The sequence below is a fragment of the Leishmania major genome, chromosome 31, assembly GCF_000002725.2.
Source record: "Leishmania major strain Friedlin complete genome, chromosome 31".
NCBI lineage: Eukaryota > Euglenozoa > Kinetoplastea > Trypanosomatida > Trypanosomatidae > Leishmania > Leishmania major.
In genome coordinates this window covers 650,292-923,625 of record NC_007272.2, presented here as the reverse complement: position 1 = coordinate 923,625, position 273,334 = coordinate 650,292, and the positions used below count along the sequence as shown (strand labels likewise).

At 58.6% G+C, this 273,334-nt stretch overlaps 49 protein-coding genes and 1 non-coding gene across 50 annotated transcripts; all 50 read left to right on the top strand.

Annotated features, from left to right (window-relative positions):
- Positions 1 to 208: 208 nt before the first annotated feature.
- LMJF_31_1880 (mannosyltransferase-like protein) lies at positions 209 to 2,785 on the top strand (the record flags this gene model as incomplete). The annotated part of the gene is made up of 1 exon (XM_001685122.1): positions 209 to 2,785. One exon carries the CDS (start codon positions 209 to 211, stop codon positions 2,783 to 2,785), a length of 2,577 nt encoding a protein of 858 aa, XP_001685174.1.
- Positions 2,786 to 5,950: 3,165 nt separating this feature from the next.
- On the top strand, positions 5,951 to 8,887 carry LMJF_31_1870 (mannosyltransferase-like protein; the record flags this gene model as incomplete). The annotated part of the gene is made up of 1 exon (XM_001685121.1): positions 5,951 to 8,887. One exon carries the CDS (start codon positions 5,951 to 5,953, stop codon positions 8,885 to 8,887), a length of 2,937 nt encoding a protein of 978 aa, XP_001685173.1.
- A 12,233-nt stretch (positions 8,888 to 21,120) lies between these two features.
- Positions 21,121 to 21,909, top strand: LMJF_31_1860 (hypothetical protein; the record flags this gene model as incomplete). Its single annotated transcript, XM_001685120.1, has 1 exon — positions 21,121 to 21,909. One exon carries the CDS (start codon positions 21,121 to 21,123, stop codon positions 21,907 to 21,909), a length of 789 nt encoding a protein of 262 aa, XP_001685172.1.
- A 13,914-nt stretch (positions 21,910 to 35,823) lies between these two features.
- LMJF_31_1855 (hypothetical protein) lies at positions 35,824 to 36,282 on the top strand (the record flags this gene model as incomplete). The annotated part of the gene is made up of 1 exon (XM_003722327.1): positions 35,824 to 36,282. The coding sequence occupies one exon, from the start codon at positions 35,824 to 35,826 to the stop codon at positions 36,280 to 36,282; it is 459 nt and encodes a 152-aa protein (XP_003722375.1).
- On the top strand, positions 35,963 to 36,482 carry LMJF_31_ncRNA2. Its single transcript, XR_002460986.1, has one exon. It is a non-coding gene (non-coding RNA).
- A 983-nt stretch (positions 36,483 to 37,465) lies between these two features.
- Positions 37,466 to 37,771, top strand: LMJF_31_1850 (hypothetical protein; the record flags this gene model as incomplete). The annotated part of the gene is made up of 1 exon (XM_001685119.1): positions 37,466 to 37,771. The coding sequence occupies one exon, from the start codon at positions 37,466 to 37,468 to the stop codon at positions 37,769 to 37,771; it is 306 nt and encodes a 101-aa protein (XP_001685171.1).
- A 3,865-nt stretch (positions 37,772 to 41,636) lies between these two features.
- On the top strand, positions 41,637 to 45,713 carry LMJF_31_1840 (hypothetical protein; the record flags this gene model as incomplete). Its single annotated transcript, XM_001685118.1, has 1 exon — positions 41,637 to 45,713. One exon carries the CDS (start codon positions 41,637 to 41,639, stop codon positions 45,711 to 45,713), a length of 4,077 nt encoding a protein of 1,358 aa, XP_001685170.1.
- A 5,258-nt stretch (positions 45,714 to 50,971) lies between these two features.
- LMJF_31_1830 (protein kinase-like protein) lies at positions 50,972 to 55,081 on the top strand (the record flags this gene model as incomplete). The annotated part of the gene is made up of 1 exon (XM_001685117.2): positions 50,972 to 55,081. One exon carries the CDS (start codon positions 50,972 to 50,974, stop codon positions 55,079 to 55,081), a length of 4,110 nt encoding a protein of 1,369 aa, XP_001685169.2.
- A 4,133-nt stretch (positions 55,082 to 59,214) lies between these two features.
- Positions 59,215 to 61,032, top strand: AAT8.3 (amino acid permease; the record flags this gene model as incomplete). Its single annotated transcript, XM_001685116.1, has 1 exon — positions 59,215 to 61,032. One exon carries the CDS (start codon positions 59,215 to 59,217, stop codon positions 61,030 to 61,032), a length of 1,818 nt encoding a protein of 605 aa, XP_001685168.1.
- A 6,122-nt stretch (positions 61,033 to 67,154) lies between these two features.
- Positions 67,155 to 67,535, top strand: LMJF_31_1810 (acetylornithine deacetylase-like protein; the record flags this gene model as incomplete). Its single annotated transcript, XM_001685115.1, has 1 exon — positions 67,155 to 67,535. One exon carries the CDS (start codon positions 67,155 to 67,157, stop codon positions 67,533 to 67,535), a length of 381 nt encoding a protein of 126 aa, XP_001685167.1.
- A 2,771-nt stretch (positions 67,536 to 70,306) lies between these two features.
- Positions 70,307 to 72,070, top strand: AAT8.2 (amino acid permease; the record flags this gene model as incomplete). Its single annotated transcript, XM_001685114.1, has 1 exon — positions 70,307 to 72,070. One exon carries the CDS (start codon positions 70,307 to 70,309, stop codon positions 72,068 to 72,070), a length of 1,764 nt encoding a protein of 587 aa, XP_001685166.1.
- Positions 72,071 to 76,565: 4,495 nt separating this feature from the next.
- Positions 76,566 to 78,383, top strand: AAT8.1 (amino acid permease; the record flags this gene model as incomplete). Its single annotated transcript, XM_001685113.1, has 1 exon — positions 76,566 to 78,383. One exon carries the CDS (start codon positions 76,566 to 76,568, stop codon positions 78,381 to 78,383), a length of 1,818 nt encoding a protein of 605 aa, XP_001685165.1.
- Positions 78,384 to 84,045: 5,662 nt separating this feature from the next.
- LMJF_31_1780 (putative dihydroceramide synthase) lies at positions 84,046 to 85,431 on the top strand (the record flags this gene model as incomplete). Its single annotated transcript, XM_001685112.1, has 1 exon — positions 84,046 to 85,431. One exon carries the CDS (start codon positions 84,046 to 84,048, stop codon positions 85,429 to 85,431), a length of 1,386 nt encoding a protein of 461 aa, XP_001685164.1.
- Positions 85,432 to 93,219: 7,788 nt separating this feature from the next.
- Positions 93,220 to 96,594, top strand: LMJF_31_1770 (hypothetical protein; the record flags this gene model as incomplete). Its single annotated transcript, XM_001685111.1, has 1 exon — positions 93,220 to 96,594. The coding sequence occupies one exon, from the start codon at positions 93,220 to 93,222 to the stop codon at positions 96,592 to 96,594; it is 3,375 nt and encodes a 1,124-aa protein (XP_001685163.1).
- A 2,172-nt stretch (positions 96,595 to 98,766) lies between these two features.
- On the top strand, positions 98,767 to 99,894 carry LMJF_31_1760 (hypothetical protein; the record flags this gene model as incomplete). Its single annotated transcript, XM_001685110.1, has 1 exon — positions 98,767 to 99,894. The coding sequence occupies one exon, from the start codon at positions 98,767 to 98,769 to the stop codon at positions 99,892 to 99,894; it is 1,128 nt and encodes a 375-aa protein (XP_001685162.1).
- Positions 99,895 to 105,714: 5,820 nt separating this feature from the next.
- LMJF_31_1750 (nucleosome assembly protein-like protein) lies at positions 105,715 to 106,941 on the top strand (the record flags this gene model as incomplete). The annotated part of the gene is made up of 1 exon (XM_001685109.1): positions 105,715 to 106,941. The coding sequence occupies one exon, from the start codon at positions 105,715 to 105,717 to the stop codon at positions 106,939 to 106,941; it is 1,227 nt and encodes a 408-aa protein (XP_001685161.1).
- Positions 106,942 to 111,033: 4,092 nt separating this feature from the next.
- LMJF_31_1740 (conserved hypothetical protein) lies at positions 111,034 to 112,602 on the top strand (the record flags this gene model as incomplete). Its single annotated transcript, XM_001685108.1, has 1 exon — positions 111,034 to 112,602. The coding sequence occupies one exon, from the start codon at positions 111,034 to 111,036 to the stop codon at positions 112,600 to 112,602; it is 1,569 nt and encodes a 522-aa protein (XP_001685160.1).
- Positions 112,603 to 115,003: 2,401 nt separating this feature from the next.
- LMJF_31_1730 (conserved hypothetical protein) lies at positions 115,004 to 116,149 on the top strand (the record flags this gene model as incomplete). The annotated part of the gene is made up of 1 exon (XM_001685107.1): positions 115,004 to 116,149. One exon carries the CDS (start codon positions 115,004 to 115,006, stop codon positions 116,147 to 116,149), a length of 1,146 nt encoding a protein of 381 aa, XP_001685159.1.
- Positions 116,150 to 119,885: 3,736 nt separating this feature from the next.
- LMJF_31_1720 (conserved hypothetical protein) lies at positions 119,886 to 123,482 on the top strand (the record flags this gene model as incomplete). The annotated part of the gene is made up of 1 exon (XM_001685106.1): positions 119,886 to 123,482. One exon carries the CDS (start codon positions 119,886 to 119,888, stop codon positions 123,480 to 123,482), a length of 3,597 nt encoding a protein of 1,198 aa, XP_001685158.1.
- Positions 123,483 to 124,859: 1,377 nt separating this feature from the next.
- On the top strand, positions 124,860 to 126,866 carry LMJF_31_1710 (conserved hypothetical protein; the record flags this gene model as incomplete). Its single annotated transcript, XM_001685105.1, has 1 exon — positions 124,860 to 126,866. The coding sequence occupies one exon, from the start codon at positions 124,860 to 124,862 to the stop codon at positions 126,864 to 126,866; it is 2,007 nt and encodes a 668-aa protein (XP_001685157.1).
- A 939-nt stretch (positions 126,867 to 127,805) lies between these two features.
- Positions 127,806 to 129,836, top strand: LMJF_31_1700 (conserved hypothetical protein; the record flags this gene model as incomplete). The annotated part of the gene is made up of 1 exon (XM_001685104.1): positions 127,806 to 129,836. One exon carries the CDS (start codon positions 127,806 to 127,808, stop codon positions 129,834 to 129,836), a length of 2,031 nt encoding a protein of 676 aa, XP_001685156.1.
- Positions 129,837 to 130,147: 311 nt separating this feature from the next.
- LMJF_31_1690 (conserved hypothetical protein) lies at positions 130,148 to 134,638 on the top strand (the record flags this gene model as incomplete). Its single annotated transcript, XM_001685103.1, has 1 exon — positions 130,148 to 134,638. One exon carries the CDS (start codon positions 130,148 to 130,150, stop codon positions 134,636 to 134,638), a length of 4,491 nt encoding a protein of 1,496 aa, XP_001685155.1.
- A 601-nt stretch (positions 134,639 to 135,239) lies between these two features.
- Positions 135,240 to 136,067, top strand: LMJF_31_1680 (conserved hypothetical protein; the record flags this gene model as incomplete). The annotated part of the gene is made up of 1 exon (XM_001685102.1): positions 135,240 to 136,067. The coding sequence occupies one exon, from the start codon at positions 135,240 to 135,242 to the stop codon at positions 136,065 to 136,067; it is 828 nt and encodes a 275-aa protein (XP_001685154.1).
- Positions 136,068 to 137,027: 960 nt separating this feature from the next.
- On the top strand, positions 137,028 to 137,876 carry LMJF_31_1670 (conserved hypothetical protein; the record flags this gene model as incomplete). The annotated part of the gene is made up of 1 exon (XM_001685101.1): positions 137,028 to 137,876. One exon carries the CDS (start codon positions 137,028 to 137,030, stop codon positions 137,874 to 137,876), a length of 849 nt encoding a protein of 282 aa, XP_001685153.1.
- A 1,121-nt stretch (positions 137,877 to 138,997) lies between these two features.
- On the top strand, positions 138,998 to 139,558 carry LMJF_31_1660 (conserved hypothetical protein; the record flags this gene model as incomplete). The annotated part of the gene is made up of 1 exon (XM_001685100.1): positions 138,998 to 139,558. One exon carries the CDS (start codon positions 138,998 to 139,000, stop codon positions 139,556 to 139,558), a length of 561 nt encoding a protein of 186 aa, XP_001685152.1.
- Positions 139,559 to 140,031: 473 nt separating this feature from the next.
- Positions 140,032 to 141,468, top strand: LMJF_31_1650 (conserved hypothetical protein; the record flags this gene model as incomplete). Its single annotated transcript, XM_001685099.1, has 1 exon — positions 140,032 to 141,468. One exon carries the CDS (start codon positions 140,032 to 140,034, stop codon positions 141,466 to 141,468), a length of 1,437 nt encoding a protein of 478 aa, XP_001685151.1.
- A 5,504-nt stretch (positions 141,469 to 146,972) lies between these two features.
- On the top strand, positions 146,973 to 148,295 carry LMJF_31_1640 (thiolase protein-like protein; the record flags this gene model as incomplete). The annotated part of the gene is made up of 1 exon (XM_001685098.1): positions 146,973 to 148,295. The coding sequence occupies one exon, from the start codon at positions 146,973 to 146,975 to the stop codon at positions 148,293 to 148,295; it is 1,323 nt and encodes a 440-aa protein (XP_001685150.1).
- Positions 148,296 to 148,859: 564 nt separating this feature from the next.
- LMJF_31_1630 (putative 3-ketoacyl-CoA thiolase-like protein) lies at positions 148,860 to 149,936 on the top strand (the record flags this gene model as incomplete). Its single annotated transcript, XM_001685097.1, has 1 exon — positions 148,860 to 149,936. One exon carries the CDS (start codon positions 148,860 to 148,862, stop codon positions 149,934 to 149,936), a length of 1,077 nt encoding a protein of 358 aa, XP_001685149.1.
- A 351-nt stretch (positions 149,937 to 150,287) lies between these two features.
- On the top strand, positions 150,288 to 150,827 carry LMJF_31_1620 (conserved hypothetical protein; the record flags this gene model as incomplete). The annotated part of the gene is made up of 1 exon (XM_001685096.1): positions 150,288 to 150,827. The coding sequence occupies one exon, from the start codon at positions 150,288 to 150,290 to the stop codon at positions 150,825 to 150,827; it is 540 nt and encodes a 179-aa protein (XP_001685148.1).
- A 268-nt stretch (positions 150,828 to 151,095) lies between these two features.
- Positions 151,096 to 151,911, top strand: LMJF_31_1610 (diphthine synthase-like protein; the record flags this gene model as incomplete). The annotated part of the gene is made up of 1 exon (XM_001685095.1): positions 151,096 to 151,911. The coding sequence occupies one exon, from the start codon at positions 151,096 to 151,098 to the stop codon at positions 151,909 to 151,911; it is 816 nt and encodes a 271-aa protein (XP_001685147.1).
- A 268-nt stretch (positions 151,912 to 152,179) lies between these two features.
- Positions 152,180 to 154,615, top strand: LMJF_31_1600 (hypothetical protein; the record flags this gene model as incomplete). Its single annotated transcript, XM_001685094.1, has 1 exon — positions 152,180 to 154,615. The coding sequence occupies one exon, from the start codon at positions 152,180 to 152,182 to the stop codon at positions 154,613 to 154,615; it is 2,436 nt and encodes an 811-aa protein (XP_001685146.1).
- A 1,595-nt stretch (positions 154,616 to 156,210) lies between these two features.
- LMJF_31_1590 (conserved hypothetical protein) lies at positions 156,211 to 156,771 on the top strand (the record flags this gene model as incomplete). The annotated part of the gene is made up of 1 exon (XM_001685093.1): positions 156,211 to 156,771. One exon carries the CDS (start codon positions 156,211 to 156,213, stop codon positions 156,769 to 156,771), a length of 561 nt encoding a protein of 186 aa, XP_001685145.1.
- Positions 156,772 to 157,301: 530 nt separating this feature from the next.
- Positions 157,302 to 157,673, top strand: LMJF_31_1580 (conserved hypothetical protein; the record flags this gene model as incomplete). Its single annotated transcript, XM_001685092.1, has 1 exon — positions 157,302 to 157,673. The coding sequence occupies one exon, from the start codon at positions 157,302 to 157,304 to the stop codon at positions 157,671 to 157,673; it is 372 nt and encodes a 123-aa protein (XP_001685144.1).
- Positions 157,674 to 158,253: 580 nt separating this feature from the next.
- On the top strand, positions 158,254 to 158,727 carry LMJF_31_1570 (putative cytochrome c oxidase VIII (COX VIII); the record flags this gene model as incomplete). The annotated part of the gene is made up of 1 exon (XM_001685091.1): positions 158,254 to 158,727. The coding sequence occupies one exon, from the start codon at positions 158,254 to 158,256 to the stop codon at positions 158,725 to 158,727; it is 474 nt and encodes a 157-aa protein (XP_001685143.1).
- A 1,947-nt stretch (positions 158,728 to 160,674) lies between these two features.
- LMJF_31_1560 (conserved hypothetical protein) lies at positions 160,675 to 161,643 on the top strand (the record flags this gene model as incomplete). Its single annotated transcript, XM_001685090.1, has 1 exon — positions 160,675 to 161,643. The coding sequence occupies one exon, from the start codon at positions 160,675 to 160,677 to the stop codon at positions 161,641 to 161,643; it is 969 nt and encodes a 322-aa protein (XP_001685142.1).
- Positions 161,644 to 162,164: 521 nt separating this feature from the next.
- Positions 162,165 to 162,953, top strand: LMJF_31_1550 (conserved hypothetical protein; the record flags this gene model as incomplete). Its single annotated transcript, XM_001685089.1, has 1 exon — positions 162,165 to 162,953. The coding sequence occupies one exon, from the start codon at positions 162,165 to 162,167 to the stop codon at positions 162,951 to 162,953; it is 789 nt and encodes a 262-aa protein (XP_001685141.1).
- A 2,158-nt stretch (positions 162,954 to 165,111) lies between these two features.
- On the top strand, positions 165,112 to 166,389 carry LMJF_31_1540 (hypothetical protein; the record flags this gene model as incomplete). The annotated part of the gene is made up of 1 exon (XM_001685088.1): positions 165,112 to 166,389. One exon carries the CDS (start codon positions 165,112 to 165,114, stop codon positions 166,387 to 166,389), a length of 1,278 nt encoding a protein of 425 aa, XP_001685140.1.
- A 7,514-nt stretch (positions 166,390 to 173,903) lies between these two features.
- On the top strand, positions 173,904 to 180,743 carry LMJF_31_1530 (putative protein kinase; the record flags this gene model as incomplete). The annotated part of the gene is made up of 1 exon (XM_001685087.1): positions 173,904 to 180,743. The coding sequence occupies one exon, from the start codon at positions 173,904 to 173,906 to the stop codon at positions 180,741 to 180,743; it is 6,840 nt and encodes a 2,279-aa protein (XP_001685139.1).
- Positions 180,744 to 187,225: 6,482 nt separating this feature from the next.
- Positions 187,226 to 190,081, top strand: LMJF_31_1520 (conserved hypothetical protein; the record flags this gene model as incomplete). The annotated part of the gene is made up of 1 exon (XM_001685086.1): positions 187,226 to 190,081. The coding sequence occupies one exon, from the start codon at positions 187,226 to 187,228 to the stop codon at positions 190,079 to 190,081; it is 2,856 nt and encodes a 951-aa protein (XP_001685138.1).
- A 10,962-nt stretch (positions 190,082 to 201,043) lies between these two features.
- Positions 201,044 to 206,140, top strand: LMJF_31_1510 (conserved hypothetical protein; the record flags this gene model as incomplete). Its single annotated transcript, XM_001685085.1, has 1 exon — positions 201,044 to 206,140. The coding sequence occupies one exon, from the start codon at positions 201,044 to 201,046 to the stop codon at positions 206,138 to 206,140; it is 5,097 nt and encodes a 1,698-aa protein (XP_001685137.1).
- Positions 206,141 to 208,870: 2,730 nt separating this feature from the next.
- Positions 208,871 to 212,317, top strand: LMJF_31_1500 (conserved hypothetical protein; the record flags this gene model as incomplete). Its single annotated transcript, XM_001685084.1, has 1 exon — positions 208,871 to 212,317. The coding sequence occupies one exon, from the start codon at positions 208,871 to 208,873 to the stop codon at positions 212,315 to 212,317; it is 3,447 nt and encodes a 1,148-aa protein (XP_001685136.1).
- A 6,178-nt stretch (positions 212,318 to 218,495) lies between these two features.
- LMJF_31_1490 (conserved hypothetical protein) lies at positions 218,496 to 223,238 on the top strand (the record flags this gene model as incomplete). Its single annotated transcript, XM_001685083.1, has 1 exon — positions 218,496 to 223,238. The coding sequence occupies one exon, from the start codon at positions 218,496 to 218,498 to the stop codon at positions 223,236 to 223,238; it is 4,743 nt and encodes a 1,580-aa protein (XP_001685135.1).
- Positions 223,239 to 224,273: 1,035 nt separating this feature from the next.
- Positions 224,274 to 229,166, top strand: LMJF_31_1480 (hypothetical protein; the record flags this gene model as incomplete). The annotated part of the gene is made up of 1 exon (XM_001685082.1): positions 224,274 to 229,166. One exon carries the CDS (start codon positions 224,274 to 224,276, stop codon positions 229,164 to 229,166), a length of 4,893 nt encoding a protein of 1,630 aa, XP_001685134.1.
- A 2,330-nt stretch (positions 229,167 to 231,496) lies between these two features.
- LMJF_31_1470 (hypothetical protein) lies at positions 231,497 to 234,622 on the top strand (the record flags this gene model as incomplete). The annotated part of the gene is made up of 1 exon (XM_001685081.1): positions 231,497 to 234,622. One exon carries the CDS (start codon positions 231,497 to 231,499, stop codon positions 234,620 to 234,622), a length of 3,126 nt encoding a protein of 1,041 aa, XP_001685133.1.
- Positions 234,623 to 235,800: 1,178 nt separating this feature from the next.
- On the top strand, positions 235,801 to 236,712 carry LMJF_31_1460 (surface membrane protein gp46-like protein; the record flags this gene model as incomplete). Its single annotated transcript, XM_001685080.1, has 1 exon — positions 235,801 to 236,712. The coding sequence occupies one exon, from the start codon at positions 235,801 to 235,803 to the stop codon at positions 236,710 to 236,712; it is 912 nt and encodes a 303-aa protein (XP_001685132.1).
- A 3,957-nt stretch (positions 236,713 to 240,669) lies between these two features.
- On the top strand, positions 240,670 to 241,578 carry LMJF_31_1450 (surface membrane protein gp46-like protein; the record flags this gene model as incomplete). Its single annotated transcript, XM_001685079.1, has 1 exon — positions 240,670 to 241,578. The coding sequence occupies one exon, from the start codon at positions 240,670 to 240,672 to the stop codon at positions 241,576 to 241,578; it is 909 nt and encodes a 302-aa protein (XP_001685131.1).
- Positions 241,579 to 247,453: 5,875 nt separating this feature from the next.
- On the top strand, positions 247,454 to 248,836 carry LMJF_31_1445 (hypothetical protein; the record flags this gene model as incomplete). Its single annotated transcript, XM_003722326.1, has 1 exon — positions 247,454 to 248,836. One exon carries the CDS (start codon positions 247,454 to 247,456, stop codon positions 248,834 to 248,836), a length of 1,383 nt encoding a protein of 460 aa, XP_003722374.1.
- Positions 248,837 to 254,434: 5,598 nt separating this feature from the next.
- Positions 254,435 to 256,029, top strand: LMJF_31_1440 (hypothetical protein; the record flags this gene model as incomplete). Its single annotated transcript, XM_001685078.2, is given in 2 exon segments — positions 254,435 to 254,818; positions 254,821 to 256,029. Coding segments are annotated over 2 exon segments (1,593 nt in total).
- Positions 256,030 to 262,688: 6,659 nt separating this feature from the next.
- Positions 262,689 to 268,112, top strand: PRP1 (pentamidine resistance protein 1; the record flags this gene model as incomplete). The annotated part of the gene is made up of 1 exon (XM_001685077.1): positions 262,689 to 268,112. One exon carries the CDS (start codon positions 262,689 to 262,691, stop codon positions 268,110 to 268,112), a length of 5,424 nt encoding a protein of 1,807 aa, XP_001685129.1.
- A 1,015-nt stretch (positions 268,113 to 269,127) lies between these two features.
- On the top strand, positions 269,128 to 272,601 carry LMJF_31_1420 (conserved hypothetical protein; the record flags this gene model as incomplete). Its single annotated transcript, XM_001685076.1, has 1 exon — positions 269,128 to 272,601. The coding sequence occupies one exon, from the start codon at positions 269,128 to 269,130 to the stop codon at positions 272,599 to 272,601; it is 3,474 nt and encodes a 1,157-aa protein (XP_001685128.1).
- Positions 272,602 to 273,334: the final 733 nt, after the last annotated feature.

Below are 273,334 nucleotides of genomic sequence, written 5' to 3'. Positions count from 1 at the left end.
ACAGATTTTCCGACTCCACGTACCATTTCGCCAGCACCTTATCGGTTCGGCTCTCATCGCTGTGTCAGTGACACACTTCGCGGGTCTTCGCAAGCTCCCCGACATCCCCAGTGAGGACGCCATCATTACAGAAACCGAGGCACCGCTGCCCCGAACCGACAGCCAACTTCCCGAGCCGCAGAACTCTCTAACGAACGTGTCTCTTATCATGCCTCTCTTGCACGATGGAGACCCCGTTTCCGGGAACACGACAGCATACGTGTTCCTAAGCAACTTGCTCGGTCCGCTAGTGCAGTCTGAGGACGCCCTTTGCCATCGCAGCGCCAACAACAGCACACAGGCTCCTGCCTACCAGGTGCATGCGGTGGTTGTAAGCGGGGACGCTGCAGCCTCCTCTGTACTCGGTGGCGCGCTACGTGGCGTGCTGCCTGATGGCGTGTTGCACAGCGGTGATGTGCTTCCGCAGGGCCGCCCCCGTGATGGGCTGACGCCTGCGTCGTCGTGGCACGCGTGGGAGCTGAACATGGACACCGTGCGCGCCGCTCTTGGCGGTGCTGTGCGTGGCGGTGCGCGGTGCCTCGGCGACCGTGTGACGCTGGTGGCACCTGCAGCGCCGGCGCCGGACACAACGGTGGAGGTGCTCGTGGACGCTGCGCTGCGCACGCGTGGCGGCCGCGCCGGGTCGCACTTCGTTGTGCTGTCGTCGTTCCTTGGCGCGACGCGGATGCCGTACACGGAGCCCGGCGACGCGCTGGAGACGCGCCACGAGGGCACTGGGCTGCTGGACGCGCTTGTACGCACGGCAACGCAGCGCAACGGCGGCCGCGTCGCAGCTGCGCAGTGCACTATACTGCAGCACGATGGCGACAGCGGTGGCTGGCGCAACCCACCGCCGCGGCTCACAGCAAGGGAGCTCGCCTCGCTGCGTGTCGTGGACAAGGGCGGGATGACAGGGGCCACGCACGACGGCGAGGTGCTGCTGCCGTACCTGACGCGGCGGCTGAGCGGGTACAGCGCTGCGGAGCAGCGCGCGTCGTGGGAGGAGGTGGTGGACGCCGTGTCGCTGCACTGCGGCATCTTCGACCGCCGTGTGTACGACGCTGTTGGCGGGCTTGCGGGCGCGCTGTCGGAGCCCGCTGTGAGGGACGCCGTGAGTGCGCGCGAGGATCACGCGATGGGTGCCGTGGACCGTGGTGGGTGGGCACTGACGCTGCGGATGCAGGAGGCGTACCCTGCGTGGCAGGTGTGGGGCAGTCGCGCTACTGCGGTGGTGCGCGCCGGCGTTGCCGGCGTGCGCACGCGGCCTGCCGTTGCTTCGCTGCAGCGGCCTGTGTTCTCGCTGCTGGACTGGTACGGCCGCGCCGCGTACAGCGTGGTGACGGAGCTGCAGCGCCGCCGCGTGGGGGTGCCGTGGCGTCTTCGTGGTGAGGACTCGCACCACTCTGCAGAGCGGACTGCTGTGGTGCAGAACTGCCTCCCGCCGGTGATCCGGTACCACACGGACTTCAGCGCTCCCTGTATCGGGCTGAACCGCGAGGCGATGGCGTACATCCGTCCGCTGATGGAGCGATACGGGATCAGTGTGATGGGGGGCGAGGGGCGCAGATCATGCCCGAAATCCGGAGACGCGCTCCTTCAGCTTGCATACGGTGGTGTGGGGGATCTGTTCAGCAGTGTGCCGTCCCCGGCGACCCACAGCTTTTTCCGCGATCGCCTGCGCCGCCGCGCCCTCCTCGTCTTCCAACACTGTCGCGCGCATCGTTTCTTTCCAGTTCCCAGGCACCGGTTCCATGAGTGCCCGGAGGTATACATCGGGCACAGCATGAGCGAGCTGTCCAACATCCAGCAGAAGTCGATAGTGCCGATGCGGACACGTGCCGACGAGATCTGGACGACGGCGGACTTCTTCGCCACCATCTACCGCCGCAACGGTGTGAGCCCTGACAAGATCCGCGTTGTGCCGGAGGCCGTGGATGTGTACGAGTACGATCCGGCCAACTACGCACGGCAGCCGACGATGAGTAGGTGCGCGAACATATCGTTGTGCGACAACCGGCCGAGCTTGACAGAGGAGGAGCGGCTGCAGCGGTACGTATTCTTCTCGAGCTTCAAGTGGGAGGACCGCAAGGGGTGGGACGTGCTGCTGAAGGCGTACTGGGCCGCGTTCGGCCCCTCTGCCCCGCCGGAGCTGCGTGAGCGCACGACGCTGGTGATCAAGACACGCCTCACACGTCTCTATTCCCCTGAGTTGTCTCGCGATTCGGTCCTACACTTCATCGAGACATGGGGACGCGGCGGTGCGTTGCCGGGGATGACGTCCATGGCTGGCTACCCCCACATCATCATTGTCACGGGCGAAGTAAGCGCGGCTGAAGTTGTTCAGATGTACGCAAACGCGGATGCCTTTGTGCACCCGACGAAGGCGGAGGGGTGGGGGCTGCCTGCCGTGGAGGCGATGGCGATGGGGCTGCCGGTGCTTGTCACGGAGTGGGGCGGGCCGCTGCGTTTCATGGAGCGCGACTCTTGCTTCCGCATTCCTGTGGACGGGCTCGAGGAGGTCTCGCCAGACTCGCCGTACGGGTACGAGGAGGGCATGAAGATGGCGATCCCGAGTGTGGAGAAGACCGCGGAGCTGATGCGGTACGTCGTGGAACACCCGGAGCACGCGCGGCGCGTTGGTCGTCGTGCGCGTGAGTACGCTGTGCGTGAGCTGAGCGAGGAGGCTGTGGCGGACCGGATGGACCGCCTGTTTGTGGACTCTGTGATCGGGAAGCAGCGCGGCTGAGTCACGTGCGGCTCGTTGGTTTCTCTCGGGTGTGTTGCGGAGTGCGTTGGGTTTCTGCTGAGGGTCGCACTGCTGTTGTCCTGCCTTCTTTGCTCGGTCTTTGTGCGAGGAGGCTATGGTTGTGGTGGCTTCCTCTTCGATATTGGTAGAGCATCACGGCCTGTGAGGTTTCGTATGTGCGCTGGTTGGGAGTCTAATGTAGCTGCTTTGCATAACCCCTCCACGCTCGCAGAAGTGCTTGGGTGTTTCTCCGCCTGTCCAACAGTGGCGGGCCTTGTGGCAATCAGCTGTGGAAGCAGCCTGCTATCTTTCCTATCAGTACGTGACGAGTTACTGAGCTAGCGGGCACTGAGCCGAGGGACTCATGGGGCCTTGCGCCGGAGATGACCTGTGTCTGCGAAGCGGCCTTCAGTGGATGGCGGGAGCGCAGTGTAGAGCAAGCTACTCATGGTTGCCGCTGCTGCGTAAAGAGGCGCCGCGGTGGAAAGAGTGAAGTGATTGGAGACGCGGGGAACACGGGTCCGTAGAGTGCGCTGCTGGCTTTGGCGTGTCTTGCCGCTTGCTGCTCCTCAAGCTTTTCTACATGCGCCCTTACGGATTAGCAGGATACCGGTTGCCTGAAACCCTGCAAGCCGCTATGTGTGATGTACATGGCTTCGGGTACCGCCTGTCGCCCTATCCCCTTTTTTTACCTGTTTTCTGTCTCTGATGTATGCGTTCGCTCTTGCCTTTTGCCGCGCGCATGTTCGATCCTTTGCGGCGCAGGGAAACTCTTCTAATCCAGGCTGCCCGGTACGTGGAGCGGCCACTTCCCTTCACTGCAGATGTGTCCTTCGCTAGTTCAGCACTTGTTTACGATGTGGGTTTTGTTTTTGTTTGCATCGTGGCGTAAGTCATGCCTTGTCACCGTCGCTTAAAGGCCTTTGCCCGATGTACGGTGTTGGTTCTCCCCACCACCACCACCACCACCACCACCGACCCTCTTTTCGTTGATTTCACTTTTTTTTCTCATTCAAGTTCGTCTGCACTCGTGTCAGTGTTGCTGGTCGCAGTGTGGCACTGTCACAGCTACCGCAATCGGTTCTCTATCGCTCGCACTGTGGGTGCTATGACGCGACTCTCCTCCCTTGCCCACGTGTCCATCGTTTCTTTTCTTTTTTTCTGTGTCCTTCTCGCCAACGGCCAGCAAGTGTTCCAGTAGGGCAACTCGTAGAAACGAGGCTGGCGGCTGCAGCAGGCAGCGGATGACGGCAGGCCTGCTCAGGTTCCGACGACCGCTGTCTTCAAGCACTCACACAACGGATTTGACCAAACCGTCAACGGTCGGCTCGTCTTTGCGATGAAGCAAGCAAGCGCAAGAAGGTGCCCTGTGAAGCGAATCGCACCGCGTGCCTCGTCTTTGCCCTCGGCCCTGCCTCGCAGCACGCGAACAGCTGCACAGAAGCGGTGCACATGTTCTGTCGGAGCCGGCGCACTCTTTTTGCTGTCCCCGTGATCTGTGTACCTCCTTGTACCCTCACTCTCCCTCTATGACCGCCTTTCATGGTCCGCGTGCACAGCCGGGCCTCAAGGAGGGAGGGGGAGAGGGAGGGGCTTATCAGTTGTGCTCGCTTACGTACGCGTTTGTGAGCGTCTATCGCTCTCTCTCTCTGTGATCTGCCCGCAGAGGGAAGAACCCAAAGCCGTCGAAGAAACACAGCGCGCGTTTTAGAATCACCGTGTCGCTGTTGTTGTTGGCGGCACCTCCGCAGCTGCCCTTGTTGCCGCCACCGCTGTTGCGTGTGTGCCCCGCTTGGCGGGTATCCTGTGCCGTTATTAGAGCCGTGCTCCGTCGTCTCGCGCCCACGTCCTTTCCTTGGAATTGCTGGGTTACAGAAGGCGAGCCCTTCGCTCTCTCGTCTTTCTCATCGATTCATGTATCTGCCCCAGCGCTTCGCCGCCGCTGCCGACTTCACTTTGACTCCCTGCCGACTTTTTCTTCGTGTGCAGCGGCGCCGTCATTTCCTTGTCTCTTCGTTGTGAGCAGAGCGCTTCCCACCTCAGCTGTCCCTGTCTTCGACTCTCCCATGGTGTTTTTGTGTAGCGGCGAATAGGCGCACTCCCTCCCCCTGATCGATATCCGCGCTTCCTTCAACAAGGGCGTGCTCTGAACACAGCGGTGGATACTCCTCCGGGGTGGTCCGCAAGCTCAGAAGGACAGGCCGGGGAATAGCCGCTGCCGGCCAGAGAGCGAGAGCGACTGAAAACACAAAACAGCAGACCGGGCACGTCTTCCGCGGCCCGCACTCTATTCTTTCGCTATTTTTTTGTTGTTGGCGATCATCTTCGCGGTGCTGCACTCCTCTTCTGCAGCCCCCTTCCTCTGGGGAAGCGCTCGCTGCGGTCTCCATTGCTCTCTGTTGCCTCATCACCGTGGCAGGAGCTCTCGCGTGCTTTTCTCCAGCGTGCCCGCTTCTCCGCCATTCAACACAGCTTCACCCCCCCAACTCTACCACCCCCTCCAGGCCTGTCACGCAGGCCCCCATCGCGTGGTGCGAAGCAGCGCCGCACACACGCGTTACAGCCGTGCACCGACTCAGTCACCTGAGCGTGGCCGCTGCCTCGCACTCTGCCCACCCGCCTCACAGCCACGCTGACACCCTGCCCATCACGTGGATGGCACAAGCGTGCTCGCCGTCGCAGGTCGCTGTGGCCCCGCTACGTCGTAGGCACTAGGCCATGCCACCACCAGATGCGGCTCGGCATTGGCAGGGTGAGGTGAGGTGAGGTGGGGTGGGTGTGGGGGGCTACGTGGCTTTCCCACCAAGAGTCGGTGTACTGAGCCCTGAGATGATGCGCACTGAAGGGTGTGCGCCACCCCACCCCACCCCCCTCATCCCCCTTCCGTCATGAGGGTTCAACCCCTTCTGCCGTGGAGCGGCAACCAAGGACGCTTTCGCGTTTCATCGCGCCCACGTTTTCCTTCTCCGTCTGCCGCCACGCTTGCCTTGCGCTTAAGCCTTCGCTACGCCATCGCACGAGCACGACTGCGCCTCGTCTCCACCGCTGCCTTTGCGCTGTGTCTCCTCGGCAGGAAGGAACGTGCGGCTCGCGCAGCTCTTTGTGTTTTATTCGTTTTTCCTCGCCGGTGCTTTTTCTCATCCCTTCCTTCAGCTTTCCTCATCTATGCAGCACCACCACCCCCCGGGCCCTTCACTCCCGGCCATGCAGCTTCCTCGACAGGCACCGGACAGCAGACACAAGGCATCGACCAGCCGCGGGTCTTCAAAGTTTAGCACATCGAAGCTGCCATCTCTTGCGCGGCTCCTTCCGCTCCGACGACGAGCTCACCTTCCGGAACACGCCACCTTTCGAGCTCTTGCGTTCGTTTTCCTATCAATGGTCCTCCTGTGCGTCACCTCTTTCCTGCTCCACCAGCTCGACTTTGGTGATGATCATCCCTTTCAGAGCTTGATGCCGGGTGTGGTACCACCACCTAGTCCTCCCATTGCAATCTCCTCAAGCGACCTTGTCTTGTCTCTTATCATGCCTCTCTTGCACGATGGAGACCCCGTTTCCGGGAACACGACAGCATACGTGTTCCTAAGCAACTTGCTCGGTCCGCTAGTGCAGTCTGAGGACGCCCTTTGCCATCGCAGCGCCAACAACAGCACACAGGCTCCTGCCTACCAGGTGCATGCGGTGGTTGTAAGCGGGGACGCTGCAGCCTCCTCTGTACTCGGTGGCGCGCTACGTGGCGTGCTGCCTGATGGCGTGTTGCACAGCGGTGATGTGCTTCCGCAGGGCCGCCCCCGTGATGGGCTGACGCCTGCGTCGTCGTGGCACGCGTGGGAGCTGAACATGGACACCGTGCGCGCCGCTCTTGGCGGTGCTGTGCGTGGCGGTGCGCGGTGCCTCGGCGACCGTGTGACGCTGGTGGCACCTGCAGCGCCGGCGCCGGACACAACGGTGGAGGTGCTCGTGGACGCTGCGCTGCGCACGCGTGGCGGCCGCGCCGGGTCGCACTTCGTTGTGCTGTCGTCGTTCCTTGGCGCGACGCGGATGCCGTACACGGAGCCCGGCGACGCGCTGGAGACGCGCCACGAGGGCACTGGGCTGCTGGACGCGCTTGTACGCACGGCAACGCAGCGCAACGGCGGCCGCGTCGCAGCTGCGCAGTGCACTATACTGCAGCACGATGGCGACAGCGGTGGCTGGCGCAACCCACCGCCGCGGCTCACAGCAAGGGAGCTCGCCTCGCTGCGTGTCGTGGACAAGGGCGGGATGACAGGGGCCACGCACGACGGCGAGGTGCTGCTGCCGTACCTGACGCGGCGGCTGAGCGGGTACAGCGCTGCGGAGCAGCGCGCGTCGTGGGAGGAGGTGGTGGACGCCGTGTCGCTGCACTGCGGCATCTTCGACCGCCGTGTGTACGACGCTGTTGGCGGGCTTGCGGGCGCGCTGTCGGAGCCCGCTGTGAGGGACGCCGTGAGTGCGCGCGAGGATCACGCGATGGGTGCCGTGGACCGTGGTGGGTGGGCACTGACGCTGCGGATGCAGGAGGCGTACCCTGCGTGGCAGGTGTGGGGCAGTCGCGCTACTGCGGTGGTGCGCGCCGGCGTTGCCGGCGTGCGCACGCGGCCTGCCGTTGCTTCGCTGCAGCGGCCTGTGTTCTCGCTGCTGGACTGGTACGGCCGCGCCGCGTACAGCGTGGTGACGGAGCTGCAGCGCCGCCGCGTGGGGGTGCCGTGGCGTCTTCGTGGTGAGGACTCGCACCACTCTGCAGAGCGGACTGCTGTGGTGCAGAACTGCCTCCCGCCGGTGATCCGGTACCACACGGACTTCAGCGCTCCCTGTATCGGGCTGAACCGCGAGGCGATGGCGTACATCCGTCCGCTGATGGAGCGATACGGGATCAGTGTGATGGGGGGCGAGGGGCGCAGATCATGCCCGAAATCCGGAGACGCGCTCCTTCAGCTTGCATACGGTGGTGTGGGGGATCTGTTCAGCAGTGTGCCGTCCCCGGCGACCCACAGCTTTTTCCGCGATCGCCTGCGCCGCCGCGCCCTCCTCGTCTTCCAACACTGTCGCGCGCATCGTTTCTTTCCAGTTCCCAGGCACCGGTTCCATGAGTGCCCGGAGGTATACATCGGGCACAGCATGAGCGAGCTGTCCAACATCCAGCAGAAGTCGATAGTGCCGATGCGGACACGTGCCGACGAGATCTGGACGACGGCGGACTTCTTCGCCACCATCTACCGCCGCAACGGTGTGAGCCCTGACAAGATCCGCGTTGTGCCGGAGGCCGTGGATGTGTACGAGTACGATCCGGCCAACTACGCACGGCAGCCGACGATGAGTAGGTGCGCGAACATATCGTTGTGCGACAACCGGCCGAGCTTGACAGAGGAGGAGCGGCTGCAGCGGTACGTATTCTTCTCGAGCTTCAAGTGGGAGGACCGCAAGGGGTGGGACGTGCTGCTGAAGGCGTACTGGGCCGCGTTCGGCCCCTCTGCCCCGCCGGAGCTGCGTGAGCGCACGACGCTGGTGATCAAGACACGCCTCACACGTCTCTATTCCCCTGAGTTGTCTCGCGATTCGGTCCTACACTTCATCGAGACATGGGGACGCGGCGGTGCGTTGCCGGGGATGACGTCCATGGCTGGCTACCCCCACATCATCATTGTCACGGGCGAAGTAAGCGCGGCTGAAGTTGTTCAGATGTACGCAAACGCGGATGCCTTTGTGCACCCGACGAAGGCGGAGGGGTGGGGGCTGCCTGCCGTGGAGGCGATGGCGATGGGGCTGCCGGTGCTTGTCACGGAGTGGGGCGGGCCGCTGCGTTTCATGGAGCGCGACTCTTGCTTCCGCATTCCTGTGGACGGGCTCGAGGAGGTCTCGCCAGACTCGCCGTACGGGTACGAGGAGGGCATGAAGATGGCGATCCCGAGTGTGGAGAAGACCGCGGAGCTGATGCGGTACGTCGTGGAACACCCGGAGCACGCGCGGCGCGTTGGTCGTCGTGCGCGTGAGTACGCTGTGCGTGAGCTGAGCGAGGAGGCTGTGGCGGACCGGATGGACCGCCTGTTTGTGGACTCTGTGATCGGGAAGCAGCGCGGCTGAGTCACGTGCGGCTCGTTGGTTTCTCTCGGGTGTGTTGCGGAGTGCGTTAGGTATGGCTAAGGGGGGGGGGGGCTCCAGCTACGTGCGGGTGCCGCTATCTCGCATCGCTCGCTCTGTTTCTGCCGTTTCTCGTGATTGTCGTTCTCGGGCTGGCGAGGAAAGTGTCAACGGGCTGGTGTGGGTTCGGCACTCGTGGCCGACGACAGCGGCGCAGTGGTACACACACACGCACAAACACCTGCCGCTTAGCGAAGGTGATCGGTTCTTTCCGGCACGTCTGTGGCGGCCGTGCGTGGAACCGTGCGACTGCGCAAAGGAGAGAAAAACAGACGCGCTCCGGCCACGGGTGGAAGGCAGCCTTTCTTTTCGCAGGGCCAGCGGAGGGCGAAGCCCATAACGCGTTGCTGTCACATGCCTGCTGACGGGCCCGTCCCTCCCGCACACGGTCCTCTTTGTTGAACCACTTGTTCAATACCGCTGGAAACTTTATGCGGCGCTTGTAGTGCTCTTTTCGATCACGCTGAATGTGAAGCGGAGCCGAAAGAGGGAGAGGAACAACGAAGATTTAGTCGTCGCGTGTCTGCTCCCACCACACACCTCCGTCGCAAAGGCCATCGCGCGCTCTGTGTAGGCACTGCCATTTAAGTGCAGCACTGGCGAACATTGAAACGGCACTCTTCTCCGCTGCGTGTCGTACTCATCTTCGCCATTGACATTCTCTTTTGCTACAGTCATCCCCCTTATATATATATATATATCTGTGTGTGTGTGTGTGCTGCGGTACCGCTCCGAGTGGCTGTTGCTGCGTCGCTGCTGCAACTAGTGCTCTCTGCGTGCAATGCGTGCGCCACAAGCTGTGCAGTGAGGAGGAAGGAAAACGTCATCTGCGTTGCGCACGCGGGTGTCTTCATCGAAGCTCGATTTTCCCGGTGGGCAGAAGACGAGATAGGCATGCATGAGCTGCTTGCTACTTTGTAGTATCTCTCGTCGGCTACTGGATGCCGAACGACATCGACAACCTGCTTGGCTCACTCTTGTGCCTCGGTTTTCCTCACGAGCATATAGTTGCTTTTCTGGCCCGTCTTTCCGTCATCTCTCCGCCTAGCGGTCGTCTCTGCAGCTCTCAGAGTCTGAACTAGTTATTTCTTCTTGTGTGTGTGTGTGTGTGTGTAATCATCAAGATTCTGCAACTGCGGAGGTGTACACATGCTCGGTAACTCTTGTCTATACGTCGCCACCCGACATTGTCACCCGTGGAATGGGGGTGAAGGGGGCGTCGACAAGTCAGAGGCCCGCTGGCAAAAAACAAAGGACGGACTCTGTGACGCAGAAGCTGGAAGTGCGCTGGCTGACGATGTTTTCCTTTAGTTCGTTGAACGGAACGTTCAGACAGCACGAAGAAACGAAGCGGGGGGCGAAAAGGTGCGCCACAAGCACAGCTACCTTCAAGCAAGCACGCATGGGGTGGGTGATGCGTGAGCCGAGCTGACCTTTGATTCGAAAATACTCACGCTCGCTCTCCCACCCACCCACACCCCACCCCCGATGCTGCCCGTTCCCCAAGTTAACTCCCTTTCCTTGTGCAGCCACGCGTGCGTCTTTGAACACGTCTCTTATCGCGGTGGCCTCTCTCTCTGTCATGCCACTGCGTCTACCGCGGTGTTGTGGTACCTAGTCTGTATTTGCCTGCACGCGTGCCTCGCATTTTCCACGTCTGTCGTAAAAGGGCCCCTCCGCATCATTCACTCTTCGTTGTTGGCGTGTCCGCGTACTGGCTTCGCGGGCCCACCGTTTGTTTTGTGTGTGTGTGTGTGTGTGTGTGTGTGTGTGTTTGTTTCGTTCAGGGCTCGTTGCGCCTTCCTTCGGACCATCCCAGACACCAACCCGGCGTAAAGAGCTAAAGGGTGGCAGACAGACAGGCACACCCAACGCACACGCGCAGATATACGGGTAGGACCAACAATGAGGTGGTCTGTCTCGTCTCTCCGTGACCGCTCGGTATGTGTGGACGTTTTGGGCGCAAGAAGGAAAGGCAGAGCAGCAGCCCTGCTGTTTCATCTTATCTTGCAAATTGAGTCCCTCGGCAGAGAAGTGCGTGTACACGAAGCTGTCGCTCGCTCTCTCTCTCTCTCTACCTCTCTGTGATTGCCTGGTGAGACGAGTGCACTGGGCTTCCTACAAAGCAATGATGAAAAGTAGTCAAGAGCTTCTCGCTACTGGTATCTTGCTCGGTGCCTGGTGTGGTTTTGTCTAGAATCCCATTGCTCGCCACAGCAAGCCGAAGACAGTGGAGAAGAGTCCACGGACCATCGAGGTTGCAGGGCGAGCACGTTTTCCAAAGATGACTTCTATTCGGTTTGAAATGCTGCATTACACTAATTGCTCCCATTCGTTTGTGCTTGTTTTAGGGAAGACTGCACGCGTTGCCTTTCCCTTCGATTCGAATGCCCCCCCTCCTCCACACACACGCACACACACTGTGGTATATGCTCCACGTGTGCATGCGCAGTCTCGATTTGGTCAACCGTCACTCTTACTCTCTCTTTTGTGTTACTCATCGCTTCGTGCGCCGATATTTACGTAGCGGTGCTTTTTCCCTGCTGTAGCTGTTTTTTGGCGACGCACATCGTCTCTTGCGCGTAGCTCCGTCGGCCGCACACCCAATCCGTCTTCGTCATTGACTACAATGCTCATTCTGTCTTGGATTTTGGATATCTCCTTCGCTTCCTTGTTGTTCATCTGCTGGTGTTGGCTTCGAAGCTTCATCAAAGGCAATGCTGCGGGTTTACGTGTCGTGCGTCCGCGTATTTATGCCCGCTCGCGTCTGCCTGTTTCGTGTAACGTCTGATCATCGCGCGTTGCGTGTTTTGCGCAGTACGATCATGTCGTACTCTTTTATGGGCTTCCTCTCTTTTGGTCTGTTGGTGTGCGCCTGCTTTTGTTTTCGTTTGTTTGATGGCGGAGACAGCACGGTCAGGGTTCTAGCGAGGAGTGTGGTACATGCTCGCTCTGTTGGCCCGCTTGACCTGTATCGCCCTCCCCCCCCCCTCCCCCCTTTCCGCGTTGCACTCTCTCGCCGCCATGGACACCGCCCACCCGAGCCCTGCAAAGGTGGCCCTGATGAGTCGCGTCTCTCCTATATCGTTGTTGCGTCGTTTACGTGTTGTGAGGCCAGCCGTCGCTCTGCCGTGCCGCTTCGTTTCCTCATTCGCCCATCAACGTCTGTTTTTCGTGTTTCTACTGTTGATGTTGCCGGGGGAGGGAGTGGGGGGGGGGGGCTGCCCGGCGCACAGAACAGGTCAGAGCGGGAACGGCTCATTCAAAACGCGCCGTTTTTCGTCCCCTCGTCGTCGGCGTTGCCACACCGAGTCGTTCGCTCGCTTGCTCTCTGGTGTGCCGTCGCCCCTTCCCCACCTCTAGCGCCAATCACACAGTCAGACAGCAGAGCAACATCCTCACGTAGCTCTCGCCCGCTCCCTCACCACGCGACTCTCGTGCAGTAGATGATGGCGTGTGCGCGCGAGTGCTGCTTCATCGCCCTTCCTTCCTTGGGATCGAAGCACCTGCTCCCCGAACAGAAAAACACAAAAATCGACGGAGAGTGAAAGCGAAGCGAGCGTATGACCGCGCGACGCAGCAGAAGGCACTTCGCGTCACTATTTCATATTCGCCTTAGCGTTCTGCGCCTCTGCTCAGATGTTTGTCTTGTGCTTCGGGGTGCATGACGGTCTCCGGCCCCCCCCCATTCCTGATCACGGGTGCCCTCTTCTACGCGCCTCCGCTTTCCGCGAGGTGGGGACAGCTGCTCTACACCTTCGAATCCCAACGCCTCTCTCTCTCTCTCGCTCTCTCGCTCTCTCGATGAAACTAAGAGCGTGTTGAAGCGACTTCGCTTACGCAGTGACAGGGCCCTTTTCGGCACACATACACACACACACACCTCCGAAGGCCTCCTCAGCCTCCCTCTTCATCGCGCTCCCCAGTCCCGGCCTTCTGCGTCCCAGGAGTGCAGGCATGCATGTAAGGCCACGGTAAACGGAAGCGGTATCCTTGCCGACACGAGCACTGCTGAGGCCTCGACGCACGGCAACGTGGAAATCGTGCTAGGGCTGCTTAGCGTGTCTCTCACACTTCACATCTCGCAAGAGAGCAGCACGACACGCCGTTCCTTTTACTTGGCGCAGCCGAAGCACCCTCGCCGTGCGGCTGTGCCGTCCGAAGCGGCGTTGCTCTATCATGCAACAGTCAAAGGCACGCGCATTGTAGTAGCCACCTCCCGCCCTCCCCTTCCCAGTAGTACTGCCGCTGTCCCTTCGCCTACTCATCCACGGCACGGCGTGTTGGCGGATGGTGTAGAAAAGGGTGGTGATGCCACTGCAGCCGATAGTGCGAGCCGCGCTCTTGTGCCTACGCAGTCGTGGCGCTCGTGCGAGCTGAGCATGGACGCTGTGCGCGCCGCTCTTCGAGGTGCCGCGAGTGGCGGTGTGGCGTTTGTGATTCTCCTTTCCTCTTGTGCTACTCGCACGCGCCCCACCATTTGTTTTCTTCTGGGGTCAGTGGTCTATGAGCTCCTTCTCTGTTTCTGCCTGCAAGGTGCGTCGTCTCCGGCCTCCCCACATCCTGCCCCATCCCCCTGTGCGCCTTTCGCGTGTTTCCGCGGGACACGCACACGTACTTGTCTGTCTCATGCCACGTATCCTAAGGTGACGTGGGCGAGTGCAGAGCACTTGCTGGGCGCCCTTCGAGATCATAGATGCACTGTCATCTATGCCTCTGCCTCTCTGCTCGCACGGAAACGGATGTAAGTGCGTAGTTGTGCGTCGCTCAGTTGCTTTCGTACTGTGCTCGTTCTTTTCGCCTCTCCCCCCACCCTCCACTCCCACCTCTCTCATGTGCTGCGCGGTGGTTCCATCTCGGTTTCCGCCACCGTACCCTCTACCACTTCTTGAGTCACCCTCCACCTCCTCACCTCCCTGCTTCCCTCCTCTTCCACAGCGCATGCGTCGTCTGTCTGACAACCCCCCTCTCTATCCTTTTGCTTCCGAAGACCTGAACGCTGCTGTGCGCTGCGCTGCTACTGCTTTGCAATGATTACAACTGCAGCAGGTGCGGCTCGCACCGCAGAGAAAACGACATGGCTGCTTGGTGGTCCATCGCGGCAGCACCCCTTCTTTTCTGCTGCTCGAACTTATGTCTAGCAGCACATCATTCGCACCCGGATGCTCCGTGGAAGCAACTGAGCGAGCTGTGCACCGATGACAGGACCTCGGCCGTTTTTCAAGTAGCACCCCGTTCCTTCGTAGGTGCCGCACTGTTGCCCCCTCTCCTCTCCCCGGCGCGCGGTGGAGGCTGCCGTGGGAAAGCGATCCAGAGCAGCCTGCCGAAGGGCGGAGCAAGAAGCCGAGCCGCTGCAAGTGACGCAACAGCAGCAAGTGCTCAGACACTCTGTGCCTGACTCCTGACCCAGGTATCGTTGCGTTTCCGATGGAGGCCTATCGACATTATGGGAGGCGGTCGAGGGCAAGCTCCCTGCTCCGCGTTTAGGCTGGGGGCGACACGAGCGGCTGCACATGCGGGAGTGGCCGCGTGCCTACAACGGACTCACCGGCTGTGCCCGCATTATCCGCGCGAAGGACGCCCTAACCCTCGAGTGCAGCCGCCATGCCGCGGCGCGGCTGTAAGAGGAGCTGGTGGGCGTCTGCGAGGGCGCTGCCAACTGCCACGCCGACTACGGTAACAGCGGCGATGGCGAGTGGCATGACACATCGACTCACTACTATTACTACTACCATGGGGTGGTGCCGTGGTACGACCAGGAAGACAGGCGCGAAGGTGTTTTCCTTTTCTTTGCGTACGATGGCTACGACGACTCCGATGAAGATGAAGGGGACGAGCGCGAGATGTTGTTTGGCGAGCGTAGACTGCCAACCGTGACGAGAACGGGCGGCGGCAGTCATGGCGTTGGTGGTGGCTGTGCTCCGCGCTACGTAGATGCTGCCGTGATGCAGCGAATGGCCGAGCTGACGCAAGAGACAATTCAGCTGCGTGGAGAGGTAGCGCGGCTGCGAGAGGAACACCATCTTCAAGGGTGATGAGAAGGGGGGAGATGCGGCTGCTCCATGGTCAGAGTCGGGAAATCGATTTGAGCGCCGAATGACATGTACGTCTCGCCTGCATGGCACATGACGTCGCCGGCTAGTAAGGTCGCATGTTTGAGAGAGAAGGGGCGGCACGATCTCTGCGTGGCTCTGTCTCCCTGTCTGATCGTTTCCAGTACGCCATTCCTTCTTTTGCCGGTATGTGTGTTCTCTGATTCTCTCGCTTACGACTCCCTCGGTGTCCCACTCTGGTTTTCACAGCGGTGGGACGCGCACTCCCATGCGCTCGTCTGTGTGCACCGTATGACGTCCGTCTGCAACCCTCTCCTCTCGATCACGGCTGCCGTGTACTTTGTTCTTTCCTTTCAGGCGCTGCCGCACACCTGTCAGCCCTCTTTCTGCTTACTTGAAAGAGGTGAGACAGCAGCGAGGCAGCTGTCTTCGTGCAACGTGATGTGCCACTGGCGCGAGCGTGTGTGGTCACCGTGCGTACAAACACCACAGTAGCACCGAGGAACGACAGATTGACCTGACTCTTGGAACGCTACTACAAACGCCGTCCCTCTCCCCTCGTGGACGAGGAGGGCAGGACGCGGCAGCCCACGGGTTTTCCGAGAGCCCCGTCCGCTGTGGTGCCGTCGATCTCGTTCCGGGCGGTTGCTATGCTGACTCTCACGCACACGGAAGGAAAAAGCTGTGTAGAGGCACTTTGCAGGTGAGCACCACCTGGTGCAAACTCGTTCCGGCACCCTCGTCGCCATGCTCTGCTCTGGATGCGCCCGAGTGCCCTTCACTTCTTTCTCCTCACGCTCGTGTTTCCCCGCATCATGGGCTTGTGGCACGCTGGACATCTGGACCTTCTCCCCATCCTCCCCGTCCTCCACTGCCACTCTCGTATCTTCTAGAGCTCTTCGAGCAGTGGCTTGAAAGGGAACACACTCCCTGCAGCTGCGTCTCTTGTCAACCGAGAGCTTGCACAGCACGCTCGCATCTACATATTGACCAGTCATATCACTCAGCAGTCGCACAGATGGCCCTCTTCGGTGAGAACGCCAGCACCAACGTGTCCTCTCGGGTTGTCTTCGGGATCCTTGTTGCGTGTGCGTGGGCGATTGGTCTCACCGTTTACGGTATTCTGTACTGCGTCCGGCGCAAGCAAGCCGCGCGTCAGCGACGACTAGAGGAAGCTGCACATGCTGGAGGCTTTCGAAACGGTGGGGAGACATCGCCCTATGGCAGCCCTTATGGAGGACCGCCGGTGGTGCATGGCGAGGTGGTCGCGTATCAAGAAGCACTCACCACTTCGACTGACTTGGCTGGCGTGCCACCGGCACACCCCGGATGGGAACTGAGCAACGGCGTTTGGCGTCCCTCTCAGGTGCCAACTCCTCTGTACCCAGGTGTAGTGGTGGAGCAACAACAGCAGCCAGGTAATACCACTGATGCAGCGAACATATACGGCACGGCGTACTACTACACGCAGCCGAACGAACAGCAGACGGCTAGTACGAAACCTGTGACACCTCCGTGAACAGGGGTAGCATAGTAGTTCGTGCTGCGTCGGTGATATCACCCGATCTTCTGAAGCTGCTCTTCCTGGTGATTCGCCGTGGTTCCTGTGCTGTGGCCTGATTTTTCGCCCCATCCTACCGCGTTTGTTTGTCAGCGTCTGTGGTGGTGATGCCGATGAGCGACACGCATCATGTATGTGTCTGCCTGATTGTGCGCGATGCTTTAGTCGCCTCTCGTTTTGTTGCGACATACCGCTCCACCCCCCCCCTCCTCCTCCTCTACTGCTCTCTCCTCACAAGTCATGGGTGTGTTGTATACATGCTGCTCTGCAAGCTGGAGGCAGCGTGTTGTCGCTCCCACCCCCGCCCCATCACTTTTCTCGCACACACATTGCTCGCGTTCGCTTTCACCAAGCAAGTTCCGACGGACATGTTATTTTCCCGCCTGTTCACGTTTGTTTTCCTATTATTTCTCGTGCTTCTTCTTACGTACACAGCTCTCTCTCTCTCTCTGTGTGTGTGTGTGTGTGTGTGTGTGTGTGTGTGTGTGTGTGTGTGTGTGCTCTTGGCTTTGTGAATGTTGCTGCTGGCGTTTTGTCTTTCTGTGCATATCGTATATCTCCCGATGTGTCCTCTACATGCGCGCTGCCAGCCTATATTCCTGTAAAGCCCCATCGCCATCGCCATCATCTCACTCCTCTTTTATGCAAGCTGATTTGTCGAGCATGAAAGAGTCGTCCTGAGTCCATGGAAACGGAAAGGCGAGGACAGCATGCTGCGCAGATCTCTCATTTCTCGACTGGACCGTGTGTGTTTGCTGTTTTTGTGGTATTTGGATTTTTACTCCCTCAGCGACTCTCCACGTGCCTGCTCTTTGATGTCTGACGGAGTAACGCAGCCTCCTCTCCCTTCCCCCGATGAGGAGGGAGAGGGAGGGAAGGAGAGGGAGTCTGCTGCTGCATTTTCGACGCAACGGACGGTACACCATCTCTCTCTCTCTCTCCACTGTTTCTGTTGCGTTTTCTCGGCGGTCTCTGACTATTTTCAGTATTCCGCATCGTCTTGTGTTTGGAGGGAGGAGAACGTAATTTTGGTGTTTCATCTCTGCGTGGCAACAAGTGGTTTCTCGGCTCCCCACCTCCCATCCCTTCTCCACACACACACACACACACACATACACAAACACCTATATATGGCATTGTCTTCTCTGGCGTCATAATCTCACCATCCGACCCCCAACCGCGTAAGCAAGCACTTGCCTTCTTTCCCTCTCTCCCTGTCTTCCGTTCTTTAGCTTCTTTCCGCTCGGATGCTCATTTTGCATGTGTGTGTGTGTGTGTTTGTGTGCATTTAGCCTTTGATCGGCACTGACACCCAACGATGGCAGGCTTCTCTCGACTCTGTGTGTGCGTGTGTGTGTTCGATCCCTTTCATCGCTGCTTACACATCGGTTCGAGCCGCACATAATACACGCAGCCACAGAGAAAATAGCGAACATGCACGAGCACTGGCTCGTTTGGGACGGTTCATGGTAAGGGCTACATGCGGCTGCTGCCGGAGAGAGGAGCCATATGAACCGCCCAGCGTCTCCCATCGCACCCGGTCCACAGCGCAAGTAGGGCTCAGTGGGCGTAACTCCCATTCCCGGTAGGGGCCTTTCATTGCAGCCGGACAAGCGTTCTGGCGGCACCTAGACGATTACCTAACCTCTTCTCAGCTCCCTGCTCGCCGCTCTGGAAGGAATGACTCGCTTTCGTTTCCCACTGCTGTACTCGCCTGAGAGAATCTCGCGCTCTGTCTCTCTCCTTCACCTTCTCGTCATTGTACATACGCCTCTGCGCCCACTCACGCACCATCTCTCTCGCCTTATCTTTCACTGTCGCGAGTGGCTCTTTACCGAACGAGTCATCGTGGCCGACGCTCTATGCACTCCACCCAAGCTCTGTTTCTCATTCAGTGTCTCCCTCGCCCCGCACCTCAGCAAGCGGGTAAGATGCTAGAACGCGACACGGAATAGACGATCCCCGTCTCGTGCAGTCGCCACACACGGAGAAAGCTGAGCAGCTCCTGCTTCTTCGAGCGCCACAGGTGCTTCTGCTTGGCCCCTTCAGAGGTCGCGTGCCTTTCACACACGCTTCCGTTTTTTTTTGTAGCTGGCGTACTTCCAGCTCCTCGGTCACTGTGTGGAGTGCCGCGACGCCGTCTGCACGTCTGCGAGTGCGTCGTGGCATATCTTGTATCTGCTGTCTGAGAAACGGAGCAGACAAAAGGAAGAACGGCGTAAGAGGCACGGTAACTCGGACGCGGCTATTACGAAGCTGTTCAGATACGCCTCTGCCGGAGGCCCACTAATCAGCAAGTGTATTGCAAGCATCGAGCGCGCCAATAGGTGCCGGTTACGGCGCCTCTACCCCACCTCGAGAGTACGCGGCGAGTATGCGAGGGTGGTCATCGAACATCCGCAGCAGCTGGGTGGCGCGGCGGACGCTGCAACAGACGCATGGCACCAGTGCATACTGCATGCAACACACACATCAAACACACACACGCACACACCTCCATTACGAAAGAAGGTGCTGCTTGTGTGAGCCGAATGAATACGCCTGTTCAACCGCTACTAAGCGGAAGCGAGTGGAGGAAGCAATTCCTGACATCTAGACACACGGCGTGGCACAGCGTTCACATACAGCTGAAACAGCATCCCAGTGGCGCCTCGGAGGGCGCATGCTCTTCCTTCTTTTCCGCTCTACGAGCGTCCTCTTGTCGCTCTATTCGGCTTCACCGATGGGGCTGTGTGTTGAGATGCATAGGTGCGCTTGGGGCTGGTTTGCGCGTTCGTGTGTGTGTGTGTGTGTGTGTGTGTGTATGTGTGTTGGGGCTCTATTTCGGCCACTCATCAACCCGCACCGCCACGATATCCGTTCCTATCACCTCTCGTGCAGCATCTTTCGCTCTGTTTTCTTCTCATTTTTAGTGCCCGTCCCCTCTCCTCCCTCTCCCTTCCCATCCCGCTCGCTGGGACTTGAATTGCCTGCTTGTACTCATCAGCTCTTCTGCGGATGACGCCGATGAGGATGCTGCTGCTGCTGTTCTTTGTGTCCTTCCGTTTTGTGTGTGATGTACACGCGGGTGTGTGGGGTGCGGCGCGGTGGCGGGCCTATGACTCTCACGCTTCACTTCATTTGGCTTGCTGCCCTCCCCCCCCCCTTCACCCTCTCTCGCCCAAGGGTGCGCTTCACAGTGCCTCTTGCGCTGTCTTTTCTCGGCACTCACGCGTACGTGTGGCGAAGCACAAGGTGACCGAAGGGAGCCGCCGTTTATTTGCTTTTGGCGTTTCTGTTGTGGCGCTCCCCTCCTCGTCCTCCCCAGCGGCCATGCGCCCACGCATATGAATGCGCGCTCACGAAATCCGCCTCGTGAGCAAGAGAGGCATCCGCACGATGTCTGTACAGTTCAGCAGACGCTCCCCCTCCTCCACGCACACACGCACACATCTTCATCGCTCCGCTGCTTCTCATGTGGATGTTGTCCTCGTCTGCTTCTCTGCTTGCATGTTCGCATCTTGCTCGTCTGGAATGCAGTGGCTGGCTGGAGGGCTGATCAGCGGCGCAGTGGACAGCTCCGTATGAAGCAACGAGGAAAACTTCGCGTTTAGCGTGTGCCTGGGCGAAATGAAGCACGCTGGCGACCCAAAGTGCCTCCGTGCACAAAAAAAAAGCAGAGACGCGTGTGCCGGCGCCTGCTCACCGACAGGATGCTGGGCGGCGCTCTACCTCTCCCAGATGTCTCTATCCCCCCGCCCGCGCGGCCGCGCTCACGGATATCGACGAACATGCACTTGGGCGCTTGCTGAACCATGAAGCGAATCCGCTCCTCTTTTTGTTTCGTTGCTGCTCCTTCTACTGCTCACCTGCATTTTCCCCTCTATCTATCGATCTATCTATCTAATCTATACATATATATATATATATATATGTATATGATCACTCTTTTGTTTTCCTACGATGACCTCTCCGCAATACAGGCCGTAACGAGTGGGCGTCTCCCTCGCTCTCACCATCTGTGCGTTTGGGTATAGCTTCGAAAGCATGGCTCTGGCCACCCTCTTCGTGCAGTTCTAAACGTACAAATCTGCCAAAACCAGGGCGATAGGGGATCGGAACTCACAGCCACACCCCTCACGCTTCGAGGCGGCTCCAGTGGTCTGGCCGCGATCGCACCAGTCCTTCCGTGCGTTTCTGCCTCGGCGTTTCTTCCCGTTTGCAGCCATATCGATGGAAAAGGTGGAGGTAGTGGGGCTGTATGGGAAGCTGACACTGATAGCCCCCCCCCCCTCCCTCGCCCGCCGCTCTTAGCGTGTGACCCGCTTTTATCGTTGTATTGTTCGTCCTTGTTGCGTCCTGCGAGATACAGCAGACCCAGTGCAGTCCCGCCGCCTTAGCTTGTGCGAAAACATCTTTCACGCGCGCACACGCAGAGAGGCAGTGCGCAAGCCGTGTAACGTCGGAAAGGCGAGTGCTGATTCGTGGCACAGCGTAAGCGGGAAGGTTCTGCATCGCTTTTTGCACTTGATCGCCTCACTTCCTCTCATCCACACCCGCTGCAGCGGCTCATCTAAGAAAACATGATACTCTTCCAGTATGTCTTCCCTTGCTACCCACAGCAAACGGCGTCTGAGCGAGCGTCCCTGGCAGAGAGGGCCACCAATTCAAGCAGTAATGTGGCCTCAACAGCGAATTTAAGCGGATCAGCAACAACGTCTCCGGGTACCAGCCACATAGGTGATGTAGGTGGAAGTATTGTTTCATTGGCCGCCGGTGCCTTCTTTGCCGTTAGTGTGGTAGTGGCCATCTACTACTTTTTTGACGTGTACCGTAAGCGCACGACAGAGGAAAGGAGGATTCTAGCTCACGAAGGTGGTGGTCGTGGTGCTGGAGGCCCGCCTATGATTCATATCATTGAGGGCATTCCGATGCACTACTCCGCAGCATCAGCGGCGCAACATGAATCGACTGAGGAGGTGGCGTCGCTGCGGCGACTGGCACAAGCCTCCCTAGCTGACATTCCTCAAAGTTCTTTGGTGTCCGTCGCGGATCACGTGCGCTCGAGAGGACAGGACAGGACGATCCGCGTGCACAACTTGGACGCCGATCTGCGCATCTCAAATCCGTTTTCGCTGCCATCAAGCTCCGTGGAGGCGCAGCCATGCGTGGGCCATGTCGTGGAAACAGACGAGGGGGAGCAGCGGCTCTTAGGCGGAGAGGAGACGTGGAAGCGGCTTGACTACGGGTCGGCGATGTACTACAGCAGCCCCGTCGATGAGTCACCGCACACGAATGGTAGCGAAGGGGACGAGGGCGACGACGACGTCGCCTTTTACGATCACTCGGAGAATCTGCCATCAGACAAGTAGTGGCGGCAGTGGTCTCGCGGTGGCTGCAGCGTGAGCGGCCGTGCCAGAGAACGCGTGCAGAGCAGACTGTTTTGTGTGTGTGTGTGTGTGTGTGTGTGTTTGTGTGCTGTTTTGTTTTGTTTTTGTACGGTGGCACACACGCACACACATACACACACACCTCCCACTATCTCCCTCTCTGCCGCGTTAGGCGGCCTTCCTTATTTCACATGTCTTTGTTCTTCTGCGCGTGTCTGCACCCTTTTCTTCGCCCATGCATGCGCATCGGCGCAGTGCTTGTCTGTGTACGTTGTTCGGGTGTGTCATCTATGCGCGTGCGAGCGGGATGGTGTATGTATCGGTGCCCGTGGCGAATGCCGGATACCGTTCGGGATCCGCCCTCTTCCCCCCCCCCCGCACACACACACTCACTTTCCTCGGCTCTATCTTCTGACCTTTCTGTGCATTCTGCCGTGCACAATGCACTCTCGGATGCTGCCCCTCCCCACCTTCACCGTCTTTCATCCCCCTTCCCCTCCCCTCCCCTCGCAACGGACGCATCCTTTCTTGCCGCCATGCCGCCAGCGCCTTTGCTCTACATCTTCCTTGCCGCCATCTTTTGTTTTTCCCCCTCCCCCCGCTAACGCTCTTCGTCTGTGTCTTTTCAACCCCATCCCCGCATGTTTCGTGCTCGTTCTGTCGTTTTACTGGTAGGCGCTCACCCACTCTGCCTCCCTGCCCCACCCCTCTTCCTGAAAATGCGCCTGCAAGCCCGCCCGCCCAATCCCGCGTACGTTGAAGTCGTACGCATGTGCTCCACAGCCCTCCTGTCGACTACCTCTTGGTGATGCACACCGTCCGAAGCTCTCCCCTTACTCCGCATTCAGATCAGGGGGTAGGGACCGCTGGAAGTTGAGCCCCCTCTGTTTTCTCTGCTCCCACAACCGCCTTCTCTGTCTTCTATCGAGATTTCTCACGTGCTGTTGTGCATGCGTACGTCCCAAGGTCTTGCCCTCTTTACCCCTCCCCCCTGCCCCTAGGCTCATTGTCTTTTATGGCGCCGCTGCCTCACAGTTTGCTTCTCGCTCTCTGCGTGTGCGCATGAATGTCTGTCGGTCTGCGTACTCTGCTACTTTAGCCGCTACTCACATCGCGGCTTGCTCTCTGTCTGCGTATGTGTGCTGCCGTTGTACGACTGTTTTACATTATTAGAGTATATGCATGCTCAATACACCTCTCAAAGCCTCGGCGGCCCCCCTTTCTCTCTCTCCCCGCCCTCTTATATGGTGTACGCGCTAGACCTATACAAGAGCCGCGTCATCAGCTGCATTCGCCGTCCACCCTCCTCTCGCATCCCCTGATCATTTCTTTGCTGTTTCCACTTTACTTCTCACCTGTGATTCGTGTGTTGTTCCGCTTTCTTCTATTGCTTGACCTGCGCGGCCTTCAGAAGGGCGGCGAGGTCGATTTGTTCTTGTCTCTCCCTTGCACACGCACGTGTGTGTGTGTGTGTGTGTGTGTGTGTCTGTGTGTGTGTGTGTGTCTGTGTGCCCGCATCACATGAAGGATAGTTTTGAGGCACCAGTCAATGTAAGCACAACACTTCCGCTTCGAAAGTCGTTCATGTGAGAAGCTACCCCCAACCCCGCTGCCACTCCCGCTCTCCTGTTTGTGCGTAAATAACCTAGTACGCACAAGCATCGACACGGTGCCCGAAACACCACCCAAGTGCAGGTTTGCCTGACACGTGCCAGCCGTGATTGAGCTGCGCACAACGTGTCTGGGGTGCCTGCCGGCGGTATGCATGTGTATCCGTCGAGTCGAGTTCTACCTAGTTACTCCCCCGTCCCCCCCCCCCACATACACACCATCCTTGCCCCCGCGCCCTTCTCTCTGGCCGTTCCCTTTTGTTCCAACGCGAAACCCCTCACCTGCAACGACACGCGCTCCTTCTCCCTCATGCACGGCGAAGGAGCACTGCTGCAGCTGCGCGCGTGCACCTGCATAAGGCTTCCTGCACCCCTTTCTGTGAGCCAGCACGTTGTCTTTGTTCCCCTCCTGCTTTCTCGCCTGTGCCACCGACGTCTTCTGCATCGCTCTGCCGAATCAGCGTACACTTCTCCCCCCCCCCCTCTCCTCCACCGACCCGCTCTGCAGTAGCGTCTTCTCAGGAGAGCGCGTTGCGCACCGCTCCTCTATCGGGAGACCACACAGCACGATCACACCTCACCTCTGCGACCTTCGTCACGGCAGTCCAGCTTTTTATTTCCCAACCCTTTGGCCCCCGTATGTGCTACACGTCTCGCTCTGCTACAGTCGTACCACGACCGCCCTCATCGGCATCGGCCACGGCCACGAAAACAGCACCGACGACAAGTAGCCTCCAGCTCCACTCCGCCGGATATCAGATGCGGATTTCTCGGTGTAGCTCTTGACTCTCTCCTTCTCCTAACTACGATCAGGGTCTTCTGGTCTTGCCGCATTCGCCGCCAGCCCCAGAACAGTCAGGAAAAAGAGGGAGAGCCACAAAGGGTGCGTGGTGGCGGCGATGATGGCCCGTGAGCCATAGGTGTTCGCACTCGGGACGACGTTCCAGCGCATTGCCCTTACGCGTCATCTGGCACAGGCAGCGGCGTTACTCGTGCCTCATAGCACGGAACCCCTCACCACGCTTGTTGGCAGGTCGAGGGTGCAGGGCAGACACCGTTTTCGGGCGCGGGATCTTCATCCATGCTTTGCTGAGGCCGCTGTAAGCATTTTTGCCTTTGCGAGCCCGCCCCCTGAAGGCCGGCTGCGGATTGATATTGCTGCTCATGGTGGCGCTGATGAGGATGAGGCACAAGAGCAACGTCAGGGGAAGGTGGAGGCGCACAGGACACGGAAAGCAAAGTGGCTTCTGGGCGCAGCGCTGCGACATACTAGAGTGTTCCCCCTGATGAGCTGCACGTCAAGGAAGGCAACTATAACGATCCCGGAACCCAGTCTCTCGCAGCTGTTCTGCGTAAGTGTGGATAGCCGTGCTGCATGATGCGAACCGTCAGAAGGACGGCGACATCGCGCCAGCGAACATCACGCAACGGCCGCCTCAGCGACATCACCGCTACAGCTTGGTTTTCTCTGTTTGTGCACGATCCGTCTTCCACAGCGTCCCCACCATCTTTGGTAACGTGCGCCCATCCTCCTCCCCCCCCCCTTCCTTTCTCTTGCAATCCTCCCTCGCATTGATGGCACTGCACAGATGTCGCTCCCCTGCTCTGCACATGGACTTCTTGTGCATGCTGGCTGTTGTGTAAAGGGGGAATCCGTGGCTCACCTGTTGATGCACCCCACAAGGACCAGCGTAGGCAGGAGACGAACACGAAAACCAGCAATGTGATCCTCCTCACCCCAAAGCCATATACGCACATCAGTAACTCGTTGTGCGAGCGGGTCAAGCGCATGAAAGAAACAGGCACTCGCATCCGTGAAACAGTCGCGCATGGAGTATCTGCCACCCCAAAGATACATCGCTGCTGTGCATCGTAGAAAGTGAAAGCAACGACTTGGGTGCCCGAAACAGACGACGCGCCTGCTCCAGTGAAATCTCTGCTGGCATGCCCTCCCGCACACACACACACACACCGAACTGCTCTTCGATGCTTGTTTCTCCTGTCTTCTCTAGCATGCCCTGTCTGCTCATCTGCCTCTACCCCCTCCTCTCGCTCTTCCTCCTCATTCTTTGCTGTTCGCCAGAGTCCCTACTGCAGAAATTGAGCAGGTGCGTTGGCACCTGGCCCATCCTCCTTCCAGCCCCCCCTCCTCCCCTTTTTCTTCCATGCTAGTGCGCAGCAACAAACCAGTGGCGTGCCCTTCAGCTGCTTAGCATTGTGTGTGAGTGTCCTTTATTTTAGCGGTAACTTCGGCTGCGGCCTCACCCTCTGCGCAGCTCCGCATCTCCCCCATCTCTTGTTGCTCCTCTCTCTATCGCGGTGTAGCTCTGCGGCGGCCCACTGCCCACCCAGACACACCGCTCGGAGAGGAGCACAGCAGCAACTGCGATGCAAGAGTACTTCCTTTTCTTACTGTTCGGCGTGACCGTCCTGCTCTTGTGCATCTCGTGCTGCATTGGGTGCAAGGTGCGGCAACGTCAACGCTTGCAGGAGGGGGCCCTCGACGGACGCTACAATCTCTTTGAAGAAGGCGGCGCCAACAACGCTGGAGGCGCCGCTGATGCTCCTGGGCAGCCGTCCCGCCCGGTGCCGGGGCTCTACCAGGAGATTTACTACCAGCAGCAGTACCCGCAAGGTTTTGGTGGCTATAACGGAGGCGCCTTTCGAGCCGGAGCGGCTAACGTGAACTATGCCGGGGGTTTCCCGCATGGCGACACGCAACAAGCCGTGCCCGCCACAGTGCTGTTCGCTGCCCCGCCAGGGGCACAAATTGGTGACGTGAGCCACCCGCAGCGCTTCCCTGAAGCACTAGTGGCGGACGCCAACGGTGCCAGCAACGGTACCGCTGATGGCGCGGCGGCGGCGAATAATCGAGCTGCAAGCCGCCCCGAGGCGGAGTCGCCGTACGGCGAGGCGGACTACGTGTCTCGTGCCGCTGCTACGCCTCTTCAGCAGATGTCTCCCAATCTCACCCCTCCCCCGCCGCAGTATACGACGCCGCTGCACTGGCAGGCTCGACCAGAACCGACAGACAGCAGCCAGGGCCGCAGCAGCATGTTCGACAAAGGAAAGGACTCGAACTGAGGGTACACCTCTGCTCGGCAGTGTGCATGCACGTGAGGCGACGTTGGCCCATGTGTTGGTGTTGCAGTGCTGCTCTTTTCGAGCTGCAGCTTCGATTACTCTCATTATGTGACTATCCCACACCCGCAGAACTGTGTCTGCTCCCCCTTTCAGCGAGCGTGTCTTTCTGGTGGCTCTCGCTGCACCTCTCCGCACGCACGCTATGTTTCTTCTTGTTGTTAGACCTGTGCAGAATCGCACACATGAATGAGTACCCGTGTCAGTGTCCGAAGACCCTTGGGTAGGAGGGGGGACGGAGCATACGAAGTAGAACGCCCGAGAGCCGTAGGGTGCACGCATGTGTTTCTGTTGTTGTTGCTTTTCTTTTATCTGTGTATGTATGTGTGTTTGCGGTGGTTGGGGGGAGGGGGTGGAGGAGGGCGTGAGGGCGTGAGGACGTGTGGAATCTGTGCCGCAGCGGCCTCCGCTGCCGCCAGCGCATGCGGGCCTCCTTCTCTCTTTTCTCTTCTCTCTCCTTGAACGGTTTGGTCTGACTCCTACGTGTGGATCGCATACGCGTATGTGTGGGACTTGCTCTTGATGGACGCTGTGCGGTACACGCCTACCCCACAACGCTCTCACCCCACCCCCACTGTTTGGTTGGCTGGCTGGTTCCCCTTTGTTTTCTCTCTAACGCTCCTCCTCCTCCAGCCAGCAGAACGTCGCTTAGTGCCGTTGGTGTTTTCGTTGTCGTTGTCTATTTTCGATTCCAGCAAACTATGATGCTTCTGCTTATTACTAATATATATGATATAATCTTGATTAGTTCCTGCGGTCTGCGTGAGTGTGTGAGTGGGTGTCTGTCAACTGGTGTGCTTCGCATTAAGAAGCACTTACCTTGTTATTATTCTCTCTCATCCGCACGTCTTGCCGTTCATGCGTCGATGCACGCCTCCGCATCCTGTTGTGTGTCAGCTCCATCGGCTCTCCCTTCACTTGTTTCGTGTCATACCCCTGTCTTGGTTTGCGGAAGCGAGCTTGGAAATTCAACAGCAAAAGAACGCAGAAGAGCTGGCGTACGTGAGCCCGTCATACTTCGCCGACGTGATGGCCCGCACGCGTCGGTGAACGGCTTCTCCGCCCGTTGTGACGCTCACGTGACCGCTCGCGGATGCGCATCTCTCCGGCGACGCCTTCCGAAGCATGTAACGAACAACGGCAAGGTGGTGTCGTGTTCTAAGCTGAAAGCCGGCCTCACTCGAGATGCAAGTGCATCGGGAGCGTGCACACGCTTCGCACACATGTGCGCCTCAGCTGAGGTGCAGTACCGCCGCAGCACGGCCACCACCACCCGCGAGCTCGAACGCACATCATCCTCATCGTCTCTCTTCCATTTGTCTGCCGGTCTTGTTACGCACTGCACACGTCCCGTTATTTTCCTTGCATGCTTAGTGTTGACGCTGCGCCCTTCCCCATCCCTCCTCCTTTGCTTGCTCGCTTTTTTTTTGCGTGTTGCCGTTATTGCCGTCGAGGGCGAACGGAGCGCGCCACACAGGGTGCGTCACTGCGAGTGTGCCGCCACCACGCACGCGCCACCAAGCACAAGGACCAACACTCGCGCGCTTTATCAGCACCCCTCCCTTCCCCTCCCTTCCCCTCCCTCTCACTCGTGTAGCATACCGATCGTTCCTTGGCTTTTTGTTGCGTCCTCAAATCGCGTCGTCCTTCTCGTTCGTTCCCCACCGTACGCTGACGATCACGCACGCGCCACCGCCCCCTGTGCCTTTCTTCGCGGAGCCTTCGTCATCCCTTTCCGTTCCGTTCCGTTAACTCGCAGATGACAAAAAGTGGCGTGGTGAAGTTGTCTCCTTGCAGGTGCTCTATCCGGGAATTTGGACACCGTTAACGCTCATTCGTCATTCTCCATGTAGACTCCTGCGCTGTCTCTCTGTCTCTCTCTCTCTCCTGCACGTAATGTTGAACTTAAGAGTCGCCTACATTGTGTGGGTAGCCGCCTGCTTCACGGTGTTGTTTATCTTGGTCACGTTTTCTATTATACGCATGTGCAAGCCCGGCTTCTTCGGACCGGGCTTGCCGCGGGAAGAGGATGAGATATCGGTCATACCTGCCACAATACTCGTGAACCGCGTGAACGACGACGATTCCAGCACCCTCACAAGTAGCGACACCGAAGCGCACCTCTATAGCGTTGTGTCTGCTCAGGGAGAGCGGTGTCCAGAGCAGCTCGCCACTCATGTGCATAGCAGGGTGGACCCACCGTACTATAACTACGAAAACTCCGATACGGTCGATAGACCGGTGACGCACTCACCGATCACGCCCAGAGAGGAACATAGCGCTCAACGCGGCAGACGCGATACGCTACTCGCGGTTCACTCCACTAGGCTCCCCTATGGCGGGCAACAACACAACAGTAATCGAAGAAGTCGACGAAGCGCCAGCACGCGCGCAAACGGAAGCGAGAGAAGCCTCGGGTCGCACAACTCCAGCCACAGCAGCGAACTTAACTTCCCCCACGGCAGCATCGAAAGCAACACCGATGGCAGCGCAATGCCGGCTCCTCCTCGCATCGATGGAATGAGTACGTCGCGGAGCCGCAATCGCAGTAGTGGACGCCGTCGCTCGTACCCTATGGCGGCTAACGTCAGGCCGATCGGTTTCATCAATGCGAACCCGCTAGCGCCCATGCGCCTCGTGCGTGACAATATTAGTGGTGAGGCACGCCTTGCGTCTGCAGCGCCGTGGCGTCACGCGCATGCTGAAAGCCGCTCCTCCTCGAGGGATCGGCGAGGTCCTGCAGAAGGCACTAGAGTTAGCGCTCGCAGTCGACCTTGGCAACGGCGTAGGCACAATAACGGGTCTAGAGAGCCGAGAACGCACAACGACGACGCGCTGATCGTGGTGGACGGATACTGCTGTGACGAGTACGGTAACATGATTCGGGTTGAAGAAATGGATAACATCTATGGCAGAGCGCACTATATCGCCCGTTCAACGGAGGCAGCCGCCGTTGTGGAGCCGCGCTCGAACACAAGTATTCAGGAAGGCGGTGCCGGCCTCTCCGTCTTTACGGAAGCTGAGCCTGGCTATGCATGCTGTGATTGTAAGTAGTAGTCGGCAAGGGCTGCAGTGACTGGCTGTTCGGGGTCTCCGTGTGTGTATGTTGTCGCGTCTGCGTTGTATGCTGATGTGTTCTCCTCATGTGCAGCTCCGTGGCTTGCTTGGTTTGTTTGTTTGTTTTCCTGATCCGTTTTCCGCATTCGCTAGGCGTGTAGAAGGAGGAGTGATTGGGTTGCGGCTTACGAGGACATCCTGCGTTCGCAGTGCTACAGGCGCCTTGCATCCCCCTTCTCTTCTCCGTTCCCCCGCCCTACCTCCCTCCCCTGACTTGGAGCAACCATTCTGCTATTGCAGTTGCTTTCTGTAAATTGACTTACGTCACTTCTTGTCGCCTGCACTCCTCGGGAATAGAGATGTTTGCCTTTCGTGTGGTTCCCCGCGCGTGCCTCTTTCGCGTGTCGGTGCCTCCATTCTCGCGTCCAGCTGCCGCACGCCTCCTCATGCGTTGTGCCCGCCGGCGTGTGTGAGTCAACACTATATGCATCCATGAGTCGTGACTCTTTGAATCTATGCGTTTATGAGCTGCCACTCGGGGGTTATCCAAGGTATGACTGCCGTTGATTGGGTCTCAATAAGTCTGATGAGTGTGTGTGTGTGTGTGTGTGTCTGTAATGCTTCTGGCCGCAAACCGCAAACTCCTTTGTTTGTTTCTCTCTCTCTCTCTCCCCATGTCTCTTTCAACGATCGCATGCTGAGCAATACACCATATTTCGGGTGCATGTAGCCCCCGCCCCGGCCCAGTGCTGCTCTTTCGAAAATGTGGTCTTCCCTTTTCTTTCTTTTCCGGACATCGCGCGTGCCCTCGCCCTCGTCGTCGTCGCCGTCTCCCCTCCCCCCCCCCTCACGACACCTTCCCAGGCGGGCACTCCTCTGTTTCTTTTAGTTCTCTTGCTGTTGTTGTTGTTTTTCTTTCTCCTCCTTCATCGATTTACATTGTTCTTTCCCCTCTCCGCTTCCTCATACCTCCTGCACCTCTACGCCTTGGCTTTTGTTTTTCTGCACCTCATTTGCAGCTACTCGACTGCCGGCAACGGTCAGTGGCGGCATCCAGAAACTCAATCGTCAGTCCCAGCACACTCATGACATCCGCTTAACCCTCTTCAGCTTTGTGAGGGCGAAGAAGCGAGCATGAGTAGCACATGGGGCCAGCACCCCTTCCACACACACACACACTGCTTTCCTGTGTTCTATGTCAGCAACGTAGTGCAGGAAAGAGGAGGGGGACAGGGGTGCTTTGCGCCTACTACGGAGCCAGCTCTAATGCCAGCATCTCACGCAGCACGCCGCGTGTGCCCAGCACACCCCCCTCGCACGTTTCCATACCTCTCCTTCTTGCGTTGCTCCCTTCTCCCTCAAACACGCACAACTCCTCTTCATGAACTCGCAGCACCGATCTGCATACGTTTGGCAGGTCATCCTACACTGCATCATTGAACGGTGCGGACCATTTCAGCGGCCAGGTATGCGTAGTGAGCTTTCTGCGCTACCTGTGACCTCGCCTCTCTTTCGGTGCATGCGAGTGATCCCTGCACACATAGGCGAGACGAGTATGTCCTTCGTCTGTGTCTACCTCCAGCGTACGCGTGAGCGCCGCATCAGTCATGCAGGTTTGTCCCACAAAGACACCCCTCGCCTCCCCTCCCTGGCCTCGGCGCTCTCCTCGCCACTCACGCTGCCGACATGCAGCGTCGGCTGTGACGTTTTATGCGGCCGAACAAGGGAAACACACATCTCTTCCTCCAGCACGCCTTCCCACGGGAGAAACGCGGAGCGTCGTGCCGTGCACACCACCATCGCTGAAGCACATGCAGCGTGCTCCTTTGTTGGAAATTACACTACGCGCTCCCTATTCTGAACACGATGTGCTTCACCGGCACGCACCGTCAGAGCCCATTGTTGTGACCGTCTTCTCCTACTCCCCCCACCCCTTCCCCTCGTCATCGCAACGAACTACGCGACTCGTGCGCTTGCGACAGTCTTTGGTGCCGCGCGAAGCATCCTTCTGTCCATTTTCGACTCTCTCGACAGATACACAGCAATGATCGTCGTCGCGCCGAGGAGCTTGGAGCCTACAACCGCGAGCGCCGCACGCGCGAATCTGGGACACTTCAGTTGTGCGGGGTGTCTGTTAGTGCGCTCGTGAATCCAACAACCCCACGTCCTCCCCCCCCCATACACACACGCTGGCGAACTGCAGCAGCAACAGCATACAGCCGCTAACTCGCTGGGGCGAGGTCACGCACTCGTGCTCACGCCCGCACAACAACCTGTGGGCACAGCAGAGGGAGTAACTGTTGCAGAAAAAGGTGGAGGCCAACGGCTCGCAGCCCTTTATGGCGTACAAGAGGAGCGTGAGGTTCGCTGGAGTAGCAGTGGCGGACACCTGTCAGACAGTGATTGCTGCACAAGCTCAAGAGTGAGTGCGCAGCTATTAGACAACGCAGTCGTAGGTTCACCGCTTCTCTCTGTGACGGTACGAAGAGTATGCGGCAGTGTCAGAGTGATCCTTGTCACGCCGCCCATATCATACCCTTTCCCCTCGGTGGTGCGTTCCAAGCCGACGTAGAGTCCTTCTCTCCCTGCCGCTTGGCGCTCCAACAAAGGTGTCACGTCGATATCGTTGGTCTTTCCAGAATCGGAGATCGGCGGAGATGTTGCCGCCCGGTTGGCGCGAACTCGGCAAGGGTAGTGAGGGCCGGCAACCTCTGCTCCGCTGCGGAGCGTCGCCTCTTCTTTCCTGTTGTTGTCGGCACTGCAAGATGTGACGGGGATGGTCTTTGTGCGCCTCTTCGCCTTGCTTGATTTTTTTTCTCTGTGTGTGGCCTCGCCACCCCTCGACTCCCGCTGTGGCCGCCGCCCCTGAACAGTCTTGTATGGAAGGGGCGAACGTGCCTGCTGGTGCACTTACATCCTCTCTCTCTCTCTATATATATATCGGTGTGTGTGTGTGTGTGTGTGTGTCTGTGCACGGTTCCCGGTGCACGTATGCGAAGATGACCGGAGGTTCTATTCCACAATCCGCGAGCCGATGCACACAGCCTTTTTCATCTCCGTGCACCTCCTTCTCTACCCTGTGTTTGCCTCTCTTCCCGCCCCCCCCCAGCGTGTCAATTTAGTACTTTGCGTCTCCGCCTCTCCTCCTCCGCGACTCCCTGTCCCTGCAGGCACGGCACGCTCCAGCGGTGAATCGAGTCTGTCGTCCAATCAAATGGAAACGGAATCTGCATGTCCTCCTTCCCCTTGGCGCTCATGCACAGACTCCATGGTAGTCCCTCAGAGAGATTGGGGAACCCTTGCCCGCAGCTACTTTTTTTTGCGTGAAGGACCCTGCTATGTGAGCTTGTGTGTGTGCCTCTCTCTACAGTGTTGTTGTTGTTCCTCTTCACGCCTCCTTTCTTCCCTTTCTCTCCGTCATGACATGCATGTCTCTATCACAGCCTCCGTCTCGAGTAGGAGAAATCAGCAGAGGGCTCACAGCAAGTGGCTCATGCAAGGAGAAGTGTTGCTCGCACAGCTGCAGAAGCGGCACGGAACAGGCCTGTTGTGTTCGCTCCCTGAAAGTCGTAGCTGAGACGCAGCCGCGCCGCCCATAGCTTCTCCATATTTTGTTTTTGTTGCTGTTTTTTTTTTCATATATATCACGCCCCTCTCGTCATTGGCGGCTTACTCGCTGTCACGCCTCTTCCACATTCCCCCCCCCCGCGCTGCAATGAGCTGCTGCAATGTTGAATCACATATTTATTTTCACGTTCTTCTTTTTCTGCGCCTCCATTTTATTTGCGATCTTTCTCTGCACCATCTCCAGCTGCATACTGCGAAGGAGCCAGGAGGGGCATGACGGAGAAGGCCGTGAAGTGACAGAAGCGGTGGGGTCAGGCAACATGCTCGGTTATAGCTACGGCAACCCCCGAGCGGGATACGAGACACAATACCCGAACGGCTACCACGGTGTGTACCAGCAGCACCATGGACGCCTTTATGGTCACGAGCGGCCGTTGATGGCAGTCGTGGTAGGTCGGCGGCCGTGCGTTGGAATGGTGGCATCGAGCGATCAGGGTAGTGCCACATCAACCGATCGAGAGTCAGTCGAGTACGGTGAAGCCGTCTATCTACCACGACCCGATAACGATCTCACCAAAAAGCTTTCGACCGCAAAAATGTGTGAGGGACGATCGTGATGTGTGCAAGTAGTGCAGCCACCTTGATTGGGCACCTCGCTTCTCAGCCTGTCTTTCGCCTTCTCTCTCGATTCCCGTGCACCTGGGAGAGCGTGTCCCTCTCTCTCTCTGTGTGCGCGTGTCTGTGCAATTGTGATATCTGGTGCTCTGCTGCTGGATATCTGCTTCTGGAGTTCGTGGACTGCTGCTGGTGATGGTTTTGGTGTTGATAATCTCTATTATTTTCGTTGGGTGTTGTTCGCCTCCTGTTAGATTAGGCCTTTGTGCCTTGCATGTCGAGTTTGCGCTAGCTGCCATGCACCTCTCCACTGCTTATTTGTTTCTCCTCTGCACCTGTTCTGCTGCTCTTGATCATCTTCCAACTCATGCACACGCGCACACGCGCTCCTCCTCACAGCAGTCGTTATAAACAGCAGCAACTCCTTGTCTGGCTAAGTCAGAGTACAGCAATGGCTCACCCCCTCCTCCTCCTTCTCCTCCCACATATCGTAAAAGCAAGCCGAGCGAGCGTACAAACATCATGGTGCGTGCCACAGCCGTGGTCACGCGCCGTCATGAGTGTCTCTGCCGGGTGCCAGTGGAGTGTGGCTTTGCCGCAGCGCGACGCTGTCTGCCTCTTTTATGCGTCAGTGGGCCCTACGCTGGCCGGTTCTCTAGTGGTGTTCGCTCACGCAAGTGTCGGTCACGGCGGCTCTACTAGCCCGTACTCCCTCCCCACGTGAGAGATGGAAACGATGCACCGCCACTGCTACGCCTGCGCCGCTGCTCACCTCTGCCTTTCCTTTATTCATACACATATATATATGAGGGGTGAATTTGCACTTACTTTCACGTCTCTCGTGTAGAGGAGGGTGCGCGTGAGACGGAATGGTGTCTCCTCCCATCTTCTCGGGGTTTCATGCTCCTAAACATGATTTTTTTGGGGGAGGGCTTGCGCGTCTGCTGGTAATGTGCGTATCGGATGTGACTGCGATGCCGCAGACATCTCCCAAGCCTGTTTGGGGTTGCCTTTCGTTGTTGAGGGTGAGGGCCTCTGCCTGTCTGTGTGTGTGTATTCGTGCGTTTGCCTAGCACGGTGGGATAGTGCGAGCAGAAGAGAAATCGAAAACCAGCATCCGCACAGTCTACGCATGGCTAGTAGTCACCAAAGGAGGGAATCGCCTGTGCAGCGTCTTCTCTTGGAGAGCGCCGCAAAGCTGTCCGAGAAGGTGGCGTGTCCCTCAACAGCCTCACGACACAGCGCTGTTGCTGAGCATATGGTAGACGGGATACCGCTGCCTGATTCCTCCCATGACCCTTTATCCTCCACCGTAAGGCCACAGCTCAGCACCGGCACCACTCCGCTTGCTACGAGTCCGGTACAGAAAGTATAGGCCGTTAAACTTCTCCATGCGATCACATCAGGTACTTAAGCAACAGACGAAGAACAAAAAAACAAAAGGGATAGCAATGTGTTCATGGTGTCGCATCAGACCTCGCACGTGCTCGGCATTTCTTTTTTGTCTTGCCCGTCTACCCTCTCTCTCTCTCCCTCTCTCTTTCTCCACGTCATCCTCCCACCTTGCGACGCTTCATACGTACGAAGGGTTTCACGCACACGCACTCGAATCCGCACAACCAAAGGCTCGCCACGGTGCCTCACCGGGCTCGTTTCTTCCTGCTGTCCTTGCCTACCTTTACTGCTTTGCTTTCGAGCAGCCTCGCCCTCTCCGCTGTTTGTGCCCACCCTCCCCGCCCTCCACCAACGCAACCCCTGGTCGCACGCCAATTCGAGACCTTGTCCTCCTCCTCGCAGCACCTCCCCACCCAAGACAGAGTCCTGTCATTCACCAGCACTGCGCATTATCCCGTCGCCTCCACAGTGCAGTCACGCGAGCACCCTTATCGTCGATAGGGCATACAAAATGGCAACAGACAGCGATACCCTGATCATCATCTTCCTGTGGCTTGTGTACGTCTGCCTGCATGCCTGCTTCGACTACTGCGAACGTCGCTCGCTGCTCCGGGCCGAGGAGTTGGAGGCCCGAGAGCGTGCGCAGGCAGCCGCCGCACGCTCCGGTAGCCAACCGAGAAGCTCTCGGCGCAGAACACGCACCTCCGGGGACGCTACGGCTCCCATAGCCGTCATCGTTCTTGGAGCCGACGGGGACCTGAATACGAACCTCAACGAGCCGTGTGAGGGTGCCGTTGTACCGGGCGCAAGCGGGTACATGCCTGTGCTGCCAGAGCAAGTCCACTACGGCGAGTCAACGTATATGAATCGCCAGGAGGACCTTAGTGCCGCTGCTCTCGAAAAAGCACTGGAGGAGTTGTCGCCAGCAGCGGAAGTGGATGCAGGAAAAGAAGATCCAGCTCTCAGATGAACGCTGCTAGTCCGCCTCCGTGTTGTCTCCGGCCAGTGTGCCCGTTATGTTCGGTCTTCCTCGTATCATCTCGCTGCTGCGTTGTCTAGGCCGTCGCAGGATCCCACATTTTATTATGCTCGCCTCTCTTCCTCCCCGGGCACGGCATACGGCCGGCGGAGGAGCACGTACTAGCCGATGCGCCTCTTATTCTGTTGCTATGTTTCTCTCACTCACACGAGCGTGAAACCCCTTCACCTCTGCATCTTGGTCAGGCGGTGCGGACAGCGGTCGCATCGAAATAATGCGTCGTGCCTGGCCTCCTCGTGTCTCCGCGGACCCGCTCTCTGCCTGTGTGTGTGTCTGTGTGTGTGTCTTTCTGTCGGCACTCGGCCGCTTGGCTATTCTGCTGTGTGCCTGGGCACTGCTATGGAGCCACTCCACCCCAACCCTCACCCCCTCCGCTCCCATGCTCTCATTATCTCTCTTGGCACCTCGCCCCACTGATGGTGGGGGCCCATACCTCTCAGTGCGTGGTGCATCAGCGTCCAATACACTCCCCCCCACACACACACACACAAACACACACCTCTCTGTGGGGAAGCCAAGCATCCCTCTTATTACTGCCAATACCGAGCCACTTCTGGTCGTGGCATGGCCAGGTGCCTACGATGTAGAGGGGTCAGCACAATGTATCGCTACTGATGCGGGCGTTCAGGTTGTGGTTAGCGTCTTGTTGGAGCAAGCTGCGGCAGTGAGCACATCCTCACGATGCACATGAGGGGCAGAGCTCGAGGCAGGGGACACGCTCAGGGTGGCTGAGTCGGCGCATGTCTGCACTGGCATCTCTACGGCTGTTTCGCGCCCCACGGTCGGGCCTGTGACCGGCCGGGGCTGCAGACGGGGGCTCGGCTCATCGTCGACGGCAGAACAGGCACGCGGATGAAAGAAAGCGGTTTGACTCTCCGCAGCTCGCACGCGATGCACGCACGAGGTGCTGGCGTGCGGAATCGCACACGGCCGACGTTTCGGGCCCTTTCGCGGCCCAAGGAACGTTGCGTCTCGTGCGTTTTACCAGATTCGTCAAGGCTCCGCCCCCTCATATCTCCCACACCTCGCGCAGCAGCCAACCATCGCATCGCGCAGCCTTGGCCCTCGTTTTGTGCTCCCAGGCGCGTCTGCCTGTAAATCCGGCGCGGCGGCCATGCCGAACGTGCGCGCGCTGCTGGACACGAGCATGTTCACGTGCGGGCAGTACCGCCCCGCCGGCAGCGAGCAGACACTGCAGGTGGCGCTTGGCCGCGACGTGCAGCGCGATCTGGGCCGCGTGCCACAGCGCATCGGCGTGCGCGTGGCCATGACGGAGGAGACGGCGACGCTGCTGTGCGCGGACAACGATAGCGGCGGCAGGGGCTTCTTCAGCGGATCACGAAATGCTCTGCAAGGGGTGTGCGGACATTCTCGGTGTGGGCGCAGTTCGCGGGGATGGTTCCCACGCTGGACGCGTTGATCGCGGAAACCCAAGCGCTGAAGTGCAGAGGCTATGTGATGAGCAGCGTGTCAGTCTGCCACGCATGCCCTTCGATGTCTGCCTACTAGGCCAGGAGGGGTGCTGCCCTGGCGCCAATGGACACGGTGCATTCATCAGTCGCACCGATCACCGTTGAGTCGTAGGCTCCAGCCAAGGTGGCGGCCTTGGACTCTGTTAGCACCTCGCAAGTCCCTTTGGCAACCAATCGCCAGAGAGCGCGCGGCACCATCAAAATCCAAATCTTGGCTCCGCTGGTGCGATCTCATCTGCGAACTATACCGTCTGTACCGCACTATTTGCCCGGTCATCGAAACGATCACGCTAGACGTGGTCATTCGCAATCTTGTCAAGCGGATGCAGAGGCTACGATACCCGAGCATGCTCCCGCTGCCGCCTTTTTTCGTGGTTGTCGAACCTCTGGCAGGCGAGGTTTGGTGCTCATTTCGGCGCTCAGGCTCCTAGCCGAGCGCCACGGCAGAGCAGCGACTCACAACGGAGCGGTGAGCTATCATACGTGTGGTGCAATTTGGTGGTGCCGATCGCCCTCCGTTCGTTGTCTCTTCCACAGCGACGGTCTGGCACGTGAGATCCTTCACTTTGGCAACGTTGTGGTGAGTGCCGATGGTCGCTGCCGTCTGGCAGGCCGATCTGCCAACCGGCCACTGGCACGAAAGCTGTTCTAGCTGTCGTGAGCGTGTTACATCAGCCTTCTGAGGACAACAAAGGCATCACCAACTCCGGCGTGTGGAATGTTCTGCTGTGGGCTTATAGCCCTTGAAGCCGTCGTTCCTCAACTATGTTGGAAATGGGCAACTGCGGCTGACGGCCGACCTCTGAGCACTGCCTCAGAGCTGGCGGTGTTAATGAAGGCACGTCGGAGGGATTTTAGCGACGCGGTGGTGCGGAGCCGCGTGGTGGCGGATGCGGATGTGTTGGGTACATCCGAGCTCTTACGTTGCTATAGCGAGTCCACAGCGGCAATGGTGCGTAGCTTGTTTTCGCCTGATCCGCCGCAACGGCCCACGATGCAGTAGGTACGGGAAGTGAGCGCATCGCCGCTGGTGCAAGCGGCGCACCAGTGGACGAGGGATTCCAGCGCCTGACTGAAGGCCAAGGACGCTGTGCAGTACATAAGGAAGGGACGAACGACGGCTGCTGCGCATCTTCCACCTCCTGCCTTTTGGGAGGGGGGAGGGAGGGAAGGGAGGGAGGGGGTGCGTGCAATGCGCCTCGCGATGGGCGGCACGTGCATTTGTTTGATCAAACGCACTGTTTTGCCTTGTGGCCGTCAACGGCGCGAGCGGATAGCGGCACCACCACCACCCGGTCACCCGCTCATCCTGAGCCGCCGCCGTCTTTGTAGGACGTGGGGAGCGAGGCCTGCGGATCCGCCGCAGACGAATGCGCGATGCGCCTCTCCTCTCTTCTCTCGCCGTCAGCCTTTCGTGTCCTTTCCGTTTCCATCTTGTGTGCTCGTCCCACTGTCGTTGGTTCTCTGTGCAACTCTGTAGGCGTGCGCATGTTTGCTCGGCTCGCATGCGCGACGCGTCTGTCCGGGTGGTGGCCGTTAATGAAGGCGTCCTTATGGTCACGCAGCCTTCCGCTATGAAGGACGCATTTGTTTTCCATACTTCTTTTTCGTTGTTGTTGTGGGCCTTGCGTGCGCGCGAGGTGCGCGTATCTTTTTTTTCACCTCATGCCTTCCTCCCCCCCCCCTTGCGCCCAGCCTTCTTCTGCGTGTGCAAGCTCGTGGGGAAGGGGAAAGGAGGGGAAGGTGCCGCCTTGCGTTTTCTTGTCTTCTAGTGTCGTAGTAGCCGCCTCACGCTCGCTATGTGTTGCCCTTTTTGTATCGTTCAATGCACTGACCCCTCCTACTCCACTTGAACTCACCCTCGCTGGTCCTGCCGTCGCCTCCGCGACACGAATCAGTGTCGTCTCCGTCTCCTCTAGCCTTCCGCGTTCACTGGCTTCCCACTCGGGTTCTTGCTCATCACCCTCTTCCACCCCGCCACCCTCACATGCACGACGGCTGCTTGTCATTTTATTTCCTTTTCATTTGCGTGGAACGCTCTGCCTCGCTCATCCTTTTCATCTGTTGGAGGCCCTCTGCTCTCCTTCTGCCCCCTTCTCCTTTTATGCCCTTCTAGCCTCTACGTCTCCCTGTGGAGGGGGAGGGGGGCGTCGATAGCGCTCCTGCCCTCGTGCATTTTTTTGTTGTTTCCTACTTGATTCTGTGCGTTCTTCGCCGCGGCTCTTTATCATGCGGTGTCGCTGTCGAAGATCTGCACGATACCGTCTCTGCCATACGAGCCGTGCTTTTTCCATTACTATTCTTGTCGATTGGTCAGCAGCCCCGTGTGTCTCTGTGAGCGCGCGTGATGTCTGCATGAGGCCCCTCTCTCTCTCTTTGAGGCAAGTCCGCTTCTTCTCTATTTCTCTCGTGGTTTTACTGTGGCCGCGTGTCCTTCTCGTGCTGCAGCTGCTCATGTGGAGGCGATGGTTGATTCGGTGGTGTGCCGGCTACTCTTTCCAGCGTCTTCCTTCGCTTCGATCGATCCGAAAAGCACCCTTTCGACTCAGGCACGACTCGGAAGAAGAGTCGAGATCCTCCGCCGGCCTCCCCGTGTCTCTCGCTGACACGCGCGTGTGCGGAAGTTAGAGGGGGCAGGGCAAGACCATTGGAGGGTGCGGGACTGCAGTGACACTATTTTCTCGCGCCTGTGATTACCCCTTCCCCCCTCCCGGCGTCTCTCATGTTCTTGCGGCCGGCCCTGTCCATACCCTGAGAGTCGTCTCCCGCCAGGGAGGATAGATTTTGAAGTTGCGCGAAGAGCTCTAAGTCTCCTTCCCCTGTGACGAGCTCCCCTTATAGGAGCGACGCTGTACCACCAAAGGTGTTGATGAACGAAGTGTCCTTCGGCGCTCCTCTCCCGTAACCGCGGCAACACACCTCAGGCACTTTTTTGTTGTTGCTGTCGCCTCTCAGCGCGTCAGGCGCGCAGGAAACTGTTACAGCTGCGGGGTTGAGGCTGTTCTAGCAGCTGACGTTCTTGGCGTTGAGGATCCGTGAAGCCCCTTGTCCGTTTTTCATCTACAAGAGAGCGGAAGGCTTTGCCGTGCCACTGCAACTTCTCTGTGTGTGTGTGTGTGTGTGTGTGTGTGTGTACAGCCAATCAGCACAGCACTCTCTCGCCAAGTTACCATTAGAGAACCGCTGCGGCTACCCTGTCGCCGTTCATTATGCAGGCTTACCACCGCCTCACCCCATTCTCCTCCTCCTCCACTGCCGGTTTTCAAGCCCTCCTCCTCTTGTGCTGTTGGTTTCGCAGCGGGGGTGGGGTGTGGAAGGGGGCACTGCTGCTACACTTCACCTGTCTCTTATGTCTCTTCTTGTTTTGTTTTGTTGCTTGTTTTCTCCTGTGGGCATTATCACCGCTGGCCGACGCACGTATAAGCACACACTCCGGCACACTTACGCAAACGGAAAACACACACACATACACACACACACACATATATATATATATATATATACATCCACGAAGGTGCCGCTGGAAGGCCCATGAGCACACGCGCCATAGAGAGAGATACGTCCATTCACGCAGCTTTTTGTTGCTGCTGTTCCCCACCTACACAAACACACACACACGCCCACGCACACGCGATCCTTCGCTAAGCTCCATAACGATACTCTCCCCCCCCCCATCCATCCATCCATCTTCACCTCGCTGCTCCTGTTTCAAGACGACCATTACCCCTCCGCCGCCAGGTGCACATACCACATCCAGCACACTGCCCCCCAAGGCAGGTAAGTGCCACGGGGTGTCGGCAGCTATCCCTACACATGCACCTGCAGAACTCTCGTCTGTCGAGCGGTGCGACGGCGCCGAAGCAGCTTCACCGTGACATGCCTTCACCAGGTCGCCCTGTCAAAAGGATGCGCTGCCGCCTTGCTGTGTTGAAGGGTTACCTCCTGCGCGTCGACGTCTTCTTGTGTATCATCGACCTCCTCGTACTCCTCTGCGTCGCCGTGCCCATCGTCTTCGTGTCGCAGGTCTACCTCACGCGCATGCTGGTCAGCTCGTGGCGCACCGTGCACAACACGCGCGTGTACTACATCACGGAGCGCATCTCCATCAGCACCATAAGCGTGCGCGACATCGCGAACGGCTTCATGGCACTCAACATGCTGGGTGGGAGCAGCTACAGCGACCACGACCTCATGGAGAACCTCTGCTCCTCGCTCGACAACTACGACAAGCTGACGCGCTTCCGCGCACTCTCTTTGGTGTCTCTGGAGACCGAGAGCACCATAAGTTGTATCCATGGCGTTCCCGCCATGGACTCCATGCGCACCCTTACCGGCTACTTCTCGCACGACAGCATTATCAACGGCACCTATCTTATCGATAACGAGACGTACGACCTCGTGCAACCACCGCAGATGGTGACGGAGTGGCCGGAGTCGGCGCGTAACATCTCCGCCGCCACGGCGACAACATACAGCGGCGCGCCCATCCTTGAGCTGCTGCCTGCCTACCTCGATGGCAGCGTCGACAGCGTCGACTCGCGCCACCACTGGATCCTCCCCGCAATCATGCCGCACATTATCTGCTACATCCTGCCGGTCGGCTACCTCGCCCGCGGTCGCACGGATATCAGCAGCGTGCGCTACACCGACTTCACGCAGGTGCTACTCGACGGCTCCCGCATGCTTCTGGACTACGACTTCGTGGAGGCTCCGGGGCTCGCAATGGCAGCCTTCATCAACCAGAGCCTCGCCGACGATGACCCACTTGTGCTCTCCAACAGCTGGGGTCAGCCCTCCGTCAGTAACGACAGCATCTACTCAATTTTCACGACAGTGCCAGTGACCTACCTTAAGGCGAGCAACATCAGTGACCCGCTCATGCGCGCCGCCCTGCAGCATGTCGACCTCGCGGCACTGCAGCACGAGGGCTACAGGCGCTCCGTCGACTTCGAGTACGCCGGCGCCGCCGCTGTCGTCACAGCGTATGCGTACACCACCGCGCAGGGTCTCGTTGTGCCTCTGGTGGTCGCCAGCAGCCACGCCGCCATCACGACACCTTACCTGTTCCTCATGCGCATCTTCGACGGCATCTTAGTCGCCGCTATCCTCTTGCTCACTGGGGCCTCCTTCAGCAGTGCGCGCTGCCTGATCTCGCAGCCGCTGCGGCGGATAACGGCGCTCATGCTGGCGAGTATGAGTGCTGGTCGACGTGCGCTCTTCTACACCACAACTAGCAACACGCTGCTTCAATTGACAGAGGTGCACGCGCTCATCAAGGCACACAATGCCGCGATGCAGCAGCTGCGCGAGATTGACGCCTTCGTGCCTGATGAACTACGTGCCGAGGGCGGGGCACAACGCACCAACAGCAGCGTATCCAATATAACATCCTCCACAGGTATCTCAAACGGCCGCAAAGTCGGGAAATTCGGAAGTCGCTGTCTTGACACGCACCTCTCCACAGCCGTGTTTGTCACCATTCAAGCACCGGCAGCACTCTCCAGCAGCCCAGTAATTCCGCCGCTGTCCTCGTCACTACGTCCCATCCTAGCCGAGCAGGGCGAACAAAAGGCCCTGCGCGGCCAGCGCCTGGTGAGCGTTGTAAAGCACGCAGCCCAGGCAGCGAACACCGCCAACAGCGGCCCCTTCCCCACACCAGCCGCACTGACAGCATTCATCACCGCCGTGCACGAGCTGTGCCACACGCACCACGGCACGCTGCATCGCCTCTGCCCCGACGCGTGCGTGCTGCACTTCAACAGCGCGGTGCGCGCACACCTCCCGCGTGGACCTGGAGACGCTAGCGCGGCGGCGGCACCAGCAGCGGCGCCCCCTGCACCCGCTGTGAGGCATGGTGTCCCCGCTGCACAGTCGGCACCGCAGCCGAGGCCACCGCGTGACACGCGGCAGGAGGAGATGAAGCGCCGCGCTGCGCAGGACGCACGCAACGCCGCTGCCTTCGCACTGGACCTGGTGAGCTGGACGGCCGCGCAGAGCGGCAGCGGTGACGGCGCACAAAAGGACGGCGCGGCGGCCATGCCGGACGTGCGCGCGCTGCTGGACACGAGCATGTTCACGTGCGGGCAGTACCGCCCCGCCGGCAGCGAGCAGACACTGCAGGTGGCGCTTGGCCGCGACGTGCAGCGCGATCTGGGCCGCGTGCCGCAGCGCATCGGCGTGCGCGTGGCCATGACGGAGGAGACGGCGACGCTGCTGTGCGCGGACAACGATAGCGGCGGCCGGGGCCGCGGCAATGTGGACGCCGGCGTGCGGCAGATCCCGGTGGATGTGCTGCGCACGGGCCGTGCGGGGCTGGACGGCGATGTGGTGGTGCTGTACGAGGCTCTACCCGGGCGCGTGGCCGGCGACGCGGCGTGGCAGCTGTACGCACGCTGCTGCTGCGACGGCTTCGAGCACATGCTGCGCGGCGACTACGCTGGCGCGCTGGCCGCCTACCGCGGCGTCGCCGAGATCGCGGACCTGGAGCCCGGGCTGCTGCCGGCGGCCATGCGTCGCGAGGCGGTTGCCAGCGCCGTGACGGGTGGTGCCGTGTCGGTGCAGGTGGCGCGGCTGATGCGCGAGTGTGAGCGCCGCGTGCGACTGCGGATCACGGAGCGGCTGTGCACTGCCATTTCCAGTCTCCTCGGTGTCGATCAGGTGCTGAGTAAGTGGACCCTTGAAGATATGCCCGAAGGCACTCATCCCGAGTGCGGACAGGAGGCAGTAGTGGAAGCGGATAAAAGCATCGCGGATGAGCGACCGAGGCGGATCTCTAGGAGGAGAGCACAGAGCATTGGAGAGCTCGCGAAATATTCAGAGGTCCGCCACCGTTGCGTCGTGCACTTTCAGGAGAGGCAGGTTACTCTCCGGTGCGTGCTACCCTCGGCGCCCAGGTGGATTCGTGACCATATCGGGTTGTGCTGGCATCTTTCCCGCAGTCATGGCAACGATGAAGCGACCCCAGTCTGGAGCGGCATGCGGATGGCCCTTGGCTCCGCCGGCTTCATTGCATCCGTGAGCTTCTCTCCGTTTCGCGATCTTCATCCGGTCGTGGCGAAAGCCATTCGCGATGCACCACCGGGTCCTATGTCGGACGCACTGCGCAGCGCCACGCCTGTATGTGGTCCCTCTCCAGAACAGGAGGCGTTCATGAAAGCCACCCTTCTCAAGCATCAGCACCTCCGCCATCCCAACATTGTCTCCCTTATCGGCTACTCGCACTCGCTTGAGGGCGGCGTGGTGCTGATCTGGGAGTTCAGCCCCGGTGGCACACTGCGAGAACTGCTGAATCGGTACGGACGGCTGCCGGCAATAACAACAATTCGGTTTGGGCTGCACGCCTTGTCTGCGCTGTCGTTCCTTCACGAGAACAACATAGCTCACGGCAACCTCAACCTTGACACTGTCATGGTTGATTCGGACGGAAGCTGTCGCTTAGTGGGGCTGTACACACATGAGCGGCTTCCCTTCGCGCTTCCTCAGACCCACTACATAAGCCCCCTGATGGCCACTGGCGCGCTGCCAACGCCCGCCTGCGATGTGTTCTGCTACGGTCTCGGGGCTCTAGAAGGGCTCACTCGGCAGCCCTGCTGGAGGTGGACAACGAAGGAAGACGGAGAGCCATACGGCGCCGCCTCGGAGTTGCTGGACCTCATGAAGGACGGGGGGCACGCGTTCTGTGATGCTGTCGTGCAGGGACGCGTGGTGGCGAACGCGGAAGCGTTTGACACGCCGCTGTTCGCCGAGAAATACAGTGAGCTTGCACGGAGCACGCTGCGCAGCTGCCTCTCCCACGCCCCATCCGAGCGGCCGACTGCGGTGGAGGTACGCAACATCGTCAAGATACTTCTTAGCGAAGGTGGGCTGGCTTGCGAAGAGGACGAGATCTGAGAAACGTTGGGAGACCCTTTTCGCTCCTCTCCCTCGCATCCCTTGGCGAGCACCCTCCAAGGTCAACTGGCTCGGTTTTCGTTCAGTCTGTGTGCTTGTGTGTGTTTGAGCTTCTGATGATCAGGATTGCGAACGGGAATGCCACTGGGACTGTTATTTGTCACCGCGTTCCACGTGCTGTTTATCGGGGGGAGAGCCCCCTGCACAGTGATGCATTGCCCTTACTCTTTTCTCCGCTTCGTCTTCGCTGTTCAGCCCCCCCCCCTCTACGCCCGCGCTGATGTCTGAGCTAGCGCGTGCCTAGCCGTCTGCACACCCGTGCGCTTGTCGGTGCTTTTTGATGCTGTGTGATGAGTGGTCTCTTGTGGTTCATCACATTTTTTCTTCGCTGCGTGTTGTCGCTGCTGTTGCTGCCCGAAAAGTACGAGGCGGAGACGCAGCAGCGGGGGTGGGTGCGGGTGCTCTCGGCTGCGCAGAGAATGGGGGTGGGAATGAGGAGGCTGAGGAGGAAGGGCAGCTGTATACATTACATTCCGGAAAACGTTTCCTCCGTACTAGTCTCCCCCCCCCCCTCTGCCTCAGTCGCTCTTCGTTGATCTCGGCAGCTCGGCTGGCCGCTACCCGTACAAGCAGCGCCTTGCATGTCCTTTGGTCTTTCAACCCCATCCCTTCTTTTCGTTCCCGCACATCGCTGGATTGGATTGGACTCGGCCACACCAACATACATCGATGCAAGCGCGCAGGAGGGCTGAGCTGCCCCCTCCCCCTCGGTGTCTTCTCTCGTGTCTTTCTGCGAACTTGTCTGTCTTCGCCAGTCTCGTGCTCCCTTCGTTCCTTTTCCTCTTTTTTTGTTGGTGTTTGATTGTTTGGGTCCTCGCCCGTCTTGGTGCCATATTCCCTGATGTGTGTGACACCTTTGTTGTACCTCCTGTGGCGTGGCGCATATATACCCCCTTTTTGGTCAGCATTGCACATCCTCCCTGGCACGCACGCACGCGCGCACACTCACACGGAGACGCCCTGGAACGCAGAATGGTGGTCTGGATGCATGCCTCTTACGCGTCTCTCCCTCTCTTCTTGCACACCGCGTGTGGTCTTTTCATCTGTGTTCAAGTGTGCTAGCTGCTCAACTCATGTCGGCCGTCGGCAGGCATGCCTTCCCCCTTCCCCTCTCTTCTCGTCTCCGATATTATACATATACATATATATATATATATATGTGCATATATGCCTGGTCAAAGTATTCTCCCTTCTCGTTTCAATTTTGCCCACGTTTCCACCCCCTCCCCCCTCCCCACCCCTTCTCTCTCTCCCTCTCTCTCACACACTCTTCTCTTTTTTGCGTTGTTGTGTTAGCGTTGTTGTTGCGACGTATTTGCCTCCGACTTGCGACCGCGTCCTCTGCACTTGTTCTACTGTGTGCCTCCGCCTTTGAATAGCTTCCTGTGACATCGCGGCAGTGTGTTCCCACAGGACGCGATGGCCCCCACCTTAGTTTCTTCTATACCATCCACAAACCCCTCTCTACACGCCGGGCAGCATTCCGAAGATGCGACTTCTGTTTACAACCCTCCCCCCTCACCCCCCCCCCTTCCCCTCTTTTATATGTGCACTCTTTTTCTCTGATTCTTCGCCATCGGTGGTTGCCCCACGTCATTGTATTCTTCCACATTCCGCTTCTCCATCTCTTCATGATGTGTGCGCAGTTGTTTTACCCCCTCATACCCACCTTGTCTTCTCCTGTCGACCGAAGTATGCACCGTCGGCACACGCTCACGACGCCTAAAGGACCACCCTTCTCTCTCATCCCCTTCCTTCTCTTGCCTGTATGAGTGGACCCCTGGAATGTGTTTCTTAGAATATCAACACACATACACATACACATTTTTTTTTCTGTTCTTCACAAGTGTGTTGCTCTGCTGCGGCACTCGCGCACACGGCGAAAAAAAAGGGGGCATTGAGGTGTTCCAAGTAAAGGGCTCTTTGGGAAGCGCACTAAATATGTTTTATGATGTTGGCCTACGCCCCCCCCCCTCATCCTCGCGTTCAACTCTTCTTTGCTTGTCATTTCTCTGCGCTGACCCTCACTCTGAAAAAAAGTGCATGTGCACCGTCTTTACCCTTCTCCACAGTTTACCCTGTAAAGGTGTCAAGCCGCCCCGCCCCGCCCATCCCCCCTTTCCTCCGAACCCGCCGTCTCGCCGCTAACCCACTGCTAGACTCATAAACGCATGCCTGCGCTGTCACTCGAATGAGGATCTGATGGGTTCAGTCTCTTCTTTTTGAGGGGGCTGCTCGACTCCTCCCATATGAGCACGACTTTTATGTACTTTCGTTGTTGTGGCCGACTCGTTTTTGCAGCGGCCTGATCCATACCAGCACATACACACGTATTTCGTCCCTGCTACGAGGTTAGATGGCATCTGACACGTGTTCGCCCGACGCGGCTCGCTGCGTGCTCGTCACGGGCCTCTGCAGCACAGGTGTGTCTTCTCCATCCCTTCTGCCCACATGCACATCTCCCTCTCCTCGTGAACGGAAAAGGAACGGACCTCTCATGCTCGTTGCCCTCTTGCTGCAGTTGTGTGTTTCTGCTCTTTTCACTGGGCTGCAAACTCGACCCGTCGACGCGCGTGCCCTCACGGCAATCGCGATTTCACCGCAGCCCTATTAAGCGAAGCGGCCACAGGCGACCGGGTCTGTCCTTTTCCTTATGGCGCGGGCCTAATGCTTCCTCTTTGCCTCGCTGTCTGTCGCAGCACATGCGGGGCAAGCCATCCAGGCACGCCCCCCCCCTCCTCCTCCTCCCCATCACACTGCCGGGAAAGGGCAATGCAGACAACGAGCCCACCACCACCACCACCACCCCCACACATCACCCCTTCCCCCGGCAACAACGCCGCCCTGAAGCAGGCCTCAATATGCAATAATGCGAGCACTGTGCGCGCGGACTGTCAAGCACAACGGCCATGGTGCATCACATCCAGGTGAGGCATGCATATGTGAGAGGAACATGAGTGATGGACGAACAAGGCGCGAAGAGATCTATATCAATCAGCTCCCCAAGCTGCATGCGTGCGAAATGTGTGGCATCTCCTGCATCTGACCGGGTAGGCTGATGAAGTGCAGATGCCGGAAGCGTGACCGGGACACCCCGAAGCTGCACCATAGAGTCCTCCAGATCCCCATGTGAGGAGTCTCCGCACCACATTGAGGAACACCGCGGCTTGAGGCCACTCAGGGAGAAGCGTGGCAGGGAGGCAATGATGTGCAAGGTCTTAGAAGATCCTTGCTTGCAGCTGGCCAACTGCCTCTCTAAGCTCATCCGGCACGCACCTGGACCACCCCCCGATACCCGCATCACAGGCGCCATCGCCTCCGACCTCGAGCAGGACTTCAGATGTGGTCTGCTTGGATCAAGGCGAGCAGTCCAGCCATGTCCGTGTGACGCCGATCGCGCCGCACGTACCCGAGGAAGGGACGAGGAAAGAGAAGAACCTGTTAGGCGCATGGCCCGACTCGGCGTCAGGACTGCTCATCCGAGACGACGTGGATGTAGCCAGAGCGCGACAGAGGTAGGTGAGCTGCAGTTAAATGCGTATACCTTTGCTGGCCTGCTCGGGGTGGTGTGACAGGTTATGCATGCATATTTACGTAGTCACTACATGTGTTGCTTGGGTCTCCATTTTTTCTATCGCGGTTCTGTCAGAAGGCCTGCCAGAGTGCCTCTGCAGCATCCCCCTCTGCCACCACCAGTACCAATCATATAAGGAATGGAGTGTGCTCGTCACCAGTGCATCGAACGCGCCACTGCACCCTCTTTGTTGTATACCGATGCCCACAGCCATACGAGCACAGATGCATGTGCCTACACTGCCTTCTGTTTTTTCTACGCAGTTGCAGCCCATTGTCGTTGCGAAGCGATTATTATTATTGTCTATTGGGTAACATGGCACATCGAGGGCGTTCTGGGTTTTGCTATTGAGTCATTTAACAGCTTTCCGCGTCACCTTCTCTGTCGCCCTCTTCCCCCCTCCCCCTCTCTCATCGCCCGGCTCACCTGGTCCCTTGAGCTGTCTCTGCTCAGATTTCATCGCAGGAGTGGATCCGTATGGCCGTGTAGCTGTTATCGTTTTTTTTTGTTGTTCGTTTCTTGCTTGCGTTGGGCTGGTTGTTCTCGTCCTCCTTTGCTGCTCTCACTCCCTCTCCCCCCTCCCTTTTCTCTGAGCAGCGGTGTCTCCTCCACAATGTGGACTGTTTTCCGGCGCCCTTTTCCTTCTGCCTTTTTGTGCCCCACCACAGCTCTCCCCACATCCACACATCCACACACACACACACATATTCACACGCACGCACGTATCATATATGTTGTGTGTGTGTTGTTCACGCCCGCGCACGGCATCGCGACGCCAGCAACACAATGAAAGCACGCCCGTTGATGCAGCGTCGCCAAGGGGAAGAAAGAAATGGCCCCCATCGCTGCTTTTTTTTTAGGGGCGGGGCAGGGTTGCCGTGTTCTGTTCTTGAGGCGTATGCTGTAGTTCTTTGTGTAATTATGTTTGTGGCGCGCACCCTTCCGCGGATGTTGCGTACATATACATCTTATATATATATATATATATACGTGTGTGTGTGTGTGTGTGTGTGTACGGTTGTGTGTATTTCCTTTCCCGCCTCTCTCTCGCTCCCCCCTCCCGCCTTTTCCTTAGGCCTCTGATGGAATCGGCTAGTGGTAATGTTGTCCACTGTCGCGAGCTCGCGTTCCTTGTACAACGTCATCTACACCACGACGCATGAGAAGGTAAGCCCACGCAGCACTTGGCTCGGGGGGTCGGGCACCTGGTAAGCACCGTTGCGCATGAGGCGCTCTGGAGGCGCGGAGTGTGTATGTGTGTGAGGGAGGGAGGGGGGTCGTGCTGCTCCCACGCGTCGTCACGCAACACACACACACAGGCTTTTGGCCACTCTCTTGTTGATCATCTCGGTGTGTGCCGCGCCGTCCGCCATAGTTCTCTCCTCCAAGCTGGGATACATCAATTTGGGCCATCCCTCTCTCCCTCCTCCCGTTTTCGACCCTCTCTTCGCTGCTCAACTCCAGGCATCTCTATCGAGGGCGCAGTCTCATTGCCCACATAGCATAGTCTCACCCACGCGTGGGCACCTATATCCGCGCACGTGTCCGCAACACCAGCCTCTTCTGCCTTTGCTGCTTTTCCATCCTTCACTACCACAGCCCTCTGCTGCTCGTCCAGTACACCATGGAGCCCCCTCTCCACGCCACGCTGCACGCCAAACCGCGGGCTTCTTGCAGTAAAGAACCGCGAGCAGAGACGCTTCCGCGGCTGTGCGCGCGCCAGCAGAATGTGCACCGCACCTCGAAGCGCGCCGCATGGCTTGACTTTTTGTGCCGCGTCGACATCCTCTGGGCCATCCTCTTCTTCGCCCTCCTCGCCACTGTCGGCATCTGCAGCGCCGTCGTCACACAGGCAATCGTCTCCGCCGCGGTGCTCGAATCGTGGCGCACGCTGCACCACTTGCACGCCAACATCATCAGAAAGCGACTGGATCAGCAGATAAGTACCGCGTACAACATGGCCGCCGACCTCATGTTACTGCAGGCGCGCTACCCATTTCAGATGCAGTCCGAAGACACGCTCGCCACACTCTGCTCCATCCTCGCGGGGTACGACAAGGACATGCTCCTCGCCGCATTATCTTTAGTCTCCTTCGAGCTCCGAGAGACGATCACCTGCATGCATGGACTCACTGACGACGCGTTGACGGACAGCCTCTTCGGGTATGTATCCTACAACCACACCGTCAACGCCACCAACTACGTCGACAAGGATACCTATCGCTTCCAGCGTCCGCTGCGCATGGCGATGGAGTGGCCATCTCAAGCGCGCAACATCTCGAACTTTATAGACGAGAACATGAACGCCGTTCCCATCTTCGCGCTCGTCAACGAGCTGGCGGCCGGCCGCAACCCCGACATCGACATCCGCAACGCGTGGCGTGTGAACCCCATTCTTCCACACCTCATGGAGCTCAACGTACCAGTCGGCATGGTGTACGGGAGCCCTACCATGCCTGTGGCCACCCCCATCACCGACTACGCTCTCCTGCACATCAACGGCTCGAGGCTTCTACGCGAGCCCGACGGCACGCACCACATCCGTGCCCGCATCGCACTCTTCGTCAACCAAACCCTCACCAACGCCGACCCCGCCATCATGTCGAACAACTGGGGCCAGCACTTTATCAGCTCCGTCATCCACACGCCGCTGGTCAACACCAGTGTTAGCTACCTCAAGGCCAGCGATGTTCGTGATCCGCTCATGCGTGCCGCACTCAAGCACGTCGACCTCGCACAGCTGCAGAGCGAGGCCAGCAGGAGCACTGTTGACTTCCAGCACAACGGCGCACCCGCGATGGTCACCGCGTGGACCTACACGACGTCCAAGGGCCTTTGTCTGCCTCTCGTCTACGCCAGCGTGCAGGGGAACATCACCGTGCCGCACACGCTTATCCGAGATATGGGCAACGGCATCACGGTCGCTGCCGTGCTCATCTTCACTCTCATTTTCTGGCGCCTCATCCACCGCACCATCTCGCAGCCTCTCAACGGCGTGCGAACGAGCATGCTGGCCAGCGTCGAGCACGGCGACCGCCAACTCTATTATCCGAGAGATAGCAAGCTAGTCCGCTTCACGGAGGTCGATGCACTCATTCAAGCACACAACAAGACGATGCAGCAGCTGCGCGATGTCGACGCCTTCATTCCGGAGGGACTACGACTGCGTGTCACGGACGACTCTGCCTGCCAAAGTGACCATGTCCCTACGCGGCGCTTCTCATGCTTAATTCATAATAGCAAGCCGCAGAAATCGAAGGGCATGCAGCTGTCCTTGCACCTCTCAACTGTTGTATACCTCTCCATGAGCGCTACAGCCTCTACCACCACGGACCCATTTTCGTCGCTGCAGCGGCGAAGCCTCGCCGAAGAGCAGGAGTCCCGCCAGATTCGTGGTCAGCGACTCATCGCGGCGGCCGAGCAAACAGCCCAGGCAGCGAACACCGCCAACAGCGGCCCCTTCCCCACACCAGCCGCACTGACAGCATTCATCACCGCCGTGCACGAGCTGTGCCACACGCACCACGGCACGCTGCATCGCCTCTGCCCCGACGCGTGCGTGCTGCACTTCAACAGCGCGGTGCGCGCACACCTCCCGCGTGGACCTGGAGACGCTAGCGCGGCGGCGGCACCAGCAGCGGCGCCCCCTGCACCCGCTGTGAGGCATGGTGTCCCCGCTGCACAGTCGGCACCGCAGCCGAGGCCACCGCGTGACACGCGGCAGGAGGAGATGAAGCGCCGCGCTGCGCAGGACGCACGCAACGCCGCTGCCTTCGCACTGGACCTGGTGAGCTGGACGGCCGCGCAGAGCGGCAGCGGTGACGGCGCACAAAAGGACGGCGCGGCGGCCATGCCGGACGTGCGCGCGCTGCTGGACACGAGCATGTTCACGTGCGGGCAGTACCGCCCCTCCGGCAGCGAGCAGACACTGCAGGTGGCGCTTGGCCGCGACGTGCAGCGCGATCTGGGCCGCGTGCCGCAGCGCATCGGCGTGCGCGTGGCCATGACGGAGGAGACGGCGACGCTGCTGCGCGCGGACAACGATAGCGGCGGCCGGGGCCGCGGCAATGTGGACGTCGGCGTGCGGCAGATCCCGGTGGATGTGCTGCGCACGGGCCGTGCGGGGCTGGACGGCGATGTGGTGGTGCTGTACGAGGCTCTACCCGGGCGCGTGGCCGGCGACGCGGCGTGGCAGCTGTACGCACGCTGCTGCTGCGACGGCTTCGAGCACATGCTGCGCGGCGACTACGCTAGCGCGCTGGCCGCCTACCGCGGCGTCGCCGAGATCGCGGACCTGGAGCCCGGGCTGCTGCCGGCGGCCATGCGTCGCGAGGCGGTTGCCAGCGCCGTGACGGGTGGTGCCGTGTCGGTGCAGGTGGCGCGGCTGATGCGCGAGTGTGAGCGCCGCGTTCGACTGCGGATCACGGAGCGGCTGTGCAAGGTGCGCTTCTGTCCGCTAGGAATCGACGCAGTCCTGCGCGACTCGAAACCGCTGGGTAACGGAACCGGAGCGCTGTACCCAGGTGTACTTTCTCCGACGGAAGGAGGCGTCGGTGTACCTCGAAAGGTCTGCGGAAGGGATAAGAATCGCAGGGGCTTTTCACGGACGTCGGCGCATCAGTTTCCAAGGGTACGGGAGCGCTATGTTTTAGCAGTGAAGGACGGCATCAGCACTTTCCGTTATGTAGTGCCCTCGATGCCTTCATGGATGCGCGACGAGCATGGGCTGTACTGGCATATTGCACGTTGCCCAATGAACAACGAGCTGACCCCAGAGTTCATGTGGCATAGAAGGGTGTTGGCACTCGGCTCGGCTGGAGCACTGTGCTCCGTCAATTACTTAATATATCGTGAGGTGCACCCCGTGGTAGCCAAGGTTATCAGAAATGCACCACCGGGTCCTATGTCGGACGCACTGCGCAGCGCCACTCCCGTCTGCGCGCCCTCCTCACGCCAAGCGGCTGCGGTGCGGCGGTTGATCGAGAAGCACCAGCAGCTGAGCCATCCGAACCTCCTCTCCTTCCTCGGCTTCTCCGAGTCGCTTGAGGGTGGCGTCATGCCCCTATGGGAGTTCAGTCCTGGCGGTACGCTGCGTGAGCTCATCTTCCGCTATCCAAATGTGAAGCCGGTGACCATCAATCGCTTTGGCCTTCAAATTCTCACCGCTCTGTCGTATTTACACGAACGGGGAGTAGCGCACGGCAGCGTGCGCCTCGACAACGTGCTCGTAAGTGCGGATGGGAAGTGCCGCTTAACTGGGCACTCAGGCGACAATGAAGCGGCACGCGAACTCTTCTACATGCATCAAACGTGCTTCATAAGCCCCTTGATGGCCACTGGAGCGCTGCCAACTCCACAGTGCGACATGTTTTGCATTGGTCTCGGGGCTCTCGAGGCACTAACAAAGCAGCCGGCGTGGAAGTGGGCAACTGGCAATGACGGGCAGCCACTCGGGACTGCGGCAGAGCTCTCCGAGCTGATGAAGGCTGGCGGGACGACCTTTAGCAGTGCTCTGACGCAGGGCCGTGTCGTGGTGAATGTGGATCCACTGAGAGGGGCAAGCGTGGTCGGCAAATACAGCAACCGTGCCGTTGAGTCCCTCATCCGTTGCCTCTCACTGGACCCTGCCGAGCGCCCGACTGCGATGCAGGTACGGGAGGCGAGCAAGGAAATGCTGCTGCTGGCCGGGCTCACGTTGGAGGAAGACGAATTGGCGGCCTCTATTTGCCGCTGATGGTGCGTGATTGACATTGTGGGGGATGACGTAGTTGGCAGAACATGCTGCTCGATAGCTGAGCGGAGAAGGCCACTGGAACAGCTCGCAAGGGCTTTTGCTTCTATCTACAAGACCTCCACGTCACGTGACCTAAGTTCGGGGTGGTGTTGTCTTGAAAGGCAGCAGGGCTCCGCGGGGTATGCCTTGGGTGAAGGGTCCCTTTGAGTGCCACGTATGCATGCCCGCTTTGCCAGCAAACACCATAACGTGTTCTTGTTTGTTTTCTCGTGCTTCTCTCGCTTTCGTAACTTGCCCGCCAGTCGCATCGACGAGTGTCACTGGATAGCTGTGCAGAAGCAGAGAGATGCACATGCGGACACGGGAAGGGAAGGAGAAAAGGGGGCGCTGGCTGTATCGTGACTACATCTCTAAATTTCTGTTTCCTGTGTACGTTCCTGTTCGTTTTACGGCTCTCCAGGTTCGACCCACGCGCAGCCCGCAAGTAGTGTGCCTGGGCAAGCCTCTTCCTTCCTTCCTTCTCCTCCTCCGTCTCTTTCCTCCGTTTTATTTGTTATTATTCACTTTGTCATTTCCCCGAAGTCCGCTGGATGTTGGTGTCCCTCTTGGCCAGGCGCGTGCGTTTTCGTGCCGCATGAAACTCTCTCTATATATATTCATCTCCATCTCTCTCGAGGTGTCACTGGAAAAACTTTTTTTTAGGGGGTTCGGGGTCCTTTGCTCACTTCTGCGTTTTCCTTATTATTCTTGGCACGAACCCTTTCACCCCGTAAGACGTCTTTTATTCGTTTGGCTCGTTGCGTGAGTGTGTGTGTGTGTGTGTGTGTGTGTGTGTGTTTAGAAGTATACTTATACGCATGTCGATGTCTATGTGTGGGCGCGTGTGCCCGTGGGCCTGTGTTTCGTGTCTTGTCTTGGCTGTGCGTTTATACACATCCCACCTCTCTCTCTCTCTGTATCCCTCTTTTCTTTTCTTTTGGTGCCACTGCACACACACACACACACACATACCCTCCCCTCTGCTTTGCGGTCCATGTGCTTCGTGTCCCCACATGCCCATCTACCCTTCTATTTTTTTGTTTTTACATCTTCTCCCGCGTTGTGGCTCCATCACTTCCACGCATTTGCCGTGCTGCCCCGTCCTGTTAGGCTTATGCCATCTTCCATGCCTCTCTTTTCGCGCACACACGCCGCCGCGCTTCGGCGCACCTCAAGAGAAGTACACAGTCAAGGAAGCTACCCGCTCTCCTCTGCCTTCACCCTCTCTCTCTCTCACACATGCCCGCCATCAGTGTCGGTGCCTACCTTCGCCAAAAACAAGGCAACAAAGAAACATACACTGCCCGGTATTTTCTATTTCTCTTTTTACGTCCCTTGTGAGAGCAACAGATCAACTGCACCCACCTCACCCCTGCCTTCCCCTTCACCCTGCTCCACGCATCTCAGGGTCTCCCCTACTTACGCCCTGCCTCTCTTCCTACACCGATTTACTCCTTGTCCCTCTCTTTTCTCACGCTGCCTCTCTTCTTTCGAACTTCTGCTTTTCCTCTACCCTGCCCACCTCCTCCACACACACACACACACACACACACACACACCGCTGGCCCTGCATCAACATCTGTGCTCTCCTGAAGACGTGACCCGGTGCGTTCTAAGCAAACCTTTTCGTAACTCTCATTTTTTGCTTCCTTCGCCTTTTTCTGTTCCCCCCTCCGCTGCCTCATAAGAGGGGTGGAGGGGGGATGGGGGCCTGCGTCAGTGCGCGGTATCGTTGTCCAGCACCCCACTCTCTCTCTGTGTGGACGCCAAGTAGTCCCTATCCCCCTGCCAGTGCAGAACCGCTTCTGTTGGTGTCAGGGCCAGGTGCCTACGACGTGACGGTGTCAGAGCGATGTATCGCTACTGATGCCGGCAGTCGGGCCCTGGGCGGCGCTGCGTCGGGGCGACCTGCGGCAGTCGACACGTGTGTGCCGTCGATGTGGCAGGCGAAGCGTCAATGCGGCTCCAACGTATCCCACCCGGCCCTCGCACTGCCCACCTGGTGGGAAGCGTGAGCTGTCCCAAGCCGTGCGCCAGGTGGCGGCCGGCACAATGGGAGCTGCTGTGAGACGACCTTGGAGGTGTGGGGCGGGTAGCGCGTGAGGCAGGGGCTGTGCCTTCAGACGGCTGTGGCGGCACTGCTTTCACGCCCGTGTCAAGCGACTGCCTCGCGCCGGGCGATTGGGCCTGTAGCAGGCCTAGTAGAGTGACCCCATGTACTACGGCAGGATGGACACGCTGCGAGAGAAAACAGCACTAAGCCACACCGCACGTGTCCCCCCCCCCCTTCCCTCCCTGAGCGTTGGCATCGAAGGGCGGAGAAAGGACTCCGCCCCGCCCTCCCCCTCCTATCTCGCATCTCCGCCAAGCTCCTCGCCCGCTCACGACCCGCGCTTTGGTGTGCGCGTGTCGGTGTGCGTGTGAGTGTGTACCGCTGCGATGCAGGTGAGTGCAGGCGTGTGGGAGGGCGCACAGGCACCTGTCCCACACCCTCTTCTGGCACCGCTGACTGCTCTCCGTCTTTCTTCTGGATTGCCTGTTAACCGTCTCCGCTCTTTGCTTGGGTGCGGCAGCGCCGCGGGGGCGCGAGGCGGCGCCTGAAACACGCCGTCACACGTAATCCGGCCAGCTGCAAACAAAGGAGTGGAGGGAGCGTCATACAGGAATGGAGTTGTCTCTTCACAGAGGAGTGCTGGCCGTCATCACCGAAGCGCTGCGACCCTTGCCCACCCTGCACCTCACACAATCCCCACTCGCCCACCCTCTCGATCTCCCTTCGTAGCAGCGGCTACTCACGACTCGCTGACGCCGACAACGGCCCGCGTGCCCTTCATTTCTCGCCTCGGGCTGCCACGGAGAGCGCTCGTCTCGTCCTGGGATGGCCGCAGCACACATAGCGCACCGACGTGGCTCCCTCGCCTCAGCCACTCACATCCCACAGCATACGCCCGCAACTGCGCGCTACGAAGCCCCTCTTCCGAGCAACTGGCGAGCCGTTGGCGGGGTCTCCACGTACTGTGTCGAGGTGCGTGCGTTGGTAGCTGGCTGCCGGGGGTCGGGTGCTGCCGTGCGCGCCGCAGCCGCTCTGTTTGACCGGCACAGCCCCTCATCTCCTTCTGCGGGTGTCTTCGCGCGCTGTGGCAGCCCCCCTCCCCCTCCCCCTCCCGTGCTCTGCGGCATCGTAATGTGTTGCCTGAGCGTGCAGTGGGGGGCTGCCGCTGTGTCTCCACTGCGCTGCGCTGAGGATCCCTTTGGCAGATGAAAAGGCAAGGAGTGCTGCTGGATACGTGCGAAGATCGGGAGAGGTGGTGGTTGCCTTACGACTCAGCACCGGCAAGAGTACGCCTGCACTCTTGTGCGCGGATCCTTGTGCTTCGAGTTGGAAAGGGCGAGGTGGTAGTCGCCTAACCCACCACCACCGCCGTCACCGGCTTTCTCGGTGTTGTGCCTTCTCATTGCCAAAGGCCGCGCCCGGCCTGTGCTTCACGCGTTACAGCAGTGACGCTGTGCTGTGCAGCGGATGACGAAGCAGCGGTCTCTCTCTCTCTCTGCACAGCACTGCGTACCTGCACCACCCCCGCGAGCTGGAGGCCATCAAGGCACAAGAAGCAGCGGGCAGATCAGTGAGGCACTGAGACTCAGCGATGGCGTTGCGGCTCACACGCACGGAGTCGTCTATCATCCGGTGCAACGCATGCACTCCCAGACGCAGAGCACGCAGGGGACGCGACGGCGCAGCGGTGTATTCTCTCTGTGGCCTCTCATGCTCCCCTTTGTGTTCTACTCGCTGCGGGACCTCGCCGCCCCCGTTGCGCGCGCCCCTGCACCCCTGAGCTCCTGCTACGCGCGGGAACAAAGATGTGCGCTGCTCGGCTTTCCCATCTCGCCTCGGCACCCTCTCGCAGCTCCCCTGCAGCTCGTCCTTTCTCGCCACTGTCACCCTCTATATCACCACCTCATCCACCCTCTGCCCTCCGCGTGTCTCCTGCTATTGCGCGCCACCAGCATCCTCATCCACGCACCCCCACCCCCGGCTCTCTCCCCTCGCTCTCTCTGCCTCCTTTTCGCGTTAGCTTCGACACATCGGGCGGCTCATGTCAAACCGATCAGCCGATAGCTGTCCTCGCACCTGTCGAGGGCAACAGCGCGAGGAGTACCCCGACCACGCCAGCAGCCACACGATGACGGTAGGTGCGGCGCACACGGCCAAGCCGACGGCGACGTCGCGGAGTGCAGAGCAGCGCCCTCAACGCCAGTCGCACTCGCAGCCGCGCCGCACCGGATGTCTTGACGTACTCCAGACCATCCGTGACGGCGTCATCAAAGCAGTGTGCGTGATCGTTCCGCCCGGCGGCATTCTCTCTGGCGCCTTCAACATGGCGAGCTCTTCCATCGGCGCCGGCATCCTTGGCCTACCGGCGGCGACCGACTCAGCAGGCATCATCCTCGCCATGATCCTCCTCGCCGTCATCACGTACTTCTCCGTGTTCTCCATGTACATCCTGGCACTCGCATCGGAGAACACGCGCATCAAGACCTTCGAGGGCTTGGCGCGCTGGCTCTTCCCGGCGAGAAGGTATGCCTTCTCCTACTGGGCCGCGTTCGTCAGATTGTTCTACGGCTTCTCTGGCTGCGTCGCCTACATCATCAGCGTGGGCAACTGCCTTGGTCCCATCTTCACCGGCGCCGCAAAGCAGCACCCCGACAACAGTGCCATCCAGTTCTTCGCCACCACGCAGGGCAATCGCGTGCTCACAGTCATCGTTTGGCTCTTCGTGATGCTGCCGCTGGTTATTCCGAAGCACATCGACTCGCTGCGCTACGCCTCCGCCATCGCGGTGACATTCATGGTGTACTTTGTCTTCGTGGTTGTCGCACACAGCTGCCGTAACGGACTGGCGGAAACGTCCAAGCACGTGGAGCTGTCCGGCAACCAGGTGGATGATGACAAGCTGGTGCACAACACTGTCTTTCTTTTTCGCACCGGCAACTCCGTAATCCACTCCGTCGGCATCTTTGTTTTCGCGTACGCGTGCCAAATAAACGCGCAGGAGGTTCTGTGGGATTTGAGACCCGAGATTCGCACGACGAAGAGCTTCACGCTGTCGGCGTTCATTGGGATGATGCTGTGCACCACCCTGTACGTGCTGGTAAGCGTGTTCGGATACTTCGACTTTGGCAGCAAGAACCTGCTCGGCAAGTCGCTGCTGCTCATGTTCAACCCGTTCGAGGAGGCCGACATCATGATCGCCTACGTTGCCGTCATGATCAAGCTGTGCGTTGCCTACGCGCTACTCACCATTGCAGCGCGCAACTCCCTGTACTATCTGATCGGCTTCCAGCACCGCTACCGCAACCGCACCGAGGCGGGCGGCGCGGAGGAGCTCGACTTTGTCGCTGGCGACGCCGACGCCACCGTCCAGCAGACCGCGAATTTGCCCGCGGCGGTGACCAACAGCGACGTTGTCCAGTCCGGCAAGCTCGACGGGGTGGACAACAACCACGGCATGGAGGGGACAACGAAAGGCCGCAATGCCTCCCAAACCGTCGATGAGGACTACGAAGCAGGTGAGGACGTGGACGAGGAGTGCGTGGACGGGACCGCAGAGGACACGACGTACGTGGACAACATCCCGTTCTGGCAGCACCTGCTGGTCGTGCTTGTGCTCTCCGTCGTGTCGCTGCTGTGTGGCCTATTCATCCCGAACATCAGCACCGTCTTCGGCTTCGCCGGCTCGATCAGCGGCGGCTTCATTGCCTTTATCTTCCCCGCGCTCTTCGTCATGTACTCGGGCAACTTCACGGTGGCGCAGGTGGGATGGTTCACGTACCTGAACACGTACCTGCTGCTGATCTGCGGTGTTGTCGGCATTGTCTTCGGCACCGGCGGCACCATATACGTTACGATCTAGGCGACCGGGGTGTCTGTTGTGGCGCACCGCGCGAGCAGTGGTGTGGGTGTCTGCTTTGGCCACTCTCAACTTCTTTCACAATCTGCAATCGATCTTCGCTGTCGTCACGCTGACCGGAGGCGCATTCAGCGGAAGGCGCTCTGGCGGGCTGCATGCATTGCCGCGTCAGAGGTACGCGAACATCACGCTGCCTCCCCTCTCTTGTTGGCCGGGTGCAGTGGGCCGACGGGCAGGTGGAGGGGTGTCCAGCGCTACGTGTGGCAGAGAGCGGCACGGCACTGCAGGACGAGCATGAAGCCGCATGTAGCGCCGGCACTTCAGCATCCTCCAAACGGACGAGCGCCCAGAGGCAGCTGGGGAAGGGGACAACGGGCGGCGGCCAACTCGCCTTCGGTCTCACTTGTCTTGTCGCTGCACGACGCGTCTGGAAGCATGCGGTGTCGACGGAAAGCGAGTGAGCGCCTATGCCATCGCAGCACCTCTCGGCGTGTGCGCACGCGCGGGTGCACGTCTCTCTTTGCCCCATCCCACCCCCTCTTTTCTTTGTTTTGCGTCACTCCTGATAACGCTACGAGCCTCTGCTGGACTTAAATAAGTGCGCGTCTCCGTATGCGCTGACACCAGTGCGTGTATCTCTTTGTTCTCCCTTTCCGCCTTTCTCTGTGCACGTGTGTGTGCGCATCGCGGCCAGTGCGTGTATATGTGCGACTGCATGAGTGAGAGATACAGAGCGTGCTGGCGTATGCGGCGGGCGAGGTGTTCAACCTGATGATGTGAAGCAGGGGGAAGGGATGGTGTACGGTCCGTGGGGTCGCGCTTCTCCTCTCGCGTCCTGCGCTCGTCGTGAACACTCCATCTGCGTTGCGAATGCGCTCTGCCTCGCCGAAGCCCGTTTTGTCTGTCTCCGCGTCGCTACGCAGGCGCGCACGCAATATTGATCAGAATCAACCACAAGCAGCAGCATCACCTTCATGAGCCGTCGCTGTGCCCACCGCCCTTTCTTCCTTGTCCTGCCTCCTCACCACCACATCGTCGAGTGTGTACACATACGCATATACGAGGTGCTTCTTGTCTTCTCCCTCCTTTGCTTCCCTTGACCATTTTGCTTTGATCCGGCTTATCGGCCGCTCCTGTGCCTGCCTGTCTGGCGGGCTGCTGGTGCCTCCGTGGCGACGTCTTTATCTTGCGACGGTCTTTTTCTTATGCTTGTCAGCGTTGTTTCTGTGTTAGCCTGAGCGGGGAACTCCCCAGCCGTCGTGCCGAAGAGAAGTCGTGGAAACCAAGACGAACGGCAGTGGCCCTCAAGAGCCGCATCGATGGGATCCGTAGCGCCTTGTGCTCGCCCTCAACTCCCCCTCTGCCTCTGTCCCCTTGACAGCCGCGAGGCACGCTCTCCCGCCTCCTCTCATCGCATGTGGACCCCACCCACACCTCACACGCCGAAGTACCCTGGCCGCGAGTACTCGCACACACACACATATATATATATATATATATATGTATGTAGGGCACACTGTCCACACCTCTCGCACCCCATCAAGAGCGAATGGGGCAGTACACACCTGACGAGTGGTCGCTGTAGCGGTGCTGCTTCGCTGCATACCCCCCGATGCCACGCGTCGCGCTCGGTGTGCGCGTGCCGTGCTCGGGTCTGGCTGGGCGGTCGCACGGTCACGGTCTGCGGACCCGGTGGCGAGGGGGTCTCCCTCGACGAGCGCACCCGCATCTCCGTGCAGATCGCACCCGTGGGCACCCTGGGGGACTTGGCGCAGGCGCCAAGGACGACAGCGCGGATGCAGGCCACGCTGGTGCACCGGGCACATGTAGCGACAGCAGAGCCGGGCTGCGTCTTCTGCGCAGCCACCACCCCCAGGCTACGGCAGGATACGTGCGGTCAGCCGACAACGCAGCCGTCGCGGTGACTCGCAGGCGGCTGCTGGTGCACGCGGGCAGGGCGAAGGGGTGGTGCACACAAAGGGGTGCGTTGGAGGCGAGGCCTGTGACTGCCGCTTCGCGTGCAGAACCACCAAGCGAGCCGTCAGGCGTCCGGAGGGGCTCCGCGGACATTCGCGCGCATGTGCGCACCGCTGTCCCCGGGTGGCCATGCGAGGCCCCCAGCACCGTTTTCGCTCTCCACCTCTCGCGAGGGTTGGAAGGAGGGACGCGTCTGTGTGCGCCTGCCTGCCCGCCTGGCGTCCCCCCTCGAGCACTGCGCTCCTTCCACTCCCTACTGCCTCTGTGTGTGTATCTTGGTGCACTCACCGGCAAGGCAGTCGCAGCATGCACAGCTGCTGCGTGCTCGAAGGGGACGGTAGCGATGCGTGGGCGTGCGCGCGTACACGTGCAAGCGCCCAGAGTCTGCGCTCTCTTTCCTTCTGTGTGTTTCCCGTGCCGTCTCCTGTCATGGTTGCGGCCAGTGGATCTGCTCTCAGCAATCACGCCACTATCCTGAAGCACGCTTCACTGTCCCTCTCCCACAAGCGGATGCGCGGCCAGCGGAGGAGCGCCCTCCCCCTTCATTGCCGATTTACCCCAACCAGATCTCCCGACGCTCTTCCTCGCCCGCAGACACTGCTGCCGCTCTCGGGTACGGGACAAGAGCGGCTCACCGGCCAGCAAGAAGAGCAGTGGCAGGCGTGGCGTGCTGCTGGCGTGTATTCGCCGCGTTGGGGTGAGCCTTGTAATGGTCGGCTTTACCCTTTCCCCATTCGTGCAGCCGCGTGTGTGTGCAGCAGCCGTGGACAGCTGACGCACGCTGCATGCTGAGCGTGGAGAGACGACCGTGTGGCGCTACGAGCAGGGTACAGAGCGCGTGCACCCGACGGCAGCCGCTGCCATGTCCCTGTGTAGTCAGCGGGCCTTTGTGATGCGGTTGGGAGAGGCACTAGCAACCCTGCGTTCGAGTTGGACAAAGGCTGCCAATTTCGGGGACTCGTGGTGGCGTCGCGCCAGCCTCTGAGACCCTCAACTGTCTGCAAGGAGGCACCGCCATCGGGTCACAAAGCAAGCCAACGAGCTTTATCCCCGTGCAACCGCATCATCTATAGCAGCTGCTATGTGGGCCCGATGGCACACAAGCCCCAGCGGCCGCTGGCAGCCGCCATCAAGCACCCGGACAGCTCGCATAGCGTCCCTACGGCCACCTTGAGCAGCTGCAGTAGCTGACCAGCGCTCCAGCTGACAGCGAGGCGCTGCGCCGGTGAGATCGCGTACATGGGCCCACTCTCTGCGTGGATTCGGTGAGACGGCCTGGCGCGCCGCATCTACTGCGAACTGCCGGGAGCATGCGTCGTCGGCGGCCAAAGGGCGTTGTGCGAGCTGTTTGCCCGGGCGCTGGCCTGCGACGCCAGCCCCGCAATGGTCGCCGCTGCGCCGCGCGAAGGAGCTGCTAGAGCGTCTGAAGGATGGCGGAGAAGTGTTCTGCGATGCGGTAGTGAGGGGTGGCGTTACTGCTAATTTCGAACTGCTTGGCACAGTCGCTGCGATTGAGAACCACAGCGAGAGTTCCAGGAGCGCGGCGCGGAGGCTGCTTTCCACGCATCCCTCTGTGCGGCCGACGGCGGCGACGGTGCGAGACGTCAAGGAGGCAATGCGTGCAGAGAGTGGCTTGGCGTTTGAGCAGAATGAGTAGGAGTGCTTCTGTCTAGCACGACTTCGCGACGTCCCCGACGCGACGGCAAGGTCGGTTGCGGCTCAACTATGGCTCGTGGTTGTATCCCTCGATCGTGTTTTTTTTTGTGCTTTTCCCGAGCTGTGATGATGCAGATGCGTCACCTGCACATCTTGTGTGTGTGCCTGCTTACCCTTATTGCCGTTAGCCGCGCCATCGACACTTGAACGCCACGCACAGGCGCGGCTGACGTATTTGTTGGGGGAGGGGGGAGGTGCGCAGCGGACTCGCGAGTAGAAGGGTCTCCCGCCTCTCCATCGGAGGCTGTTGTGTTTTTTACTTGAAGCTAGTGATGTGTGCTCTTCGAGCGTGCGTTCGCCCCTGTTGCGCACCCCCGCACTCACGCAGCCCCCCGAGCGGAAACGATGGCCATGCGAAACCGAGCGCCAATGTACAGACAGCCTCTGTGCGGCCTCTCGGCCACACCGCTGGAAGAAGCCCTCTACACTGCTGGATTGTGCAAGAGGCCTCGTTTCTTTTTCGTTGCTGCAGCGCGTGCACGTGTGTGTTGTGTTGGCTGGGCATGAAGTGCGCCACCGCGGGAAAGCAGCGAACAGTGGAGAGGGGGGAGCGAGCTTTCTCCTCCGCCAGTGGCTTGCATCTGTCATCTACTGCTGTGCCTCTCTAGGCCTACTCCCCTCCTCTGCCTATGTCGCACTGGTTGGTGAATGGCCTCGACAACAGCTATGAGTGTTTATGTCGTGCTCTCGGGCAGCAGCGTAACCGGCTGATATACCTGTTCGCTTGTACCCCCGCATGATCGAGTTTTCTTTCTGCTTTTTGCTGGAGTACTGGGTGTGTGTGTGTGTTTGTGTGTGTGTGTGTGTGTGTTTGTGTGTGTGTAACCCTCCCTCTTTATAGTGCCCCTCGTCTCGAGGCTTGCGCCCTTCTCCCTCTCCTTCCCTGCCTATAACCCGATTCCTGGCCCTCATTTTGATTCCTGGCGGGCGTTGTGGCGCTAGGCGAAGAAGCCCACCATGATCGATGTAGGTGTGTACACAGCACACACACACACATGTATATATCACGTTTTGTGTTGAACATGTGTGTATGTGGGCGTGACGCCACATCCCCATTTCTATCGTGCATGTCTTCTTTTCTTGCCTCTCCCTCCCCAGCAGAGAACGGAGAGCAACCGCGTGTGTCTCTGTGTGCCTAAGCGATGTCGTCTGCCTGTGTGAAGGTTTATCCGAGTGCGCGTGCTGTATGTTGTCGTCACCGCTGACTCACTGTATGCGTACTCTTTTGGTTTGGCTGCGTTTATGGGCGTCCATCTCGTTTCCATTCCCTTCTCTGGCCTCCCCCCCAACCTTTCGCTGTGGTTGGCATCTCATACTTCGCTTCCCCACTCCTCCCGTCGTCCCCTCCAGCCGCTCCGTTTTTCCTGCTTGTGCGAGTCTTCCTGTACGCCTGCTACGCCATGCGTACACCCCTCCCTTACTTTCCCTTGCACACCCGAGCGCCATGCGCTATGCGCGCTGGTGCAAACTTGCATCCCCCAGCCCTTCTCTCGCCATCGGGTTGCGGCGGCTGTCTCATGTGGCTCGTGACGCACGCGAGGGCCGCCCGCTCTTTGCGCGACATTGCGCAGCGGCACTCCCCCATCAGTGCCGTTGTGGACGCCGCACATCCCTGCTCTCTCTGTGATGCCGCTGACTTACCTTGCGTGTTGTTTCTCTCCCCCCCCCACGCAACAGCCAAGGCCAGCCTGTCGCAGCTATCGCCTCTGCGCTGCTCCAGAGTCGACTCCTCTTATCACTCCTTCCCCTTGATCATGTCCACGCCGAGCCCCCTTGTTTTGTTTTCAGTGCTCCCCCTTCCCCCCTCTGCTTAGGTCCATGCCTCCCCCATCCTGCATCTCACCACGAACCCTTCCTCTTGCAGGCACTGCGACTACATTGCACGTGCACGCATAGTCATGCGCCGTTGCTGAAAGTCGCACGCGCAGCACGTCACGGCCCTGTCGTCTATCGCTGCTCCTTCGCTGTTGACATTGCTACCACCACTCACTGCACCCTTTCCTCGCTGGTCCCAGGCTTCTTTTCGTTCTCTCAGACTCGCCCTTTCCTGCCCAAGCGTCTACAGGCAGCGGCTCGGCAAGCTCATCGCCTTCAGCACCGTCAGCCGCAACGCCAGCGTCCAGCTTGCAGGATACGCAAAGGAGTGCCTGCGACTCGCCGGTGTCGAGGCGACTCTCGTGTAAAACCCGGTGACGACGCAAGGCGGCATCGCGCTTTCGGGCCACAAAGATGCTGTGCCGGCGGATGGGCAGAAGTGGGACACACAACCGTTCACGATGGAGAAGGACGGCAAGCTGTTTGATCACGGTGCATGCAACATGATGGGTCCCCTCGCCGTTGTGATGGCGCTGGTGCCGAAGTTCCTGTCGGTGAAGCGCGCGAAGCCGACGCACGCTGCCCTTTCGCAGAATTAGGACCAGTATTGCCGTGGCATGGCGTATCTGCTTACGCAGCTGAAGGAGAAGGGCCCCAAGGGGGCCGGCTGCCTCATCGGTGCGCCGGCGGACATGAGGGTGGTGACCAGCAACAAGGGCTTCTGTGAGTGGCACGTGGAGATGCAGGGCAAGGTGATTCACTCCGCCATGGCGCTCATGAGCACGAGCTGCAACGCCATCGAGTACGCCGCGCAGATCATCGCGGAAATGTGCGAGACCGCGCTGGACATCACGAAAAGCACCGCACAGGAGAGGAACTACAGCTGCTCGCTCGCGTGCATCTCCACGGATGCCGTCGTGGGTGGTAGCGCGGTGAACACGGTACCGGCGGAATGTGACGTTGTGTGCAGCGTGCGCCGTCCGCTTGGGTATCTCTGAGCGACAGGAATGAAAGCCTAGGGAGTCGCCTCTCCTGCGCCTTGCTTCTCTTGATCGTGCGTTGCCGTGCCCTTTATCGCACCTTTGGCCTGCCCTTTTCGCTGTTTGGCTCTCTCTCTCTCTCTCTGCTCGTGCACCGCCGCACCTCTCCCCCTCCCCACACACGCACGAACACCCTTCAACGTGTTTGAGAGCGTCCCGAACTCCCCGCGCCTCCCTCCCTCTCTGCCCTCTGGTCTGTCCCCTTCGTTTTTTCGGCTGGGTTCTTCCGTTTCGACCCTTCTCACGCACACACCAATGCGAGGGTGCGGGTGCTGCAGCCCCGCTGCTCCCCCTTCCGCTGTTCCTTCCGCGTGTCTCTCCCTCACCTGGGCGCGTCTGCCGTGGGCAACTGCCGGAGACAGGCCCGCTCCGCCATTCGAGCTGCAGCAGCAGGCTGTGCAGGTGTGTGAGCAGAGGGCGCTGGCAAAGTGGTAAGGCACAGGGGAGGTATGTGTGGGCGGGAAGAAGAGGTCGAACGCGTGCTGAGAGAGAGCAAGCGAGGGCGGCGGCGGCACCGTCGTCACGGCTTCCCCTCCTCTTCCTCTTGGTTTCTCTGTGAAGGACCACACTATGGCTGTGAAGAGCTCAATATGAGGTGCGAAAGAAAGTGGTGTAGCTGTCTCGCTCGCTCGCTGGCTCTATTGAAGGTGGAGGTACTGATCCGGCTTCGATAGAACGGCAGCTGTCATCCACACACCTCACCCAAAGATCGTTGTGCCGCGAGGAAGAAGACTTTCCGAAGCTGTCGAGATCCTGTTGGTGCGTGCGCACACGCTGCCTGTCACCGCATATGCCTCAGGGATCGTGCTGGCTCCAGTGCCTATGTGTGTGTGGGTGTGTGTGTGTGTGTGTGGGGGGGGGGACAGTGTGGCTTTTCGTCCTCCCTTCCACGTGCTTGAAAATGACGGATGCGTGATGTGATATGTAGTCAGCAACGCCGCACCCCCTGTGGCAGAGCGGCAGTGACGGGGGCAGGGGTGGAAAACGCACGTGATGCAGCCTGGACATGGCGCAGCTCTGTCCTCACGCCGAGATGGAAACAGCGCACGGAGCCACGGAGCTGCACCAGGGCAACTCATTGACGCCGGTGTCGCTTCGCTATGCACTCGCCGTGGGAGTACATATTGGGAATGCCTCGGCTGGCCCTGAGCAGAGGGGGCACTGCCTCAGCTGCTTGTGGCATCGCCAGCGACTGGGTGCGCGCGGGGTGTGAGAGGGATCTCGATGGAAGACGCGCCGCCTCATGTGCATACACCCTCCCCACCACCCCTCACACACGTGTCTGTGCTAAGCCGGCATCTGCTGCGCATCGCTCAATCTTCTCTGTGGGTGGAGCACTGTCTCTGGGGTGAAAAAGCTGAGAGCCTTCCGATCTCCCCTGACACCGGCGAGTTGAGAGAGCGACGCGGGGGGGGGGGGGGGCTCATTCCGTGAAACGGGACGGTCAGGCAGCCCTACCTGAACCTGCTCTGTAGCGTCCTAACCTTTTTTGGTCTTGAGGCGGTGACGGATACGGCAGCCTACCCCAGTGCAGAGACGCACAGCGCAGACGTGCTGTCTAGCCATGATGTTGCTGCACGGCAAGCGAATCGGCCCCCCCCCCCCACTGCGCCTCCACGAGTCGGCGCTAAACCACGGAAGCGACTCTTTAAGATGTGCGGGCCAACGAAGCCTGGGACCTCGGCCCTCTGTCTTCCGGCAGCCAAGACGAACACGGTTGGTGGCGCATGCCTGTCCGCCAGTGTTGCAGCGCAGTCGCATTCTTGTCGCCACACCTGAAATAGTGGCTAACGAGATCTGCTGTGCGCCCCCTGTTACCGTCGGCTCCTCTCCGCATGTGAGGTACCCCTACCCTCGAGGTGTGCAGAGGTCAGGTGCCGGCCTGGTCATCCGCTTGATCACTTCCTGTCCACCGGCAGAAACGAGAGATGAGTAGGGTGACACTGGTGGCTAGCGTCTGCCAATGCTGCGTGTGTAACAGCGTTACAGCAGGCTTGAAGGAAACAATACGTATGGTGGTGCGCCACCCTGTGTCGCTCTCTGCCGATCAAGAGCGATCGCGGCTCGCGCGCAGCAGCGGATTTCTTTTCGCTCTCCCCCACGCACCGTCTCCACCCCAGCCACCCAGCGCTTCAGCCAAGCGAGACGGTTTCGCCGTTGTCCTCGTCATCCTCGTTGGTGTGTGCTCGGGGTATCCCCCCTTGCCAGGGAGAAGCACATTGCATCAGAAGCCTCCATCTCTGCATATTCGCCATCTGCTCTAGGCAAGTATCACTGAGAGTGCGGAAGTCCAAGGCGCAAGCGGAGGAACGCAACCTTATGGTGCATTGCGGGGGAGGGCGAACATATTCGCCTCTCACACGCATGCATACACGCACACGCACCACGCTTTAGCTGACAAGTTACGCGTGCCCCGCATCCGCCAGACCAGTCGGCTCTCTCTCTCTCGCGCTCCGGCCCCCTCCGCCTCCCCCGCCCTCACTTGACTTCGTCGCTTCCTTGCCTTTCCCTTGCTCTCGACTCTCTCGGCATCGCATCCCTCCTCCGCCGTCCGTCGAGCCGTCCCCAGCGGTACCTATTTGTAGCCTCTTTCACCTTGGGCTCCCGTCTCCCTCTGCAGGCACTTTCTACTGCCGTCCTCGCCCTTTCTTCGCTTGCCGCTCACCCCACGCGCATCTCCTTCTACCCACGCACCACACGCCACCATTTTACGGGTCCCACAGCCTGCGATGTCCCGTCGCCCCAGTATGCGGGGCGATGGCGCACAGCAGCCATGCAGCCATGCCCCGTCCGCCGCCAAGGACGCTCACCGCGCTCAAGACCCAGCAGCGCCGCCGTCGCACTCGCAGCCGCGCCGCACCGGATGTCTTGGCGTGCTCCAGACCATCCGTGACGGCGTCATCAAAGCAGTGTGCGTGATCGTTCCGCCCGGCGGCATTCTCTCTGGCGCCTTCAACATGGCGAGCTCTTCCATCGGCGCCGGCATCCTTGGCCTACCGGCGGCGACCGACTCAGCAGGCATCATCCTCGCCATGATCCTCCTCGCCGTCATCACGTACTTCTCCGTGTTCTCCATGTACATCCTGGCACTCGCATCGGAGAACACGCGCATCAAGACCTTCGAGGGCTTGGCGCGCTGGCTCTTCCCGGCGAGAAGGTATGCCTTCTCCTACTGGGCCGCGTTCATTCGCTTTTTCCACGGCTTCTCCGCCTGCGTCGCCTACATCATCAGCGTGGGCAACTGCCTTAGTCCCATCTTCACCAGCGCCGCAAAGCAGCACCCCGACAACAGTGCCATCCAGTTCTTCGCCACCACGCAGGGCAATCGCGTGCTCACAGTCATCGTTTGGCTCTTCGTGATGCTGCCGCTGGTTATTCCGAAGCACATCGACTCGCTGCGCTACGCCTCCGCCATCGCGGTGACATTCATGGTGTACTTTGTCTTCGTGGCTGTCGCACACAGCTGCCGTAACGGACTGGCGGAAACGTCCAAGCATGTGGAGCTGTCCGGCAACCAGGTGGATGATGACAAGCTGGTGCACAACACCGTCTTTCTTTTTCGCACCGGCAACTCCGTAATCCACTCCGTCGGCGTCTTTGTTTTCGCGTACGTGTGCCAAGTAAACGCGCAGGAGGTTCTGTGGGATTTGAGACCCGAGATTCGCACGACGAAGAGCTTCACGCTGTCGGCGTTCATTGGGGTGATGCTGTGCTCCACCCTGTACGTGCTGGTAAGCGTGTTCGGATACTTCGACTTTGGCAGCAAGAACCTGCTCGGCAAGTCGCTGCTGCTCATGTTCAACCCGCTCGAGGAGGCCGACATCATGATCGCCTACGTTGCCGTCATGATCAAGCTGTGCGTTGCCTACGCGCTACTCACCATTGCAGCGCGCAACTCCCTGTACTATCTGATCGGCTTCCAGCACCGCTACCGCAACCGCACCGAGGCGGGCGGCGCGGAGGAGCTCGACTTTGTCGCAGGCGACGCCGACGCCACCGTCCAGCAGACCGCGAATTTGCCCGCGGCGGTGACCAACAGCGACGTTGTCCAGTCCGGCAAGCTCGACGGGGTGGACAACAACCACGGCATGGAGGGGACAACGAAAGGCCGCAATGCCTCCCAAACCGTCGATGAGGACTGCGAAGCAGGTGAGGACGTGGACGAGGAGTGCGTGGACGGGACCGCAGAGGACACGACGTACGTGGACAACATCCCGTTCTGGCAGCACCTGCTGGTCGTGCTTGTGCTCTCCGTCGTGTCGCTGCTGTGTGGCCTATTCATCCCGAACATCAGCACCGTCTTCGGCTTCGCCGGCTCGATCAGCGGCGGCTTCATTGCCTTTATCTTCCCCGCGCTCTTCGTCATGTACTCGGGCAACTTCACGGTGGCGCAGGTGGGATGGTTCACGTACCTGAACACGTACCTGCTGCTGATCTGCGGTGTTGTCGGCATTGTCTTCGGCACCGGCGGCACCATATACGAAATTGTTTGAGCGAGGGCGCGCCGTTATCCCGGCGGCTTTTCATGCGTTCTCCCGAGGCATGGACGGCGAAGGCGCTCTTGTGTGCGTGCATCAAAGGAGATAATGTGAAAAGGGACGGATAGCGCCCTCCACCTGCAGCTTCGCCGGCTGACGGGCCATGGTGCGTGAACGGCCGTGTGCGTGTGTGTCGCTCTCCTTCGCATGTAGAAGCGGGGACTGAAAGCTCACGGTTGGCGTGTGAATGTCTGCACGCCTCTGTGCACGCACACCGACGGCCAGCAGACCAAGATAGAGAAATTAAAACCTTTTGTTTTCTGCCACCATTTTCTTCTGTACGTGAGGTGATCACTATTGCTCACGCGGCAAGCTTTTGGATCCCTCTTTGTTTTTTTTTTTTCAGAAAGCTGCTGCGGTGGCGCTCGGCGTCTGGCAACGGCGTGTAGGCCAGCGGAGATGTATGCAGGGGCGAAGTGGAGAGGACCGATTCCTGAATGCTTCCGACCCCACCCTCTCAGTCTGCAAGTGCTTGGACCTCTAGCAGGTCCGCTTTGTGCATGTAGGCGTGTGCGCACGCGGCTTGAGGGGTGAGGGGGGAAGGCAATACACTCAGAGATCCGCCCTTTGCCTTCCGACCCTCTGCCTCCGCTTGTCTTGCCTCCCCCTCCTCATGCACCCCTCTCGACACCATAATGCTAACCGAGTCGGTTTTGTTTTCCCTTTTCCGCAGTATGTGAAAGTAAATCGCCTGATGTGCGGGCGTGTTGTGGTGGCGTCGTGTCTGGTGCACGTGTATGTGCACCTCGCTGCGGTTTTTGTTTAGCCTTTGGGTCTTTTTGTGGGACGTTTGATGCGACAGTCAGTCATCCTCCGCACATCCGAAGCTGAGGTGGATGCTCCTTGCCCCGCACCATCGTCAACGTGTAGTTTTCGCTTTCTCTTGCTTCCTCCTCTAAAGGTCCTCGTAGCGTCCTGCTTGGCGGAGTTTTGTAAAACAAAAAAAAAACGATTGAACGTATACCTTCACTGAAAATGTTAAGATGGCAGCAGCGCCCGTCGTCGTCGTCGTCGTCTTGGCCTTAACTGTTCTGGAAGGCAGGGAGCGGCGGTCTGACGGGGCTCGAAGCGCCCCTCTCTTCTCTAGGAACTTGAAACATCACATCTTCCTATTCGTTAATTGACTCTCGAGAGGGCGCGAGTGCAGATGTGAGCAGGGCGCCTGCAAGTGAGAGAGTATGTGCGCGTGTTGTGCGCGACAGAATCACGCAAGCCCGTCTGCTCTCTTTCCGCACAGAAGCGTCTCCCAGCTACCTCCCTCTCCGCGCACCCACGTCCGTGCAGCCCATCCCCTCGCCTTGGTGTGTTAGGCCCCCTTTCCGCCCACGTGCGCAACGCTTCTCTAAAGGTACCGCGTGTGGATGTGGATTCCCATCGCTGGAGAGCATTGAGGCACATGTTCAGACAACCATGAGCAAGAGGCGAGCAAGTGTCATCGGGTGAAAGAAGCAGCAGCTTGTGAGCTGGACGCAAGCAACCCGCGGCGCGGTGCAATTAGAAAGGCTGAAGGGCCCGACCCTTGGTCGTGGCGTGCTCATTCGCCTCTAAAGGCTTGTGTATAGCCCCCTTGAGGTCATGATGAGCACGTGCAGTAGGAGGGCTGCTCGTTGCAAAGAAGAGGGGCGAGCCGGGAAGCCGGAGAAACTGACAGGAGGTCCGCACGACCCCAGCACCGACAATGTCGCCAAGTGCCTTTGTTGTGCGTTTTCCCATTTTGTTTTCTGGCTAGGATGCGACAAGGACTTTGGCAAGGTGCGGAGAGTGCGCTGCGGTCTCTCCACATGCGGTAAAGTCGAGTCCGAATCGAACACCTCCACGTGCGCACAGAGTGAAAAGTCGTATGGTGAGGCAATGGCAGCCTCTCGTTGGTCTTACCTCTCTTCCGTCGCATCGAAGTGGTGCCTCCCCGGTGCTGAACACATGTAGCTGATCATGCCCGCATTCCCCCTGCCAACGCATGCGCCTGTGCCACACGCGTCGTGTGTAAGTGCATCGCCTTTCTCACCGACTCATCGATCTTTCTTCCTGTTGTCTGTTTTCTAAAATAGCACTAACTCGCTGGTGACAGGGGCTGCGTCAGTGCGCGGTATCGTTGTCCAGCACCCCACTCTCTCTCTGTGGACGCCAAGTAGTCCCTATCCCCCTGCCAGTGCAGAACCGCTTCTGCTGGTGTCAGGGCCAGGTGCCTACGACGTGGCGGTGTCAGAGCGATGTATCGTTACTGATGCCGGCAGTCGGGCCCTGGGCGGCGCTGCGTCGGGGCGACCTGCGGCAGTCGACACGTGTGTGCCGTCGATGTGGCAGGCGAAGCGTCAATGCGGCTCCAACGTATCCCACCCGGCCCTCGCACTGCCCACCTGGTGGGAAGCGTGAGCTGTCCCAAGCCGTGCGCCAGGTGGCGGCCGGCACAATGGGAGCTGCTGTGAGACGACCTTGGAGGTGTGGGGCGGGTAGCGCGTGAGGCAGGGGCTGTGCCTTCAGACGGCTGTGGCGGCACTGCTTTCACGCCCGTGTCAAGCGACTGCCTCGCGCCGGGCGATTGGGCCTGTAGCAGGCCTAGTAGAGTGACCCCATGTACTACGGCAGGATGGACACGCTGCGAGAGAAAACAGCACTAAGCCACACCGCACGTGTCCCCCCCCCTTCCCTCCCTGAGCGTTGGCATCGAAGGGCGGAGAAAGGACTCCGCCCCGCCCTCCCCCTCCTATCTCGCATCTCCGCCAAGCTCCTCGCCCGCTCACGACCCGCGCTTTGGTGTGCGCGTGTCGGTGTGCGTGTGAGTGTGTACCGCTGCGATGCAGGTGAGTGCAGGCGTGTGGGAGGGCGCACAGGCACCTGTCCCACACCCTCTTCTGGCACCGCTGACTGCTCTCCGTCTTTCTTCTGGATTGCCTGTTAACCGTCTCCGCTCTTTGCTTGGGTGCGGCAGCGCCGCGGGGGCGCGAGGCGGCGCCTGAAACACGCCGTCACACGTAATCCGGCCAGCTGCAAACAAAGGAGTGGAGGGAGCGTCATACAGGAATGGAGTTGTCTCTTCACAGAGGAGTGCTGGCCGTCATCACCGAAGCGCTGCGACCCTTGCCCACCCTGCACCTCACACAATCCCCACTCGCCCACCCTCTCGATCTCCCTTCGTAGCAGCGGCTACTCACGACTCGCTGACGCCGACAACGGCCCGCGTGCCCTTCATTTCTCGCCTCGGGCTGCCACGGAGAGCGCTCGTCTCGTCCTGGGATGGCCGCAGCACACATAGCGCACCGACGTGGCTCCCTCGCCTCAGCCACTCACATCCCACAGCATACGCCCGCAACTGCGCGCTACGAAGCCCCTCTTCCGAGCAACTGGCGAGCCGTTGGCGGGGTCTCCACGTACTGTGTCGAGGTGCGTGCGTTGGTAGCTGGCTGCCGGGGGTCGGGTGCTGCCGTGCGCGCCGCAGCCGCTCTGTTTGACCGGCACAGCCCCTCATCTCCTTCTGCGGGTGTCTTCGCGCGCTGTGGCAGCCCCCCTCCCCCTCCCCCTCCCGTGCTCTGCGGCATCGTAATGTGTTGCCTGAGCGTGCAGTGGGGGGCTGCCGCTGTGTCTCCACTGCGCTGCGCTGAGGATCCCTTTGGCAGATGAAAAGGCAAGGAGTGCTGCTGGATACGTGCGAAGATCGGGAGAGGTGGTGGTTGCCTTACGACTCAGCACCGGCAAGAGTACGCCTGCACTCTTGTGCGCGGATCCTTGTGCTTCGAGTTGGAAAGGGCGAGGTGGTAGTCGCCTAACCCACCACCACCGCCGTCACCGGCTTTCTCGGTGTTGTGCCTTCTCATTGCCAAAGGCCGCGCCCGGCCTGTGCTTCACGCGTTACAGCAGTGACGCTGTGCTGTGCAGCGGATGACGAAGCAGCGGTCTCTCTCTCTCTCTGCACAGCACTGCGTACCTGCACCACCCCCGCGAGCTGGAGGCCATCAAGGCACAAGAAGCAGCGGGCAGATCAGTGAGGCACTGAGACTCAGCGATGGCGTTGCGGCTCACACGCACGGAGTCGTCTATCATCCGGTGCAACGCATGCACTCCCAGACGCAGAGCACGCAGGGGACGCGACGGCGCAGCGGTGTATTCTCTCTGTGGCCTCTCATGCTCCCCTTTGTGTTCTACTCGCTGCGGGACCTCGCCGCCCCCGTTGCGCGCGCCCCTGCACCCCTGAGCTCCTGCTACGCGCGGGAACAAAGATGTGCGCTGCTCGGCTTTCCCATCTCGCCTCGGCACCCTCTCGCAGCTCCCCTGCAGCTCGTCCTTTCTCGCCACTGTCACCCTCTATATCACCACCTCATCCACCCTCTGCCCTCCGCGTGTCTCCTGCTATTGCGCGCCACCAGCATCCTCATCCACGCACCCCCACCCCCGGCTCTCTCCCCTCGCTCTCTCTGCCTCCTTTTCGCGTTAGCTTCGACACATCGGGCGGCTCATGTCAAACCGATCAGCCGATAGCTGTCCTCGCACCTGTCGAGGGCAACAGCGCGAGGAGTACCCCGACCACGCCAGCAGCCACACGATGACGGTAGGTGCGGCGCACACGGCCAAGCCGACGGCGACGTCGCGGAGTGCAGAGCAGCGCCCTCAACGCCAGTCGCACTCGCAGCCGCGCCGCACCGGATGTCTTGACGTACTCCAGACCATCCGTGACGGCGTCATCAAAGCAGTGTGCGTGATCGTTCCGCCCGGCGGCATTCTCTCCGGCGCCTTCAACATGGCGAGCTCTTCCATCGGCGCCGGCATCCTTGGCCTACCGGCGGCGACCGACTCAGCAGGCATCATCCTCGCCATGATCCTCCTCGCCGTCATCACGTACTTCTCCGTGTTCTCCATGTACATCCTGGCACTCGCATCGGAGAACACGCGCATCAAGACCTTCGAGGGCTTGGCGCGCTGGCTCTTCCCGGCGAGAAGGTATGCCTTCTCCTACTGGGCCGCGTTCGTCAGATTGTTCTACGGCTTCTCTGGCTGCGTCGCCTACATCATCAGCGTGGGCAACTGCCTTGGTCCCATCTTCACCGGCGCCGCAAAGCAGCACCCCGACAACAGTGCCATCCAGTTCTTCGCCACCACGCAGGGCAATCGCGTGCTCACAGTCATCATTTGGCTCTTCGTGATGCTGCCGCTGGTTATTCCGAAGCACATCGACTCGCTGCGCTACGCCTCCGCCATCGCGGTGACATTCATGGTGTACTTTGTCTTCGTGGTTGTCGCACACAGCTGCCGTAACGGACTGGCGGAAACGTCCAAGCACGTGGAGCTGTCCGGCAACCAGGTGGATGATGACAAGCTGGTGCACAACACTGTCTTTCTTTTTCGCACCGGCAACTCCGTAATCCACTCCGTCGGCATCTTTGTTTTCGCGTACGCGTGCCAAATAAACGCGCAGGAGGTTCTGTGGGATTTGAGACCCGAGATTCGCACGACGAAGAGCTTCACGCTGTCGGCGTTCATTGGGATGATGCTGTGCACCACCCTGTACGTGCTGGTAAGCGTGTTCGGATACTTCGACTTTGGCAGCAAGAACCTGCTCGGCAAGTCGCTGCTGCTCATGTTCAACCCGTTCGAGGAGGCCGACATCATGATCGCCTACGTTGCCGTCATGATCAAGCTGTGCGTTGCCTACGCGCTACTCACCATTGCAGCGCGCAACTCCCTGTACTATCTGATCGGCTTCCAGCACCGCTACCGCAACCGCACCGAGGCGGGCGGCGCGGAGGAGCTCGACTTTGTCGCTGGCGACGCCGACGCCACCGTCCAGCAGACCGCGAATTTGCCCGCGGCGGTGACCAACAGCGACGTTGTCCAGTCCGGCAAGCTCGACGGGGTGGACAACAACCACGGCATGGAGGGGACAACGAAAGGCCGCAATGCCTCCCAAACCGTCGATGAGGACTGCGAAGCAGGTGAGGACGTGGACGAGGAGTGCGTGGACGGGACCGCAGAGGACACGACGTACGTGGACAACATCCCGTTCTGGCAGCACCTGCTGGTCGTGCTTGTGCTCTCCGTCGTGTCGCTGCTGTGTGGCCTATTCATCCCGAACATCAGCACCGTCTTCGGCTTCGCCGGCTCGATCAGCGGCGGCTTCATTGCCTTTATCTTCCCCGCGCTCTTCGTCATGTACTCGGGCAACTTCACGGTGGCGCAGGTGGGATGGTTCACGTACCTGAACACGTACCTGCTGCTGATCTGCGGTGTTGTCGGCATTGTCTTCGGCACCGGCGGCACCATATACGTTACGATCTAGGCGACCGGGGTGTCTGTTGTGGCGCACCGCGCGAGCAGTGGTGTGGGTGTCTGCTTTGGCCACTCTCAACTTCTTTCACAATCTGCAATCGATCTTCGCTGTCGTCACGCTGACCGGAGGCGCATTCAGCGGAAGGCGCTCTGGCGGGCTGCATGCATTGCCGCGTCAGAGGTACGCGAACATCACGCTGCCTCCCCTCTCTTGTTGGCCGGGTGCAGTGGGCCGACGGGCAGGTGGAGGGGTGTCCAGCGCTACGTGTGGCAGAGAGCGGCACGGCACTGCAGGACGAGCATGAAGCCGCATGTAGCGCCGGCACTTCAGCATCCTCCAAACGGACGAGCGCTCAGAGGCAGCTGGGGAAGGGGACAACGGGCGGCGGCCGACTCGCCTTCGGTCTCACTTGTCTTGTCGCTGCACGACGCGTCTGGAAGCATGCGGTGTCGACGGAAAGCGAGTGAGCGCCTATGCCATCGCAGCACCTCTCGGCGTGTGCGCACGCGCGGGTGCACGTCTCTCTTTGCCCCATCCCACCCCCCACCCCACCCCACCCCCTCTTTTCTTTGTTTTGCGTCACTCCTGATAACGCTACGAGCCTCTGCTGGACTTAAATAAGTGCGCGTCTCCGTATGCGCTGACACCAGTGCGTGTATCTCTTTGTTCTCCCTTTCCGCCTTTCTCTGTGCACGTGTGTGTGCGCATCGCGGCCAGTGCGTGTATATGTGCGACTGCATGAGTGAGAGATACAGAGCGTGCTGGCGTATGCGGCGGGCGAGGTGTTCAACCTGATGATGTGAAGCAGGGGGAAGGGATGGTGTACGGTCCGTGGGGTCGCGCTTCTCCTCTCGCGTCCTGCGCTCGTCGTGAACACTCCATCTGCGTTGCGAATGCGCTCTGCCTCGCCGAAGCCCGTTTTGTCTGTCTCCGCGTCGCTACGCAGGCGCGCACGCAATATTGATCAGAATCAACCACAAGCAGCAGCATCACCTTCATGAGCCGTCGCTGTGCCCACCGCCCTTTCTTCCTTGTCCTGCCTCCTCACCACCACATCGTCGAGTGTGTACACATACGCATATACGAGGTGCTTCTTGTCTTCTCCCTCCTTTGCTTCCCTTGACCATTTTGCTTTGATCCGGCTTATCGGCCGCTCCTGTGCCTGCCTGTCTGGCGGGCTGCTGGTGCCTCCGTGGCGACGTCTTTATCTTGCGACGGTCTTTTTCTTATGCTTGTCAGCGTTGTTTCTGTGTTAGCCTGAGCGGGGAACTCCCCAGCCGTCGTGCCGAAGAGAAGTCGTGGAAACCAAGACGAACGGCAGTGGCCCTCAAGAGCCGCATCGATGGGATCCGTAGCGCCTTGTGCTCGCCCTCAACTCCCCCTCTGCCTCTGTCCCCTTGACAGCCGCGAGGCACGCTCTCCCGCCTCCTCTCATCGCATGTGGACCCCACCCACACCTCACACGCCGAAGTACCCTGGCCGCGAGTACTCGCACACACACACATATATATATATATATATATGTATGTAGGGCACACTGTCCACACCTCTCGCACCCCATCAAGAGCGAATGGGGCAGTACACACCTGACGAGTGGTCGCTGTAGCGGTGCTGCTTCGCTGCATACCCCCCGATGCCACGCGTCGCGCTCGGTGTGCGCGTGCCGTGCTCGGGTCTGGCTGGGCGGTCGCACGGTCACGGTCTGCGGACCCGGTGGCGAGGGGGTCTCCCTCGACGAGCGCACCCGCATCTCCGTGCAGATCGCACCCGTGGGCACCCTGGGGGACTTGGCGCAGGCGCCAAGGACGACAGCGCGGATGCAGGCCACGCTGGTGCACCGGGCACATGTAGCGACAGCAGAGCCGGGCTGCGTCTTCTGCGCAGCCACCACCCCCAGGCTACGGCAGGATACGTGCGGTCAGCCGACAACGCAGCCGTCGCGGTGACTCGCAGGCGGCTGCTGGCGCACGCGGGCAGGGCGAAGGGGTGGTGCACACAAAGGGGTGCGTTGGAGGCGAGGCCTGTGACTGCCGCTTCGCGTGCAGAACCACCAAGCGAGCCGTCAGGCGTCCGGAGGGGCTCCGCGGACATTCGCGCGCATGTGCGCACCGCTGTCCCCGGGTGGCCATGCGAGGCCCCCAGCACCGTTTTCGCTCTCCACCTCTCGCGAGGGTTGGAAGGAGGGACGCGTCTGTGTGCGCCTGCCTGCCCGCCTGGCGTCCCCCCTCGAGCACTGCGCTCCTTCCACTTTTCCCTTTCCCCATTCCCTCTATGAAGTCGCCGACAAGACGGTGCCTCTGTTATTCTGTGTCTGTTCCGCTGTGAATTGCGAGCATCGCATCGCTGTTGCGTTCCGCATGGGCTCGTTGCGGTAGTTTGTGTGTTTCGGGCTCCCTGTCCGGCGCTGCCGGCGTGATGAACGCCGTCGTGACGCGCTGAACAGTTGTCGATGGCTTTTTCTCTTGTTTCGCATGTGTCCAGTGCTGCGCAACCCGTGTGGATCTGGTACTGGTTTGGCTTTCATTTTTCCGCTTACCGTTTTCTTCCTCCTCTCCTGCGGTTCATCTGTGTGGTGCGTTCGCATGGAGAGAAGCGCACTGCCCGTCGTCCCCAGGCTTGCTCTGACATGCATCCTCGCGAGGCCACACACGCGCGTGTTGACGAGCCAACGCATCCGTGTACACTAGTTTTGCTTTTCGATTTCTTTGGGTTTGGTGAGAATGTGTCGTTGTCCTTTTCTTGTGGGGATGTGTATGTGTCTGTCGGGGTGTGCGTGATGATGGAGAACCTAGCGGTGCGTCTTTATTCACGTAGCGTCTGCACTGAAAAGGGGAATTGAAAGGAGACAGCCGAGTAGGACTGCGACCCCCTTTGAGCGGGCGGAAAAGGCGAAGCCCATGATTTAGGAGCTGTGATCTACTACCAGAACAGCAGCACGGACCTGAGGAAATCCGGTAGCATGCAAGACGCGGTAGCGAGCGTGAGGTGGAAAGGAAAGGAGCAACAAAAATGTGGTTGGAGGAGCCATGAAAAAGAGGAGCTGCATGCACTGGAGTTGGAAAATTATCCAAACCACTCGCTGCGTCTGACGCCTTTATTATTGTGTTTCCCTTTCTTGTTGGCCTTGAGCCTCTTCTGCGTCATTCCCTGTTACCTTTTTTATGTTTTGCGTCCTCTGTGTTTTCCGCGGGTGGGGGAGCTGTTCTCTCCATCGGCTGCGCTCGGCCTACCCTTTCCTGCCCTCTCTCTCACACAAGCACACGAACTGCGGTCTGCGTCGGCTTGTTTCCCTCTTTTTATTATTTTCTTCCTGATGTCTTTACACTTTGTTTTGATTTTCCCCGTTTTTTTTTCTGTTTCCGTCCTACGTGCATCCGCTCTCGGTTTCGTCGCTTCTTCTATGGTGTCGTGCTCGGTGCCTGGCTCTGTCCTCACTCATTTCCTATCCATCATGACTTTCTCGTCGGCGCCTGCGCAAGTGGCCGGCGGATATGCAATGCGCAACTGTGTGCACGCGCTGGAAACCGCTAGCGGAAACGCATGGTCGAGTGTGGTGCTGATATGCCTGGAGGGAGTTATTGTCTGTTCTGCTATAGTAGATGGTTCTACAGCAATACCCGTATGCATAACACTTCTCTTGTTGGTGCTTTCCCCCTGTCTCTATCATCGCATCTGCGTGATGCACACATCAGCATCTCCCTTCGTCCCTCCTTCTTCCGCCTCCCTTCACTTTTTTTTCAGCTAACGCTCTCTTTCTGGCCTTGTCTGGCCTCGGTGATGTCTCGTGGTGACTCTGCTCGGAGCACCCCACCCCGCTCCCACTCCCTTTCGCTCATATATGTGCGAATCGTGCGCAGCTGGGCGTAGGCGTGTGCGCCACCCTTCTCCCGCCCTCTCTCAGAGAAACGGACTAACTCCACGAGCCGCGTGTGTGTGCACGCGACTCTTTTTTCTGCACTCTCGTCTTCTTTTTCCTGCTCAATAAGCTGATGTTCATGTCGCGATACTGCGATGTGGAAGAGGAGGAAGCTTACCGATGAGAGAAGGACTGCGCATATGCATTTCATGATCAAGTGTCTCTTCGCTCTCGTCTCTCCTGCCTCCGCCACACCGTCATTGCCAGTGCTCATTCCTTCATCATCTCGGCGTCCGTATGTCTCGCTCTGATTCGCTTTACCTCGTTGGCAAGAGCGCTCGCACCTCTTTTCTTTTTTTCCGGCGTTCTTTGTGGTTCCGTGGTGCAGCACTTCTTTTCCTGCACCACTTCCGCTGTCGAGGCCGAGGAGCGCAAGGAAAAGGACTTGGCATCTGCCCACGGTTTCGTTGTTGTTGTTGTTGTTGTTTAGAGGGAGAAGGGACTTGCGCGTGGGGATCGATGTGGCCTGCGGCTCTGCGCCTCATGCCTCTACAGGCGGCACACATACGCACTCACCCTGTACCCGGAATCCCATCGGCGTAAGACACGAGCCCCCCGCTTCTCTCGAGGTCGCAACGAGTTTGCCAACGGAGAGAGAGGAAGCAGCACTATCCCTTTCTTCTCTTCCCCTCAACGGGTGTTACATGTTCACAGAGGAAGAGAGGATCTGTGAGGTAGTCAGAACAGCAGCAAAGACTCCCTTTTTCAGCACTGCAGCGCCGCATGTGATAGCGAAACGATGAGCGTAGCCCACCCCTCTTTTTCTCCTCCATGCGGAATGCCAGAGAATCTCACCACTACTTCTCCCCTTCTTCGCCGTGGTCCTGCCGTCCCGCGTTGAAAGAAGGTCTCCCTCTTTATGCGGACGCACCTCCGCGCCCCTTCCATTCGGTTTCTGACCATGGCCCCCCCCCCTCCCTCTCCCCTCTCCTCTTCCACCTCCGCCCCTTGCGCATCGGTATAATATATGTATATATATGAAAACTCACTGCTCAACGCTGATGTAAGTGTATACATGTACGCATACGCACGCGACATACGTGCAGCTTATAGCCGAGATAAGCATAGGGGATCCACGCACGATTTCCCTGCCCATCTTTACCTCCTCCGCTCCTAACCCGCGCGCACACACGCGCATATAACCTGGTCGTTTCTCAGCTCCGAGTGATAGCCGTCGCCTAATCGCCCACTAGCTCTTGTGCATTACTCCCACCATCCCTCTCTCTCTCCCCCGTTTTACAGTGTGCCTGAGGAAGAGGAAGAGGGTGTGTGTGGAAGAGACAACGCGCTAAGAAACGTATCACGTGCTCGTTTTTGTTCTCTCCTAAGTCTTCTTCCCTCTTGTGTTGGGTGTGTGTGTGTGTGTGTGTGTGTGTGTGTGTGGTCGGCTCAGCCAGCGTACCTCACATCGCTTTTTCTTACCACCGCCCTCTCCCCACCCCCCCCACGCACACACACTTTTTGTTAGCGGACTGTTTTCTCTCCTTTCTCACTATCAAATACATTATACCATTACAATTTCCATTGTCGCGGTGCTGCCTCCTCTTCTATCCCCGTGTATCAGACCGCCCACATGAATACAAGAAACACGTACAATCACTCCTCTACATGCATAGCCGCCCCTGTCGTTATATATAGCTTCTCTGTTGCGCTGTAGCTGTGCTCTTGGCTACCTTTATTCCTTTTTCTGCCTCGCTACAGTCTGTTTGTTTGTTTGTGTTCTTCACACCCGCGCAGCAGCTGCTGCTGAGCATCATGGCGCTTCGTTACTCTACAGAGACCATGCGGGTTCAGGGAATCGGCAGCCCGTACGCATCTCTGGCGGAGCTCTATATACCTGATCCAACCAACGCATCCCGCCGCACCCTGGATACTGCACGCACCACACTGAATTGGTCGGAGCTGCCAAGCGCCTTCCTCAACATCAAGGCTTACCAAGACAAAGTCGGTGTGGGCTGCAGCGGCTGGGGAATAGATGTGAGCTTGCTCTTGGTGCTGTACCCGGCCGTGTACTGGTTCCTGGGTATTATGCTGATCCGCTACCTCTGCCGCGAGCCCTTCGCGCGCTTTGGCATCTACATGGGCGTCGTCACAGAGAAATCCACATGCCACCATCACGGCATCGCTTCCGGCAAGCATGGCGTGGCCTCCCTCTCACCACGCAATCGGAAAAAGATCATGAAGTTTCAGAACCAGATGTGGCTGTCGATGTTCTATTTTGCCTCCTCCTGCTTCGGTTACTACGTCCAGCGTGATCAACCCTGGTTCAAACTGCCGCTCGACGACGAAGCCAGCTTGCACCTTCTACTGCCGCACCCGTACAACCCGCCAGCGGAGCTGATCATGTACTACCACTACGGTCTGGCCTTCTACTTTGCCGAGCTCTGCTCCCTCTTCATCATTGAGCGCCACATGAAACGGTCGGACTTTTTGGAGTACGCAGTGCACCACATCACGACGCTGCTGCTCATTCTCTGCTCCCACATCGGCCTCGAGCACCGCTTTGGCGCTTACGTGCTCTTCATCCACGATGCCTCCGACATCATGCTGTCTGTCAGCAAGTCCATCCACTACATGTGGCAGGAAGAGACTGCGCGTCGGGAGCGCCACAACACCAAGAACGCCGAGGAGGAGAACAGCAAGGCGCACCGGAAGTCATTCCTGCAGCGGTGCATCGTCTCAGAGCTGTGCTTGAACTGCTGCTTTGCCGCCTTCGTTCTGCTCTTCTTCTTTTTTCGACTCTACTGCTTGCCTTTTATGGGCAAGGCAACAATCCGCATGTCCCCCAAGGTGCGTCACGGCAACCTCAACATGTGGATGCTCGTCTTCCTGCTGAACGTGGCGCTGCAGGGGCTGCATGTGTACTGGGCGGTCCTCATCATTGTTTTGTCACTGTCTATTGCGAAGGGGGGAGAGCTAAGGGACATCCGTTCCGAGGATGAGGAGGATTCCGAGTGCCCCTCGTGTATCCACCAGAGGTCGCTCTCGGAATCAAGCGGCGCCGCCGCCGCTGAGGAAGGCAACGGCATGCAACAGCGCAATGTAGCGCGAGAGAGCAAAGTCGCGCCGTCACTGTCTTCATCCCTGACGTCGACTCGCAACCGCTCGCAGCGCCGCGGCTCCTCCAAGCGGAAGGAGTAGTCGAAAGACGAACAACAACGCCCACACATAAAAAAAAAACGCCCAATGGAAGACGAAAAGAAGCTTTCATCTCCGCTGTCGACAGCGAGCGCGTCATCTCCTACGAGCTTCGTACGCTTGTGTGTTCGGATGATGCGGTATTTTGCTATGATTATTTTATTTTGCTTGTTTCATACAGTAGCCGGCTTTAAAGGTTGTGGGGAGAGGGGTGGGGGCCATCCGCCGGTACACACAGAGGCGGACGCGACCTGGAACGGTTCCTTTTCTCTGTCGATCCGTCTTGCCATTGCCACCACGACCATCACCCTTCTTCTGGTCTTCTCCTTGTCGAAACAGCTGTTTAGATCTGCAGACAGGCCGCCAGGGGCACACACACGCACGCAGGCGCATCTGCACATGTACGTGTGTTTCGGATTGCTACTTGCATGGGAGCTAATGAGCGGAGAGTCTGCCTGTAGAGGGGCAGCGCGCCTTTGCTGCCTCTGTCTTGTTATGTGGTGCCCTTGTTGTTGTTTTTTGAGCGCGGGCGAGCGCCAGCGGCGGCGGCCTCGGGTGTGGGCCGAGGGGTGAAGGGTCGAAAGTGTGAGAGCGATAGAGAGAGAGCGAGAGACAGCGGCTCCTCCCACTTTTTCCTTTTTCTTCATGGCGCACACGAATTCGATGCGTATGGCCATACCGCCTGCCAGCCATTCCGCTGTGCCTTCTCAGCTCTGTGTTGCTCGTTCTCTCTCCTGTGTTTGTATGCGTGTTGTTGGTTGGCTGGTTGGCAGGTTTCCTTCGTTGTGTTTTTTTTTCGTCTTTTGCCGTGTGTCTGGTACTATGCCAGCCCGATTAGTGGTGTATACGTGTGCTGGTGAAAGTACTCACACGCGTGGGAGTAGGACGCTAGATACGCTGCGACAGCAATCCATTATGTAGCTACCTGAGCCCCTAGTGATTGTGTTCGGCTCCCTTGTAGGCCTAAATTGGGACTGCTGCAGTTTGCACTCGTGTGCATGCATCCTTCTTATATTCATGTTGCTGTCACTGACTCCCCCATCCCTTAATGCTTGCAGAGATCTCTGAGTAATCATCATCAACTGCGTCTTCGAAGAAGGAAAAGAAGAGAGATCGTGTAGCAATTGGCTACTCGGGGGTTCGAGTCGCATGCAGAAGCACAAAAACATGCTGTCGGGCCGTGAGAGAACCGCTTCTCTTAAAGCCCAGATTGTGTTTTCCTGGGGTCGCTCACGTGGTGTGCATCTACGCGTCGCCAAGAGCAGCGCCATGCCGAGAAGCCTGACCCTAGTTACTATGCTGCAAAGGCATTGTGCCGAAGGCGCCCGCATCAAATTTTGTGCGCCTCTGCATCGTCTTGCTCTCTCTCTCCGGCATTTTTGCCCCCTTTTCCTCCAAACGACTCACGACGTCTGTCATCATTCCGCCGCCCCTCCCCCCCCCCTCCCTCCACGGCTAACCGGCTCTTCTACATGTGCGACCCTTGTTCTCACTGCCTCCTACCCTTCTTATCCGCATATACTGTCCAACGCCTCTCTCCTTCACCACTTTATCGGTGCACCCCTACCAATGCATAACACGTGAGCAGCGCTCACGCAGCGCGTGCCATCTTTCCGCATACTTGCTTTTTTTTCGTGTGTGTGTGTGTGTGTGTGTGCCTTCGTACATTTTCGTTTCAATGGATCTACACTCACCGACATCGTGTGCGTGCGATGCTGTGCTCTCGAGATGTTTTCCCTATGCTTTCTCCGTTTCTCCTCCTGTATCGATGTGCCTCTATCACTTTTTCTCCTCTTTTCATCGGTGATTCCATCGACGCCGCTCTGCCCCACGCTACGCCACTTGCTCCCTTTCTCTCCTTCCCTTTCAGCGTATCTTTCTTCGCCTCACCTACACCGCGCTCCATCGATCATCAACACTCACGCACAATGCACAGACACGCACACGATCTCCGGGGGGGGGGGGGGGGCTCCTCGCATACAGAACGAAAAGCAGGGTTCCAAGAGGAGCAGAAACCCAATCATCCAGAGCACAAGGGCTAGCAAAGCCAGGCCAGACGGTATTATCGTTATCTCTGCTTCCTGCGTTGTGGTTGTCGTCGCCGCCGCAGTCCTGAAGGAACTTCTTGCGCGCTACGGCACCGCCCTCTTCTGCCTTTGCTGCGCTGAGGACAGCGACACGCTTGACGATGGCTCTGAGCGTGCGAGTGCAGGCCAGTAGCAGCAGCACAAACCCTGAGACGCTGACGGCAGCGAATTGGAACGCGACCTACTACATATAGAGAAGCCACCATTATCACGGCGGACAGCGGTGTTAATGGTGATTAAGGCAAGCAGATTGCACGAGGTCAGAGCACAACGGAAGCGTAGGCAAGCCTTGCTTTGCAGGAGCCCGATGCCGTCTCCGTGGCTGAGCCGGGCACCTCCGTTCACACTTACCGTCTGGCGGGCGATGGAGGAGAGGAAGATCCGTCTGTGTCAGTTCCGCTGGCGGGCTCTTGCCTCCAAGCCTCTACGCTTTAAGTGAAAGCACCTGCTGCATCTGCTGCTACAGTGGTGGTCATGATTGTCTCTCTCCAGGGAGGCCCCATGTCCATCGACTTCTCTGTCGAACCACCGCCGCACCTTGCACTCGACAGGAACGCAGCGGTGCCTGAACCCGACATGGCACCTGCCTAACTTGCGGTACACCGCGGCAGGACACGCGTGTGCGAACAGTCGCTGTGGCGAGAGAAAGGGTGCAATTATGGACGCATCGCGGCGCTCTCTCTCATCACCATCGCCACCAACTTCCCCTTCTTGTGTTTCCTTCGTTTCTCTGTCGATGTGGCATGCGTGTCTTCTGGCATTCGTGTATGCCTGATGTGAAAGCACGGTTGCGTAAGCCTGCCGCCATGGTGCCATAGTGGAAGAGCTGCCGGCAACCACTCGGCTTCGTGTTTGTGCATGTGTCTGCCCTCGACGTCCTCTCGTCACCACACAGCCCCATGAGCACCACCACCACCACCTCCCTCTCTCTCTCTCTCTCAGCGACCCTGCTGTCGTGTTTCTTTGTTGTCTCTCCCTTGTCGTGTTTTGCTTCTTCCGTCGCTTCGAACCTCGGCTATACCGCATGTGTATGTAAGTATGTGAGTAGGAGCAGGGGGGAGGGCAGTACTACGTATTCTCTTTTTTTCGTGTGTGTGTGTGTGTGTGTATGCTGTTCGTCGTGGTCCACACGCGCAACCACGTGTGCGCATTAATGTATATCTGTGTACGTGTTTTGTGCGCCTTGCGTGAGTGTGAGACTGCTCTCGTAAGCATGATGCTTCCCGTCCGCCTCTGCAGCACCGAATACGCACCCCCTCAGACATCTGAAACATAAGTAGCTGGAAGTGGTCACTGAAGGTGTGGTGCCGATTTCGCTTGCATGCGTATGTGTTCCGTTCGGGTATTCGAGTGTCCGTCAGCGGGAAAGAGATCTCTTGATGGCAAAATATGCTTCGTCACAGGGGTGAGGTAACGCATGTGCCTCTTTACTTTCTGCTTGCTTGTTTCGCTGTGTCGGTTTCCGCCTTGGCGGTGCAACGTCCGATTTCTGATCAATGCCTCACGACGTATTTCTTTCCTATCTCGTTGCTTGTGTATGACGGGCGCCTGTGACCTGGCACGTGTCCTTACTTGTTCTTCACATATATATATATATATATACATGCTGTGGATGTCCTGTGTCATGCGTGCGCGTGGGCGTGTAGGCGAAGGCAAAGGAGGCGAGCATCATGCAGCGAGCGGATGTGAAGGGATTCAAGCTGCCAACGATACGACCGGCGTGAGGCGGGGCTGCTGTGGTACATCGCAATTCCGACTCGACATGTAAACACATATTCCAAAAGTGTCGCATCGCTTTGCTTTCTTTGCTTTTGCTCGTCTCTTCTTTTTTTGTTCTGTCCGTTGCTGCCGCACCTTCATCAAAACCTTCTCTCTCGATTCCCGTCTCTGTTCGAGGTAACGGCCTGCCCGACCCCACCCATTCTCGACTGCCTGTCGATCGCTTTCTCTCTCACACTCACCCACGGAGCACATACACGTGTTGTCTTTTTCCCATCGTGTCCCTCAATGCTGTCTTCTTTCATTAGTCGCAGTAGTAGTATTTTCTCCCTTTCGCGGCTCCGTTCGGCGTTCCCTTTTGGTCTGACCCCGCCTCTCGTCGTCTCGGCTCTCTCCTTCTCTACACATGCATCATGTATACACATGTATACATGTGTATACATGATGCATGTGTGCCTTTCGGTTTGTCGCGGTGCAGCTTCTCACCTCTCCCTCTCCTCTTGCTCTTACGCCGTTCTTTCTGCCCTTCCCCCCCCCTCCTCCTCCATTCTCCTCTGCACGACCCCCGTGTTGTATTGCTTCTGTAGGTGGTTTCCCTTCTTCGGTGTGCAATGCGTCCTTCCCCTCCTCCCTTGGTGGCCTTTTCCCTCTTATGGGAGGGCCCTCTATCCTCCCTTCTCCGCCACCCCCTATAGACGGACGCACTCGCACGTGCGCGTTCGCGTGATCTGTCTTTTCGTGTCTCGCTCCTGCTATACTCTGGTGTGTTTTGGCTCATTTTTTTTTCATGGTTTTTCAGGCACGAAGGCAAGACAGGAGGGTGTGCGGGCAATCGATGTGAGCGCGAGTCTCCCCTTCCCTTCTCTGCAGCTGCAGAGACCTCATTTTCGTGTTGAATGCCGCTGAGGAACCCCAATGTCGACCTACAGCTGCGGCTCTGCAGGGCGGGCCATGCCCTACCTCCCCCTCCCTCTCTCTTCACTGTCACTGCCATCGCCACTGCGGCGCGAAGAATGAAACCCGAAAGATGCAGTGCACCGTTAGTCACCACATAACCATGTCTCTTCTTTCGTTTCTCCAGCTCTCACCTCTACCCAACGTCCTCTCCGAGGAAGGACACCGCTCCCTTCGCAGCCCTTGCCACCTCCCGCCAGTCCACTTGCGATGCAACGGATCCTCGTTCGGTCGTGTCTGTCCGCATGTCGGTTTCCCTGTGTATCTTTTACTGTCTCTTTGTGTTTGTTTTGGGCCCCTTGGGGGGGATGTTGCCCCGGTTGTGTGCGTGCACGCTGGCATTACGCTGGGCTCCCTCTCGCTTCAGCCTTCTCTCTCTTTGTGTGGACATGGGCAGCTCGTCGAATAAGGCGCGTCACCACTGTGAACGGGGATGGTGCGCAACTATATGTCTTTTCTTCATGTGAGCATGCGGTGAGTGTACGTGACGCTGGTCGTACGGTGTGGCCTCAACCCCCTTCCGTGCCTTGAGACAGCGAGGGGGGGGAGGGGAGGCAGCAGCAGGGAAGCGGTACAAAACAAAAAAACGAAGGCGAGGCGTTGATGTAACGTCCTCTTTGCATCGATTTAGATGTGCGTTTCTCTGTCGTTCGCGGACTGTGCGCTTCGTCCGCCCCCACACAACCCACACCCCACCGGCTAACCTTTTCTCTCGGTCAGCCTTGGCGTCCCCCCTCACCACCACCGCCACTCTCCCGGCAACACCGTTTCCTTCACGGGCGCTTCTGCTGTGCTACGTGTACTTCGCTTCATGCTCCCTAAACTCCATCGTATTCCCTCTTCATATGTACCTGTAATCGGTTTCACCTCCCTAGGGACGGAGGGGGACACACCCCTCTCAGTGCGTGGCATCTCAGGGTCCAGCGCACCCCCATTCTGTGTGTTTGTGTGTGGGGGAGGAGCCGAGCTGCGCCCTATCCCCTGCCAATGCTGCACCGCTTCTGGCCGTAACAGGGTCAGACGCCTACCCCCGCAGGGGGGTCGGCGCAACGCACGCCTCTACCGATGCCGGCGGCGAGGCCGCGGATGGCGTTGCGTGGGAGGGATCTTCGACAGCGAGTACGCTTGTACGACTCGTGTGATGGGCAGGGTGTCAGTGTGACGTCAGCGTACCTCAGCCGCCCCTCGCCGCCCACTGGTGGGGAGCCTGGGCCACCGGGGGGCATGCACCAGGGGTGGCGACGGGCATAATAGAAGCGGCTGGGAGGCGGGTGAGTGGGCAGAGTTTGGGGTCAGAGGCCGTGCTATCAGGTGACCGAGTCGGCGCACTGCTGTCCCGCGTGTGTCTATGGCAGCTTCGCACCAGACGATGGGGGCCTGTGACAGGGCCAGGTGGAGTAGTGTATGGCTGTTGCGCTGCGACGGAGAAGTGGGCACGGTGAACAAAGAACAAGTTTTTCAGGTCTGTTTCTATCATCTTTGATGCAGAGTCTGCGCTCCGCGTGCGCATGCTCAACGTTGCGCGCTCGCACACGTCAGTCGGTGTCTGGTAGATGCCTTATCCTGCTCGATCTCTCCTCCTCTTCCCCTGTCCCCCTGCACAAGCACGCATACACATGTATGTGTACGTGTATGTGTGTGTGTGTGGGTGGGTGGGTGGGTGTGGGTGGGTGGAAGGGGGGATGTTGTAGGGACGTATCGTATCCCTTTTCGCCTTTTCCCCACCCCGTCTCACCCCCACTTTTGTATTCGTTTCGCTGTTCTGCCGACAACGCAAGTCGCCGGCGTCATTGCCCAACGGCAGGAAAAGTCAGGCTCGTGGGAATGGGGGGGGGGGGGGGGGCAGCGGAAGAGCAAGTGAAACGGTGATGGCGGAAAGACGCGGTGTCGGAGGATGGCGCCCCCTCGCGCTGGCTTTTTCCTCCTGCGCGCGCGCCTTTACTCTGCCTTTGGTTTCCGCAACCTCCCTCAGTGCACAGCACCAGCGCCGTTGCACAACAGAAATGGAGCGGCGACCCACCCACCACCCTACGGTGGCGCAAACAGTGGAAAGGCAGCTTTCACGCTACTCGCCTGGAGAATCGATGGCGATCTTGGTGTCGCTGGACCATGTTGTACAGCCTTGGCTCGCTCGAATTCTCTCATGTGCCTGCCATGCACAGCTGCGCGTCAGACACGCTAGAGTTGCGGCTAGCGTGAAGCCCAGAGAGCAACTGCATTACCACTGCGTTCACCTTTCTCCCTCGCCGTGCGCGCCTCCTTTATTGTCTCTCTATCTATGCCACTCCTCTCCTCCTCTCTTCTCCTTGCTCACTCACCCACTCCCATCGGCCGCAACAACCCACAGGCGACAGACACGCCCCGCCCCCGCCCCCTTACGCACCCCTCATCTCCTTTCCGCTCTTCCCCCTCTACCGGCCCAAACATACTCGAACCGTAGTCTTTCTTGAGCAGGACGATCTCGTCTCTTTTCTTTTCTGTTCCCCTCTGTCCCTGTGTGGTCTGCCCCAGGCTGCGATTATTTCTCACTCTCTTGTCTTGCGCAGGAAGGGGGGTCTCTCCGCACCCACTGCACATGCCGGAGAACTTGCCACGCCCCCTGTAATGCGTGTCCCCACCCCCCTCGCGCTGGCCTACCCACCAGCCCCTAGCAGCGCGCTCATCGGCTTCTATGAGTCCCTGCTGGCGACGCACGCTGCTTTGCCTCTCGCTCTCTCTCCCCCCCCCACCTCTTTTCGTTGCTGGCGCACACTCCCTCCTCTCACCCGTCTCCCTGCCCCCGCCTAACTTGACTTCTCCCATCAGCTGTCCTCTCCAACACGACCACTCCGAGGACGGTCAGGTAGGTGGCTGCCGTTTTCACCCTCTGCCGCCTTTCGTCTCCACACGCCGTATGCAGAACCCCGTGCCCCTCCCTACCTCCGTGAGCCCCCCCCCTGCCTTTGTACACTAGCGCTGTCTGTCGTCGAGGGGTCGGAACACGTCAGCTCAGCCTCGCACTTCTCACTTGCTACGCACCCCACTCCCATCTATGTCACTGTTCTCCTCGACTCCGACACCGGAAGACACCACTCCCCCACCATCTAATGCTACGCTTCTCACAAGCACCGCGCAACTGCAGCCCCATCTATGCTACTATTACCACCAGCACTATTCGCACGCGCCTCACATCCTGCCACTAAGAAATCCTGGATTGTTGGAGCAACGGGATGTCGGTGACGACTCCCTCCAGTTACCGCGAGAGGCGGCAGCGCCGGGGCCGTCTGTCGCGTCACCAATCGCCCCCTCCTCACCGCAGCGGATCCTCCGCGTACATCAGCCGCTCGTGTACGCGCCCTGGGGCATGATGCCGCAGTTCATGCCGCAGCCCGCCGACGGCACACCTACCCACCAGCCCCACGCCACCCCCGGCGCACCGGTCAGCCCCACGACAGCCACGGTTATCGCACAGGGCGCGCCCGCCATCTCCCTCGATCTTCCGGTCCCGCGGAGCCCCGACAAGCAGGTGCGCACCTACTGCGCGCTCGCCTTATTTGTGCTCATGGCGGCCATGGGGCTGCTGCTCAGCTCCTTCTTCACGCCGATCTGCACAGCGTGCTTGAACTTCACGCGAAGCGTCACGGATGTACAAGACCCGGCAGTCTACAAGCGCAGCATCGAAGGCAGCCTCGGTATGCAGATCAGCGCGTATGCGGCGTTTTCTCCCTGCACCGTGTTCAAGAGGCACGCGTGCGACACGATCACCGCGGACCAGGTGTCTGGGTGGATGCGGTCCATCACCAACGGCATGCAGGCGCCGTTCCCTGATCTGTTCTCGTACAGCGGTATTGACCGGGCACGCGTGAGCTCCTGCTCGTACATTTGTCTACCAGCAGCAACAGCACACCCGGTGCCTCAGCTGCAGAACACCGCGGCCCCCGTGGTAATTGACTGGCGCGCCTTCCGCAGCGACTGTGGCCCAACCCCTCCTGCTTTGCCTCTCCACGCACACCACGGCTGGAGAAGCGGAGGCAGTGGCCTGGGCAACGTCTTGACAGGTCTGCGCGCTCATGAAAGAGAGCCACACTCCCATCCCCCTCTTGCTGCTCCTGGGCAGGGCGATGCTCCCGGCCACAACGCTCCTACGCACGCACCCCCCGCTGCTGGCACGCCGCAAGGCGGCAATGTGAGCCACGTTCGCATCGTCCTCCACAGCTCTCTCCCCCAGGGGGCAAAAGCCGCCTTCACCCTCACATGCGACAGCGACACCGACACGGTTCCTATGCTGAACCTCACAACCATCTACAATGCCGACGTCTCCGCATACCTTCCCGACGACACGGACGCAAGCAGCTCGAAAATGGTGTCCGCCGCAGACCTTATCACAAGGGCGGACCCTAAAAATGTGGTGCGCGAGTACCAACCCGTCATGCGCACCTGTGCCGAGTACCTCGCGGCGTGCGCGACTATCGAGACTGGGTACTACATTGTGATCGCCCCTGCCAGCCCACTGCACAGGTGCGGGCAAGAACCCGTCAGTCGACCCAGCAGCCCTTCCCAAAGCTCGGCGACGGCTGCGAAAGTGCTCATATGCGACATCACTGTCTACGAGCCGACCGCATACGCAGCAGGTGCTATGCGCTTCACCGCGACGGCACAGCTAGCCATGAACATGGTTGTTTACCCGTCCAATGTTCGCTTCCCCAGCAGCGCAGCAGGGGCGCCGGTGTGCCTCACGCCATCTGCGATTCTTCTCGTGTTCGCCGAGGCCTTCATGCTGCTTACCATCGTCCTCATAGCGGTCGCGGTAGGCATGGCCCCTGCGCAGCGCGCCAAGCTCCGCCAGCTCCGCGCCGCGCTAGATGTGGACGCTTCCGTGGCGATGGAAATCTTGTACCGCGCTCAGGGGGCCGTGGCGGCGGCCATGCCGCTGACAGCGGCACCAGCACCCGCAGCGCCCCGCACACCTCACGAACCTGGCGCCGAAGCTGGCCACGCCACCAACGAGCCCGCCGCCGCCACAGCGGACGACGCATCCCCGATGTCGTTCACCTCCCCGTCCACGGCGCCACCACAGCCGCACACGCAGACGCCGCAGCAGCAGCCATCGGTGGCGCACACGCCCCAGTCAGCGTTGTCGGGCACCGCCGCCGCTATGCTGCTTGTGCCGCCATACCACCAGCTCGGGGGGCCGACGGTGCCTGGGACGAGCGGCAGCGGCAGCGTGGGTGTACCCGGCATTATGGCGGGCCGCCACCCGTCGCCGTACAGCGAGGGGTACTACCTCCAGCCGGAGCACGGCCCGAGAAATGCAGCAGCACCCCGCCGCGACGCAGCCGACGGCGTGGTCCCACCTGCCGGCGCGGCACACACGTTGCTGGCCGCAGCGGCGGCACCGCAAGGTGAGAGGGACCGCAGCACTACCACGCGTGGCGCGTCGTACACGGCGTCTCCCGGCACGAGTCTGGTCGCGCAGGAGAAGAGCGTGGTGTGCAGCAGCAGCGGCGTGCGAGATGTGTCCGTGCGGAATGTTACTCTGCACCGCATCGGCCGACGTTGGCAGCGGCAGCGTGGCACAGCCGGCGTCGTGCACCCAGATGCCGGCGTTGGCAGCGATGAGGATCGGGACGCCGACGGCGGCGAACGCGCGGCCCGAGAGGATGCCTACCAGCGCAGCGCCCCGCCGCAGCCGCCTGCGATCAGCGGCGGTGCTGGCAGCGGCATTGGCTGTGCAATGGCGCCAATGTGGGCGCCGGCGGCACCCGGCGCTTTGCCCGCCAGAGGCCACCAACCGGACCCGCTCGCGGACGAGGCGCACGCCGCTGATGCGGTGTCGCCGCCGGCGCTGATGTCGGTAGAGCACCCGGAGCCGCTGATGCCGGTGTCGGTGGCGACGGGCTGGATGTTCGCGCGGAGCCGACACATCGCGAGCCAGAGCATGCTGGAGGAGAGCTCTTCCTCGGCGCGCACCGCGGAGGAGCGGAATGCGACGGGTGCGTCGACGCCCGGCAACTGGCCTGGCAGCGACACGGAAAGCGGGCTGGGAAGCGACGACAGACTGCCTTTAGCCAGCTACGTGCTGCCGGAGAACTCGCCCGGCGAGCGCACCATCCAGCTGTTTCTGCTGCGCGCTCGAAAGTCCTACACGCGTCTGCGCCGCAAGCAGGTGCGCGTTCTGACCAAGCTGTTGCTTTATGTGAAGGCAGCGGCTTTCACGGCGCTGGTGTTTACGCTGGTGTGCACTGGGTTGCAGTTGTCTGGTGTATCAGCGAGAGGCAGGGAGGGTCTACAGTTTCGCGGTGGTGACACTCTGTCGGACGACTATGTGCTGAATGCTAGTCATGTGGCACTCATGTCACTCTCCCTTGCGTGCGTCGTTGTGGCCGTGGTGCTAGATTTTGCTGTTGAGCGAAAACGGCTGTGGTAGAAGATAAGCCGGCATGTTCAGGTCGCTCTTGTCCTGTAGCCCGTGTTTCGCTCGCTCGCTCTCTGGTTTGGCACACAGTTGATTTTTTTCTATGGTGGTCCCTGTGTGTGTGTGTGTGTGTGTGTGTGTGTGTGTCTGTGTGTGTGGCAAGCAACTGTAGCTGTCTCACTCTCTCCTACTCTTCGTTCGACTCCCCCTCCCCCTCCTCCCCTTTTTATTTTGTACTCCCGCCGCCTTTCTTTGTGACGCGCATTTCCATGAGCGATGGCGAACATAAAAACGCACCGGTGTAGACGCACACGTACGAGAGCAGATGCTGATGTGCAGGCGCCTGTTTTATGCGTGTATACAGCAGGTGACGGCACCTGGAGATTGGCTCTTTTCTCGTTTGGGGGTGCGTGCGTGTGTATGTGTGCTTTCCCCGATCTCTTCGGCGACAAATATATATATATATATATATGTCTGTGCATGCTCCCTCGTCTGCGTGTTTCCTCTCGTTTTGCAGTCTTCGCCTTCATGCGTGTAAATGGGCGCCTGTCCCTGGGCACGCGTGGCAGAGGGAGAGAAAGAGAGAGCGAGCAGGCGAACGAGTCTGAGAGCTGTGCTCTCTCTCTCTCTCTTGGAGATTTCCATCTTCCACCCATCCATTCGATGGTGTCCAATGTACTCCCCCCTCCCCCTCGCCCCCTCCCAGGTGCACACACGCACAGGGTTTTCCACCGGTGTCTCCATGTTTATTTCTTATTTTTTCCAGCGTTAGGGCACCTGTGGTGTGCGTCTGCACCCACAGCTGCTTGCATTTGTGTGCGCATTGCGTGTGTTTCTTTTCTTGGATGCTTCCACGCTTGGGCTGCCTATTTTTTGTTTTTTTGCGAGTATTTTTTGTTTTTCATGTTAGCATTTTCGTTTCCATGTATGTGTATGTCATCTCTTTCATCGTTGGTGTTTTTTGTTGTTGTTCGCTCCTCGTCTCTTATTCTCCCTCTCGTACGTGTATATGTATGCATGGGTGTGTATATATATATATATGTATATATGTGTGTGTGTGTGCTGTTCACACACGAGTGACACACAAGCACCACCGTCACCTTAGCCGAAGCCTCTCTTGCCAATCTCTACCATTGCGTTGTCCTCCATCTTTTCTGTGTGGATGTTGGCATACGCGCACTTGTATATGCATATATATATATACAGATATGGCTTCTTCCTTCCTCGCACTAGTGCATTCTGTAACGCTAAACTCACCCTCATTCTCTCTTCATTAGCGTTCTTTTTTGTAGTTGTTTTTCGTTTGTGCCGGTGTCCTCTGTGTTGGGTGCGTGTGCATGTCTGTCTGTCGATGCCTGTCCATGTCTGGGTGCGTGTGTCTGTGTGTCTCTGTGTATGTGTGTGCCTGTGATACCGTAGCTTGGCCTATTTCTCTTTTACTTCGTTTCTTCTCCGGTGTTTTACGCGCCGTTTTTGCCTACATTTCCCCATAAAACGTGCGAGAACCTTTTCTCGACGTGCTCATCTCCTTCAGGTACATCTAAAGTCGTCGACCCTTATGCAAACACTTAGAGACGCTTGTGGGGGAGGGAGAGATCGGTGTGAAAGCGCGCCACGCAGAGACTGGCAAGTGGTCTTGGCCTCACCCCACGCACTACAGCCCCCCTCCCGCTCTCCTCCTCTCGAAGCCCCCCTCCCCTCATCACATCACCGCCACGAACGATGATTTCTTCCGTTGCTACTGTCTCTCCTTACAGCTTCTCTTCTAAGCCATGACTACACGTCTCTTGTCAGGAATACATAAACGGCAGACGCGAGTGATAAAACCACGCGCACACGCACGCGCTCGCAGACGCGTGCGTGCGTGCGTGCATCCATGCGTCCGTGTATCCATCCATCCTTCTCTTTTGCAGTCGGCCGCGTCTTGCCGTTTTGTGCCTTCTCTGCTACTGCTGCAAACACTTTCCTGTGCTTTCCTTCTCTTGCCTCTTGTGTCTTGCGCCCACTCACTCACGCGCTCCCGCTGTGTCCATTTCACGTGTCGAATGTCTTCAGGACACAGCAGCACACATAGACACGCATGAATTGTGGCACACCTCTCTACTCTTCGCCTCTCGTCCCCACCCACGCGCCCAGCTCGCCGACCCTACCTTCTCTTTTCCGCCCACTCTCTCGCTCTCACAAATGGCGGGCGCCGTCCCCTCCACCGGGGCGTCCGAGGTCGTTACGTGCCCGAGCACGCTGACATCCCCGGTAAAGATCGATCAGGAGTGGCCGACCACTACGTCATCTGCCACGCACACTACCCCCGCCCCGCAGGCGCCGATGGCGACGTTGTGCACTCTTGCAAAATCATCAGCGGCCACGACACCGGTGACGGGTAGCACCCGCGCTGTCTCTCAGCCCTCCCCTGTCTTCACTATGTCAGCTATCCACCGCTTCTTGTGCCGCAGCAGCATCATGGTCCCGTTCATGGCAGAGCGTGCAGCCAAGGAGGTGGTTGTGCTTCCGCCGCCGATACATCGCTTCTACCGCCAGGCGGACGAGGCTCGGCGCTCGCTGGTTCGGCGAGCAGACTTCCTCGCCAGCTGCAGCGACAATGAGCTGGCAGCGACGAATGCGGATGGCTCTGTGAGCGCCGACCGTAAAGCGAGTACCAAGGTCGACCCTCCACGCGGCGACGTGTTCAACTTTACCTGGACCACAAAAGAGGTGAATGCAATGCGCATGCAGCAGCGTGAGTACCTGCGCAAGCAGCGCGGCAGCCCTCACGCACCGGTTCTGGTGAGGATGAATGAGCTGGTGTCTAATATTCTGAACGATAGCGATTGGGAACAGATGGAAAAGGCGAGTCCCACCGTTGCAACTGTCGCCGCGCCGGCTGTGCGAGCCGATGTAGCGAACATCGTGGCTGGCCTCTGCACGCGCGCCATCCCCCAAGCTGAGTACATCCGCAGTGTCTTCCAGTACCGCATGAGCGTCCTGCAGAAGCGCATCAACGCGGTTCCGACCGGAGTGGTAGTCCCCTCTGTCGTGCAGGCTACCATGACGCTAGACGAGCTGTCGGAGAGCCACAGCGGCGAGAGTATCCCGAAGTACAAGAAGGGAAAGGCCACCTCCAAAAAGGTGTTGTCGCCCACTACGGCGCCAACTGTCACCTTCCCGCATCCCGGGGTGCCTTTCACATACCAAGATCTTGCGCAAGACCCCCTACTGCTGACGGCTGAGCAGCGCGCCGACCGCCGCGCGGCGCTGCTTCACCGGCGCACGCTGTCTGAAGAGGTCTATGGCCAGCCTGTCCCGTACATATGAGTGCACTCACAGGCACAGACACTCATACGCATGCTCCCTACAAAGGACAGAGCGAGTGCCCACGCCCGTGTTCGTCCTTGCGCGTTTTCACAACTCGTGGTGTCTATGTATCGAGTGCATCCCTTGATGTATTTTGTTGCTGTTTTGTTTTTTGTGTGTCGCAAGAAGGAGGTGGAGGGACGAATCGGAAAGGAACGTGTCTTCCTGTAAACGCGCCCTTCCCCTATCTTATCTCGCTCTCCCTCCCTCCCTCCCTCTTTCTCTCGTTGTGTTCTCCCAGTCCTATTCGACTGTGATCGTCTGATGCCTTGATCGGTCCTCGCCTCTGATCCTGTCCCATCGCCACCTCTGATTTCTGCCTTGCCTTCCATGCTCCCTCTCTGTGCTCGTAATCTTCTGCTGTGCTTTACTTGCTTTTTCATGTCGGCTTTTTGTTTTTGGTTTCTCTGTTTCCGTTTTCTGGTGTGCACCCCCCCCCCTCCTCCACCCTCACCTACATCTGTACATCTATGTATACTATCGTGAAGGCGCTCCTTGGACGGGGAGTGCTGCGCACTCACGCTTCGCCCTCCTCTCCTCCGTCCCACGCCAGCGAGTGAGTGCACCGGTCCATGCGGAGGGCGAACCACTCAGCTCTTCTTTGTGTGCATCGCATGCACACTTTTCTCGGTGCACAGCGGTGCGACGATGTCGGGGGGACGCGCTGGGGCCTCTCTTTTCGTTGACCAGCGGAGGCGCGTTCTTTGCTCTGCCTGTGAGTGTTCCTTCTCGTTTCCGTTGCGGCTGCGAATGGGCCGCCGTGACCTTGTGGCCCCTTCTCTCTCTCGTTCTTTCCACTGGCCGTGTCTACAGAGTAAGCCGCACCCACACGACCCCCTTCATGTCCCCATCCGGAGCAACCGGAAGCTGGAAGGGCAGGCGGCCCCGCACTCTCGCCCGTACACAAACACAGGCATATGCGCGCATCTATACTGTGCTGTAGGAAAGGCGCGCTCTATTCCTGTTGGCATGGCCTCGGCGTGCCCGGCCCGACCGCACGCCTGCCCAATGTTGGGTCGATGGAGGCAAATGTGCTGCCTCGCTCAATGGCCTCGGTGTAACTCTCTCACTTTCTCACGCTGGTGAAGAAGCGGAGGTTCTCGCACACACACACACACAAAGAGCGGCGGACGAGACGGATGCAAAGTAATGGCATATGAGGATATCGTACGAAGGTGCGCACACATACGCAAGCTCACATGCGTCGCTCACCCCTCCCCACGCACCCTCCGTCACTAATGACTAAATTTGTGACTCTTATGCTTTTCTCGCTTCTGTCTTTGAGCAGATGCCGGGCTCTTCTCTGTCATGGCTCAAGTGGAGTTTTCTGTTCTGTTCTCACGGTCTTCTCAGCGCTGGTGGGCGCAGAGAAGAGGAATGCTGGGTGTCCACAAAATGGAGAGCTTCACACGAAACCTGGGCGACACACATGCACGCTCGCGCCCGTGCTGTGGACTAGAAGGGATCGTGAGAACAAGCCGAGAAAGACATGCTCACACATAAGGATACTGTTTTTTTTTCGTTTTTCGTTGTTGCCGTTACTGTTTGCAGTGTCGTTTGGGACAGCTAGCACGCGTGCGTATGCATACGCCCCGCAGGCCCATTCTCACTCTCCATCTCCCTGTCTGTCTCGATATATAGCCCTCACATACTCAGGAATGATGGGGGCCCTCAGGCCTCTTCCACTTATTGTAGTGGCGTCTGCCACGGCCCATCCTCTCTCTCTCTCTGTCTTTGTGTGTGTGGAGGGGGAGTTGTTTCTATGCTATGTATGCTCGTCTGCCTTATAGCTTGCATCTCATTCCTCATGTACAGCCCCTCCCTCCCTCCCCCCTCCCTTCCGTGATCATCAGAGGGCTCTACGTGCATGTGCAGTAATAATACAGCACACACACACATATATGTATATATATATATATATATATGTGTACATATAGGGAAAAGCATGGGTGGTGGTGGGCGGAAGAATCGAAAAAAGGCCCCCTTTTTTCACCGCTCTCCTGCTCTTGTCCATATCTGATTGTGTGTTTCTTTGGGGGGTTTGTTGTCGTCGGTCGTCGTTGTCTTTGTCTGCTTTGTTTTTTTTTTCGTTATTGTGTGTGCTACGCGCACATCTATCGGCGTGTTGTACACCGTGTGTCCCCCTCCCCCTCCTCCTCCATTGCCTCGTTTTCTTTTTCGTTGCTCGCGCTTACCTGTCGATCGAGGGTGGCTCACGGTGTGGCGTCCTTCTCTTTTCCCTTTGCCTCTTATTGTATGTGGGATGGTCCTCCCTGAGTCCGCACTCATCTCGTGTCTCTTTTTCGAATGCTCCAAGGCGTCCGCGGCTGCTGTTGGTTGCCGCCCCTGCCCCTCGTCTGTTTCTCATTCTCCTTCTGAAACTGTACACCCCACCCCCTTGTACGGCCGCAGCGCTGGGGTTGCGTTGTGGCACCTCTCATCACCTGTTGGTTTCCGTGGCACATTTTAGAACCTCGGAGAGAGAAAACTGAAGTGAGACGAGTGACACAGCAGAGGAGCCCACCGCATCTGGTAATTCCCTCTCTTCCGATTCCCGGTGCTTTTCACGCCACGCTGTCGTTCTCACTCGACAGTGTAGCAGTCGCCTCGTCGCCGCCTTTGATGGAGGTGGAGGGGTGTGCGACATGAATGACTATGCTTATGCCCCGTACACGTGCGGCGTCTTCCTTTCCTTTCGCCTTTAGTTCTCGGCGCGGAATGCTTGTGTGTGTCTGTGGCGTTGCTTCACAGCTACTCTTCCTTCTATGTGTTGATCTTCATGTTTTCCTTTTCTCTCTACTTGACCTCCGCCCTGCTCGTCCCAATAACGGCTGTAGTTAAGAGCACTTGGCCGTGTAAGTGTAGGTGTGGATCTGAGGTGTGCGACCATGGTAGGGCGGTGGTGGGTGGAGGGTGGTCGAGCAGGGCGAAATGCTGAAAACCCACGCACACTCTTGCGTCACGCGCACACAAGCATCCATGCGTAACCGCGCAACTGTGTCTTTTCGAGTGAACCCACGGTGAGCTGTGTTGCACAGGGGCAACACAGCTGCCTCACTACCTCTGCACCCCTCCCTCACCCCCGCCCCCTCTATATTTTCTCCCCCACCTTCCTCGGTACGCCCATACACGTGCATGAGGACGGTAGCGCCTGCTCCTTTTCTTTTCCCTCCTGCTTGAGTGGTTCATCTTCATTTCAGTTGATGCTCTCCTTTATCTCTTTGTATGCTTGTGCATGTGTATGTAAGGGGGGGGGGTCTGTGTGATCTATCTATTTTGTGTTCGAATACAGTATATCGGAAAGTCCTCGCATGGCTGCCTTCGCGCAGTCTGTGCGTCACTTCTGCCTTTTCTCTTTCTTCTTCGCAGCACACACCCTCTACATCCCTGCGGCGTCCCGCATTAGTCTCACTTTCCCTCTGCCTTTCCCTCCCTCTCGGATGCCGCTGTCTGCAATGTGTGCATGAAGGCCGACGCATTACGGTATAGATGTACCCAAGAATGTTGAATGGTGGTGGCTATCGCTTCTCCTGTCCTCCCTCTTTTCCTCCTCTCATGCAGCTCGTGCGATGAGATCGCACTGAGAAAAACGCTTGTGTCGCCGGGATAGTGCCCAGAGAGCTGGTCAGCTATTAATATTGGTGCAGGCATGTCTTCTGTCCAGCTCATCTCCCACACTTGAGCCACGGCGCTTGATCGTTTTTGAATCCTCGCCTTCCCATTGCGAAAGCGGTGTGCCCTCCTGTAGGGGGCGCCTCCGCTGTTTCTCCCGGGCGGCTGCTGGCAACGACGTGCGGGCGTGTGCGCGTGTGCTTAGCGGCTCTCTTTCGTCTCTCTCCTGCCGGGGAGGATGGCAACTGGTTTTACCACCTCGTGTGCGAGCTCCAGTCAGCGCCACCCCGGCCAACCCCCACCACGTCAGCCCCCGGACAAGAGACGATGGTGGGTAGGGAAGAGGGGACCCTGCGCTTTGGTAGAAGGCATCGAAAGGACAAACAGCGATTCCGTAGGGGCACAGCACCGAAGCCAGTCCCCCTCCCCCTACCTGGCGACGTCTAACAGGTTTGTGAGGTCGCCCATCACAGACTAGTGGATGGTGATGGAGCCCCTCAACAGAGTGATCACCTTCTACCCCTTTTCCCTTGCCCCCCATTCTCTCTCCCTCTTACCTGGTCCTCACAAGGGACTTTTCCCTTGTAGTCTCTGCCGGTTGTTGCGGTGCTGTTGCCCCCTCTTTTCCCCTTCATTTCTTGCCTGCATTGACTTTGCAAAGGGTACGAAGTTGCCTGCCTGCACATACATGATACCTCAGGGACATCTCATCGGTGTATTTCTCCTATTTTCTTCTTTGGCCCTCCCTCCCCACCCGCCGCTAGGTGTCCCCGTTGAGCTGCATGTGTGCGTGCATCGGCAGCGAGTCGACAGCGTTGCTGTGATCTCTCTCTCTCATTGATGTGTGTGTGTGTGTCTGCTTTGTCGTGCTTGCTTGCTTTTTTTGTGTTACGCCCCTATGCTGTGTATCTTGATCAACTTCCCTTCCCTCTCCCTCCCCCTCTCCGCCCCAAACCCTTCCTCGCCTATTCCATGCTTTCTCTCTCTCTCCCTCTCTCTACATATATCTTTAGTAGGTGTCTAGATGATCCCGTGATTCGCTGCTGCTTCTCCCCCCCCCTCGTCCCGAGTCCTTTGATTTGTCTGCGTTTTCCCCCTATGCGCGTGGGTGTGTAGAGCGCTCTTCTCGTGTATATACTTAAATGCATGCATCTTTTTTTGTTGAGATGCAAGTGTTTCCACCTCGTCCCTAATCTCATGTTGTGCCGCTGTGTTGTGCTCATTCTTGACCCTCCCTCTCTCTTCCCCCTTCTGGTGCATGACCATCTTCCTCCTGGTATGGCCCCCCAATGCGGACGCGCACGTGAGTCGGCTGTATACCGTCTTGTGCACACACACACACACTCTCTCCTCCTTCTCACCTTCGCTGCCCGGCAGCCGTTTTTCCCTTCCCTGCTTCTTACGCTCGCTCGCGTATGGGCGAACCCCCGACGGTACCGGGCACGTGCGCCTGCGGTGTAATGAACACAAAGGTAGAAAAAGGATCGGAGGTGCTCCCCCTTCGCGCGGAGAATATGATGGTTTGCCAAACAGCGAGCGCGCCACCACTCCGCCGCTTATTCGGCGCGGTCACCATCACAGCAGGGCCACGTAGCTTCGCGTAAGCTGATGTGTTGCCTAACTTGGCCCTGTGCTCGAAGGGAGGGGGAGGTGAATGACACAAAGTGCGTGTGCACGCTTGCTCACCTCCACCCCCCCCCACACACACACACCTTGCCCCGTCGGTGCGAAACATGCCGGACCATCCGAAAAGGCCTCCCAATGCATACTGGTGGGACATGCGCAACTGCCGGTGCAGTGGTGGTGCAATTCGAATCATGCCCGCATACTTCTTTGCTTGCACGCACAGCCCAAAGCTGGTTTGCCTATGTCCCTCATCGTATCTGTCCCCCCCCACACACACACACATACCACACACACATACGCACACACCACCAACACCACCATTCTTACCCGCTCACCTCTCTCCATTCTCTTGAACCTCCCATCCCACTGCGTTTGTGCGCGTGCGGCCCCCCTCCTCTCTCTCTCTCTCGTCTGCGGCTCTGTTTTTCTTCTCTTGATTTCCCCCTTCATCCTACCCGCTCAGCATCGCTTATCTGTGCGCTTCAGCTTTCCCTTTTCCTTGACTACCCAAGCCTCCTACCCATCACCTCAGCACCGGTAACGATGCCATCTCAGGTGCACGTGGACCCGATGGCGCGAACCGCCAGTGATGCCTCGGAGGCGAGCAGCAGTGAGGTGGACATGGTTGCCGTCATGACGGAGATGACCGTCGCGGAGCGCCGCCGCGTGTACGCGCTGCAGGGGCTACTGAAGGAGTACTACGAGGTGCGCCAGCGCCTGCGTGCCGAGATTGTGGCGCTGGCCAACGAATGCGCCGCAGAGAACCAGAAGCTCTTCGCTGTTCGCAAGGAAATAGTCACGGGTGCACGCGACATCACGGAGGAGGAGATGCAGCGCATTGGTTGCACGGCGGCGCCCACCGAGCCGGATAAGAAGGAGGATGCTGCGCCCGCGAAAAAGTGTGTGAAGTTTGTCGATCCGGTGGATGAGAAGCAGAACAGCGCACTGGTGAAGGCGGCGGCGAGCCCGTCCGGCGGCATCCCGGCGTTTTGGTTGACCGCCATGAGCAACTCGGAGGCCGTGAACAGCATGATTACGGAGAAGGACCGTGACGCCCTCAGGCACCTTACTGACATCGAGCGCGGGTTTGTCGATGGTGACCCGGAGAAGGGCGACCGTCTCATCTTCCACTTCTCCCCCAACGAGTACTTCACAAACGAGACGCTCACGAAGGCGTACCACACCGAGTACGACGAGGACCACGGCGAGCCACGCATCACAGATGTGGTTGGCTGCGACATCAACTGGAAGTCCTCCAAGAAGAACCTGACCGTGACAGTCAAGCAGAAGAAGCAGCGCAACAAGAAGAGCGGCCAGATGCGTGTTGTAGAGCGCGAAGAGCCGTGCGAGTCCTTCTTCAACTTCTTCTCCCCGCCCAACCCGGACAGTGATGATGACGAGGATGGCGACGATGAGGACTTCCTCGAGCAAGAGATGGAGATGGACGTCGAGGTCGGGACGGCGCTGACGCAGGCGGTGGTGCCGCGCGCCATCTTCTACTACACTGGCGAAGCTGTGGTAGAGACTGGCAAGGAACTCCGCGAGCAGTACGGCTTTGGAAACGGTGAGGACGAGGAGGACGAGGAGGACGAGGAGAGCGACAGCGATGAAGAGGACGAGGACGATGACGAGGACGAGGCGCCAGCAGGTGCAGCGAACTTCCGCAACATCGTCCGCCAGCGCGGCGGCGGTGCTACGCCTGGTGGCCGTGGCGGGCGTGGTGGTGCTGCAAGTCAGCAGCCTCCACAGCAGGAGTGCAAGCAGCAGTAGAGAATCGAGAGAGGCATAGTGCTCAGGTCTTCCCTTGCCCCTTTTCCTTTCCCTCCCCAACCTCATGATGACACTCTCGCTTCTCTTTTTCTTAAAGGCACTGCGCGATCACGAAGATGTGCAGCGCCAAGCAACGTTTTCTTAACTAAACCCCTGCGCCACATACGCACGCATATAAGCACGCGCGTGTGTGCACGCTCACGTGAGATAAACCCCGAAGACGTGGCCCGGGTGACGTGGCGGCTTTGCGTGTTGATCGTACCCCCCTTTCCTCCTCTGCCCATCTCTCTCTCTCTCTCTCGTGAACATGTCCGCGCAGACCGTCTCCTCTTTCTTACTCAGGCCCTCCATACAAGCAAACGCGGAGCTGTGTTTGGCCAAGCAATCGACAGGTATCCGTGAGAATATGGCAGCAGCAGCGACTCCTTGCTGCCTCCTTCTCTACCTCTCCCTCTCCGCTATCGGAAAACTCGCGGCCCCAATCTGTGAAGAAGTAACGCCCTCCCCACTCCTCCGCCCCCCCCCCCGCGCGTTACCTTCATATCCGTCTCTGATGATCATTGTGCTCGCTATATCCTCACCGACTCAGATCTGAACTCGAGACCTTTTATCGTCTTATCTGCGCCTCTCCTCATTTTTCTCTCTTCTGGCTCTTTTTCTCTCCCTCCCTGCATGCCTCCCTCTGTCCCTCTCTCGCCCTTACTGGACTGTTGCAGGACCAGAAGCATAGCTGAACGGGTCTGCACATTACAGCGGCACAGACACACATCCTCCGTAGTGGTGCGGCTCTCGTGTGCTCACCACGGTCGATACACCGCCTTGTCATCTCAACAGTCACAGCGCCCCGCACACGTGCTCCTGCACAGCCGGATGTGCGCACATTCGCGCGCGTCTCGTCCTCTATCTCCTTCTTACAGGTTTTTTTTCGCTGCTAGACGTACATCTGTCTGAGCGCGCTGGGCGGGTACACAACTACCCCCGCTCCCCCTCTCTTCGACAACCCCACCCCTTTGCGTCCAGCGCCGGCCACCTCCAACTCCAAAACCCTCGTGTCTCTCTCACTCTGTGTGTGTGTGTGTGTGTGTGTCCGGACGATACCGTAAAGTGCGCAGTGGTGCGGGGGATGTACAGCGTGTTGGTATTCCAACTCCTTTCGTTTTTTTTTCGCGTGTGCGCCATCCCTCTTTTCCCCTCCCTTCCCTTCGCATCCCCCGTTGGCTTCGGTGTTTCTTTTCGTTTGTACGGGGGAGACTTTGTGTTCGTTTCGTATCGTTTATCCCACCAGCTCTTCGGAGCTGGATTTTCTGTCGTGCGCCTGCACTGACAGACACTCGCATACTAAAAGCAGCCCTACACCGGCGTAAAGAGTCGGTCGCCATGATAGTCAAGGACGTGTCTGTTGCGGCGCTCGCTGCAGTGGTGGAGGTGAGCTGCCTTGAGCCTACCGGCCCCACCACCTTCACCAGCCCACGATCGAGCCCCTACCCAACGTTCTCTCCACGCGCTACGTATCATGGCCTCCCCACCTGGGCCACCGTCCCCATCGTGATCTGCGGCACTGTGCTGGTGTTCACGTGTCTCTCGTACCGCTTCGACCCGTGTTGATTTGCGGTGCTACACCGATATCAAAGGCATCCCTCGCAACATAGCCAGCGCATCATGCAGATAGAACTGCCCCTCAGCCTGCTCACTAGAGAAGGTCCAACCCCAATTGTCTATGCAACGGAGCAGTCGAACTTTCTCTGCAGACGGCGCTGGAGATATTGTGGGCCACGCGATCGTTCGGCCAAGCGCGCCGGTCGGCCACCACTGGATTCCGAACGTCTCGTGCTCGTGGAATCAATTCGATATGACGGATAGCTGTGCTGCCTACGCAGCACCGCACAAAGTCCACGCAGTGCCCCTCCCAACACACATCTCACTAAGTGACACCGCGAGAGACAACAACAGCGGTGATGAGCACTGCGCCGGTGCATGCAGCACCGGCAATGACGCTGATGCAGCGGTTTTTGTCGCAAGATCGCCGTGCAGATGTAGTGCCTCAGCGTCAGCGGCATCCAAGGCGTGTGAGTGTTTGTGCGCCGAAAATTAGGTGAACGATGTTTTCTCCTTGCCTCCTGTCTTTTCCGTTCTGTTTTCTTCATGATCGTCTTCTACTGTACGGTAGCACGGCTGCAGCTTCTCCTGGGTGGGGTTGTCTTATATATATATATATATATATATATGCATATATATGCATGTATGCATGTGCTACTACCCCGGTACCTTTTTGGGGGGAGAGAGTTCACTTGCACTCTCGCTCAGCTACACGCCTCCTCTCTTCTTCTGGGTTGTTTTCTTTCGCCTCCGTTCCCGTCCTCAGTACGCCTGGCTCGCAGCCTGTTTTTGAAATCACCACCGCAACCCCTTCCGTGATTGCCTCGCGTGTCTCGCTTTTCTGGCCTCCTGGCTATCCCGGCATGTTTCTCGACCCCTCCGTACGTGTCGCTCTCCCTCGCACACACACCGCCGACTCTTGAACCGTCGTGTCTGTTTGAGGTGCCGTGTGCCGTCTCTGGTCTACACCGCAGACCGATGTGCACCACCACCACTACTCACCTTGCCTTATCTCTTCATGTCTTTACTTGATTCTATCTCCCTCTCTCGTCGCCAAGCTCCGTGTTGGGCCACTGGTGCCATTTCGTCTGCTCTCGCCCCGCCGCCCCTTCGTGTCTAGTGGGCCGATCCCCCTCTCCTTCCAACTCTGTTCTCTTGTTGCTCGCTTTACTTTTTTTCAGTGCGCGTGCGTCTTGATTTCCTTCTCCACTCCCCCGCCCTCGCGTGTGCTGCCCTGGGGACGGAAGGGGACACACCCCACTCTGTGTGTTTGTGTGTGGGGGAGGAGCCGAGCCGCCCCTCTATCCCCTGCCAATGCTGCACCGCTTCTGGCCGTAACAGGGTCAGACGCCTACCCCCGCAGGGGGGTCGGAGCAACGCACGCCTCTACCGATGCCGGCGGCGAGGCCGCGGATGGCGTTGCGTGGGAGGGATCTTCGACAGCGAGTACGCTTGTACGACTCGTGTGATGGGCAGGGTGTCAGTGTGACGCCAGCGTACCTCAGCCGCCCCTCGCTGCCCACTGGTGGGGAGCCTGGGCCACCGGGGGGCATGCGCCAGGGGTGGCGACGGGCATAATAGAAGCGGCTGGGAGGCGGGTGAGTGGGCAGAGTTTGGGGTCAGAGGCCGTGCTATCAGGTGACCGAGTCGGCGCACTGCTGTGCCGCGTGTGTCTATGGCAGCTTCGCACCAGACGATGGGGGCCTGTGACAGGGCCGGGTGGAGTAGTGTATGGCTGTTGCGCTGCGACGGAGAAGTGGGCACATTGGGGAGCGAGGCCTCTTGTCGCACGTCGGTGATAAAATTGTGGGGGCGGCTGCTCCTCTGGCGCAAATTTTTTATCTCCGATTTTGCGATTTCTGCTTGCTTCTCCGAGGTGGATGACTCGCTGTTCAGCCGAGCAGTGGTGATCTCCGTCTCTCCCCTCTCTTTCTCTTGCATCGGATGCGGAACTCACACGCACTTCATTTACGACGGTGAAGAACTGGAAGACGGTCAGTCGCGTGGTGTCGCACTACCATCATGTGCGTGCGCTGCAGTGTGTGTGTGTGTGTGCGTGTCGACGGGCTGCTGTGAAACGCGTGGCTTGTCGACGGCTCTCGTTTCATGGCGGTTCTGCTCTTGCTTTCGTATTTTCCCTCAGTCTCTCAAGGAGGTGAGAGTCTGCTGGAGCGCTGCAGAATAAGAAGAGGAGAAGGCCGGACTCGGCTCTGGTGCCCACATGCATGTATGTGTGTGGTGTGTGTGTGTGTGTGTGTGTGTGTGTGTGTGTGCCTGCTCTCTTTTTCTTCCCTCACCCCACGTCGCCGGCTCCCACCGTGAACGGGGGCTTTAAGTGTGAGCCGTGATGAGAGAGAGAAAGAGAGAGAGAGAGCCGGAGGTCGTAACGGGGAGGGGGGTATGCACCCGCACTTCGGTGTTGGCTTGCGTGTGAACGCGCACACCCTAGCTTTTTTTTTTGGGGGGGGGGGTTCTTTGATGTAAGCCGTGAAGGCGATGACGGGTGTGAGACATAATCTGTTGTTCGCTCCAAGACCTGTACTGTATCGCGTTGTATGTGAGGGTGTCTCTGAAAGCACTGCAGGCAAGCATCCCCACCTCACCCCCACCTCCCCAACAATCGACTTCATCGCAGTGGTGACTCTCTGTCTTTCTGCTCTCTTCCATGTCTTTGCGTCCTTTGAGCCATGGGTACGTGAACCCCTCCTCCTATCACACTTTTTCGCATGTCCGTGTTACACCGTCAACTGGAGTGCGTCCCGCCCCTTGCTGCACTCGCAGCCACACACACACACACATACACGGAGGCGAGGCTTCATGAGGACAACTTCTCTCCGTGCCCGGGGCTCATCGGGCCGACACTCGCACCCTCGCCTCTTTCCAGCGACCTTAAGTCTCTTCCTTCACCGCCCTTCAGCACCATATCCGGCTGTGCGAGCTGTCCGCGGCTCCTCGATTACGCAGCAGGCATGCGTGCCGCTTCTCTCACTGCACCGTCAACTCAGCAGTGACGATGGCTGCCTTCTCCCTCCTACAGCTCCTGCGGCCGTGACCACGGTCGGTAGCCCCACAGGTGAAGACGATGACGACCTGAAGATGGACATCTACCGTTCTCAGCTGACCCCGGAAGATGCAGAACGGAAAGCGAAAACGGATCTCTTTTTGTGCCTCATTCTCACCCTCCCTCGCGATCAGGACTGGAAAGATATGCTGACAGCCGCCTTCCGCGCCGGTACCTGGAAGCCTCACCACCTTAGTGCGGTGCTGCGTGGTGTGCAGCTCAACAAGTATAATGAGCCGGCTGTGTGTGCACTGAGCTGTGCAGGCGTCTGCGCCACCTCCTTGCCTTCCTCGCGCACAGCCGCACTTCGACACGCCATCGCCGAAATCGCCAAGACCGCCCCTGCGTCCTCGACACCATCCACACGGCTGCAGCGCGCCAAGGACATTTTGGCGTTTTGCGCCGACGAAGGCGGCGTGTACGCACCGCCATCTGCTGAGGACTCCCTCGCCGACGTCTCTACAGCACCGCCGTCACCAGCCGAGGAGGAGACCAGTAGACGCTCTAAAGTTTTTGCGCCATCGCCAGCGGATGCTCACCACCTGCTTGTACTCCTCCTTAAGGCAGCGCAGCGAGGCGCCAGTGCGGCGTCGTCTCTTTCAAAGCCGAATACCCCTACGCAGGCTGTGGCATCCTTCCACGACGTGTGGAACTTCTTGGCCTGGATGGAGCTGCACGGATACCACATACTCTCCAACGCTGTGCTGGACGCTCTGGAAGTCGTGGTAGACGAAGGCGGGAGTCAGGCCGGAGCTGGGGCTGCGGCGGGCCTGACAAGGGCCGCTGGCCCATCATCCGCGTCCTCGCCTTTACCTCTTCAATACGCCATGGTGTCTCAGCGCGTACACCGGTTGGACTATCTGCGCGGCGAGCGTGCTCTGCTACAGGAGGCGGTGAAGAACGCTGAACAAGGCTCCAGCGGAGCATCGATGAGCACTGGAGCTGTTCGAGAGCGACGGCGGCGGCGAGATGTTCCACGAACTGCTCCTGTGCATACAGAGTAGCCGTCTTGCCTATTTAATGGGAGGGAGAGTCATACCATCACGCACACACAGAGAGAGAGGAAAAAGTGAGCGACATGCAAAGCGAACCCCAACTTTTGGTGCCCCCCTCCCGTTATCGTTCGCTTGTGTGAAGGGAGCTCGTGTGGTCCACGACTCGCTGCTGCCGTCATCTCACTGTCTGCGGCTCAACAGTACACGGTATGGCTGTGCCGCCGACTCCACGGGAAAGCCCCAATGGTCTCTACGACTGAATCCCGCCATCCTGACAGAAGACGCTATCCGGTTTTTGCACCGGTGGTGCTCCCTCTCTCTCTCTCTCTGCGCCGCCAGCATGCGTTTCTCTGTCAGCGCAGTAGCCCAGCATGGGCCACCTGCGCCTGTACAGACGTGCAACAAGCTTCTCGCTACCTGCTCACCACTTCTTCGTCACCTCCTTTCCGCTCATCTGACATCGCCTTCCCCATCCGCCCACTTCCTCCCTCCCTCCTCCGCACGCGCTCAGTTGTGTCACGGATCCGACAAAGCTACTCCTCCCTCTAAAGGTGGTGATATCCGCACACACACATATACACGGTCGAAGTCCACGCGTACGAAGAAGGCTGACCTTCTTTCTCTCCTTTTCCTTCTCCTCTCGCTGCGCCTACGTCCATATAAAGCAACATAAGTCCGCTGCGTTCCGTGCCACATCCGCATTCGACCCCCGCGGCACCCCCTCCCCTGTCTGCACTGATACTCGCATATACATATATACGGGCACGCGTGGTGCAGAACAGCTCATATATCATCGACTTCTGCGTCTGTTCACTAAGCCCTTTCCACTTGATTCATCTTTCTCTGTCCGTCTCTTTCGTACTCCGAGCAAGCCAGGGTGCAGATTTCTTCTTTGCGTGACGGTGCGTGCGTGCCTGCAGGTTTGTGCAGCAGTCGACTCCTCTCCTCCACACCTCAGTGTGAGTTTTTTTTCGCTTTTATCCCTTGCCAACGCCGATACGTATAGCTGATTTCTCTCTTCACATCTGTACACGCTGGTGATTTCCCCTGTTACCCAAAATCGGCTGCAGAGATCTATCCATCGAACTCTCTCCACCCCCACCCCACCCCATCCGCACCCTGTCCAAGAATACTCTCCGCGTGTGTCCTCCTTCTTGGGCACTTTCGGGTCATCACGTGGGATGTGACCGAAGAACCGAGGCAAGCACTCACAGACACCACAAGCCCTCTTTTGTCTCTTGTTGTTGTGCTTCTACATAAAGCCTGTTGTTTTGTTGTTGTTTACGAAGGTGGTGTATCTCTCTGTCTGTACGTATTCCTGAGCCGCCCCTCGCCTCCTCTCACCAGCCCACTTCACCTCTCGTCGTCGTCTTCCTCGATAACTGCTGCTGCTTCTCCTCTCGCTCGCTCTTTCGCTGTCCCTACAGATATTATCACAACGTCTCGTTCAAGCGAGGAAAACAGCTTCATCATTAATAACCAGAAAAGGAAAAGTGCGCTCTGGCGGTGTGCGTCCGCCGCGTATTTCGGCTCACCTCATCGCTTTGTATGTGTGTTGGCGTGTCCCCGATCGTGCACTTTCTTTGGGGCGGTGGTGTCTGTCACCTTGTGCGCCGCTGGTTATTTGGGTTTTTTGTTTGTGGTAGTCCGAACTGCTAGCTGGACTTGCTTTGTTGGTTTTGTCCTCTTTCTTGCGTGTCACTTGCTTGTTTGTCGTTCGCTCTCTATCCGGATTCCTCTTGGAGTCTCGAGCGTCTAGTATACGTATCGATAGACATATCTATCTATCTATATATATATATATATATCGATATATATCTGTATAGGTATATATGTGTTGTGTGCGTATCTTGTCATCTGTACTTTTGTTTTGTTACTGTTGTGGTACCAGCGGCCTTTTTTGTTTGTGTGCGTGTGTGTTGTGTGTGTATGTGTTGTGTATTGGTTTGCTTCCTTCGTGTGCGTGCGTGTACAAGTAGTCATTGTGTCCCATACATGGTTGGCCAATGGTAATTTTGCAAAGACGAACACAAGGGTATACGGCGTGTCCCCCATCGATTTAAGCGGAGTGCAGCGTGGTGTGTGGCCTGTCGCCTCATTCGTCCCACCAACACCATCACCACCACCCCCTCCTCCCTTTTATGTAGCGGTTGTGGCTGCTCCTCTTGCTGCACACACACTCTTTCAAGCGCACGCGCTCCGTGTGCGTGGTTCAGCGTGGGAGCCCGTTTGAAAATTGTCGTGCATCCTTTTTTCTGCTGTAGTGATATCGCCGCCCTCTCAAGTCGCACGGACACATTCAGGCGGCGCGTGCTACTGGCACAACGAAAGTGGAGACCTGTGCGCACACGTTTTAAGCTCTAGCGACGCACGAGGCGGCGTGGCCTGAGCCGCAGGTTCAGCAGCTCATATGGCATCTGAAGCCTCTGTCGCCCTCGGTGTAGGTGTCACCCTCGCTTTATTCGTGTTTTTTGCTGTCGTCCTTGTCTTTTTCGGAGTGTTCACGAATGAATCTCGCACACGCAGCTTCGAACGCGAAAGGCAGCAGCGGGTGGAGCTGGTGCGGCAGAGGCGCCGGCAGGAGCAGGAGCAGTGGCGTGAACGGCGCCTTCGCGAGGTCGTTCTGCTGCTGATTGAGCGTGGCGAGGCGCTAGAGGGAGTATCACTTGCGTTTCAACTCCCAAATCGGCCAGAAGTCAGCGCCAGACGAGTGCTACACAGCCGCCGTGGCGTTAACTCGGTGCGACAGAATCTCGAGATTCAACTAGCAGACGAGCAGGAGAACAACCGTCTTGATGAAGAGGCGCGGAGGATTGCCCGCATGCCGCTCAATGAGCTTCTTGCGAACGGGCGACCGCAGAATGCCGACGCAGGTCCGGATGTGATGCAGATGCTGCTTGATGGGCAGGAGATTCAGCACCACACGACCAGCGAGGACGACAGCGATTTCTACCTCAATGACGAAGATACGATGCCAGTGAGTGTGATGCCGTTCCTGAGCCAGCAGGTGAATGAGGAGGCGCGACATGACAGAGGCGGTGGCGGGACGGCGCCACCGACGCCGCTGCAAAGCTCCGCGTCAGCACCCGGACAACCGCAGCCGCAACAGGGCGATGGCGCCATGAGCAACAATGTGGCGGCGGAGGAAAGCGAGATAGACGCGCGTACGGCGGCCGTGCTTCTCCAAGAGCAGCGGCTCCGCGACAGCCGTGAGATGGCTCTTCTGCAAGAACTCCGCCGCGAGAAGCGACGCAAGCATCTCAGGGCCGCTGAAGAAGTGTACGGCGAGGGGGCTGATTACGAGCATAACCCCGCAAACGACGCCCTTCTGCGCATCCAGGTGAACAGTGGTGGCAGCCCAGGGTCGCCGCTGTGGCGCTTCCTCACCCCGCTCACGTCGCTTCGCACAAATCGGTCTCGTCGCGACACTAAGTCTGCCTTCGACGGTCTCTCTCCGCAGGAATCAACCGTTTATCAGAGAGAAAACACGGTCCCGCAGAAGACCCCTGCATCCGGAAAGAAGAAAAACCGCAGCTTTGAGGTGGCTCCCTTCTGAAGAGCCGGCCGCCGACGCGAGAGTTCGGCTTTGCCAGTGGGCTCTCCCACCATGGCGACCTCGATCCCTCGTTCAGACAAGAACAGAAGGAAATCCGCAAACATTTTTCAACAGCAATTCTCCTTTGGGGGCCTCATGGAAAGCCTGGGGCGGAGGCTGAGTAACAGCGGCCAGAGCAGATCGTGTCCGTACTTCTTTCCCGCCACCCAGGCTGTATCGCTCACGCTGTCGACGCTCGCCGCCTCTCAACCATCCATGACCGCTGCAGCCACAACCGTCTCGCCAGTGATCCCCCGTGCGCGCAGTACCCTTCAGTAGTCCGAATAACCAGTAGCGCCCGCATCAGGAACATGCGCTACAGCACTGCTCCTCTGCAAACTCCATGCTCGGCGGAAGCCATGTGGTCACCGCAGCCCGTATCACCGGTGTGCAACCGCCGAGGTGGGCAACGATCAGCGGGAGCGCCAACGCCCGATAAATATGAGCCCAGCTCCCGTGAGTATGGATAGCCAGTGATTCACGAACGCACAATGGCTTTCCCCACCCTTTTGCCACTTTCCATCACGATAGCGCATCCACGGATACACCTTGGTCTCTCTCTCTCGTCGCGTTGCTCGCTCGCTGTCCTGCTTGTTTTGCGTGGTTTTCTCTGTTTTTTTTTGTCTTTTTTTCGCGTAGTGCCACGCCTTTTCAACTGCCTCACCGCCACCGCTGCCACCCAGCAGCCCCTCCTCTCCCTTCTCTTCCCCGCCTCCAACTCGTTTGGGTGCGTCTTCACCGGATATGCAAATCCACCAAGGCGCTTCTCCTTTATATGGCGTCACCTCGCTCCCTTCGGCTGCATGGTTTGCCCGCACCTCACTCTCCCGGCAGCATTCAACGAAAACTCACTCTCGCTTGTCGCCCACCACTGTCTTTGCTTTTATGGCTCGTCGATGTCGCGTTCGAAATCCCGAAAAACGTGCGATTGGAAACGCAAGTGCACATGAGAGAATGAGAGAAGTGCGGAAAGCCAGGCAGGCAAGCGGTCGGGTCAGGTGAACAAGAGCTGCTTTTTGGTGCTGGACTTCCCTCTCTCCCCCCTTTTGTCTGTTTTTTTCTACTCAGCGCCATCCACCGACACCACATCCAAACGCACTAGCTGCTCTTCCCATCCCCTCCTCCCACACACGCACGTCCGTCCCTGCGCCAACGCTGGTGTGACCATATGTCACTGTATATTGCCTACTTTCTCTCGTGTTTGTGTGTTCTCTTGAAATGCGTAAGTGGTCGGTGGTGCCGTCCTCTGTCCCACCTCTCTTCCCCCCCCCCCCGCACGCAAGAGGCGCAGTAAGGCAAGTGCGTGCAGTTGTGTTTCTGTGAGCAAGACCAGGCGTAAACAAAACGTATCTGTGCCTTCACCCCATAGCAACACTCTTCCTAGATTCCTGTGAATGTACGTGCCTGGTCGACGATAGCCTCACTTACTACGCCCATCTCCTCCCCACCTCACCCCCCCCCACCCGGAAACACCTCTGAAGCTATCCTGCACACACACACACACAGTCCCATACAAGTGTAAGTGGAGTCACACGTTTTCGTGCCGCATCTCGGTACAATGGTATCTTTTTTCTCGACTTTTCACGCCAAATACAAGCGTGAAAGGTTGCATCGACTCTCGTCTTGCTCCAATCCGCTGTGTATCTGTATCTGTGTGTGTGTGTGTCTTCACTTTTGCTGTCAACCTGCACCGATGGATTTTATGGATAGTGTCGGTGCTAACCTGCTTCTCCTTTCCTGCTTCTCCTCTCTTCCTAATGCGTGAGATGCACACTTAGCCGCATGCAAAGAGATGGGGGTAAGGAAGGGAGACGACAAGGTGATGCGGCAGCTGACAGAGGCACGGTGCTGATGTACGTGCCGCCGTTGGGTCTCCCCGTCCCTTACTTCTTTTCTCTCGAAGCACACCCACACCCCTCACACACACACACACATGCTCACCAGTGTTAGTGTCTTTGTTGCATTTTGATTGTCCTGGTGTCGGATCCCTCTGTGTCCCTCTAGCCGTAGCTAGCTCTCTTTCTTGTTGATCAGGCTTTGGCATGATGCTGAACAGGGGTGTCTGCGTGCGGACGAGGTGCTTGTGCATGCCAGAGACAATGTGTGCATAAGTGGAAGGTACGTGGGAGGCACACGTGTGTGTGTGTACATGTGTAGGCGAGTGAGTGTCACCCTCTCCCCTCTCACGGGACATTCGCCTCTCTAGAACTTATTACATCTATGTAACCTTCTTAGCCCCACTCAGGCGATCGCCTTAACCTCCTCCTCTGTCGCTGACTCCCTGGCCTTTCTCTAATGATGATAGCCCCAGGCTTGAGACACAGACAAATACACCTCTGCGTCTCTGCTGAAGCGTAATCGAACTGACACGTTCTTGTGTGTTGTTTTGTTTCACTTTCTTTACTCGTATCGTTTGTAGGTGTCTGTCTGCGTAGGCGTTTCCGTGGTTGTGCGTAGTGGCTTCCTGTGACGTCTTGTGATTTGTTTCGTCTGTAGTCTCTTACTTCACCCCCACTGTGTGTCGCACCCCCCCCTCCCCTTGGCTGCCCCTTATCGTTCCTTACCCTTCTGGTGAAGCCGAAGGGACAGGGGGGAGCCTTTCAAGGAGGGAGCACCGACTTGAAAGTTCAGACCCCATGCATACAGGCACACACACACACGCACAGAGCGAGCGAGGGAGTGAGACGTGCGAATGCGTTATTTCCCAAATCAACTCTATATCCCACTCTCTTTCTCGGCATGATCTCGATCCGTGCCCCTCGAGAACTTCATAACAGCATGGAACGAAGGCTCACTCCGCTCCTCTTCTGAGTGCTCTTTCCTTCCTATGTTGCTTTGACCAGCCGACATGGCGCTCGGTGAGGGGGCGGGACGGCTGACTCAGTGACCCCTGCAGTCTTGCCCTGGGGGGGGGGCAGGCTAGGGGGAATGGAGGGAGTAGAAGAAGCAAATGTGTGCTAGAGAAGCGTTGCCACTCTTCTGGCATCCTCTACCTCACATCACCGCTTCAAGACCACAGTGCATGCAAATGCGGCTCCTGTCTCTTTCCCCTCGTCACCTCTGATAGAGCACACTTGCACAGATGCATCAACATCTGAATAGCGACGCGCATCCACTGTCACAGACGACCGCATCCTCGCTACAGTTTCAATGCACACCTTCATTCACCCCCCCCCCCGACCCCCTTCCATCCCCCTTCCTCATCGCCTTGCGCTAGACCATGCCCCTTGTCTTGCCTCTACTGCCTCATCAGGCGCCCGCCTCTTACCTCGCTCTTTCTCTCCTCCTCTGGCTTTCACCTGTCACACCCGGACTCGCTCCGGATTCGTTCACACTAGTCCTTGTTCTCGCTCGTGAGGCGCCGAGGTTGGCACTCGCGGGTTTTTAGCTCAGAGCTCCTTCGCCAGGTCACACCCGTATCATAGCCTGGCCTCACTCTCCCTTTTCTCTCTTTTCCTGCCCTCACTCCTGTACGGCCGCTTCTGCCGTTGTGGGCTCTCCTTGTCCTTGCCTCTTCACACGCGTACAGGCACGCACCCTTCTCTTTGTCAGTGGTGAGCGCTTCACTCCAGAGCAGCGGCCTCCGTGAAACCACAGGGTGCTGTTGCCCCTTCTGTGTCAGCGACACACCCCGCCACACCCACCCCTCTCTCTCGGAAAACCCGCTCACACACCCACACCTGAGCCAACGGCGACAATGGGCTTCGGCACCGATTTCACCGAAGAGGAGCTGGCAGAGCTCAAGAAGCTAAATAGCATCTATGACAAGCTACTCCCCAAGCGCAGTTCCGAGAGCAACAGCGTGAGCTCCTCTTTCCTCTACAGGCTAGATGATCACGGCCGAATCCCGCTCCGGGACTTCTTTGTTCCTTCCGCTGGTTCCCCATCAGTGGCACGGATGGGATCGAACCCACCAGGGATCGCGGCCAAGTGGCAGACGATGCTGCGCGAGATGAACGGCGAGGTGGTGGTGCGCAGCGGGCAGAACATCCGCAACACACGCGCCGTCATCAACCGTATTCTCTCTTGGTCGATCACGTTCCAACAAGCAGATCGTGCAGCGGCGGCGGTGAGCCTCGGCCACGATGGCGGGCGCGCCTTGGCGCGTGAGTGGGTTCGCGGGATTGTCGTTTACTTTCAGGAGCGCATGGACAAGCTGTTTGCCGAGCTGAACATCACCGCACAGGAGGATGCGTGTGTACAAGAACTTAGGTTGCCCGGGATGGACGGTGTCGACCTCGTGTCGAGATGTGTAGAGGCGGCTCGCACCGTCATTACGCCCATGCTGACCACGAGCCCGTACTTCATCGGCATTGTTGGATGCTGTCGTGAGATGGTGCTCGCGCTTAAGGTGGTGCAGGGCCTTCTCTCCCACATTTCATCGCACACACGCCTCATGCGATCCTCAGCCGCGGCGACCACCCCGGATGGGCGCCGCAACGCCCTTGCGATCTTGACGCTCGGCGAAGACTTCCTCGAGTCGCTTCGGACGTCACTGTGGCTCTTCCGATTTGTCCTGCTCTTTCTTGGCGCGCTAGATCTGCAGCAGTCCCCGCAACGTGAGGCCACCATCAGCGAGCAGCACCTCGACCACTCGATTCACTGCATTGCCTCCCTCGTGGCGGAGGTCGAATCGAAGAGGGACAGCAGCGCCGCCGCAAGCCTGGAGGTGCGCGCGACCCTCGACGCACTCGTTCTTGGACACGTCAAGAACGCCTGCCTATCGCGTTTCCCCCCAAGCAAAACGCTGGAGCTGCTCAAGCGCGCGCAAGGTGTGCGGAAGGACGTAGCAGCTTCTGAGGCCGCCAACGGCCCCTTCGCGCGCTGCAGCCCAGTGCTAAAGCAGCTTCTAGTCGACTACCCCACGTTCATGGAATCCACAGCGAAGTTTGTGGAGCGCAACGAGATGAGTGACTGGGGTATCTCACTTATGTTGGTGCAGCTCTTCTGCTGGGACGTGACGACACCGCCAGACTTGGCCGCACAAGCTAAGCGGCAGGTGGTCTATCATGTTCCAAAGCTAACAGGCTCGTTTCCGCATGGATCGACGGTGCTGAACGCCATGGTGCGTGAAGCGCTGCATCCACTTCTCTCTGTGCTGTTCTCAGCGCTTCCATCTGGCGCCCGAGGCTATGGCACCAGTGGAGGCGCGATCGGAGCCGAGACCGCCACCAGGGCTTCCGATGGGAGCGCTGTGGCAGGACCGGGTCGCCTGTCCACCATAGGCGGTTACGACGCTAGCCTTTTGCTTTCCCCCTTTGAACAGAAAGTCTGCGCTGCACTTCTCACGCTGGCGACGTGGCTGCAGAGCCTCTCTTTTCCGGGGGGGTCCCGCATGCATAGATGGGCCTCTCTGGACGTGGGCGACCAAATCATGCGGGAGTTCAACCTCGGTGAGGGCTGCTTTACGAGTGTGCTGGGCGAGGTGCTACACAATGTGATCGCCACTGCTCTAGATCAGGTCGAGAATGACTGCAACCACAGCTTCACTACAAGGGTGGCCACCGCTCTCGAGACGGACGACTCTGTGTCCAGGCTGAGCACGGCGGTGCTGCAGTACCTGCGCCGTGTCGAGCGCATCTGGAACGCTGTAACGGAGCCCTCCCTTGAGCTGCATCTGTCTGCCTTAGACGATGTTTTTGCGATCGGTGCAAAGACACTGCCTTCGGTTGTCTCCGCGTCGACCTTTGGCATCGCTGCAGACGTCAGCGCCACCGCCGAGCGTGCCAGCTACGACACTAGCCTGTTCGGGGACTGCAAGTATCTCTTCTACGACACCGTGCAAAATGTGATGAGGGCGAGGTGGCCCGGTCGGTACGCCGATCTGCTCACCGATCCCTTGTTGCAGAGTGTGCATGTGTACTTGCTCCGAGCTGAGAGCGCAAGCCAGCGCGGCGGGGGACTGCGATCGGTCGCCCTACGGGGGGCACCGGTACGAACGATTGGTGCAAAGTGGCCCAACCCACCGCCGCAGCCGGCGCCAAAGGAACTTGCGCCTCGTCCAGTCAACACAGGCGCTGCAGCTACACCCGCCCGTGGCCCGCCCCCCAGCGCGGCGGAGCAGGATGCCGTAGTTTTCACATCAAAGGAAGAGCTGCACAGCGCTCTCCGCATGGTGCGGTGCATCAAAAACCGCGACCTCTTTATCAACCGCTACACCATCACGGTGCGGGAACGTCTTCTGACTCGACCGGCCCCCGATGTCATTTCCGATGCCGAGCTGGAGAGCAACAAGAAGCGTCATGAGCAAGAGGCAGAGCAGTTTCTTACCACGTGGCTCGGCGATGCATCCCTGCTCAAGCCTGTCCGCGAGCTCCATATGAGTTACTCCGCGCAGAGCGAGCTCTTCGACCTCGCCTCAAACGGCTCTGTGGGGGCGACCGAGGCGCCGACCAAAGGCATCAGGCTCGCCACCACCATTCTTGACTGGCGTGTATGGGGAGACAAAGAAGCGGCATCAGCGGCAACGTCCTGTCAAGCAGGTGCGAACGGTGCCGCCCCCGCTGCTTTTCCAACGTCTGCGGCAGAGCTGGTCGCCCGGGCCGGGCAGGCACTCTCCATGGCCGCGTCAGAAACAGCAACGTTACCCTTTCCGAATGACGCTCTTGTGCACCTTGAAAAGGTGGAGCACGCGTACAACGAGAAGCACTCGACCCGCATCTTGCGGTGGGACTGGAATGACCACGCGTACACGAGCTTCACCGTGTCCTACCCCAAAGAAGGCGGCCGTGTGACGACCATTCACGGCACCCTCTTGCTGCAGCGGCTCTTCCTCGCGATCGCCGCGTATGGCCGGACTGGGGTGGAGTTGAAGACGCTAGCAAAGCGAGCTGGCATGGATGAGAGGCGCATCGCTGCCGTTCTGAGGCTGTGTCTCGACCGCGACAAACTACTGGTTCGCATCAGCGGTAGCAGCGATGGTGCAGGTGAGGCAGCTCCGTCCGGTGGGGTACACATCGCCCTCAACTACGACTATACTCGCCCGCCTAACCGCCCGCGTGGTGAATTCACGTACTGGCCCAACGCCGAACGCCGCCGCGTGACCGCTGGCACTGCGGATGAGGACACTACCATCACGAAGCGGCGCAACATGATCAAGACCTCCATCATGCAGATTATGAAGCATGTGCAGCGCATCAAGCACGACGAACTGTACAACGCGGTACGGGAGAAGAACGCAAAGGTGTTTGATGTTACGGTGCGTAACTTCAAGCAAGAGATCGAAGGGCTCATCGGTCAGGACTTCATGGCGCGCTCATGCAAGGACTCGAACGTGTACGTGTTCCGTGCATAGGGCTATCGTGAGGCATGCATGCAGTGCACGTCATTTTAGGTTGGGAGGGTGCGTGAGTATCTAAACTCGCACTCTCCTCCTCAGGTAGGCGCCCCTCCGTGTCTCATGTTCTGTTTCTTCTTGTGAGAGGTAGCACGTACACGCCGCGAGTGACCGGTTCCGTGGGCCACAGTGTGCACTTTCTCCTTTTGTTTCCTTCGTTATGTCACCTTCTCCAGATATACATATACATATGTATGTATATGTATACGTGTGTGTGTGTGTGTGTGTCATGTTGCTCGCTGGGTGTATTACTTTGTTCTGTGCGTGCTCTGCTTCTTTTGCTTGATTGTTTTGGTGTCTGCGTCCCTGCCTGTGTGGGTGTGGGCTGTGCCACCTAGCGTGCCACCTGTTTGCTGTTGTCTCCCTTCATGGCTCCAACTCTCCCCCTCCCCCCCCTTCCTACTGCTTCCTCATCTCGTACATACATGTGTATGTGCGTTTTGTGTGTGTGTGTGTGTGTGTATGCCCTACTTAATGATGTGTCTATGTCATTCCTCTCTCTGTATCTACTGAGGAATGTGTTGCCACAAACAGTGTACCTCGTTGCTACTGTTACTCTCGGTTTGGTCGCGCATCGATTTTTTTCGCTTGGGGGGGGGGATTCCTGTGAAGGCATCCTGTGTCCACTTTTTGTTCTGTTCCATGCACCACTTTCGCTCTACGAGCTGGTGTCGAAAATGTGCGTCATTGTGAGTCGGTATCGTCCGCTCCTCGAGTGCTAGTCTGTGCCGTCAGGCACCTATAGCCGTGCGCCTCCGGTCGCCGATGTCCCTTGTGAAGACAAGCAACGAACGCTCTTTCCTGCTCACGGCTGCAGTTTGCTTCTCTAACATGCCTCTCGTATGCTCTGAGCAAGCTGTCTGCAGTACGCTTGTCTGCATGAATCTGTCTGCCGGTGTCTTGAGCACATGCGTCGTCCCCGACATGTACAACTCGTTCTCCGTCTCGCCGTGTCGTTTTCTCTGCACGTTCGTCGCGAACTACACAAAAACACATCCGTTCAGGTGCGCCTCCCGCTGCAGCGCTACATTCCCGCCACAGACTTGCCACTTGATCTTCGCTTCACAGCGCCTCCTTCCTTCTCCGCTCACAACTCTATAATAATCCCACACTTCTTACGATCCTCACCTAAGTCGTTCGTCTCTCTCCCTCCCTGTGTATCTCTTACATCCAACCTCTCCGGGATTTCTGCGGCCATCAGGTGACCTCCCCGTGATCATGCCAATCGAGTCCTCCTCGGCGACGGCGGCGTCTTCCCTAGAGGGACGCCGCCGCCTTGTTGTGTCCACGCCTCCACCACCGTCGAACCCGTGTGCCGGCAGCACAATCTCAACCATGCCCCCTACTCTGGCAACGCTGCGGTCAAACGCCGTGGCAGCGTCGGCCACTCGCCGCTTTAAGAAGAGTGTCATGTCGACCAGCAAACCACAGTCTGCTTCTGCGAGCGGCGAGTGCAGTACACGGCCGTCTCCTGGCGCACGGTCTCGCACCACGGTGACCTCACGCGGCTCAACACTCGTGGCCGTGCACCCGAACACCTCTGCGTCTCAGCTTGGAACCAGCACAAAAAGTTCCTCGAGGAGGAAGTTGCCTCTGAATAGCAAAGGAGCGGAGCGCACCTACAAGCCAGCTCCTCTCACGGCGGTCGGCAGTGGGGCGTTGATTTCGTCCCACACCCCACGGACCCCCAGCCCCGCCCTCTCCTGTGGCACTTCTCGCTCACCGCGCGTGCTAATTTCGCCAGGTGTCGATGAAAGAGCCAGCCGCACTCGTGCCAACTGTACCTCATCTCTACCTTCAAGCTCCGCCGCCACGTCTGTGCCGTGCGCCCTCTACGATTTGCATCACGCCCTCCAGCACCGACTTCTCGAGGACCTCGGGTGGTCCCTCCACTGGTACTTGGACACAGAGACGGAGATCAAACAGCTGGAGGTGTTCAAGGAACTGGACGAGAAGACCAAGCACCCCTCCCACAAAAAGGAGAACAAGCCGACCACAGCCGCAGCACAGGGGAAGACGAGTGAAGCAGCGACGGGCGACGGAGAGCCGAAGTCTGCGGCAGCTTCTCCTCGTGTGAGCCTCACGGCGGACCAGCAGGACAGCTCTGCACTAGGAGGCTCGCTGAAGGGCAACATCTCCTCTCTCACGAGCCCACGCCACAGCGACCCCAACACCCCTCCACGTCCCCATCGCATCGACGTCGATGGGCGAGAGCTGCCCTTCTTGGTCCATAAGCCGAAGCTCGGCGTCACCACCAACCGCTTCGACTGCTACATGTGTCAAGATCTGTCCACGGAGGCTCGTTTTGCTGCATCGCAGGCGCCCCGCTCGAAACTAAGCCGAAGCCCCTTCGAGTACCGTCTAGCGTCGCTACAGCGGTGGTTGAGCAAGCGCAGTGCTGAATCCGACAAAGACAGGCTTCTTGCCTCCTGTCTGTCGCTGGAAACGCAGCGCTACCTGGCCTACCTCGGCTTCGCAGACTGCTGGACATCGCTCTTTGTCACCGCAGGACTGCCGACGGTCATGCCAGTGGCGGCCAGCTGTCCCTCGCCGCCACGCGAAGCGTCGCCGCGCCTTCCAATGACGCTCTCTGGAGCAGCATCACGCCTCGGCAGCGTTCCGCTCAGCTTTTACGTGTTGCCGGCGCTGTGTCGCTGGAAGTGCGTGACGCCGTTCCGCCGCGACAGGATGCTGCGTGAGAGTGTGATGCACCCCTTTCCGCTACCGGAGGCGTTCCTATGGGGCTGTAGAGGCGCGTCTCTGGCGCAGCTGCAGAGCCGTGCTGAGGTGAGTAAGGCGCAGGCAGCGTCGGCAGACGTGTCACACTCACTGCCGTCGCTGACCTTCTTCACCATACAGAAGAGGTCAGTCCTGACAGAGCGACGGCGCTCGTCTATATGGCGCAACCAAACGGCTTCTCTCGGTGAATTTTGCGCGTGTGATGTGTACCTTGTGGCAGCAACAGGAAGGGGCACCGGAGACGGTGCAGCGGTCGCAGACACTATCGCGTCGGTGTGGGGCTATGTAAAGAGGGAAGACGTCGACAGTCGTACCCTTTCTCTGCCCTCTTCACCCTCGTCTGCGGCACAAAAGTGCAAAGATGGTCGAGAAGGCAGCACGACAGCAACCACCTCCGCCAAATCGCCTTCCGGAGAGCTCTTCTACATCGCCAGCAGTCTTGAGAACTATCTTCGACTGGCCTTGATGTTCGGGTGGGTGTATGGGTGGCAGATGTGCTTCTCGTCAGCCGGACCACCGCCCAACTCGGTGCTGTGGCTTCGCTTGGTGAACAAGTCCGCCTACGAGGCAGCACTGGCAGCAAGCAGACACACGGCACCGTAGAGCTCTCTGTGCTGCTTTCTCTGAGTGTCTTTTCGGTCTCTCCTGATGAGAAAACCACGAGAAGCGTTTGGCTGAGGGCTGCCGGCGGAGAAGGAGGTGCCACCTACGCGCCAGAGCGCTTATACGTGCATGCGTGCTTTATAGACCGAGCAGCGCGTAGATGGGTCACAGAGCCGTGGCTCACCGAAGTGGCTTCGTTTGTGTTCATGTTGGTATTGTCGCGCCTTTACTGCACTGATCCCCACTGCAGCGCTCCCTGCCTGCGCAACCACACATCTATCGGTGAACGAGGGATATGACCCTTCTTGGTGTCCACCTGTTTGCTGTCTTCTTTTGTGTTACTGATCGTATTGCACCAAACTGTGAATCCTCTGCCGATGAGTTACGCCGTCACTCTTTCTTTGGGTTATTTGAGGGGAGGGGTTTGAGCGCTGCGTCTTTCTTCCTAAACTCGGTGCATGTGCTTGTGCCAGTGTTTTCTGATCAAGAAATCACCTGCATGTTCTCAGAAAACGGTATCGCGAGTGTGTCTCTCAATGCCCCCTCTGCCCCTCACTTCCCGCTCTTGGCCCCGTTCCCACCCCTCACCCTCGACCCCCCTCCTCCTCCTCCCCCTCCACCTTGGCTCATTAGACGAAAACATGCGTCTGTGCTCCTGGTGGCACCGTACGCTGTTATGTTTTGTAGACCTGCACATCATCCGCAGTGCACATGCGCCGACCTCCTCCTGTGTCTCCCTCGTACACGTTCGCAGCTCATGAGTGCACACCCGCTTACCTCCGTCACCCCCGCCCTCTCTTGTGCTCTTCTCCTTGGCATCTCTTCCACGGCCGCTCTTCTTCCTCCTTCACATCACCCCTTCGACTGAAGGAGTCCGCAAGCACCCTGTATACAGAAGACTGGTGAACCGCTTTTACTTCAGGCGCACGGCAACGGGCAATGCACAGGAGCTACTTCCGCGTCTGGCGATGCAGTGCGCTGGCGCAGCTGTGCAGCCCTTCCCTCTATGCTCTCCGGCAGGGCAGCCGGGCTGCCTACACCCGATTCTCTAGCCTTCTCAGATCCGATTTCAACCTTAGACAGCACCGTAGCCCTGACGGGGCAGATCGTGAACCGCAACGCCAGCTCCAGTCGAAGCTGTCCAGGAGTGCTAACGTCCCAGTATATGCGTGTGACAGAGAAGAGCGACTAGCCCAGCAGGCTCCCCTGTCACCAGTGGCCTCATACCACGACGACAGCATCACAAGTGTCGTGCATGAAAACGCTCTAGGGATTTCTGATGGGGAGACGGCAAGCGCCGCACTCTCGCGGGTGGCGTCTTCGTCGTCTCTGCGTACACGGCACATTCGAAGACAATCACAAGAGAAAGGCCCTGTCGTGTCTTCTGCAACGCTGTTGCGCTCCTTGGAGAAGCGTAACTCGCCGTACGTCTCCACATTGCGCAAGCGTGTTATGCCGAGGCACACCGGCACGCACGGTGCCATCGAAGATCCGAACTCGGCTCATCAGTCAGACGATCAGCGCCGTGCAGCAACTGACCTCCGCGCTGAAGAAACGCGCAGCATTGAACGCGACGGCTACGACCCTGCACTGGTCGTGCATGTCGACTCGCGCCGCCGGCAGGTGCGGCTGAATGACGTCCAGCGCGAGCTCATCTGGAAGGCGCGGCAGAAGCAGTACCACGACATGCTCCAGCGGATGGTTGCCTGCCTCCAGTCCCACCGCAGCCCCGTCGAGAAGTGTCAAACTATCTACAGCCTTCACGACGAAGTGATTGAAAAGCATCTGCGGCTGCGCGCCGACACCTACGAGGACATCTTCCACACGCTATACAGCGTCGGTGTGAGGCGAGGCGGTGGAGCAGGACAGCCCGGCAAGGCGTCTCTGGGCTCCAGTGCACAGCTTGTCAGCGGCGGTGCCGGGTGGGAGAACTGGTGCGGGCAGGAAGGCTCGCTTGGGGGCAGTGGCGGGATACTGCCTGCCGAGCTTACCACGCCCTCGGCAGCCTCCAGCACCGTCCTGAGTCCCCACGGCATGGAGAAAGTATGGGAGATGTACCGCTATCTCGTGGATAGCGGCACTGACCCGACACCACGCATTCTCCAGTACACGATGGGCCTGCTCGAGCATGCCTCCGTCTCCCTCGCGGCGGCGCGGTCGCACACCACCGCGGACGCTAGTGGCACTCCTACTACGCACGGACGTTATCGCGCGCGGTGCTCCGGCCTTATACTGCTCGAAGCCAAGGCTCACTCTCTCATGATGGATGCGGATCGTTTTCACCTGACCCCGACGGAGTACACCGTGAATTCATACATCGCCATCTGCGAAGCGTGCGACGTGATGCACCTCGCCGTGGCCCGCGTAACAGACTACCAGACAAGGCAAGAGCGGCAAGCATCACCTGGCATGTATGCTCGTCTCCTCACAGGGCTTGTGCGCTGTGGCCACTACACGGACGCAATGGCGGTAGTGACTACCATGCAAAACGTTGCGATGACTACCTACCTCGTTAACGCTGTCCTCCAGGCAGCACGGCACTCCCGCGACCCCGCAAGCGTCTTTGCCTTTTACCGCTCTCTCTTCTTCGCTCCGTCGAATCCTCTGCGCGTCAGTGGCGACGGCGACCACGAGCGGGGCGGCGGCGCTGGCAAGGCACCGCGTCCCTGGTGCATTAATGCCACTTCTCGATCTGCCACCGGCTTGGTGCCCTCCCTTGTCACTTTCTCTATCATGGCAGAGGTGATGCTGCAGACGCAGGACTACACTGAACTCACGTTTGTGATTGCCGAGATGCAGTACTACGGTGTCAAGGGCAATGGACTCCTCCTGAACAAGCTCTTGAAGATGATGCACCGGGCGGGGCGTCCACGATCGGAGGTGCGTGCTCTCCAAAGTGCCATGGACGCGAAGCAGGTGCGTGTCTTCGACGAAAACAGAAGAGGTGGGCACGTACCCTCTCTGGAATGAGTCACCTGGTGTTGGTGAGTGTGCGCCTTTACCTTTGGCCGTGGATGAAGTGCACCTCCTTTACTCAACACACGTCGCCGGCACGGTAACCTACTCTCATGTGTTCTCACTGAGGAGGTCGGCAGAGAAACTAACAAGGAAACGGGGAAAAGCACGCTGCGGTCACACATCTGCACGTTTACGCTGTCCGTGGGCATGTCAAGCGTACGACGCCCTCTGTGTGACTGCAGCGCAGGACAGAGGCAAGCGGCGGCTTTGTCTTCTCGCCCACCCGAAAAAGCTACGCGATCGCTTTTCAGCGCCTCTCTCGCATGGCCCCCCCCCCCATCTCCCCCCTCCCCATCTCCCTCCCTCTCCCTCCATTGGCGTTTCGACGTTCGCCCCTGGCACCTCGTGCCGCTCTTCTCTTGCCGCTTTCCGAGTCCCTTCCGTCACAACGCCCCCCCCGCTCTCTCGTCACACGCCGCTTCCGCAGACGAAGTATGCAGTGGACAGAAGTGGACCAGGAGCAGCTGCATCGCTTCTTGGAGGGCTTCACTAACCCAGACCCGTTGGTGCAAGCCTCGAACCTAGAACAGCTCCAAGCCCTGTCGGACTACCCATCTGCATTAGTGTCCACACTCGCTATTGTCTGTGATGCGGCAGCCTCCGTCACTGTGCGACTCTCTGCCACTACGGTGGCCCGCCAGCTACTGCGCTGCGGCGACCGGCTGCCACTCTACCTCAGCGCTACAGGGGATGATCCGGCAACGGCGGCGCAGTCCATAGCAGAGGCCCTCTTTGACGCTGCCCTCGAGGGCTCGTCCTCGCTATCATCGGCAACCACGGCAGCACCACTACAGCGCGCCACAGCGAATCTCATCGCCTGCCTGCTAAGTGGCTTGGCTCACACAAGCCTGGCAGCCACCGCCACTGCACTCTGGTCCCGCATCATATCCTCTCTCCTCCAACGCACAGATCCGGCCACGCTCATCGTGAACCACGCATTTCAAGGCGGTCACTGGCACACAGCTCAGCGTGGGGCCCTGTGCGCTGCGTTGCTGCGCGCGATATGCGAGGCACCCCTTTCCACGTCGAAGGTCCTGCGTGAACGGTTGGGCAGCCAAGCAGCCGAGTGCTTGGCCCTCTGCTCCCTTTTCACGCAGCTGCTGCAACTACTCGAAACGCAGATGGAGACGGAGCAAGCCGCGAGCAGGGCAGCAGCGCGTTTCAATGCGTTGTGGCTGGAAGAGACTCTCACTGCTTTTCAGGCGTGCATGGAGTCCGGTCTTCTGCCTTGTGCTCCCTCAGACTTCTTGCGCGCGCCCGCTAGTGACCAATCTGTCACCTCGCCTGGCGCGGACAGCAGCAGCACCGGCTTGGGTGAGGGCCCCTCTATGCAGGCACTGCGCGCCGTGGGCACCGCAGTTGGCAGTGTTCAAATCGGCGCTCAGGGCCTCCTCCTCCGTCACGTGCTGGGGCGTCTGGAGCTTTGGGACGGCCAGAGTGCGGGCGGCGCTTTCCCGCGCGAGGTGGTTGCGTCTGCGGCTCCTTTCGTGGCGGTTGGCATGCGGTACATGGCCGACGCGGTCGCTCTCGATGCGGTCCATCCTCTTCACGGCGCCTTCCACGCCACGGCAACTCCTCTGCTTGCAAAATTCTGCCATGCGGCGTGCCTTGCTGAGCTCCAGTACGACGGTGCCGGTGAGCCTGACAGTGTTCACGCCGCTGTCTTGGCCTGCATAAACTACGTGACAGAGTGGATGAATACAGAGTGCGCGCATCTCAGCGCACCTTCGAGCCGCCTTGCCGCGTTCTCGGCTCATCCCTCGATGGTGACTGCACCAACAGAGGGCTACGTCTCCTGCCTCTACAGCATGCTCGTAGATGCAGCTACGCTTCCACCATCCGTAGCTGATGCGCTAGAGGAACACACAACACACCAACCGGACAGCGCCGCAGATTTTCTGGTGAAGTCGGCCGCCGGGCGGCGCCGGGAGCCCCGCGGCAGTCACACGCAGAAAACTTATGATGAATGGACTTCGGTTGCCGCCGAACCCGCAGAGGAAACGCGGAACGCGTCAGCAGTCGTAATGCCAGAGAGCTGTGACAAACAGGATGACACCTTACTTGCAGACGCGCTGGAAGTCGCGCTACCGGACAACGGGATACTGCGGCACGCCGTAGCCTGGTGTGCAGCTGGGCTCTCCTGCAAGCAGGCGTGGATGATGGCGGTTGCACCTTTAGTCGTGCGCCCTGCAACAATCTCCCCGCTTGCAAGCCTCGGTGCAGCCTGCGCCGCAGAGTCCGCCTTGTTTGTGAACAACGAGTTCCTCGATAGTATCCTCGCCGAGGACGAAGTCAGCGCCTCCCTCGCCGCAGCAACTCCTGAGCTGCTCGTGCAACATCTTGCAGCGCAGGTGCAGTCTGTCTTGAGCCTCCTCGGCCCACCAACACAAGAAGGCTTTGGCACTCGCGCTCCATTCTTTGTGCGCATCCAGGCTGTGAGGTATCTTGGAAGGCTAGTGGTTGGCCTACTGGACGCATGGCAGCACACTTCCAGCGCTGATCACGTGATTCGAAGCAGGTCAGGTATTGAAGAGCGTGCCCACAGGGTGATGCTTGCAGTCGGTGGCCTGGAAAAATTGCTTGGCCTTGTCCTCGGTCACCTGACCACGGAGGTGAGTAAAGCCGCTCAAGTAGAATGTGTCAAGACCCTCAACTCCGCTCTTACCTCATACCTGAAGGTGATGGAGCAGCTGATGCGCAGTGCCGTGAACAGCGGTGCTGCATCGGACCTCGAGGAGGAATCTCTGGGCAGCACCAGCGGCAGCAGTGGCGATATGGATGCCGGTGACGAAAGCGGCGATGCAGCTCGCCATCTTTTGCTCAGTGACGCCTGCGAACGTGCGCGCGTCTTTTTTCAGTCCTTCGGCGCCACGACGGACCTTTGCGCCGTTGTGGAGGTGTTGCGTGTTGTTTCTTCACACCTCCCGTCCTTCCAGTGGAGCGTCCGGCAAGCTGTGTACCACCTCTTCAGTGAAGCACTGCCCTCGCTCTGGCGAACAGCACCATTGGTGGACTCCTTGTCTGCAAGCCAGGCGGATGGCACCCACTCAGTAGCATCGTACTCGGCTCGTTTGGTCACCGCGCAGGTTTTGGAGGCGCTGGCCCAGCACTACGCGACACTCCTCCGCAGCTCTTCCCTTTCCAACAATGCCTCTCCGATGCTGGAGATGGCGACGCTGCTGACGTCAATGGCGGATGTGACGAGTGCGATGGATGGTGGTGCACTGGAAATGGTCGTACCGTGGATTCTGCAAGTGGCACATCACATGCTCGACCTCTACGCTCACTATCTCACCCGTCGCGCACACTCCGATCACTTGCCAACTGCTGACAGCGCAAGTGGGGTTGTGGACATGACAGATATGTGCATGGTGAGCCTCGATCTCGTGAGCTGCGTGTGCGATGGTGTCATAGACCGTGACGCGCTGCTGGAGCAGCAGCTGCGGCCGAAAGAAGATGGTGGTGCTTTCGGGACTATGGATGCGCGTGTGATGGCGCTTGCAACGTCGATGCTCCTCCCTCCCGCCGCCAGCGGCATCGGATGTGATGGCGCGCCCAGCAGCTGCAGTGGTTCTGAGGCGCTGCCAAACCGCTGCATAGCGCTTCTGGCTGCATGTCAGTCACTGGCAGATCATCCAACCCATGTCTCGACAAGGCTGAACAGTGTGACTGCGGACGGTGCTGTTGAAGATGAAGCGTTCTGTCTGTCAGATGAGTTCGGTGACGTGCGCCGAGCCTGCTTCGCCATCGTTTATGACTGTGTCTTCCTCGTTGCGTATCGTTCTTCCCTTTTTCGGCCTCTTGATGTGGCTGTAGCGCCCGACACTGGGCTGGTGAGCAGCCCGAGATGTCTTTCCGGCTCCCTTGGAAGAGATCTCTTTGCGTTGTGCATGCGCGAGGTGCTTCCCTCTAGTACGCCTTTGTCTGTGACGCAGAGTGCAGACTACGCAGCGCGCTTCCGCTTCGTCTCGGCCCACAACGCTGCAGCCTCCGATGCATGGCTTTGTTTGGGGTCTCTCTTGAGTCTTTGGGACCAGCAGCACTGGCAGACGAGACGCAGCGCCGCGCGTGGTGCGCAACCCACATGCGAAGGAGAACGCGGCCCACGCTCGGTGTTCCACATTCACGGACTCGAGTCCACCGCAGAGCTGCACTCTCACGGTCTGCACACCCTGAACTATCTCTTGGCTCTTCTACAAGACACGAGAGGCACCATCATGTCCAACATGAGGCTGAACATGACCACCGCTGCCTGCGGTTTGGCAGTGCTGCTATGCGACTCTGGTCGTTCGCACACCGATTCTGGTGCACTGGCACCTGTGTGTCCTCTCCCCTTCGCCACCATCTCTGCCACATTTTCGGTGGCCGCCAGCACTCGTATACAGGAGTACGCTCCCAATGCCTCGGGCGGAGACCTGAGCGGCATCAGCGAAGCTGCCCACGTGCTGTGGTGCCTCGGCCGCCTGTGGCAGGAGGCGGTACAACCGCTTCCCCAGGACGCATTGTGCTCATTTCTGCGCTCGAATGGAAGGGAGACCACCAAGACGATTTTGTGGTGGACGCGATGTGTGTTTGGAGCGAAGAAGCGGCTGCCGCCTGCTGACCCCCCTGCGTCGGCATCTGCCCCCTTCTGGGGATCCCTTCTGGAGCTGTGGCGACCTGTCGCGCGCGCACTTGTGCAGGCCGCGAAAGGGAAAGCACTCTCACTGACGCAGGCGCAGCTCTCCGAGCTGGGTCAACTGGAGCGACTGTGACAACGGAGAGCAACGCAGTGCGGACGCAGGAAGAACATGTCGCTGCTTTGCGGTTCCGTTTGTGGCCCACTGTTTTTCCTTACTAGTCATTGTAACGCACGAGTAAGAATCATCCAAATGTGGGCCGCATTGCTAGGGGTGAGGAATCTCTGGTTTAACGGGCGGGTGACTCGAGACATGGCCGTTCGCAATGACCGTCGCGGAATGCGTGCGCGCACCACCTCACCGCCTGCACACAGCAGCAGTACTGCTTCTCTTTGTTTTGGGCAGTTACCGAGGACATGTACGTACCTGAAAAACATTCTGGTGGTGCCTCTTGGTGACGGCGCTACTACGGAGATGTGCAACCACGGTTTCTGTGCTCTGCGCCCTATGTGCGTCATCGCTCACAGCCCCTTTCTCGCTTCCGACGGTGGCACATGCATCTACACTTTTCCTTTCCCTTTATCATTTCTCGGCTTACCCCGTTTATGGTGTTGTCCACTTGCGCTGTGATCCTTACATCGTTGCGTCAACTCACTCCCCACCAGTCCGCCACTTTCCATTCCGCTACCGACAGCATCATATACACCTCCGCCCCACTATAGTCCAAGCAGGAGACATGCCGTCGGCCCCCACCTGCCAGCACGGATCGTACCACCAGTGCGAGTGCTACGGTCACAATACGCAGCTTCCCAACTACCGCCACGATATCAGCAACCCGCGTACGCTGCAGGGATATTACGCCCCAAATGGCGGGTGCCCCTGCCCTGCCACGTGCGGCGCGGAAAAACATGGGCTGTACTGTTCAGACCGCGGAGCAGACGCGTCCGCCATGCCCAAGCTGACCTTTCGCGCCGCGGACGGCCCACACACGGTTCACTCGGCCTCTGACGTCGACGGGAACGGCCGCGACCCGGCAACAAGCATCCGCACCGCCTTTCCCAACTCGCGCAACTACGGCGGCACGGTGGCCCAGCGTGGCCCCACCACTCTGAGCACGAGGGCACAACTCAGTGCATCTCGCAAGGCGCGTGCCGAGGCCAAACGCGAGGAGCGCGCGCAGGACCGCAAAAACTTTTTGCGTGGTGTCCTGCGGGATGAGATGCTTGCCCGGATGGATGCAGAAGGTAAGCGGGCGGCGCTCGAGGCGGATACGGGCCTCATGGGCACCCATCACGGCGAAGAGTACGAAGCAAATCAGCGGGCGGCGGGCAGCATGCGTGGTGGGCTTGACTCCACATCGCGTGACCCGGACACCGTCCTCACCCTCGGAGAGCAATACCGAGAGATCATGGACGAACTGGAGTACGTGGCAGACCAGCCTGTTGGCTCCAAGTACAACATCATTCGTCTACACTACCTCGTGGAGGAGGAGGATCGGTTGAACCGGCTCCGTTTGCAGGAGCGCATTCGGAAGACAGCGGAGGCCATGCAGAGCAAAAAGTGATGGGCGTTTAAGTTCCCATCGTGTTTTGTTCTTCTGTGGCCCAGCAGGTCTGTGATGTGCGTCTTATCCCCCCCCCGTGTCCGGCAGAAAAGCACCTGCTGCCCTGCGACAAGTTTGCTCACACATGCCGACACATCACCTGTTTTGTCACCCGTACTGTACCTCACCCCACTCCCTTCCCCTCGTCCATGTTGTTCTGTGCACGTTTTATGCAGGCAACAATTCACCCTCACTCCTTTCTCTCTTTCTCTGCCTGACCGTCCGTCCCCCCCCCCTCCGCCACTCCCTCTCGCCTGGTCTTCTCTCTCCCGCTGTTGACTTCATGTATTATGCTGTGGCTTCTCGTGCTCGTCCTAGGCTGCCGAGTCAAAGTCGCTCACGCACCCCCTCAACGGCACCCGTGGAGCGGCTCAAGCCGCCTCTTCGTTGGTAGATTGACTTTCCTGTCCCTCGCGGTATGTGTCCTGCGTGCTGCCTTACGCCACGGTGCGTTTGTGTGCGTGATCGCGTTCGACGTACTATACGTCCAAAGGTGCCTCCTCTCTGCCCACCTCTCCTGCACGCGCCTCAGGACCGTATCTTCTGTGTATTACCTGGCAGCCCAAACGACTTCCGCCTGCACCTGTGCACGCTCACACCTCAGCAAGTACGCGCAGTCGCGCCTTTGCATCAGGCTCGAGCCTCCGCTCATGAAGCCCCTCCTTCTCCTCTCCGTGTGTGTCTCGTGCACGCCGTCTTCCTACGTTGGTCCCACTGCCCCGCCTTTGCTGCTTCTTCCGTCTCCTCTCCCTTGCGCCTCCCCCTCATCAACCCCTTCTTTTGATCTCCGCCTGGCCCCCTGTGCCTACTTGCGTGGTGTATTCACTTTCTCTTTCACAGCTCCGTGTGCGACGCATCGCATCCCTACACAGTGACCGCATAAGCCACCACTCTCCTCATAACTCTTCTCAGAACGCACCAATGAGCATTACCGCCGGTACGCTGCCTCCGGTGAAGGGCACCTCGGTCAAGAAGTCGCCGCGGAAGGGACGGCCGGCAGACAGCATGGGGAACGGCACTGGTGCTGCAGCGGACCCTCATTGCTACCACAAATGCCGCTGCTACGGTCATGACGATACACTCCCCAACTACAAGCTTCTCACGATTCCGCGTACCAACAACTACTACGCAGCCACTGGAGGCTGCCCGTGCGTGCCTCGCGTAGCAGCGCACCCTGGTAGCTGGCGACTGAAGGAGGGTCAGCTGCGCTCTTCTACCTATCGCTGCGGCACTGGGTGCATCAAGAAGAGCGCTGCACTGACTTTGGGGTGCTGCCACCACAGCGGCGACCAGTACGGATGGCGGCGGGGGCCGCACACGGTCCTGGATAAGAACACCGCAGCGACGGGCAAGTGTGACACGTTCGGCAATCTCGCCTTCAAGTCCACCTCCCGCGCGTACTGCGCTGTGGGCGGCGACGACCTCAGCGACGTGAGCAGTGCGTCTCCACAGAAGCTGGAGGATTTGGAGGCGCTCATTCTTGAGGAGCACCAGCAGCGCATGCGTGTAGAGGAGGACGTCGATGAGCTGGCCGGTATCCAGCGCAACGGCACGGCGGACTGGTACAAGAAGATCCACCACGACGCAGAACGCCGCCGGCTGCTTGCGCAGATCTCCGAGGTGGAACTACAGGATCTTCTGCGTGATGTGAAGAACATTGTGGACCGCCCGCTCAACCAGACGAACATGGATCTGCTGCGTCGCATCCTGCACCGCCAGGAGCACCTCCAGCGCCAGCGTGAGTACTATGCTGCCCAGGAGCTGGAGTGATGTGACGTTGCACTCCACAGCCCAAGGGTGGCCAGATGTCAGAAAAGACAGGAGGGGGAGAAGACAGCACCGATGGCCTCACCGGTCGCATTCCTTTTGGTGCATCGAATCACAGCAGAGGTGCCAACGGATCTCACGCCTCCGTCCCAAACCACCGCACGCGTCATGGTGGCCGAAGCTGGCGGCGTGGTTTCTTTTCATGTTATGTTGTTCCTTCTCCATCCCTCTCTTGCCCTTCGCGGTAGTATGTGACTCGATGCGTCAAACCGTGGGAAGGACATCCCGTGCTGGTGCGACCTCACCTCCCCCTTCTCCCACCTACCCACCCACCCCCCTCGTTCGCTCCTTTTCGTTCACTTCGTAGATGTACAGCGGCGCCTCTCCCCTTTTGCCCTCGTTTCTTTCCCTTCTACTTCGTCCATTACGCATGCATATGGTACGACATGCCTCCCTCTCCCTTGTACTCGTTTGCGTTGTCGATTATGATGCATGTGTGTGTGTGTGTGTGTGCTTCGCCTCTGTACGCATGTCAGCCTTCAAAACGTGAAGTTGGCTGATACCCCTGTGCATTCATTCAGCATGCAATGCGCGGCAGCGGCAACAACTCGGCGATGGACAGTCATGCGTGTGTTTTTTTTTGTTGTGTTTTTCTCTCCGCACGCCTTGCTGTCCCCTGCGTGCCCTTGAAGCAGTGGTGCCTTAAGACGTGTGCCCCAATTATTTCTCTGCTCTGCACTAGCTCCGCAGAAAGCCTCCGACACGCTCTGCCGCTGGGCACACACTGGTGCTTATCAGTTCTTGAGTCGCCACAAGCATCATCACGGCTCCTCTCCCTTCACCTCTACCTCCTGTGTCGTTCCTCACGCACCCCAGTCAGCTCAGCTGCCAAGGCTCTGGTGGGTCGCCTGAACGCTGCGAGTAATTGCATCACATCAGCACGATATCGTCGACATCTTGCTCTCCCCATCTGAGGAGGTGTCTATATAGGCGACTGACGTCTTGCGTGGCCCACAGCCCAGCTGCGCCATTTACACATAGAAAAGACGCGCACGCGCCGCTCGTCGAACGCTTCATCGCTTCTCGGTTAGCTTCACCGCACCCTTTCGAACCTGTGCGCACCCATGATCCGCAGCTACTTTGATCTGGACGACATTGGAGCCTGCGAGGAGCCTGTCGCAGTCACATTCACCGTCCCGTCGTTCAGCATGGGCAAGGATCTCACCGTTCGCACCCACGAAGGCGAAACAGTGTCTGAGGTGGCGGCGGGCTGTGTGGCAACCGTCCCTTTGTGGGCTGCGACAGCCCTTCGCACTGAAGGGTACGTCAGTGTTCATGCACCTCACACGTTCTCCCTCGCTACGTTTCGCGAGTTTAAGACGGACCCACTTGCCCCCAGCCTTCATCGCAAGTCACCGTACTTCTACCAAGCCGGGCTGCAGCTCTGCCGGCTTCTGAGCAACCCCACGTCGAGCGGCCACATGAGCGCCGAAGGCAACCGACTTGCCGCGCAGCTGTTCCGTCTCTACCAGCTTCGCTACCTGCGCATCATCTTCGCTGCTGCCAAGAAAGGGTTTGATCTGAACGACGTCCGCGACAGGCTGGAGGAGTCGGAGCGGCATCTGCTCGACTCATACCTTCGCGGGCAGGCCGAAGAAGCGCTGTGGTATGCGAACTTTACTTAGCACTTCGTGTCTGTGAGAAAAAGCGTTAGCCCTGCTCTCACATGCCAAAATCTGGTGGCGGGACACGCTGATCAGCCACGTGATTGATCCAGCATCGTATCCCGAAAGACGCACGCCTTGCGGTCTCATCTGATTCTCACCCTTCATTTATTGTTGTTGCTGGTGTGTGACGGCAGCGGATGCGCGCCTAACACGCCTTTGGCGTAGAGATCTGACACGGCGCAGCGCATCATCCTCGACGTTTCAGTCTTCCGCTCTATTCATGCAACTCTCTTCGCATACGTGTGCCGCTGCTGTATGCAATGAACCTAGCGAAATCACTCCCCCCACACACACAAACCTCCTCCTCCGCCACATCTCCTCAAATCCGTGACCTTAGTCACTCAGAGATACTCAGCCAGTGCGACATTCAATACCCCCGTCACCGGTTTCTCCCGTGCTTCTTTCCCCTTCTTTGTATTCCTGTGTGCACCATGACTGACGAGTCACGCGACTCCTCCCCCGAAACAGGAGATGACCGCCCGCCGGTGAACCATGACTCCGTCTTGCGCTACCCGTTTCGAGAGATGCGGATGGAGTGGTTTGACGACTACATGGATAACATCTCTCCGTCGAAGCGCGTTGCCGTAGCAACTCGGCTGATGGACTGTCTGATGGCGCACACGGTGCTCCACGAGGACCCGTTCCTCGAAAAGGCGGTGACGTTCATTTACAATCGTGTGGCAACTCACGAGACGTTCCGCAACATGACTGGTGTCTTCGGCGAGGCGCACGATGTCTTTCGGATTGTGTGCATGACGGCCAAGTTCACTGTGTCGAACGCCAGCGAAAAAAATGCATTGCTCAACCTGCTGGACCAGCACTGCACACGCTTTCAGGCAGCGGCGCAGAAGACGAAGTCCGAGAACTCGGAGACCCTCATCGCGGCTGCCGGGCACGTGACGGAGTGTGTGTGCTCTCTGCGCAAGAACATGGCCTCTGCCGAGGCCTTTCGCCGCCTCATGGACTCTATCAAGTTTCTTTTCTTCACCGTCAACACTCGCAACGGCGTTTCGCCGTACTCGTCGAACGGCAAACTACTCTTCAACACCTTTGTGTGCTGCGATGGATGCCCTTGCTACGCAAAACTGCGCACCGGTCCGACGGTCTTCCTGCGCGACATGGAGAAGATCAAGGTGCTCGACTGCGTCATGATCGCCGCGGTCAACGCGAAGGACGCGCGCATGCACGACACCACCTCCAAGTTCCTGCACAACTTCTGCAAGGACTTCATGGAAAACCCGCACCTGGACGACATTGGCCACCTCGTCCACAACGGGAGGCTCTTCTACTGCCGCACAGCCCTGTTCGACGCCCTCGACAACATCGAGTCCATCTCGTCCCCGCAGAGCGACATCGCGGACTTGCCGAGCGCGAAGACGTTTACCTTGGACCGCATCGTCCTGGCAGTACTGTGGGTCAAGAGCGAGGTGAAGGAAATTCGGCTTCTGTGTAGCCTAGTTCCCACCTTGAACGAGGCCCTCTCCTCTGCTGAGGCTGCCTACAGCCGCCTGGACTGCGAGGATGTTCTGCAGGTGCTCTACACTCTCAAGGAGCACATTCTGACCGTGTTTCTCGCCCTCAGCGCCCCCGAATATCACCTCGCCGTGCATAGCCGCGACGTGTTTGTCGGAAAGCAGGCTGACATGAAGTGTGCAAGCCCGTCCTGCCCCGGTACCACAAAAGACCTCCTCAAGTGCAGCGGCTGCGACGTCACGTTCTACTGCTCCCCCGAGTGCCAAAAGGCGGACTGGGACAAGCACAAGAATTTCTGCCACGAAATCGAGTCGCGCCGCAGCCAGCCCGCATCGCCCACGATAGTGTATGGACCGGTCCAGGTTTTGAAGCCGGTGTCGCGCCGCAATGACTGAACACTGTTTTAAGAGAGAAAACCAAGACCCCACTAGCTGCGCCGCTCATTCGGCCGGGTTGCGGCCTACCCCGCCGCCCCCTTTATCCACCACCCACCACCCCTCGGCCCGGGCCAACGAGCACCGCCGTGATACCCCGCCCCCAAACCACGCCCCCCTTTCCAAACACCGAAAAACTTACACCCAACGCCAAACCCCCCGGCTGCCCCTTGGCCAGGCCCCAAGCACCCCGGCGGAAAGACCCCCCCCCAAACCCCGACGGCCCCAGCCGGGACCCCCCCTTGCCCCGCCAAAGCCAACGGCACCGCTGGGGGCGGACGCCCGCTTCGAAGAACACGCCGCAGACCCCCCCCCAAAGAAGAACACCCACCACACGGGCAAAAACAAAAAGCGCAGAAACAACAAACCCACCGAGCCCACACAACACAGACGCAGTTAATATGCCACAAAGCGCACCACAAACAAAACCATCAACCCGCTCTAAAGAACCCGCGCCCCCTCATCGCCACCAGCCCCCCCCCACACACACACACAAAAAAAAAAAAAACGAAATCCCCCTGACCACAACGCCACCTTGGCAAATAAGAATCGCCAGCAACCACACGCACGCCCCAGCTCCTTCCACGCTGAAATTTTCGTTCCCCTTTAATAGGCCTTGAGTCCCCCCCCCCCTTGTCGCAAAAAACTTCCCGCCCCGCATCTGCCCCAGGCCCCCCGCCGCTTCACGTGCCCCAAACCCCCGCCGCAGAAGCGAAACCCGAGAACAGAATCGCCAAGAGCCTCCTGGATAGAAATCCAAATTTACAGCAAAACAACCCATTCACCCAAGGTGCCGAAAAGGAACACCAAGCACATCCCATACAGCAGAACATCCCCCCCCCGCAAGACATCTTGCCTTTAACCGTTTTTCGCCCAGCAAGAAACCCAACTGCTCCCAAGCCCCTTGCCCCATACCAGCCCCCCCCCCCTTTCCTTTTTTCAAAACACCCGCGACAAGACAAAGATACATACCTTTCCACCCCCCCCCATTATTCACCGATGCCCTCCCCTCCCCCACACCACGGCGCCCGATATACAAGATTTCCGCCCAAAACACACTAAGAACGCTTCCTGCGTTCCCCGCACCCCCGCCAACAGCACCCAAAAGGTGTTTTGGCCCCGCCCCGATCTTCATCTATCACCCAATGCCCCCAACCCCCTCCCGACGCAAAGCGCCCCCGGAACACAAACCCTTTTGTACCACCTAACAAACCCGTACCCGCCCCCTCATTCCGAAAAGAAAAAACACAGAGCGCAAAGGTCCTAACAAATGGCATCCCAGGGTCCAGCGCACCCTCACTCTGTGTTTTTGTGTTTGGAAGCCGAGCCGCTCCTCTATCCCTTGCCAATGCTGCACCGCTTCTGGCCGTAACAGGGTCAGGCGCCTACCCCCGCAGGGGGGTCGGAGCAGCGCACGCCTCTACCGATGCCGGCGGCGAGGCCGCGGATGGCGTTGCGTGGGAGGGATCTTTGACAGCGGACACGTTTGCGTCATCCATGTGATGGGCAGGGTGTCGGCGCGACCCAAACGCATCGCGGGCAGCTCCCGCTGCCTCGTGGCGTGGGGCCTGGGCCACCCCGGGCGTGCGCCAGGTGGCTGCCGGCATTGCGCGGGTGGCTGTGGGGCGGGGACCGTGCTGGGGCGGCTGGGCCAGCATTGCGTTGGAGCGTTTCTAGCGCGGCTTTGCGTCACGCGATCGGGCCTGTTGCAGTCCTTGCGTAGTGGATGCCAACTTATCTGTTATGGAAAAGTGGAAATTTCACGAAGTGTTTTTTTTTGTTTGCTGTTATTTCGGTCTGGGTGGGGGGCCTGGGGTGCTTGCGCTGGGGGGGGGGGTTGGGGACTTTTGAATATCAGAATGAAGGGATGATCGCTTAACTTAAGCATGTATGTATATATGCACATATACGTGTGACCTATTTATATGCACACGCACTGATGTGTGAGCGTACAAGTGCGCACTCATCATGTGTCTTTTGATCTTTCTTTTTGGAGCCGTGAATTCTTTCGCCCCACCGGTTGCCGTGTCGTGAAAAGTTTCAGTGGCGCACCCCATAAATGAGCCAGGGTTTGGGAACCATTAATGTTGCTCTAACAAAAAGTGTATGTTGAAACACTGGAACTGGGGGGCGGCTCTTGATAGAAAACAAAGGGGGTTTGGGTGGTGTTCTGTTAAGAAAATGCTGCTGATAGGCGGTTTGCCCGGCTCTTTTTTTGCAATCAGTAAGCGGCCTGGTATGGGGGTCAATATTGTTTTTGCTGCTGGTTCTGGTTATTTTTTCTTCCAGTTTGACTCGATGCCGGCTCAAATGAATAAGCTTTACAACGGGGTAGACATGACGGTCGTGCGCGCAGGGTGCCGGCAGCCAGGGGGGCCGCCAGCAGAGGACCCCGGAGTTTGCCAACCCTTTTTGCCGCCCGCCAGGGCCGGCGCCTACCAGAAAAAACTTTGACAGTTTTGCCAAATCACACGTTATATAGAGAACAGGTTGAAAACCATCGGTGTATTTTTTATGGTGGAAAAAGCATAACAAATGACGGTGGGGCTGTCGTCCAGGGAGGCCGCTGATCGAAGGGCGCGCAATCACTTCAACAAAAGGCTTAGCTACAGCACAAAGAGTTATGAATTTTTTGCTGCGTTTCATCACAGCAGCACAAAAAGAGACGCGTTCGCCATTTTCCGTCGGTGTTGGCGGTTTCCTAAATTTGCGGCCGGAGCCAACCAAGGATGAGACCCCCGCCGCTGTGCATTTTTTCCAGGTGGGCTAGCAAGGCCGTTTCTTAGGTGCGGGGGTGATTCTTGCTGTGGCAACCTCTTTGGGTGTTTTCGGGGCCTTTTTGCCTTTGCATCTTTTTGGGGTGCAGGCGATGCTTTCTGCTAAAGCGTGGGCGCGCCGGGGGCGCGGGCAACAAGGCCCCCACCCCGTGGACAAAGCCGCCGCCCCGCGCGCCCCAAACCAAACGCATTTGAAAGCACGGCCCTGTTCCACAGTGGGCGCCCGTCACAAAAGAGCCCCTGCAAAATTTATGTGCCGCTTTTCTTCATCTGTTTAAAAAAAAATGCCCCACCAGTACCAAAAAATTTTTAGCGATGGAACAGTCTCGCTTTAATCACCCAAAAAGGGGTTTGCAGGCGGATTTTTCTCTCGCGTTTGTCTGTTTCCTTTTTTTTTGGTGTTGGTGGTGGGGGTGGGGGGCTGTCGCCTGTTGTGGCGTGGATAAACCACCCCGGCGGGGGCTGCTTATCTTTTGCGTTTCCATGCCATTCTGGTTTGTGGGTTTTTCAGCCCGCCACGCGGGGGAGGGTCAGCGGCACTAAAATGACGCTAGTCATTGTCATGCCAACCCGCTGCGCTACAAGAGGCGCAGGCGGCGGTCGGGCCTCGTGGGTGAAGAAACAATTGGGGCTTTCTTCTCCTTGTGGGCCGTTGTTTTTTGTTTTTGGCCAGGACTATCAAATTCCTTGATCTTGGTTATGGACTCGCAAACTCTACGGGGGGATGGTGCCGTTGTGCTGCGGATTGCCGTGATATCTCGTTCGTTTCTGCTTTCGCAGGTGTGACTCGACAGAGTTCTTATGTCGGTGCTTCTGGGGGGATGTGGTGGTGACTTCTCTTTCTTTGAAACTCGCATTTTGAGTGGCGGCAAATCGTCGTTAGTGTTTCGCTTTCGCTCGGCGTCCTCTTTCTGGGTTTGGTGTGGTTATGCTGGGACTCATCGCCAGGGGGGCTGTTGATCTTCCAAGGGGGCCGTTGCCGTTATTCTTTTGCTGGGGGTGTTTTAAGGGATAGATTCAAGTGCGGCATGAAAGCTTTTTTTAAAGGTTTTAATCCCCGGCATTCCTAAAGGGGAAAAAGTGTTCAGGATAGCATCTTTTTGTGCAAAGAGTACGCAGAGTCCTTTTTAGGGTTTTTACGCCTGCAGCAAACTGCTGTTTCAAAGTTCTTCACCGACAACCCAAAATGAAGGGGTGAAAAGCGGTTGGTGCTGAGTCGGGCTTTTTTGCGGAGGAAAGGGCGGTGCTCTGTAAATTTTTTTTTGTTTTTTTTTTTTGGGGGGGGGGCTTACCGGCGTTTCAATAGCCCTCTGCAGGTGGAAAAGATGATCAGTACGCTGAGGGGTGCGGAACGCTCCGATTGAGGTGAGTACAGGTCTTGGAATTTCGCTCATTGTGCGAGGGGTGCCAAAGGGAAAAGGTTTCCTTCAGCCTCATCCAACAACACGGCGGTGTATCTCGGGGGGGGGTCTTTTGACGCTGGCGGATCTCCCCCTAGACGCGTTCACTCAGAGGTGGGTTCCGGCCGATTGCAAGGTTGGTGTGGATTGCAAGATCGTGTGGAAAAAAGCAGCACCACTTCTGGGCATTGGGCAAGGCGCCTGTTGAAATGCTGGCTTTCAGGAAGCGGGTGATGGCTGGCACAGATGGGGCATGGGGGCCGCTGTGGGTGAAGCTGTATGCCTGCACCCCCTAACGGGGCAAATCCCGGGAGTGCGGGGATGACTGTTTGAGGGCACTCGTTGCCAAATGAGTGCTAGGGAGTCTCTTGCTTTAGCCATGCTGGCATGGTGTGCTGCACCGACAGAATCTCTCGCACCAGAAACACGGCTGGATATTCGTGCACCATTTTTACGCTTAAGGGGCTGCTCATGCAGGAAGCAGCTGATGCTTTGTTTCTCGACGTGCTCAGACAGGCCTGTAAACCTATTGTTTCTACGTAGGACTGCCTTACATCGCATGACACCTGGCCTCTGGCTGGATAGCCTTACCGCATGATCGTGAAGCTCTTCCCCCGCGTCTGCGCTAATCATCCGACATATGCTCTTCGAGTCTGAAAATGTGGCGACTTTGGCGTTTGCATTATTACGAGGATGGTCCTGAAGTGCCATGTGATCGAAGGTGTCCCGTTGCTTGTGCCTCTGAGAGCTGTGTGTGTGCGCGCCTCTGAAACACGGGTCGACAAGTCTGAATGATGCTGGTTATGGGCTTATTGACTCGCGAGCTGTAGTGGCGCTGGGTTGTTGCAAGCTGTTTTAAAGAGGGTCAGATGCTGTAAAGGGTGTTGCTCAGTTCCCTTCATGCATGAGACGCGCAGAGTGCTGGAGATTCACAGTCTTTACCATTTTATTAAGCAAATTCCATTTGTCACAAGAGCTGTTGTCGAAGCGTTGATTTGTGTCTCTGAATCATGCGCTTGCCCCAGGGAGGCTGCTGTGCTGCTCGGACTCTGCTTTGGTGCTTGATACAAGGCTGCGACCTCAGGGGAGCGCTGCGCAGCACACAAGAGCTGATCACAATTCATCTACATGACACACCTCCTCCTTCTTGTTCTGCGTCATCCTGCTTTGATAATTGACTGCAAAGGCTTTGCCTTATATGTCGCCCATCCTCTGCTCTATCTTTGATTTTTGATCAGTCTCCAGATCACTCAGTAGACAAAACTGCAATCTCTTCTCTCTGTCAAGTATGCACTCGACTCGCCATGCTTTGCGTCAACGAGCGGTCCTCGTCACAGGGGCGAGGACACCCTTTGTCAAGTCCTTTGGGGCTCTGATGAAGGCAGACACGCTGGATCTGGCGAGTGCATCCGTAGCCGGTCTCCTCAACAAGACGTCGCTGGATCCCAGAGACATTGACCACATCGTGTGGGGCAACGTGGTGCTTCAAGGAAGTGCTCACAACTGCGCGCGCGAGATAGTGATTGATCTGAACATGCCGAAGAAGATTATCGGCAATCTCACAAGCATGGCATGCGCGAGTGGACTTAGCTCGCTCTCGCAGGCATGCATGCTGATTGAGGGCGGGCATGCTGATGTCGTTATTGCCGGTGGGAGCGACAGTGTGAGCAATACAGAGGTCCCACTGCCACGCGCCGTGACTTACGGGCTGATGATGGCCCAGAGGAAGGGCGTCATGAGCTTCTTCAAGGAAGCGGGCTACAATCCGTTGAAGTGGTTTCCGGGCGGCATTGCGCTGACAGAGCGGAGCACTGGAAAGACCATGGGGTGGCACGGGGATCTCATTGCGGAGCTCAACAGCATCTCGCGCGAAGACCAGGAGGCTCTGGCAGCGGCTTCGCACGCTAATGCTGCCCGGGCTGAAAAGGCGGGGTACTTCAAAGAGGAAATTGTCCCTGTCACGATTGATAAGAAAGGCAAGAAGGCCGAGGTGACCTGCGACGATGTTATGCAGCGCGACACTGAGAAGATGAAAGCCAAAATGCCAAGCCTCAAGCCTGTTTTTCGAAAGGAGGGAGGAACCATCACGGCTGCCACGTCAAGCACCTTGACAGATGGAGGTAGCGCCATGCTCGTCATGTCTGAGGAGAAGGCGAAGAAGCTTGGATACCCGACCGATGTTTGTGTCAAGAGCTGGTACTTCTCCGGAATCGATCCTTATCCGCAGCTCCTTCTCGCACCTGTTCTGGGTTGGGGTCCAGCGCTGAAGAAGGCGGGTCTGACGCCGAAGGACATCGATCTCTACGAGATCCATGAAGCCTTTGCGGCTCAGGTGCTCGCGACGATCAAGTGCCTGAAGTCGCAGGAGTTCTTTGACCGGTACGCTAACGGCGCCAAACCTGTTCTAACGGAGGACATTGACTTGTCGAAGCTGAACGTGAATGGCGGGTCCCTGGCACTGGGTCACCCGTTTGCTGCAACTGGTGGTCGGATTGTGACCTCGCTTGCTAATGAGCTGCGACGGTCCGGCAAGCGTCATGGCCTTGTGAGCATTTGCGCTGCTGGCGGTCTCGGCGGCGTTGCTATTCTAGAGCACACTCCGAAGAAGTGATTTCCGTGGAGAGAGCCAAAGACACGCATGCTTTGGTTTGAAGTGTGCAACTAATGAAAACGCTGACATCATGTTTCAACCATTTTTCCTTTGTTTATACAATTTCAGGCCTACTTTGACGCCATTGATGGCGGCTACAGCACTGGTTATCTGCACGAAAAATGAGAGAAGTCAAAGGAGTTTGAAAACGCACTCGATTCGTGGGAGCTTGCCACTTTTGCTTCCGAACACAATGCGGCCGATGTTCCTCTTACCATGCCCCTTTTCTTTCTTCTGACTTTTCGCACATTTTATTATGTCGACCTGGGCAGTCGGAGATGTCCTCTCTCTGCCATGCCCTTGTTCAACGGTCCGTCTATGTGAACGGTCTAAGCACACCACTTTGGCACGTTTCAAGATGCTTTGGTGCATGCACACACGCTGGATCTGGCGAGTGCATCCGTAGCCGGTCTCCTCAACAAGACGTCGCTGGATCCCAGAGACATTGACCACATCGTGTGGGGCAACGTGGTGCTTCAAGGAAGTGCTCACAACTGCGCGCGCGAGATAGTGATTGATCTGAACATGCCGAAGAAGATTATCGGCAATCTCACAAGCATGGCATGCGCGAGTGGACTTAGCTCGCTCTCGCAGGCATGCATGCTGATTGAGGGCGGGCATGCTGATGTCGTTATTGCCGGTGGGAGCGACAGTGTGAGCAATACAGAGGTCCCACTGCCACGCGCCGTGACTTACGGGCTGATGATGGCCCAGAGGAAGGGCGTCATGAGCTTCTTCAAGGAAGCGGGCTACAATCCGTTGAAGTGGTTTCCGGGCGGCATTGCGCTGACAGAGCGGAGCACTGGAAAGACCATGGGGTGGCACGGGGATCTCATTGCGGAGCTCAACAGCATCTCGCGCGAAGACCAGGAGGCTCTGGCAGCGGCTTCGCACGCTAATGCTGCCCGGGCTGAAAAGGCGGGGTACTTCAAAGAGGAAATTGTCCCTGTCACGATTGATAAGAAAGGCAAGAAGGCCGAGGTGACCTGCGACGATGTTATGCAGCGCGACACTGAGAAGATGAAAGCCAAAATGCCAAGCCTCAAGCCTGTTTTTCGAAAGGAGGGAGGAACCATCACGGCTGCCACGTCAAGCACCTTGACAGATGGAGGTAGCGCCATGCTCGTCATGTCTGAGGAGAAGGCGAAGAAGCTTGGATACCCGACCGATGTTTGTGTCAAGAGCTGGTACTTCTCCGGAATCGATCCTTATCCGCAGCTCCTTCTCGCACCTGTTCTGGGTTGGGGTCCAGCGCTGAAGAAGGCGGGTCTGACGCCGAAGGATATCGATCTCTACGAGATCCATGAAGCCTTTGCGGCTCAGGTGCTCGCGACGATCAAGTGTCTGAAGTCGCAGGAGTTCTTTGACCGGTACGCTAACGGCGCCAAACCTGTTCTAACGGAGGACATTGACTTGTCGAAGCTGAACGTGAATGGCGGGTCCCTGGCACTGGGTCACCCGTTTGCTGCAACTGGTGGTCGGATTGTGACCTCGCTTGCTAATGAGCTGCGACGGTCCGGCAAGCGTCATGGCCTTGTGAGCATTTGCGCTGCTGGCGGTCTCGGCGGCGTTGCTATTCTAGAGCACACTGCCAGGAGGTAGATTACGATCGACGACTTAGCGCAGTATGTTTATTTTGATGTTTTCAAAGCGCGTACGTGCGCTGTTTTCTCTTCCTTTGTTTTTCTGACTCTCTGCTCGGCTGTGTTTACGTCTGCTAGCACAACTAACTCTCTCATCCTCTCTCTGAAGGCAAATCGACAACAATGACGTGGTCGAAGCTGAATCCCTTGCGTGAAGGGATGCTGCATCCCCTGGTCAGCTTAGTAAAGATGCTGCTACTCATTCTCGTTTTGGTCCCTCGAATCATTTTGCGCTTCCCTTTTTCGCACTGTTTCGCTTCGGCGCTACACGACGACGGCCAGTCAAGAACCACCTGATCAGAGCAAGGCCATGACTGTCTGGGCAATCGGAACAACGAATCGTGCCAAAGCAGAGAGCGTCGTCACAGTTGTGAACAGGTGCTTTCCTAATGAGACCCATGAGGTGCGTCTTTGCAGCGTTAGCTCCGCGGTCAGTGATCAGCCCATGTCGGCAGAGGAGACCCAGCGAGGTGCTCTAAACAGAGCCAAGGCAGCTCTGGAAGTCACTTCCGACGCTGACTACGGTGTCGGGCTGGAAGGTGGCATCGAGCACATTGCTGGTCGTTGGTTCGAGTGCGGATGGATGGTCATTCTAGAGCGGAAGACGGGCAAGTGCGGGATCGGATCTTCTGCGCGTTTTGAGATGAGCGAAACGATCATGAGGCCCATTCTCAACGAAGGGAAAGAGCTAGCGGAGGTGATTGACAACCTGACTGGTGAAGAGGACGTGCGCTCCGGCCTTGGTGCAATGGGCGTGCTGACGGCTGGCCGCCTTGGCCGCGCAGCAGCTTATGAGCACGGGCTGGTGTTCGCGCTAGCTCCGTTTCTCTCTGACAGCAAGTATTGGTGAGTGCTATCGATACATGTTTGAACTTACGGCTGCAATAGTAAACAACGCCGAGTGCTTAAGCGGCAGACCCTCAGCGCCGCCATCACGTGAGCATAAAAGCAACTTTGTGTGCGAGAGAAGACTTGATGTTCCTTGCCCTGCTATTGGGTGTTTGAGATCCGTGTGTCTGCGGTCTTGAGAGCCTACTTTTAATTCTACTCTTTCACTGTCCCACGTCAATTGAAATGAGGCTTGCACTCGCAGAGCTCTGCCATCACATTCGCTGTAGATGTTCACCTTGGTCGGGGTTGGCCTTGGCGATGCCTCCGACGTCACCGTGAAGGGTATGAACGCCGTCAAGGAGGCGGATGTCGTTTTTCTAGAAGCCTACACCTCTTTCCTCATCAACAGCAATGCAGAGAAGCTGGCCGGCATCTACGGCAAGCCAGTTATTCTTGCGGACAGAGAGATGGTGGAGAGCGGGGCTGTCCTGGACGACGCGAAGGTCAAGAAGGTAGTTCTTCTTGTCGTCGGCGACGTTTTCGGCGCGACAACGCATTCGGACCTGATTGTGCGCTGCAACCGGCAGGGGATCGAGAGCAAAATCGTACACAATGCCTCAATCATTAACGCTGTGGGTTGTTGTGGCCTGCAGCTCTACCGGTTTGGACAAGTGATTTCTCTGTGCTTCTGGACAGAGACGTGGCGTCCAGACTCCTGGTACGAGCGCCTACAGAGCAACAGAGCTGCCGGCATTCACACTCTGGTTCTCCTCGACATCAAGGTAAAGGAGATCTCTGACGAGAATCTTGCGCGTGGGCGCAAGATCTACGAGCCTCCGCGCTACATGACGATCAGGCAGGCCATTGAGCAGATCCTGGAGGTGGAGGGCTACAAGCAGGGTGGCGCTGTGGCCGCTGATGGCTCGACTTTCGCGGTGGGTTTAGCGCGCGTCGGCTCCGAATCGCAGCAAGTGGTAGCGGGGACGATGAAGGACTTGCTCAGTGTCGACTTTGGCGCGCCGTTGCATTCGCTCGTCATCGCCGGTGACGTACACGATTGTGAGCAGGAGCACGTCGATCTGTTTCGGATGGCAGGGCAGTGAAGCTGAGTGAACTTGTAAGCCTCCTTAACGACATTGAAGAGATTTAGCACAGCGAAAAGCAGGTTCCGCGTTGAAGCTGTGTACTCGGTAGCTAAGAGGCGTTTTTTTCGTCTCGCACTGTGCCTCATGCTATTCCTTCTTTCCTGCACTGACGACAGGCACCACATTTGCTCTCTACACCCCGACCTCTCTCGCTCTTCTTCTTTGCTCTCTTTCTCTTGCCCCCCACGGACTTCAGCTTTTCGTATCGAAGGCTAGAGCTTTGTCCATGAGTTGCGTGTCTGTGGACGCACTGGTGCTTATTTCTGAGCACCTTCCCGGCCAAACCGGAGCTTGGGTCAGCTCTTCGCCTCGGGCACGTAGGTCAAGAGAGATGTCGTCGCAAGGGCTGTATCTTTCGTTCAATTGGTTCAAGGACGCGGCTTCTTCCTCCTCGCAGCGAGGCAGGCGATCACAGCTACGATGCGAAATCAACGACGTCCAAGGTATGCGACTGTGCCGCTGGTGGCTGCTGAGGTGCTCCGGCGCTTTTCGACCCGCACCGAGCACCGCTTGTGTAGCTGAAGCCACCCCTCCATCAGGAACGGCTCGGCTGCGTCCGCCACCCAAGCTTTCCCAGTACATGGAGTGCCCTTTGCGGGTGTGCTGCTGGGGAAACCGTCACGCGTCTGCGGCGCTGAAGAACGGGACCGTCAGCACCATCGATATACCACGGCTGAACTGCTCTCTAGGGGAGTTGCTTTCCTTGGGCCGTATCGAGTGTGTGGGAATCAACGGGTCAGCTCTCTCCCCTACACCGCCGGAGTGGTTGTCGTGCCTGGCCGTCGCGCGCGGGACCGAGAAGCTCAGTATCAAGTCAGCCACGCTGCCCTTGAACGAGCTTCTGTCGTTTCTGTACAGTAGCACTGCTACCCTGCGGGTGGTGGAGATTGCCGGGATGGCCTTGCCGCGGCTTCAGATGTTCGCTCTCGCATCTAGAATCGAGGAACTGGTTCTGGACAGCGTGACAGTGCACCCTCACTCTGTTGTGGCGATTGGCAATGCAGAGAGACAGGGGAACGGGCAGCCACCACCGCCATCGAATTGGGTCCCACTTTCCGACCTAGCTTCCCTGCAGAAACTGCGCAGGCTGGACATGACAAACTGCAAGGGTGACTTTGACTGCGCAGGGATCGCACGATGCTGTTTCTTGCGCTCTGTGCATTTGAGCGGCTGCAACGTCAAGGACGCGGATGTACCACACCTCGCTCAGTTGCCATGTGTGGAGGAGCTGCTCCTTTCGAGGACGCGCATCACCAACGTCCAGGCCCTCGCGGCTGGCAAAGGGCTACGGATCATTCAGCTCTCAAATGCACAGGTCGACTCAGATGGGATAGACGGGCTGCAAACACTGCCCTACCTGACCCGACTTGATTTATCCTCCACGCTCGTGAGCGACGTCAACTGCTTGGGGCAGAGCCAGAGCCTCATCTACTTGAATCTCGCCAAGACCCATGTGACGAGCGAGGGCATCGCTGGCCTGTCACGTCTGCTGACTCTCGAGCACTTGATGCTGAACAACAACAACATTCGTGACGTCTCCTTTCTGGCAGAATCCCATTCCCTAAAGACGCTCTCGCTGCAGAGCACCTTGGTGGACTCTGCCGGTTTGGAGGGGTTGGGGCGGCTTCGAACGTTGCAAGATTTGTCGTTGGCACACACCCGTGTCACCAACGTCACGAAGTTACAGCACTGCCGCAATCTGTGGAGGCTTGACCTACAAGGCTCGTTTGTCGATCAGGCCGGGATTGTTGGTCTCGAGCGACTTCCGAAGCTGCGCGTTCTTGTGCTGTCGAAGACGGACGTGGCCTCGCTGGAGCTGATTTTGAAAAGCGAGTCCCTCGAGCAGCTCGAGGTCAAGTTCAGTCACGTGAATGAGAGGAGCGCTTTCTTCGGTGTGACAAAGGCGTCGGCGCTGACAGATGTGACGTTGACGCACTGCGACGTCTCCGATATCAACAATCTGGGTATGTGCAAGGAGCTGCGGCTGCTCAACGTGTGGTCGTCCAAGGTAACTTCGGAGGGTATTGCTGGGCTGTGCGACGCCAGGTCGCTGCAAGAGGTTGATCTTGCCGAGACCGCGGTGACAGACATCAGCCCGCTCCTGAGTTGCACGAAAATACAGGCTCTAATCTTGTACAGGTCTTCAGTGAGATCCCTCGACGGAATAGGGGCACTTCAGCAGCTTCGCCGCCTCGACATCGCTGAGACGTCTGTGTCGTCGATACGGAGCTTGTCGGCTTGCCAGAGATTGGAAATCTTGAACCTTTCCAACACGGCTGTCGACGATGATGGGTTTCAAGGTATTGGGCAAGCGCAGTCCCTCAAAGTGGTGTCGATGTCGTTCACTGCCATCACTCAGGTTGGACAGCTTGGACAGTGTTCCCATCTTGAGGAGCTGCATGCCCAATCGTGCCCAGTGACCTCGGAGGGCCTCGTCGGTCTCGAGAGGGCCTGCTGCCTCGTCAAGCTGAATCTCTCGTACACAAAGCTACAAAGCGGCATTCAGCGTTTAACCAACTGCCGCAAGTTGCTGAAGCTCAACGTGAAGTTCACCGAGGTGCCGTATGATGAGGTTGCCTACGTCAAGCGCCACCTTCCCAGTTGTCGCGTGATGAATGATGCGGCGCAGCGCATGGCGAAGGACGTGACCTTGCTGACATAGTGACGTGAGAGACTCTGACGCGTAGCCGCCGTGCACGCACCAGATCGACCACCTGTGCTTTTTCTTGATTTTTTTTGTGACTTTCGTTCTATTACCCTGACGGCAGGGGAACACCTCAGCGCATGGCATCTCAGGGTTCAGCGCACCCTCACTCTGTGTTTTTGTGTTTGGAAGCCGAGCCGCTCCTCTATCCCTTGCCAATGCTGCACCGCTTCTGGCCGTAACAGGGTCAGGCGCCTACCCCCGCAGGGGGGTCGGAGCAGCGCACGTCTCTACCGATGCCGGCGGTGAGGCCGCGGATGGCGTTGCGTGGGAGGGATCTTTGACAGCGGACACGTTTGCGTCATCCATGTGATGGGCAGGGTGTCGGCGCGACCCAAACGCATCGCGGGCAGCTCCCGCTGCCTCGTGGCGTGGGGCCTGGGCCACCCCGGGCGTGCGCCAGGTGGCTGCCGGCATTGCGCGGGTGGCTGTGGGGCGGGGACCGTGCTGGGGCGGCTGGGCCAGCATTGCGTTGGAGCGTTTCTAGCGCGGCTTTGCGTCACGCGATCGGGCCTGTTGCAGTCCTTGCGTAGTGGATGCCAACTTATCTGTTATGGAAAGATGGACGCGCTGACAGAAAAACGTTTTCCTATTATTGCTGTGGCTCTTTCTTGATTGCCTTTTATGCAGACTAGGGAGCAGGTGAGGCACATGGAGCACGCATTGAACGCGTCCGAACTAAAGAACGGAGAAGAAAGAGCATACAAGGATACCTCTTTTCGATCCTTTTTCTTGTTCGTATTCCTCTTTGAGGATCAGGCTTTCTTTGTGTTTTTATCGTGTTTTGTTTTCTCTTGTCACGAGCAAGGGAGTGTGGGGCAGACACCAGTTGATAGAGACCTATCGGATCACGGCGATAGTTGGCAGAACAAGGGTTGTGGTGACATACATACTGCTATCAGCAGTTTGGATTGAACGCATATGTCCATGACTGCCGTCCCTCCTCCTTTTCGCTTGTTCTCTCTCTGTTTTGCCTCTTTTCTTTGCCGGTGCCGCGGACTTTTTGTGTCGCAAAGGCACTCATTTCTCTTTTTGGTGCTTTTTTCCTGTTCTCTTTTTTGTTTTTGCTTGAAACGTCCTCGTGCGAAAGGCGATGCACGCGGCAAACGTCTTTGAGCCTTTCTTGTATGTATCGACCGAAACAACATACAGATGAGACGGTCAAACGGCAGGGCCCATCCCAGCTCCTGCAGTAGCGACCCGAGGAATCATGAGCGATGTCACACAAGGCTGTCTCCTCTGGTTTTGTGCGTTTCTTTGTTCATGCTTAAGCCACCCTTAGCTTGTTGGCACCCTGTCTGGTTTGGCAAGAGGCCCGCCGATACCTCGAGTGAATGCCTGATTTCGTTCCCTTTGCCGAGTGAAGGCGGGTGGAAAAGAGCTTCCTCAACAATTCTCTCTGACATCTCATCACTCGCTTCTCGCCTCTTCACTGCTTCTTTTACACACATACACACATGCACACATGCACACATACAGGACAGTGGCTCGTGCTCTGCTGACCGCGTGCGGTGTTTCAGAGCACAAGGCGCGTGCCAAGTAATCGCGAGCTAATGCTGCAGTATACATCATCTGCGCGGCAGGCGCTGCGTGCGACAGCACTCGTGCTCAACTTTTTCCCGCTGGGGTACACGTGTGGTCCAAAGAATAAGCAGGTGTTCTTCCCTCCGAACAACTTGGATGGGCGGACGACGCATCAGATGAAGAAGCTGCAGGGATCGACGGACAAGCACCCTGGCCTGGTACCACGCGACAAGCTGAAACTTCATTGCGAGTTCTGCCGCTTTCATTGGGTTCAGGATACGCTCGTCGTGCGCTGCGCTGCACATCCCAAGGAGCACAATCAGCGGGAAATTTGGCTAGAGCCGACCTGGACCTGGGGAAAGCAACAGCCGTACCAGTATTACAAGTATATGCCCGTGAACATCAACCCGCGGACGGGCATGCCGCTTGCGCGCGAGGACGCCAAGGGCATGAACAACGAGCGTCGGTCGCAGGGCCTGCCAACCAAGACTCGTCTCTTGGAGCGGGAGCGGCGAGGCATATCGAGAGCCATCACAGGGTTAGGGATATACAACCAGCGTTGGCAGACGCGCTTCCCGTTTGCGACGTGAAGCTAGCGATCTTGTTTGGAGAGGTCTTTGTTTGCATGCTGGGGCCATTTTGTTTGAGCAGCACGGATTTGTCTCCTGCAGTGTCCGCGGTTGCGCTTCGCTCACATGGTTGTTTGCGGTGCTTTCTTGGTACTGCACATACTTTCATTCGATTGGCTTATTGCGTGTCGCGCACGTCTTCTCTCTTAGTGACTCTGAGGGCAGGCAGACTCTTTCTCTGCTGCGAGCTTCAGTACACACGCACACACACACACACACACACTCACGCACCCTTCGGCTCAGCTGCTTGGTTGGTTTTGGAGGCACCGTTTTTTTTTTTTTACCGGCTCTCGGTTGCACCTTCGTCTCGCAGCAACTTTCAGTCTCCTCTCCCTTCCTTCTCTTCTCTCTTCACCGCTGCTCCGCTCGCGCCCTTGACAGGCGGTAGCTTTGCCTTTCCCCAGAGGTGTGAGCGAGTCGGCTACACGCATCGTGCGACTACACCCCTATCAACGGTCGCTTTTCACGCACAGAGATAGAATATCTGAATCATGAGTGCTGACCCCGAGGCGCCAGCGGACCCGTCGAGGGTTAGCGGCGGCCACATTGTACGCAACATGATCTACGCCCACGATGAGAACCACAACCTGGAGATTCTCTCGGGGTGGTCGGAGCAGGGGACACGTGAGTACGATCAGGAGACGGTTCGGCCTGCGAGCGCGAACATGAACAAGGGTCACCCGTGCTTTTCGCTCAACCAAGAGCTGCTGCGGTGCTCCTACAGCTGCCCCACGGAGATGAAGCTGGGAGGGCGGACGGCCACCTGCAATACGGAGCGTCAGGCGCTCATGCGATGTCTCGTGAAGAACAAGCAGTGGAAACCCGACGAGACGGAGAGACGGCCGCGGTATCGCTTCTGGTGATCATGCGGCGCGCCAGGCTCTGCCCTCTCTTGCTCCATCTGCGCTGTCGCTGCACATTTTTCTGCTGGTTCCTTCAAGGACAAAGTTGTTGCGGTTCCCCTGAAGGAGAGGAGTAGAGGTGGTTGGTGCTGTTTAATGTGCGTGGGGTGTTAAGTGCCTCTCCTGTGAGGGCGTCTGTCACATGTGTTGCTTGCGTTTTGAAAGTGCAAGAAGAAAAAATGATAGTAAGGCGTGGCGTCTTCGCCGGGTGGACTCGAGCGGCCTTTTGGTGCACGTCGATCTCCTTTTTGTCACGTTTGAGCCACACCCTGCACCTCACGCCGAGCATTCCCTTTCGCACGACAGGAACAGGCAGGGCAAATGGCGATTGATCAGATACTTTCGAGATGCGGAACTCTCCCCTTCTCGTGCATCCTCTGCCTACCCTCTCCTTTCTCTTCTCCATCGGCGGTATTCGTGCTTTCTCCAAAACGCCTTTGGCGTGCAAAGAGCCCAGTCACACTTGCGCTCCTCTTCCCACCTCTGAAAAGATTCTAGTCCTCTTCTGTTTTTGCGTAAAAGTAGCTGATACTCGAAGGCCATGCTGCGCCGCACCGTCCCCGCCGTGAGCTTCACGGTCTCGCATCGCGCTCTCATGATGCGTCCCAGCCGCCCCCTCCTCAGCGGTGACATGCACTCTAGCGACCGCTTCAAGGCTGCCTGGGACGAAATCCCGCTGCATATGTTGGGCGCTTCCCACAAGCAGATGTTCGAGTGGTATTGGCGCGCCATGTACCAGCTGGGTCTGCGAGATCCCTACCGCCTCACCAAGCTGCGCTCCATGCTCAACTGGGCTGCCTTTTTTTCTTTCCTGTACCTGACTTACATTTCCATCTTCTACTCGTCCTTCTACCACGTGTACATGATGGACTGGCCGGAGCACTTCAAGCGTGAGAACGCCCGCGACTACGCTGTGTCGCATGGCCACGACGTGTGGGCTGGCGATGGCAAGTTCATCCGCCCGTACTTCCACATCAACCCGCCGATGCTGACGATGACAGAGGAGGATATCTAAAGCCACCATCTTACAGTGAAGTGGCAGCGGTCTTGTGAGTAAGCCAATCGAGCACGCTTGTAAGCTTCGTTTCTATTTTCTAGGTTCGATAGGATATGGACGCAAGAAACAATACTCGTCGTCTACAACATGCTTCTCCTTTGATTTTCGTGGACGTCCTTGTGATCTGACGTTAGTACCACGCTAGTTTTTTGTCCCTCTTTCGCATTCCACCAGGAATCTAGTTTGTGCTGTTTCAAAATGAGAGAGCGAGAAAATGGTGGGGAAAAGCACTGAAGCAGTTCACTCCATCGTGTGACCTTGCCCCGTCTGCGCTGTCGAGCACCGCCTTCCGAGTGAGCCCCACATAGCTTCTCCGTCTTTTTCCTTTGTTAGCCTGAGGGGGAACTCCCCAGCCGTCGTGCCGAAGAGAAGTCGTGGAAACCAAGACGAACGGCAGTGGCCCTCAAGAGCCGCATCGATGGGATCCGTAGCGCCTTGTGCTCGCCCTCAACTCCCCCTCTGCCTCTGTCCCCTTGACAGCCGCGAGGCACGCTCTCCCGCCTCCTCTCATCGCATGTGGACCCCACCCACACCTCACACGCCGAAGTACCCTGGCCGCGAGTACTCGCACACACACACACATATATATATATATATATGTAGGGCACACTGTCCACACCTCTCGCACCCCATCAAGAGCGAATGGGGCAGTACACACCTGACGAGTGGTCGCTGTAGCGGTGCTGCTGCGCTGCATACCCCCCGATGCCACGCGTCGCGCTCGGTGTGCGCGTGCCGTGCTCGGGTCTGGCTGGGCGGTCGCATGGTCACGGTCTGCGGACCCGGTGGCGAGGGGGTCTCCCTCGACGAGCGCACCCGCGTCTCCGTGCAGATCGCACCCGTGGGCACCCTGGGGGACTTGGCGCAGGCGCCAAGGACGACAGCGCGGATGCAGGCCACGCTGGTGCACCGGGCACATGTAGCGATAGCAGAGCCGGGCTGCGTCTTCTGCGCAGCCACCACCCCCAGGCTACGGCAGGATACATGCGGTCAGCCGACAACGCAGCCGTCGCGGTGCCTCGCAGGCGGCTGCTGGTGCACGCGGGCAGGGCGAAGGGGTGGTGCACACAAAGGGGTGCGTTGGAGGCGAGGCTTGTGACTGCCGCTTCGCGTGCAGAACCACCAAGCGAACCGCCACAGCGAACCGCCAGGCGTCCGGAGGGGCTCCGCGGACATTCGCGTGCATGTGCGCACCGCTGTCCCCGGGTGGCCATGTGAGGCCCCCAGCACCGTTTTCGCTCTCCACCTCTCGCGAGGGTTGGAAGGAGGGACGCGTCTGTGTGCGCCTGCCTGCCTGCCTGGCGGCCCCCCCTCGAGCACTGCGCTCCTTCCACTTTTCCCTTTCCCCATCCCCGCTGGGAAAGTCGCCGGCACAGATACTTGATGTCTTGCTGTTTCTCTACGACCCCGCAGCTTCGGGCGAGCCGGTGAAAAGCGGAAGGACAATGCAGCAGAGGTGCAGCCTCGCACGTATCGAGCGCACTGCTCCCAGTGCCACTAGTCGGCGGTGTTTTAGGGTGATGTATCTGGATGATGACAGAAATGGGTGTCAGCACAAAAGTGCATGGGAGTCTTCTCTGCTGTGCTTGATATGACCCTTGCCGAGGCACGGCCTGCGCGCAGGCTGTGCGTTGTGTCTCAGGTGGACACTCTTACAGCACGCGTGAGTGTCACACGGCCCACTCTCCTCTTGCTGCGGCCAACCACTGCACTTCATCCCTCGCCTCTCCCTCCTCTGCACCGTTGTGTATTTGCTATCTTTTGTGCATCTGTGGTGCTCACTCGCCTCCACACGTGGGATCGGGATTGATTACTCACTGCTCCGCCGTGCTTGTGTCGTGGCAAGTACATTGACTTCAGGGGGACTTGCTTGCTGGAGACCCCTGTTCGCGCCCCTCTCCTCTCATGTTTGCCATAAGATGTCCTGCGTCCATGCTATGGCACCCTTCTGTGCACCATAGTCTGTTGCTGCTCCGCGCTCTTGAGCAGCCGCATACGCTTCTCCTCGATACACACACCGCCTCGCGAGGTCGTCTTTCCGTTCCTCTTCTCTCAGAATGTGCAAGAGAGGTGCGCATTCAGACTCCGCCCGGCCATCACGAGTTCGACTCTCCTGCTGGTGCCTCCACGGAACGTAGCGTGCTGCTGTACAGAGCCGAGGATTTGCTTCACATCGTGAACCGACCGCTTAGTGCTGGGCACGACCTTGGCGCAGCCTGTCCAACGCAGTCTGGGGTGTTTGCATCGCTGCTCGAGTATCTGGAGGCGTCGACGGTGAGCAGCCACGTGATATCGGCCATCGATGCTCTTCTGGTGTCTCTGAACACGGGCGACATGGAGACGATGCGCCAGACTCACGCGTGCCTGGTGGAGCTGATTGAGAGGCTGGAAGCCTCTATCACTGATGAGAGCCTGAGCGAAGCACATCGGACGGACCAGAAGGAGCCACTAAGCACATGGCCGCTCTTCTGCACGCTTCAGTTTCTCATTGAGGAAGGCGGTATGCTGACATCGGCGTTTCCCCGCACAAACAAAGCGTATACACGACTCTGTCACTCCAGTAAGGCTGTAGCGCTGCACCGACGGCTCGTGCAGCGTACCGTGGAGCAGCTGCTCGACGTCGGCAGCAGCGCTAATGCCGACGTCAGTCAGGGAGCGCGGGTGGAGATGAACTATCCGGCGAAGGGCTTCTTGCGTGAAGTTCAACGTCATCTGGCTTCGTACAATCGGAGCATGGAGGAGCGTACCACGGATGGGGTGTCGGGTGAGAAAGGGCCGCTGAACAGCCGTGCAAGCGGGGGTAGGCTTGGTATTCAGGCGGTCCAGGCTCGCCTACCGTGGACGCTCCAAGCGCGGCCACTACGCAAGGGATAGCCGTCGACTTGTGCTGCACCACGACATGCAGCGACCCTGCTCCTGGCGGTCGACGAGGTTGCATGCAGTGAGGGTCATGCCGCTATGTGGGCGGAGCTGCGACGCAGCTCCGTTTGCTGCCCGTGGTCATGTCGGGGATGAAGCATGCGTATAATCTGCATTCGGTGCACCTTTGCCATTCTCTTACACACGTGTAATCCATAAAGCACATGCGATGGAGGCATGGAAAACGGCTCCTCAGCTGCGCATGTTGTGCAGCTGCGTAGTGCGTCGCTCTCGTAGACGTTTCTCGACCGCGTGTGGCCCTTTCCCTTCACCCCTTGAGTGAGGTCGCATCTTTTTTCCCTTCCACTCCGCTTGTCGGTCGCCGAAAGCTCGTCGCGCGCGCATGCTTCCACTGGCCACACTCCCAAGAACCTTCTCGATTCTTTGACGCTCTCTTTTCTGCATCCGTTGTCGACGCGTCCCTTCTCTCCACACGACGCACGCGCCCAAGACCGTTTCATCGCAGCGGAGTAAGGATGAGCCGCAACGGTGAGCTTTGCCTGCAGAGGATCATCGTGTCGTATAGCCCCAACAAAGGGAATCCGGCGATGCGGCAGTTCATGGCCACTCACCTGCCCGAGTTCCATCGGCAGTATCCACAGGTGAAAATCGACATTCGCCCTCGCCAGTGGCCGGAGAGCAGCATCACCGGGATTTACCGGGATGGCAGCGAGAAGGCGTACTCCATCCGCTTTCTCAGCTCGATGGGGATCAACGTTCGCTTTCATCGCCTGGTGAACGAAGGGAACGACTACAATCACTCCTTCTCTGCTTCCCACCTGCATCTGCAGCGCAGGAGTGTGCAGGGCACCTGGAACCCATATCTGTGGAACTACGAGGGCACCCGTGCCCGCCACAAGCCGCCGGCGCAGTGGAGCCGAAAGCTGACGGAAAAGGAGTGGGACTACTACGTTCAACAGTATGGGGCGCAGATGAAAGCGGAGGAGGACACGATTGCCGATCGCGTGCGTCGCTACACCGACATCCCAGAGGCGAGCACGGAGGAGGTGAACCAACGCTGGAAGGAACACGTGATGCCGCGCCTGCAGACTGACCTAGAGTACAACCTCAGCCACTGGAAAAAGCAGCACCGCACCGGAGCGGGCCGACCAGCGCCGCCTACGTTGAACGAGTACAGCCTCTTCTCCGTCCCTGATCACTCTAGCCTTGGGCAGGATGCCATTGACATGCTGCGCAGACGCGAGGCCCAGCGAGAGGAAGACTGGTGGCGTGAGCGGAAGGGACAACTAAAGCCACCCGAGTGAGCCACAGTTGTCTTATTTTCCGCCTTCATGTAGTGTCGAGTGTAGCGGGGGGGTGACAGGCGATCTGATCTCCGATTTGTGGTTGCATTGTCGTGAAGCAGGGTGTCTTGGTAAGACACACAAAAAGAGAGCTAGCGAAAGACGCGGAGCAGTCCGTGAAACAAGAACAGGACATATATGCAACACGTTGAGTGTTGTCCAGATGGAGGATGCGCATTGTGGCGCACCCCATCGGCTCTCTGCTTCCTTCAGGGATGGAGAAGATGCTCTCATTGGTAAGATGGCGGGAATCATGGCGTGATTGCAATGCGTCTTTTTTCCTCGAAAGCGTATCCCATGTACTTTCCCTTCACTCTTCTCCCCCTTCTCTATGCTTTTTCTCCAGCTTGATGCGTATTGTGTCAGCACGCACGCGAGAAGCAACGTATGACTGAACAGTCATTGTAACTGCGAACAAAGACTTTGGCCATCACGACAATCATTCCTCCGAACTCCCTCCAATCTTCTTTCAACGTCGCGAGCCTTGACTTCGGAAACGGCCTGGTGGCTTTTCAGAATGCTTTCCCTGCTCGTTCATATGAGTGCTCTGTGCACCCCGTCTCTCATGCTCGCCTAGCTAAGTTGCCACGCCAGATTAGCGTCTTTTATTGTTCCTCCTTCTTCCACGTTGTGGTGACTCTTCTCGGCTTCTTTACCTTCTTGTTGTCTTCGTATGTGTGGTGCTTTCTGTCTGTTTCACCAGCTATTCGTACTCTCTTTAGCACGTAAAACGGTGCATCTCGCTCTCTCCCCCACTTTACTCACGAATACTGTATACTATCGTGAAGGCGCTCCTTGGACGGGGAGTGCTGCGCACTCACGCTTCGCCCTCCTCTCCTCCGTCCCACGCCAGCGAGTGAGTGCACCGGTCCATGCGGAGGGCGAACCACTCAGCTCTTCTTTGTGTGCATCGCATGCACACTTTTCTCGGTGCACAGCGGTGCGACGATGTCGGGGGGACGCGCTGGGGCCTCTCTTTTCGTTGACCAGTGGAGGCGCGTTCTTTGCTCTGCCTGTGAGTGTTCCTTCTCGTTTCCGTTGCGGCTGCGAATGGGCCGCCGTGACCTTGTGGCCCCTTCTCTCTCTCGTTCTTTCCACTGGCCGTGTCTACAGAGTAAGCCGCACCCACACGACCCCCTTCATGTCCCCATCCGGAGCAACCGGAAGCTGGAAGGGCAGGCGGCCCCGCACTCTCGCCCGTACACAAACACAGGCATATGCGCGCATCTATACTGTGCTGTAGGAAAGGCGCGCTCTATTCCTGTTGGCATGGCCTCGGCGTGCCCGGCCCGACCGCACGCCTGCCCAATGTTGGATCGATGGAGGCAAATGTGCTGCCTCGCTCAATGGCCTCGGTGTAACTCTCTCACTTTCCTTTCGTCCATATTTCTCTCCCCCTTTCTCACGCTGGCGAAGAAGCAGAGGCGCTCGCACACATATTCGTGTTTTACTGTACTCCATTCAACCGGTTCATGGACGGCGGCTTCCATACGTGAGCCTCGCTCCCTCCCTCTCTCGTCCCCGACTCCTTTTCGTTTTTTCGAGGGACTCTCGAACACCAGATTGCCCGCTGAAACGCGTACGCCCACATACACAGCAGGGAGAGATTCGCACCGGGAGACGAGCTCTGCATTTGTGCTCACTGTAAAACACTTGTGTGTGTCTTCTGGCTTTCTCATTCCCGTCTTCTCTCCTCTCGAACATTTTGCCTCCTCTTTTTTTCTCTCTCTCGCCTGTTGTCTCTCTTCGTCTCGGCTTCCGTGGTGTTGCCAGTCGTCACCTCCTTTTCTTTCGCTTTTCTCGGTCGTGTTGCTGTACATGGTGTGCGTGTTTCGCTGCTTTTTTTTCGGTGCCTGATTCAGTTTTTGGTATCTGTGCCCCCTCCCCTCCCCCACCCACCCAAGACGAAAAGGAGAAACAAGTGCGTCGGGGCATAAAGTTCTTTCGCGTCTTCGCTCTTCTTTGATTTTCCTTTGTTTTTTTTTGCATTGAAGCGAGTGTACGACGCTCTCGAGTCAGGGCACAGAGTGCTCTTCTTGTCCCCGCGGCTATCCCCCGTCCGCCCTTCTCGTGCACTCTGGGGGATTGCTGAAAGCGGAAAACAATCACCACGAGCGTCATGTCGATGTGGAAGGTTTTCCCTGTGGATGGTGTGGACGGCGGCGACTGCCATAACTACAACGCCTTTGTGTGGCAGCAGCTGTTCAGCAACTTCGACCTGGAGAGCAACTCCGGCCCCACAAATGTGGATGAGGTCAACAAGACCCCCGGATCCTGCTCTATCCCCATGATCGGGCTCAAGCAGAGCAACGCGAGTGCAAAGGACACAGCCCTGTCAGTCAAGCTTGATGCTCGCCGCACTTCCTCGTTTGGCGGCAGCCCGACTGCCTTGCAGGACGACGGGTACTCGAGTGAGGATGAGCACGAATCCCCTGGCGACCAGGCTGGGTCGGGCAGAAGCACCACGCCCTTCTACTCGTCGCCTACCACTACTGCCACCGCTAAGAGCGGCAGCGGCAGCTGTGTCGCGTCGGCGCAAAACAGCAGCGATGCTACCGTTCCATGCTTCTTCGTAAATGGGGTGCGCCACAGCATCGAGTCCCCCTGCAAGACGCCGGACTGGACGGTGGTGCCAGCGTCGTCGTCTGCGTCAGTGAGGCAGGTATCCGTGGAATCCCCTCTGTGGGCCAGCGCGCACATCGACCCGTCCCCCAATCCGGCGAAGACGGTTGTGGCAGGTAACAACTCAGGCGTGCCCTGTGCGTGGGTGTGCGCAGAACAGTCGACGACGCAGCCGCAGTCCTCGACGAATCTGCCTCTGTACGCGAAGCCTCTGACACCGCCAGCTGGGTACGCGGTACCCGCCTCTCCGCCGTCGAGTGGAATGATGGGTGGAGTTCAGAGCACGTTTACCTTGCCAATGGGCTCGTCCGCTTACGTGGCAAACACGGTTTCCGTCATGCAGCCGCTCCCGGCGTCCGCCATGCCTGTGGCTCAGCACGCGAGCACGCCGTCTTTCTTTCCGCAAAAGAACGACAGCGCTGCGAACACCTTTCCAGACTGCTCAATCTTGGGTTTCGTCTTCATGGACGGGGAGGGTTGCCTACGCCTCGCTCCGCAGGGCTGCTCTGCTCCAGCATCTGCCCTGTCGGCACTGCCCATGATGCACGTCCCTTGCGGCGCGACAGCGTCCTCTAGCATGCCACAGATGCAATACACCCCGAGCACCACGCCAGCTCAGCCGTGGCGCCCCGCCGCTGCCCCCGCCGCTGCCCCCGCCGCTGCCTCCGCCGCTGCTCCCTCCGCGTCACTCCCTTGCGCAATGTCCTCTGAGGCGTCGGGAAATACCAAGGCATGGGTGTTTCGCGATGGCCGCTGGATCTCATTGTCTATTTGAGCATCGAGGCACCTCTTTTCGGTGTCTCTCGTTTTCAAATTTCTTTTCACTAGTAGTTGCTGGGCACGCTTCGCCTTGGCTTTCTTTCCCGTTCTCTTCCCCATTTTTTTCTCTGAAGCTCGATCCCTCGTCTCCCCTCTTTTCACTCTCTACAATCGAAAAGGTGTTGGTCTTTTTTTTGTCTGCTGTTTTGTTGTTTTGTCGCGTGTGTGCGGTACTCCCTCCTGTACACGCTTACAGCCGCCGCACCGCATGATTTCACCTTTCCTTGTTTGCCTTTTCTATTTCTCGGTTTCTGGCGCTGACTTTCTTCGAACTGGCTTATCTGTTTGGTTTCTCTGTCAGCTGTTGCGCTCCGCCCCTCCCCCTGTGCCGGCTCTTTTTTTTTTCTCTCTTCTCCCCACTTTCCTCTCTATACATTTCTGTAAGCCGTAAACGTCGTTCAAGTCTACGAAAGAAATCGCACACACTCGTATTCCAACGCTCGTTCACGTTTTTTTTTCTCACACACGCACACACAAAAGGAAAGCCTAGTACACGTCTCAAAGTAATCTGTGAATCGATCCATTCTTCGTTTTCTTCCTGTCTACCTTCTACTTTATCTTCATATTGTCGACGCCTTCGCCCTCGCGCCCTCTCACTGCTCCATCCGCTCCTTTTTGGTTTCTCCTTTGACCGTCTCTCCTCGTGCCGAGAATATTTGTGCTGTTCGCTTGCTACCCGTGGGCGTTCTTTTTATTTCTTTGATTCGCATACGCCTGGTTTGCGGTAACTATGTATATGCGCATATACACCTGCTCGTCTGTCTTGTGCGTGTGTGTGTGTTTCTTGATTCCGAGAAAGAGGATGGCACTCTTTCCGCCTCTTCTTTCTCTTTCCATCTTTGTTTCCGTTCTTTGATTTGTGCCTTTTTTTCCAACTTCTATTGTGACGCTGGAGGGTGATCGACGAGGCCGCGCTCGGGGGCACCTCATCTATGACATGTTGAGTGGTTTTGTCTTTGACATTTTCGTTTTTGCACTTTTCTTCGTTTTCATGTTTCCTCGTGTACGTTTCTCTGCCAACCAAGTTTTTTTTGTTTTGTGCGCTCGTCTTAGCGTCTTTTCCCTTCTTCTTTTGTTTGTTTGTGCTGTGCTTGAATGCGACGGCGTCTCTCTCTACTGGGAGGCACTCTCTTCCATCGTTTTCGTGTATTGCCCAGTCCCTGTCTCTGGGCGTTTCTGTCTCTATGTGTCTTTTGGGGACAGCGCGACGATTCAAGTATCCGCTTGTCGAGAAGCGAGTGTACGACGATCTCATGGTTTTTTGGCACGGAAACTCGGTTACTAGGTACTGGTGGTACAGCAGACGGTTAGGACACCCAACGTACGCTGATGCGTTATCCTGTCTTCATGTGCACATTTCGCTTTTCCTTGTTATTACGCCTGTCTCCTAGAGTCCTCCGTTTCAACCCTACTTCTTTCTACTCTCTCCTTCACTGGCACTGCAAGTGAGCAACTTCGAGATTTCTAGCTCCCTTCTCACCTTCCTCGCAGCAGCCACCAAGCGCGTTTCTTTCCCACCTACGCAGTCCACATGTGTTCTTTGTTTTGTTTTGTTTTGTTTTCTCGTTATCATTGTTGCAAGCCTTCATATGTGCGCTGCTCTCCCTGCCCCCTCTCCCCTCCCTCCCTCCTCTTGTGTGTGTGTGTTTTCTTTTTCCCACCTCTTTTGAAGGCCTTTCCGTTGTTCATTTGTTTTCGCTTGGGCCCTTCCACTTTGTTTTCCCGTCGTCGTTCGTTTTGTGTGTTCTCCTGTGTAGGTTACTCATTCGAATTCTTCCTGTGCTGGTGCCCTGCGTGGTGTGGGCTTGTTTTCTGCTCTCCATGTGCTCCTCCGCCTCCTCCACCGGCAAAACAGCCAAACAAAGACGCATATCTCCGTCCAATCTTTGGGCTGCCTTAAGGATGCGCATCGGGCCCGTCGGAGAGGAGAGGAAGGTGGGGAGAACGGCTGCCAATAACACGGAAGGCCTGGCAAGTCTTCGGGAGGGGGCCGCGCCTGCATACCGCTGCCCACCTCGATCGTGTTCGATCCCGTCTATCGAGTATCAAACGCATAAACATAGACGGCTGGTGGCAGGCACGGGCAGTGGCCGCGTCATCGGGGTTTGATGTTTGTTGTCGTTCACAAACCCATTCAATCCCCGAAGGACGTGTGAAGTCATCCTGCCACCGAAAATGTGCAACGAAGCGGTGCGGCTATGTGAGACTCATGCAAACCGTGTTGATGTCCCCAAGTGGCGCGTTTCTCATTCCCCATCTCCCCAACCGCTTCCCTCTTCCAAGCGGGAAATTGAGAAACGCATGAGGTGTTCAGCAGCATAGCCCCGCAGAGGCCGTGAACGTCTCTTTTTTTTCTTCGCTCCTTCAGCTTTAACGATTTGCACCCGCCCTTCTTTTACCCGATCAGAGATGCTCTGTGTTCTCTTTTAGTGCCCTTCCGCTATACCACCGTTGTGTTTCCTCGTGTGTTCTCTCTCTCTCCCTTGACACACATGAGAAAGCGAAACACCGTCGCGAGAGCATGATACTACCCGCGCGCAGCGTTTTTGTGCGTGCTGCCGCGATAGCGAAGCTGCTTTCAGAACCACCGTGATATAACTCGTTCATGCTTGCATGTGTGACGAGAGGGACTGCCCCCTCCCCTCCCCTCTTCCTCTCCTCTCTCTCTCTCTCTCTCTTGTTCATGTTTTTTGCAGTCATAGGAAAGTCTTTTGTATAGTATTTCGCTAAACGCTTTCCTTCTTTTTTTGTTTTTCTGCGTGTATCTCCGGCGCTGTTGCCCTATAGCATGCGTGACGACCACGCCAACACACAGCTAGTGACACCTACGCATGCTGATTCGCAGAGCGCCTATGCCATCATGACAAGGTGCGGTGGACATGTCGGGGAAATAGCACACACAGACACACACACATATACACATACAACAACACTCGCGAGGGTGTATACTTGCTGTCACTGTTTCAAAATCATGCCAATCGAGAAAGAGAAGCCTTTGCAGGCTTGTTTTCCGTGTCTTTCCATTTTCAAGAAGTGGCTGCATAATCCCTGTTGATCAACCCACTCTTACGTGTACCCCTTCTCCGTGTTTCTGCTTTACCTGTCTTGAGCGTTTTCTTTTCCGCCTAGTGCTGCTTGCTTTCTTTTCCTTGACGTGTATGCCACCTCTACACATATGGTGCTTCCCACCACTACCTTCATTTTCTTCTAGGAGCTACTGTTCTTGGGCTCTCTATTCTATGTGTCCCTCTCTCTCATAGCATCATGTTAAACTATGCTTCTGTGCAACCGATAAAGGCCTACACACCAGAAACGGCATGCGCGGTGATCGAAAAGAAGGGGGTATGCGTGCTTATCAGACACCTTTTCCATCATCGTACCAAAGAAACGAAAAAAAAGCCAAACAAGGGCTTTACGGTCCGCAACAATACACTCCCGACAGATGTACACACACACGCACACACGCACACCAAAGCAAGAGAAATGTGTCACAGAATAAAGAATGACGTGAAATAAGGATAATAATCAAACACAACAAAAAAGGTCAAGCCTCTGAGACGAGGAGACACGCGCCTTCGGAGAACCACGTCAGAGAGCAGGCCAACACCACCACTTCGGAATACTCGTTTACTCTTTTTCTCACCCCCGTTTTTTTTGTATGTTGTGACAAATCTGAGCTTGACACATCCGCATCCGCTCTTCATCGAGACAGGCACGCATATATTTTTCTTATGTAACGGGGTAACTGTCTTTTTTTGTGAGGGGGCCTACTTTCACCCAAAATGTATCTCTTATCTTTTCCTCGTCTATCTTCTCTCATCGATCTTTTATGAAGCTCTATGGTTTTGACGCCTTCTTTTTTCGTTCTTGTGTCAGTGTTTTCTCCCCCCTCCCTTTTTATAGCATGGCATAGTGCTCAACTGTTTGAGAGCGCCCTCGACTCTATGGATCTGCGCCCATTACCCTCGCTGTCTGTGGGTGTGTATTGGCATGCATGTGTGTACGCATGTCGGGGTGTTTGTGCTTGTATGTGTCTGTGTGTATGTGCACGCAGCACGGCGTGGAGGTCACGTCGTGCTCGCCACAAGTTGGCCGGGCATCACCACCAAGCTCTTCCGAGCAGGCACATGCACGTTTTCCCTTCCGTTTCATTTTCAGTTTCTCCTCTTTGGTGTACGCAGGCGCACACACCACCAGCGAAACGAAACACACAAAACTGCCGAACATGGCAGCAGTGCAGTGGCAAGTGCCACAGACAGCGATTCTGTCTCTCTTTCTTGTCCCCCATCCCCCCTTTCGCCCCTTCGTTTGATTTCAAGCAACTCTTGATGGAGAAATATCGCACACATACGCACGAGGAACACGCGCACATCGTGGATCCACGAAATGGCTGAGCACCAAACGCCGACGTCCACGCATCTGTCAAGAGAAAAAGGAAAACGAGCCGGTGTAAATTTGCCTGAATTTTTTTTTCGGCTCATTCTGCCTTTGTTTGCCTCTTTCTCTCTCTCTCTCGCCTGCTTCACGAAGAACGTGCACTTTTCGTACTGCCTCTTTGTGGCGCTCGTGTATGCTCGCTTTCTCTGTTTTTTTTTTGTCTTCGTATCGCTGTTATGTTGACAGGAGTGTGCCTCTTGCTTTTTGTGTTACGTGTGCGCGTGCCTCCTATGTTGCGTTCCTGATTTCCATTGTTGTACTCCATTCCGTCCGGGCTCGCTCTATCTTCTTTTCATCACCCCTTCGTGAACCACGGGCTGTACTTGGCATTTTCCACTCTCCCCCGCCGTTGGAGCTCTGCAGCGTACATATTACGGTATAGATGTACCCAAGAATGTTGAATGGTGGTGGCTATCGCTTCTCCTGTCCTCCCTCTTTTCCTCCTCTCATGCAGCTCGTGCGATGAGATCGCACTGAGAAAAACGCTTGTGTCGCCGGGATAGTGCCCAGAGAGCTGGTCAGCTATTAATATTGGTGCAGGCATGTCTTCTGTCCAGCTCATCTCCCACACTTGAGCCACGGCGCTTGATCGTTTTTGAATCCTCGCCTTCCCATTGCGAAAGCGGTGTGCCCTCCTGTAGGGGGCGCCTCCGCTGTTTCTCCCGGGCGGCTGCTGGCAACGACGTGCGGGCGTGTGCGCGTGTGCTTAGCGGCTCTCTTTCGTCTCTCTCCTGCCGGGGAGGATGGCAACTGGTTTTACCACCTCGTGTGCGAGCTCCAGTCAGCGCCACCCCGGCCAACCCCCACCACGTCAGCCCCCGGACAAGAGACGATGGTGGGTAGGGAAGAGGGGACCCTGCGCTTTGGTAGAAGGCATCGAAAGGACAAACAGCGATTCCGTAGGGGCACAGCACCGAAGCCAGTCCCCCTCCCCCTACCTGGCGACGTCTAACAGGTTTGTGAGGTCGCCCATCACAGACTAGTGGATGGTGATGGAGCCCCTCAACAGAGTGATCACCTTCTACCCCTTTTCCCTTCTCTTTATGGTTTCACACGCTGGCGAGGGCAGCAGGTGCTCACATGTGTTCAAGGATGGTTGACAGGTACGGGTCAAACGGAAGAGGCGGAGGAAATACACGCTCTCGTGTTTTCTTCCCTTTCTGCCGTCTTGCTCTTTTTTTCAAGACGTTTTCGCCACCCATGGGAGCTGCTCGTTTCGCTTTCTTCTTGTGGTGCTCCTCCTCGTATGTCTTCTGGTGCCTCTCTCCCCCCCCCCACCACTTCTCCTCCTCTTCTCTCTTGTGCTCCCCCACCCAAAGAGCGGGAGAGAGGAATACGCTGCCGCTGACGTGTCCAAGTGCTCAACAGAAGGCGTCACTCTTCTCTCCCGACTTTCGTTCATTTTGTGTGGTGGTTGTGTTAGCTTCACTGTGCCCCTTCTCTTTGTTTTTGTTTTGCGCATTGGTGCGGAACGCAACGAGGAGGCCGCGGGCCGCAGAACGCTTGAGCTCCCTCCGCCGCCGCCACCACCACGCGAATGAAAAGAAAAAAGGCGATGACGGGAGAAGAGCGAAAAATTTCGGACTCCCTTGTCCCGTCTTCGTTGTCTTCCACTTCACGTCTGTGAGTCGCGCGTGAGGGAAAAGGGCAACAGAAGGAAAAGACGCGTTGTTCTTCTGTTGTGTCTTTTTTTTTTGAGTCTTGGTGTCTTATTGTATGTGATGGGTACCAGGACGTCTTGGAAGAGGCGGATCCTCTCCTGAAGCTGGCGATGGTGACGAAAAAGGGTGCGCAGACGGAGCAAGACCGAAGGTGACGCAACAAATCTGCTTCAGCCACTGAGTCACGCCAAGTGACGTCAGTGCGGGGACATGGCTTCCTCTTTTCGCCTCGTCGACATTTCCCTCCCTCTGCAGCCGTGGGAAGGCAAAGCTGGAAAATGGGAGTGAGCGAAGCATGAAGACAATAGGGGGGATACTGTGAACGGTAAAGCCTCACTCTTCTACCTCCACCTTGCGAGAAGAGCATGTCTGTCTTGATGATTCATTTTCTCTTGAACATATCTTCGTTACAGCGGTCGCGTACGCTCGTGTCCGCTGTACAGCGGAGTTTGAGTAATGAGGAAAAAAAATGAATAGAATCCGCAAGGGTGACTCGCCGTGACAATGCCGCCTGCGAGTGTGAGCATGCATTCGGGATTCATGTCGTATGAGGGAGGAGGGTTGTGGCGTCTTGACCATCACCCATGTATGTGTAGTACCCATCGCGCATTGAGCAAACATGCGAGCATTTTGGCTCGTCCACCTCCTGTCATCATCTGTTTCTCAGAGACTCCGCTGGCGTCGGAGAGAGGGGGGGGGTGAAGGGCGGCAGTTTCAGCTCTGGAATCTTGTGTGGAGGCCAACGGGCTGGTTGTGTGCAGCGCTCATCTTTCTCATCACATGGCGAGGAACGCTTCTTCGTCCCACGCAAGCTGTTTTCTCTGCGTCTATCCATGGCTCACTGTTTCTCAGAGAGCTCCTGGACAACACTCCTCACCCAATTCTCTTCTCTTCTATGTGTTTCTTATGCCATTTTTTTGTTGCCTCCCGCAGTGCGGCAAAAGACGGCGTTAGCCTGACCTGAAAGTGTCTCTCCCCCCCCCCCCGTGTGGAAGCTCATCCGCCTTTCTGCCCGCCTCTGTGTGTTGGTGCATACTCTTGGGTGATTTTGCGTACACGTACTCGAGGTGTAACGCCCCCACCACCACGCGGACGGAGGCCCTCTTCCTGGATAACGGCAAGCGGAGGAGAGAGAGTTTGTGAATGGTGGCGGGAAGGTGTCACCGGCACAGACACAAATCTTGTGACACACGTGCTCTCCTTCTTATAGAGTCATCGCATCCGCGCTGAGAATCGGAACGACGACGACGATAGGGAGTAGAGGGCAGGGTCGCGGTTCCACACTTACTGAGATCTCTTTTCTCTTCTTTTTTATGTTGCACTTTTCGTTCGTGGCTTCCCCACCCTCGTAGCGGAATCACGCTTCATAGGAATGTTGCGGAGCGGTGCCTTATGCAAGGCACTGTCGTCCCCGGTAAGCCACACAGAAGCATCTGCAACGGTGTCTTCTCGCGGTAGCGCTGCCGACCACTCCATACCTGTCGGTGTGCCTGTCTTCATCGACGCTTTTGAAGAGTTGACGACTGCGAAACCCTCGCCACATCGGGAGTCCCATATCAGTAGCAGCAAGAGTCCCAACGAACTTGAACGCTGTAGACGGTTCTATCACGGTACACAACCGTGTGAGCAGGTCCTTTCCGCGCCACCAGTGCGTGAGACGGTCATCGGTGAAGAGGAGGATCTCTCTCTCTTGCATGCACAGTGCGTATGCAGCTCTGATGTGCAGCTGGGGACCACGCAGGCAGCCTGCGCATGGAGGCCTGCGTCGCCTGAATTCACGGATCTCGTCCCCTTTCTCACCTCACAGTCACCGCTGGAGTCGTTATGCTCGAGCGAGTCCGCTTCTGCGGCACCCTTGTCACTAAACGCCACTCGAAGAGCGTCTCCTCGAGATGCCCCCACCGCCACTGCCGCTGCTCCCACGACTTCAGGTGATCCCTTAAAGATGACGATGGCAACCGCGCCATCACTCACAGTCCACACCGATAGCAACACTGGCCGCGCGCAGCACTCGCGCACCAGCTCACTACTGTATTACAGTCCGTATATCCACTATGATGGCAACAGCGAGAGCCTCGAGACGGACGCTGCACTGCATCGCAGTCACGCGGCGATATCGTCCGCTATCTCATGCTTTCACGCGTCCTCCTTGGTTACGCCACGTGCGCTGCCGTCGTACCCGCTTAGCTCTAGCGCCAGAAAATCCATGGCGCTGACGAAACTGCCGGCAGAGTCCCCCCGCGGTGAAGGCAGTCGAAGCTCGTCACCTACTGGCACGTGTGGCGGGGCTGCTTGTATCATCTCTGACGCGCTCACGCTCACCCCGGAAAAACCTGATCACCTTCTGCGTGCATTAGCCAGTGAGGAGGGAGCTTACGTGCCACCGCTCAGCACCTCTACCACAACGCAGTGCACCATCCCACCAATCACAGCACCCCAAACGGGGAAGCAAAACGTGAACACTAGGAGCGGTTTTGTTCCAAGTGTGCCGTCGATTCGCTTCCCCGTTGCCTATTCTATCCCCGTTAGCGATTCGGAGCGTAGCCTTGCCAGCATCCCTGCTCTCGGGTATGGCCCACGCAGTACACCCAACGCCTGCTCCTTGACCTCTGCTCGTTCGGGCCGCTCTGCGCGATCGGCGCGTCACTCTAACCGCTGCACCTCAACACTGCGCAACGGCGTACCAACGCTGAAGGAGCTCTTTCCTACTCTGCCCGATGATCTCTACCTCACGCGCGATCGGCTGTGCATCTCGCATGGTAGCAAGCGGCGACTCGGGTCTGGCGCGTACGGCATTGTGCAGCAGGCAGAGCTCTACCCGCCAGGTGTCGAGGCACCGCGCATATTCACACCGACGTCGGAAAGTGCTGCGAGCACGTCGATCCCCAGCACCCCGTGCTTCTCGCCAGCTAACGGCCGCGTCTCCATTCATAGCTTCTCATCCATCGCCGCTGCTGTCGGAAACCATCAGAACGTGGCTGGCGTCAGCAACGGTGGCTACTATGGAGCTGAACAGACGGGCAGACCCGGGGCTACGGCAATGGTTGCCAAAACGAGCGGCAACATCCACTTTCGCACAATGTCGACGCTCAGCAGCGATAGCGTCACCGCGTCGGCCTTGCCGGTGCACCAGCAGCCGTATAACGAGCAGACCGCGTCGTTCTACAACGGTGTGGATGACATGGTGCGGTGGAGCAGCGCTGTAGAGTCCGTGAAAGACCTGCCTTGGGGACATGCGCTGAACTTAAACGACGATGCGATGCCGAACATGACTACAGCGCAGGCCACCGTGCTATCGCCGACGTCGGGTTCACATGAGACACCGGTGTTTGATGCAGTGAGCACTGCCTCGTCTGAGGACCAGGACAGCGCCTCACACTCTCCTTTTGCGGAGAGGTCCCTGCACTGCAAAACCACGGCGGCGACCCCAATGGACTTCAACTGCGAGACGCAGAACGACCTTCAGCTGCCGGCGGTGCTGGGGCTACGCTTGGGTCACAATCCTGACTTGCGTGTGAGCCCGCGGACGTCGCTGCTTGTCTCCTCAGGTCACCTCAGCAGCCGCGACTGCGGCGCCGCCACAGCAGTGGACGACGCAGACAAGAGCACGGTGCGCACAGGCATATGCGAGGAGGGGCGCGACTGCCTCGCTAGCGTTATCGAGCCTGTGCGTCCATCCAGGGGCGAAGGGGAGGCCGTCGACGGAGAGACGGAGCCGGGGGCGCAGCACTCCATGACCTCCAGAACTGGCAGGGGGGCTTTTTCGTTGCCGCACTCGCCGGTGGGGGGAGGTCGCGCCTACCGCAGCAGCAGCAAGCGTGTATGGCGTCGAGTCGCGTGCGAGCGTGGGGATGGGAGTGAGGGATCGGGGCTGCGCACATACCCTTTTTTTACCTCCCCAATCACCCGGGAGGGCTCCATGGACACCTCATCGGCCGCCGTTGTAGAGGGAAAGCCAACGTCCTGCTGTGAGATGGTGGTGTCAACGGCCACCGTAGGTGCATATCTGCACCGTTTTCTGTCGCGAACCGCCGATATTGTCTCCTCCGAGTTTGTTGACCACGTCGACGCCGCTAATAACAGGACGCGGGAAGCAGCAGTGGTGGGAGCCGACGCAAGCGACAAGGCGCGGGCGGAGGGTTATGGCTGTCTGCCAAGCGCACTGCCCCGTGCATTTGAGGAGGGAGAGGAGTGGAGGGAGGATGAGTCTGCGGAGGAGACGAGTGCGACACCGGAGCGTCGAGGCCCTGAGGCGCGGCAGCAAAGAACGCAAGAGAGTCTGGAGATGAGCAGATCTTCCTTTCTGGTGAGCATCAGCTACACTGAACACGAGCTCACGTGCAACGACGCAGGGGATGAGACGCTGATGCTGACGGCGCAGCCGGTGATTGAGGGAGCGATACGGGAGCCCCAAGAAGAGCACCAGCACACAATGGATCAGACGCCAGAGGGGACGGAGAAAACACCGGGAGCAGGGCTTCGCCTTAGAGGAAAGGAGCATGACATCAGCTCTGCGGGGTCGGAGGCACAGAGTGAAACGCGGTCCTATGGTGAGGCGGCAACGACCACTTCCACCGATGTCGTGTTGGCGGCAGCAGCGGGGGAGGCAGAGCGGATAGTGCAGCGCTTTGCGCACCGTAGCACAAGCGCCTCAGCGCCAGCCTCCACCGCGGCGGCACAAGGCGCAACCGCCGTCGTTTTCGCCCCCCGCACACACGTGAGAGGCGGTGTCGGTGCGAATGGGATCCTTGGCGGGAACCTGACCTCCAGCAGCACCTCCAACTTATGGACTCCGAGCTGTACGGCTCCCACCGGGGCTTCCGCCGCCGCGTCGGCGATGTCTGCAACATCTACAACGAGGCCCGGTAACCTTGGTGGCGCACTTGTGTCGGGCGGCACCACCAACACGCTGCAATCATCCTTTGACTTTCCGCGTACTCCGGCCGTTCATCATGACATGAACCCGTCGATGGTCTCCGATGCACTTTCCAGCGGTGCGGTGCCGTTCCGCTCGGTCGCCACCAAGGTGATCGAGAAAGTGGATCTCGCCCGCAATGCCATGAAGCTGAACGCGCTCCACAATGAGCTGCGCATGGCAAGCCGGCTCCGCCATCCGTGTCTGGTGAACATATTCGGCGTTGCCGAAGATGCCAAGCACTTCTACATTGTCATGGACCTCGCAGAGAAGGGCAACTTGGCACAGTACCAGCAGCGGTTTGGGGTGAGGGCCACATGCGAGATGGCACCGCGATTCACGGCAGACGTTGTGCTTGCCCTTGAGTACCTTCGCGACGGGTCTCAGCACTCTTATTGGGTGACGCCGCCCCCCGAAAGCACAGATGACAGCCTGCTGCAGGACCACAGACACTGCACACCCCGGACGCTTAGGATGAGAGGGACTGCAAGCGCGGCGAGCGCCACGGAACCGCGCGGCTTGCCCGGCTCCACATCCACGCACTCCCTGCGTCAGGCCACCGAAAGTGCCTCAGTGGCAACAGCGTCGAAGCGACTGTCGCTGAGTGCTCCAATCACTCCTCCTCTGCCGTCACAGCACACCGGCGCGACCGATGTCACTGACAGTGTTGGGGCGGATATGTGTAGTAGCGCCTCAGCCGTGGGGCTGGTTCCGCGAGAGTCGATGTCTGAGCCGTCAGAGTCGCCTTCGCGCACTTCTCCCACGGCTTTCGGACTTGAACCCCCTGTGCCTGCTCACACCGCCACTCTCCCACGGCAGCAGGATGACAACGGCAGGTCCCTCGAGCAGCATGACAGCATCATCGTGCACCGCGACCTCAAGCCTGAAAACCTACTGCTCACCTGGGACTTTCACGTGAAGCTGGCCGACTTTGGCGATGCGTGTTTCTACGGCGACAGTGAGGCGAACAACTTTGGCGGGACACCGTCCTACATCTCGCCGGAGGTGTTCGCGCGCTGTAAGGCGAGCCCGTACAGCGACTTGTGGGCCTTGGGTTGCGTGCTGTACGAGCTCCTGGTGGGCGAGCGGCTCTTCTCCGGCTCGCTAGTCGAAGTCGGCACTGCTGTGCAGAAGTTCAAGCCCGAGGCGTTGATTTTTCCTGACACGCTGACGTCCACAACGGCGGATTCGTCAGCTGCGAAGGAGAGGGGCGCGCGGGAAAGAGGCAGCGGGGCTGGTGCTGGCATTGCGGAAGCTGCAAAGGACTTGGTCCGGCAGCTCCTTCAGCCGGTGCCCGAGGAGCGCCTCGGGTCGGCGGAGCGCGGCGGCTTCGACGCCCTCAAGGCACACCCCTTCTTTGCGGACATACGTTGGGACAAGGTGCTGCAGGCGACGACCACGACGACCAATGACACCAACTACGCAGCAGAGCTGGCCGAGTACCTGGAGCCGACGGAGGCGGTGGTGTACTGCTCCCCGGTGAAGCTGCTGCCGACCCTGGAGGGGAGTAGCTCCAAGGAGCATTTGAGCATCAAGAGCGGCAGCACCAACTCTCGCAGTACGCAGATCGCGCTGTTGATGGTGCTCACCGATGCGCCTCGGCTGCTGCTGGTGAACCTTGACCTGAACATGGTGCAATTCGAGATTCCATGGTCGACGGAGCTACGCGTCGGTGTCCTGCGCACCGAGCGTTTCACCATCACTGTCCCCGTCAGCGACGTTCTCAGGTCCCCCTCGACGCCTGTTCCAGGGTCACCGCTGCCGCCGGCGACGACAGCAGAGACGACCCCGATGCGTTCGAACAGCAACTTCAGCGCGGCTACGGCAAACACGATCACCTACACCTTTTCCGATTGCAACGGGCGTGCTGACTTGTGGGGCGTCAAGATCCATCACCTGCAGTCGATGTGCTCCGCGAAGCTGGAGTCGGGCAGCGCGACCGGGAGGAGTCTGCCGCGTCTCTACTCCATCCCAGTGCTCCCCACGGCTGGCGGGGCATTCCATTTGCCCCGGCCCAGTGCCTCCTATCAGCAGCTGCAGCACCAAAGGCGCCGTGACACCCCCACTCTCTCTCCACGTGCAGGCAGCCGCTTCCTGCAATGGCCGCGCACAACGCCTCGCACCATGCGCGCTGGGAGTCTTAGCAGCTTGACCATTTCGAGCAACGAGCACAGCATTGGTGCGCCGCGCGACGTGCGGGCTACTGCAGCGACGGGCACCTGCGCAGCACTGAGCAGCGATGCGTGCAGCGGTACGTTGTCGGCGCGCATCGCGCCGGCGACACGCGCACGTGCCACCTCCTTCTCCCACCGCACTTCTGTCTCACAGTCGTCTGTCTTCACTGTGAGCAGCGCTGCAGCAGCGACACCAGGCACGTCGTCAGCCATGCTGCATTCGTCTGATCTGCTACAGCCACCGTCGTTCACAGGAGCGACGCCCCCGTCTCTCCATCCCCGCTCCGCTACCGTGGCCGTGACGATTGCATCCCCAAACACAAGCGACTCACCACGCGACTCTCTGAATACCTGGAAGACGAATGCGGGCAACAGCGAGAGTACCAGTACCCCCAAGTCCCCGCTCGAATTGGACTGCACGCGGAGCGCCGCATGTGTGCGACCTGCTGCCCCTCCTCCACTGTGCAGTACCGCTAGCACATCCGCCAACACCCCTGGAGTTTCTCCTACCAGCACAACCGCCATTTCTATTGGTGGTGGGGACTCACCGCAGTGCGGTGGCAATGTGAGCGAGGCGCGCTGGAATGGGTGCTTTCTGCCGCCTGCCACATCGGTGTGCGCTTCGACGGGGGCCTTGCATCCCTTGAGTGCATCAGCTGCGGCGACCTATACGTCCGGCTCAGTGCCGGAGAGTGCGCTGGGGTGCAGCAGCAGCGTTGGTAACGTCACACCACACCTGGCGTTCTGCAGCGGGCCCAGATGTGGGGGTGAAGGTCTTCTATCTAACAGCTTCGAAGGTGCCCACGAGGCGCTGAGCCAAGGCGAGGGCACGCCGGGCCCTTGGAACACACCGACACAGGCTGATAGCACCCCAGGCACCCCCGGCGTCTTGCGTTTGCCGAGTGTTTGCCGAGACAACGAAGAAGGAGGCACAGTTGGAGGCGGCGCGCCTATCATTGCGTTAGCGGAGACGGCACCAGCTGCGGCAGCTGCTGCCGCTAAATTGTCGATCAAGCGGTCACAGGCGCGTCAGCAGTATCATGGGGCGCAGAAGATGAAGAGCAAGCCATGTTCAGTAGCAGCGACATCATCGACAACAGCAGCAGGGCTGGAAAAACGCTAGCCTCTCCGACGTTTGTGCCTTTTCTGTTTCGTTGGTGAGGAAAGCGGTGGGGTGCACGTCGGTGTTGCTTGCTCTCTCACCTTTTGCACTACCTCTGCGACGACAGCGAAGATGCGAGGAGGTGCCCCACCACGCCTGTCTACGTTTCGGTGGGTGGGTGGGGCAGAAATGATTGTTCATGGAAGGATGGATGTGGGCGCGGTAGGGTGCAGAGGGAGCTCGGCACAGCGGCCGTACACCGGAATAGAAAGGGTCTCACCCCCTTCTCTCCTCTCTGCTTCGCCTCAAACGACGCACTCTTCAAAGATCCGCAGCATCGAAGAGAGGGAGAGAGAGAGACGCGCGCACATACGTACACTACTCCCTTCAGCCACTTTAAGCGTAGGCGTGTATGTGTTTTCCTCTCTCCTGCTCGCTCCTCGCACCACGTGTGTTTGTCTTCCCGCCCCCCGTCCCGCTCTCTCGCTTTCTTTTCCTTTGCGCATGCACCAGCATTGTGCATGTACGTGCCTTTCTTTTTCTCCCCATCTCGTTCCCGTCGCCCAAACACATCCGTCTTTGCTGACTGGCGAAGGCGGCAGGCGTGCAGACGTACACAAGGGCGGAAAGGGAGAGCAGAGATGGTACTTGATGCTATAAGGACATAGACACACACACACACACACACACGACGCTAAACCTGCTGTGTTGTCTCTGCACGTTTCAAAGGAGAGCGCATGTGCGCATCCGTCACTTCTTCTCTTTCTCTTGCCCGTCTGCCGATGCGAAGGTGTCGTAACACTTTCTCTCTCGTGTACGTGTTTCGTGCACTGCGCTGCATCGATGCCCCTTTCTGTCCGCCCACGCTGCTCGTCTTGCTAAATCTCTTCCTTCCCCTTTCAGCGTACACGCGAGAAAAAAAGGAGGCCGAAGAGACACACGCAGGCAAGAGGGCGAAGCAGGGAGAGAAGCACTCGATCTCCTTTCGCACCGCCTCTTTTTTGGTTTGTTATCGGCATATGTGTGTGTGTGCGTGTGTGTGCCTTCTCTGTACTTGTAACGGGCGTGGGCGACTTCGTCTCGTTTTCGCTCCTTCCAGATCTGAATCCACTCGTTGGCCTGCGTGCGCTTCTCTGTTCTTTTTGTTGTTTTGTTCGCATCTGCCGTGTTCTTGTTGAGGTTTTCTGCGTGGGCCTGTGCCCCCCCCTCCTCCCCTCCTTTCGTTTTGGATTGTTTTTTTGGTTGTTTTTTTTTTGGCTCTTGTTTGCATGTGCGCTTCGTGTCGACGTCTTTTGCGTCGTTTTCCTCGTGCACCTCTGCAGCGCTGATTGCCGTTGTGTGTGAGAATCTCTCACCCCCTTCTCGTTTACTTTCTGTGTCTGCCTGTCTCTTCCCTACCAAGGGAGGCTTGCTCTTCTCCATGTCGCTGTGTGTGTGTGTTCGGTCTCTTTTTTACCCCTTTTTTATTACCCCTCTTTCGCCTGTACGATTTTGTTTTGTTGTGGTTGCCGCCCACTGCGGCTGGCGCTGATGATGGCGCATGCTATAGACCCCGTTATCTTCGTTGTCTTCCCCCCGTTTTCCTTCCTCTTGGACTGCGATACAGCGTTTTCCCACGTTGACTTCGTTTTCTTTCGGATGCACTGGTTCGTGTTCCTGTACTTTGTCTGACTCTGCGCTACCCCTTTTTTCGTCTGTTCCGTTATGTTCCCCTTCTTCTTTCTCTTGCTTTGCTGCCGTCTTGTCTCTGCAGGAGCAGTGCGTGTACAGCTCAGGCAGCGCAACGAGTTTCCGTATGCGTTTGTGCGCGTGTCGGTGCGCCTGCTGTCACGCGGTCAAGTCTGACCCCTCTCTGTCTCAGTGATTTCGGTTCTGTGGGTCGCACCGGCGATCCCTTTCTTTTTTGTGTTTTTTTTTTCCACCCAACACCCAGTTATCTCTTTCTCTCTCTCACTCCTTATCTCGTCCCTCTGGAGTGCTGCTGCTGTGTCCCACACTCGTGAGCCGGAAGGCCCACACGCGAAAAAAATGTAGCGACCATGTCGGTGGTGGATGGCTCGATGCTGTGCCGGTGTCTCTGTGTGGGCGTTTTCGTGTCATGTCGAAATATATCGTCGCTTCCCTTTGTTGCTTTCGCTCGCGATTCGCCTTCCATTCATGCATACATGTCGTGTATATACATATATACATCTATATATATATATATATAGATGTGTACCACAACGGCACAAAAATCAATAGAAGCAAGCACACGAACGCACGTATGCACATCTGCGCAGGCAGATGCATGGAACCGCTGGCAGGGTAGAAGGCGGGGGCGATGGGTAGCTGCAGGTGAGAGATCTCATATCCGTCCCACGAATACCTTCTTCCGAAAAAAAAAGCGATGACGATATTGGATCCCTTCTTTTCTCTCAGAGTACCGGCCCCATTTACCTCCTTTTACCGCTGAGAGCTCTTCCCCCCTTTTTCGCTTTCTCTCTCTTTGTTTTATTATTATTATCTCTGTGCGTGTGTGTGTGTGTGTGTGTATGTCTTCCCCTTGTTTGGCTGGTGCTGCTGTCGATCGTGAGGTGTGTGCACCGTCTCCTGTGTGTTCTCGTCGCTTCTGCTTTAACCTTCCTCTTTTTGTGTCTGCGTTCAGACATCTCTTCTTTCCCGCTGTTTCTCAAAGCATGTCCCCCCCCTACCCCCACCAACAAAGGGTAAGAGGATGTTTCTCTCCCTCAGTTGACATGCGCCCCGTGTCTGCATCTGCGTGATTCTCTCTATGTCTCTCTCTCTGTCTTCAGCCTCCTCGTCTTCTCCCCTTTTAGCTGCCCGCACGCTGCGCACGATGACCTCTTGCACCCCCCTCCTTCACTCCTTTCTCTCTTTATCACACATCCAGTGAAAGAAGCGTCAACAGGCAGACGAAAAAGAACGGATGTCCCCCTCCCCCGCCTTACCTTGCCTCCTTCCGTCTTTCGGTCTGTCCTTTTCTTTGACCCGTGTATGCTCGTACATGTATCTAGCTGCGACCTGAGTCTTTTCAGTCGGTTCCTCAATTACTTCTCACTCGTTCTCTCTCGCTTGCTGTCGTGCCCTCATTTAGATTCGCCGTATGGAGGTTTATTGCTCGATCAGCTGTCTTCTCGTCCCACTCGTCTCTCCCCTTTTCTCTGCTTATCTCGTAGTACTGTGTTAATAAGCGGATCGAGAGAGCTACTTGTCAGAAGGGAAGAGCAAAAAAAGAAGTGCGCACATCAGAGGAAACAAACCGAGAGAGCAGAAACGGAAGATTGACAAGGCTGGACGGGGGAACGCACGATATGTGGCCAGTGGCCCAGCTCTTGCAACAAAGTCCATATATGTGTGAGCGTACCTTAAGGAAGTGCGAAGTCGATGAACGACTGCGCCGTCGGGCTGCGCTACAGGACCACTTCGGCGCAGCGATACCGATCGTGTCGTTGCCTCACGCACATCAGGGTGAGCTGCTCTGTAATCTGGTGATGTCTCCAGAGTCGACGGAAATGAACATGAGAGTGGTGACCCCTCTCCCTCTTCTTCCCTGCGCATCTTCCTGCCGTCCCTCTCGCCTCTTTCCCCTTATCTCCATCACACACGCATCCGCACGCACACATCAACGTAGCATTGCATCACACCACGCTCACATTCCTCAAAGAGCGGGACCTGTCATCTGTTTTGCCCCTACGAAAAAGAAAAGAGAGTACGCACACACACACCGACCGTCGCTCTCCTCGATCAGATCAGAGCCTCTCCCTCTCTCTTCTTTCTATTCCCCTCCTCGAATTTGTCGATATCCCTCCTCTCCTTTTTCTCTCTCTCTCTCTCCCCTCCATTTTTTCTCATCTTGTTTTATTAGTCGTTTTGGAAGCCCGCGTCTATCAGTCAGCGACCGTTGTACGACGACCTTGTCTTCCGTTCTTTTCGTCTCTTTTCTCGTTTCCCACATGTTGTTGGGCTTTGTGTGCTCTGACTGCTTTTTTTGTTTGTGAATTTCTCTCCCCTTGGTTCTCCTCCTCTTCTTCCTTCTGCGCTCTTTCATTGACCGCTCTTTGTTTTTTTTTCATTTGTTGTTCCCCCCTCCCCCTCACTTTACCCCCGCAAATATCATCTGTACCTCTTCTCCCTTATTTTCCTTGCGTGTTTGTCTTTCCCGCTTCCTCTTTCCCTGACGGACACTGTGTGTCTGCGTGCGCGTGTGGCTCTGATTCTCTGACTGTGCCTTGCCACATTGTTCCCCCCCCTCCTCCTCCTTGTGTGTATATATATATATATGTATAAAATAGTGTAGCATATTATATTTTGTATGTGTTCTGTTTTCCGATTCTCGTTTTGCTTCTCTGTAAAGGTTCCTTGTTTACCACGCCTGCGGGGGCCCTTTTAAATTCTCTCTCTCTATCTGTGCTGTTGTTGTTGTTTTCGTGGTTTCGCTTGCGTGCGTTTTGGACCGACACGCGACGAAAAATAAGAAGCGGACAACTCTACAACATCCAAGCGACCAAACAACAACAACAACAACAAGCACACACACACACACACACACAAAAAAAAAACATTGTGGGAACAGCGTCACGAACAACTGGCGCATAGGATAAAAAAAGAACGCCTTACATGTGAAAATAAGGGATCGATCTTTCGTCGACGTGGAAGACAAGACCGAAAAGCGAAGAGTGCGCGCCCCAGCTTGACGCCGGTGCTTCTTATCGTGTCTGCTTGTCGTTACCCCGGATATTTCATCGCTATTCTTTTTCTTTTTTGTTGTTGTTGTTGTCGCTTCGTCACAGGGTTGGAGTACCGTATTCAGTGCGCACAGAGGGGACGCTGTCGAAGCCGCCCTTTTCGCCCTTTTTTTTGTTTTTTGTTTTTTTCGCACACTCTCTCGCTCCCTTTCCATCGCCGACGATTTTTCTGTGCCTCGAAAGGCGTCCCTTCAGAAACGGAGCCGCCTTTTGCTTTCTCTCCGTTCATTCACTCTTTTCGTTGTGCGTTTGGATTCGTTTTTGTTTTTTGTTTTCTTGCTTGTACGCTGCACAACGCCCATATACATACGTATTCGCTCACGTGTAGTAAAAACTCATCACCTTCGCGCGCGCACCCCCTCTGTCCCTCTCTCTTTCTGTCTTTCTTGCTTTCGGATTATCTTTTTTGTCGTGTTTTTTTTTTCGTGTTGTACGGACGGGCTCTTTGATAGCGACAGGGCTTCTTCTCGATCCCCCTCCCCTCACGCTCTCGCGTCCCCGTTTTCCTTTCCTCTGTTTGTTGTCCCTACCTGTAAACGGAACGGCACGCTGCAGCGCAAAGACGTTGAGAAACGCCAGACCAAAAAAAAAGAAGGCAGCACAAAAAAGGGGGCGTTCCCCCCCCTCTCCCACCAGAAGAAACACAGAGAGATAGACGCGCACGAGTCTGAACCCCACCAACGCTAACCGCAGCAAGAAGAAACTAGCAGCATTTTGCGACAAAGAGGGGGGACCCTTTACAGAAAGCTTAAACAGCAAACACACACACACACACACACACACACACAGCTTCACCAGCCTCTCCGCCCTCTTCTCTCTCTTTGTGTGCTGAAAACAGCAAGACGATACGAAAACCAAAAAAAGCAAAAAGAAGCAAAGCTTCCACTCCTCCTCTCACCGCGTGCCTCCTTTTCATCTGCTGCTCCATGACTCCATAGTCTTCTTGCTCGTGCACTCTTTTTATCTCTCTTCCACCCTCCAGATATTTGTGCGTACGCTCTGGCACAGACCCTCCTTCCCTCCCCCCGCCCCCGCCCACGCTCCCTGTGTTGCTGACACCTCTCGTACTTTCGGTGCCTGCGTTGTGCGACGCTATTCCGATTCGCAACTGCAACTAAAAAGCAACAACACCACAAATACAGGTGGCATTCAAAGAGAGAGAAACTGGAAAGGGAAAGGCAGAGTCGACACGCTTTGCATATCCCTCCATCGAAGGCGACGTTGATTCGCAGAGATTGCGTCATCGAAAGCGAAAAAGTCTCCGTGCTCGTCGCCGTGCTAGTTCGCTGTTGGATTTCTATTTTACTGCTCCATATCTTTCAAACGTGAATCGTTTCGACTTGCGCGACGCTCCCCCTTCTCGTCGCTGTTTTTAGGTTGTCCCGCCCCATTCTGCTCCCTCCGCATCCCTCTTCTGCTCGGGCTCTTTATTTTTTTTCGTTTTTTTTTGTCCGTTTGGCTCGCCCCCTTTCCTGGTCATTATTTTCTTGCGTGTGTGTGTGTGTGTGTGCGATCGTTTTCGGATCTCTGTCAGCGCCACTCTGTGAGCCAAACAAGCTGATCTCGTTTTCTTTCGTTTTTCCTTTCTTTTTTTTTTTGCTCGCTCTGCACCGATAGTTTGCTCGTCTCTTGCTTCTCTCTCTGTCTCTTTATCTTCCCTGTGTTCTTGCGGAAGCCCACGGCCTTTTCTTTGCCCTTGTAGATCGCTGCGTGCTTTGCCAAGCAGGAACAACGTAGAAGGAGGGAAAAGAAAGCAAAATGGGTACCGCGCCAAGTGCGGAGATCGTGCCTGATGCCCCTTTCCGTGTCCCACAAAGCGGCGTGCGGCAGGTGGCGCTGATCCCCATTGTGGAGCAGTACTTTCCTACCCCTGACTGCCCGCTGTTCAGGCAACTGTACGAAGCCTACACCGACCCATCGGTGCGCTACTACATGCGGCCCAACTTTGACGGCAAAAGTGGCGACCTCAGTTGCATCCCGCCCATCGAGAACTCGCGTGAGGACATGCACCGCCTCCTGCTTCGGCACACCGCACAGGGTATGTTTCCGACCAATGCCGCCGTCCGCGAGGTCTACGAGGTCGGCGACTTCTACCGTATCCGCCCCATGTTGTGCGCTGTTGTGTTTCTCTACGAGGGCACGAGCTACGTGCCGGAGGGCAGCGTGCAGCTTCCGTCGCCGAGCCGCAGCGGCGCGTCGGCGTTTGCGAAGGTGATCGGCATCATCGGTGATACCTGTGCGTTGGTGAAAAAGCCAGACGACCCGCTCATTCCTTTTCGACGCGACGACGTGCTGAAGATCCGAACGTTGATTATGAAGTCGGCCGGAGACCACAACATGTCCCGTGTAGTCCTGCTCGCCGCCTACATCTACTACCATCAGTGCTGCAGAATCATCGGTCTGCCGAACGTGCCTGCGCTGTCGGCCAGCTTCACGTGCTTTAAGACCAACATTCCATTTCTGTGCTTTCTGCGAGAGATGCGGGATCGCATGGCAAACGTTCTGGAGGCGCCGAAACGATCCAAATTTTACATTGACGAGTACTGCCTCCACGGCGCGGTGAGTCGCGAGTATGTGGCCAAGATGATGCCCGCCGTTGCCTGCTACTACATCTCCTTCCTGAAAGCAAAGTCAGAGCAGCGAGTCTTGAAGCAACTGTCGCATCAGCAGTCTATCGTGACGGGTTGCGCTGGAAAGGATCGCGCTGGGCTGACGGGGAAAGCTTTGATGAACCGCGCTGAGACTCACGTTGGCAGCGTCTACACCGATGTCTTCAACGACCACGCATCCCTGGCCGTGAAGGCGGCAGCGTTGGAGGGTGCGTTGAAGAGCGGGGGCAGCACTCCTCCGAAGATCACCTACGTGGTGAAGGGGTACGTCACTCGCGCTGTGACAAGCATCTCGAACTGGAGCCACGCGGCCAACGAGGTGTACGTGGTCTGTGTGGACAGCACCGTGACGGTGGTGGATCGCGCTTCGGTAGAGGCCCTCGATGGACCGACGCACACGCCTTCGCTGGCACACCAGCCGGACCTGAACGAGGACGCCGAGGCGGCCGACAGCACGACATCGGCGGTGGTGGAGACTCTTCAGGTGCATCGGGGCGACATACTCTCCTTCTACGTCCCTCCGAGCATCTGCAGCACTGGTGCCAGCCCAAGTCTCAGTGTTACCACGGCGCACGATATCAGCAAGGATGAAGATATCTTCTATGGTACATCAAACCTCGAAGCGCTAAAGTTCTGCTCGAACAACACCTCGTTGTTGTCGTCTTCGTCGTCTGAGGCACCGTCGCGCTGTGGCTCAGCGGGTTTCGCTCTCGATGCTGCGAAGGGTGCCTCCGATGAAGACAGCACGTCCGCGGAGGCCACCCCCTCCAGCGGAGCGACCGGCCTCGACGGCGATGCCGCCTCCTTTGAGGCGAAGAAGGGCAGCTGGCGCGTCGACGACAACATCTTCATCGAGAGCGTCCTTCTCTCCCTCGTGCGTGATGAGTGCAAGCTGGCGCGTGAGGCGACGGAGCAGGACCCGGGGTGGGTCTACGACGATGCCAACAAGTCCTGTGTCCACGACGGCTCCTTCTACGTGTGGCACTTCCGTCGTGGCCACGAGGACTTCTATTACGGTACCGTGCCCAAGTTTGCCAACCCGAACCGGCAATCAAACCGCAAAAACGGCGGCTGCAGTAGCGGTAACGCAGCGCAGGGCAAGGTTGACCGCGGCGGCGTCGGCGGGGCCGGGGCTTCGAGAGATCCGAACAGTGGTGTCCGCAGCATCGGCGCGCGCGGGAAGAATGGCGACACATCGCCAATACTGCCGCCGACGCCGGCCGATGCGCTGCCGCCAAGCGTACCTCCGGTGCGCAGACAGAACATCCTCTCCCAGCCACCCCAGTCCTCGAAGCTGCCGCAGAAAGGCGTGTTGCTGTCCCGCCCCCTTTCGGCGGCGAGTCCAGACATTCAACAGGCGTACCTCGCGTCTATCGCTGCTGGGGTCTCGTTGCCACAGCCTCCCGCGTACGATGCAAGTACGCAATCTGCAGTGCAAGCTGCCCCAATGCCGTTTGCAGGCAGCATTGGCCAAGGCCACCTCAAGAATTCAATGTATGCCACATACCCCGCGGAGGCGGCGGCGATGGCGCCGGCAGGCGCCCCCGTGATGTACACCTTCATGCCTGTCATTCAGGGTCAGAGTGAGATGTCGCCGGCGCCGCAACAGCAGCTGCACACCTTGCCTCCCCAGGGAATGTACAGCCATGAGGTGCCTCCTCTGCCCCCGTCTCCTCCGCAGCAGCAAGAAGTGTGGGGCGTGGCGGGTGCTGGCAACGTTCAAGGCACCGCAGCAGCATCCCAGTCGGTCGGGACATGTGCCGTGAATGCACTGGGCCAACTCGTTGCTGTAGGGGGCTTAATGGGCAGCGGGGTCGCGCCAGCGCAGCAGGTGTCCTACACCCCGTCTGTCGCTGCCGCCGCACCGCAGTCGTACCCAAGCTATGTGATGGTGAATGGGCAGCTCTGTATCTTGCAATCGACCGTGGCCACCGCCACCGCCGCTGCACCATCCCCGATGCTATCCTATCAACAGCACGCGCACATGATGGCCTTCAGCCAGTGACGGAGCGTCACAGCGCCGGCTCCTCTTTCTTTCCTTTCCCTCGCTCGCTTCTGCGCACCACGCACGATCCAAGCCGTGGAAAGGCGGGGGTAGGGAGGGAGGCCATTGAGTGGAGGGGGATGGCGAGACAGCCGCATAGGCCAGTGCTTGGGCACACGCGTGTACCCACAGTAACACGAGCGTCTCAACCTCCCCTCCTTTCTCTTTTTGTTTTGTGCTCTGGTTTCCGGAGCTCTTGCTCGTGTGTACTCACGTAGGTTTCTTTCGTGTTCTTCTTTTGTTGCCGCCTCCTACACGGGGCCAGTCGCTTATCGAGGTCCTGGTTTATCGATATGGACGCTTCGGAAAGGTCTGCACCGCATTTTATTCACTTCTTTGTAGCCTATGTATTATTGCTGGCCTTGCTGGTGCACATGCATAGATACCCTCTACACAAGCCCCTTCTCGTACACAGTGACACGCACACACACGAAACCGCCTTAGGCAAGGCGGGCAGTGCCGCGGTTGTCAGTCTTTGGCGTTTGATCGCTGTTCTACAATACGAGTAGAACGCTTGAGTTGAGGAGTAGGAAAGGCAGAGCGACTAAATAAGGAAGAAGGGCGAATCATTGTACGCCAGCAATGCATGGACCGGTAGCCGACATGCGCGCTGATGGTATTCTCTCTTCGTACCTCTTATGTATCTTGCTTGACCTTGCTTTCCTTTCGTCTCGGAAGGATATCGATGTGTGACTCTCTCCTTCCTTCCACTCACTGCCTTTCTTGCTTCTCCGCTTCCTGCACCGCTCGGCGCTTGCTCTTTTTCTTTTTCCTTTCAATCGCCTTGTTTTCCTTGCTGTTGTCCTCTACGACGGCAACCGTCATCGCTGCCCCTGCGAATCAAGCAGGCCGTAGTGTCCAGGACAAGAGCTTCATTAGTCGCCCGCCCCTCCCTCCCCCCTCACCACGAAGTCATGTTTCCGCACCACTAAACCCCCTCTTCTCTCCCTTTTTTTTGCTCTCACGTTTTCGCTTGCTTGATCCGACTTCTTTTTGTATGTTCTTTTGTTTTTGTTTTCGAGTTGCCAATGCTTGTTGCTGCAAGCGATGTATCCCTCTTTGCTTTAGTGCGCGCGCCGTGTTCTCCCTCCGTCTCTCCCTCATGCATCAGTGCGCGGTGGTGTGCGGTGGTGGTGGTGGTGGTGAATACGTTTTTTTCGCTTGTTTCTCTGCTGGTCTTCTCGTTTTGCGCACCCCGTTTTCTGTCTTGCTAATTCTTCTCTCTCCTCTTTCTTCCCTGCTCCCTGTTGACACACACACACACACACTCTCGGTTCCCTTTGTATTTGCTCTTTCTTGTTCTTGTTTTGTAAAGAATCGCCAGGCTCTCAGGAGAGCCGACCCTCCCCCCCCCCCACACACACACACACCACACACACCTCCACACCCCTTGCCCTCTCCGTCCTCCTCCCTCTCTCTGTGTTTCCTCTCACCCCTTTTATGCAGTTTTCGCACTTTTTTTGAATCTCTTCGCTCTTCCTTTTCTTTGCCTTGCTTCGAAACGATGAGTCCGGAGGGCGGACGCACCCCTCTCGGTGCGTGGTATCTCAGGGTCCAGCGCACCCCCACTCTGTGTGTTTGTGTGTGGGGGAGGGAGCCGAGCTGCCCCTCTATCCCCTGCCGATGCTGCACCGCTTCTGGCCGTAACAGGGTCAGACGCCTACCCCCGCAGGGGGGTCGGAGCAACGCACGCCTCTACCGATGCCAGCGGTGAGGCCGCGGATGGCGTTGCGCGGGAGGGATCCCCGACAGTGGACACGCTTGTACGACTCGTGTGATGGGCAGGGTGTCGGCGTGACTCGTATGTATCCCACCCGGCCCTCGGACTGCCTCCCACTGGTGGGGAGCCTGGGCCCCCGGGAGGGGGATGCACCAGGTGGCGACCGGCACGATGTGCGCGGATGTGGGGCGCCCTGTGAAGCAGGGGCGGGCAGGGTGTGAGGCAGGGGTGGTGCTCTCAGATGACCGAGTCGGCGCACTGCTGTAATGCGCGTGTGTCTACGGCTGCTTCGCACAGGGCGATGGGGGCCTGTGGCAGGCCGGGTGGAGTGTTGTATCGCTGATGCGCAGCGGCAGAGAAGTGGGCACGCTGATCAAATATGTCTCCGTCTTTCACCTCTTCTCGTAGGTGCAGTTGTCTTTGTGTTTTACGTGTGCTCGACTTCCTTGATCGAAGCGTCCTGTCTGTCTGTCTCTCTCTCTCTCTTGCTCGCTCTTGTCTGTTGGTCGACGGCGTTTCCTTGAGATATAAGCGAGGAGCTCAAGTGTCTTCGTGCATGTCTGTGTTTGCCCCATGCGCATCGGTCCTCGCACCCTCATGGGACACGGATGTGCCTCCGTTGCTCCTCCCTCTCTCCTCCCTCCTTTTATGTCCCCCTTTTCATCTTCGTTTACGCATTCGTGTGCCGTTCATTCGATTTTTCTCTTGCCAACCGTGCGGAGATTTTTGGTGCATCTTTTTTTTTGGTGGTGTCGGTGGGGTGCTAGCTGTGTTGGGCTTCTTTTTTTCTCTTCGTCGTTGCTTGTGCGCGACCATTCGCCCAGCCCCCTCCCCGGGGCCGCGTCTTTTGCCATAACTGCGAACATCGATGATTTGCTCACGGCTATGGCAGAGCTGCGAGCACGAGCGTAAGGGGAGAGCCGAGTGTGTCGGTAAATAGCGCTCGCTCCTTTTTTTCCTTTCTTGCTCACTACTGATGAAGCAGAACCTGTGCGCGCGCCGCTCTCTGCCAATGCGTGCTTGCGCATGCCTGTGCTCACAGCCAACACGACGCGGAAGCCGCAGCGTCATGGGCTTGTATGGTTGGTGCGAGGCGGGTGGTGGAGGCGATTGGCCTAACAGGGGGGGGGGCGGCAGCGGCGGCGATGTTTCTCCTTGTGCTGAAGCCTTTGCACATGTCCTTACTTCCCACGTTGCATGTCTCATTTCGCTTGTTTTTGTTTTCCTTTCACAGCCGATGATGTGTGCATGTGGACCTTCTTTTGGCCTCCACAGTGTCTTTTTCGTTTGTGGTTCGTTGGCGCCAGTCATCTGCTCTTTCCGTTTTCGTTTTTGGTTGTTGTTGTCCCCCCTCTTCCTCTGTCCCTGTCGTCATGTACATTTTCTATCTGTGTTTCCGTGCGCATGTTTCCGGCCTGAGGAAGACGCACACACAAAAAAACCAACACACACGAAAGGGGAGACATACTCCCCCACATGAACAGAAAACTTTCCGTGTTCGCCCTCCCCCCTCCACCTCTCGCCTCTATTTTTGTTTGTTCTCCCTTTCGTTGTTTTCGCACTTTCCCTTCCTCCCACTCTCGTTGGCATGCACGTAGGCGTCTTCGAATTGCGTTTTTTCGTGTTTCCTGAGCCGCTTCTTTGCGCTGCCTTTTGCTGACTGTGGTTCTCATCAGTGCGCCGCCGCCACAGCCGACCTTTTCTTTGCCATTAAGCCGTCTCACTTCTCCAGTGTTCATCAGCGCACTCCCCTTTTTTCCTTTTACGCTCTCCGAGCGTGGCAACACGTTGTGTTCCTCACCTCGCCTTCCCCACTCGATATGTGCGGCTTTGCGGTTCCTGTCTTAGTCTGCCCACCGGCATCGGCTGAACGGGGCCACGTCAACTGCCAAGGATGTCTTTGTGCACCGCTCCTCAGCCTTTGCACACCGGACTATCCTTCCCCGCGCAACGGGGGAGGCGCATTGGCTGAGCACAGGCAACATCACAGCGAATTCGAACTCGCTCGTTTCGTCCCCTTCTCCTCTTCCTCCACCTCCCCCCTTTATTGTTACAATCAGGGAAGCACGATCGTGACAGACAAGCGCACTTTACGCAACTAGAAACAACAACAACGAAAACGAACGAAAACTGGAAGAAAACGAAACGCGGTTTCTCACTGGCACACTCACTCGTTTTTTTTTTGTGTTTTCGTTCCAACCCTCCCCTCCTCCCTCTGTTCGAACGGTGTGAAGACGTCTCTCTTAACAGCTGCTTGTGCATATGCATACATATATGCATACATATATGCATGTATGTAGATGTATGTATATGCTTGTATATCTATATCTATATCTATATATATATAGATATATGTATGTATCTATATATTCACTCTCGCTCCCTTGCACATCTCTTCTTTGCCCGTCAACAATGCGCCGCACACAGAGACGTGATGCTCTGCGGAGAGAACGACAGAAATGTAAAAGCACCGCTCTGTACCTTCCTTTCACATATTTATTTATTTATTTATTTCGCTGTTTTGTTTTTGCTTTGTGTCGAGTGTGTGCACATATGTGTGTGTGTGTGCTCGAGTCTCCTCTGTGCAGCTGATTTGTCGGATCCGGGATACCTACGCGTGTAGGCGCTGGTGGGCATTGGTGATGGCGGCGTTGTCCATTTTCTTCCTCCCTTGTCTCTTTTCAAGAAGACAGCTTTGTCGACGAGCACGGGTGCTGACTGAAGGCGATCGAGTAGAAGATGAACAGGCAAACTGCTAAACCTGCTGCTGTTGCCGTTCTTGCTGATCGTATCTTTTTCTCTCTCTCTCTCTCGCGCCCTTATCTGTCATTTTGTTTCTTTATGTTTGCTCTCACTCATTCTCGAGCTCCCACGACTCACGTGTGCGCCCCCTTTTTTTGTTGCTATGCTTTCTGGGAAATTTGTCGCCTGCTTCTTTTTTGTTCTTCTTTTCGGTCCTTTCCCACTGTTCTGTGCGCTTCCCACTGCCACCACCTCTCCCCCTCTCTCGCTCTCTGGGAAGGGACGGGAGCCTCGGTGGGTGTAGAGAACCGTAGCCCGACGGGGTTTGTTTTGTTCTCCTTTCCTGCCCTCTTTTCCCGTCTTGTGCGTGCCGTTGCTTCGCTCGCCTTTTCCTCCAGCGGAGGCGTGCCACCGCGTGTGCATACGTGCGTCTTCGTCGTCGGCGTCGACACTGTCTCGCGTAAGTTTGAGCGCATGTCGGACAGGCGCACGAGAAGGCGCAGAACACGACTTCAGTACGTACGAAAAACAAACGGGAAAGGGGGAAAGACCCCCTCTCCTCCCCTCCCCCAGCAAAAAAAAAAAAACAGCAACACTCCGGCACGTACGCGCACTCCTTTCCTGCTCTGCAGGCCTTTCACAAGACCGATTACTTCATGGATTCGCTTACGTTGAACTGAGTCTCAACAGTGCCAAACAAACGAACAAGAAGAGAGTAAAAGAAAAGGGAAGCTGCGGCAGCGTTGGAGGTGCGCGATCAGTCGTGCCGATGGTGGTGGTAGCGTGCAGAATAAACGAGTACATGGGGGGAGCCCAAGTCTTCTCTCAGCTTCGCTGCCCTTCCTTCCCCTCTCCACTCCCCTCAGTGTGTCATTCACCTGCACATCTTCTCTGCTGGACCTGCTTGTTTAACAATAACGTCCACGCGCAGAAACAAGAAGAAGATGCCATGCTGCGTTACACGCGCCACTTCTTGTGCGTATGCATTGGCTACTGCTAAGAGCGATACGGAAGAAAAAGGGAAAAGACGAACCTAAACACGAGAAGGTGCGACAAGAATCAAACAATATGGAAAACGTTCAGCAAACACCGTATTAAGGGCTCATTTATTCCCAATCCACTGTCTTTCTTCGATGCTGTTTTACTGAGCTTCTGGATTTCTTTGTGCTCATCTCTTGTCTATATTCTCTCTCGCTTTCTATGTGGCCTCTTCGTTGGCCTGGATGGTTTGGAGGGATGCCCACCTCCCCTTTCACTTGGAAACAAAAGAAGCGTGAAGCGAACAGCCGTGTATCACCCATGAGGAGCGCATCGAGGCATGTGTGTGTGTGTGTTCGTGCGTGCACGCATCCAGCAAAAGAAATAAGAGTGACCACAAAAGGCAAGAGAGGACATCAAATCGCGGTGTGTCTTATTCTTGCCAAGTAGTATCTCCTTTCCCTCGTGCTCCTGTGTGCGTGTGTGTTTTCAGTGTGCTCCTGTCATGGTGTGACGGATCGGATGGAGAGGGCAGAGGAGGATCGACAGGCGCCGTGACCGTCTTTCTTCCTAGTTTTCTGTGATTCCTGAAGAACGAGTCTCTTTTTGTGGAGGCGCGGCAGTGCTTCTGATGTATATGCAGATGTGTTTGTGTGCCTGCTTTATGGCAGAAATGCATGCGCTGTACAGTCGTATGGGTGCAAACAGGTGGTTGTGGCCGTGAAGCGAGAGAGCGCGTAGACACGTATACATGTGTGTGTGTGTGTGCGTGTGTGTGTGTGGGGCTCCCGCTTCTGTACGGTTTGCACACACGCGGCACCGAACACAAAACCAGCGACGACGACGACAGCAATGAAAATACGCATGTCTGCGTGTATGAGGGTGAACGGGCGGAGTCCTTTCTCGAACGATAAATCATATCTTTTCAACAAGAGAACGTCAGGAAGGAGGAAGCGGTTGGAAGGGCCCAACGAACAGCAGCAGGGAAGAGGGAAAGGGAAAGAAAACGCGAATGAAACCTCCCCACCCCCGTGCTCACTCCGTGTTTCATTCTTTTTGTGTTATATATGTGAGCTTCTCTCTGGCAAGGGGGTGAAAACGTACGCCGGCGCGCACGCGCGCCGAAATGGAGGTGGGTAGACGAGGGCGAGGGAATGCTGGAACCCCCTTGCTTAGGCAACACATGCAAGCAGTCTGATGGCAGTGTCTAGCAGGGGGAGATGGAGTATAGGGAAGAAAGGATCACTGATCAAACGCCAGCGAGAGAGTGTGAGAGCAAAAAAGGTCACTCTGTCAGCGCGTGGAATACGGTGCAAAATTGTTCCATCTCGTGCACGCGTAAGTGGACAATCAAGCACGCGCGTGAGCGATCAAGCCCCTTTCCCCCCTCTTTCACAAACACGCGCCTAGCGCCACCTGTACGGATATGAACAGACATAGGGCTGAATCCAGCACGCGTGTGCACACCAGGTGATTGGCCCACACTTTTCCCTTGTGCTCTCGCAAGTTTGAGTGAATATCGGATTTGGCCCTCCTTCTGGTCGTATGCAGGGATGTCTTCACGGGCAGTACAAAACGCGCGCGAGTCCCCGTCGGCGCTTGCTCATATGCTCGTGCTCGCATGCCTGTGAGGGGTACTGCTTTCCTGATATATGTATATGTATGTATATATGTATATATATATATATATGTTGTTGTCTTTCTCTGGTTTTGGGCTTTCTGCGCACGTGGTGGCCGTGTGTCATTCTTGTCAAAGTAGGTTTGTGTGCTCCACCTCTCCTCTTCATGTCTCTCTCTCTCTCTTTCCAGTTTCATTCGCGCGCGTCTGCTAATCACGCGTGCACAAATAAAAAAAAACGCATAGCTGCGGCAGCAGCGAAAAAGGTGCAGCACCAGTAGTCGTGTTCGCCTGCCCGCAAGCGTACTTTCCTCCGCCTCTCTCTCTATGCTGTGCGATTTGTGCATGTATAGGCTTGCGTTGTGCGGTAGGGCCCCGCAAGTCTTGCTGCTACTGCTGCTTCTTTTCTCCCCCTCTTTCTTTTCCGTCGTGGTTCGTCTTTGTTCTATTCGTGTGCGTGCCTTTCTCCGTCTCTCTCCTTTTCGAGAGATGCCTCTGTTGATCTCCCCTCCCCCCACCCCTCTTCCGTTTTCCTTTTTATTCTGTTTTTGTTGTTGTTCTTCAGTGCTTTTTTTTTGCTAGTTTGCACACCAGCGATTTCCTTCTCGTTTTTTTTTGCTCCCGTTGTTTCTTGATCATCTTCGAGTTGTAAAGCAGCAAATCTTTTTTTTTTGTTGTTGCTGGTGGTGGTTCTTTGTATAGTTTTGTCAGGGATTCGATGACTCTTGCGTCTAACATATGCCACGCACTCTCCCACGCTTGTTTGCGCTCCTCTCTCTCTTTTTACGTCTCCCTCTTGGCCATGCACGCACTCATAGAGACGTGTGCCACCCACGGATCCCTCGTGCACATGCGTTTGTGTCTATCTCTTCTTCCTATTCTATGCGAAGGTTTTGCCAGTCTCTGTATGTCTTGGTGTCGTTCTCTGGTCGTGCTTGCTCTTGTCTTTCGTTTTGGCTCCTTTTATTCCCACGGCGTGCCCTGCGTGCGGATGAGGTGGAATCAGCGTACAGACACATATTCAGACGCGCGTCACCAGCAAAACAACTGCTGCGAGCAAAAAATGGGCGGATCTGGAGCACTAGGAGGGTGTCTAGTGCACGTTCCGTGTGGTACACATGCCCACAAGGATTACGCAGATGTCAGGGGTGGTTTCTCAAAGCGTAGAAGAGCCATTCCGTGCTTCGCCGGAGGTGTAAGCACCCCTTTTCGCATCAAGTGGCGCACCTGCTGGCCAGATGGAGGCGGTGGTGGTGGTGGGGGAGTAGGCTCCTATATGCAACGGCTACTTGTCATATCTCTATCCTATCTCTCTTTCTATTCTCCTTCCTCTACGTGTCTCCTCTCTGGGCAGCGGCGCACTCTACGACGCACACGATTATATACATCCGGGCAAGCCAACGGAGTCGTGGAAGGCACTCGCTTATCCTTTGCTGCTTCTTCAACGTGCGGAGGCACATGCAGGCACAGCACACACGTGCGTACATCCGACTCCCTCCCGTATTTCAATATCACCACATGAACTTGTCTCCGTGCCCACGCATTGGTTGAAAAGTTTTGTTTGTCTGCGTGGTCTCTCGCGTTTTTTTTTGTTCATTCCCTTCCTCCTCCTCTCTACCCCCGTCCCCTTTCTTTCACCACCTTGTCCTTCCCTCCTTTCAGCTATTCTTCTACTGGTGGGTGTGCTTCAACGCAGGCGCGCACGCCTGCCGCTGCCACTGTTCCCTGAGCTCAGCATCTTGTGCAAAGTCTAGCTCTCTGATTCGGGAAGGTGTGTCGTCCCCCTGGCAGCTGCTATCGCGGACGCACTCACACATCGTAGAGGAGGGGCCCCTGCAAGGTGAGAGGGTACTGGCCAGCGGACGTACTTTGTCTTCGCCTTGGGGCGACCGCGCCGGCAAGGGAGCACTGCGATGCTGAGACGTCATTAAAACGGATCACGCCCACCAAAACAAGCGACCAACAAAGCGCACACGTAGGAGAGGCATATCGGCCTTTTACCACCTTTTGCTGCTGTTCTCTATCTCGTATATTTTCCCTTCTCGTTGCCTGCATCTCTCACCTTCTCCCCACTCCCCTTCCCTCCATCCCTCTGTTCCTCTTAGCATCTCTCTCTTTCTGTGTGTCTTGACGGGGGCATTTTTTTTTCTTGTTTCGTGCGTGTTGGTGAGGTTACTGTTGTGTGATCTCTTCCTCTCCGACCCTTCTTATTTCTGCTCGCTCCAGCTCTGCCCTTCGCTGTTATCTGTCTTTCCTTTTTTGTTTTGTTGCTCTCTCTCTATCTATGTCTCTCTTTCGTCCTCTGGTGTACTTCTTCCAACCTTATACACGACGCAACGACTAGAGAAGGGTCGGAGAGGCGATACCCCCCGGAAGCGCCTCCGCTTACTCGCTTGCCCAACGCTTGCACACGTCCAAGCCGATAGCTGCACAGAGCGTCCACAAAACGCTGCGCCATTTTGAGAGAACAAGCGACCGAACTTTGTTTGTCTCTTCGTTCTGGCGCTCCTCCACGGCAGCAAAATCGACGCCCTCTTCAAGTGACGTTGGTGTTTGACCGCAGCAGGGAAAACCAAGCAGATCGCTTACCTTGATCTTTTCGTTCTTTCTATTCCCTCAAGGCGTCTTCCGTCGGCCAACGCCCCGCTGCCCCACGCTCCTGTGCACATCCATTGATAAGCGTACAAAAACTGAAGAAAAACAACGAAGAAGGGCAGCGTGGGGGTCTCGTACGCCTGCCAAACTGGTCGTGTTGTTGTGGAGCTGCCATCTATCAAACTATTCCCCCCCCCCCACTGCTTTCTTCGCACCATCGAAGCAACCAGTCGCCGGCGTGTTCGGGCTTCCCTCGAAGTCGGAACGCCGTCCGACCTACACCAAAAGCGAAAAAGAAGCAACCCCCCTCCCCCCTCCCCCCAAAAAAAACAATACTCCAGCAACAACAGCAAACCAAAACAACAACGACAACGGCAAGGGAAGAGTCCAAACGACAAGCGGTAAGGAGCTGCGGGGACGCACCTGATTTATTGTTGCGCTTTGTTTTTTGTTGTGTTGTTTCTGCTGCCTTCGAGTGTGCACCTCGTCATCGCGCACGCCCTTTTTTTTTGTTTTGTTTGCTTCTTCTTCTTTCCCTCCCATTAGCCGTTTTATGCTTGTTCGCTTTTCTTCTCGGTGTCTCTACCCTCCCTCCCTCTCCGTGCCTCGAAGTGTTCCACCGAGTCTTGCCTCTGTCTGTGCGCGCGTGCGTGTGGGCGACTGGCTTGCTCTTCATTTTCTCTCTTGTTCCCTCTGCTTTTGCCCTCGGTATCTCTCCGCCTATCTGAGGTAGTGTTGCCACTCGCCGCCGCCGCTTGGCTTCCTGACGGCTGCTGTGGTCTCTGTCTGGTTCGTGTGAGTGCATGCACATTGGGTGGCATCTTTCTCTTCCCCGCTCCTCCTCTTTCTCGTCTTCATATGCGTGGTGCTTTCTGTTATCTTTTTTTTTTTTCGTGCTTGCTTGCTGAGGTTTAGAGTGAGCTGGCGATTCGTACACATCGCGCCTGCGCACACGTAAGTCACCTTGCTCTGCTTTTTCTTCACTGCTCGTTGCTCTGGGGGAGGCGTGCGCTCGTTGCCCACGTCTTCTTACCTGCACTCACTGCGGCCTTCTCGCTCTCTTGGGCAGGCGGGGACACGCTTTCGTTTCTGCCTGAGCGGGTTGGGTGCATCGCGCGGTACACCACGCGCGTTGGGGGGGGGAGTTTACCCCGGCGAAACGCGCCTTCTTTGATCGTGTCTCGGCAGCGAGGAGAGGGAGTGGGCGAGCGGTACGTCTGGGGCAGCAACACCATCATTGTCACGAGCAGCCCAGCATAGGAACGCAGGGATGGGTGCAGTGCCGAGTCGCGAAACCGTTGAACACTGGCTCTCTCAGCCACCCTTCTACGGCCAGCGCCAGCAGATTGTTCTCGTTCCGCTTCTGAAGAAGTTCTTTCCGAGCCCAGACTGCTCCTTGTTCGTGCAGCTCTATGAGGCACGATGTGATCCAGCGGTGCGGTACTACTACTATGCCAATGACGGGATCAACAAGGTGCAATCGACGCCAACCTCGCCGGTGTCTCCGATGGTGTACGCGGCACACGAGGGCGTCGACAACGTTGCTTCCCCCACCTACCTGGCTGAGGTGATCGGCAATGCTCCTGTCTACTGCCCTCCCGCTGACGTGTTTCCATCTGTGAACTTGACGCGGGAGGCCATGTATGATGCTTACATCACCAACGGCGGAGAGAAAATGGTCTACGAGACGGACGAGGAGATGCTGCGAGCCTACCGTGCAGATGCAACGTCGGTGCGGCCGCTGCCGTGCGTTGTGGCTTTCCTCTACCGCCGACCGGCCTCGGCAGCAAGTCCCACCACTTCTGCTGCTACGGGTGATGCTGGCTTCGAGGGGAGCTTGGAGGGAGCCTCCATTGACGGGACCGCTGCTGTCGATGCCCATAGCGTCCCTAAAGGCTGCACCGAGGTGCTAGGCTGCTACGTGAAGGCGACAGGGTTCGTCGGCGACGTGCGCGGGCTGGGTGCTTCGTGCCCACGAAAGATGCTGGACTGCGAGATGCAGATGTTTCTGACAAAGTCTGCCGGCGACCACCACCGCTCGCATGTCCTTCTTACGGCGATCTACACGTACGCGGAGCAGTGGCAGCGTGCGTGTCTGCACTGCGTGCCGTGTGATATCACAGCGAAGGAGCTGGCGCCAGCGGTGACGAAAGGCGGCGACACTGCTGACAAGGATCTCGGCGACGTCTTCTTCTACTACAAGCCTTTCTCCCAATCACACTACATGCTTGCGGAGGCGAGCCGCATAGCTGGGCATAATCGCACGACGAAGCTCGAAGCCGCCGAGAGAAACGGGAACAGGAGCGGCACCCTTGCGATGGACGAAAAGGCTCGGTTTTGGGCACCACCGCCGCTGCCGTCACTCGTGATGCGTAGCCGCCGGGCTAATGTGCCGCTACTGTGCTTCCTGCGTGAGATGCGCACGTGCGCGCGCTCGTTCTTTCTCTTCCACTTCAAGCACTCCCTTGAGCACCAGGACTTACTGAAGCTGGGGTGTGGCGAGAGGGTCGGCGGTGCCGACGGCGGACAGGATCGGCAGACTGAGAACAATCATCTCACCACTCCCCTCGACCACGGAGCTGGGGCGAACTGTTTCCTCGGCATGCCCCCGCTCGGCAGCGTGCAAATGTGGCTGCAGGGAGCGACGCGCGCGTCGGCGTCGCTTGCTGAATTCGGTGACGAGGGCTCCAGCACGGATACAGAGTCGATGCTAAACTTTCACGTCATGGCGCCGTACGTGCGTGCATTCTCTGAGTTTATTGTGGCCTGCCTGCTGCACAACATTAACCCGCTAGAGGCCTCCCGGCTTTCGTCTGCACCGGACGATTCGGCGATCGCGGCGGCGTCCGCGGGCGATGACACGAAGGACGCCACCACGACAGGGGAAGCACCTACCACTGATGCGATGGGCGGCAGTCCTTTTTTCTTCACCTCCCCCACCGACGCGGCCATGATGGCCGCGAACCCGACATTCCCGCGGTCTTTCTCGTCCATCCGCCTGCGGGACGAGGACATGCTCGTACAACCTTGGCCACCCAGCAGCAGCGGAGGTGAGACAGGTGATGAAGCATTCGCCACCACCGCTGCTGCTACTGCTGCTGCTTCTCCCTCAAGTGCTGGGTTGCTCTCGGTGTGGCGGTCTAGGCTCACGGACCATCATCTGTTCTGGTCGGTGGGACCGAGCATCGCGAATCGGCGCACCGCCACGGCGGCGTTGCTGCACTGGTACAAGACTGAACAAGCTCCTGTGGTGTGGGGGTGCAACCTGGACGAGAAGAACTGCAAGATGGTCGCTGACGGCAAGGAGAGCGCCACCGCCAGCTGCAACGTGACAGCGGAGGCTTTTCCCTCCTCATCCTTGCGGAGCTACATGAGCACGGTGACAGTGAATGGGCAGAAGGAGGAGCTGCTGCGCTGCAACACGGTGCTCAGCTTAATGCGGTTGGAGGCCGGGATGCCAGCAGAGGCACGCGTGCTGCGTGTGTGTCGCATCCCGCTGGAGGAACTGCTTCTCGGTGAGCTGCGCAACTCTAGCAAGCTCGCTCGCGAGGCAGGGCCAGAGGACCCGCACTGGGTGCGGCAGACGGAGAGCCCCAGCGGCGATGGGGGCGCGACGAAGTACGCGGGCTGCGTGCTACACGCATCCAATCCGGCTGAGGGGGAGTCCAGAACGGTGATTGCGAGCAAGGGCGTGGAACTCCCGGTCGTGCCACCGGAGGCTGACGGGATCATCGGTGATGGGACATCGTGTCTGTGGCGGGTCAGCTTGATAGAACGCATGTGCCGCATCATCGCTGTGACGCCGCAGTTCCTGAAGCCGATCCGCAAGAAGCACCCCAAGAAGAAGTTGCAGCCGAAGACAGCCATCGTGCACGGTACGGCGTCGAACGTCTTTCTACTAGTCGCCTCCCCCTCACCCACCGCCGCTTCGCCCACGTCAGTGTCGCCAACCACGACAGGGCCCGCGCAGAAGGGTGCGGTAGAGCCGAAGGAGAACGAGACGACGCCAGCGAGGGCCTCAGTGGTCACATCACCAGACAGGCAGGGTGCGGTAGCGCTGGAGGAGGCAAGGCCCGGCGGCACTGTAACCGTGCCGGACCCTCTTGCGCCCGATGCCGCCACTGCCACCGCCGCCACCACCGCATACGCCTCAGCCGCAGCGACCACGAAGACCAAAAAGAAGACGCAAAGGATGGCGGACGTCGCCGCAGCGCCAAGCTTTGCCTTCACCCCTACCGCGACCGAGTCGAGGACTGAGGATAAGGCTGCACCCCCTGCAGCGGTCCGCGCCACCAATGCGGCTGTCGCCACTGACACCGCTGCTGTCGCTGCTCAGCTCCACTCTACGGAGGGAGCAAAGACGACTCCAGCGGAGAACTCGAAGAGGGCAGGGGCAGCAATGAAGGGTTCATCGCAGACTTTGACTCACACTCATGCTGTAGTAGAAGAGAAGCAGAGCAAGCCTTCAGCATCGTTAACTCCCATCGTGTCTGCTGCCACAAAAGCAAAGACGACCAAGTCCACCGCTCGTGCTCCTGGCGCTTCAGCGGCCGCGGAGAAGGCAAACGAGGTGCAGGCACGCAACGCTGCCTCACGCAGTGGCGCCGCGGGGGCCGCCGAAACCTTCGCGACAAAAACTCCCACCGCAAAGCATGCGACCATCCCAACGGCAGAGAGGCAGAACAAGATGTCATCACCGCCGCGACCCCTGCAGCCCCCGGTGCCGGCTGGCGAGTATGACTCGAACAGCAGGAGCAACAAAGCCGCACCGGGTGACAAGCACCCGGGCTCCTCCACCGCTAGCTCGTTTGGTGGCGCCAGCGCGACAGCTTGTGCACCGCCCCACCCGCCAGGGGACATCTACTACCCGGTCCCGCCGTTGTGCGAAGCCAAGACGCTGCAGCAACTGCTGCGAGACCCCTACGAGCAGCACGGCTACGGCTACCAAGTACCGCCACCACCTCTGCCTTTTGCAGACCCGCACAGCATCTCCAACGCCATACCGAGCTGCGTGGGCTACTACTGCAGCTCCGATGGGTATCAGCCGCACGTCGGCTACGGCGGCGGCTTCGTCAGCAGCAACAGCCATGCCGCTGCGTACTACAACACAGACATGCGCGGCGGAGCACCAGTCGCTGCTGATGTCGGCAAACACATGGGCGACGGCGGCTACGGCGATTCGCCATATGTGTACGCAGCGCAGCCACAGCAACTGCAGGCGCTGCTCCCACCGGATCAGCCGCGGCGGCACACGGGAACGACGGAGGGGATTCGTGGGGAATGCTTGTTCTCCCCCGTTGGACCCTACTCGCTGCCCGCGAAGGAGGAGGGCAACAGCTGCGAGGCCGTGCCAACGGTAGGCCCCGGCAGCCAACAGAGAGCGGCGTCTTCCCTGCGGCATCACGTGAGCTTTGAGGAGGGCGTGAGCCTGTCGAAGGAGGCCGTGACCGACAAGGCAGCCCTCAGCTCTCCAAGGTGGGGAGCGACGCTTCTGCGCCCCGGAGCGCTGTGCAGTGGTTCGCCCACTACTATGTCTCTCGCATCCCCCAACGCGCACTGGCCCAGCCACCACCACACAGCTGCAATGCCGCCACCGGTGCTGCTCCAGGGCTGCGACATCGGCTCGCCGATGTCGCACGACTTCGAGCACCAGCACAACGCGTCTATGAGCGGCACCGGCTCGCACCTGGACTTTCAACTGCATGAACTCAACTCGCTCGTCACGACCGACAGCAGCATTGCGATGGTGAACGGGCATCACTGTCACCACACCAGACACGCGAGCAGCCCCTACCAGACCAGCACCACAATAATGGAGGATGCCGGGGTGCCGTGTGGCCAGGGTTGCGGTTCTGTAGGCGGATCGGTGAATGTGACGGTGCGGGTGCGCCATCACCATGGTTGCACGCACTCCCACGTCGCCAGCTACTTCAGCGATGCCACCCTGGACTCTGCCAGTACGCACCACCACCACCACGACATGGTGCATCACATGAACTGCAGCACCTCCGTGGTGAGCGGTGGCGGTGGCGGTGCGGGGGCCGGGGCTGCCAGCCTGAACGGAACGCAGGCGTCGCACAGCTGTGCGAGTTTGGAGCACTCGTCGAGTGCGTTCCGCAGGCTATCCGGCGCCGGGTGTGGCTTTCCTCTTGAACGCACCATCGCTACGGAGAGCGATCACCACCGCCACGCCTCATCCCCTCGCCAACACTACGAGCACCAGCGCCACCACCATGTGCCTGGCGCGAGGGCGAGCAGCACGCGAAGCGGTGACACGGCGAGCGCAGCGCGAATGACGGACAAGCGTACGGGAACGTACCGGTGGGACTGGCGCACGGCATCTCTAGACATGGGATATGAAGACTGAGTGGGGCGTCTGCGATGTGCGCCTTGTCTTCTCCCCTTTTCCTCCCACTTTGCTTTCACCACATGGCGTCGTCGCCTCTTCTCCACGCATTCATCATGGTGGCGTTTCTGTGCTAGCGAGTGAGCCATCGAGGTCGTTCGCAGAGTCATTGAGCGGGAGAGGTGACGGCAGCGCGTCTGCCGCGGCTCTTTCTCTTTCTGGTTTGTGTGCGGGGTGGCGGGTTGAAGGGGGAGGGGCGCGTGTTCGTCTGTCCGTTTGATTTTTGTATGTTCTCCCTCCGTTCCTCTGTCCGGCTCTGCTTTCTCTTCTTCTTGTCGCTGCAGCCCTTGAGCGTGTAGTGAAAGGAGGAAGGTGGAGGCGCATCCCTCCCTCCCTCCCTCCCTCCCTCCCTCCCTCCCTCCCTATCTGCTCTTTCCAGCCTCTCCCGCCGTCACTGCAGTTGTTTTGCCTACGTCTCGTGGAGGAGCTGTGCTTCTTTTTCGTTCTTAGAGAGGTACTGCTGCTTGTGAAGGTCATGGGGGGAGCCAGAGGGCGAGGAGAGGGGGTCATCCATTTCTCTCCCCTTCACTGATGACAACGTCCGTTTGTGGGTGCTTTCACTGCCACGTGTCTTTTCGTGGTGTTGTCTGTGCAACGACGGCTCCCTTTAGTGCTGTATGCTGTTGTTGTGCTTGCGCGCTCAGTGTGACATACTGCTTTTCTTGCAGCCAAACTGCTCTGCTCTCCCTCCTCTTTTTGCGAAGGCCTCCGCACCTCTTCACTTTATAGGCCTCTTTCTTTCATTTCTTGTTTCTTGTTTGAGTCGCGTGTCGCCGTCGTCGTTGTCGTCGGTGCGGTCGTCACCGTTACTGTTGTCCTCTGCACGTCTCTCTCTCTCTCTGTGTTTCCTCTGTCTGCTTCCCTTCCTCTCTCTGCGTTTTTGTGTTGCTCTCTGTTGTGTTTCTGTGCGACTTTTTTCCCTATTACCCTGAGTCCGGAGGGCGGACGCACCCCTCTCGGTGCGTGGTATCTCAGGGTCCAGCGCACCCCCACTCTGTGTGTTTGTGTGTGGGGGAGGGAGCCGAGCTGCCCCTCTATCCCCTGCCGATGCTGCACCGCTTCTGGCCGTAACAGGGTCAGACGCCTACCCCCGCAGGGGGGTCGGAGCAACGCACGCCTCTACCGATGCCAGCGGTGAGGCCGCGGATGGCGTTGCGCGGGAGGGATCCCCGACAGTGGACACGCTTGTACGACTCGTGTGATGGGCAGGGTGTCGGCGTGACTCGTATGTATCCCACCCGGCCCTCGGACTGCCTCCCACTGGTGGGGAGCCTGGGCCCCCGGGAGGGGGATGCACCAGGTGGCGACCGGCACGATGTGCGCGGATGTGGGGCGCCCTGTGAAGCAGGGGCGGGCAGGGTGTGAGGCAGGGGTGGTGCTCTCAGATGACCGAGTCGGCGCACTGCTGTAATGCGCGTGTGTCTACGGCTGCTTCGCACAGGGCGATGGGGGCCTGTGGCAGGCCGGGTGGAGTGTTGTATCGCTGATGCGCAGCGGCAGAGAAGTGGGTACGCTGATCAAAACACCGGATGGGGGCGCCTCGGACTTGTCACCATGACAAACACCCAAACCACGCGCCACAAATCTTTTTGTTTTATCGGGTAGCTCTACACGCAATCTAAAGCGTATTTGCATACAACCTCAGCTCGCCTACCTCCACGGCACTACGGCTGAATCCTCCTTCTCTAGGACGTGCCGTCTGCCATCGACTTGATTCATGCGTCTAAAAGGCTTCTTGTTTCTTCCCAGTCCCCTTCCTTTTCTTTGGGTGCGTGCTGCGCTTCAGCAGGACGGCGTTTCGAAGAAAACTGTAAATACCCCCCAAAGGGGAGGTGTCAACGCTGGTTTGGAGTGGCTCAGCGTAGCACTGATAATCCTGCGAGTTTCTTGCTCTCCCGACCTCCGTAGTCCTTCATCACTTCTGGTGCGTGCGCACCTACTAGCTGGAGCTCTCCCGTCTCCGCTGCTTCTACTGCTCCGTCTGACGACACCGTTGGGGAGGGGGATCAGCTGGCAAAGGGCTGCGGCGTCCTTTCATGCAATGTGTGCCCGGAGCGAAAGCGACGGGACCGGGTGTGCTCCTGCTGAAGCTTTCGCTGACCCTTCAGCGCCAGTGCTGGGTCTTGAAAAAAAATCGACACGGTCCTCGTGTATCGGTCCCTCTTTTTCCTCCCTTCGCAGCACTTCTTCAACTCATCTGTCTTCTCTTGTCTACCTCTCTCTTCGCCTTCGCCCTTGTGGTGCGTCCACTCTCCGCACTCTACTACCCTGCCGGGGTCTGACGGTGCCGCCCTTGCCCACCCATGATGGCCGTGTGCACATCCATGCCGACTTGCTTGCATGCACATCCGCCAACTGCTGTCGAGGATGCGCAGGAGCAGTCGTATCATGGACGAACATAGATTGAAGAGCAAGAAAGAAGAAAACTCTGAAATTGATTAAAAAGCAACGACAGCCGATGACGAATAGACGAGCGGAATCGAGAGCGTCTGACAGAATTAGTTTCGTGCTCGCGAGACAGCCTACGAAGCAGCCCACGGGAATCGGACGACGGGCAGTGAGACATCAGGCGTGACCTCCGCGTGCAGTTCTGCTGCCCTTCCTCTTTTTTTCACGAGAGGGCAGAGCACGCTCGCTGGCAGCGGCACCCCACACAGAGACATACTGCTCATCTTCCGCGCTACGCAGACCATGGGCGTTGCACCAAGCCGTGAGACGATCCGGCGAGGCTTCTTCAATGTGAGTCAAGCAAACTCGTCGGCCGCCGGCAGTGGCAGCGGAAGTGGGGGTGGCAGCAGCAAGCGCCAAGACATCATCCTCATCCCTCTCACAAAGGAGTACTTCCCAAGTCCCGACTGTCCACTGTTTGTGCAGTTCCACAAGGCGCGCTGCGATGCCGCGGTGAACTACTACTTCCGACGGCCCGGCAATCCGGGAGACCTTAGCCGTATTCCCAACTACGCGAGCTCCTACCGATTACCCGGAGAGGAGACGCGCGCTCAGCGGCGCCGCCGTCGCCAGCAAGAGCGCGAAGCACGTACCGCCGCTGCTGCTGCTGAGTCGGCCACGGAGAGCGGAGCAGACGCCAATCTGCACGCTGCCGGGCTAATGCCGGAACGGGGCCACAGCAGCAGTGAGGGAGACGACGATGACAACGAGGATGACTCGTACCCCTCACGCGAAGCCCTCTACCGCGGCGTCATCGAGCACGTGGAGGAGATGCTCTTCGACACGGACGCGGAGATGCGGCAAGCCTACGAGTGGGCGCTCGCACACCCGCACACCACCATGGGGCTCGATGGCAAGAAGCAGCGGAAGGTGCTGCCCGTTCTATGCGCCGTGGCGTTCCGGTCAGACATCAGCAAAGTGCTCAACCTACACAATGCTATCCCTGGTGGTGCTGCAGCGCGAACGGCAACTCCTGTGTCCTCTGCTTCCCCGCAGTCGCCATCCTACACCGGGAGTGGTGCCTTCACGGCCATGAACAACATGCAGGCGGCACTAGAGAACGGTGTATACATGTTCGGCTCCATCATCAACATTGTCGGCTGCTTCGGCTTCGCCTCCATGCAGGAGGACGTGGAGGACGCACAGCGGGTGTCGACGCAGGCCTCGGCCATGGCGAACCAGGCAACCAGCCTGCTCACCCCAGGCTCCAGGCAGTCGCCCTCGATGACAGCAGGGGGCACGTATCACAATGACCCGTACTCCTTCACCAGTAGTCAGGCGAGCAGTGGCGGCATGAAGGCGACGTCGCCGAGGACGAGCAGTGGAACGCTTCTGAGGACGCGCGGGGCCGGTATAAAAGGCGGCAGCTATCTCGCCCGCATCGGCACGTCCGAGGATGTCATGACGCTGCCGCCTCCGGTGGCCGCCCCGCTAGCGGCCATGGTGTTCCTCACAAAATCTGCCGGCGAGCAGAACCTTGGCCGCGTGACGTACATTGCTGCTAGCACCTACTACTACCAGATGATACAGGCAGGGCTGATCGAACGGCAGCCCAGTGTGCGAATGGAGGGCCCGGTCGCCTATCAGAGCCCGGCCGCAGCCTCGGCACCGTCTTTGCCCCCCTACGACAGCGGAGCCAACAGTGCTGCTCCCGTGCCTGCAGCGGATGCGCCGCCGCCAATGTACGGTGCTGCCGCCGGCGGCGGCTCCTCTGCTTCGCCTGGCACGCTTCCGACGCTGTCGGCCGTCGCACAGGGAGCACCGCGGCCGTTCCTGCCGCCGATGGAGACGTTCAGCTTCTCGAGCCTTCTCACTAACATTCCGATTCTATCGTTCCTGTACGAAATGAAGTGGCGCTGGGGCTACCTTGGCGTGCTCAAGGGTGGCACCCCAACGGCCGGCGTGAGTCGCAACAGCAGCTTCAGCGGGCCCTTGTCGGGTCACCACATGGACGGCATGACGGCTCGCGGCCCGGGCACCATGATGGGTAACCACAGCACCGGCGGCTTGTCTGCTGTTGACCGCAGCGTGGGCCAGGGCGTCACGGACGAGATGGAGATGTGGATTACAGCGGACCAGATGATCCACGGCCGCATCTCGAAGGATCTGGCGCAGCGCCTGTGCTGGTCTCTCGCGGAGCGTCCGGAGGTGATGCAGGAGCGCGTGACGCAGCTGCCGAGTGAGGAGAGCGGGTACTGGCGGTACCGCGGGCTGGTGGACCAGGCGCACCCGCCGCCGGTTCCAGAGCCGGGCCGTGTGGTGACGATTCACCCAAAAGACGTCTACGTCATGGGCAGCGATGTCCTTCCGGGCTTCAACGAGGGCGACATTTTGCGCTTCGACCCAGGCCGCCTTGTGTGGTTCGCAGACCACTCGATTCCCCTCGAGGGCGTCGTGCTGGCGGCGATGCGACCATACTGCAAGCAGGCACGCGAGGCGGACTCCGACGACCCGGCTTGGGTGACGCGGGTGTGCGACCGTGACGAGCTCGAGGTTCTGCACAGCGGCGATGGAGATGTCTGCTACCCGCCCCCGCGCGCGAGTGCAGAGGAGCTCGCAGTGCTGGAGTCGTGCCCGAACATGGTGCACATCCACGAGCACATCGGAAACTTCTACGTCTATCGTTTTGAGCGGGATGGCACAACGTACTACCACGGAACGGTGCCGAACTTTGCGAACCCGAACAAGAAGAAGCAGGCGGCCTCTGGCGGCTCACTCGGTGCCTCCATGTCGGGGCCCCAAAGTAGCGCCAACCCCCCGTCATCCGCCGCGACGGTAGCGACCGCTCCTTACGCGGCTCCGATGGCACGGCCGCCACCGATCTTGTCTGCTTCGACGACCACTGCCAACGCAAGCAAGCCGGCGAGCGTGCCGGTGCCCAAGACGATTGCCAGCGCCTTGTTCTCACTGCTGCCAGCGTCACGCGCAACGGCGCAGAAGGACAGCACCGCCACCAGCGATGCCAGTGGTAGTGCGGTGGCAAGAAGCGGAGCTGGGGAGCACGGCGGGCAAGGCTCTTCACAGACTGGCGCAGGCAACACGTCGGCAGCCCCAACGGCTGCGTACCTTGCCACACCAGTTGTGTCGTCAGCTTCGTCGGAGGCCATGCGTACTGCGCGGAGGTGGGTGCAGGCAATATACAGCTATGCCTACGGTGTGCAGAACGTACAGGCCACGCGTCGCGGCTCCAGCGCAGCGAACCTGGCTGGCGCTGCTGCAGGGCCGTCGCGCCCGCGAGTCCTGGGCGGAGTGCCACCGCCTGGCGCTGCCGGAATGAACCTCAGCGGTGGCAGCTACCCGTCGACGCCGGTGCACGGCTCGCGCGGGATGACGCCGACCTCGATAGGAGCGTCCGCTGGCTTCCCAAATGTAGTTGCCGTCGATGTAGCTGTGTGGCCGCCGCAGCGGCGCATGCCCGCTGTCACAACACCGCTGTTATGCCCGGTGACTAGTACTAGCCCTTGTGCCACTCCTAGCACGCCAACACTTCTTGCGGGCAACGGCCCGGCGGTGGCCTGGCACTCCCGCTCCTCCTCGCGAACACAGATGCCGCAGACGGGCGCACCAGCTGCGAAGGAGGTCTCGCCAGCGGCGCCGTTGGGCGGTATCACTGGCACCGCTGGCACCTCTGCTTCGAAGCCGACCAAGCGCTACGTCGAGGGTGGCAGCTACGAGTGGGACTGGCGGTGATAGCGGACGTGCGCGCGACGTCTTCATCGAGGGGGCAAGCGCGCGGCTCACAAAGAGAGGGAGGCGCCGTTTGTGTGCTTGTCTATGCGTTGGCGGCTCTGGCGTGCCGCCCAGCTTCTCTCTAGGCTTCCAGCCATGCCGCACGGTGTGTTGTGTTTCCTCACCCCGTCTTCTCCCCTGCAAGTCTCTCTCTATCCGTGTACGCCCCTCTGGTGGTCGTCGTGTTAGAGGGGGTCCCTCCCTCCCCCGTCTTCCCTCAGCCATTCCGCGTTTCTCTTCCTTTTCGAGCGAGGCGCAGCACGCACGATGCCGTTTTCATCTGCGCGCTGTGTTTAGCGCGAGAGTAGGATAGTGAGAGAAGCCCCGTGCAGTACTCGACATGCAGGCGGGCTGGGGAAGGAGGCGAGTCAGCGTCTGCTGCGGGAGAAGAACACCGTCGCAGCCTATCCCTCCTCTCCCCTCTCTCCAATCTTTAATGCTGTTGACGCAGCTCTGGACGATACCGCTCCATGGTGTGCTTGTTGTGCTTCTTCCCCCCGGTGTTAGTGCTTCTATCCCTTTCTTGCCACACCTTTCTTCAGAAGGAAAACGCCTTTTTCCCCCCGTCCGATTAAGGCACCTAAAGCTTGTAGCGGGCTCGTTGCATGCTAGGCACCCCGCCCTTCACGGCTAACATTGTCCCCCTTGTTCATTTGTTGGCCTTCTCTGCCCGGGTTTTGTGTGCTGGCTCGTTTCTGTATATACTTCTCCCCTCCCCTCCCCCTGTGTTGTCGTGTTTTCGCACTCCCTTGTTCTTGGTCACGTCCGGTGCCTTGTCTTTGCCTGTTGCCATTGTTGTTTCGTGGGATACGTCTCAGTCGATGGTGTGAATGGGCGGGTAAGTGTGGCCATGTGGGGCGAAGAGGAGGGGGGTCGATATCGTAGGGCGTGTGCGACATCTCATGCCCTCTTGCTGCGTTTCACACCCCCTCCCCCTCCTGTGCTTCATTGTTTTCTTTGTTCACCTATTTCCTCATCTTTTCCGAGCTCTTGTTGCGTTGCTCTGTTTTGTGTTGTCTCGCTGTGGCTGTTGATGGTGCGTTGCTCTGCTGGCGTGCAGCGCGTTCTTTTCGTTCTTGTTCGCCCTCCCCCTTTTTTTTTGTTTTCGGTTGTTTCCTGTTTGGTATGTGTGTGTGTGTATGGGTGCGTGCCTTTGCCCCTTACGTCCCGTAAGCGTTGCACAGCAGTTGAGCGCAGGGGCGAGGTGTGTGATGCACAGGTGAGCGGAGAGCGAAAAACCAACAAAAGCATAAAAGGAAACTCTCGCAGCCGTGGTGGTGGTGGTGGGGGTTCTTCCCTCCCCTTTACTGCAGCTTGACAAGCTGTCGTTCGGATCTTACTTATTTCACGTGTGGCCGCTACTGATTTCTCGCCATTTTGTGTTTCCTTCTTTTTTTTTGTTCGCTACCGTCGAATACGATTCTTTGTTGGTCTCAGTGTAAGATGTATCGCTGGGGTGGGGTGCGAGAGTGAGGGGGGCCTTGTATGTTTCCAAGTGAGCGTGAACCTCCGCGCATGCGCGTGTACATGTGACCGACGACGCGTATGTCTTTTCCTTCCCAACGTCCGTCTTTACACATCTTCGTCGTCTTCTTCATTTCTCTTCGTTTCGCCCTTTCTGGCTTTAATGCGTCTGATACACGCGCGTGCGCGTCAACGGCCCCGCATTCTCTGGCAGCCGCGAACAAGGGCAAATATGTGGCACTTGCGGTGATCATGCAGACGTATCAAGGCCGGCGCTCTGTGGTGAAGAAGAAGTTTACCTCACAGCATTCAGTTACGCACACCCGAGTATATTGCACATGCAGTGGTGAGCAATCGATACTTCTTTTTTGTTTGTGCCTGTTTTTCTTGTGCTTACCCGTCCCTAACCAGTCGCGCGCCTCGCCTTTTCAGCCTTTGTGCTTGACATGCTTGTTCCAGTGCCTCGACAGCTGCACTACGTTTTTTTTGCGTTTTTTTTTTACTTGCTCTGTCTTCGGCTCTGTACTGGCTCCGTGCAGGTAGCAAGATGCGTGCCACTCTGCGCACCTTTATCACAGTCTTGTGGCTGGTTTTCTCCGTCGCGGGCAGCGAAGGGGCATCCACACCGCTGCTGCTGCTGCTGCTCCTGCTACCGCAGCAGCAGCGGTGTGGATGAGTGCGAGGGAGAGCAAGACGAAAGGCGACGTGAGGATGCGGCTGGTCACAAGCGTACGTGTGCACGTAATATAAGAAGTAGTCTTGTTTTCCACTTTTGGAAGTGCTGTATTAAAGTTTTCTTGTCGCCGTTGCCTCCCTGTCGTACAAGGCGCCGACACTGCAGCGCACGAGCACTGCAAGCACGTGAATGTGGAGGTGCGAGAAGGCATGGACTGGAGGGGTAGGGTGGGCCTCGCACTACGATTCCATGCGTTCTCTCACATGCTGGGTGCTGCGCACGTTGCGTGTGTACCTGTGCGGTGCGGACAGCTTAGCGTGAAGAACGGCGATGCCTATCCCCGTGAGAGCACGATGCGCCACTCACAGTGGCACTCCCTTCACCCTTCACTGACGCACACAAGCTTCAACTGCATTCGCTTGCAAACTACTCTCTCTTCTTCACCGCGTCATGGCGATTTCACCGTGCTCCACTTCGGCCTTGATGTCGTTCAGCACACGGTTTTATTATGGGTCTTCCTTTCGCAAATGTGCGCATCAACACGGCCTCCGCCACTGTTCCGACACAGTGCTTACACGAACGCGAACGCACACGCACGTGATCGTGCATGCCCATACCCTCGATGCGCTTCAAACCGAGTCCTCGGCGGCGTTTTGCTTCTCTTCCCACCCCACCTTCACTCCCACTCTCCAACACGCTCGCAGAGCGGCACGCGTCTCTTCTACCGACGTTTTCGCCTTCACCTGCAACACCCGTCCCCTCGCTATCTCGCGTGCACAGCGGTGTGGTCTCTTTCGAAATCGCTGCTATAGGCTCGCGTCGCTCGATCGGTGCTGCACACGCGGCCTCGTGGCTGCGGCGCCCCAAGCCGAAGCCTTAATGCGGGCCGTCGAGTACTTCAAAGACGCCTTGCAGGAGTACTGCGAGAGCGCGCTGGTTGGCCGAAGGGGGCAGTGAAGGGCCTTCAGCACTGGGACTGGCACCGGAAGACTGTGCACAGCTGACGGCCTTGCTGTGGGTCGTTTGATCGCCCGAAGCGACCAAGGGCGCAAGGCCTGTGAGCATCAACGCCGCTGCCACGAGGGGACCCGATCAGTCCAGCTCACGTCTCCGGGGAAGAGGTGGCGAGGGAGACGAAGCTCACGGCTTCGCCGACGTCGTTGCTCCCCCCCCCCCAGCTGCTACCGTTGGTAGCGGCGCTTCTCCTCGCGACAGGCTCAAAGAGCTCCTCTTTCTCGAAACGGCTCTGACACCTGTCTGAGCCCACGTTGTGTGCTGTCCTGCAGCTCGCTCTCTTTATCCTACTAACGCTGCGCCTGCACGTTTGGCTCCTCTGGTGAAGCGCGACGCGCCTTGAACGACGTTGTCGCCTACGCCGCCTGCCGAGGAGATGACGGAGGTGCGGCACGTTATAAGCGCGACTCCCGCGCTGCAGAAGGTGTTGCAGTGCTGCGGGATCCTCATCCTGGACATGCTGGGTCGGGTGGCGGCGGCCCTGGCGTTCATCTCTTGCGCGTGAGCGGCGGACGGGGATCCGCTTCGTCGATGCCCCTTTTTTTATCGCTGCGGGGCCATGGGCGTGCTGGAGTGCGAGAGCTACGTTGAGCAGCTGGCGCAAGATCGTATTGAGTACGGCTTGGCAGAGGATGGCCCGCGTGCCTTCCGTCAGCTGTTGGTGGACGCGGGTGGGTTCTTTGTGAGCCGCAGCTTGTGCCTTGATGTGTGGACGCTGCACGCGTACCAGCTCATGGGACTCTACCTGTGAGCTTCTCCCTACGTACTGGATCGAATGCATTGGCACGTCACGACAGGCGCCCATGAGCGCGAACACCCGTGTAGTGGAGACGGCAGTGTTTTATCTTGGATGTGCCACGAATCTGGCGCGAGCGCACCAATGGCTCTGCAGGGAGGCGTACTCCCTGGCATGAGGGGGGGGGGGGCTGCATTCACTGGAACGGACAGCCTTCATTTTTTCCCCTTTCTTTTGCTGCTGGTAGGGCGACGTTGGGGCGCTTATCGTTCGGCCCTGGACGTGGGCGAGCCTCCGTTTTCGTTTTCTCTTCGTCTTTGAATTTTTTCCCTTTTCCTAGGTGGTGCTTGTCAGCTCACATTGCGTGCTTCTGGAGCTCTGACATTGGTGAGGATACTGCTTGGCGCTCCCTTGAGCCGGCGCTGCTTACAGTGTGCCAACAGGGAATCGAGCAAGGTGGACGCGCTGGGCCCACGGAGATGAGCGTGTTTGTCGCGATACAGTATCCTTTCATATTATTTTCCCTTTTCGCCGTTTATCATCGTGTTTGTAACGGAGGCGACTGCACGCCTGCTTGCGTGCCAGTGTGTTCTTCCATCTGCGTCTTCCCAGTTCTGTTGATGTACTCGCACTCATGCTGCTTGAGCTGGATATGCGAGGCACATGACTCATGCCTGCTCATGCCGCTTTTTTTTTTTTCGCACATACTCGGTGGTCTCCCCACACAACCGCATGCATGCCCTTACGGTGGCCTACTTCTCGGTCTTCGTTGATTTCGAGGCGTGCCCTGCACCGACCATGCTCCACTGCCTACAACAGAAGGCCTCATGCGTGGGGCCTCTCATTTTTCTTCTCAACACTCTCTTGTTCTGCATATCATTTCGCATGCCGCACGAGCAGCGAAGAGTAGGAAGAGGGGGGGGTTACGGCCGGCGAAGCAGCACGTGCAAGCGCATACACCCAATACCTCAGCCGAAACTGTTGGAAGAGGATGCTTCACGGCTCGGGCTGCACATGATGATGTGCTCTCCTTTACCTTTTTGTTGTTCCTGCTCCCATCTTGCGTTATTATACATACCGCCTTTTCAATCCCTCTTTCTCTCTCTGCTTTTTTCTCTCTCCGTGTGTGTGTGCGTGCGTGTGTGTGTGTGTGTGTGTGTGTGTGTGTGTGTGGCCTTCACATCTTCTTCCCTTGTTTCGTACTCTTGCGCCTCTGATGTGCGTTCTGCAGTTAAGGCGACTATGGGCCGCTGCTCTCTCTCCCTCCTTCACCCCCCTCCCTCTTCTCCTCTTTTTCGTTGTGTCCTCACTGAATCTGACTCACTCTCTCTTTAACGCGGCTAGATTTTCCGTTGGGTGTCTCTGGCTTGGCATGAAACGCTTCCTCGTCACAGGGCCTCTGCTTGCTCACCGGACGACGCCACGGCTGGTGCTGCTTGCCTGTGCGCCCCAAAGAAAAAAAAAGCCGCACGCTATGTTAGCTTTTATTCTCTGTACCGCAGACACCCGTCAACGCACCACATTGGGCGAGGCACGTTTCCTTGTTCGACGCCTCTGTGATGCGCCTCTGTCTTTTCCACTTCCGCTGGGCACGGGCGCGCGTCGCGCTCTTTGCATGTGACCCCGCGACTCCACGCGTGTCTGTGGGCGCGAAAGGAAAAAGGAACCGTCTTGACGTGTGCTACTCGTTCGTGCTCGTGTGCGAGTGTGTGTCGACGCTCTCGTCTATCTTGCTTCTCCTTCTCTTTGCCGCTCACCCCTCCACCGCGGGGTCGACTCTCGCTTCGCCCGGTGTTGTTGCCTCGGTGCCGTCCTCCGTCCTTCATTGTACGCCTTCCTTCGACACACGCTCTCTCGCCTCTCTCTTCGCTTCGCTTCGGCGTTTTCGTCAGCTGCGAGTGCTCGAGTGAGCGGAGATGAGCACGGCCCGCCAACGAAGGCGGCCGAAAAAAATTGAAAGAAGAACAGCAGCGCTATTTGCGTTGCGTGGCGCACCACCTCTCCTCCTCTCTGGAATGGAGTTGAGGGAGTGCGAATGGATGCCATCCTCTTGTGTCTTCCATCGCCGCGCCACTTGCCACCCCTCAGGCGTAATAGAGGAGAGGGGCGATAGGAACGGGGTACAGCGGTGAGGCAGCTCGCCTGCATCGGCCTTCTTCACCGCTGGCTGGACGCTGCTGTTTCGGACGTTTTTTTGGTTTCTCGTTTTGTTTGGCGCGCAGCGATACCTCCCCCCCTCTCTGGCGACGATGTCAGTCCTCGCCAGAGGTGAAGGAACGCACCAGCGATGCCACTACTGCCACCCTTTCCTCCCTCTCTTCTCCATTTCCATACCTTTGCTGCTTTTCTTTGTTGTTTTGCCCCTCCCCCCCTCCCCCTCCCGAACATGCTGCTCGATGCGTTGGTCATGCGCATGTTTGTGCGTGTGCGTGTATGCATACTACACATTGCATCTCCCTCGCTCACGTGCGCCGCAGCTCGCACCGCGCACGCTCTGTCCTTGCTGGAGGCACGCGCGCGCGCGTCTGCCGCTGCGAGCGTCTGTGTGTGCGCGCTGCCACCCGCCTCTTTTTCCATCTCGCATTCTGCCGTGCATTGCGTTGCAGCTTTTCAATAACGCCATGTCTGCGCACGGTCCCAGCGTCGATGCCCCGCTTCCCATGGTGGCCGATATTGTGGAGCGTCATGTAGATTTCATCTCCAGCACAGCGGCAGCCTCGTCTCCGGCGCTCGTCGGGCCCCCGCTGCGTCCCATTCAAGCAATCACAGGTCAGGCCTTCCCTGTGGTGAGGACGCGACACTCGTACGGCCGGCAGCGTACAATCGGGGGTGAGGCAACTACTCATCTATCAGCGCTGCAGCCCTCTCGAGCATCGTTGCCTTCTGCTTCCGCCGCCGCACGTACCACAGGCTTCAGCGCACATGTGCAGCCCCGAGATGCCATCACCGCGTCGGCAGATGTGTACGAGGCTGGCGGGGAGTTCTCGAGCTTTCCTGGCACCTGTACGCGAATGCATGGAGGAGGAGCAGAGCTTGTGCTTGCCGCCGGTGGCTCTGCTCAGCAGCGCTTGCCGGCACACCAGTGGTCTGTCTTGGAGTTTGAGCAGCTCCGATCTGGCTACTACGTGAGACCTGTGGACGTCTCCTACTCAAAGGCCGGTGGCACTGGGAAGGAGGAGGCGGCCACCACTTGTCTAACCTCACCCACGTCATTGCCCTCGTCTTGTGTACACGGTGAGGCGTTCTTCTCGTTGCTGTTTCAGTGCCTTCGCAGCACAGTGCGCAAGCATCAGCAGCTGGCGCTCGAGGTTCTACTGGCACATCTGCACGGTTTGGCAATGACGACCAGGGCGTCGAAGTCGGCAAGAAGGACGGAGGCGGTGGCGTTGCGAGACCGCTGCCTGCACGGCCCCAACTGTGCCCCGTTCATCTTTTTCCTTCTCGAGATTCTCGTCTCGGCGGGGCACCCGGCGATGATTGAGCTGGCCGCGACTTGCTTGCTGCTGCTGTCCCGAGGGATGACTCGGGGCGAGCCGGCCGGCTCAACAGGCAGTACAGAAGCCCCTGCATCTGTAGAGGACGCGCTCGGGGGCTGCAGCGCTGTTTTGCATTTCGTGGAGGCCGTCGCTGAGCTTGGCAGCCCGGCAGGGGGCGCTCCGGAGGACACGGAGGAGAGCCGCAGCGATGGCAGAAGCGTCGACGTCGAAGGCAGAGGTGCTGAGAAGCCGGCAGATAACCCTGATCTCCCGTTTAGCGAGGTGTCGGAGCTGCTGCGCGGGCCAGATGCCCGGCTGGGACTGGAGCAACTAGGCTTTACGAACAAGGTGCTAGGGGCAATGCACCCGCTGCTGCGGAACGCCTCACCGGCTTCGATAGTGCCGAGGGGCGACGGAGAGGAAACGGGCCGTGAGGGCGTCGAGAGCGAGGCGCACCGAGGATGCGTCGAACCGAACGCGACATTGTCGACTTTTCCCCTCTCTTCTCTCGCCTCGATTCATGCGGAGGTGCTCTTTCTGGAGCTGCTGCTCTGCGGAGGCGTCGGGGTAGGCCTGCGTGCGGCGTGTCGGCGCGTCGCCGAGGACCCTGCCTTCCTGACCTGGACTGAGGCACAGCTGTCGGCGGTGGTGATGGGCCACCGCCGGCTCGAGGACATTGCGGAGCTGCTGTGCGTGCTGCAGCACCTCTCGCGCGTTCCGAGTGCGTTGCACGGCTTCCTTTGCGGCTCTTCTGTGGCGAACTCTAACTTAACCGGCACTCTTGACCGCGGAGGCGTGGCTGCTGCGGTGGCGCATCAGCATGCACGGCACCGATTCTATGAGACGTGGCTTCTTTTCTTTACTCTTGTCTGCTCCACAAGCGCGGCTGAGGTACGTACGGTGCGCCACGCATCCGCCATTCTGTGGTCGATGCTCATCCTTCGCGCATGTGCGCGTCTGGGGCACCGCAAGAGTGGTACCAGCAATAATGGCGAGACGGGCGAGGACAACGCAGGGCACTCGAAGCTTGCGGCCAGTCACCGCGGTTACGGCATGGTGCAGGACGTCAGCGACACGCTGCTAGCTGAGGGAATGCATGTCGGCGGCGGCGTTGTGATGGAGATGTGGTTCCTCCAGTACGTGAGTGAAGACGGCACTGCAAGCGCTGCTGGCGGCGGAACTGGTAGCTTGGACCACTACTTCCTCGACGCTGCGCGAATGGCGCTGCATCTGTGTCGGTCTCCGGCGAGCAGCGGGTCACATGTGACCCCCACCGATATCTCCAGCGGTGACAGCCATGACGCTGTGTCCTTGGAGGTGACTGTGGCACAGCGCGTCTTGGCAGAGATGCGATGGACCGCCAGTGCACACTTCCTCTCCACTTATATTGCGCGCACGCACCACCGCTCGGCAGCGGTGTGCCATGCGCTGTGCAGCACTGAGGACGAGACGCACGAGGCGGTGCAGCTCCTCTTGTGTTCAGTGGTGATGGACGCCGGTCGGCTGACCAGGGCCTTTGCGCGCTTCACGTCTCCCCTGCTGTCTACGCCGTGGTCGGGCAGTGCCGATGGGCCCCGCAAGGCCGATGCCGACGGAGAGCACCCCCACACCACCCGTGGCGACCCCGCAGCCATCCCTGTCGGCGCTCCAACGCACCACCTAAAAACCGTCTCCGCACAGGTCAGTGTTGTGTCTGCTATCCGCGCAGTGGAGCATTGCTGGTGGAGGGAGCCGTCAGGAAACACCGAGTCCAACGCTCGAGCCGTGGAGACAGACTCTGCCGCTCGCGACCGGGCGCTGTTGTTTCTCTGCTTGGAAGCTGCATCGCTCTACGCCAACACCCGCCTTGCCGCTGCTCTGGCGGAAGTGTACCCCGCCATCGCCGTCGACATGGTGCTCGGCTACGCGGAAATACTCGCACACGCGTTCGAGGAGGCGTTCCTCCGTATGCGCGACGGCACCGCTGTGCGACTCCAGGTCGATGAGCTGTGCACCATGGCAGAGGCCGTTCAGCTGTTGCAGCATCTTGGCAACAGCGGCTCTAGTGTTGAGGCGGCCGTGCCGCGCTCGATCGTGTCTACCGCAGGCGCGCTCCCCAGCAACTCGCCGGCCGCACGCGATGCTCGTGGGGCGCGTATCGCAGCTTTCTTCCTTGTCCACAGCATAGCTGTGTCGAAGCGCTGTCTTGACGCGGTGCCCTTATCGCTGCCGCTTCTCCTGCTGCGTCCTCAAGTGGAGGCAAAGACGAAGCCAGAGAGGGCGGATGCTGCCGCCCTGGTACCCGCCGCTACGAGCACCGCTGAGCTCGTAGCTCTCATGAACTCTCTGCAGTCGGGGATCGAGCTCACGCCCGTCCCTGTCATGCCGGCCAGCGGCGACGACGCCACCGACACGTCCGCTTCGTTATCCTCAGCGGCGGCGGTCTCTGTTAGTGGCGCGCCTCGCTGCTGGGCTCTCTATCCGCTTTTCGACGCCTCTTTTACAGCCAAAGACGTGTGGGCCAGCTGGCTGCGCCGTATTTTGGGCCTGCACCAGCGCGTGAAGGACGTGCTTGGCTGGGATGGAGTGCTCAGTCACGTGCTGCTGTGGACCCTGGCTCATCGTCGAGAGTTGTGGGGCACCGCTGGTGGTGCCACCTGCGATGGTGCAGAGGCCGGTGTGCGCGCATCCGCCCTCTCCCCCTCTTCGGCAGCCGCGCTGTGCGAGCTGATGGTGGATTTGTGTGCCATTCTGCATGAGCTGTCAGCTCGCTCCTGCGACCTGCGCTGCTCTGCCGACTCCCGCACGGCGGCCTCCGCGGCTGCTGCGTCACGCACGCTGGAGGTCTCGCTGGCGGCGTACAGCGACGTACCCGCTGAGGAGGGCATGCCGCTGCTCCTCCACGCGGTCTTGGCGTACGTGGCAGCGCATTCTTCTGCCCGCGCGGCGCTGGCAGCACTGCAGGTGCTGCTCGGCAGCCCGGTTCTGCCACCTTCCTCCACAGTCGCTGCAGGCGTCGAGGCGCGTGGCGAGCCTGGCGATGAGCAGCAGCCTTCCTGTTCTCCAGCGCAGCCAAGTCCTAGCTCACATGGCACATCTGCCACGGCGCAGGTGTGCGCCTGGCTGCAGTCCTGGGCAGCAGCGCAGGGGCGGCGGATGCAATCTGCCCGGAGCGTGTGCTGGAGTTTGGACGACGTCGTCGCACTTGTGCAGCTCGTGGGGCCCCGCTTTCGCAACGATGACTTCAGTGGCCGCAGCTGCGCATACGAAGAGGGTGCGACTGATGGATATAGGACCGTGGACACTGCTGCAGCAGAGGCGATGCTGACTCCCACGGATGCTGATGCGAGGCTCGCTGTGAGGGATTCCATGTGGTGTGCGCGCTGCCTTACTGAGGGCCTCCTGCGGTACTACGTGCAGCAGCGCATCGCCACCAGCGGAGGTCTCTCTATGATGGAGAGGACGGTGCTTCGATCGACGCTGCAGGATCTGGATTGGTACCCTTCCACGCTTTGGCCACAGGTGGAGGGCGGCTGACAAGCAAATAAAAAAACGCACAGACGGCGCGTGCCTCTACGTGTGTGTATGGTGGTGGTGGTGGTGCTTGCTTTCCACGCAGCGCTTCTGGTGTCCGGCATGCGCACACGCGGAAAGAGGGATATTCGGAGTTAAACTGAACAAAAAAATGAAGCGAACAATCGGTAAAGCACTGCCGCTAACCTCACGCATAATGGCCTCGCGAACAAAATGAACGGAACACACACACACACACACAGAGCACGCATCTCGCAGTCCGTGGTGCTTCTCTCTTGTCTGGTTGGAGAACTCTCTTAGCGTCTCTTTCTCAATCACTCGTTTCCCTCTTCTCCCCGTCTCCTTCCATCTCCGCGTGCGTGTGTGCATACTGCTGCTGCTGCTGCGGCGGCCGGCGCTGCACAACCCCCCCCCCCTCCCTGGTGACACGATGCAGTAGAAGGAAAGCATCACAGCAAGGCACAGCAGGACGGGACACCAAAGCGCTCCTGTATGCTTTTTTCTCTCTCGCTCTCTTTAACGCATCGCTACGCGTGCACGAGAATAGGAAAACAAGCAAGCAAGCGGGCGGGACGGCGTTGAACAGTGAACGGGCTGCAGAGTGCGGCTGGCGTGCCGACTGTATTTCCCTACAGCAACTGGTGCCGCTTCTTTTGGCTCCACATAAAATCCACACGATTGCGAAGAAAACGGCGATGACATCGTGATTGGCTGCGGCTGACTCTTCGTGTGTCTGCGTGTGTGTGTGTGTGTGTCTTCTGATTGCTACCTACATCCACCCCACCTCTTTCGCGTACTCGTGCCAGCATGCCCCTGCAGAGGCGCTCTCTACTGGCCCTCTCTCTCTCTTTGTGTGTGTGTGTTCTTTACCTCTCCATATACACGTAGCACCCCGTGTTTCTTGTGCCGTTGTGCCCCCCCCCCTTCCCCAACAGTACTGTAGCTGGAGTAGCAGCAGCAGCGGCAACGCTAGTGTGCCGCGTGTGGATCTGCACTGCCAGCGGCATTGCAGGCGCGTACTTTGCGGCATCAGTAGCAATGCAGCAGCGACTGCAGCAGTATCAAGAAGAACAGTACTTGCAACTCTCACTGAACTCGTTGGGTGTACTCACCTCATACTGGCCGTCACGAGCACCTCTGGGGTTCGCCGCGGCTCATCCACGCTGCCGCATCGCAGCGGAGGCGCGCCTTCTTGGAACGCACATCCACGATGATGCTGAGGGCGAGTACGAGGCCGCGTGGACCAACTGGGCACGCCAGGTGCCGTTTGGGGACTGGTGGGTGTCTGACTTGGCGGAGCGCATAATGCCATCGGAGCGGCGGTTTGCCAGCGAAGTGCAGTTCATGGACGCTGCGGGGGATATCGTGGACGATGCTCTCTGGTATTCCGATCACGCGCCGAACACCCTCACCGTCGCTGCGAACGCGACGTCAAGAGGAGGAGAGCGCCGTTGCGCTGCTCGGCCTCATCCACCAGGTACCGCCGGCGCATCGTCGTGGCGGTATACGCTGCCGCAGCGTTGTGCTCGCACTTACTTCGAGCACAAACAGCAGCGCGGTGTGACCGCTGCTGCTGCCATCGCCACAGGGGCCGTGCACTCTGGACTCGACAGCGAAGATTCTCTGCGCGACGTTTCCTCTCTGCCTGAATACCCCTACACAGGCACCAACGTCCGCTGTGCGGCCATGAGGGCTGGCTACCTGGGCGGTGTCCTGGTGGGCCACCTCGTCTCCTTCTTGGTTCGATCCACCGCGGCCGATGCCGGGCAGTACATACGCAGCCCCTCTTTGACTGTGTCCTTATTGAGCACTGGGCTTGCGGCGCAGGAGCATGCGCAGCTGCAGTGGCGGCGCGTGCTCCACTGGGAGGTAGGGGAGGAGCGGGAGGAGGAGCGGCGGCGCAAACACGCGGCCGCCCCGGTGTGCAGCAACGCGTGCGAGGACGCGGCGCCACGCTCTCAGAACGGCGATTATCCTGGAGGCAGTTGGACGTACTCGCACTGGTGGCTAAGCCGCCCTCTGGTCTTGGGTCGAGCTTGCGTGCCCCCTTCCCCATCGCCATGCTCTCGTTTTGCCCACGAAGACATCCGTGGCCACGTCGAAGACGATGGTGTTCACCAAGTTCCGCATGATCCGACGTGTGCGGCGGCAGCAGCTCCACCGTCGACGTCCCTCTACGCATATGGTGACCATCCCGCTTCCCTTCCCTTGCGCATGACGGAAGGGTGCAATGCTTGTGCCTCATACTCGACTCGAGGGTGGAAGACAACAAGGACCACTGCTCAGTTGCCAGAAGAAGTTACTAGACGAATGGATATGCTAGTGCCGTCTCCCGCTCGGTGTGGGCAGCAGCCCCGCCGGTGCTGTTCCTCGTTCTTGTCAGCCGTGCATCTTTACGAATGCCGAGCACCACCGGCTCTGCCGTCGCCGTCGTTATCCGCGACATCTGACAACCCGGCGCACTGGTGGAGTGCGTTTCTGCGCTGTCCATGTTGCGCACATCTACGAATACTGGACGTCAACTTCGAGGGTGCCCGGGCAAAAAAACTGGAGGGCTGGGCAATGGCGGCTGCGTCTGTGGACTCAGCGGGGCCAGCGGCCGGGAGAGATTCGCCTCCGTCCGCGTCGCCGCAACTGAAAACGCTCGATTTACAAGCCAGCAGCGATGGTAGTACACCATCGGATGCACGCTCACGACGGTTCCTGTTGGAGGGACGCCAACTGCAGCTGCAGACCATAACCAATGGGGCAGACTGTGCTTCCTCTGCACGTCCTCACCCCTGGGTGCCGGTGCTGCGATACGTCACGGAGGTGCACCTCACTTCGTCTGCGACGCTGCACGACGTCGGGTTCCTCGGTGATCTGCCCGCGCTCCGTCTCGCGGATGTCAGCTTCAACGTGAGTCTCACCGACGCCGGCGTGCAAGGCCTGTATCGGAGCACGTCGCTGCGTGTGATTGACGTGAGTTACTGCCCTCAAGTAGATGCAGCCGCTGCAGAGCTGGTTCGCTGCCTTGTGGAGTTGGAGGAGCTCTACCTCTCTGGAACGGGGCTAACGGATGCCACCCTGCGGACCGTGGCGGCTCATCTACGTTCTAGCGGTAGCACCCCGCATGACGCATTGCTTGTCACCGGAACTGGCGCGCCGGCACCAGGACAAACACCTCATTCGGCGAGGCCCGACGGCGGGCGGCGGCTGCGTGTCCTGCACGCGTGTGCGTGTCGTCGGGTGCGCAATCCATACAAGGCCCTCGCCTCCATCGCTGTGATGCAGCGGAATCAAAGGAGGCAGTGGCGCGGCGGTGGTGTGGCTCACGGACAGAGCTGTTGGGCAGGGCTGCAGGAGCTGCGTCTCTCTGCCGTTGCCATGGGTGAGCTTCACTACGAGTCAGATCAGAGCCGAAGCGGCAGCAGCAGCACCAGCGGAACAGAGAGCGAGGGCAGAGGCAGTGAGGTCGGCGCTGCCACTGAGCGCGTGGCAGATGCGGCGGGTGAAGGCGCAGGACTACTACTGTCGAGTCTACTAGAAAGGGGGCACGAGGCGGCACTACCTCCAACTCCTGCCAGGTCGCTACCCGCTGTGTCGTCGTCTTCCCTTCCGTCGAGGGGCACCGCCGCACCAGTCGAGAAGGCGGGTGCTGCAGCGAAGGTGACGGCTGCGGCTGACGTGCCTGGGGTACTGACCACGCCACCGTCTCTCCTCTGGCAGCGTCTTACGACGCTTGTCTTCACAGACACCAAGTTCAGATGCGCTCTCGGAGACGTTGGTCGGCTGCCTTCCCTGCAGCGCCTTTCGCTGTGGCGTTGCGCAGTTGAGGAGGGTGAGCGGCTCGGTGCTGGTGAGGGGGCTCATCGGCCGTGGCTCAGCGGGCTTGAGCAGAGCGCACTCCTCCACACGGTGCGCCTTGACGGATGCAGCGCGAGCGCCATTCGAGATGCCGGTAGTCTGCAGATTCTCGCTCGACTGCCGTCTCTGCAGAACGTCTCTCTCTCCCACACGGATATCCGAGACGCCGACCTCGACGCGTTCGTGGCAGCTTTGTGCGAGAGCGGTGCGACGGCACCACAACACCAGTTTCACCGCCTTTGCCTCCGCTCTTGCGGTCGCATCACGAACGCTGGCGCCGTGGCCCTCTTGTCCTCCGTGCGTTCCCTTGACCTTAGCGACACGGCGGTGCGGCAGGAGGTACTGGATGCGCTGGGGAGCTCATTTGCGGCGCAACGCCACGGTGGCTTGCATGCCCTGCAAGCGCTGAACTTTTCCGCGTGCTCTCTCATTCTCGACTTGAGCCCTGTGGCTCACCTGCGACACCTGCGCTGGCTCAACGTGAGCCACACGCCCCTGTCCACAGCCGCGGTGGCGGCGCTGCGCTTCTGCGCCGCACTGACACACCTGACGCTGAAGAACTGTGCCGGAGTGCATCACGTGCGTGATGTCATGGCGATCGCCACGCTCGAGGTGCTCAACGTTCAAGGCTCGGGACTGTACGACAGCGACGACGAGGATGAGGAAGAAGGCGGGGAGGCCATCCCAGGGGCAGGGCGAGCAACGGAGCACAGTCGGCGCCGCAGTTTCATGCCTGGAACACCACCGAACAACTTCAGTGATCCTCTGGCGCACCGTGATGACAGCCATGCGCTGGAGGAGGGCAGCAGGAGCCGTTCCGCCGTCGTTGACGTCTTCCCGGGCGACGATGAAGTCCTTTTCACCTCTTCTCTGCACACGCTGCTGCTGTCTCACACGCGCGTGCGACGCATCCGTCGTCTCGGCTTGCTGCCGTCGCTGATGTGCCTTGACCTGAACAACACAGCCGTAACGGACGCCGAGCTTGTGAAGTTCGTGTGCACTGGCGTGATGGCGGCCGACAAGAGAGCATCAGATGCAATGTCGCCACGTGCAAGAAATCCACCGGTGGTAGTTCACTCCCTTCGCGCGCGTCGTCTCGACGAGTGCGCTAGCCGAGGGTGTCGCGGCCCACCTCTGCGACTTCTCTCGCTACAGTTCTGCCGTCGCATCTTCTCTGTCGGTGTGCTGGGGCTGTGCCCGCACCTGATAAAGCTTGACGTGTCCTCGAGCAACGTCACCAGCCAAGGGCTTATTGGCTTGCACCGCAGCACGAGCCTCGTGCAGATGCGTCTGCTTTCCTGCAAAGGTGTGCATGATATGCGCGCGCTGCATGCCATTCCGAGCTTGGCGGAGGTGGACGGCAGCGGCTGCAATGTGCATAGTGGCCGCATCACAGGCGCTGACGTGCGTGGTGGCAGTGGAGCCCGTGCTGCTGCGGGTGCCGTTGCTGATGGAGGGAGGAGAGGAGCTGAGGCCAAGGAGAGCGGAGGGCGCTTGTCGCTGCTACCCCTGTTTGCCCACGGTGGAAACGTACCACATATGGCTGCTCCTCTTTTGCACTCGGACCTGCTCCAGGAGAGCGGCTCAGCTGCCGAAGACATCGCTGCAGTGCGGCGTGCGACAGAGGGGACTTCGTTTCTCACGATCGCACTTTTACAGGCCAGCACGTCCCTTTCTTGTGCTCTTGGGCTTGCGCGTGGTTGCCAGAGGCTCGTGCTGGATGGCTGTGTGAACATCTGCAGCTTGGTGGAGCTCAGCATGCTCTCCTCCTTGCTGGAGCTTTCCCTCTGCCATTGCCACGGCATTACAGCCGCGAGTGTCGCCGAGCTGATCTCATTGTCGCAGTGGTGCCCAAGGGCATCTGGCACAGACTCGGCTCAATCCGTCGTGGTATCGTCTGTGCTGCCGCTGTCTGCACCGTTTGCTTCCTTGCGCACACTGCGCCTCTCCTCGTGTCAGAATCTCACCGGATCCTTGGCGGGGCTGGAGCTGCTGCCGCAACTGCGCTGCGTTTATGTCGACCGATGCGGGATCACGAGTGTGTATGAGGTCGTGCCAGCCCTTCAGAGTCGCGTCGTGCTTTAGTGGCGCCGGATAGGATTTGGACGAAAGAGGAGAGAGAGCGTGCGGCTCTGTGCTAAACGTCTACCCACAAGCACGCAAGCATACATTCTTCTCCGTCTTTGCCCCTCCGTGTTGTGGCGCTGACCAGCATGCACCACCTCTGCAGCGTCCTCTATTCCCTCTTCTTGTGCCTCGCGAAGGTGCGCCACTCCTGTCTCCCTCTTCCAATCCTGTCAGGCTGGGGCTCCTGTTCTCCAGCACCGCGAGTGGCGTTGCCGGGGTTTCCCCTTCGCTTCCTTTTTCGCGGATTGCGCTTCTATGCTTGTGGCTCTTAGCGATTGCTCTGCTGGGCAAGGTGGTGCGCACGTGGCTGTGCATGTGCCTGCGTGAGGGAGTGCATGTAAGTCACAGCGCTTGCTGACATCGCACTTTCTGTTGGCTGCTTGTCTGCTTCTCCACCCCTTTCCCGACCAGCACCGCCTACATCCTCTTGCTCCACTGGCCTCATTCTTTGCCCATCGACGCCCCCAAGCGGAGAGGAGGGGCTAATGTTGTTGCATAGATGCACCCCACTCTGCGCACAGATGCGGATATCACCAGAAGCGTGCACGCTCGTCGTGTGTGCACTCTTGCGAGGCTGAGGAGTGTGCATAGGCGTCTGCCGACGCCGAGCTAGCGAAAAAGCAAACCTCAAAACGGCCCCGGCGGCGTTTCTACTCGGGGCTCACTTTCGCGTTGCTCTATTTTCTTGTGCGCGTGTGTGTGTGTGTGTCTCCCCCCGCTCTTGTCTAGCCTTGTCCGACCGTGACTAAGGAAGCGACAGTAAAAAAACAATAACACCAACGCCAGAATACACGAGAGTCAGCCACCTCCATTTCCCTCCTCCTCTTCCTTCTCTCGGCATGCGCGCTCGGACGCGATCATATTGTTTCTGGTTCTATGTATTTTGTGCATGCATGCTTCGGCTCAGGTCGTTCGTCAAGCGCGTCTCTCTTTTTCTATGAGTGTCCGTATTTCTCCTGTCTCTCTCTCCTTCGTCCTCTCTGCGTGCTGGGAATTGTGGCAGTGTTGGCCCACACATCAGGAGTGGGCCAAGTACGTGGTACTGCTCCGTCCTACGCCCAGCGTAGCGGGCCGCGAGACAGGCGCAGGGCACGCCGAGGCAGCACCGGAGGCGTTACGCAGCAGCAGTATTGGAGATCGAACGCCAAGGAGACGCTGGCACACTTGGCAGGCACTATCCCGTAACCCCCATCTGCACCACTATATTCGCAGGTGCGCCACAACAACAGAAACGAGACGCAGTGCCGCCGTTTTTTTTTTGTCGTTCTTAGCACTCTTTTCTGGGTGTTGCGAGAGTGGAATTCCCGTACGACCTCGCTGCAGTGAGAACCAAACCTCCTAAACACAATGCGCGCACATGTATGTGTGCCGGTCATGTGGGGCTACTTCGATCCGACGCAGCCAGATGCGCACGCTCTTTCTCTCCCGGACGCAAACCATCTTCTTTCCTCCTTCACACGGGGGGGGTGTGAGAGAAGGAGCAGATGAACGCCACTCCAGCCCCTTCACTATCCGGTACCTCCTTGCTCTCGGTAAGGAGAGATGCACGCTGGCATATGGGTATGCAGGTGCATACGTACGCATGCGCACTACCGCTCAGCGGGCCGCTGCTAATGTATTTCACGCTGTCTCTCTGTGTGTTCAGTGCACCGCGCGCTTCCTCACTGCTCGTCTTTCCACGCCTCTTTTTTTCAGCCTCTGCCTCTCTGCTCCCACACCGGCGCACTTTTTTCATTTGCTCTCCGCGCGCGCGTGTGTGTGTGTGTGTGCACGAATCGCTCCCCAAGCCGCGCAGCAGCAGCGTGTATTTCGCTTCTCGTTTCTTCATCTTTCTGCCGAAAAAAAAAAGCATTTCCCCAAGAGACCGACGGCATATGGACTTGATGCGGGTATTATCGCTTCAACGACCGTGTCGCCATGAGATCCAAACCGCCTCCCTCCCCCTCTGACTTCGTCTCTCACCATCCATAAGACTCCTATCCACACTCATTTCTTTTCCATCTTCACAGACGCGTAACGTGACTCTCTCTTTTCGTTTTTTTTTTGTTTGCCCATAACTGTGCACCAAAAGGCGCATCTGCACAGCGACGCGCAGCGCTCCACTCGACAGCCTAGAGATCGCGCCAGTCGGAGACCTCTTCCGAGCGTCCCCCTGCCGCTCTCGTTGCGTTGGGAGGGGGTATTGACTTTCCCCTGCAGTTCTTTCTTTGTCGTCTTTTCAATTCCTTCGCGGGTGGGCATTGCCCCCCCTCCCCCCTCCCCGGAAGACCCGCCCTCTTCGTCGCGGAATGTTAGGCGGGCCAACTCGCTGTCTTCATGTGCTGTGGGGTCAGAGCCTCGCCAGCTATGTACCGCCACACAGTCCCTCCGGCCTTGTGCGTGGTTATCTGCTCCGCCGCTACCCCGTCTCCGGCGCTGTCACCGCTTCATCGCCGGCGCAAAGGAGCGACGCAGAGGTCGAGGCACACGTGACGGCTGCGCAGTGGCTGCCCGCACGTACCCCTGCCGAGGTGGTGCTCAACGCCAATGAGTTTTCGACGTTTCATGCCGTTCCTACGGCGAGTCCGGAGGACGTGCGGTGGTGCACGCGCTACCTCCTAGCCACTTCCAGCACCTCCGCAGCTTCCGTTGGGATGGAAAATCTAAAGTTGCAGGAAAGGAACCTGACCACCGCCGCAGCCATGGGCGACTTGCGGGACACCGCGAGTAGCTCCTATGAGACACCCTCTGGCAGAGCAGACACCGCCTCTCCTTTCTTCTCTTCCATCATCACCAGTCTAAATGCTCTTCGCCACGTTCTTGGCGAGCATCGGTGCCTTCTCGCTGGGTCTGAGGCCCTGCAGACCGGTGTTCCCATCTCGTGCATCTTGGCGGAGCACGAGGAGGCGCGGATGTACTTGACATGGAGCCTTGACTCACACCAATCGGGCCCATGGGCTCAAGGGATGCTGCCCAAGCCATCCAATCCCGCGCGTGATGATGAGCACGATGGCAGCGCCGGTGCTGCAGCTGGATCGAAGGAGGCGCCGGCGCCGTTGACTGACGGATGCGTGTTTGCGATGGAGGGGGCGTCGGGAGGTGCTGAAAGTGCTGCCACGCCCCATCAGCGCCTCGATCCGAGGGAGAGGGCGAGACGGGAGCGCCTGACACGACTGCGCCAGCGCTTTCAAAGTGAGGTGGCACACCTTCACAGCCACCGGCCGGGGGGCGGTTTTGCGGAAGCCGTTCAGGGACCGATGCCCATCAGCGCGGAAGGCGCACAAGGCAAGCCGTTTCTGCCGATGGCGGAGCCCTGGGTTCCTTTGCTGACGGTGGCGACGTCAGCAGGCAGCGGCCTCGCCGCTGCCATAAAGGCGGCAGCTGTAGCATGGGCGTGTTGCGCTTGTGGAGTCAGGGGCAGCAGCGCCAGCTCGTTGCGTTGCTGCGTGTATGCGATGGACATCTTGTGGCGCCCGGCACCTGCGACGGCACTTGTCGCTACATGGTGGGCGGCACTTCTGCACCAGCACGAGCACCAATCCTCAAATAGCACTGCCAACTCTGCTGAAAACGCGCATTCATCGTCCTCCGATGCGGCGGCTCGACACAGCTTGCAGAGGCGCCTGCCCACCCTCACAGGCCCAGCTAGTGAGCGGAGCGAGGGTCGCCACAGCGCTTCAGGGAGGCGAGTCGAAGCAAGTCGTGCTGCCAGTGCGTCCTCGCTTTCGCCATGCACGCACAATTTCCATGTCCTGATCACCGGTGGCGACACGGCCGATCATTTTCTCCTGCCTTTGATGGCTGGTGTGGATGACAGCATTATTAGGACACGCACTAAGAAGGCCGATCCGAGCGAGCACATCGACGTCACTGCACAGAACGGCGGTCTTAGTGGCGGTAACTTAGCAAAACCACGTGGTGGCGATGCGGCTTGTGCGTCTTCTTCAGTGCCGTCGGTACATCGCCCAAGGCCTGAGACGCTTGCCATGGTGCTGTGCTATGCCTGTCCCGCGGCTCAGGTAGCACATCTGCACGCGATTCGCCATTCGTATCTCGCCCAGCAAGACATGACCGATACTTCGGCAACTACGGAGTCTCGAGGTGCGCTCACCGGACAGGGTGACGCGAACGTGGCCTCTCATGCAGAAAGTACCGCAGTGACCGCTGGCCAGGGCGGCAGTTTGCCGTCGATGAGGCAGGCTGATTGTGCCACCACTGGCGTTGTGGAGCTGTGCACCGAGACTCCGGCGGTCTCAATGGTTACAGCATTGCCTCACGCGGCAAGCGCCGCTACACCCTCTTCAGTGGGGGCTTCAAGTCCGTTATCGCTCTCATATCATCTACGTGGCTCAGGCCCTTCCTTGTCGCCCTCCTCTGGGGCACAGCCGGTGTTGTCGAGTGCCACAGCAGCAGCACAACCGATGACTCTCAAAGACGTTGCAGCGTGTGTCTTCGAGTCCAGCTTGCTGGAGCGGCCGCTCCGTTATGCAGACCTTCGTCACCGTTGCCAGGGGGCGTGTGTTGGCGCTTCGCGGGAGTCACTACGTGAGCCGCACGCGGTGTTTGCGCCAGCAGCGCTGCATGGGGGCGCATCGTTGCAGCAGGGGTGGTGCTCTCTCTGCTTTGCACCGCAAACGTATGCCCCAGCGCTCTTGAGCACGCTGGCGGAGAGCCACTTTGGACAGCCGCTACGCCCCGGTCACAGCTTCGATGCGTTGTGCCGCAGAGGGCCAGCTCCGTCGCCGCCGCATGTGCAGATGGCACAAGAGGTGCTGCGATGCGCCACCAGAGGTGGGTGTGTGCACAGACAAAGCCCAGAAGGCGGATATCAGATGCGCAAGCATGCGGACGCGTGCTCGCCTCCTTTACGGGCACCCGCATCCACAGCGTCCACGCTGCCGCGAACGTGTGCGAACGACGGGTCCGTGAAGTGTGGTGTGCTGCGTGAAGTGCAATGGAAGCACGTGTGTGGCGGCTTCCCACTTCCCCTGACCGCCGTAAGGGGCCGCAGCTCCCCGTACTTTGTCCCGTGCCTGCTGTTTACCGACCTGGCCGAGGTGGCGTCGACGATCTTCACGAAGGGGCATGAGGGGCGACTGTTCCACGCAGGTATCGGCACAATGCGACCAAGTTGGCCTGCTGTATCGGCCTGCCCGGATGGGCCGGATGGTTTGCCACGAGAGGCACTCAGCGCAGGGTTGGGCGCCTCGCCGCAAGCGACTCTACAATACTCTGCGGCTGAAGAGTCCAGGCAGACACAGGCACAGGTGGCATGTGCCGTAGCGGCAGTGGAGGACAGCGTCTTCGAGCTGGGACGCACGCACGATACGGAGATGCTGGGCTACCGCGGCGTGGTTGCTGGCAACTATCTATTTATGTGCTGCTACCCGGATGCCTGGCAAGACGCGGTGAACGATGCGCTGATGCGGAGGTAGCGTTGCGTTCTTTTGCTTTTCGCATCTGCTTTGCTGACCGCGGGAGGAGGAGGTAGGCTGAGCGCTAGTGGACGTTGCTGTTGCCTTGTCACACCTTACGCGCTCGGAGCGCAGCGGCTGTGCTACAACCGCTTCTGTTGTCGTTTTGATGCTCCGGCGAGTTCCTTGCTCTGTTACTTGGTCAGCAACGGTGGTGCATCATGCTCGCGCTGGTCACTTGCTGTTGTGTGTATGCGTCCTACACGGCACCCTCTCTCTGTTAGCAACAACGGAAGCAGCGAGAAGCACCTCCGGTTGTAGCACCGCGACGGAAGGAACGGAGAGAGGGGGGGGGGAAGAAGACAGCAACGCTTCTCTACGTCTCAGTGAGCGCCCCGTTGCCTCTGTCTCGCCCCCCCTTCCTCCCTCTATGCTATTGAAGCAGGAGAGTGCCATCCTTCTCGCTGCCCTTGCTCTTATCCCATCACCTCCCCGACTATCGCCACCACCGGTTATCAGCGCTCTCTCTCTCTCTCGTCCTATGCCCTTCTTCACCTTCCTCCCACTTCCGCGGTCCGCCACCGCTTATTCTGCCCGCCTCTCACGCGTTAGGCTCGAACCCCCAACGAAAACAACAACAACAACAACAACAACAACTGAACGGATAGTGAGGGATACTCATCTACTTTTCTTTTTTTTTGTTTTCCCGCCCCACTCTGCTGCTCTCGCGCCTTTTACCCACTTAGTCGATTTTAGTGCGGCGCTTGCCCATCACGCTCTCCCGCATCGATCTCCGTGTGGTGTGCCGTGTGCTTTCCTCTGAGCATCGTCCAAGACGATCCCGTCCTCTCTCTTTCTCTCTTCCACGCCCCGGGGAACCCCCCCCCCCCCCCAAAACGCGCGCCCTCCTTCTCCTTGAGCTGCATCTCGTTTTCGTCCCCGCTGCCGCTGTGGTGCCGACGCACTGACACGGATTGCTGCCACTGTACCTATCGTGCCGAGTTTTCGCCCTTGAAAAGGTGTGCCGTCAGGAACGCCTTGTGCAAAAACGCCGGCTCTGTCTTCCGCACCGGCGAAGTTGTTCCCGCAACAGGTGCGGCTGTCACCACAGGAGGCGACGCTGGTGGTGCTTGTATGGCTCTGAGCACCGATAAAGGCACTTCGCTCTTTTTCCCTCCTTCTTCCCTTTCCTGTGCTTGATGATGCCCATGCTGCTGCTCCGTGGCGCCATGCAGCGCCCGAGAGCCGCTCTCCTCGCTGTGGCGCTAACCCTATGCCTGCTGCTGGCGCCCGTGCGTGGCGCGGACTCGCCGTTCACCCAATACAAGGCCGTGCAGAAGGCAAACACGCGCAAGTTCCTGCAGGCCTTCGTGGACGCGAACCCGCTGCTTGAGAAGCTGCCGTCGGTGGACTTCTGCGAGTGGGTCTACTCTGAGTGCACGAGCAAGGGCGTGAACCTGTACCTGGATGAGAGAGCCATGGTGCGGCTGCCGGAGATGTCCTCTGACACTGTTGGCAAATATGTGCTGGTCACCTCCATCAATCTCAGCTACGGCAAGGGCACATTGAAGGGCACGCTGCCGGCGAGCTGGGGGAGCCTGACGCACGTCGAGTACATCTCCCTGTACTCGAACTCGCTGACGGGCACCCTGCCGCCGGAGTGGGCGAAGATGAAGTCGGCGAAGTGGTTCCTGCTGTACCGCAACGAGCTGACGGGCACCATTCCTGAGGCGTGGAGCAGTCTGCGCTACATGACGTGGGCGTGCCTGAATGACAACAATCTGACCGGAACCCTCCCCTCGTCGTGGGGCAGCGCACCGCAGCTGACGATCATTGAGGCCAGGGGAAATCGGCTGACCGGCACATTGCCGCCGACGTGGGGGAGTCTGCGGAAGGTCAGCTCCATCACGCTGACGGACAACAATCTGACCGGCCCCCTTCCAGAGGAGTGGGCGTCTGCCCAGACGCTGTACGGTGTGTCCGTGGAGCGCAACAACTTGTGCGGCTGTGTTCCGAACGCGTGGGTGTCTCACACTTTTCTCTATGGCATCCGAGTCGATGACAGCCTCTTGGCCGCGGATTGCTCGACAGCCAACGCGTGCACCTCTTAGACTGCAACCACAATGCTGCTCATGACTACGGCTGCAACAACATGTGCGCCTGCGATGACCACCGCGAAAGCTGCGGCAATGATCACAATCTCGAGCAGATGGCCCACGGTGACGACGAAGGCTCCGAGACCGTGCAATGCTCTAATCGCGTCAGCCTTGTGGCCGGTAGTAACGGTCGGTGAATTCGAGTGCGGCGCAGGAGGCGCTGACGGTTTTGCACGGGCGTATGCGGCTGCCGGACTTGGAAGGGGGTGACGCTTCCGCTGAGCCGTTTGCTTGCACTGTCAGTGTCTAAAGTGGGGTCGGCTGTGGTGATGCAGGCGGCGGATACTGATCTTCTGGCGCTGGTTGGGCTGCTGGGAGTTGCAGTGCTGGCCGCGCAGCTTGCGCTGTGTTGCCTTTGTGACATCGTGAGGAATGCTGAGAAAAGAGAGGAAGGGGGGGGGGGAGTGCACAGTGGCGGGTGGAGCAACCGGGGGCAAGGGGATATGCTTGCGCTCTCGAGGAGTTGTTCAAGGCAAGTGTCGTGGGTTGCTGCCTGCGCTTCTCTGTATCCCAGCGTCCTTCCTTCCGTCATAGTCGCCGGCACATTTCGTGTTTCACCCGCCTCTGCCCCTCCTCCCCCGTGCCGCTCTCGATCTCGTCCCTGTCCGCCCTGGGCAGCCTACAGCGTCGTGCGCTTAGCGCCTCTTTTGAGACTGCAGGCCTTTTTTTATGGTTGTCCTTGTGGCGTTGTTGTTGGTTTTGTTTATCCTGTCTTCCTCGATCTCCGCCTCTCTCCCTCTCTCCCTCTCCCTCCCTCTCCCTCCCTCCCTCTCCCTCCCTCCCTCTCCCTCTCTCTCCCTCCCTCCCTCCCGTGCGTTGTTGAGCGTTTTTTTCTTTTTGCGAGTGGCATGGCGCCTCTCTCGCTGTCTCGGATCATGACAATGTCGACCATCTCTCTTTCTGTGTGTACGCGTGCCACACTGGCATTCCGCCGTGCTCGCGTTTTCTTTCTGGTGTTTGATCTTTCACGTTTCCTCACGGGCACACCAGCGTCGTCTCCGTGCTTTCTGCCGCTCCACATTCTTCACCATGCTCCTCATAGTGTTTCTCTTGTGTGTGCCCTTCGCGCCCTGCCCCTTCCCTTCCCTTCCCTTGCTACTCGAAACGAGCAGGCAAACGTGCTGGAGGGGTGGGTGGGGGGAATGTTCAGGTGCAGCACACTCGATGAAGATGGAGCAGTGTGCCGCTGCCATTGTGAGATCATCGCTCTCTTCCTTTGCTCTCTCACACTCACCCGATAGTGCGGACGTAAATGCGTCTGCGTCTGCAGTCGAGGACATGCCTTGCCGAGGGTGTCCACTGCTCGTGTTCAGGACTGCCATGTGCACATACTTGCATGCGCATCTTCACAAAAAGGTGGCACCGTCTCGCCGACTCGCCCGCCACTTCTCTCGTTCGCTCGGTTTGGGATTTCCTCCTTTTTTGTTTTGCTACCAGCCTGTTGCTGGACTCTTCTCAGTGTCCTGTCAGCTCGTCGGCCCGACTTTCTGCTTCGCTTCATGTTTTGCTCGGGTAGTGCCGATACGCAGCTAGGCGCGCACATACACGCATCGCTGCATGCGTCTCTGTGGGTGAGGCAGAGGCGAGCGACAGAATCGGTGGCGGCAGCTACGCAAAGCTGCCTCTTGCGCTTTTGTGGGCGCGTCGGGTGTGTGCTTGCGCCTGCGCCATGACTTTGGGTTCTTTATTATTGTTATCAGGCCTGCTCTACATGCGAGGACAGCTGCCGTGCCTCTGCCTCGTCAGTGAGTGCACGCGCACGCCGTTTTTCTTTTTCCGCTTCTACATCTTTCCCGAACAATGGTTGCACCCCGCACTGCAGCAGCTTCTCATCGTTTTCTTTTTAATTGGTCATCTGACGAGAGGGAGGGGTGATGCCAGGACCGGCGTCAGCCCACTTCTAAGCCTGAACTGCGACAGTGCCAAACCTCTCTGTTGTTTGCTGTGCAGTTTGTCTGGGCCTGCCTGTCTCACTCTGTCAGTTCTTAAATGCAGGCGGACACACAACTGGGCAAGGCGAGAGGGGCGGCACCGGGGCACTTCGTATGCGAAAGGAACGCAGGCTGCGCCGCTTCATCCAACCCCTTCTTTCCTCTATAAGTTATTCCCCTTGCTCGAATATGGTTGCTTTTCAGCTCTACGCTAGACCCCTCCCCCTTCCCTCATCCTGGGCGTCTTCTCGCGCTGCGCGAAGGAAGTGCGCCCTCTGCTCCCGTCCGAAACAACCCGCACGCGAGTTGGAATCGGGGTGGCGTGCAGGCGAGCGCTTCTCCCTTTTCTTTCGGTTGTAGGCTGTTCACTCCCCCCATCATGGAGGCGCGCGATGCTGCGTACAACTCCGTTGCACGCGTCAAACCAAAACACACCAAAGAGAGAGAGAGAGAGAGAGAATACCATGCTGTAGAATCGAGGCGAGGGCGAGTACGCAGTAGCTGCATGCCGCCTTTCTCCGTCGTGCGGACATCTCTCTCTCTCTATGCCCGGCAGGGGCGACGGCTTGCAACGGGTAGGAACCGTCGCTGCTTCACTTGTTCGATCCCTCTCCTGGCCGCGCCAAGCGCACGAGTGTGGGCGCAGCAGTCCCTCACGCTAGACGCGTATGCGGCGTTGCGTTGACGTGAGGGACGACGACGACCGTGAGTTCTGGTTTATCTGAGTGAGGCAATATGAAGCACCCTGCGCGCCGCAGCGCACCTCCCCGGACGCCATTCGACGTTTGGCCAGGCTCATGTCCGGCTGCCCCACGCTGCCCCCATGCCGCCCCCATGCTGCCCCCACTCCTTTACTTGCATCCTCGGCCCTCCTCTTCGTGTCTGCCTCGGACAACGAAACCAACCAACCAACAAACGGACGTGACACAAATGCCCGCCTCACGCATCGACACGCACCTGCATTAGGATCGAACAACAAAAAACGTGCGTCTGTGTGTTCACTTTGCCATACAGTCTCCTTTCTCTGTTACACTCCTTCTCTTAGTTCTTGTCCCTGCCCCTGTCCCTCTCTCGCCCTCGCTCGCTTCCCTCCTCCTCTTCTCTGCTTTGCACCGTCGTTGATTGTGCGCACACGCGCTCTTGTCGCCTCCCCCCGCTCCCTTTTCAAGTGTGCGCGGGCTCCCGCTGCTCTCTCCTCTGTATTTTTCTGCGGCCTCTTCGAGAGTGTCACGCTCACTTGAAGCACAGAAGTAGAAAGCAACAACGCGAGGCGAAGAAGTGGTGTAAAGGCAACCAGAACTCCAAGCGTAGCAAGAGGCTCACTTGAGGCAAGTACAGACAACACACACACACACACACACACAGACACCGACACGCAAGCGCACAACTTTGCGAGTGTGTTAGTAAAAGGTAACGCTCTTTCTGTGTTTCGCTTCTTCTCTCTGTGTGCTTTCCGTTGTGTTTCACATTGCTTTCCTCTGTTCTCGTTGTTTATTTTTGTGTCGCTCCAACCATTTCACTTAATCTATTCTGAAACCCCTCACACGTCGGCAACTCCTTGCCTCCCCCCTCCCCTCGTGCCTTCCTTCCTTTTTCCCTCTTAAACTTCTTCCAGTTTTTCCTTGTTCCCATTCTTTGCTCTATTCTCCTTGAGCTGAGCCCGCCGCTCTCTTCTCGTGCCTCATTCCACCGCTATCACTATCTGGCCGTGCGTGAGCGCAAGCGCCATCAGCCCGATTTTTTCTGCTCACCCTCTGGCGACGCAACAAAGACCTAGACAGCCTCTCGTGAAGGTCTCGGGCATTCCCAGCAGCATCGAAGGCACTAGACTTCGCTGCCCCCCTCCACATCCATTAGCCGCTGCTGACGCCTGTTGCTCCTCATCAGCGCCCTCTCAGCCACGTCAGGAGGCAATCGAAAGCACAGATATAAGTGGACCACTCGGGCCTCTCCTCCCTCCTTCTTCCCTTTCCTGTGCTTGATGATGCCCATGCTGCTGCTCCGTGGCGCCATGCAGCGCCCGAGAGCCGCTCTCCTCGCTGTGGCGCTAACCCTATGCCTGCTGCTGGCGCCCGTGCGTGGCGCGGACTCGCCGTTCACCCAATACAAGGCCGTGCAGAAGGCAAACACGCGCAAGTTCCTGCAGGCCTTCGTGGACGCGAACCCGCTGCTTGAGAAGCTGCCGTCGGTGGACTTCTGCGAGTGGGTCTACTCTGAGTGCACGAGCAAGGGCGTGAACCTGTACCTGGATGAGAGAGCCATGGTGCGGCTGCCGGAGATGTCCTCTGACACTGTTGGCAAATATGTGCTGGTCACCTCCATCAATCTCAGCTACGGCAAGGGCACATTGAAGGGCACGCTGCCGGCGAGCTGGGGGAGCCTGACGCACGTCGAGTACATCTCCCTGTACTCGAACTCGCTGACGGGCACCCTGCCGCCGGAGTGGGCGAAGATGAAGTCGGCGAAGTGGTTCCTGCTGTACCGCAACGAGCTGACGGGCACCATTCCTGAGGCGTGGAGCAGTCTGCGCTACATGACGTGGGCGTGCCTGAATGACAACAATCTGACCGGAACCCTCCCCTCGTCGTGGGGCAGCGCACCGCAGCTGACGATCATTGAGGCCAGGGGAAATCGGCTGACCGGCACATTGCCGCCGACGTGGGGGAGTCTGCGGAAGGTCAGCTCCATCACGCTGACGGACAACAATCTGACCGGCCCCCTTCCAGAGGAGTGGGCGTCTGCCCAGCCGCTGTACGGTGTGTCCGTGGAGCGCAACAACTTGTGCGGCTGTGTTCCGAACGCGTGGGTGTCTCACACTTTTCTCTATGGCATCCGAGTCGATGACAGCCTCTTGGCCGCGGATTGCTCGACAGCCAACGCGTGCAAGTGAGGCGTCTGGCATCGCAGACCTCGCCGAGGGACAAGAGAAGCGGTGCTGTTGATCTAAATGCACTCACAGGACCTGCGATTGATGTGTGTTTCCGCGCGTCGCGCGCTGGCGTCCTGCCGCATGCACACTGTCATGGAGCAAGGTAGAGAGGGAAAGGGGAGTGGCAGGCGGCGAAGATGGAATGCGGCCTGGTGGCGAGGAAGCTGTACACAGGCACAGGGACTGAGGCGCTCACTGATGCCGACGCTTGTGGGCCGCTCTTGTCCCCTCGGCTGCCTTTTTCCACTTCTCTACTGTATCCGTCTCAGTCTCTCTCTCTCTGTGTGCATCTTTCAGTGTGCGCTTCCGCTGATGCAGGTGCGCGTCGGGTTTGTCTCAGCGGTGCATCCGTGGAAGATTCTGGGCGGTGGTACACACGCCTCCTTCACCATATTACTGAAACGGTTTGTTTTCTGTTGTCCCTTCTCACCTTTTTCACTCCCTTCGTTTTATTTATGGGGCATATCTCTTGCGTGCTTTATACTCTCCCATTTTCTCTTGCTTTCATACTCCCCGCAGATGGCCGCATGCGCTGCGCCGAGTGACGGGCGGAGCAGGATGTATTAGCCTGCGTTTTGTACGTGTCTCTTCTTCCCACTTTTGACCACTACTCCGCTGTGCCTCTCCCGCATGTGTCCCCCGGATCCTTTATTTGCATGCGCTGGCGTTTTTCGGCTCTGCAGTCGTTTGCCATAGGCTTTCCCCCTCCTCCCCCTTCCCCTCATCTCTCTCTCTCTCTCTCTCGCTTCCGTGCTTCTCTACGCGTGCGCGCGAGCGATGCTGTGTTCGTACGCGTGCAGAAGAACACCGAATCCAGGGCGCCAAACGAGAGGCAGCGGGGCGGGTGGAGGGAAACAGAAAGCCACCAAAAATCATTTAAACACCAACAACAACTAAGTTAAAGCGAAGAAAGGTAAGTGTGCTGGCGGGCCACACAAGCCGGCGAGGGCATGGACCTACGCGACGGCGGGGGAGGAAGGAGGGAAAACAAGACAAGAGAAACAAAGTGCACACAACGAAACGATGATGTTGTGGAAATGGGCAAAACGTTAAAGGGGAAGGAGGATGCTGAACGTGCTTGTCGTCTCTGGATTCTGGCAACTGTGTCGGATCATCTCTCTCCTACCTCCCATATATGCTGGGTGCGCATGCCTCTGCGTCTCTCTCTCTCTTCATGTGCGCGCGAGAGGCACGGCAACTTCCTCTTTTCCTTCTACACCGCTGCTCACGGCGTCGTAATACCCATTCGTGCCTCTCCGATGAATCTGTGTCCCTCTTTCTCGTTCGTTGCCGTCACCTGCCTGCTCGCTTTTCGTGTGTGGTTCGTCACCCTCGTTTCCCTCGTGTGGAGTCCCTACCTGAAAGCGCTCATTGCTCTCAGGCCGTTTCGTTCCACTTGTGTGTGTGTGTGTGTGTGTCTGGGTCATGCCACTGGCGCGCCCGCACGTGTGCCCACCACCTCCCTCCCTCTCCCTGTCTTTTGTTTGTATTTGCGCCCTTTTATTTGTTCATGTTATTTTTTTTTCTGTTGTATTTTGTGCCATGTCCGTCTTCGTATATCCGCCCGCTGTTTTCTCTTCTCGTTTCGTTCTCTACTCATTGCTCCCGGTTTCTTGTCACCTTGCCGCCCTCCCTCCCTCTCCCTCTTCACCAACCTTCGTGGGCAGAAATGGAGGACCCAACGACGCAGAGAAGACGCGAGAGGCCCCCCCCCCTCTCCCCACCCACCAAGAAAAAAACCAAAGAAACATGAAGCGGCGCTGCACCAGACGCACGCCATTCTGATTTTTTTCGGTTTCGCAAACGGACATGAGATTGCATGTGTGAAGAAGGTTTTGACAAGCAAAGCAGAGCAGAAAGAGGGAGGGGCGCAGGACATCAGTGCAGCAGCGGTATGCCACCTACTCTAACAAGCACATGCTGTCTCCCGCTCTCTAAATGTGGTGCGAGGATGTTGTCTGACTCTCTCTCTCTCTCTGCCTGTCTCTGCCTCGAGTATCGTCAACTTCTTTTAGTGCTAGCCTAGGAGGATAGAGCACCCGCTCTTTCCCTTCCCCCTGTCTGTCTCTCTAAGTATTGATCTTCGTCCGTTCTGCTGCCTTCTTATTTTGGTTAAATTTTTCTTTTGTTCTGCTAAAGGTTTGTGTGATCTCTTTCTTCCCGGAATCGGGCTCACGGTTGGGCGTGTGCGTTTCCTCTCCCTCTCTTTCTCTCTCTTCTTTGCGTTTCTCATATCACCTCTTTCCCGTTAATCACTTGTCTCGCCGTCTTCCCTCCCCTCCCCTCCCTCTTTTTCCCGTCTCCCCTCCCTGTTGGCTTTTTGTTTGGTTGTTTTGTGTGCGCGTGTGCGTTTTCCCTTTTGACGTGTTCGTGCTCATCACATCACGTGCACCTGTCCTTTCTTTCGATGTGCCCTGACACAGCAAAGAGAAGTCCGCAAGCGGAAGTGCGCCTTCTCCCTCCCTCCCTCCCTTCTCTTCCTTCACTGTCGCACTGGCGCTCTCTCGGGGTGCGAGCGAGAGAGAGGGAGGTGGGGGGGGGTGCGAAGAAGAAAGCGAAGGGAGGAGGGGTTGATGGAGAAGGGAGGGGGTGAGGGGACAGCCTGCAGGGGGGGGAGGGGGAACAAACGAAAGGGAGGTAAAACACTGGAACGGGGGAGGCGGGGACGCTGCACAAGCACGATGAGGGGGAGGATGAGGCCGAGCTCTCCCCACCTTGTGCGTTGAAATACATGCTGCTGACGAGACCAGTCTTTTGCCATTTCTTTTTTCGGTCTCTCTTTGATGCACCATCGTTTGTTGTGCGCACTGCAAGCGCACGGTGACTTGTGCTGACGTGTGCCCCAGTGCTCGTGTTTGGTAGGTGCACATGTGCATGCGTGGCTGTCCGGACCGTAGGGTTGGAGAGGAGGCGCCTCTTACGTTTCAATGGCGTGCATCCCTCGTACCTTGACTCTCCTTTGCCCCCCCCTCCTACTTGTATACGCTGCAACTGTGCACCGTTGCCGAGGCACGCGGAGCCACAGATCCGTGGGCTCACACGTGCACATGTGCACGTGGTTATTTTCAGGTAGTGCCCTCGTTACACCCGGCAGTTCAGCTAGGTGGCTCACTAGTGGACACAGTGTTTGCTGAAGCCCCACGTCCCACCCGCCTGGCTCCCTTGGATCACAGGAGAGGGAAAGCGAAAGCAGCGAAGTTGCCCCCCTCTCCCCACGTTTTTTCTTCCCCCCCCCCCGCTGCTTCCACAGCACCTCCACCCCTTTCGACGTCTTCGCCCTTCGCTGCTGTGCACTCGTTACGATGCGCTCCTTCTGTCGCTCTTATCTTTTCTCTTGCTCGCTCATGCCTTTGTCCGGGTACGCTTTATGGGCTTGCGTTTACTGTGTGCTCCTCTCTGCCCCCCCCTCCCCCTCCCTCCCTCCCTCCCTCCCTCCTTCCCACCCCTTGTAAAATGCACGTATATATGCATTTGGTGTGTTTTCGGTTCGTGTCTTCGATATCTTTTAACGCTAATCCTTTCTTTCCTTCCTCTCACTCTTGTCTTGTCTTCGTTTCTGCCTCTCCATCGATCCCTCCTTTCATTCCGCCTGTTGTGAGGGAAGCAAGGAGAGAGCGCCACCCTACGGCTTGGTGCTCTGATTTTGTTCCAGTCCTCCCCCCACCCACTCCACCCACCCTATTGCTTCTCGTTGTGGTCGGCCTATGCGCCATCCATCACAGAACTTCAGGCGGAGCTTCTTCTGTCACGTGTTCGCTCGGCTGCTGTTTCTCTTTGTCTAGCTGGTGCTCCTGTTCCTCTCCTTCGTTCTCGCGCTCATTCGATCACGAGGCGCAGCTGCGCGCGCGTTGGCGCATCGACGGTACACCCGCTCATGTTTCTTTCCCTTCTTTTTTTTTGTTTTTTTGTTCAGCGCCCGGCACCTCTCCTTGCTTGTGCATCACCCTCCCTCCTCTCCCCTCCCCTTCTCACCGTTCTACTGGTCTCTCTCCTGCGAATACTGTTGCCCTCGAGGCCATGGTGTCACCTCGTGCCCCCCTCCCTCCACCTCCTTCCCCCGTTACACGGAGGAAGGAGGCGACGGGATGAATTGTCGCCGTGTATCAGCGATCAGCGAAAAGACAGCAGTACAGTTGGTGGAGGGGAAGAGGGCGTCGGTGCGTGTCTCACGCGGTGGCCGCTAGCAACTGACCCGAATGTGAAGGAAAGGAGAGCGTGACAGACCAGTAGTCTCCCACTGAGCGTGAGTGCGCGTGTGGGCTTTCTGATATATCGCGAGTGCCTTTCTTCTGCGTGTCTTTTTATGTGTCCCTCAGTGCACTTGCGTGTCTGTCTGTCTGCGTGTGCGTCTGGGGGCACGTGCACCTGCACACGGCTGCGTACGCCTGCCCCTGTGTGACGCACCCGGTCCACCCATCGCCCATTTTCTTGCTGCTTTGTTTTGCTGAGCTCTGCCAAGCAGAGGAGGGGCCAGCCGTCGCAGCACACTGAACGAAAATCGGAAAGGAAACGGATGTGGGCCACCCCGGGTGCATCCAGTGGGAGGCGGTTTGCCGCACGCAGGACACAGGCACCTGAGCGAACCACGGTACCACCGCCTCGCTGCAAGCTGCCGCACGACAGCGCGCTGCGCCGAAGAAAGCAAAGGAAAACTCGAACACGGCGAGGGACCGCCGTCGGTTTTTGTACAGGCTTAACCCCGTGAGGCAAAGGAAAAAGAAGGAGGGGGAGGACCCCCCCACCCCCCAAAAAAAAGAAAAGAAAATGAGACGAAAGGAGGACACATCGTTTGAAAGCCCCCGTGGCGTACGCAAATCCTTTCTCGCTTGTTTTCAACACATCCGTGCGCCAAGTGAGGGCAGCAGAAATGCACCAGAACGCAACACGGCGGATGGGCAGAATTTACACAGAGAGAGAGAAAGCAGAGGGATAGTAAAGAGAACGAGCGTGCGTTCATGGCAGCGTGGAACTCTGCAGGGAATGGCGAGAGCTGACTGAGAGAACGGCACCTGCGCACCTACTCTTGTTTTCTCTGAACTTCTCTTTCCAACCTCTCTCATCCCGTCATGCCGCTAACACCCTCGTGCTGCGCTTCGAAGCAGCGTTGCCGACAGCCGCCCTCATGACCATCTCCCTCCTTTTGCAGCCTTTCCATGTGTTCCCCTCCCCTCTCTCCGTCCGCCTTTTTTCTGTCTGCGCCAATGCACCACACCCCTCTCTCTCCACGCACGGATATGGCTATTCTCTCTCCGCTGCTTCCACCGCGACCATCGCTGGTGCTGTCCATAAAACACACACACACACACATTATCCTCACCCCTTCCTTTATCGTTTCTCACGCACTCGTCTAGTAAGGACCGCCTCTTGTGTTTGTTGTTCGCCCTCATTTACTCTCGCACTTCCCACTGGCTCTCACTGCACCCACACCTCTTCGCACGCTGCCCCCACTCTCCATCCTTTGCTTCCTTTCCTGTCTGTTTTCCGGTGCACTTCAGCTGCCGCCTTCACGCGCGAGTGTCGTTTGGTCGTGTGCCCTACTCGCAGCGCGTAAGCGACTTCAGACTCGCTCTTCGTCTTATTTTTCCGTTTATCGGCTTGCTGAGCCGCCATCAGCAGCTTTTTTTTTTGCGGGCTCCTCCGTCTTTAGTCCGTTGGTCATTGCTGTCGACGCCTTTGCGAGCGGGTATCTGTCTGAGAGGGCACGAACTCCTTCATCCTGCGCTCATCGCTTTGCACCGCTTCCTCATCGACCTTCACAAAGCACCTGCCTGTTGCTTTTCATTCGCCCTCATCCTTTTGTTTTTCGTTTCATTCCCCGCCTGCGGCGCTCTGCACGATGCTGCGGTGTCTCACCTGTGCTTTCTTAACCGCAGCGCTGGGCGTCTTTTTCGTGCAACTCGGATCTGATGCCGCGATGGCACACGCTGCTGAGGACACGCCTTTGTCTTTGCAAATCGAAAAGGCGAGGTTCAGCGATGCTGAACCTCGCTACTCATTTACGAGTGTACAGAAACTGAACACGCTGAAGGTTCTGCAGGCGTTTGCTGGCGCGATGCCGTCACTGGGGTGGACCGGGACAGACTTCTGCAAGTGGGCGAGTGTGACATGCTACCAGTCGACTGTCCTATTTACGGTCAGCGGCACCAGCGTGAAAGGCACGCTTCCTGATTTACCCGATGCTGTTGACTACTCGCACGTGATGATCACAGCCATCAACTTGTTTGATCAGAAGTCCTCGATCAGCGGCACGCTGCCGAGCAGCTGGGGAAAGCTGCAGCACCTCGTCACCCTTAACATGGGATCCACTAGCGTGTCTGGCACTCTCCCTGCGTCATGGGGCTCGCTGCGTGCGGTAACGTTCATTTCACTCCCGAAAACGTCAATCTCCGGCTCGCTGCCCGCCTCGTGGAGATCGATGAGTTCTCTCGCCACGTTGATCTTGTACGACACTCAGCTCAGCGGTGCTTTGCCGCCGGCGTGGAGCTCCATGGCTTCCATGGGCATTCTCCAACTGCATCAAAACCGGTTCACTGGTAGCCTCCCGGCGTCATGGGCGCAGATGCCTGAATTGAGAAGGCTCTCGCTGATCGCCAACAACTTCTGCGGCTGTGTCCCTGACTCGTGGAGGCGAGCGTCCTTCCGGGTGACTGTCGACCCCCAAAACTATGCCGCCAACTGCGCCACGGCTAACTCCTGCGACCCGACGACCACGACGACCGAGGCGCCGACGACCACGACGACCGAGGCGCCGACGACCACGACGACCGAGGCACCGACGACCACGACGACCGAGGCACCGACGACCACGACGACCGAGGCACCGACGACCACGACGACCGAGGCGCCGACGACCACGACGACCGAGGCGCCGACGACCACGACGACCGAGGCACCGACGACCACGACGACCGAGGCGCCGACGACCACGACGACCGAGGCGCCGACGACCACGACGACCGAGGCACCGACGACCACGACGACCGAGGCACCGACGACCACGACGACCGAGGCGCCTTCTGAGTGCGAGGTGCCGCATTGTATTACCTGCGTTCGCGGAAACCCGACGCGGTGTGATGTGTGCGCATCTGGCTACATGGTAACTGCAGCGCAATGGTGCATGAAGCGGCCCAGCGCTGATTTGGCTTCGTCGCCGTCGATGACGGCGTTCAACGCGGCTGCGTCCCTTGGTGTGCTTGCCGCGGTTCTCTTGTCGATGTAGTGCGAATCTGCGCTGGGGCAAGTAATCGCAAATGCCGCGGATGGGGACGAGCTCTGGCTCAGTGCACATGTGTGACGGCATTTATAGGGTTTGTGTCCCCCCCCCCCGTGTTGCTGGGCAAGTGCTGCCAGATGCTCTTCGAAGCAAGGCATGGGGTTTGCGAGGAAGTGGTTGACAGAGGAAAGCTTGCGGTTTTGGGAAAACGGGATAGGTCTTTGTAAGACGATAGACTGTGTCGGACAGCCCCACCCCTCGCGTGCTCGAGAGGGGCACAAAGGAAAAGAGACACCACCGATCAGCTGCTGCATTGCTTGCCAGGATCGACAGCACTTCCAAAGTGTCGGGGCGTGCGCTTTCTCATGGCGGTGTGTGCAGTGGAACTTTGCTTGGCCATGCGAGGGGACAGGGCAGCGACAAGGCGTGTTCCGTCAATGAACCTCAGCACGCTAAGGCGGTGGTGCGGTGGCGCTTGGATGGGGTTTATTTGCACTGCACAGCGACGCCTGGCTTCTCCAGGCATGTCGCCCTCTTTTCAGCGTTGTTGTTCGTCGTTTTGGTATTGCGTCGCTACTCGGTGGAGCGCCAGCCACGTTGTCGTGAGGCTGTTTTCTGCCGTTCTCTCTTCAAAGGACCCTCAGAGCCAAGCCAAGCCAAGACAGGCAGTGCCGTGAACGCGCTGCCGCCTCCTCTGCCCACCCTTCCAGAAGAACGAGCACGAAAAAAACAACCAAACAAAGACGACAACAGACGCGAAAGAGACAAAATGAAATACAATATCGCCGCTGGGATGGTCCGACATCTCCGTTAAACTGTGCCTCCCGCATCCCGCCTCCCCCGTCTATCCGAGATGGAAGCAGGAGGCCCGTACTTTTATGTGCCCTTTTCTTTTTTCGTTGCCGCTCTTTCGTATTACGTTGCCTACCAAGCGCCGACTCGTCGATGAGCAGTACGTGCCAGTATTCTTTGATCTTCGTTTTCGTTTTCAAAGATTCGTGTACCACGTCGCGCAAGCTCGATAAATGTGTAAATGCGCACATGGTCCCCCTCCCCACCGACGTGATTGCCTGGACACTACTTGCCGTGTAGTCTGCGGGTGGAAGCCGCTGCGTATGCGCATGTTTGTGTGTGTTTCTACTTGCTCATGCACGTTCTCCCTTTCATGCTCATGAGCAGCACTTTCTGGGGATCTTTCGGCATCTGTTTCTTCACTCCTTCTTGATTTTCTTAGCGTAGGCCGTTAGCTCTTCCTTCTCGGCTCAACTGTTCTTTTCGCCCTCCCCCCTCTACGCCTCCCATGGGCACTTAGTGCGCCCATACTACAGGTGCGCCTCAGGCTCTCCATCTCCTTCCTTCTTCGCCTTCCCTGCAGCGTCACACCATACACTTCTTCGACTTCTTTTCATTGCGTGGATCACCTTCGGGCATGCGACAGCGTGTCTGCGCCGTTGTGACCCCTCGAGACTCATCCTGAGAAAAAAAGACGGAAGGAACGATGTCTTATGGCACTCACGGAGTCCAGGAGCAGCTGATGGGAGGGGGGGGGAGTTATACGTCCTCTTCGAGCATGCTTTGCCATCTTTCGTGTTTGTTCCGATATACATTTACGTGTGCTCGTTTCTTACGTTTTCTTCGAGCCTGCGCTTCGTGCAGGGCTCGGGACGCATAATATTTGTACACACACAGGGAAAACAGAAAGCGTTACATGACACACTTGGATGGCATGTGCTTCTCTGCACATGGGTAGACGTTCTGGGCAGAACTGGTATGGTGAGCCTTCTCGCCCAGCATAAGCAGTTGCCTCTCATCGCAGCGTCGCCTACTGTTCTCCTCGTTCCCGCAACGTTCATCACCCCACTCTCATGATGCTTTTCGCCAGCTCTTATTGTCTTTGCCCGCCGTTCTCTTGGGCTCCTTACTGGGCTCTCCTCATTGATACCTTTTTTTTCATCTTTGCGGCTGCGTTGCCTGCGGCCGACAGTATGCATCTCTCTCTCTCTCTCTGGTTTCTATGCGACTGCAGCGCGCACAGGACTGACAAACTTTCTTTCTTTTCCTCCTTGGTCGCCAGGCTCAGCGCCGTCCCTCCTCCCCCCTTCTCATTCTCGCCTTTCCTTTGGTCTTCTACTTCGCTTTGACCCCCTGCCCTCGCGCCCCCTATCCTTTCGATCTCATCATCGACATTTGTTTTTTGCTGTTTTCTTGTTTTGGTCTCGTCATTGTCTGCCTTCCCGCCTCCCCCTTCTTTTGCTTTCTGCCGTCTTGGCCGTCTTCTCATTTCCCTACCCACCCACACGCCTCCCCCTCTCTCGAGTGTAGTGCCTCCTATCTTCATCCGCTGCGCGTCTACGCTGTTGTCACCGTACCGCATGGCTGGTACCTTTGCTTTCCTTTTCTTGCGCGCATGGGATGCTTCATTGCCCTTTTCCTCCACGACCCCACGATAGCTATCCGACACCCACCCATGCTTTCTTCCGCCTCGGTGCCTATCTCTACTTCTCCCTTTCCCGGCACTGTTTTCGTTCCCCTGCACCGCAAAATATCTTCATGGGCACCTAGACCTGCCACTTCTCTCTCTTATCCTTCGGTGCTGGAAGCACACGTGACCGACACATGTGCCAGCGCGTCGAATGGGGGGACATGCTGCCGTTTTTATTTGCGTGGGCCGCTTCATGGCGGTGCGTTGAAGCGGCTGGACTATGTCGACTGGGGGGCACGGACGACAGAGCGCGCGTCGGCGCATGCGGGTATTCTCGGCGCATTCGAGAGATTCGTGCGGCCCGTGCCTTTCCCGGAAAGAAGGTTCATGTGGCCTTCACCTTTCACAGACACCGGAGTAATGTTTCCTTTTGATTTTCCTTTGCTGCTTTCTTATCTCCTGACTTTGGCGTCATCGTATCCACTCGTGCCTCTCTATCTCTTCGGTGGCCCTTTTCTCGCTTTCCCCGCTCTCTTTTCTCATCTCCGTCTCCAGCTCCGACGAGACTCTCACGCTGAGACGAAGGATTGCTTTCGACAGCGGTCGCACACTTCCGCCCGCCGCCCTCTCCCATGCGATGCCCTCTGCTTCAACCCTGTCCTCTTCTACGAGCTGTCCGCGAGTCACTTCTGCCTTCTGACAAGAGAAGGCGGGCATGCTTGCCCTGCTTCGCCGTCTCACGCGCTGCCAGCGTTTTGTGCTCGTCTCTTTCCCCCGTCTGCTCTGCCGGGGCTCCGTTGCTGCCACACGAGACAGAGGTAGCGAGGAGCACCAACAGAAGCATCCCTACGGCATGTGGGTACCACTTTGCGTCGTGGGGCTCGGTGTAAGCGGCGCGGTCGCGCACGCCGTGTGTGTGGCTGCTCACCTGTGCGTATGCTGCGGGTGGCGGCGTCCATTTCGCTTGTGCGCACCTACCCTGCCTCGCTCCATCCTCTGCTCTCTTACGCCGGCAAAGGAGGGGCAGCGCACACAGTCACACATGTATATGTGCATATATGCGTGCGCGTATGCGTGCGTGTCCGTGTGTAGGCTGCCGCGTGTTTCTGCTGGCCGTTGAGCGTGCTTTTATGTGTTTGTGCTTTGCGTGGCTTTGGCGGTGCAGCGCACGACTTCGCGTTGCGTGTGTGTCTTGGTGCTCGTGGGCGGTGGTGTGCTCGTGTCGGATGTGTGCGCAATATGGTAGCCGACGGGGATTGTGTCGCCGGCGCCCTCTCTCTCTCTCATGCGCGTCGGCGCCCCGCAGAAGCACCTGCATGGATGTTGCTTTGCTGTCGTTGTCCGCGCACGCGGCTCTCCGCCTCCTTTCGCTTGTCCCTCGACTTTGCGTGCACCCTCGCCGCTCTCCTGGTCTCGACCCCGTCGTTGTGGGGGCGCGTTTGAGGGCGTGGGCATACGGAGGTCAGCAGGGGGCCGACGATCGCGAAGCGCGTTGCGGGGACAGCGAGGGTGAAAGCGGGCTCGTACGCGACACGCCGGGGGGAAGAGGAGGCGAGGGCGCTTGGCGGTGCATACACCAGGCTTCGCGATCCAGAACGTGCGTGAGGGCAAGGGAGGCGGCGAGCACGTCAGCCAACGCAGCACCGCCTACCTCACCTGATTCTCCCTTTACCTCTCTCTGCTGTCCCGCTCGCATTCCGTTGTGTGCGTGTGGGGCTGATGCCTTGCTCTGCTCACTCGTGTGCTGGCGAGCGCCGAGGCGACCCGGTGTGGCTTAGGGAGGGGGCGCCACAGAGAGGGCGGAGAACGTGTGCCCCCCCTCCCCCCGGCAATCGAAGAAATGGGCTGGCCGTCGTTGCTCTGCGAGAGGCGGACAGAGCGTGTATGCTCCTGCCGTGGCCAATGCCCGTGCGTGTGTCGACGCTATCGTTATCGTTTTGGCTGTACTCATTTGCCCCGCTTCTGCCCTTCGGTCGCGTCTTCCTTTCTGTGCGGTGCTCGCGCGCTCTTCTCCCTTCCTTTTCTCTCTCGGCTTTGTTTTTGTGTTGCCATGACCTGTCCGACATCCTGCATCATCCCTCTGCCTCCATCCTCTGCAGCAACCCAGTGCGCACCGGCACGCAGTCACGCGCATGCACACGGGATGCCTTGGAGCGGGCGCACTTTCTCCGTTTCGTTTTCCTTCTCGCTTGTGCTCTTGCCGCTGCGCCTGCTGGCTTTCATCGCCTTTCGCGTCTCGCCGCGCTTCCTCGGCTTCGCATCCGACCCGCCTCCCATCCCTCCGCCCCCACGCGGAGGCGCAGAGGACCGCGCCCGGGGCGTGTGGGGGCCGAGGACGGCGCGAGAATCGACGTGCTCGCGCTCGGGAAAGGGGAGGGGGCGAGGGTGTGAGCTGTCTGCCGCTAGAGTGGAAGCGCGGAACGCGAGGGAGGCAGAGTCAACGTCGATGCGGCTTCGCGCATCTTCGGCTGCTGCCGTTGTCGGAGCTGGGAAGGCAGAAACGGTTGCGCCCCCGGTGCCGGCTGCCCGCTCTCTTTTGTGCATGTCGGCGTTGCCGGCCTCGCTGTGAGGCCAGCGCCTTGTGCGAGCCTCCGCGCGTGCCGACGGTGCGTTGACGCCATGCTATGAGCACCGCATCTGCCTTCACCACCTGCCTGCTTCTTTCCTGTCTTGCTGCTCTTGCCGTGCTCCTCAACGCCGTGCCGGGGCACCTGTCGTTGTCGACTCACCGGCATTGCTTCGGACGCTTCGCGCCCCTCCCGCCCTTTCCTGCATGATTCCTTCCAACACCACTCGCCACATACCCGCACCACCACCACCGGGCGGCCCTCTCTGCAATCCGTCTCTCGCTCTCAGACTTCGTCGCAGTGCCTCCATCAGCTCTTCTTCTCGCTGCTGTGATTACACACGGCACAGCGAGACCCTCACCGCGTGCGCCCCTTCCCCTCCAGGCTTCCAGGTGCACCGTCTGCCTCCCTGCCCCCTCCCTGCCCCCGCCTTCGCGCTCCTCTTCGCACCGACTCGCCCGCTGCGGCTCCATTGTGTGACCGAGGCGCCCGACGACAGCAGAGGTACGAAGGCACGACTGAGGCGGCCGCTCTGAGGCATCTGGGCCATCGGCACGCAGCAGCGGTCTGCATTTCTGTCGCCTTCCTCTCGAGTATATCCCTCGCCTCAGCAGCATGGCGCAGTCGCACCGTCGTGTGGTGCTGATCGCTGTTCTCGCAGCGGCGGTGCTGCTGTTGACGCTTGCCGCCCCCGTGGCGCGTGCCAGGGTGGCGAGCCCATGGGATGCGGTCGAGGACGACGGCCTTACGGAGAGAGAGTATGATGCTGCAGATACACCTTTTTTTATAAGTGAGGCAGAGAGGTCGAACACGCTGAAGGTGATGCAGGCGTTTGCTGCGGCGATGCCCTCGCTGGGGTGGAGCGGAACCGACTTCTGCAAGTGGGCTGGCGTGAGGTGCTTCGATACGAATGTGAGCTTTATCGCCACTCGTAGCTTGGCTATCGGCACGCTGCCTGAGATGCCTGATGACGTGGACTACTCGATGGTGAAGCTTGATCAGATCAACCTCTTGATCAGAACACCGGTATCACTGGAACCCTGCCGAGCAGCTGGGGCAAGCTGCATAAGGTGAGGACTCTCAACCTTGGGTACACGAGCATCAGCAGCACGCTACCCGCGTCGTGGAGCTCGATGAGCTCGCTGAGGTTCTTGACCCTGAGCTCCACGGATTTATTCGGCACGCTGCCGGCTGCCTGGAGCTCAATGCCGGCCATTGAGCAAATCGTCATCTCCAGGACTCAGATCACCGGCACTCTTCCTGAGGAGTGGAGCGCTATGCGGAGCGTTCGGAGGATACACTTTCAACAGTGCAACCTGTACGGCTCCTTCCCCGCATCCTGGGCACGGATGCCGTCGCTCGAGCGCTTGGGCCTTCAGAGGAACAACTTCTGCGGCTGTGTGCCGGACTCGTGGCTGGCGTCACCAACGCTATGGGTGGGCGTGGATGCCAAGCATCGTATGGCTGACTGTGCGACTGCCCACGCCTGCGTTGAGACCACAACACCCGAGCCCGTCCCGAGCAACTCCGGGTCCACCGGCGACGCGTCCGGGCCATCCGGCTCGAGCACCGCCACGACTGCGGAGCCGACCCCGAGCAGCTCCGGGTCCACCGGCGGCGCCTCCGGGCCGTCCAGCTCGAGCACCGCCACGACTGCGGAGCCGACTCCGAGCAGCTCCGGGTCCACCGGCGACGCGTCCGGGCCGTCCAGCTCGAGCACCGCCACGACTGCGGAGCCGACTCCGAGCAGCTCCGGGTCCACCGGCGACGCGTCCGGGCCGTCCGGCTCGAGCACCGCCACGACTGCGGAGCCGACTCCGAGCAGCTCCGGGTCCACCGGCGGCGCCTCCGGGCCGTCCAGCTCGAGCACCGCCACGACTGCGGAGCCGACTCCGAGCAGCTCCGGGTCCACCGGCGGCGCCTCCGGGCCGTCCGGCTCGAGCACCGCCACGACTGCGGAGCCGACTCCGAGCACGACGACTACAACTTCCCCCACGCCGTGCCCGACCCCGTGTCGCGTTCCAAACTGCATGACGTGCGCTCCCGGCAACGCGATGCGGTGCAGCGTGTGCTTTCCCGGATACGTGGTGACGGCTGGCGGGCGGTGCATGAGGCGCGCTGGTGAGGATGCTGCTGTGTTTCCTGTGGGGACTGCTGCTGTCGCTGCTGTCTGCGCGACGGTGGTGGTGATGGGCGCGGTGCTTGCGTAGGGTGAGGCTGTGGGCGTGAGATGGCGGTGCGGTGCTCAGCGGCGCCTCTTCGTGCGCCTCGGTGCCCGTCTTGTGCGTTGCGACGTGTGTGCCTTCTGTTGACGCCGGCGCCACCTGCGGTGCGAGGAGGCGAGGGGGTGCGCGCGCGTGAGCTCGCGTGTGCGCCTACAAGAGGCTGCCGGACGCCACCACGCATGCGAGTCCCGCCCTCCCCTCCGTCGTCCTCGTTTCCCGCAGCAGACTCTCGCCTGCCGACACGCGACTGCCTTGTGTGCTTCTCCGCGCTGGTCTCGCTGGCCCTGTCACCGCTTGTTTGCTGTTGTGGGCTGCGTGGCCGCTGCTGTCTCCTCGTCCTGCTTCTTGGGTTTTCGCGTCTTGCGGCTGTGCGGGCTTTGCGCCCCGCCGGCCCTCTTTCCTGACTGATGTCCGTCTGATGCTTCGGGACGTGCCGTTCGTGCGGTGGGCCGGCGCCCTTTTTGTGGTGCGCTGTGCTCGACTCTGCCTCCGCCTCCTCCATCGTCGCTGACATTTTGTGCGGGGGGCTGCGCTTCACCGGCGCCTCGAGGGCATCGCGCTACGCGCTGCCGTGTGCACTTGCTGGCGCGTGCGAGGCGGCGCGCGGGGCGGCACACGAGAGCCGGGGAGGGCGTGGGGGCGGATTGTGGGGTGCTGTTCGCGTGCGCCTGCCGCCTATCCGCTCACTTCCTCTGCTCTTCGCCGTCCGTCTGCTCAGGATGCTCTGCGCTTTCGCTCCCGAAGCGCGATTTCTCGTTGCCAAGCTGTCACCGACACGTTTCTGTGCTCTGTGCTTGCTCAGCGCGCGTACGCTCCGACGAGGCCCTTGGGCCGCCTGGACGTGCTCTGCCATTCTCTGTAGGCCTCGATCGCTGTGGCGAGCGCACGCGGCTGTTCTTTGCCGTTTGCGGCGCGGGTGCTGTTCTCTCACTTGTCGCCCCCGGCTCCGACATGTAGCCTCTGCTGTGCGACTGCAGGTGGTGGCGTACATTTTTGTGCTGGTGTGAGGTAGTGGCGGCGTGAATGGCGAAAGGGCGACGCGCGTGTGAGAGGAGGGGGCTGTGGGCGCCGTTATGAGGCCGAGTACTTCAGCTCACGAGACGGGCCGGGGAGCGAGGAGAGGGCAAGGAGGAAGGGAAGGGTGCAATATCCGGGCGGTGCGCCGTCGCGGTTGCGACCGGCTGTCTCTTTTGTCGTGTGTGTGTGTGTCTTGCGTCTCTCTTGTCGCTTTTGTCTGTATCGCGTGCTGGCGTCCGTGCGCGGGCACTCATCGCACTGCTGCTCGCCATCTTCTCTGTGCGCTAGCCGCGCTGCCGTCCTCCTCTCAGGGCGGAGACAACTTGTTTCGCTTTTCCTTTTCATTGTTCGTGCTTCCATTGCACGAGTGCTGTGGTGCCCGGTCGTGGTTTGTGCGGCCCGCCATGTGCTCGACGGGGGGCTCTCTCTTTGAGGGTGTCCCTTTCTCCATTTTTGAGGTGTTCCTCTCTCTTTTCTTTCGCACCATTTTCATTCCCCGGCTCGACTGATGCCGCTCATTTTTCTCTCCCTCCCTCATGTCATAACTCCCTCATTCTCGCCAACTTTTTCTTTTGTTTGCAGTTTGTTGCGTTCTGTCCGCTGATCCGACGCCTCTGTCTCTCTCTGCCTCCGGGAGCCTCAGAGCGACACGGAATCGCGTATGGAGGGCGCTTGCTGTAGCGGAAAGGCGATGAGGCGGGGGTGTGCTTGTGACGGCGCCGGCGCAGCAGAGCGGATGACGCCTGTAAACGCAAAGGAGAAACGCAACGCTGCAGACAGGGGAGAGGGGCAGCCGTTTACTGTGCGACGTGGTGGAAGCCGTGCGTCACTGCTCTTGTGCTGTGCACTGGAGTGACGCCGACGGCGCACCTGTGCTCCTCCCTCCCCATTGGGCTCACTCGCGTATGCCTTGTCTGTGTGTCTGCTTTCAGGACTTCCGCCTGACTCCGTGGCGTCTTCTGTTGCCTCGCTTTGTCTTGTGTCTAATGACTGTCGACTGCTCCCCCATCGGCTCCTCCCCGTTCCTTGGCAACCTCACGCTCATGCTTCGGCCTTTGATGTGTCGCTCGTTTTCTTTTCACCGGCGAGTGCGTGTGTGCGCTGTGTTCTTCATGCTCTGTAACATGTTGCCGCTATTCGTTGCTTATTCCGGCTCTCTCCCCCACGGCCCCCTCTCCCCCCTCCCCTTCGCTGGCGGCTGAATTGCAGCTTCCACGCCCTGGCCTGTGCATCAGGGTAGGGGTTAACGGGCGAGTCTCCGGCAGCTACTTCGTGGTGGTCGTGTGCGCCCTCGGTGGTGGTGGTAGCTGTATCGAGGACACGAGAGAGACGGTGGGGCCGGCGGTGCTGAGGCGGATGCGGCGATCTGCTTTGCCGCCTTGAGTGGCTGCTGCCCGGACCGTGTGTGCCCCCTCTGCCTGTCTCCCCATTCTTGTCGCCATCTGAGCTGGATACGACAGCAGCACGTCACAAGCGCTGCAAGACCGAGGGGGGTGGGGGACTGTCCAAAGGCTTTCCTGTTCGTTTCACTCTCTCTTTTGGCCTCTTGCTTCGACTGCACGTTCTCGACGAGAAACGAGCGCAAGGCGCATGCGCCACGCAGCGCTCTTCCCTCTTTGGCTGTGGTGAGGGCGGGGAGGCGGAGGGCTGCATCGACGCCTCTCGGTGCCCGCCGAAGCCTCCGTCGCTTACTTTCCCCTCCCTCTCTCCCCGGTGGTGCAGCCTCACATGCCGCGTCGTTTCGCCTCTCTTGCGGTGCGGGCTTGGCCTTGCCTCCCCCCTGTTCATTTTTTCTTTGCTGTTTTGATTGTTCGTTTCTTCACTCTTCTCTCTCTGTGCAGGCGGATGCGTGGCTGCGTGTGTCGGTGTCTGCCTGACGAGGGCCGTGCACGTACTCCTGTGCGTGTCGCTGTGTCCCCTTCTCTGTCGCGAAGCTCTGCGCAGGACCTGCATGGACCTACACCGGCTCCACGCATTCGCGCACGCATCTGCTCGCTGAGCGAGGCCCGCATCGTTGCCGCCTTCGCTTGTTTGCAGGTGCGGCGGACTCGCCGGCCTGCCCTCCTCCTCGCCGCCTGCGGTGTGACGACAAAAGAGACACGGACGCAAAACAGGGCAGGCAGGCATGGGGAGGCTGCTGGCGGAGACAGAAGATACCCGCATGGACAGCCACACACGGTCGGACGGCCTGCACCGTCCCAGCCTGCTCCTGTATCCCCTGCGCGCCATTCCGCAGAGCTGACGACAGCGCGAACTGCTATGCGTCTCGGTGCTCATGTGTCGGCTTGGCTGTACTCCTGTTGCCTTCTATGACTCGACTCTCTTTCTTTGCTGTTTCTTCGCTTCTGGCCTGCCCCCGCCTCCGTTTTTTCACCTCCCTTTCCCACAGATGCAACGAAGGATCTCCCCGGATGTGACGCTGTATACGATCATGCCCAGGAAGGAGCCATAGAGTGAAGATGCACGAACGGAAGGTGCGCGCGAGCGGCGGCGCGGGAGTGTGAAAGGGCGTGACACCCACGTACGCGGGCTACTCGTCTCTTGTGGTGTTTGGCGGACAGCGTCCTGGAGAGGGCTCGCAGCGCATGGGGGAGGGGGCGGGCCGAGATGTACGCTGGTGGAGCTGCGACCGCATCGTTGCTGGAAGATGCGGGTGCCACGTGAACGAGCACGCGTTGCAGCTGCGTGGGGGAGGGGAGGAAGCGAAGTGGAAGCCAGCGGAAGGCAGGGGAAGGCTGTGCCTCTTTCTTTGCGTGTCCGTCTACCGACGACGCCCTTCGCGGAGGGAGCGTGCCCACTCTGCACCTACACCGTATCCGTCTTCCCGGTCAGCCACGAGGCGCTACGTGGCCTTCCTAGTCTTTTTCGTTGCGCTCAGCGTGTGCATCTTGGTGCATCTCCTTGCACCCGTTCAGCTGCTCGTCTGCCCCCTTCCAGTCACGCTGTAGCGTCCCCCCGCTGCCACCTCCTATATCACGCCTGCGCCACTCTCTTCGCTGCCCTGTCTCTCTCGCTGTGAACGTCTCACCTGACGCGCGCCGCGCGCATGCCGCTGCCCGCCTCAGCGCCTGCGCGAACACAGCTCATCGCTGGCAAACAGCAACCCCCAGTCCTCGTGATCCTGCTGCGCGCCATCCCCCCTCTTCCAGACTGACGGCCTGCCAGCGTCTCACCAAAGCCCCCATTCAGGAAGGACTCCTCTCGCTTTACTGCGCGCGATCTCTCCTCGACCGCTCTCCCCACCTCGCTCCCCCGCGTGCTGCTGGGCACGCATACACGCCGGCGCCACAGCGGACAGTGCTTGCCACCTCTGTGTAGTAGTGATGCATGAGCTCTATCGCTGCTGTCCTCCGACGCATGGGCGTGTTTGAGGACACGCCCCTGCTGGTTTTGTGTCCGGCGCGACCCCTGCCACGCTCTCATCCACAGACGGACGAATGGCACTGTCCTTGCAGGCAGCTTGCCTCCGCCGCTCTGCCGTGCGACGCGCCCGTGGAGCACGGCACCCTGGAGGACGTAGCACTTCCACTGGACGTGGCGATGCCTGATTATGAGCAGGGTGCGACGCGTGCCCCAGACTCCTTCACTCCTGTGCAGTGCTTGAACACGCTGAGGGCGACCCGCGCGTTTGCTGCCGCGACGCCATCGCTGAGGTGGACCGGCGGCGACGTGTGCTCACGAACCGGCGCGCTGTGGTGGATATCAGCTCTGGGGTCTGCCTCGATCGGCATTGCTGCTGCTGGCGCGCCGCCTGGGATGCCAGATGACGTGGCCTGCTCGGACGCAGTGATGGCGGCCGGCAGCTCGTTGATCCCGGGAGCCATGAGCAGTAGCACACTTCCGGGCCGCTGGTGCTTGCTGCAGTACGTGGCGGTGGTGTACCTGTGTCGCGCGAGGGTGAGTGGGGCGCGGCTTGCCTCGTGGAGCTGGATGGGCTCCGCGGTAGCATGGGCCATGCAGGCCACCGCTGTGAATCGGACGCTGCCGAACGGGAGCGTGCTGGAGCTGCCGAGCGGCAAGCTCCGCTGGCGTTTCCCTGCCTCGCGGCCGCAGGTGCGGCGCGTAGCACCTATCGCATCGCTGGGGAGCAGCTTGTGCGGATGTGTTCCGCCGTCCGGGATGGACGCACAGACGGTGCGCTTTGGCGTGGACGCGGAGAGCGGGTGCTCCGGCAATGCGACTGCCCACGCGTGCACCGCGACAGCCGCCCCGACTACTGCGACGACGCCGATGTCCCCTACGCCATGTCTGCCGCCGCGCCGCGTGTGCTGCTGCGGGTACGTGCTGACGGCTGGCGGGTGGTGCATGAGGCAGGGGCGGCGCCGCGATCCCTGAGTCGGCACGCTGCTGGAAGGAAGAGAGGTCTGCTGCGGTCTTCACCCGTTTCTCGCCCTACTCTCTTTCGGCTGTTTTCTCTCGCGCAGCGGTGGTGAGGCGGCGAGTGGGCTCTGTTTGGTTCCTTTGTTTGCTCTGCTCTGCCTGAGGTGGTCATGCTATGCGTCCGTTCTCTGCGCTTGCCACGCTCACATTGGTGCACGCGCGGGAGGGTCGGGAGCTGTGCAAGCTGCATCTCGTCGTGAGGGTGACGGCCGGGCGCAACGGCAAGCGCGCAAACACGGACCGGTAGTGAAGGGCTGCCTGAATGGGAGCTTCGGGAGGCGGATACAGCGGACACTTAGATGTGTGGAGGGCGTCATGGCATCACTGCAACGCACCCTGCTTCGAATCAGTCGCCGCCACTGCGCCTGCGTGCGCGGTGCACGGAGAGGCCGCCCTGGGTGTAAGGTGTGGCTTGCGGTCGCATTGCCTGTGCCACCGCCACACTCCGTGAGCCGTCTGCTGCCCCGGTGCGCACCATGGCTTTCGTCCTCTCTCGGGCATCGCTCTTCTCAGGCGGCTGTGCGCATCGCTGCGCTGCACTGCGCCTTTGCGCCCGCTCACATCAGGTATGGCTGTGAGGCGAACTGCGTGGCATGCACAGCTCGTGCGCGGCCGCGTGCCGTTGTGCTGCTTGCCTTGCTCCATTTACTTGGCTCCTTCTCTCCGTGCCCGCCTCTGTTTTGACCACCCGCTGTGCGTCGTCCGGCGACCCTTTCGCGGTGATGCCTCATTGCGGCAGCGCAGCGGCATCACCGTCAGCGCTGTGTGTGCTGCGTCTCTTGCTCACTCTCTCCCTCTCTTGCGAAGGCTTGCAGCACCTCACTTGCCACTTCGCTCGATCTATTCTTTCTCTTTTTGTGCTGCGCTGGGCCGCACCACCACAGCGTTAGTGACCGCACACCGCTCCCCACCGAGGCTTCCACGGCTGCTGCACATGCGTGGACGGCATTTGCGCAGCTCAGCTGCCGGCGTTGGCTAACGAGGCCGTCTTCTTTGCAGGACCACCCGATGCAGCAGCGCGACACGGCCAAGTCAATTGTGTGTGTGTTTTGGCTGCTTAGCCCGCTGCGATAGGCGTGCCGGCAGGCAGCTGTCGTCTCCCCTGTCGCCGGAGTGCTCGCCCTCCCTGCACCACATGCATTGCGAGCCGCCCGAGCGCTACACGATCCTCTTAGTCTTGCCACGCTTGGTGCACCCTTTCGGCGCACGCTGCATCTTGCCCCTCCGACCCTTGGCATCGGAGATCGATGAGCAGCCAGCGACCGGAGATGTCAGAAGGGCCAGCGAGTTATAGCGCCCACTCGTTCGGCGAGGTCAACCGACGGCTGTGGCGGTTGCCTACTAAGTCGGTACCGAAGGGCAGCGGTTGTGATGATGCTGTGCTGGACTGGGCTGCGGTACGCGAGTTGCTGGAGGAGGCTCCGGAGGAGCGGAGCGGCGTTTTGTCGCGTTACCTGCTGATGTGGCTGAACCCGTATGTGACGCTTGCGTGGAGGGAGCGGCTGGAGGAGGCTTACATGCCTCCACCGCAGCGTGCGCACCGCGCCGTGTGCTGTGGCGCTCTGTTGAGCCGCGCGTTTCGTGACGAGGAGGTTTGCGGGGGCCGTGACGCGTGGCGTGCGCGCGTTGAAGCTGCGCTGCCAGTGCTGTGTGGCGACTGCGCTGACCGCGCTAGTGAATGTGAAGTGGGTGGCAGCGATTGTCACGGGCGATGGGGTGGCGCGCGCGTGGCGGCTGTGAACGAGCTGTCACGTGTGGGGTTGCGTGGTGAGGAGGGTGTCCACGGACGGCTGCGGTGGGTGGGGTACGTTCGATCGAGCGACGCACCGCAGACGCTTTTGTGCGGTGTGGAGTGGGATGCTGACAGTGCGCTGCCGTTGTATCGTGCGCGTGTTGCTGGTGATGCGGCCGCGGAAGTGGTGCACGATGGGTGCGTGCACGGCGAGCGTCTGTTTTACCAGGTTCAGGAGGGGCGGGCGCGGTGCACGTGCGAGTACGTGGAGGATCTGGTGCCGGTATCGGCGATTCCAACCGCCGATACCGGGTGCCAGCGTACGCCTCACACTCCGTCGCTGCTTTGGGCGCTGCTCCGCACGTTTCGCTCCGATCTGATGGCGATACTGCCACCGTCGATTGCGGGTATGATGTGCGAAGTGTTGACACCGTGGTTGCTGCAGCAGTTTGTGCTGTTCCTGCAGTCGAACAAGGATCAGGAGGGAGTGCGAAAAGGGCTGCTCTTCTTCTTGATGTTTGCGATCGTGAAGTTTGTACAGCCAGCGTTTGTGAACAAGGAGATGCACCGCAGTCGGCGTGTTTCGAGCCTTTTCCGCACCTCGACGCTTGCCCTGATCTTTGAAAAGTGTCTGATGATATCGCCAGATGCGCTGTCGCGGCCGGACATGAGCACAGGTCGCGTGTTAGCGATGGCGAGCTCGGATGTTGAGAACATCAAGGAATTTCCCACGCAAGTGACGTTCCTGTGGAAGGCACCGACTATGCTGACGTTTTACGTTGCCTACCTCTTCGTTCTCGTGGGGCCGAGTGCCGTGGCTGCTGTCCTGGTTTTTGCCGCTTCACTGCCTATACAAGGGGGGCTAACGAATGCCATAGGTGGCGCACAAGCGAGCCTGTCGAGCTGCACGGATCAGCGCCTGCGTCGGACGAATGAGCTGCTTTCCGGCATCCGTATCGTGAAGATGATGGGATGGGATTCGAAGTTTGTCTCGGCGATCGAAGATAGCGCACGGGCCGATGAGTTGCGGTTCCGACGAAGACTGCAGATGTGCCAGGTCGGGTTGTGGGCATGCGTGTCATCTACTCCGACGTTCATGATCGCCGCTGTTCTCACTACCTACACCCTCAGCGGACACAAGCTTGACGCATCCGTGGTGTTCCCTCTCATTGCAGTTGTCAGTGCTATAACCTTCCCTGTAATGATGCTCCCGGAGGCCTTTACGTCGCTGGCGAAGTTCATTGTGTCGACGGGGCGCGTCACGCAGTTCTTGGAGTGCGACGACTCGCACATTATCGTCGAGCACGCGGAGCGCATGTTCAGCAGCACAGGGAGTGGCGGCGCTGCTTCCAGGGACGCACCACTGCCGAGTGCCGCTTCGGCCGACCTGGCAAGGGTGCTTGTGTCAGTGCCCGCCGCGCTTCCCGTGTACGAGCCGCGACACGTGGGGCTGCGCCGCGTGGCGCAGAGGATGCTGTGTGCGGTGCTGCGCCGCCGCGTGCCGGTGGAGCTGCAGTGGCGGAGGGCGGCTGCCTCACCTGCCACGGGTGAAGGCGGTAGGAAGCCTGTGCGCGCTGCTGTGGGGCACGATGATGGCGGTGCGGCTGTTGCGGGTGGTGAGGACGGGCGCGGCAGTGATGGTGGCGTGGCGCTGTACGCGATGGTGGACAGGACTCTCCTGCACGATGTGCGCGTGTCGTTCCCGCGCGCGCAGTTGACGGTGGTGGTTGGCGCGACGGGGAGCGGGAAGTCTGCGCTGCTGGCGACGCTTTTGGGTGCGTTCCGGCTCGAGGGGCATGTGGATGTAGCGAGGTCGGTGGCGTACGTGCCGCAGCAGCCGTGGATTATGCAGGAAACGTTAGAGGCGAACATCACGTTCTTCGAGGGCGATCGGCGCCGCGCGGCTGGTGGCGTGGCGGACGATAGTGATAGCGGCTCTGCGCAGGCGTTCTCACCTCTGAGGTGCGCTGAGCAAGCTGCTGGTGCTGCTGCTGTGTCACGGTGCTTCGGCTGCGGCTGTGGCACGGTGAGGGAGCGTCTTGCGCGCGCTGTGCGGAGTTGCCAGCTGGATGCTGATGTGGCGCTGATGGCGCGCGGGCTGGGGACAGAGATCGGCGAGTGTGGCATCAACCTGAGCGGTGGGCAGAAGGCGCGCGTGAGCCTTGCGCGCGCCGTGTATGCGGACCGCGACGTGTACCTGCTGGACGATCCACTGTCGGCGCTGGACGTGCACGTTGGGCGACGCGTGATGGACGAGGTTGTGCTGCGCGCGCTGGCGGGCAAGACGCGCGTGCTAGCGACGCACCAGCTGCAGGTGCTGCCGCACGCGGACCAGGTGGTGGTGATGCGCGAGGGCTGCGCCGTGTTTGCGGGAAGCTACGCCGCGTACGCTGCGTCGGAGTGGAAGACGTACGTAGAGAGCGATGAGGCCGCCGCCGCAAGCAAGAAGAGCGGGTGTGGCGGTGGTGATGCTGTGGCGGAGTGCACCGAGGTCAGTTCTGCGTGGTCGTCTGCGGTGAGCGTGGAGTCGTGTGGGGGCACGCGTGAGGAGTGTGACTTCGTTCGGTGTAGCCGTGCCGATGTCCGTGTCAGGAAAGGCGACGGTGAATGGGAGGAGAACAATGGCAGGACTTTGTCGAGAATGCACTGGCAGGGCTCACGGGCCAGCGAGAACTCAGAGGCGGAAGAATGCAACGACGGGGACTCTACGGTATGTAAAAGTGTTGGCCTCGCCAGGTCTAAGGCCGCGCCGCGCACGGCGAAGGGCTCATCTGGGCTCGCTACGGATGAGGACGCAGCGGACGGCGGCGACCTGATGATTGCGGAGGAGAAGGAGACAGGGCACACACCGTGGAGTGTGTACCGCGCCTACGTTGAGGCGGGCGGGGGCGTGCCGGTCGCAATTCAAGTTGTGCTGCGCTACTTCTTTAGCGAAGTGCTCTCGACAGGCTCCAGCGTTTGGCTGACGCTGTGGTCAGTGAACTACTTTGGTTCTCTCTCTACCAACGAACAGCTTGGTGTGTATCTTGGACTCGTCTTTGCGGTTGCTGTCACAGTTTCTGCCAACGACCTGTTTATTTTTCAGTTCGCTCGCCGCGCTGCCTGCCGCTTGCACGCCATGCTCCTGTACACAGTGAGCTCAGCCACGCTGGCATTTTTTGACCGCACACCGCTGGGTCGCATTGTCAACCGGCTTAGCAGGGACGTGCACGTCCTTGACGATGAGCTGCCGGCGAACGTGATTCCTTTTTTGGGCATTGCGGGATACGTCATGACGTCTTTAGCAGTGACGCTATACACGTCACCGCTTAGTGTGGTCGTGGTGCTGCTAGCGGCTTACGCTTTTGTGCGCCTGCTGAGGTTCTACGCGACAGTGGTGCGTGAGGTGCGGCGGCGCAGCAGTGTGGGGCAGTCTCCGCTGCTCTCGCTCCTGGAGGAGGTGCTGCACGGGCGTGCGACGATCGCGGCATACGACAAGTCGCACGTGCTGTTCGCGGAGGCGCTGCTGCGGCTGGACCTTGTGTACAGCTGCACGTACGTGGAGAAGGTTGTGACATTGTGGCTCGCTATCCGAATCGAGTCCATTGCGGCATTGGTCATTATTGCTGTGGGTCTGATCGGCGTTGTGGAGAAGCTCGTAGAGGCGTCGCCGGCGATGCCGGAGGCGCGTGTGGGCCTGATCTCGCTGAGTCTCACCATGTGCCTCGATCTCAGCTGGTCGCTATCTGCACTCCTAGACCTCGCTGCCGTTGTCGAGGCCAGCATGAACAGTGTGCAGCGCGTTTGCCACTACATTGACTGCGTACCGCAGGAAGCGGTGCTCCTGGAGCCGCGGGACGCGTATGTGGCGCGCGCTTTGGCAGCGACTGGCGGCAGCGGCAGAGGAGGAGGCGGGAGCACCAGAAGTGCGAGCGACATCGTTGTGGTTGCCGGCGGTGGTGACGACGAGGCCGCGCCTGCGTGGCAGGGTGTTGCGGCAAGGAGCGGCGCCGGCGGTGCGTTTGGAGCGCTTGTGCTGGAGCACGTGGACCTGCGGTACCGGCCTGGGCTGCCGCTGGTTCTGCGCGATGTGTGCTTCGCGATCGCCCCTGGGCAGAAGGTGGGTGTTGTGGGGCGGACGGGGAGCGGGAAATCGACGCTGATGCTGGCCTTCCTGCGGCTGGTGGAGGTGAGCGGCGGCCGCATGCTCGTCTGCGGGCGCGACGCGCGGACGTACACACTTCCCGCACTGCGGCGGCTGTTTTCCATGATCCCGCAGGATCCCGTGCTGTTCGATGGCACGATCCGCAGCAACGTGGATCCGTTCGGCGACGCGACGGACGAGGAGGTGCGTGCCGCGCTGGTGTCTGTGGGGTTTGTGGGGGTAGGCGGCAGCTCAGCTACCTTTCCGACAGCTGCTGGATTGCCGAGCGCTGCATCTGCCAGCATGTTTGCACTGGACACTGTGGTGCAGGGGGGCGGGTCGAACTTCAGCGTTGGGCAGCGCCAGCTGCTGTGCCTAGCGCGCGCGCTGCTGAAGAAGGGGAGTGCATTCATTTTGATGGACGAGGCGACAGCGAACGTGGACGCACAACTGGACCAGACAGTGCAGCGTATTGTGGCGGAGCAGTTTGGCGCGTACACGGTGGTGACGATCGCGCACCGTCTGTACACGGTGGCGGCGTACGACGTTGTGCTTGTGATGGCGCGCGGGCGTGTGGTGGAGATGGGGCAGCCGCGGGCGCTGCTGGAGCGTCGCGACTCCGTGTTCTACGGTATGGTGGCGCAGAGTGCAGCGGTGGCTGGTTCCCGTGAGGGCTTGTCGCGGGAGGATGCCGAGGGTGCGGCCAGTGGTGCGCGTTCGCGTGGCGTCAGTGACGGAGGCGCTGAGCTGAGCGCGGCAGGGCGCGAACACGGCGTGGAGGCCGCGGTCGCGTCGCTCATGCGTCAGTGCAAGTGACTGCGCATCTCTGCAAGTCTTCATTTCAGCGAGGCAAACCTCGCGCCCGGTAGGGTGTCGCTTTTTGCCCGTTGTTTTTATTGTATGCAACACCGTGTTGTGCGATTGCCTCTTCGCGGCGGGGTGGAGAAGCTTGGAAGGAGGGAGACGGTGTGGCACACGAGGATTTACTAGCGATCCGATTCGATGAAGTGGTTGCCATGCTGCCTTTTTTTGCCCGTGTTGAGAGGTGCTGTGAGACGGGGGTGACATCGCGGCAAACATCTCCATCGATTCCACGTTGTTTCACTCGCTGAGTGCGATGGCTGGCATGAAGGCTTGTCGTTGATGACGTCATGTGAGATGAGCAAGGGTTCCGCTGATTCTCTTCGTTTCACTCAAGCCGGCTTGTTTCCCGTGCGTGCTGGTGACTTCCCATGCCGGTGCCAGGTTTTACATCTGGTGTGTGCAACACGTGTGCGTGCATTTCTTCAGCTTGACTTTTTCTCATGCCTCTTCGTCTTTTCCTTCTTTCTGCTCGTCTCCGAAATACTGTCGCTCCATATCTTTTCTTCCTCCCACCTCTCTTGCCCACACCTTGTACTCACCGGAGCCGTCCCCGTGATCGCCCGCCACAACTTGCTCCGCTAGTGCCCTCGTCTTGTCAACCAGCTATAGCGTAGAATGCACAGGCACGATTGATTTCTTCTTTTGTGACCTCTGCGCACCAGTGATACGCTGCTTTTTCAACATCGTGTTGCCAATCCAGTTACGTGCGCCTGGCTCATTCAAGCCCATAGTCTCGCGATCCGTTTCTCCCGGGCTCCCTCTCAAGCCGTGCTGAGAAGCCGGAGCTATCACGCCTCAGCTTATCCCAGTGCGCGCGGCCTTCTCCCTCTGCTTCTCTGTCGTTCCGCGCTGCATCGACCTCACGCGACCAGCGCTCTGTCAAGAACGCAGCGAGGCGCGATTTCTGCACGGATCTTCTGCCTTTACGTGTTGCCGAGCTCTTTGGGTGGCTTCTAGGGATAAACTCATGGGCATCTCACCCAGTCGCGAGGCGCAGGATCAGTACCTCGATGAGCTCTGCCATCGAAAGAAGAAGGCATGGCGGGTCGACCGTCGTCGAAAGGAGGTGTCACTGCTGCCGCTGACGAAGAAGTTCATGCACTTCATACAGCCCGACTCGGCCACGTCTCTCGACTCTCGAACGCCATCCAATTCGGGCAGCCGCAACTTCAACACAGATACAAGCAGCTCCCACACGCCACGCAGCTCACGGCGCGACTACTGCCCGGCGCAGTTATGCCTCGACGCAGCTCCGGCCTCGTTGCCGTTTGTGCAGCAGCTGTACAATGCCTACCGAGAACCAGGTACACAGTTTTACTGCCGGAAGGAATCATGGGGGACACTGAACGCGCTGCCACGCGACCTATACTACCCTACAGTGGAGTCTTTCTACGCGGCTACAGTCAGCTGCTACGAGGAGGACATGTACGAGACCAACGAGGATATGCAGCGGGCGTACGATCAGCAGAAGCTTGCATGCCAGCTCCGAGCCTTCGGCTCGATGCACAAGGGCGCAGCGCCGACACGGCGGCCGAAAAAGTCTACACCGGGTCCGCAAATTCGACCGACGCCGTGCGCCATCTGCTTCGAGTACCCTACCAGCTCCATAGCCCCACCCCCGAGAGAGGGGGCTGACACGTTTTCGGCCGCGAACGCCAACCGCTGCGGCGCCCCGCACGGAAGTGTGGTGTTTGCGCCGCACTGCTCCTTCATGGTGATTGGGTTTGTGGGACTGGTGCCGGTGAGACGGCAGAAGACGAAGGCCTCTGCAGAGTCCTTCCTACGGCCACCGGCCGAGATCGCCGGGGATGAGGGAGAAGGCGAGCGCACTGGCACGCGAGATGAGCCCGCCGAGTACGAGCTGGTTGCTTTTATCTCGAAATCGGCTGGCGAGCAGCATCTCGGTCGTGCTTTGTTCCAAGCAGCATTTCTTTACGTGGATCAGTGTCGCCGTGCGGGACTTCCGGGCAACCCGCCCCTGCCGAGCACGCGCTTCTCGTGCTTCTTGATGGACGTGCCTTCCTTGTGCTTCCTGCGCGAGGTGCGTCTGCGGTGCGCGGAACTGCAGTGGACGCGGCGGCTGGCGCGAGCGTTGCGCCGAATACGCATTGCGGCGCATCATTTAGCGATTGAGATGAACAACGTCGTTGCATCGGAACTGTGCGCCTTTATGGCGGAGTGCTTCCTGAAGCTCAATTTTCACCCTTCGCCGACGCCGCCGGTGTTTCTGTTTGCCGGCTTTGTCGGTGATGCCGGATCTGCCGTGGCGGTTGACGCGAACGCGTCTTTCCCTTCCGCAGCCATCCACGCTGCCCCGCTGCCGAGCTCTGCAAGTGCGGAAGTGCAGGTGCTGCTGCAGAGCACGGCGGACAGCGAGGGGCTCCCTGGCCACCGTGGCGGGAGTGCATTGGGCAGCGGGTCTTGCGGTGGTGCCAAGGAGAGCACCAACGGCGGAACGTTTGGTTCGGCAGGGCCCGGCGCTGCAACGGTGAAGCTGGCCTGCGTCGTGGGAACGAATCAGCTGACTGTCGGAAAGGTGGTGTATCCCCACGCGACGGTGCTCGAACGGGCTGTGCAGGTCAGCACGGGTGCCTTTGTGGACGCGGACTGGGCTGTGGCACAGGACTTGTCGGGGCAGGAGATGCTTGCGACAGATTTTTACGACCCGGACCCTGAGGACGCGCGGGACTACAGCGTTTGCGTTCGACCGCTCGCAGAGCCAGGTCCGCGGCTGACGGCGGTGGCCTCGGACGTCATCTTGTCGTGGTCGAAGAGCTTGTATGTCCAAGCCCGTGTGGCGGATACCTCAAACAGTCACTGGGTGAACTCGTACCCACTGGACTATTACACGGCGGCGAGGCTCAAGGTGACGCCAGCTCCCCAGACTGAGGACCCAGCTGCAAGACAGTCGAGTCCGTCGCCGCTCTCCCCCGTAGCACCCGCAGCGCCATCCAGGACGCAGGGCGGAAGTGACGGCAGGGCGCGCACCTCTCCACTCACGGCATCAAACGTCAAAGCCCTCTCGCGCGCCTCGCCTTGGGGCAGCAATGGAGGGCACGTTGCCGACGGTAAGGATGCCGCTGACGCCGGCGCCGACCCGTCCGCGCCCCCCGAGGCCGCTACACGCGCATTCTATCTCTGGGAGTTCGAGCATCAGGGCCGCTTCTACACGATTGGACTTGTACCCAACTTTGCTCGAGCTGTTCAGCGAAGGCAAGGCAACGCAGCAGATCGCGACGCCTCGAACCTCCGCAACAAGAACTCGAACCGGGAGCGGCACGCGCCCACAGCGGCCTGGGCTTCCGCTGGTGGCGATGTGATCACGAGCGCAGTGGACCCGATGTCTGAGACGGATGTAAGCTCTGCCGTGTCGCAGCACAATGAGAATAGTCGTTCCTACAGTGATCGCAGCTCCCGTAGCGGCGAGACGTACCACACCGCGGGCTCTTCACACTCGACGATAAGCAACCTTCATCTTGCCAGTGGCCGGTGCACCGGCCGGCAGCGTCGCATGCTCCTCTCTCTGGGGACAGGCGAGGCCTACGAGAACAGTATCCCCGTTTCAAGTGCCACCCCTCCGGTGAGTGGAGGTTGCCATTCACGCGCCATGCCCGACACTGGAAGCTCCATTTGGAATGCGGCACACGTTTCTATTCACGGTGGCAGCGTCGGCGGCGAAGGCATGGCTAGCAAAATCTTCGATGCCAGCGATGGAGCGGTCGCTGCTCTGCCTATGAGCAGCGGCGGCAACGGCACGCTGGATTGCGTCGGCAGCGCTCACGAGAGCAGCGGCGCATTTGGGAGTCACCCGGTCTGTGGCGATGGTGTACCTCCCCCAGGTGAGCTGCAGCACTTGAAGAGGTACGTGAACACGCCATATGAGCACTCACGCCAGCAGTTTCAGCCTGCACAGGCGCTGCAGCGCCGCCTGTCTGACGGTGTTTCTCGCGGTCTTCCGTCGAAGAGTGTTGTGCGCTTGTTCCCTCAATTACAGACTGGACTCGACCCGGACGATAACGGCATTGCTGGAAGCAGCATCCCCTCCCTTCACGGATTTGGCCCAGGCGGCTACTCGGACGGGCTTGTTGACTACGTTGGCTACGAGGGATCGAGAGAGGCCGGCATCTTCCCTCCTGAGTTCGCAATAAAGGCAACGGCGCCGACAGCTGGTGGGAGGACTCTGCAGCTGCCACCAAAACAGCAGCAGCAGCCTGCTGGGGAACAGAAGGGCGACGGCCGCGGCGTTCTCGGGCCCTCTCGCGCCCTGGCGGACAGCGGAAAGGCGGGCACTCAGGCCGCGCTGGTGACCAGCAATCCGGGTGAGTTTCCAATGATGCCGCAGCCCCCGGTGCTGAGAGTGGCTGCACATCTGCAAGAGGCGAAAGATGCGGATGGCAAGACCAAACTGCGATGGGACTGGCGAAGCCTGCATGAACGGTAGAGCGCCGTCGCGAGCACGCCAGTACTGAAGGAATAGTGCAAGTCGCGAAGGGCAGCAGAAAAGCATCCGGACAAGAGCGTGTCGATATGGGCACACGTGGTCTCAGGCTTACAAAGGAGCGCTCTATGTGGCTCCGTGAATACAGCTATACGCGAGTGCACCCGGGGGGGGGGGAATACCGTGTGCGTGCTGTTCTGTGTTCCAATCTCCTGCGCGCCTGCGTCTCCTCTGTTCCTGTCTGTGCCGTTGCTGTCAGTGGGTGAAAAGTTACCTCTGCGTTTTCCCGCTCATCCGTTGCTGCATTGCGTTGAAGTCCCAAAAAATACATGCGTGCGGCTCCGTCGTTTGGGCATCTATTTTTCCTGTCTTGCTTCGGCGTGTCTATCGGCGTGTTGCTTCTTCGTGTGTTTTTATCCTTCTCTGTTTTTCGCGCGCTTGTGTGTGTGTGCACGGTTGCAGGCACATCGGCTCTGACGAGCGCACATCCGGGAGCGGGTTTCCGTCAGTGTGATTCCCCCTTTTTTTGTCGCTCTCTCCTCCTCCGTGAGAATTGTGCAGCCTCTCTCGCCTTTGTTAATTGGCATGCACGCGTCTCTGGATGGGGGCGGGGAGGGGTCTCGCGTCTTTTGGCTTTCGCTCCGGCGGGTGATGTCTCCCTCTCTCTCTCCGTGCGCGCGTACGCTCCCTATCTTCTTTCGCTTCTTCTCCCTTGCCCATAAGAGCACCTACACCC